The sequence below is a fragment of the Rhinichthys klamathensis genome, unplaced genomic scaffold (genome assembly GCF_029890125.1).
Source record: "Rhinichthys klamathensis goyatoka isolate OS25496 unplaced genomic scaffold, OSU_Roscu_1.1 h1tg000005l_1, whole genome shotgun sequence".
Taxonomy (NCBI): Eukaryota; Metazoa; Chordata; class Actinopteri; order Cypriniformes; family Leuciscidae; genus Rhinichthys; species Rhinichthys klamathensis.
Genome location: NW_026606558.1, coordinates 4,011,455 through 4,299,812, shown reverse-complemented (window position 1 = coordinate 4,299,812; position 288,358 = coordinate 4,011,455). Strand labels below are relative to the sequence as shown.

Below are 288,358 nucleotides of genomic sequence, written 5' to 3'. Positions count from 1 at the left end.
TTCATGTTTAGATGACCAACATCACTTATATGAAGTTTGCAAATTTGGAAATTGTACAGTGCAGAAGCTGGTTGGAGGATGTAGTGTCAAAATATCTCTGACCTTTATGAGGACTGGTCATTTTCCTTCAGGATTTGGACAGTAAATTTTAAATCTGGAAATCTCAACACTTTCAAAAGCGTTTCCTCTCGCAACACTGACAGTGTTACAATATGAACACTAAGAGTAAAATATGAACACCAATGCAGAGAACAACAACACTGTTACAGAGCTGGGTGCAGCTTTGTGGCAAACACCGGCAGAGTTACAATTCTACACTGTTCTGGTATCGACCTAACACTTTAAAAGAAGATGAAAATCACTCATCATGGAATTCTTCTCAGCCTTAGGAGTCGAGTATTACACCATCCTGGTGTTGATAGAACACCTTTTTACAAAGAAAAACAACACTAAAGGAGTTACCAGTTTTTCTTATTAGGGTTCTGCATTATCTACTTTAAAGAACTGTAAAATAAACTGACAAATCATTTAATCTGAAAAGAATAAATTCACTTTGAAATAAACACATCACTCTATATTACTCTTTCAAAACTTTATTTCAAAACAATCCAGAAAGTTAAATTGTAACCTTAGTCTGGGATTATACCAGAATTCTGTTCATTGTAAAGTAAAGAATAAAGGCAAAATGCAAACAGTGGTTTTAACAAACTATTTATTTTATTAACGAACAAGCCCCTTTACATCATTAACTTTTAAAATAAACAATGAATGCGCACTATAGGCATTTCTGTCATCAGAATTATATGAAAGCTGCTTAGCAAATGGTTTGCAATACTTCAAATCCTGAACATGTCAGTGAATGTAAGTCCTGTGTCAGTGAAGTTGATTCAGTACCTTCGACTCTGCAACAGTACAGTAGTGCTCGAGTCAACAACATTCAGCAGATGAAGAACAGTTGCAGGATACGAGTGGATCAGTTGCAGGATACGAGTGGATCAGTTGTGTCCAGTTGCTATAACAGTAGTTTCATAGAGCAGGAATGGCTGCGCAGATCCAACTTTCTCGAAAAATCCTGGAGTGCTGGTTCTCTAGAGTCTAGACAACACAACACAAAACCAGACCGATTACAATTGATACAATTTGTGTTTTATAAATACAGCAAGTTTATGTTGGAAAAAGTTCAAACATCTAACATCAATCATCAAGCGTATAACTAGACGCGGTAGGCGCGAATTTGACGAGCTATTCGCGTCTGGTGTGAACGCAGCATAATGATGTACCTTTATACCTTTCTGGAGCTTGAAAGTGGTAGTTGCATAGACTGTCAATGGAGGGGCAGGAAGCTCTCAGATTTCATTAAAAATATCTTCATTTGTGTTGTGAAGATAAAGGAAATTCGTACATGTTTGGAACGACATGAGGGTGAGTAATTAATGACGGAATTTCCATTTTGGGTGAACTAACCCTTTAAAGGGTAACTAAACCCTAAACCAACTTTTTTTAGTTAATGATCTGTAAGAATGCAGCTTCATAAATGCTGTTCATTGATTCGAGTAACTTTTTTGACATTTGGATATAAAGTGTTTTAATTCTACAATATATGGTATAAAAACGTCTGAGTGCTGCCCTCTTCAGGTTGAACGGTGGCTACTGCAGTTGAATTTTCCTATTGGATGTTTGCGGTGGTTCGTGACGTAAGCAGGTTCCAGCTCACGAGCTACCACGCCCTTGGCAGTATAAAAACCATCTTGTTTCGTCAAAACCACTGTGAGTCAGGAGTTGGAATTGCGAGTATTTAAAACGATCAGGATAGAGTGTTTTAGCATCTATTTAGCATAGAATTTATATAGTTATTTAGATCATTTCGTGTAGCCTATGTAGTTAATTAGCATAGTTGTTAGTGTAGTATTGTTAGAAGCATAGTTAGTAGTATAGGATTGCATCAGTTAGGATAGCTTCAAGTTAGCGTAACGTTAGATTTATCTGTATTTAGTACAGTGGTCAGGATGGTAATGCAGTAGAGGTGGAAATGGGCTTCTCCACACAGCTGGCGCTGAAAAGCGACGCAGTGCCAAACGCTGCTCCTCCTGCATGGACTCCACCACCGCAGTCGCGTCTTGATGTGAGTGAGCATGTATGTTTTAATCACAATTTATGGTTAGGCTCAAGTTAATCCTCTGGGGTCGACAAACGCGACGGCGCATTTTGCTGGATTTTTTCACATAGCGGCAGAATATGAATATGCCTACAGAGAGCGCGCGCTATTGACATCAACTCGACAAAACTCATCAGATGCCGATCGCGATGCGGGAGTTAAGACCGCAGTTTGAGCCAGCGGCTCGAATTGATATGGCCCTGTGTCCACAGACAATTCACCCTCCTCCACTTCAGGTGAAGCTGGGGGAGAAAAGTCCTCGACTTCAAATGACCGCTCTGTTGCAAAGCTACTTGCGTCACTCCAGTCACTCTCCATTTTAGAGTCTGACAGCAGCTGTCAATCAATCCGTCACTGCGGGTCTCAGGTGCACGGCCCCCGCTCAGCCCATCCCCTCAATCTCTGCTGGGCTCTGCCCACTTTTCCAGCATTTTTCAAATATTGCCAGTGGGTGGAGTCAGGCTCTGAGCAGGGGTTTAGTTACCCTTTAAGAATAAATTAAGACACCCACCTTAAGAAATCTCACTAATAGTCAGCCGCTGGAAGAATCTGTGTTCCCTTTTTGTGGCTGTGATGTTGGACAGGTGATGGGCAGATATTTCCCAATCAGTGGAGTCTGAAATTAAACAGCAAGAAAACATCTACCTGTTAAATCATGAAAACAATTGGTTTGAAAACTAAATTTAAGTAAAAAATAAAAATGACTTTTGTAAAGTAATTTGACTGGACAAATTCAAAATGAGTGTAAGAAACACAGAAAATCTAGTTATACCAAATAGCAACAAAGCTATGATTATTTTTTATGTTTGTGCCCATGATTCTCTCATGTTATCTGTTAAATCTTAACATAGGGCTGTCGCGATAACCGCAATATTGCGGTACCGCGCTCCTGACAGGCCAACCGCAGAGGAATGGCAAGTACCTGCAGCTACCGCCAAACCGCGTTTTCTTTTTTCATAAGGCCACCCTTCGTAGTTCGTAGGCTACCATGTGTATTGAATGTTAAATAAGTTAATAATGATAACCAGACTGTTTATCATGGTGATTTGTACAGAGGCTTCGTGGATTTGGACTTAAGCCTAAACAGACAGTGAATGAGATTGCCTGAGCGCGTGCGATTACCTGCGTCTGTCTTTGAAGTCAAATCATGTAGATTCGTGAAAAGGTTGCCGTTTCCAAGGAAAGCGAAATATTTGTCGTATCATCCTTTTAACGTGTAAGGGTATTTACCATGAATGGCGTCAGCACTGTCAGCATTACACAGCGTGAGGAAGCCGGGGGGGGGGGAAGCAGCGTCACGCATGGGTCTCTATTAAGTGAAGCATTGCTTCAGCTTTGATGAAAAGTGAAGCATTGCTGGCCAGCTGAACCTTGAAAAGTGGAGCTAAAAGTAAAAAAATAAAAAAATTAACGCCTTGTTTCATTACATCTATCATTTAAGAATAGTATACTATCTTAGTACTGTGATAAAGTTTAGAGAAATTGTCACAAATGAAAATGAAATCTGGTGATGCAGAATTTAAAATAAAAAACTATTGATATGTAAAATATTCAACTGTATCTTGTAGAATACACTCTAATAAATAATTTTTGTAATTAAAATGTGTGCTTGTGTGTGTGTAGTTTTAAATGTTGTGTTTCATCTAATGTTGATTATACAGTATGACCATGATTGACTAGGCATAGGGCTCCTCTTAGGGCTCCACAAGATAAGAGCAAGAGCATGAGTGAACTGCAGCCTTACACTGATTGGTAAACTGCACTGTGTTTTATTGGTTCACTTTCAAAAAAAAAAAAAATAATTCTGATAATTTACTCACCCTGATGTCATCAAAGATTTCCATGTCTTTCTTTCTTCAGTCGAAAATAAATTAAGGTTTTTGAGGAAACCATTCCAGGATTTTTCTACACAGAATGGACTTCAATGGTAACCAAATATTAAAATGTTCAAAGAAGGTTCAAATGTCCGTCTCAATGTAGCTTCAAAGTCTCGACACGATCCCAGTCGAGAAATAAGGGTCTTATCTAGTGAAACGATCGGTCATTTTCTAAAAAATAAATAAATATATATATACATACTGTACATTTGAAACTTTTGAAACTTCTTTGAACATTTGAATAGTTGGTTGCCATTGAAGTCCATTCTGTGTATAAAAAATTTAAGAAAGAGAGACATGGATATCTTGGATGACATCAGGGTGAGTTTGAAAGTGAGCTAGGCTACTTTAATACTTTAAGATACACTCACCGGCCACTTTATTAGGTACCCCATGCTAGTAACGGGTTGGACCCCCTTTTGCCTTCAGAACTGCCTCAATTCTTCGTGGCATAGATTCAACAAGGTGCTGGAAGCATTCCTCAGGGAGTTTGGTCCATATTGACATGATGGCATCACACAGTTGCCGCAGATTTGTCGGCTGCACATCCATGATGCGAATCTCCCATTCCACCACATCCCAAAGATGCTCTATTGGGTTGAGATCTGGTGACTGTGGAGGCCATTTTAGTACAGTGAACTCATTGTCATGTTCAAGAAACCAATTTGAAATGATTAGAGCTTTGTGACATGGTGGAAGTAGCCATCAGAGGATGGGTACATGGTGGCCATAAAGGGATGGACATGGTCAGAAACAATGCTCAGGTAGGCCGTGGCATTTAAACGATGCCCAATTGGCACTAAGGGGCCTAAAGTGTGCCAGGAAAACATCCCCCACACCATTACACCACCACCACCACCAGCCTGCACAGTGGTAACAAGGCATGATGGTTCCATGTTCTCATTCTGTTTACGCCAAATTCTGACTCTAACATCTGAATGTCTCAACAGAAATCGAGACTCATCAGACCAGGCTTCAACTGTTCAATTTTGGTGAGCTCTTGCAAATTGTAGCCTCTTTTTCCTATTTGTAGTGGAGATGAGTGGTACCCGGTGGAGTCTTCTGCTGTTGTAGCCCATCCGCCTCAAGGTTGTGCGTGTTGTGGCTTCACAAATGCTTTGCTGCATACCTCGGTTGTAACGAGTGGTTATTTCAGTCACTGTTGCCCTTCTATCAGCTCGAACCAGTCTGGCCATTCTCCTCTGACCTCTGGCATCAACAAGGCATTTCCGCCCACAGAACTGCCGCTCACTGGATGTTTTTTCTTTTTCGGACCATTCTCTGTAAACCCTAGAGATGGTTGTGCGTGAAAATCCCAGTAGATTAGCAGTTTCTGAAATACTCAGACCAGCCCTTCTGGCACCAACAATCATGCCACGTTCAAAGTCACTCAAATCAACTTTCTTCCCCATACTGATGCTCGGTTTGAACTGCAGGAGATTGTCTTGACCATGTCTACATGCCTAAATGCACTGAGTTGCCGCCATGTGATTGGCTGCTTAGAAATTAAGTGTTAACGAGCAGTTGGACAGGTGTACCTAATAAAGTGGCCGGTGAGTGTATATGCTGGACATGAATATTAAATTAGCATTATTTGCCTACGTTTTTACATCAAGAAAATCTATATGGCTTTTGTACGTAGGACATACAGTATATGACATATATGATTAAAAATACATTAATATTATGCAATTTATATATGTGGATTTTGCAGCATATATGTCCCTTACAATATTCTGTTGGAACATATAAGAATCACAGGTGTTTTTAGCAAACCTTTTCCATATGGGTCCCCCCTCACCACTATACTGCCGTGCAAAGGCAAAAGACCGTAACTTCGTGTTTGGTCGAAAATTAGTTTTTTATATTTTTGGCACATTCAAGACCCCCTTTATCATGTGGATAAGTATCTTGAGTCAATTCCGTCGTTTTTTCGAGAAAATAATGGGTTGTCTTAACAGTAACTTCCAAAAGCCCGTGAGAAACCAAGGCAGAACACCGTAACACCAGTTACCGCTCTTTGGCTTTGTTTTGGAACGCTCATTTTGAGTTACGGTACTCTGCCTTTGTTTAGCCGCGCGTCAATATGAAGTTACGGTGCTGGCGTTCTATCAAATAATGCTACCTTTGCCTTTCAGATTGTTCTGCCTTTGTTTTGCTCTCCATTAAAATTGAAATTACGATGTACCCGGTGTACTTTGTACAGCTGCCATCAGTCCCTGTAACTTCTGATGTCCTCAGAGCTTTGTCCAGCACAAATGCGGTCAGAACATTTAGTATGGTCTGAACCCGCTCCATCGACAAACGTGCGATAGGCTATCCATCGCGAATGATATATGCAGAGTTGACAGAAATTTTTTTACACACGCCGTAGCAGGTGAATACAACAAAGAACTAAAGCCCCGCCTCACCCAGATCGGGTACCGGACCTGGTTGAAACAATCATGCATCTAGCTGGCAGAGTGCAAAAACTTCGCCGGCGCCTTCAGCACCGCCCTGAACACAGTTGGGCCGACGCGGGACTAATATGTCACAGGGAGTGATAATAATGAAGCAACATTTGGTGCATACAACATAATGAAGCAAGAATTGCTGGTGCATACGACATCAGACAAGCTGTTACAAGCGGGTTGTACCTACAATCACACTGTCTGGAATAAATCCGCGGGACGAGCGAAGTGCACTGCACAATAATAGGGCAGACAGCTGAAACCACCGCAACTGAAAAGACGCAGAACACAGAAGGTTGTGCTATAAATGCATTAGTCGTCTAGGTAGTCCAGAGCGCGCTCCCCACCGAGTCTCAAGATGGAAAGCACTGCGTTCGTACTTTTCGTGAACGTACGAGAAGCATGAAACCTTCAAACACGAATATACTATAACCGAGTCCCCGGGTCGAATGTGCGCGAGGACCTGTTTTATCGTGATCATTTTGAACGCGCGTTTATCAAGTCTTATGCCACTCGGTACCAATTGAAGATCTTACCGCTATGGAGGTATTTTGGCATGTCTCATGTATTAATAATGCCACCAGAATGCAACCAAAGCACAGGGTAGCAATAAGTAGATGTCTATAAGTGTAAATCATACAAAATAAATGCCATGATCACTAGATTTTATACAGGTGTTACTATAATGATTTTGTTAATGGTGATCAGCAACCAAATATTGATAATGTGGAAGTTACTGCCTTTTGCCTTGGCATGACTTCTCACTTTTTGCTGACAATGCAAAGGCAGAGTGTACAGTAACTTTAAAATAGTGGTCAAAAGTCAAGTTTGAGCTCAAGATGTTTTATGTAGATAATTTTCATTACTAAAACATCTAATTGCCAGATTTACAGTGTCCTACCTATAATTAATTTGGAGGGACAACTGAAAATCTTTAAAGTCATTTTTCTCAGTTCCACACTCTAGCGAGTTAAGGTCTTTCTCATAATTTTTTTATTTTGTAATATTTTGTAACTATTGATGTAATATTAACCCTTACTAGACAGAACTTACTAAATGTTATTTTAAGGCTATCGTTGTTATCATAGAAATGTTTGAATAGAGTGATAAAAGCCAAAATGGTCAATAAATTAGAAGTTAAGGTATTTTGCCTTTGTATGACCCATTATTGTTTTGCAGACAATGCAAAGGCAGAATACAGTAACTTCCGAATAAGGGTCAAAGGTCAAGTTTGAGCTAAAAAAAATTTAATGTAGATAAATATATTCATTATGACAACTACTTGGCAAATTTTCATTGTCCTACCTATCATACAATTGGCTGGACAACAAAAAAACTTTAAAGTCATTTTTCTCAGTTTCACACTCTGGTGAGTTAAGGTCTTTTGCCTTTGTAGGGCAGTATAAGTATCAAGCATATTACTGTGCACCTTATGGCTATCGTCTTCTTTTGTTTCAGATTACCAAGGCTTTCAAGTCCTAGCTGTAATGGACACTCATCCTCATAGCCAAGCTACAGGCGTCCTGGGATTTTCTACGATTTGCCACGTACATGTTAACACTGTTTTGCTTTAAAGACATGACCGAAGTGTATTAATCGTCTGTATATCGCTCAAGCTGATGATTCTATAGGGGGGGGTTAATGCTAAAGCTCTGTATGTTCATTAATTATGGAGCAAGAACCCCCATAATGAACCATACCACCAAAGATAAATTGTGTTTTAATAAACTCAAAGTAACTTGACAAAATGGTCCTGTCTTAACTACGCTATTGGCTATTTTAAAAAGGGAGTGGAGCTGTTCGATCTTCCTGTTTCAGTTGAAATTACGTTAACACATTGAATAATGATGTGCGTTTCAAGGGACTTCGGTGGGCCTTTAAGTATGCATGCCTTTCTCGCCTCCTTGGTAAATACAAGGCTGATGCACATTCTCATAAGCTTGTGTCCAAGGAACCAGAAATATCAAATGCTCACAAATATGAGTTATACAGGCGTTCATGTACACTGGGTAGGCAGAACATTAGGACGATAAGCACATGGCACAGCATAAATAGGAGAACCCATCCAGGCAAGATTGCATTTAAAGGACAAGGAGCACTCATTCGCAGCCTAAGATTTTTGACCGTGAATTTGCATGTGACAAAAATATGATTGCATAAACAAATAGCTTCCTGAATGGCATCCCCTACCTGAAATTGCAGTTTGTGAAGCTCACAGTGTGCAGATTTTTTTCTTTAGAGACCTGGATACAAAGGTGATGGTTAAATTCTGAGGCCGTTTTTTTCAAGCTGTACTTTCATGGCTTTTAGCAATTATCCTCAAGTGTTTGTCTGTCAGTTTCAAGAGATTCGGAGAATGATTGCGAGACTGTTCAACACAATATATTTGCCATTTATGAGACCAAGGCAAATGAAATGCTGTCTTATTCTGCTTTATTATCTTATGTGGATCATATCTAGCTGTTACATTTGTTAAAAATGTCAAATTTACATTTTCGCTGAACAACAAGTTATGACCAATAAATTAGGAATGCTGAAATTTATTATATATGAAGCCTGACTCTGTCTTGATGGTGGTATGGAAATGAAGACCAGGAGGAAGTGGAAAGCAGTCAAGTAGGTTGAAACATGTTTGTCAGAGTTAGATACACCTCCATATGAAGCGTTATGATGAGGTACATATACTTTATTTTTCAGAAGTGTGCAGGCAGGTGTGGAGAAAGTCAACACCAGCAAGATAGAGTGGATGTGGCATTAATCAAGTCTTGATCCAGTCCATCTGATGCACCTCTACTATGAAAGCTGAGAGAAGTTTGGCACCATGGCAATGTGCTGAATGTAATACCTGAGATAATTGGCTAGCGAGTCAAAATCAAGCACATCAGCCCGGCAAAACAAAGCAAAACCTTTGCTTTGTCAGAGCAGAGGAGAGAACGCAGCCTGAGCGAAGAACACAATCAGCTTGCTTGAAACAAGCACAACTGAAAGAGATTTTTAAAGATATTTCAGCCTATTTAATCCCAATTAAATAATTTTTTATTTGATCTTCCTCCCCAACAGAATGGGAAATTATAAATGAAGCAGACTGATCTCATGAAATAGCGTATGTATGACACGCCAATTCGTATTTCCAGTTTTTGGCGTGCTTCAACACGCATAATCGCTTTTCAGCGTGTTTATCAACGCCGTTGACTTAACGTTACATTACTGTATATATAAATATATGACCTACCCCAACCCCGTCCCTAAACCTACCCGTCACTGGGGTTAATACCATTTATGAGTCTTCCCCTACCATCCTAGGTAAAAAAATATCGCTCGCCAGATGTAGATATAGAATTTGCTTCGTTTCGCTCGGACATTTAACGGCGTAGGCCTACACATACACGCGGAATCACTCGTGCTGCGTCCCACTACTTATACTACGCCCTAAAAGTATGTACTCTTTTTGTGAAGAAAAAGTACATACTTTTGAGTGTCAAGTCAAGTCATCTTCATTTATATAGCGCTTTTAACAATGGATTGTTTCAAAGCAGCTTTACAGAGATAAACATATAATTTAAGGTAACAGATTGTTTTGGCGTTATAGCGGTTCTTGAATAATGTTACTTCCAGCTAAAGTTAACTTTGATTGATTCACCTCCGTCGAAATGATCAGACTTTAAACGCGAACCTGTGATTAACGCTGACGGCGTTCACATGCTCATTCAGAATTCTATAGTTATGTGCTTTTTAAAATATGTGCGCAGGTTTGTAATTCATACAACCCAGCCTAAACAAACTACTTTTCTTGCCTATAAATTTTGATACAGAATTTTGTTTTATTTTATCACTTCGGGGTACGCGATCCGGAATTCACAACGCTTTATCTGTAGAGTGGGAAAGGGATCCTCCATAGGGAGAGGATAGTGGATACTTCAGCACTGCATTGTCATCAGGTCCAGGCAAAGCTCCCTCGTCAGATCTGGACACGGCCTGGATCCGGCAGGCTGCGGGAAAACCTCGGGATAAACAAAGACACTAATATTAGCGTAGATGCCATTCTTCTTATGATGTAGCGAGTACATCAAGATTTAAGGGAAGTGTTCCCAGTTCCGGCTGACCTAATCTATGCAGCCTAACATTGAATTTATAGAAGTCTATAATGTATTATGTGTATGCTAGGTCAAAGAGATGTGTTTTTAGTCTATCTTTGAACTGACAGAGTGTGTCTGCTTCCCTGACAATGGTAGGAAGACTGTTCCAAAGTTTTGGTGCTAAATAGGAAAAGGATCTCCCGCCTGCAGTCGATTTAGATATTCTAGGTATTATCAACTGGCCGGAATTTTGAGATCGCAATAGACGTGAAGGACTATAATGCGTTAAGAGCTCGCTCAAGTACTGCGGAGCTAAACCATTTAGTGCTTTGTAGGTAATCAACAATATTTTACAATTTATACGATGTTTAATAGGGAGCCAATGCAGTGTTGACAGAACCGGGCTGATATGGTCATATTTCCTGGTTCTGGTAAGAACTCGAGCTGCGGCGTTTTGAACTAGCTGTAATTTGTTTATTAAGCGTGCAGGGCAACCACCCAGTAGAGCATTACAATAATCTAGCCTTGAGGTCATGAACGCAATAATCTAGCCTTGAGGTCATGAACGCATGGACTAATTGTTCCGCATTTCCCAATGAGAGCATATGGTGTATTTTAGATATATTTTTAAGATGGAAAAATGCAGTTTTACAGATACTAGACACGTGGCTTTCAAAAGAAAGGTTGGTATCAAATAGCACACCCAGGTTCCTAACCGACGACGAAGACTTGACAGAGCAGCCATTAAGTGTTAGACAGTATTCTGGGTTATTACGTGTGGAAGTTTTTTGTCCAATAATTAGAATCTCTGTCTTTTCAGAATTTAGTAGTAGGAAATTACTAGTCATCCAATTTTTTATATCAGCTATGCATTCCGTTAATTTTGTGAATTGGTAAGTTTCGTTGGGTTTTGAAGAAATATACAGCTGAGTATCATCGGCATAACAGTGAAAGCTAACTCCATGTTTCCTAATGATATCTCCTAATGGTAGCATGTACAGAGTGAACAGCAGCGGTCCTAGTACTGAGCCTTGTGGTACGCCATACTGAACTTGTGATCGATAAGACATCTTTTCATTTACTGCTACAAACTGATAACGGTCAGTTAAGTATGATTTAAACCATGCTAATGCAATTCCACTAATGCCAACATAGTTTTCTAGTCTATTTAAAAGAATGTTGTGGTCAATGGTGTCAAATGCAGCACTAAGATCGAGTAACACTAATAGAGAGATACAACCACGATCGGATGATAAGAGCAAATCATTTGTGACTCTAATGAGGGCGGTCTCAGTGCTATGGTACGGTCTAAATCCGGACTGAAAATCCTCGCAGATATCATTTCTTTCTAGAAAGGAACACAGTTGTGAAGATACTGCTTTTTCTAATATCTTTGACAGAAAAGGCAGATTCGAGATCGGCCTGTAATTGACTAATTCTGTAGGATCAAGTTGTGGTTTTTTAACAAGCGGTTTTATCATAGCCAGCTTAAAGGTTTTTGGTACGTATCCTAGAGACAAAGATGAATTAATGATATTAAGAAGAGGATATATGACCTCTGGAAACATCTCTTTCAGTAGCTTAGTCGGTATAGGATCTAACATACAAGTTGTTGATTTAGATGAATTAACGAGTTTGCAGAATTCTTCCTCTCCTATAGCAACAAATAAATCAAATTTTTCCTCAGGGAGACTACAATGCACTTCCTGATGCGATACTGTGGTAGACGGTTGCATAGTTATAATTTTGTCCCTGATATTATCAATCTTATAAGTGAAGAAGTTCATAAAGTCATCACTGCCGTTTTGCTTTGACACTTCTGAGCTTGAAGCTTTCTTTTTCGTTAGTTTAGCCACTGTTTCAAATAAATACCTAGGATTATGTTTATTTTCTTCTAATAGGTTTGAAAAATAAGCAGATCTAGCAGCTTTTAAAGCCTCTCTGTAAGCAATCGAGCTCTCTTTCCACGAAATCCGAAATACCTCTAGTTTAGTTTTCTTCCAGTTGCGCTCCATTTTTCTGGCTGCTCTCTTAAGGGCCTGGGTGTGCTCGCTGTACCACGGCGTTGGACTATTTTCTTTAATCTTCTTTAAGCGCAACGGAGCAACTGCGTCTAAAGTGCTGGAAAAGAGAGAGTTAAAAGTTTCTGTTGCAATATCAAGTTCTTCTAAGCTATCTGGGATGCTGAGATGATGAAACTGATTAGGAAGCTTATTGATAAAGCAATCTTTAGTGGCAGAAGTTATAGGTCTAACGTATTTATAACACGGAGTCGGCTTTGCAGCCTTGGCTAAATGTAATTTACATGAGACTAGATAATGATCTGAGATGTCATCGCTCTGCTGCAGAATTTCAACAGCATCAACATCTATTCCATGTGATAATATTAGATCTAGAGTATGATTACGACAATGAGTAGGTCCTGACACGTGTTGTCTAACTCCAATTGAGTTTACAATGTCTTTAAATGCCAATCCCAAAGCATCTTTTTCATTATCTACATGTATATTAAAATCACCAACAATTAGTACTTTATCTGCAGCCAATACTAAATCTGATAGAAAGTCCGCAAATTCTTTGATAAAATCTTTATGGTGCCCTGGTGGCCTGTATACAGTAGCCAGCATAATTCTCAAATGTGATTTATCGTTTACACTATATATTTTTACATTAAGCACCAATACTTCAAAAGAAGTATATTTAAAGCTACATTTCTTAGTGGTTTTGAAAATATTACTATAAATTACAGCAACACCTCCCCCTTTGCCTTTCAGACGAGGTTCATTTTTATAACTGTAATCTTGTGGGGTTGACTCATTTAAAATAATGTAATCGTTTGGTTTTAGCCAGGTTTCTGTCAAACAGAGCATATCAAGATTATAATCTGAAATCATATTATTAACTATGAGAGATTTTGAAGTAAGGGATCGAATATTCAGCAACCCAAGCTTTATCATTTGCTCATCTGTATTATATCTGTTTTTTATTTGTTGAACATCAATTAAATTTTTAACCTGACGTTTTTTGGATTTCCAAATTCGGGGAACAGACACAGTCTCTATATGATGATATCTAGGTGAAAGAGGCTCTATGTGATGGGATTTATCTGACCTTGGTGACGTGAGGCCGCTAGCAGACGGTCGGTTTAGCCAGTCTGTCTGCTTCCTGACCTGAGCCCCAGATTGTCATGTTTTATCTCTAAGACTATGAGCCAAATTACTAGAGAGAAGAGCAGCACCATCCCAGGAGGGATGGATACCATCTCTTTTCAACAGATCAGGCTTGCCCCAAAAACTTTTCCAATTGTCTATGAATTTTATATTATTCAGCGGACACCACTTCGACAGCCAACCATTCAGTGAGGCCAATCGGCTAACTATCTCATCACTCCTGCGTACAGGAAGGGGGCCAGAGCAAATTACAGTGCCTGACATCGTACTTGCGAGTTCACACACCTCTTTAATATTAATTTTGGTGATCTCCGACTGGCGGAGTCGAACATCATTAGTGCCCACATGAATAATGATCTTAGAGAATTTACGATTAGTATTAGCCAGCACTTTTAAATTTGCTTTGATGTCAGGCGCTCTGGCTCCCGGCAAACATGTGACTATGGTGGCTGGTGTCTCTATTTTCACGTTCCGTGTGATCGAATCACCAATTACCAGGGCACAATCAACAGAATTCTCAGTGGGTGTTTCACTGAGTGGGGCAAATCGATTTGTTATGGGAATCGGAACGGAAGAGTGGTTCTTTGATCCGCGACTAGAGCGGTGATCTCTCACGGTCACCCATCTGCCCTGCTGCACGGGCTCTACTTCAGCCGGAACCGAATCATGTAAAGAGTTCACTATGCTAGGCGCATCCAAAACACTATCTAAAGCTCTAGCATTCTTACCATCCTCAATTAAAGTTTGGATGCGTGTCTCTAGTTCTGAAATCTTCTCCGTCAGCCTGACTGTCTCCTTGCATTTATCACATATAAATCCTATATTGCCATCGGAGAAGGCTATACTAAACATATGACATGTGACACAGGTGACAATAACAGGACAAGAAGACATTACTCACCGTGTTTGTTAACTGATTTCTTACTTACCTGGACTTTATGAACTCAAAGGCGCGGGCGCGCGAGAGAAAATAAATATATAAATGAGCGCACGGGTGGCGCGTTAGCAGGCTAACGTTAGCGAGTTACTAGCGTGCTGTGTTAACAATAACGGAAGCTAGAGATGTAAGGTTAATCTGAGATGTTGGGTAAGCTTTATTTAGTAGTATAAACAACTAGATAGTAAATGATGGCTCAAAACATAAAGAAATACGAGGCTCAGCCGGAGCTTACAGCCTCGAAGCAAACAAACACACAGCAGGCAGCGAGGCAGACAGGAGCAATCGATCAGCGATCAGGTGTAGCAAAAGAGTAGGCAAGCTTTACTTGGTCATCTTTAACGGACAGATCTGTCACGTGCACTGCCCTGTCAATCATCTCGTCACAGTTAAAATCCTCCATTCAATCTAATATAACTTCTTACCATTTCGGAGATAAATGTTGTCGCACTTTCATCTGCCAGTCGTGGGTCTTTCATGCCGAGACTCTCCTCATGTGTTTGGAATTTGAATATAGGCCTAATGCATTTAAAAGTTGATGGCTAAACGTATCGTTGCAAAAATTTCACATTTACAGATGCAATATAATGTGGACAACATTGAATACATTTTCGCCAGGTTAGATACTGATAATTAATCACTTAAACCCCTTTATCTAAACCTCTCTACATAACCGTCGGACTCGCGCGTCCTCCATGTCTGTAGTTTTTGAACACTTTTCACTCGTTTTTGTAGTTCTAACCGAATCCTCGTCCAACCCAAGGGGGTAATCCATCGACCGGAAGTTGAAGCCGGCCGGGTGCCGCCATGTTGTAGCAGAACTTCACTTGCGTTAGCATTTCCATTGACTCCCATTCATTTTTGCGTCACTTTGACAGCGAATAACTTTACATCTGAGGCGTTTAAAGACTCCATTTGTCCATTATTTATTTCTAAAGAAACACGACAATGTATAAAGGGCTCCATTACCTTCTATGTTACACTATGGCCCCGTAGAAACAGATTTAGTAAAAATAGGCTAACGATTGCGTCATAACCACTCGACTCTCTGTCGCGCTGTACAGAAGTTACCGTACAGACAGGAGGAGAAGCTCGCAGGCAATCGGGGGGACGTCCCGTCAAGGGAGAAGCCCATAGATAATGAGTCCATAAAAGCAACGGAATTCTTACTCCTGCTCACTCACGCCAAAGAACTCTTTGCTCAAGTTCCCCGTCTCTGCAAGATTAATGTTGGCAGTTTTCACGCACAGCTACTAGAAGATTAACGTCTGTCAGACAGGTTGCTCACGTCATCAAGCTTAGTTTGAGTCGGTCTGAGTCTGCGCGTCAGGAACGGAAGTTCTCAAAAATCGCTAAAAGTGGGCTTCAACTGTCTCAACTGAGTTCCAATGAGATCGCTCTGTCCATTTCTTTTACTGTCTATGCGTCCAACGCGCGATGGGTTGTGGGCAATATCAGCCGTTAGAGTGTGCAACGATCTGCACTTCGGATTCTGACCGGATATAGTAGACCATCCGGGTCTCTTTGGGACACTCATTTCAACATACTACGATTTGGGACGTACTAAGTCTATTTTCGAATACTATTTAGGACGGATAGTACATACGACGAATTGGGACGCAGCATCGGACATTTCACGGCGTAGACATACACGCGCGTGGACATACACGCGGATAGCTCAAAATGCGTATAACATGCCACTTGACTTGAAAGTGGCGTGTATGTTTACGCAAAGTCATGATGTCATGTTGAAATGAAGGGTGAATGTTTCACAGAAATGAACAATGGACGTTTTACTTGCGTAATATCATAAGTGACAGGTACACACACACAAGAGGATATTAACCAAGCCTTGTCAGATGGTGCTGATGATGCAGAAATAATACGGTCCACCTACACAGAGGACTTGGAGAGTTGTAATGGAGTTCATGCGTAGAGCGCCGTTTTTTTCATCTTGTCTCGTAATGCTGGGGTCCAGCATAACCCTGAACTGTTGAAGTGCACTGTTCACCGGGCTAACAAGCAGGAAAAACAAATCTTAAGAAGACTAAAATTAGAAATGTACTGGGCTGCCATAACAAGTAGCATTCATAACACAGCAAACCCAATCGGAAGCAGGGACTGTGACTGACATGAATGGCAGCTTTGCAGTAAATTATTTACTACTGCAATTGCAGCAAAGGGCTCACACAGTGTGAAAAACACCAGCTTGTTACCACATAACATAAACCAATAGATTTGAACTAACATTTCAAGAGGTTGATCTTTTCTTTTCTTTTTTTGACTGTAGTAAGACTAAATAATAATAAAAAATCAGCACCAAATCAGCATATTAGAATGATTTCTGAAGGATCATGTGACTGACGTCTGGAGTACTGATGCTGAAAATTCAGCTTCGCATCACAGGAATAAATTGCATTTCAAATATATTCAAATATACTTTTAAATTGTAGCAATATTTCACAGCAGTGGTTCCCAACCTTTTTTTGTCTGAGACCCCCTTTTTCCCAAGAAAATATTTTAGGGCCCCCCTTCACATTTAATGATATTATCGCTCTTGTCAGCTTGCAGCAAGGATGACAAAATATTTTTTTGCAAACAAACGGTATGTTTATGCACAAATAATAGCCTATAATATTGAAAATACAATAACAAAAACATCAGTAGGCCCTTTGTAATTTAAAAACGTAAGCCTAGGAGAAGCCTATAAATTGGCCCTATTTGAAATGCAAAAACAAAAATATTCACACTGGTGTGTAGGTAAAAAAAAGAAAGAATATAGGCTATTACTAAATGACTGTTGTCTGGGGCCTCAATACTTGCATGTTATTTGTGAGGCTTTATCAATGTGAGGCTTTATTTTTTACGCTTTTGGGGCTATAGCGAGCGATAATAAACTTACATGTATTAACAGAATAATGCGTCTTTCGGAAGAACATTGTTCCCGGAACTACATCTCTCTGTGTACGTCTATGACGAGTCACGCAGGTACTTAGTCTCAGCCTCAGACGTCACGCCCACGGAACGTTGGCTAAACGTCTGATGCATATGGTACACTTAACTGGAAACACTTCAGGAATGTCGAAGTCGTCATCTGATTGGTTGAATTTTATCGGATTTCCGGGGGGGGCGGAGGTGTCGCGTTTATTTTCGGTCCGCCGGGAAACAAAGCGCAGACGTGTGATTGCGGAAGAAAAACTGTTGTGTTTACATGAGTGACAACGAGCATTTATCAAGATCAGCTAAAGTAGGATTCTCAAAAGTATACGAGGTTCACGGCATAGACTCTTTAAGTTTTCTTCTCCTTCTTTGATTTTCTATGCTGACTGACTTGTTGCACGCAGGTCTGTTGTTGTGGGGACATTTCCACGCACCGAAACGTGACGCTGAACGAAACGAACTGTAATTGGTTGTTTTACATGTCGGTCAAACGGCCTTATGGGCGGGCCTTGGCCAAAGAAAGCTGCTATGAATTCCAGACCTTCAGCCGTCAGTCTGAAGGTCTGGCTACGCGAGACTACGCAGGGACTGGGCTACCCCGCAGCGGCAGCGATCCGAACCAATGTAAAATAGTCCCAATGTAAACACTTATTATAGGTGTACCAGAGTGGTTCAGGATTAGACAAAAACACGGATTGTAAAATGGATTCATGATGAACTCGCTCATTATAAACATTTTGTAAATTTTGAACAGAAAAAATTTAAGGACTTTTATTTAATGCTCATTGCTCAAACCTTTCAAAATATGACGCAACCCCCCACAGAGCTCGCTGAGGCCCCCTTGTGGCCCGCGACCCCCCTGTTGGGAACCGATGTTTCACATTCACAGTATCAGTTTTACTGTAGTTTTACTGTATTTTAAAAATATTAGTGACCATACTCGGGTGTGTGTGTGTGTGTGTGAGAGAGAGAGAGAGAGAGAGAGAGAGAGAGAGAGAGAGAGAGAGAGAGAGAGAGAGAGAGAGAGAGAGAGAGAGAGAGAGAGAGAGAGAGAGAGAGAGTGTTTTAATCATCAGCTTTTGCACAAAAGATTTGGTTAGGAAAGCAGTAACAAAAGACATCAAAACAGAATCAAATAATCATGTAATTAAACCTTAATTAAAACATTGTGTGATTTGGCCAAGACAAGCTCACAGTCTGCATTTCAGTTCATTTAATTGGGCTAATTTCTCATTGTAATGCTAGAAGAGAAAGGAGGGCTGCCACAAAGTCAGGTCTGCAAAAACATGTACATCCATGGGCAGCCCCATAAAAAAAAAATATATTTTAGTCCTTTTAAACCTCTTGTGATGTCCTCTATTGAGTTCATCAAGCTCAAACATCCGCGAGTGAAAACACTGGAGAGTTGCATCTAGTAGAAACTGAAGTGTAATTCTCATTTAAAAGCAACACTGACACTGTTTGTTATGTTTAATATTGTAATCTGTTTGGTTTAAAGCAATCAACTGTATAACGTGCTATATAAATAAATGTGACTTCACTGGAATACTGAATTGCAGAGCTGGTTCAAACATATCCACATCGCTAAAATGAGAGAGGTGAGAAAGCAGCAGTTAAAGGGATAGTTCACCGTTAATCGTATATGTGAATAAAAGTCTAAATTAAATCTGTTCATCATATAAAGTGATCGTGTCTCTTCAGAAAATTTGGAATAAACCGCTCGATTCATATGGATTAGTTTTACGATATCGTTATGAACTTGTAGCTGGAGGGACGGAAATTGTTCAAATTTAACCCTCTACTGCACGCATTATTATGCAATCATGGAAAAAAAAATTACAGTGTTTTTTTATATATAAAATAGACTCAAATTAACATTTCTTTTTTTTTTCTTTTTTTTTTTTGGGGGGGGGGGGGGGGGGGGGGGGGTATTGGGTATGTTGCCATATGGCAACCAGGGATGTAGTGGAGGCTAAACGCACGTAAACGCCGTTTACGCACCTCCCAATATTCGGAAATAGCGTTTACCCACTTCCAAAGTGCGTTTATCCACCTCTAAATATCCTGTAGTTCCTAAGACATTTTAAAATAAGCTTATGTCGTTTTAGTTTCATATTGTTCATTATTAGTTTCATAGGTTGTTAAACCTAAGACGAACTCTTTCATGTTGCGCTGCATTACAGTGTTGCTGACGGTAAGGTTGCGCTGTTGACGCTCGCTCGCCTCTCGAGGAGAAATCTACACAAATGAGCGCAGCACACACACACTCAGTTAACAACATACTGCCTATAAAAATCTAAATGTGGAGTTTTTATATTTTTAACATATGTTAAGCAACCTCAATTATTTTTCCTGAACACCATCACGATTGAAAATGTGACATTGATTTCCTAAAACAGGCTGTTTTTGTTCTGTTTCAGCAGCGAAAATAGTTCCAAACAAAAATCACAGCAGAACCACAGCGCATCTCACAGGAACACTCAACCTGTTTTCATTACTGAATGAATCGGCCGTTTAAACGAATCGTTTGAATGAATGAATCAATGACTCACTCATTAAGACGGTCGCCTGCCGCCACCTACTGGCAGTTTAGTGTTATGTTTAAAAGTAGATCATTCTTTCCAACGTTTCTTATTTGTAAATTTAAATCAATTTCATAACATTATTTTATGCATTTGTAATTTTTCAGTGTAAATGATTTAATTTGATCAGCCCCTAGGGTAACAGCACTATAGTGTCTTATTATTCGAAATAATTGAATTTATTGATCAAATTTAGGCATTTAAAATGAAAGATGAAGCATAGCCTACATTTAATAATATTGGGGGAGGGAATGCCCTTTAAACGTGCAGATATTACAATATGGTGATTTAAATATCAAAGCTGATTGAACACTGATGAGAATATTGTTTCAGAATAAATTAACACACACAAAATAAAAATAAAAAATCCGGACGAGCAACTTTTTTACTCGGACAAGTGAATGACAGATTTACTTGTCCGAAGGACAAGCGTATGAAAAGGCTTAATGTCGAGCCCTCCCTATATAGCAATGTCATCAGGATACACATACACCTTACCGGGTGACCACGTCGTGGTCCACCAGAATTTATAGTTTACCCACCTCTTTTTTTACCACTACACCTCTGATGGCAACATTGTGCGACAATGGAACAGCCTGATGCGTTTTCTCCCAAAATGACATGAAATTCATAGATGATTACAGACCTGTCTTTTAGAAATGAAATTGTTTTTATTATTTAAAATGTTTTCAAGAGCTTTGTGTACAAAATATGACACTAATTTTCAAAGTATTATTTCAACAATATTTACAAAACATCTGATGCAAACTCATAAGAACTGTTCAAGTGAAACTACTCAATGTGAAACGATTATTTCAACAACATTTACAAAACATCTGACGCAAACTCATAAGAACTGTTCAAGTGAAACTACTCGATGTGAAACGCCTTAAAGCAGTTGTTCTCTCCGTTAAAGGTGGGGTATGTGATTTTCTTGTTTGACCATTTTTTCAAAATCACTTGAAATCCTATTCCTAACCCACTTACAGCCACTGAGTTAGAAGCACTGACAAGAAAATAAAAAAATGTAATCATCTGTGGAACGGGCAGGATTCGAAAAACTCCAGCCAATCATTTCCAAGACCACCTAGAATCATTGGACAGTAAGTGCGTCAATCAAACGGTCGTACCATACCCCCCTCCCCCCATGCCCCTCTTCGAATGGGTGGAGTGGGTGGAGTCAGGGCCAGCGTTGGAGGAAAGAAGGTAGGACCTTTTGGAGTTGTGTATTTTCAAAATCTGCCGGCCGTTTTGCAAATCACATACCCCACCTTTAAGGCAGAGGTGCACCTTGCACTTAGAGCAAACCACTCTGACGATGCCCTTGCAGCCAGGATTCTTGCACCTTCCTTTTGGTGCACCCATCTCTGGCTAGTGATCAAAGCGGTCAAGATGGATATATATTTTACTTTTATACTTTACTTTTACTTTACTTTATAAATATATACAAATATATATAAATATATGAGTAGAATACAACCATCCAACTATATCAGTGCATCCATACATTGTCATTCATACAAAGCTACTCTGCATTAGCATGGGCAAAATATTGTTCCATTACCGCACAATGTTGCCATATGGCAACATACCTATTTTATTAAATAAAAAGGTAATATAAGTATCAAAACAATGTGACAATGATTGAAAAAAGATTAGAACTTATCCCAGATGCTTGATGTATTTTTTTTATTCCGAAGAAATATGAAAAAAAAATGAGGAAAATCTTCACATATACACAAGCACTTTTTCAGCAGCTGGAGTCATCAAAAGTGTGTGAAAAGAATGACGTTGCAAGGGTGTGTGTAGTGTCGTGATGTCATCAAAGCATATCATTGGTTACCACCAGGTTCTATTATGAATTTAAGATCAATCAGAGCTCATGTTTATTTTCAAATTTCAAGAAATGTCCAAAGAAAGGGCAACACTGTGCAGTAGAGGGTTAATTAAAAAGATCTTGATTTGTGTTCTAAAGATAAATGAAAGTTTTAACAGGTTTGGAACGATATGAGGGTGACAATTGATGACAGAATTTTTTATTTGTTGGGTGAACTATCCCTTTAACTGCTGCTTTCTCACCCCTGTCATTTTAGTTCGGGTCTTTACCCAGTGCTAATGAAGTTTTTTTTGGGGGACAGAATTGCTTTCCGGAGTGGTTTAGAAGATAGAGTATGTTTATACCTTTCAACAAGGACTGCCGCTCAGTAGTTTGTGCGACCTATTACTTTGTGTCTCATATCCACTTCTCAATAATAGCACTTACAGTTGACCAGCAAAGTAGGAGGTCAGATATGTGTGGGGAAGGTGCATCCCATTATAGTGTCATGTTGAAAATCTTTCAGCTCTTTCGTAATTTCATTCATTAACAGTGCATTCCAGAGGGATAACAAACATGTTGTTACATGTTGTGTTGTTTTAAACAGAAGTGGTTAAAAATAACTACTTCAGAGCCCTTCAAAACATCTTTATTTGACATACCACACCAGGCTCACAGTTTGCCTAAAGCAGTGGTTCCCAAACTTTTTCTGCTGGGCCCGGGCCCCCCATTTTGTAGAGACAAATACTGTATTTTCAATGTTTAAGTCTCTAAGTGAATCCGAAGGCGATTATGCCTCATCATATTTTCTTGTCCTTTCACCACACCGGATGCGACGGATGCACCGCGCCGCAAGTGGCAAAACAAACGTTGCAAATCCATTTGTCCTTTGTGTCAGAGCGCTGGAATATGTCAGAAAGAGAACAGGGCGTCAGTTTACTGTCAGGGAATTTCCGTGTCGTGTCACGCCACATACAGTAGACAGAATCACTGATTATAATGGGTTCTACTTCTAGACACATTGTTTTTTTATTTGTGAATATGAAGGATCCATCGTCTGGCACTAGCAGTCCTTTCACAAGCATGTTCATGCTTAGTGCTGAACCATGCATCATTCAATTATATTTTTATACAGCTCCCTGCAATACTCAATTCTGATTCTTCCATAGCGCCATTTAGTGGTCTGTTATTGCACAACAACCGCTACAACCAATAACAGACAGCTCAAGTGGTAGGCCTAATAAAATGTCACATTAAAGGGGTCATAAAATGCAATTTCTTGTTTTCCTTTTTCTTAAGTGTGTTAGTGTAAGTAAGATCTGCAGAGTTACAAAGCTCAAAGTGTCAAACCTAAAGAGATATTATTTATAAAGCTCAGCCATGCCTTCCTAAAACGCTTCGAGCTGGATGATCGAGCTACTGTAGCCTCCGTTTTGTATGATAATACTTTGAACGTCAACAAGAAGTGACGTCACCCAACATCGCTTAGAGCACCTTTAATGCTTTGGGAGCTGATGTTTCAAATATGGTAAAGGGCGTGACATTTCCGTCACACGCTTAAAGTTTTTGGGCCAATCAGAGCACACCGCACTTTTCAGAACAATGAGCTTTGTAAAAATCTACACGTGTCAGAAAGGCGGGGTATAGAGGAGCAACAATAAATGTACAGTATGTGTAAAATAATGACTTATAAACCTAAAACAAAGTAAACACATTGCATTAAACCAAATACACAAAATAATGTTCTTTTTAGAACAATATGACCCCTTTAATATTTTGTGTTCAATTATTTACTTATGTGGCAAGTCCCCACAGCATTCTTAGTTTGACATGTAATAGGCAGCAGATAAGATGGGTTTGCTGTACGGCTTTTGAAGGCCTTAGACTTTCTATCATGTAATAGAACAGCAATAGAGAAAGATACAGGCACACTGGGTTCCCGCTTGTTCTGTAAACATTTGAGAAAGTTACTGTTTACATAGCGGGGACCTGACACATATTACTTACCTCGTTTCCACTAAAAAAGAACGGGTTCGTAACTGGTGCTGGTTCAAAGTTGATTCAACTTGCGAACCTTCTCAGAACCTGTTTGTTTTTCCACTGACTAGAGAGGCCAGCGAACGACTTCGTTACGTCACTGTGTACGTCGCCATACGTCTTAGCTTTCCCATTCCCATCATGTTGTTGGTTGTTGGTGGTGAGCTGGGCCCGCAGGCTTTGGTGGTTGCGGGGCCTGTCGTTTTTGGGTTGATATCTGGGGGCTTGCTGCAAAAGAGTGGAATAGTTTGGTTCCAGCATACTCCATTTTCTCTGAGAAGCACAGAAGAGGAGATGCTGGAGAGAGGGATAACGTGTCTGGTGAGAGGGGCTGTTGCTCTGGTGTTATCGGAGGCTGTAATATGCTTTCCTGGTTTCCCTGGCTGGTTTCCAGAAAGTCGTCCTTGGGTGCTGAATCTTGGAGCAGTTCTAAAATGTCACAGTCAGTCTGTGGTGAACTCTGTGGGCAGGGCTCAGCTGAGATTGTGTCCGTGAGCAGAGGTTGTTGTGGCTGAGTGGTGTTATCATTGTCCTTGTGTGATTTGTCAACCGCATGTCCATTCAGGTGCTGAAGTGGAGTCCTGTGGTCATTCATACTGTGTCCAGGTGTGTGTGTGCCATTCAAGTTGAGTGGATTGGCACACACTGCAGAAGGATGATGGAAGGAGAATTATATATTGTCCTTTAGCACTCTTTAGCACCTAGTTTGTTTGGGTGGTGGCCATCCTGTTGAAACAGGTTTTTTTTTTTTTTGCAGCCTTGCTGGGAGTGGTCCACTGATGAATGTTTGAACTTTCAGTCTTTTAAGTGTTTCAAAACGTTCTTCTTAAGGAGTTCTGACTGCTCTTTATGAATATCATTCTTCCTCACATGAATGAGTCGATTCGCAGTCTTATGTTTCATCAGAATGTTCTGAAGTTCCCTGTTTGCATCCAAAGTTGTTGCTTGTGGAAGGCAGCACGTAGTTGTATCCCTGCTGCTAATGTTTCTGATTATGGAGTCACCCACTATCGGAGTCCTGGGCCCGGCTGCGCTCTGAGCTGAGTGCCGCTGTCCGCCAGGTATCATCAGTGTTAGCCTCTGGCTGATTCGATCTTTGTTTGATCACATTTATCCCATTTGGGGATTCCTCATCTACATTCATTAATAATTAAAATCTGTTCTCAAGATGTATAGGCGGTGGTGGGAAACCAGTGTTTGCAATCTTTGTCAGAGCCGTATCTGGCGTAGAGGATACTACTGTGGCAATATGTGATGCTCGTGACAATCTGATGTCTTAAGTGCCTTTGGGTCTCGCACCCTGTTTGTGCCATCGATTTGTATGTTCGTTACTTGTTTCTCTACAATCAGTATGGCTTGTCGAGGAGCACTAGATTCATGGGACTCACCGGCTGTATGCTGAGGGCGTCCATGACGAAGCTCTGTTGTGTGTTCCGTCTTGTTTGGTGGTCCCACAACCGCAAGTAACTTTGTTTCAAGAACTGCAATCCTTTGTAAAAGTCTGTGGCACTTTGTGCAGCAAGTAGATTCTTGAACCAGAAGAGGCATTTTCTCTCTTATCCTTTTGAATGTAGGCAGTTGTGTTTTCCCTTCCCCGGAATGTGAGCTGATGGCTTTCAGTGGGAGGCTGGTCGGATAAAAGAATTCAGCTTTTTTGTAGTAATCCAAGCTTTGTTGTTTGAGCACTGTGCTGATTTGCTGAAGTTAAAATTAGGTGATAAAAGGAGATAAAATATAAAAGGAGATAAAATATAAAAATATAAAAGCAATAGAGCAAAGCGCGGAGCAATAAGCAAGAGCGTCCTAACAGTAGCTGAGCAGGAAGCAAAAGACTTTACAACTACAAGCAACTAGAAGCAGAACTGTTTACTGTAATTGAGTCCACTGCACTGTGACAATAAGAAGAGACACGTTTAAAGGAACACTCCGACTTTTTGGGACTTTAGCCTATTCACCTTATCCCCCAGAGTTAGATAAGTCCATACATACCTTTTTCATCTCCGTGCGTGCTATAAGTCTGTTTGACGCACCCACCGCTAGCCTAGCTTAGCTCTGTCACGATCCACACTCACGAAGACAAAGTAAAATCCAAAAGTGCAGTAGTATTTATTAAGGGAAATCCAAAACTCATCAACCAGTCCAGGCAGGGGTCATAATCCAAATATACGATCCGAAAACATAAAACAATAAACAAATAAGCACAACACAGAAACAGACCTCAGATGTGGTGTGATGAATAACAAGGACTCCGTAACAAACACTAACAAGCAGACACCGGCTCAGGAACAGCAGACACCGGCTCAGGAACAGCAGACACCGGCTCAGGAACGGCAGACACCGGCTCAGGAACGGCAGACACCGGCTCAGGAACGGCAGACACCGGCTCAGGAACGGCAGACACCGGCTCAGGAACGGCAGACACCGGCTCAGGAACGGCAGACACCGGCTCAGGAACAGCCACAAGAACTGTAACAGTCACAAGAACAGACACAAACACAGAAACAGACATTGGATCCAGCTCTGGAACAGGCATTGCCTCTGCCTCCGGCTCTGGAACGGGCCTTGGCTCTGCCTCCGGCTCTGGAACGGGCCTTGGCTCTGCCTCCGGCTCTGGAACGGGCACTGGCTCTGCCTCCGGCTCTGGAACGGGCACTGGCTCTGCCTCCGGCTCTGGAACGGGCACTGGCTCTGCCTCCGGCTCTGGAACGGGCACTGGCTCTGCCTCCGGCACTGGAACAGCAGACACTGGCTCCGGCCCTGGAACAGACACTGGCTCCGGCCCTGGAACAGACACTGGCTCCGGCCCTGGAACAGACACTGGCTCCGGCCCTGGAACAGACACTGGCTCCGGCTCTGGAACAGCAGACACGGGCATGTCCAGGATCCGAGCCAGACGCTCCAGATAGTCCAGGTCCATGAAGGCAGACGGCACCGGCTCTGCCTCTGGCTCTGGAACAGGCATTGGCTCTGGAACAGGCAATGGCTCTGCCTCCGGCTCTGGAACGGGCACTGGCTCTGCCTCCGGCTCTGGAACAGCAGACACGGGCATGTCCAGGATCCGAGCCAGACGCTCCAGATAGTCCAGGTCCATGAAGGCAGACGGAACGTGAACAGTCTCTGACTGGGTGGTGTTGAACTTCTCTACCAACTCCTACTCTGCGACCTCCCCGGGTCCCACGAAAGATGACTAGGTGGGTTCCCTCAAAATAACCACTCCTCTCCCGCTCAGTGGCTGGGAAAGAGAAGTTTGAAGACATACCACTGGATTGAGGTCTAGACGGAGTCCTTCTGTCACGATCCACACTCACGAAGACAAAGTAAAATCCAATAGTGCAGTAGTATTTATGTAAGGGAAATCCAAAACTCATCAACCAGTCCAGGCAGGGGTCATAATCCAAATATACGATCCGAAAACATAAAACATAAAACATAAAACAATAAACAACTAAGCACAATGCAGAAACAGACCTCAGATGTGGTGTGATGAATAACAAGGACTCCGTAACAAACACTAACAAGCAGGGTACTTATACACACAGACTAACAAGCATAATGGGTGACAGCTGGGTGCAATGAACAATGATGAGAACAGACAAGGATTGTGGGAAAAAACAGTTTCTAATGTGACTGACACCATGGGAGAAGGGGAACTCTAGTGGTAAAACACCAGGGAAACACAAACCCATACTGTGACAAGCACAAAGACTGGATGTAAATGGTTGCAGCTAGCATACTAATCCAAATAAGTGACAAAATAACGCAAACAATTTCCTATTTACATGTTGTGATTTGTATAGTCACAGAGTGTACAAAAAACAAAGTCACATGAGACATATTTTAACCGTATAAATACTGGGAACTATATTCTCCGAAGGCGAAGCACTGCTACTGCGGAGTGATAACCGTAGCACCTGAGACGCGCGGAGGACTTATCTAACTCTGGGGGATAAGGTGAATAGGCTAAAGTCCCAAAAAGTCGGAGTGTTCCTTTAAGAATCAAGAAATATTGCTGCCAGATGGAGAGAATGATTAGAAACGAATACCAAAAGAAAAAAAAAGCCAAAAGAAGTAAAAAGCCATAATAAAGTGATGAAATGTAATGAAATGATCATATGAGTATATTAAGATTATTTAAAATCAAGGCGCTTGAGCATGACACAAGGGCTCTGTGTGTCCTCCCAAGAAACTTCTAGCAGTTGTGAGATGTTATATCAAGACTGTCACAAAACTGTCTCAGTTTTAGTTGGACTGTTGATTACAGTCCCTGAGGATATGTATCAAGGTCGGTTCTGTCAGATCTTATACAGCAACATCAATAAAATACAAATGTTTTTTTTTTTTTATCACCTATAATTTACTGTGGTTATTTTTCCTTGAGAGATCTGAAATTATGTTATTGAAAAGTAGAAAATTGTTTTGTATACAATAGAAAGTGTAATTATATAAGATTGCACATACCTCCTGGTCAGTAAATGATTCATCACAACAGGATATGAGCTTCTTTATGTTCGTTTTCACACATATGTGTTTTTATTTATTTATTTTTGCTTCAGTCAGTGCTGGTCTTTTATGGCAAACAGCACATGCCCTTCGAAAATGTTTATATTATATTAGTCACCAGAGGTGTAGTGGTAAAAAAAGAGGTGGGTAAACTATAAATTCTGGTGGATCACGATGTGGTCACCCGGTAAGGTGGGACACTGCCTACCGGTTTATGTGTATCCTGATGACATTGCTATAGGCAGGGCTCGACATTAAGCCTTTTCATACGCTTGTTCTTAGGACAAGTAAATCTGTCATTCACTTGTCCGAGTAAAAAAGTTGCTCGTCCGGATTTTTTTTTTTTTTTTTTGTGTGTGTGTGTTAATTTATTCTGAAACAATATTCTCATCGGTGTTCAATCAGGTTTGATATTTAAATCGGCATATTGTAATATCTGCACCTTTAAAGGGCATCCCCTCCCCCAATATTTTTTAAATGTATGCTTCATTCATTTTGGAGATGGCAGGGGGATCGGTGACATGCCATTGGGAAGTGATAGTAAGAAGACCCCCTGTGGTGACAATCTAATTTGTATATGTCTATGTGGTGTTTTTAATATGCTTTAAGACAAACCATGTGCTAATTCATGTCAACACCATTGCTGAGTATTTTCTCCTTAAATCTGCAGTGGAAAAAAAGACTGATATAAAAAATCGGGTACTTTTAGCAATATAGTGGGTGAATTATGCTGTACATTACGTTGTTATGATGAAGTATGTGCCTTTCTTCACTGACGTTCTAAGCTGTTCACAGTGTTTCTAAAGATGCTGATTTTTAGAAGGAAGCTGTCTGACTCTGAAATGGTGAACGGGAACATTGTTTGTGTAACATTATCAACACATTATTAGCTGTTTGATAACGTAGTCAAGCAAAAGACTAATCATATTTATTACCGTTATGTGTCTGAAGTTGTAGAGAGCGATACATAAAATGCATTACCATTCTGACATCGACTTGTAGAAGAGCCGGTATGAGTGAGTGGAGGCAGGGCTCATTTGCATATGTATGGATCCGCGTATACTAAATTAAGCAATTGTGTAGAGTTACATTCAAGCTATTTTTAGGCATGAATATAAAAAATATTTCACAGGAAAAAACATTTAAATATGTAATTTTGGTGATCAAAAGATGAGTTTTAAGGGATATAATTATTGACTACAGGGGGACTTTAAATGAAAAGAAAGAACTGTTAACATTGTATTACAGTCAAATGAGCACGACAAATGTAAATATAACTCATTACAATCAGTGATGCTGTCTACACTGGATGCAGTGCGACACGACAAATCCCTAACAGTAAACTGATGCAGTCAGCCTCAAGTTGTTGTGGCAGTAGCGTTCGGTGTAGACACGGTGAAAGGGTGCAAAATATATGATATAAATAAACAGACCAGGGTTTAGCAAAAAGTGTGCACCTAAGCTAAACTGTCATGACAGAGCTAGAGTCATGACAAAACACTGTGTATAGACTAGCAAGACATTCAATTGAAGATTTACCAGAGTTGCAGTACAGTTTAAGTGTTTCTGGATAATGGAGGGGGTTAAATTACTTTTCAGAAAGCAGTTAAATATATTGAGAGCATCTTCCCTTGGAGCGTGAGTGGTTTTGATGCACTAAATTGTGAAAAAAAAGTTGTTCCATTATAATCAATGCAGACCCAAGTTACAGTCATAAGTCTAATGCTTTTAAAAGCTGGAAAATCAAAAAGAGGGTGTTTTTTTGTTTTGTTTTTTTTGCTGTGAACTGATGCAACTGTATTCTGGATGTACGCCAGAGAAGATCATGTATAAAAGTTAGAGTAGATAACTGATGAGGGGATTTAGGAGCAGAGCATTTAGAATAGGACCATTTCGTAAACGCAAATGCATTTAAAAATATACAGTATTTAAATTTGGGTGACAAGGAGTACAGCATATCAACAGTTGTTAGACAACCTGGTTTTCTACCCTGCACATCATATTGCTGTTTGGATCCAGTTTTAGAGACTCGCCTGAACTGCTGATGTTGCTGGTTTTAGGACAAAAGGGCAAAAAAAGTGCAGACACTCTAGAAGAGGCATTAGACAGGCATCACAAAGAGTCAGTGTGGAAGTCAACCACGGTAAAGGTTAGATAAAAATCAAGTGGCATTAGGACAGAGGGACAGACATGGAGAGAAAAAGAAAAGGGACACAGATCTTGACTCAGATACCGGGGAAAAAATCTATGTGCTGGATCCAGGAAAAAAATTGCATGCAAGTTACAATAACCTTGAGCTATTGGGAAACCCAGCTTGATTTTGTTGCAAATAAACACTGTTTTTGTCAAACCTTCTGTTGTAGAATGAATTCCATTAAAGAATCCTCAGAAATGCAGAAATGACAGCTTTGCAGACTTCATAAAAGTCAGTTTATTATTATTTTAAGAGGAAGATTCATGCATGTCTTCTCACTATCACTTCCCAATGGCATGTCACCGATCCCCCTGCCATCTCCAATTTTACAGTGAATCCATACCAAAAGAGTGATTTTTATTTCACATTTGTCAATTCTCTGGTATTAAAAGACGAGATAATTACAGGTGTAGCAAATTAGCTAAAAGGGAAATATGAATAATTAATCAAACTCGTTAATTAATTATAATTATTTAGATCTGTTAATAGAATTAACTTCATGTCGCTGAATTAATTTACCATCAATTAATCTAAATATGATTAATATAAATACGGAATTTAGGTGCACGCACTAGTTGCCTTTCGCTTCGGATCTGATCGTTTGATGTCTCTGAAGAGTGCTGTTGTTTACAACGAGCGAGTGTGTCGGTGTTCTTCTGGAAGACTCTCCCAGTGCTGGTGGTTTTCAGAGTGAGTGCAGCGGTGATCGCGAGCTAACTCTCATGAAATCTATGTGCCTAAGGTTCCTACCTCTCCTACGGGACCAGGTGGTAAACCTGCAAGCGCTGCCCCGGAGGAGGCACACCCAGCCCTGGCTTTTCTCTGTCCGTCCACTCCATTGCGGTTATACGTGCTCAGAATGCAAAGCCTGGACCTCAGACCAGCTCTTGTCTGTTACGGAGACCAGCAGAAGGGAAGGCTGTTTCCAAGCAGAGGTTGTGATGAATAATCAGGCAGACTATGTGTAGTTGCCTTCATCTTGGTGAGAAAGTTTTACCAAGGTGCACGTGCCTACCTGGGTGGTGAGCTCTTCCTAAGTGAGAGTATTGCTTCCTCTTAGGCGTTGACACAGAGTGCCTCGCTGAACAGATGTTAAATAGAGTTGGGGGCTGGGCTGCACCTATCACGGTTGCTAGAGAACTAGCCTATGTGTCGAACCGCTGCTTCCCATGGGCTCCCTTCACATGAAGCCAGTTTCACTGTACGCCCGGTTCGAAGTGTCGGCTTGCTGCACCATTCCCCTCCTGTGGACTGGATACGAGCGCAATTCTTGCTCCAGTTAAGTTCCCCTTATTAGAAGTTCCCCTTATTAGCCGAACCCTGTCGAGTTCCTCCATACCCTTCGGCAACGGCCTGTGTTAGGCTGGGTCCATATGTTGTGTGATCCCTACGGCGATCCCTTATGTGTATTCTTCCACGGTACGGCTCCCCCCGGCGAGCCCTTGTCTTCCCTCGGCAAAGCCTGCTCTGCCATCACTGTTCGGTTGTTCCTCCCCCTGTTATAGGCTGGAGTCATCCCAGTGACATTCCATATGTTGTACTGCCATCCGCTCAGTCCACATGTGTATTCTCTACATGTTGCCTCCCTTCTGGCAGGATGTGGTTTCCGCAGCGTCCCTTCCTTCCATTGATAGGGTACACTTTCCCAGTGGTCCTGTGGAACAGCAGTGACTTCCTTGGCCTAAGCCCTTCCATCTTCGCCTCAAGTTGTGGAAGGATCAGGAGGCTTTGTCCAGGCACTGGAAGGTGGCAGCACTAGTGCCGTTTTCAATGGTTATCCCATTCAGTCGACGTTGACTATGTCTGACGTTCTCGACTGAAAGGGAACATTCTGGTTGCGTATGCAACCCACCGTTACCTGAAGGAGGGAACGGAGGACGTAGTCTCCTTGCCACTATTGCTGGACCACCGCTGACTCCGAGTTACGCTCGGCTCCTCAGCGAAAAAGCAACTAGTGCGTGCATCCACTTCCGTATTTATACCCGCGCCGCGGGGGCGGAGTGTGTGATGCAAGTCACGCACACCAAATTCCATTGGCTCGTTCAATAGTAATCCAAGATGACTGGCTCCCTGACGTGATCCCATTCAGTCGACGTCGACTACGTCCTCCGGTTCCCTCCTTCAGGGAACGGTGGAATGCATACGCAACCAGGACGTTCCTTACTACAAAGCTCCTTTGTTAACAAAGGGGTTCACGACTTTAGCTAAACAGCGATTTAGTATATTGCACGATACTTGCATTTGCCTTAGCTGTAGAAGAGTCTTGATAGTTCTGTCCGATAGTGCTGGCGTTGCAATCGTTTTCTTCCACGTTGAGCGGGACAATTCTGAAGTGGGAAATATTTCGTTTGAAAAGTTGACTCATTTGCATGATTGGCGTAAGATGGCAGTTTGTGTCCATTTATACTCTGATAAACATAACAAACACACACTGCATTCAATGAGAAGGCGATGTCCACCAAAGTGTGAGTCATTAAACGAGGGATATTTTGATAGGAGACACCACCTAGATGGGGCAACATTAACTAGTAGTTCTATCATCAGGCATAGATAACACTATACAATATAAAAAGACAATATACAAACAGTAATAATACACAAAATGTACTGGGGAAATGCATGTTCATTCATTAGACTGATTTGTCAGAATTCCATTTCTATGAACTCCAGAGAATTCCAGAGAATTCAATTTCCATGGGACTGCATGTCAGTTTCTTGTAGCCTGTACTATTCTCTCATTGAGAACAATCAATGTCCCAAGTGTCTTTGAAGTGTATGAGTGGAGCAAAAGGGTGATAATTCACAGCGGGGGAATCAGACATCATGGAGCCTGCATGGGTGAGGGGTTTGAAGATTAACTGGAACAATGGTGTGTTTGATCGGTCCAGTCGTTACACAAGGCACGGAATTACAGTTAACATTGTTTCCATGACAACATTTATAACATCAAGCAAAGTAGTTTTCATGTAGTATATGGATGATTATGCTGATTAATAATTGGTTACATATTTATTTTTCAGCTTTATCTTTTTGTGTTTTTTTGGCAATAAAGAATTGTCAGCTAAGTCAATGTAACAATGTTTGTTATTATTGCTAATTTTCAGACAACAGCTATGGAACAATAGGATAGCAGTTTGTTTCATAGACAGATAGACAGATAAATTTGTTCAGAAACATATTCATGAACATGTAAATGGACTGCATTTATATAGCGCTTTCACAGACCCAATGGCCACCAAAGCGCTTTACAATTTGCCTCAACAATAGGATAGCAGTTTGTTTTATAGACAGATAGAAAGATAAATGTGTTCAGAAACATATTCATGAGCATGTAAATGGACTGCATTTATATAGCGCTTTCACAGACCCAATGGCCACCAAAGCACTTTACAAGCTCTTTTCAAGTATCATAAATTGATATAATTTTATCTGCAAGTGCAAGTACAGTTTTTATATACATTTAAGATTTGAAGACTTCTAGTGCACATTCAATAAAATTAAGCACATGTATTTTTCACAAGGGAAAAGACAGTTTCCTTAAAGTGTGTGCTCCTTATTGCAGGTTATGTGAATGTTATGTTGTTTAGTGTGTACTGATTCTGCCTGCTGACGACCTGAGGCGTTTTTCATATAGAGACTCTGTTGTACTTGTCTCTTCTTGTTGGGCATCTGGGCCGTCCACTTCTCTCTCTGTCCAGATGTCTAATCCAGTTTGCTGTCTTCTCGAGAGACAGAAGCTCACACCCATGCCTGCAATGGAAATGCTATTGTACTCAATAATTCAAGTAATAAAAGGAATATTTTGTAATTTCCACACTTTCTTAAGTAGAAGTGAACGGTTAAACTCTGTAAAGGCAATAAGAAAGGTGTTTCTAGCACATCAAAGTGTTTTTTAAAGATGTGGCGATGGAGTCTTTCAATGGTGGACTGGAGTAACTGTCACGTTTAGTCTGAGTTTGAGTTTTGTTTGAGTTGTGTTCTTGATGCCTATAACATGAAGCCGGTTTAGGTGGATAGCCAGATATGGTTCAGCTTAGTTTGTGCCAACCCTGGGTTTTAGACACCATGAAAGTGGCTTGGCTTTTAGTGGTGCTCATCGCCATTGCCCATGTTCAAGTCTCCAAATTTAACTACATAAGCTAACTTCACAACTTTCACTTACACATATTTTATATTCTTCAATGTTTTAATCTTTGGCAGAAGAGAGAATTGAATCACGCTGAGTCTCGCGAAAAGTGAATTGCATGTTTCAAGGCATTTGATTGGCTGTTTGCTACTGATGTCACACTTTCATGTGCACACGCTCTATGAACTCCGGATCAAAGCCTGAGTCGACAGAGAAAGCTAATGATCAGAGTCATGGTACCAACAAAGCTTGATTGGATTGGTTTGGTTTTATCAACTCGAAACTCGAAACTCGAAACTAATCCTGTAACCCCGAGTTCAACTACCATTATGGTATGAGCAGCAGGTTGTATTCTTTCCTGTTTTGTTTCCTGTGCTAGTGGTATTTGTTACCAAGGTTATTCATTGTTTGATTAATGCACTGCACCTGTTTTTCGTTTCTTTTCATTGGTCTACGTTTGTATATATAGCCTTGTGTTTGTAGTGTCCTTTGTCTGATCTTCAAAGTTAAGAGGTTGTTCTTTTTGCTGAGTTTTTGTATTTTGAGTTTCTGGGTTCGTCTTTATCTCAACTGTTGCGACTAGATCCACCCTTTATTTTTAATCTCAATATCTTCTTTTTATCTTCAACAAGCCGTGACAGTAACAGTAAAATAGGGCTTTGCTTTGCGTATCTGTGTATACAGCGTGATTTTTTTTCCCCAAACCACTTCAGCGGAAATCCCGCCCTGCAGCCAATGAAAACTTTAGAATCGGCTGCACGGCGGGATTTCCGCTGAAGTGGTTTGGGGGAAAAAATCACGCGTGTATACATGTAGCCTATATGTATATAGATAGACAGGATCACCGTGATTTTGCCAAGTAAGATATCTTCCTGGATCAACATATATTGTAATAATTTAGTCCTAACCCTCCCTACCCCTAATCCTAACCCTACACATAAGATCACTTATCCTTAAAATAAGTGGGAAATGATAGGTGAATAACACTGATGTTGAAGCACTAACCTGATTGTAAGCCTAAACTTGACATACACTGTAAACATTTCCCTCAAATCTGATTGGTTGTTTGGAATGTTGGTCCAGGATCAACAAAGATGTTGATCCAGGAACACGTTGAATTTGGTGAAATCACGACAGACAGAAAGACAATGTGTACACAACAAACATAGGGGCAGAGGTCATGATGAGATGAGATGTTTGGAATAGAGACTGAGTAGTACTTACCTGGTGATTGTAATCTCTGGCGAAATAGGTTTTTATAAGAAGATATTACCACGGAATACAATGCCCTCTTTATGTCCGTCTATAATTTCCATCATCAGAACTTTCTCACCCACTCACATTGTCCTCCTGTCTCCCTCTCAATGTAGTTTGTCTTTTTTAAATGTAAAGCTCTCAGAGAGTTCACTACAATCCACCCTCCAAGAAGGTGTTCAGTATTCTCTGGTGAAAATTCCTCAATTGCTAGGAAACTAACAAATGACACAAGCCTCTATTAGGTTTAGTATGTGTGGAGGTGGGCGATGTATTCATGTTCACCTCAGTTAAACTGCATTTAATCGTGTGTGATGCATAGAGGTTTGTGCAGAAATAGCTTTAACGATGAATTTCTGATTAGTTCCTCTGACCATGAAATGAACTACAAACGAAAAAAATCCTGTTCCATTTTTTTGCTCATTATCACCAAGGAGTGGGTTTCAACCTGCGGCAAATATGAATTGTGACATAATAAAGAGTTCACGTCAGTGTTTTCAGCAAACGGTAACATAAAGCAATGATGCAAAATGAGGCATAATACAGCAGCAGTGCATTTGTTCTTTGTGACATTCGATTAGTTGTCTTTTTTCATTTTCAGCAACATTTAATTGCCATTAAAGCCCATTATTGTTCCTGCAGCAATAGTTTTTTTTTTTTTTTTTGCAGCATTTCCTGAAATATAAGCTATAGCCTATCCACCTTATTTTTCAGGTAAACACGGCAATTTGTAATTTGAATGTGTCTAGCTTCCGGTGTCATTTGCTTCCAGTTATTTTTAGCTGTACAAAAAAAGCTCGTTATGCTGGTTGATATTACAAACTGATTGCAAAACTTATAATTTTATTTAAATGTATTGTCTAAATTATAAACACGCTTGTTTGTAGCGCAAAAAGACAACTAATCGAATGTCACAAAGAACAAATGCACTTCTGAATGAATTGCATGTATTCTTCTCGTTATTTTTCCATAGCGGCTAATAAATCGGAAGTCACAGAATACACCTTACTTCTGCATTGAAAAATAAGGTGGCTGAAACTTTCTTTTTTTTTTAGAGGTTTTTTGTTGTTCAAATGAATAATTATAATTGTGCATCATCATCTGACAGCTGCTACTCAAAACTCAAGGTTGATAATTTGCACGAGCCGGCTCCTTTGTGGCAAACACCATCCTCCCATTTACAGCGCACCTGCCTGCCATTAATGCTTAAAACTGCTGAATAGTCATTATAAGCAGCGAATTTCCAGTTTTTAAAGCGCACTTTTCCTCACTTGTTACTTTTTTTTGTAAACACATACAGTATAGCAGTAATTTCGTGATATATTATTACAATTTTAAACAACTGTTTTATATTTCAATATATTTTAAAGTTTTATTCTTGTGATGGCACGCTGAATTTTCAGCATCATTACTCCAGTCTTCAGTCATCACCCCACAAAGAAAAGGCAATGAAATCTGGACAAAACTTTTTGTTTTCTTAATGTTACAATGCAGGTTTCTCTTAGTGTTAGGAAGCCAATTATGAGCAGAGAATCAAGACTGTATGGGTTTATATGTAGGCCTACATTAAATTGGCAGCACTAAACTATTACATTCACGTAATGAAACAATTACATTTAAATTGGTAACATTATTTATTTATTTTTTGGAAATGTTCCACTGGCCTTGGTTAACACCTAAAATCATGTCATCTTTTTATTTAGCTCCAAGCATCAACAATGGCCTTAGCTGAAACATATTTATCGTATTCAGCATCTAACAAAACTCTCCTGTACTGTTAAAAAAAAAAAAAAAAAAAAGATATTTCTTGAAATACGCTGAAAGATCACTCAGTGTTATTGATTCAGCACCAACAATTAGAAAAGACTGTTATGTTTATGTATACAAATAGTATCAAACTGAAGACGACTCAAAATAATGATCCACATCATGACATTAGATCTGAGCATTGGTGTATGTTATTTGACATATCAATCTTATTTGCATATGCGGGTGAATACACAAACAGTGGGAACAAGCCAGGGAAACCCTGACGTAATATAATATCTAATGCACATCATGTTGATAACAAAGAATGGAATATATTTTCTTTCTCTTTTATATCACTACAATATAAGATTATATCCTATTCAAATCAATGTGATAAATGAGTTTGGTCAAAAGTAATCTAAAAGTAATCAAAATAGCTAGCTTGTATTACCTAAAATGTGTAATGTAATGGATTTCGTTATTAACTACAATATTTGTCATGTAATTTGGCATCAGTAATGGACATCAATTTGTAGCACTGTAGTGTATTTACTTTGGAAATAAATGTCCCAAGTATCCTGAATTCAAAAATGAGAAGTAGTTTAATGAAAATCTTGTCAATCATGTTGGATTTGGGTACTGTGTTGTGTCTCTAGTGGTAGGAATAAAAGGTCATGCGATGTACTGCAGAATTTCGGAAGGAGAGACGTGTCATTTATGGGCTTCTTGTGATATGGCGTTGACGGATCCCCTGCTGACTGACATATGAGCTGTTCCGCTTGTTAGGCTATGTGTTATTTCTAAGAACACATCATCATTTGACAATACCATATGGACAATTTCACCTTCACCGTTTTCATTGTGTGGCTTATCCTTAATGATGCTCTAAAATCTGTAAAAGAACATCTAAGAAAATGTTTTTTGTTGTTGTTGGTATTTTTTTTTAAATATTACCCATATATGAAGGATCTAGATGGAGGACAGACACCAGACACACGTCAGCAGCGTCTTACGTCAGCAGCGTCACTGAATGCGGATCCACAACAGAACCGGAAGACAATACAATGTTGAATAAAGTCGTAGTTTTTGTTATTTTTGGACCAAAATGTATTTTCGATGCTTCAAAACATTCTAACTAACCCACTGATGTCACATGGACTACTTTGATGATGTCTTTATGTCCTTTCTGGACAAGGACAGTATACCGTACATACATTTTCAATGGAGGGACAGAAAGCTCTCGGACTAAATCTAAAATATCTTAAACTGTGTTCCGAAGATGAACGGAGGTCTGACGGGCTTGGAACGACATGAGGGTGAGTCATTAATGACATCATTTTCATTTTTGGGTGAACTAACCCTTTAACTTTTAATTTGTAGCTGTTGTTCAAATGGTAGCTTGGTAAATTTGTTGGCGATCAAATATTCAATAGCTCTCTCCATATTTAAGTTGGTACATTATCAGCTGTAGCAGTTCAAACTAATATTACCTAATGTACGTTGGTATACCAAGGGAGGCTAGGCTGAAAGCGAAATACTCGATGGTGATTGGCAAATTTTTTCTTACCAACAGAGGCAAAAGTCTCCAGCTATGGATTTGCCTCCCTCCCCCCTTCTCTATCCCCTCAGACTCGCCCCTCAGCACAGTTTTCATAACGGTTGTTATAACTTTAGCACATTCGGGGAAGAGCAAGTGGTTTCGATTTCAGCAATATTTTAAGGTGTTACAGTGGTGAAATTACAAACAAGATATGCACATTCTGTGACATGACATGAAATGAATAACTGGAAATTTGATTAACGTTAGTCAGTACTACTAGCCTATTTTATGAGGGAAAAAAAGTTTGTTTAATACCATTACTTATTAAGGGCAATCATTGGATCACATTTATGCCATTAAAAACTTCCTTAAATGTACTAAAATAATCACTAATGGCAGGGTTATAAATTCAATTCAATTCTTTTTGATTCTCATCCCTAGTCAGACTAAATGATTATTGCAGTGCAGTGGACCCATAAAAAAGCAATAATTCAGATGTCAGTTGATATGAGTTTGGGCATCAATCACACCACACTTTCTGGTAGACTTTCTCCTGTGGCTGTTGCTAGATGTGAGATAGAAGGAAGATGGCCCCTCTTAACCCCTGCTGTGTTCACTTCACAAGAGTCTCGAAGGATGGTATACAGGAGTTTAGTGAGTCACATCCACTTTCTGTGCCCGTGGGAAGCAAGCTCAGAGGGGAGTTTGCTGAAGGGAGACATCAATGTATTAGCTTCATTATTATTCAATGACAACGTACTGCTCTATTAATAGGCTTGCAGTCATCAGATGACCTCTCTTTGACTGCAGCTGTGACTTATATATTCCAGGAAAAGTGTCTTTTTTTTTGTTCTATATTCAAATATGTCCGTGGAATTGATAATTGCATTGATAGGCAATCACTAAACACAAATATTCTCACTGCGATGACCAATCTTCAAACAGATCCCAGGTGGATTACCTTTTTATTCTATTTGATGTGCATGTGAACGCCGTCAGCGTTAATCACAGGTACGCGTTTAAAGTCTGATCATTTCGACGGAGGTGAATCAATCAAAATTAACTTTAGCTGGAAATAACATTATTCAAGAACCGCTATAAAACCAAAACAATGTCTGTTACCTTAAATTATATGTTTATCTCTGTAAAGCTGCTTTGAAACAATCCATTGTTAAAAGCGCTATATAAATGAAGATGACTTGACTTGACTATATTTATATTACTTTAGTTATCAGTTCTGCACATTTAGGTGTTTCATGTTACATTTTATGTAACATTGAGTATACAGGCCCCAAAAAGCCATCTTGTAATGCCTTAAAAAGGTAACTAGAGCCGTTTATGGTTCATATAGCATGTTTTTAATAAATATTCCGTGTTTGGTGTCGGAGGTGACGATGTTCAAATAGCTAAAGATAAAGAAAACTGGCTTTTGCAACCTTAATAGCTAGAAGGAGAATTCTCCTAGAGTGGAGAATCCACTTAAATCATGGCTTAGTGATCTAATGATGTTTAAACTGATTTTTAAAAATATTTTTTTAGGGAATCAACGAGTACATTTTACAGAACATGGGACCCTTTAATAATCTATTTTGAGAAAAATTTACTCCTCCCTCTTTGAAGTAACTTGAGAAAATAACCTCCCTTTTCCCCGCCCTTGGTAGTTGTTGCTACATGAATGCTTGTATATTTGTTTACACACACACACACACACACACACACACACACACACACACACACACACACACACACACACACACACACACACACACACACACACACACACACACACACACACACACACACACACACACACACACACGCGCGCACACACATAAGAATTCACATTCACAAATACGGCTCACACTTGAAAAAGTGTGTTGTGAGTGACTTAATTGGAAGATGCAAATAGAGGTGGGCACATTTGCACTAATGGATTTGAAACACCACTTAGAGTACTGAGAAAAGCTTTGTGCTTGCAATAGTGTTAATAATAGTCAATGATGAGCACCTTTTAGAAGAGGGATAATGACGGAGGTGAAGACTAAAAATGTACTGTTTAATGTTATTTTTTAGTATTATTTTTCTTTATTCATTTTCATAATAATTTCATAATGTATTTTGTGAAGTCAGAGTATGTTGTACATGTGCTGAGCAGAGACACAGGGAGGGGAGCTGGGAGAGTTATAGCCTGGATGCCAGCCGAACTTAGCCCCGCCCACAACATTTGAGGATGGGAAGTTCGGTCTGGACTTGATCCGTTCTGAAGCAAGTATATGCCGAACCAAAGCTGTTCGGACCAATCAAATTGTCAGGGCGGGCTTTATGCGATGATGTACAGATGATCAACAGTAACATATTCATCCACGTCACCAAAGAGCGCTTGGGTTGAATTTGTTTACAACAAAGATTGGCTGCCGCTGGAGAATTTAGATGTGTAGATTCAGCCATCGCGTCTGTTATAGAAGATCTAGACAGCGCATTCATTTTAAAAGAGGAACAGAGAACCGCGATCAAGGCATTTGTCGATCCAATTGAGCAGAGGCATTTTTTTCCTGGTCCGGTTGAAACGCCCCATAATCACAGCCCAATGGAGCAGTATCAGACTTACATTCTGACTAGAATCTGAGTATGATGACGTCAAGTTATATATTTTGCATATAAGCATGTGTGCAATAGAGGGTTTTCACCAACGTCACGTTCTGGGCGGTAACCCGGATGCGCGGCCATTGTGGAGGCACTCGGATGTAAACAACGGCATGGATTGCACTGTTTATATACTACTGAACACATTGTTACACTAATAAACCATGGTAAAAACACGTAGTAGGTGCGAAATCATATAGAGAAGGACTTAGTAAGCAGGAGAGAGCGAAACATTTTGACAAACTAAAGTTAATATGTGGTAAAGGTCCGAACGAGCTAGCTTCTCTAGCCCGTACTGCAGTTCTTCCTTCTATTTCTTATCCCGACACAGGCTACGTTCAGATTGTCAGTCCAAAAAAGCACATGAAATACGTTTCAAGCTACATCCACATGTGGTTTGAAATCCTATTCAAATCACATATCAGGGCATCGGCTTCAGTCTGAACGATCGGATTTCGCGTGGTGTGTGACTCTCACGTTAAATGTAAACGTCAGACGTTGTTAGAGGAAACACGCTGAAAGTCGCTGTCGAAACAATTCTGTGTTGTTGCAAAGTGCCGGACGAGCAGAACATTATTATTTCTGAAACATATTTTGAAACCAGCGCGGAAAAAAAGCTGTAGTACATAATATCCTCATACAGTTCTGCAGCTCAAGACGCAGTAGTCCAGCGCGGCGGCTACACATTTCCATGTTGTAAAATTTAAATAAGACGACATCTCTATTGCAAATGCAAACCCCTCCATCAACACAATGTCAGTGCCATATTGCCCAAGAGCTGCATGGATACACACATCGGATCAGAACAGTTGCGAAACACAGTGTGGACATCATTTTAGATCAGATTCCAATCGGATACAAAGATAATCGGATTTGGACTGACAGTGTGAATGTAGCCATAGTTAAATACGTCAACATTTTAGCCATAGTCAACGCTTCATTAACACATGTCATGTGGTTGATGAGCTGATGCTGTGCCTCTCTCAACCACAAACGCCTTCTTTCATCAGTTTTTTACACTCTTCTCTTTAACTTTTGGCAGTAGATAGAACTCGAAATGTATTTTCCCGATGCGACCGATTAGTACCAAAACTCGACCATTTTTCAGCAGCAATAATCAGCCAAATTTGCGAGTCCGTTCAGTTCAATGGCATTGTTTACGTTCAGTGCCTCCAAAATGGCCGACTTCCGGTTTGATGACGCGTCGTGAAAACCCTCTATGTAACGTTCACTGAGCAGAGATGTTCCACTGATGATGATACATCAAATGTGTACAGTTGGTATGTTCTTTACAAAGACAGGAATGTTTCAACTGATGCAAATGTACCACTAATGTATACATAGAGGTATCGTGGATTGTACCATGTGTAAGCATGAGGTATACGTTCCATTTTAAACATAAGCAACATGTTTTTCTACCTTACAAGGAAGTTGTAAGTCCCAGAGTGGTGTATATAAGCTCAATCTTAATGTACTGATTCAGAGAAACATAAAGGGGGTGAGAGGAAGGAGAAACATAGAGTGGATAGAGAAATGGGGAACAGAGAAATCTGGAATGAAGACCTCCTCACCTGTAGCCTTATTCTTCTATGCCTGTTCCTCTCTGTCTGATACATAGAAATAAGAAATCTCTGGGCAAAATATCTGGTGTAGCTTCTGTGATTCAACAATTATGGGGAAAAGCATGATTTTCAAAACTACAGAGGTTTCTGTATTTGAGAGTGTGTGAAGATCTCTATGTGCATTTTACAATAAAGGTTACACTAGTATAAGTATAGGACACGTTCATTCAGTTAATAAAGACGAAACAAAAAAGCTACTGTTTATTATATTGTTCTCAATGTACAAATGACCAATCATTTCAGCAATATGCACTATTTTCATTACAGGAATAAATATAGCTGCATTCGATCCTGACTTATTCATACACACACTATTGTTCAAAATGTTGAGATTTTTTATGTTTTGAAAGGAGTCTCTTATGCTTACCAAGGCTGCATTTATTTGATTAAAAAAATACAGTAATTTATAATGCAGTATAATAATACAGTATTATAATTTATACAGAAATATTTTAAAATATACTTTATTCCTGTGTAGCGACATTGAGATGTGCCTTAATTAGCTCAAATTATGCATAGGGAATTTTAATAATTAATCATGTATATGATTAATATATTGCATATTACAGTTGAATTATCGAAATTGAAAATAGATCGATTGTATATATGAATGGTAAATCATAACGAATTATAATTCCTCATTCATATATCAATGGTCTCATTACAGATCGATTAAATGAGACAACTTTAAGGGAATCAATTTAGTTTATCAAACAATCGGTTTGTCCAGCAAACAGCCGTAAGGTCAACTAACCAACTTCTCAACAAGGTTGTCCCTTTTTATAAACTCCAAGAAATCTCAATGTTCCGGCCGTGAACATTAATTTTCTCGTGTTTATAAAATTTACGTTACTGATAGTAACAACTTGTAAAGCTTTTTAGCGAGATATTCATTTCATTGACTTGTAAATGAGCACTTCAGGATCAATCAAGAATATGGTTTTAATAATTGAAACTACGGATACAGAATTCTACATTTGAACACAGGATACATGTATGTACAGTTAAACAGTAACTAACGAGACAGACGAGTACACATAGGAGAGAGAGAGAGAGGTTGCGAGGGCGCAAGATTGGGAGTGAGAGAGAGAGAGAGAGAGAGAGAAGATGAGATCTTCTTGGTACAATTCATCACAGACACAGAACCTTTTGAATTAGAACAAGACTCAACAGATCTTAAATAAGCATAGTAAGACGGATACTTGCAGAGGCGCTCTTGGGTGTGACCGATCTGAAAACGGCGTGTGCGTGTATCTCTGTCAGGTGGATGTCGAGCGTTCGGGTTCGTCCAGCGAGCGCGGCGTGTTTGAATGTCCTTGTAGGTGAAGCTTGCCAGTCTGGTTGTGTTCATTTTCTTCGCGAGAAGACATGAACAGAGGAGACTTCGAAAAAGATAAAATAAACTTGAAGAAAACAAAAAGAGAAACGATGGATCATCACACTAAGGCGAGGTCCAGACGCACGAGGAGTCACATGATGAAGCCACGAAGAGCAGGAAGAGCCAGGGAGTTTAGGCAGAGAGTTTTCAGGAAACTTTCCGAAGGGTTTCAGCAGCCAGCCAAGGGAAGCTCGGCGCGTCTCTTTAAGGACACTTAGGTTCACGCCCCTTCTGGCATGAAGGCACCAATCAGCTGGGAGAAAAGTGCCGCGGAAGATTCCTCTTTGTCTTGTCAGGATCATTTATGATGGTATAACATTTTGTCATTCCTACCCAGAAAGATTGTACAGACCGGACAATAGATTTTACAGTAATATCCTATCTATGACTGGTTCAGTCACGACAAGGCGGTCAAACAGCCACCAGACATGGCAGGTAAAAGTAGAAGAACATAGGGTTACATTCATATGCAGAATTACAAGCATTTTAAGTTGGTTAACACACAATAAAATTGTCAGTACTTCCAGTACGGCATGTGACGACATCTAAGCACAAAATGAATACATTTAAAACATTTAGAGGTACTTTCCTCTGAAAAGTTCCATGGCTGGTGTTTGTGTGTGTGGAATGCGTAATTGTCTGTCAGCACTCAGGCAGCATTGTGAATTGGCTTACTCATTGCATAATGCTCTATTGTTAGGTGGTCAGACCAAGAATCCCCTAAGGGGTCGCGTGGTCTTCGGCCGGACTCGTGATCTCATCTCGAGTCACATGTCCAGGGCTGACTCAACTCGTAAGCAAAGCATTCCGTTGTTCATTCATTAGAGAAAAATGCTGCATGTGCGAGTCATAGTCAATGATTTAATCAATTCAAAACACTACCCCCTTTGTTTCACGAATGGAAGTTAAGGGGAACTTAACTAAATTAGAATCTAGTTAATTCACTCCCCATACCAGAGCTGGCTCGATTACCTATCTGATTATCACTACACCTGTGATGTCAAAGCTGAATTTTCAGCATCATTACTCACATGATCCTGCAGAAATCATTCTATGCTGATTTGGAGCTCAAGAAATAGTCACTTTTTACTTTTTATTTCATGCCACTTTTAAAATCTCTTGCGGTAAAACTGATCAGCATGAACCCGGCGTTACGCCGGTCTTACACTGGACGCGGAAGCGGCGCGGAACGGAGGCCGCTTCCTTTCGGCGCCCATGTTAACCTATGGTGTCGTTCACACCAGACGCGGAGCGCCGCGATGAGGCGCAGCAGGCACGCGCCATGAAGCGCCAGTTTCGGCGTCTGGTCTATTTTTTCCAAGGGGGTAATCCACCAGCCGGAAACTGAAGTCTCCCCGGGCGCCGCCATTGGCTAACAAGCCTTTACCTGCTGTTAGCATTTCATTGACTCCCATTCATTTTTGCGTCACTTTGACAGCGAATAACTTTACATCTGAGACGTTTAAAGTCTCCATTTGTCCATTATTTATTTCTAAAGAAACACGACAATGTATAAAATGCTCCATTACCTTGTATCTTACGTTGTGGCCCCGTAGAAGCAGTTTTTGTAAAAATAGGCTAACGGTTGCGTCATAACACGCGACTCTCTGTCGCATAGAAGAGAAATTACCGTAAAGACAGATGTAGAAGCTCACACGCAATCGGGGGACGTGGAGGCATAAAGTCAAGGGAGAAGCCCATAGAGAGTCATAAAGTTGCTCCTGCTGCGAGCTCATGAACAGCTAACACTCACGATCTCCGGCTCTGCAAGATTCAGAAGGGAATGATTCAGATTCCTCTTGGCACTGCTACTAGAAGACGTACAACTGTCAGTCAGATTGCTCACGTCACAACTACGTCTTCAAGCTCAGTTTGAGCATGCGCAGTGCGCTTGGCAATCAGGAAGTGAGTGCTTCTATTTGACTTCACTTTTCTCCGTTGAAGTCTGTGGGGTCGCTGTGTCCATTTCTTTTACTGTCTATGATTTTTTTCGCGAGCGTTCCGCGTCAATTTCGGAAGGAAGTTATACCAAGAAACACTCGACCATCCGGTCAATTGTCAAAATATAAGCAATTTTCAAATTAAAATACCCAATAATACCCTATAATCAAAAGATATAGGGCAAGGGCTCTCCTCCTGTCTACTCGCACTGGGAAACAGGAAGAGGAAAATAGATTTCATAAATTTGAAGAGAGGATGTATATTTCAACGGTAACAGTTATATATATACACTACTGTCTACCATCTCTCTCTGGCTGCGTGTGTGTCTCGACAACGGATTAATAAAAGAAGTGTACAAACTTCTTGGTTACAGAAACATGGTGTATTTATATTATGAGGTTATATTTACTTACCCATGATGTAAAAAAAAAAATAGGTCTGAATAAATAACAACTGAGCAGAAGCGCTTGTCGACCTCCGCGAAGAATACGCGTCTGGTGTGAACAGGCAGGCGCCGGACCGCGCGTGGTTTTCCGTTCCGCGTCGCTTCAGCGTCCGGTGTGAACCCGGCGTAACGCCGGTTTCACGCCGGTTTCACACTGCACACGTTAGCAAAGCGTAAGCAGCGCGTATTTTTTTCGGCACCCATGTTAACTGATTAGAGCATTCACACCGCACGCAGTGGCGGCGCGGCAGCGCGTAGCAGGAGCAGAGCAGGAGCAGCAGGGCCACGATAGTTTCGGCGTCCTGTCTATTTTTGCCGCGCGGCTTACGCTGAATTAAAGTAACAATGCATTTATCATGGCCAAAATACACAGCAGTTTGACCCAAAAGCGCATTGGTGATATCTATTGTGTTTTAAACAGTCAATCAAATGACCTTCATCAATTTACACAGAAAACAAAGTCAACAAAAACAAATATGAACCAAAAGTTATATAATATAGCCTATTAATTAATAAAATAAGCTTCTTGACAAGTCTTTTCTCTTAAATGTATTTGAAAACGAAATAAAGCAATGCCAACTTACCCATTATAGAGTACTTTGTCTGTAAACACGCCGCGCGCGTCAAACGCTGCCAGTATGAAAGCAAAACGCGTGTGTCCTGCTTCCGCTCACCGTACGCACTGCTCCTGCGCTGCTTACGCTCTGCTAACGCGTGCAGTGTGAAACCGGCGTAAGAGTTGACAGAGATGCAGTACACAGCATTTTCTGGATGCCTTTGAAATGATCATCCTGCTCTTAATTCTTGTCTTGCAATCTATTTTTCATCTCTGCGGTATGATAATAATATTTTCTTCCTTTGATCTCGCACCTCTTCTTTGGTTTTTGTGTTTTGTGTCTATTAAGCTCCTTGGTGACTGTTGTTTCCTTTCGAATAGTTTTGTTGCCTTTTTCTTTGGTGTTGTCTCTAACTTTATCAGCATTGGTATCACTATTGATAATATCGGCCTTAAATGATAGCGGACTCTTCATATTCAGTCTTCCATGTCTGTCTTTATTGGCAAAAAACAGTATTTGCTTTTCTCACCATCAGCTCCCAATGTGGCTGATCCAGGGACTGAAAACACATTTCAGATGCTATTACAAACACGGACAGCTGGATCCACATCATTGAGAGAGACACGCAGTCACACACAGTGTGTGTGTATCAGCGCAAGCACTCCTGTTCACCTCTGTCACGATGTGTCCCTGAAATGCAAATCACTATTATTTAGTTGGCATAATGGACAAAGTCTTTTTGCCTGGATCTATATCCCTTTTAGATTGAATTGACACATTTATTACAGGCAATCTAGCAAAGTCTAAACTAATAAAAGTGTGCTGTGGATAAGCTAATCCTTAGGGGTCAATCTCAATTGAAATGACTAGGTGTTTTCCTTTCATATATGCAATTCAGTGAGTCATAATTTCCAAGTTGAATGAGGGTTTTTTCTATGGGTGTATTCATCATTCAACGCATTTGAATATTATTGAGCTGAACTATAAGGAAGGTACAGTTTTGATAACCTCGATCAACAGCAATGAAATATGAATTTTTTCACGATACTAATAAAGAACTAAAAAACTATAAATCATAGTTATTATAAAAAAAAAAATATTAAACTAAAACCAAAAACAGTTTTGATACTTTAAACAAAAAAAGTAAACTGAAATAAAATCAATTATTAAAAAAAAACTTGAAGGGCCTAAGAATTTGCATGTATTAAATGCTTTTTTTTGCCAATGTGTGAACAGCATAACGAAACTTTAAAAAAAAAACAAGACCTTCACCCACTTCCTTTGCATATTTAAGTATCATTGATATAGTATCACTGATATATTTTTTGTTAGTATTTTTTTCTGTTTTCAATTTTTATTAGTTTTTCTAATATTTTCTATATAGATTATAATAAAATTTTAAGCGTATTTGGTTTAAGTTATTTAGTATTTAAACAAAAATGAGAAATGTTGCCTTTGCACCTAGATGAAATAAAATAACTTTAAAAGGGCTATATGAATTCAGAAAACCTTGTTAATAGCGACACCGGTGGCCATTAAGTGAACTGCAGCAACAACTTATGGCGCTTTTCCACTACACAGTACCAGATCGCCTCGGCTCGGCTCGGCTCGACTCGACTCGCCTTTGTTTGGTTTTCCACTGTGTAAAAGTTGTACCTGTACCTGCTTTCGGGTACTTTTTTTCGTACCACCTCCGGCGAGGTTCTAAGCGAGCTGAGGCGAGCTAAGCCGATACTAAAATGTGACGTGAAAACAATGCCGACTGCTGATTGGTCACAGAGAATCTGCGTCATCATTGCACGCGCCAGATGGAGTATCCAGAATAACCCCGCCATTTTTAAATAGTTTGGCCAGAGATAGTTGCTACCAAACTTACTACTATTATTATGGCAACTCGGAAGAATACGCCGTGGTCAAACGAGGAGGTGCAGACATTCCTTTGTTTGGTTGCCGAAGAGAGGATCCAGCGAGAGCTTGATGGGGCAACGAGGAACGAAATGCGTCGCTATGACGACCGGGTACTATTTGTGGCGGTACTTTCTGCAATGGAAAACGGAGCGAAAAGCGAGCCGAGTCGAGTCGAGTCGAGCTGTTACTGGTAATGGAAAAGCGCCATAAACTGTTCGCGCTCGCACCATAGTCTACTCTAGACTCTACTCTACACCGTAACGTACAAGAGACTGAAAGTGATTCAGTTCTTTTTAGTTTTTTGTTTAGAAGTAATAAAACATACAGCGACATGTTAACGAGCATCCAGAGGCCGTCCACGCTGTTGAGAGCGACGGTTAGATTAATAACCTTATGTGCACTCTTTTCTCTAAATAACAAAATAAACTCACAACAAAAAACAGCAGTTAAGATAGCATCTGATCATAGCTATGTGGATATGTTTGCACCAGCTGTGATTCACCGGCATCATGTCGACAGATTACACTGTGATGACAGTTTGATAAAGTAAATTTGAGACTATAGATCTGGCTATGTAAGACTATAGTTTGAATTAATCTCTTTGCATAACTACACATTAAAGGGATAGTTCACCCCAAAATGAGAATTAGCCTGATTTACTCACCCTCAAGCCATATGTGACATTCTTCTTTCAGACAAATACAATCGGAGTTTTAATAAAAAAATGTCCTTGCTCTTCCAAGCTTTATAATGGCAGTGAATGGCCGTTTATGTTTTGAAGTCCATAAAAGTGCATCCATCCATGATAAAAGTGCTCCAACACCTCTGGGGGGTTAATAAAGGCCTTCTGAAATGAAGCGATGCGTTTGTGTATGGATATATATGGATATTTTTCTTACACAAATGCATCGCTTCACTTTTATTAACCCCCGGAGATGCGTGAAGCTCTTTAATCATGAATAGATGCGCTTTGATGGACTTCCAAAGACAGACAGCCATTCACCCCATTATAAAGCTTGGAAGCAAGGACAATTTTTAATATAACTCCGATTGTATTCGTCTGGAAGAAGAGTGTCATATCATGTAGGCTACACATAGGATGGCTTCAGGATGAGTAAATCATGGGCTAATTTTCATTTTTGGGTGAACTGTCCCTTTAACAATACAGTACAGAATAGCTCTTTTGGCATTTTCCTGAACAAAAAGCAATTACATGTGTCAAAGAATGGAAGAGAGGTTCTCAGGAGCACACGTAAAGGTCACATCCTTTTGATTTTCCCTCGAAAAAACGTGAAAAAAAACGAGTCCTTCAAATAAAAAATCAGTCTACAACAGGCTTTCCACTATGAATACACCAATACATGATCAATCACTCATACTTATGTGAATCGGCTTGGCAAAACTTTCTTTTTAAGACAATTTACACTCACAACTGCCAGCCTCTATAAACATTTCTCTTTGTGAAAACATCTTATGCTAGAAAGCTAATATAGAAAACATTCCTTTCTTTGTGCAAAAACATTCAACCATCGTTTTATAGTTTCCGTCATTGTCTGAAAAGCGGTCTTTGTCAGGGGACGTCACACTCGTGATACACGAAGTGCATTATGGGGCGTAGCCGCCATTTGTAAGGTATCGATGCAGGGGTATTCTGTTGTTGGAGAATTGTGTTTTTCATTATTTTTTAAAACTAAACCATCCTTAACATGACATTATCATCATCATCAATACAGCAAACCTATCTTTGCTGTTACTAGGCTACTGTGTCCTTCGGTGGGAATGTAAATAAATCCTGTACTCAGCCGTTGGTAAAATGTCCGTGGGTTTTAAGAGATTTATAGTTTTTAAATTGTTCACTGGTATATGCGCTTATACCATAAACAAGATAGTTGACAATGTCCCAGTATGAGGATGAGAAAGCAATGCGGGATCAGCACTCCAATTTACTGCAGTCAGCTCATATATGGATCTATGTTCTGAATGGATAACAATTTCTCCAAATAACGGTACCTGCCATATTTATCGAGTTTATTGTGGTACGGCATTTCCTTTGTTTTCTTGTGCTTCTCCAGTTTTGCGAGTTATTTCCTTGTTATCTCTACTCTTGTAATCTCTTCAATGCTCACAGTCAGTAGCGATACCTCAAAAATGGCGCCTGCGGTGACGTCACACACAACAAACCCACGTGTCTGACAAAGACCGATAGGCTAACTGGCTCATTTTCACTTTCTTTTACCAAGGGGGTAATCCATCGACCAGAAGTTGAAGCCGGCCGGGTGCCGCCATGTTGTAGCATAACTTCACTTGCGTTAGCATTTCCATTGACTCCCATTCATTTTGGCGTCACTTTGACAGCGAATAACTTTACATCTGAGGCGTTTAAAGACTCCATTTGTCCATTATTTATTTCTAAAGAAACACGACAATGTATAAAGTGCTCCATTACCTTCTATGTTACATTATGGCCCCGTAGAAACAGTTTTAGTAAAAATAGGCTAACGATTGCGTCATAACCACTCGACTCTCTGTCGCGCTATACAGAAATTACCGTACAGACAGGAGGAGAAGCTCGCAGGCAATCGGGGGGACGTCCCGTCAAGGGAGAAGCCCATAGATAATGAGTCCATAAAAGCAACGGAATACTTACTCCTGCTCACTCACGCCAAAGAACTCTTTGCTCAAGTTCCCCGTCTCTGCAAGATTAACGTTGGCAATTTTCACGCACAGCTACTAGAAGAGTAACGTCTGTCAGACAGGTTGCTCACGTCATCAAGCTTAGTTTGAGTCGGTTTGAGTCTGCGCGTCAGGAACGGAAGTGCTCAGAAATCGCTAAAAATGGGCTTCAACTGTCTCAACTGAGTTCCAATGAGATGGCTCTGTCCATTTCTTATACTGTCTATGTCTTTTACTGTCTATGCATTTTCAGGGTGAATGTTGTAGAAGCTGGAGAAATTCTGACATCTAGTGGCAAAAATGATATAGGTGGCAGGTGCTTGTGGAACACTGACATCTAGTGGTTCTAGATGTTATTACATCACAGAACATACTAGCGGAAAACGTGCAACATGACGAAAAAACAAGCAAAAATAACGCTGAGTAGTTAGTGTTAACATGACCAAAAGGCTGCATATTTCCGTGAAATGTAGCCTTGTGGTGGTCACATTTCAGCTTTGACTTTGCAAGCCACTATCAAACGACTACTGCATTTGTGTTGAAGTTTCACGTGCTTTTTTATTACTGACAACGACAGAGAGAGAAAACAGTGAAGAAGAAAAACAGAACTGTGGTGACTCACTTAATACAACAGTGACACCTATTGGCAAATTACTATATTACAACACTCCCACTTAATTTACAATTGGTCTAAGCCTTTCTTAGTAAATTATATTAACAAAAAAACAACATTTGTTGTTCCTTTTTCCATGTTAATAGTCTGACACTGTAACATAGTTAACAGTATAGTCCATTCAAGATAAGACTAAAACAGAATTAAATGAAACAAAGTCCAATCTCACTCCTGAAATATTCAAACTTCTGTCTCACCAATGGCTTGGTAAAGATATCTGCCTTCATGTCATCTGTGGGACAATATTTCAGTTGTATTTGTCCATTCTGCACACATTCACGAATGTAATGGTAACGAATGTCAATGTGCTTGGTTCTTGAATGATCAACTGGATTCTTTGCAATTGCAATGGCTCCTTGATTATCCTCCAGAATCACCACAGGAGTAGCATCCATCCCAAGATCATTCAGAAGACGTCTAAGCCAGACACATTCCTGAGCTGCTTGGCTAAGTGCAACATACTCAGCCTCCGCTGTCGAAAGAGCAACAGTTGACTGTTTCTTACTGAGCCAACTCACAGCTCCTCCACCCAGTAAAAACACATTACCAGTTGTAGAGCGACGATCGTCCTGATCTCCAGCCCAGTCAGCATCTGAGAAACCAACTAACGCTCCAGACTCTGACCGCTCATACTTGAGTGCAAGATTCAGTGTTCCTTTCAAGTATCGTAGAATTCGCTTCACTGCAGTCAGATGTGACACACTTGGGTTTGCATTGAACTTTGATACAACGCTCACAGCTTGTGCTATTTCAGGTCGTGTGGCCACCGCAGCATATAGTAGGCTACCTACCATAGACTGGTAAGCACTTGAATCCACAGACTTACTGACCCCATCATCCTTTTTTAGCTTTACATTTGCATCAGCTGGTGTTGCAACTGGATTTGCATCATGCATACCATACTTTTGAAGAATGGCTTCAATGTAATGCTTCTGATGAAGAAATACACAGCCTTTTTCTTTGTCTTGGATGAACGAGATTCCCAAGATATAGGACAGTTCTCTCATGTCCTTCATCTTGTAGTGCTTGCTAAGAGCTAGTTTCAACTCTTCCATGCTTTCCATCGACTCTGTGATTAGAATTAGATCATCAACATACACAGTGTGACGTCATGAGAGGCAACACAGCTCTCAGCGGGACAGTTCAAGTAGTGCCAGGACACAAAGTTCAAATGTAAACAAGGATTTTATTACAGTTCTTGGGAATTAGCAAAAACAGCGTTCCAAACTCAGAAGTGTAACTAAGGATCAGGTTGGTCTTCAACAGTCAAAACTTAAACGATGCCTCTTGGTGAAATGGTGAAATCATAATCCCATTTTCCCTCATGAAAGTAAACAGTCTTTTTCCAACCTTCTTTCAATCCGTGCTGCAGCCCATGGCCAAGCCAGCCGTCAGTCTTTCAAATGTCTGGAAAGTATTTCCAACCTTCAGTATTCCTCGTGGAAACGATACTGGAGCGTTCTGGTCTTCTGTAGAGAGTACAACCTGAAGCTTGTCTCCCAAGCCTCACACACCCACTAACTGTGTCTCTAACCCTTAAAAAGCCCTTCAGCTCATCAGACCCTGATCAGTCTCAGGTGTGCGGGAATGTGGTGTATTGAGGGGTGGAGTTCCCAACTCCACCAGCAGAGGGAGCCATAGCTGTTTATGGTTGCAGCCACCTCAGGGAAATGTAGCGCCCCTCCAGGACACAGCCTCTCGTGACATCACACATCCCCCCTCGAGACCGACGTCCTCGTCGGAGTGAAGGAGGTGAAGAAGGCGTCACGCCGGGAGAGGGCATCCGCATTGCCGTGGCACTTGCCAGCCCTGTGGACAACAGAAAAGTTAAACGCTTGTAAGCTCAAAAACCATCTGGTAATTCTACTGTTCGTTTCCCTGTTCCTGGCCATCCACTGCAGAGGGGCATGATCAGACACCACCGTAAAACGTCGGCCCAGGAGGTAGAACCGTAGGGATTCCAGGGCCCAGGTTACAGCGAGGCATTCCTTTTCCACAGTGGAATAGTTCTTCTCTCTTGGAAGTAGCTTCCTGCTTAGGTAGAGAATGGGATGTTCCTCACCGTCATGTGCCTGGGCGAGTACCGCCCCCAGACCCACCTCTGAAGCATCCGCCTGGACAATGAATTCTTTCTTGAAGTCTGGCGCCACCAGGATTGGACTGGAGCACAGAGCTCGCTTCAGGTTGACGAAGGCCGCCTCCGCCGCAGGGTTCCATCTTACCATTCGTGAGTGGCGTTTGGTTGTCAGCTCTGTTAAAGGTGTAGCTATGGTAGCAAAATTCGTAATAAAACGTCTGTAGTAGCCGGCTAGGCCCAAAAATGACCTCACCTGTTTCTTGGTGATGGGCTGTGGCCAGTCCTGGATGGCCCGCAACTTGGCTTTCTGAGGCTTAACCAACCCCCGCCCAATGGTGTACCCCAGGTAGTTCGTCTCACTGAAGGCCAGCCTGCACTTCTTTGGGTTCGCTGTGAGCCCTGCTTCTCTGAGGGAATCAATCACAGCTTGCACTCAGGGTATGCGGCTGGCCCAATCTGGACTTTGTATGACGACATCATCTATATATGCAGCTGCGTACCTCTTGTGGGGAGCAAGGACTCGATCCATCAAGCGTTGGAACGTGGCAGGTGCTCCGTGGAGACCAAACGGGAGCCGGGTATATTGGTAGAGCCCCTCCGGTGTGGCAAAGGCCGTCTTCTCCTTGGATGCCGGGGTCAGGGGCACCTGCCAGTAGCCTTTTGTGAGGTCAAGAGTGGTTAGGAAGCGAGCATGCCCTAAGGAGTCTATCAAATCATCGACACGAGGCATTGGGTACGCATCAAACTCAGACACTTCGTTTAACTTCCGATAATCATTACAAAATCGTACTGACCCGTCTGGTTTGGGAACCAGTACAATGGGGCTTGCCCAGGCACTTTGGGACTCTTCAATTACTCCCAGCTCCAGCATCTTTCTTACCTCCTCCTGAATAGCCACTTTACGAGCCTCCGGCACGCGGTATGGGCGCTGGTTTACCGTTTGGCCCGGCAGGGTGCGGATCTCGTGTTGGACCACCTCCGTGTGCCCGGGGAGGGAGGAGAAGACATCTCGGTTACGATCCACCAGTTCCAGGGCCACCTGCCGTTGATGTGGGGACAGGCTTGGACCCACCTGAACCTCTTCCCGCACCGGTTCCTTGGACTCTGTCGGGGGTAGACAGCTGAACAGCGCCTCCCTAGCGTGCCACTTCTTTAAGAGGTTAATATGATAAATCTGCTCAGGTTTTCTTTTATCAGGTTGCCTCACCTTGTAGTTTACCTCTCCTACACGTTCAATGACCTCATATGGTCCTTGCCAGGTTGCCAGGAATTTACACTCAACGGTTGGCACCAGGACCAGCACTCTGTCCCCCGGCTTAAACTCTCTGGGTTGAGCGGATCTGTTGTAGGAGGCTTGCTGTTGCCGTTGAGTGGCCTCCATGTGTTCACGCATCATGGGATAGATGGCCTTCATTCTTTCTCTCATGGCCCCGACATGCTCGATCAGGGTCCGCTGCTGGCACGGTTGCTCCTCCCAGGCCTCCTTGGCGATGTCCAGCAGTCCTCTGGGTCTGTAGGAAAGCAAGAGCTCGAAGGGTGAAAAACCAGTAGAAGACTGAGGTACCTCTCTCACCGCAAACAGTAGGTATGGTAGCAGCTGATCCCAGTTGCGCCCATCTTCCCCAACTGCCTTCCGCAGCATGGATTTTAGTGTTTTGTTAAAGCGTTCGACTAACCCGTCTGTCTGGGGGTGGTAGACTGAGGTTCTCAGCTGTTTGATCTTCAGTAAAGCACAGAGTTCTTTCATAACCCTGGACATGAATGGAGTCCCTTGGTCCGTCAATATCTCCTTTGGGATTCCCAGACTAGTTGAGAGAAGGAACAACTCCTTGGCGATTTGTCTGGATGTAGCCTTCCTCAGCGGGATGGCCTCAGGATATCGGGACGCATAGTCCAGGATGACCAGAATGTACTGATGCCCCCTGGAACTTTTCGGTAAGGGCCCAACTATGTCCAGTCCAATCCTCTCAAAAGGAGTTTCGATAATGGGCAAGGGAATGAGCGGGTTTCTATATGTGGGCTTTGGCGCCACCTGCTGACACTCAGGGCAACTACGACAGTAGTTTTCTATCTCTTTGTGTACTTCCGGCCAAAAGAAGCGTTGCACGATTCTTTCCTTAGTCTTCTCTACCCCTAGGTGGGCCCCTTGCTAGGTTGAGTACGGTGGCCCGATAGGGCTGTGGTACGAGGAGCTGTTCATGCACTTCATCATTTTTCTTTACTACCTGATACACTAACCCCCGGCTTACTGCGAAATGGGGGTAAGTAGGGCTTGTCCTATCCCCTAGCACTACTCCCTCTAACACCTGCACATGTCTTAAGGCATTTGTAAGAGTGGGATCTTTTAACTGGGTCGTACCATACTGGCCTGTGAGAGGGGGAAGCTCTTTGGTGCCTTGGACGTCTTCCTCACTGGAGATCGGAGCACTTTCCTGGGCCATGTCCTCTTCTCCCGTGTCTGGGCCAGTCTCTGTGTCAGCCTGGGCACCTGCCATCCCTGCAAGATCACAGGCTGGAGTGAGTGATTCTGAAGGTTGCACTTGAGTACTCTCAGGATGAGTCTTACCTCTCCGCTTCCGAGGTACTCGGACTAGCCTCTCCTGAGTCTCTCTCCACAGCGGGTGAAAGGCTGGGCAGTCTCGTCCAATTAGGACCGGGACGGGTAGGGATTCAACCACACCTGCCACCGTGAGTATGGTTCCCCGGGTGGTGGTCATTGTGAGTTCAGTGATGGGGTAGTCTCTGGTGTCTCCATGGACACAGAAAACTGGGAGGACTTTCCCTGGGGTCAGACACGATGGACCCACCAGGTCCTTACGCACCAGGGTGACCCGACTACCTGAATCTAGCAAGGCCTCCACATCATGGTGGTTCACAGTCACCGGGCAGGTGGGGGGTCGATCTGGGGTGCCCTCTATGACTCCCACGAGCGAGGCAAAACCGTGGGCGGGTGGTGAGCTGGAGGATTCAGCAGTGGGCATAGGCTCATCCACCGGTTTCCCACACTGCCAGGAGATGTGTCCCATCTCCCCACACCGGTAACACTGTCGAGTTTCACTCTCCTGGCGTATTCTTCCTGGACCCGGCTGGTTTCTGGCTCCCCCCGGAGCCTGGATAGCTCCTGAAGTGGCTGGGTTGGAAACCTTGGGGTTCTTTGGACGGGCTCCTCCCGTCTGTGGTGGGGACGCACTGCTTGGCTCTTTCCTGGAAGCCCGAAGCATCTCTGCTGTGGCCTGGTACTTTTCTACAGCTTCCACAGTTAGATTGGCTGTGGTCAAGGCCTGTTGGCTGATGAACCTTTTCGCCTCATAAGGCAGGGCCCGTAAATAACGATCCACCACAATGGCCTCCACTACTGCAGCTGCCGTATTCTTCTTCGGTTCCAGCCATTTCTGCGTGATCCGGACAAGTTCGTGCATCTGCGCACGAGGAGGCTGGTCTGGTTGGAAGGTCCAGCTGTGGAAGCGCTGGGCCATACCAAACTTGGTGAGCCCATTTCTGCTGAGGATCTCAGTCTTAAGGGCATCATAGTCAGTCACCTGGTCGGGGCCCAGGTCCCGGACAGCATTCAGCGATTCCCCCGTTAGAAAGGGGGATAACAGTCCAACCCACTGTGCCCTGGGCCAGGCTTCCCTAGTGGCCGTGGCTTCAAAGGCATGTAGGAACGCCTCAACGTCATCTGTGGCCCCCATCTTGGATATAAAGTCACTTGCCTTTATTGGGCGGACATTCCGGACGGCCATCTGTTTCTGCAGCTGCAATTCCTCTGCCTTCAGAAGGTTGGCTCTCTTTTGCTCCTCCAAGAGAGCCACATTCGCTTGCATCTGGGCTTGCTGAGCAGCAACAAGGGCTTTCAAAATTTCCTCCATTTTGTTACGTGGGGGGGCCTACGGCCAATTTGGAAAAGTGGGCAATCAAATTTTCAGTGTCCTCCTCTGACATGCACTATTAATGCTTGAGCTTGCCCGCATTCTCCACCATATGTGACGTCATGAGAGGCAACACAGCTCTCAGCGGGACAGTTCAAGTAGTGCCAGGACACAAAGTTCAAATGTAAACAAGGATTTTATTACAGTTCTTGGGAATTAGCAAAAACAGCGTTCCAAACTCATAAGTGTAACTAAGGATCAGGTTGGTCTTCAACAGTCAAAACTTAAACGATGCCTCTTGGTGAAATGGTGAAATCATAATCCCGTTTTCCCTCATGAAAGTAAACAGTCTTTTTCCAACCTTCTTTCAATCCGTGCTGCAGCCCATGGCCAAGCCAGCCGTCAGTCTTTCAAATGTCTGGAAAGTATTTCCAACCTTCAGTATTCCTCGTGGAAACGATACTGGAGCGTTCTGGTCTTCTGTAGAGAGTACAACCTGAAGCTTGTCTCCCAAGCCTCACACACCCACTAACTGTGTCTCTAACCCTTAAAAAGCCCTTCAGCTCATCAGACCCTGATCAGTCTCAGGTGTGCGGGAATGTGGTGTATTGAGGGGTGGAGTTCCCAACTCCACCAGCAGAGGGACATACTCCACATAGCTGTTTATGGTTGCAGCCACCTCAGGGAAATGTAGCGCCCCTCCAGGACACAGCCTCTCGTGACATCACAACAGCTAATATCTCCAGCTCCTGTCGAGATCTAACAAACACACACGGGTCTGATGTACTCTGATTGAAACCAATGTTCTTCATGAACTCTGTGAAAGTTTTGCTCCAGCAGCGAGGAGATTGCTTCAGTCCATATATTGACTTCTTCAGTTTACACACCAAATTTTCCTCCCCTGGTCTGATGTATCCCTCTGGTTGCTCCATATAGATCTCCTCATCCAGGTGTCCATTTAGAAATGCCGTTACCACATCCATCTGATGCACATGCATGTTATTCTGGACAGCGAAGGACAGCAATGTACGAATTGAGCTAAAACGTACCACGGGTGAAAAAGTTTCATCGTAGTCGGCACCATACTTTTGTGAGTAACCCTTAGCGACAAGTCTGCACTTGTATCTCTCCACTCATCCGTCACTATGATGCTTAACTTTAAACACCCATCTCGATCCTATGGCCTTCCGATCCTTTGGTAATTCCACCAAATCCCACGTTTTATTTTCAAGCAGTGATTCATATTCCAAATCAGCCGCCTCCTGCCACTCATTTGCGTTAGAACTCATCATTGCCTTTTTCAGTGTACTTGGTTCTGCAACACAACAAACACTAGCATAATGATCAACAGTCACCAGATCAGCAAACTCATCATAACCATATCTCTTAGGTGGTTTTCTGATTCTGCCACCTACTCTAGTAGTTTCATCGACAGTTGCATCGACTGATGTTCTCTCGTCAGTTCTCAAGACCACTTCGTTCTCCACACAAGAAATGTCCACTTCCTGTTTCAGGTCAAAATCTGACTCATTGAAGATCACATCCCGACGAATCAGAATCCTCCTTTTTTCTGCATCGTACAAACGATAGCCCTTGGCATTGTTGGCATATCCCACGAAACGAAGCTTCACAGCCTTCTTATCCAGTTTTCTTCTTTCTGTGTCTGGGACATGTGCATAAGCTACACAACCAAACACTTTCATGTGACTCACATTTGGCTGTTTGTCGCACCATCTCTGATATGGCGTCACTTGTTTCAGGACAGAAGTAGGAAGTCTGTTCTGTGTGTAAGCTGCGGTTGCTACAGCCTCTGCCCAGTACGACTTTGTTAATTTAGCGTGAGAGAGCATGGTTCTCGCTGCTTCAATTAATGTCCTGTTCTTTCTTTCTGCAACACCATTTTGCTGTGGTGTGTGAGGTACAGTTGTCTCATGATGGATACCTTAATAATAATAATAATAATAATAATTCATTACATTTATATAGCGCTTTTCTAGGCACTCAAAGCGCTTCACATGGAAGGGGGAATCTCCTCAACCACCACCAATGTGCAGCATCCACTTGGATGATGCGACGGCAGCCATAGTGCGCCAGAACGCCCACCACACACCAGCTTACTGGTGGAGAGGAGACAGAGTGATGAAGCCAATCAGTGTATATATATATATGGGGATGATTAGGAACCTTGAACCTTCAAGTATTCTTGAAATTCTTTTGAAGTGTATTCCCCACCATTATCCGTTCTCAGTCTTGCTATTTTCTGCCCGCACTCATTGGATAATGTTTTCTCAAATTCCTTGAATCTGGAAAGAACTTCACTCTTTTGTTTCATAAAGTATACTTTGCAACATCTAGAATAATCATCAATAAAAGTCACAAAGTACTTTGATCCACCTATAGACTCAGTCTGCATCGGACCACAGACGTCACTATGCACCAACTGTAGTTTTCGTTTTGAACGAATTTCACCTACTGGCTTATGTGGCTTCCTTGACAGCTTTCCTTCCACACATGCTTCACAGAAAGAAACTTCTTTCTCTTCAGGAAAGTCCACTCCATTTACCAGTTTTTTCAGTTCCTTCAATTTAGTGGTGTGAGCCAAACGCTGATGCCACAAACTGATTGCTGTTAGTGCACTTGATGCACAATGCACACTTCCCTCTACATCCAGCTGATACAATCCATCAGATCTTTGTGTTCCCATTCCTCTGAGATTTCCATTTTTGTTACGAATGTAACAACGAGACTTCTTGAACTGCACAGTATTTCCCTTTTTTACAGCAGCTCCCACTGAGAAGAGATTCCCGGATAACTTGGGAACATACAGCACATCAAACATTGTGACATTTTTTACATCACTGACTTGTAATGTCATTCTCAGTTTAACATTACCAACTCCTAGAGCGTCAACCACTCTACCATCACCAAGTTTCACAGACTGTGTTTTTTGAAATTGCTGGTAGTCTTGAAGAATTTCTTCGTGACACGTCATGTGCTTTGAAGCTCCAGAATCGATCAACCACTCGACCTGTTGTGTCATCTTATCCTGATTTTCTCCTCTAGCGATAAAGGCACTCTCAGACGAATCTTCATCATGGTCACATGTTACATTTTTTGCTTTGTGAATTTTAGTCTGTTTTTTCTTACTTGGACAGTCACGCTTGATATGTCCTTCTTTTCCACATTTGTAACATCTCCACGAACTAGATCTGTCATCTCTCGCTGTCTTGGAGATAGTCTGCATATCACTGCGAACTTGTATTGACATCGCTGACGCACCACCGGACAAAGCATCACTATAGTTACCATCAGCAGACACTCGTTTTTGTTCTTCATTTATTAATGCTTGCTGAACAAACTGTAGCGTCAAACTGTCCAACTTAGTTTCCAGTGCAGTAACTATTGTAGCATAGCTTGGTGGCAAGCTACCAAGCAGTGTTACAATCTGATCCTCTTCTTCGATCAACGCACCTATTGCCCCCAGCTTGTCAGTTAATTTCTTCATTCGTTTCAAATGTTCAGTTACATTTTCTCCTTCTTTCATTTCACATCTAAAGTATTTTTTCTTCAGAAACAGCTTGTTTGCTAGAGTGTCTCTTTCAAAATGTCCTTTTAGTGTGTCCCAAGCTTCCTTTGGGGTCTTACAGCTTGTTATCAGATACAACTGAGGCGTACTCACATTCAGCACCAACACAGAAAATGCTTTTTCCTTCCGTTTTTTCAAATTCTGCTCTTGCCTGTGCATTTGCTCCTTCTGCCACGTTGTCAGTCTCCATTACCATGCCCCAAAAACCTTTAGCTTTCAGAAAATGTTCCATTTGAAATTTCCACGTTGCCCAGTTCTCTGGCCCACTAAATTTTTCAATAAACAGTTTATCCTCCATGGTGAATACCAGAACACTGTCTATTTCACACACACACACAAAAAAAAAAAATCCTGTGTAAAACTACCTCTTCTTTTTCTTTAGCGAAGATCTGGGCCCATAACCTGTTGAAGTTTCACGTGCTTTTTTATTACTGACAACGACAGAGAGAGAAAACAGCGAAGAAGAAAAACAGAACTGTGGTGACTCACTTAATACAACAGTGACACCTATTGGCAAATTACTATATTACAACAATTTGCCCAGCTAAAAAACAACAACAACATCCTAAACCAGTTTAAGATGGTCTGCTGGTCATAATAACAGCCTTGTTAGGCTGGTTTGTTAACACTTTAAACAGTTTTCCTGGTAAGGCTAGGAGACCAGCTTGGACAGGAGAGATTAGCAAGACCATTTTAGGTTGAAGGTAACTAAATTGTTAGACATTTTTTCATCAGGGTGATGCTGATGCCTAGAACCATCAGCCAGGCAAACGTTGTATTTTTTTTAGAAAGTTTTTTTTTTTTTTTTTTTGGTCTGTTGCACATGTCTAAATTGAGTTCAGTTTGTCATGGTAAATACAGACTTTGGGATTTAGCAATAAAAAAACATTTGCATAATTTCGGGAGAGATTTTGAAATCATGACAGGGTTCGGTGGGTGTAGTTCATTTCAGATTCAGAATAGGACTGTGATTTGTTAATGTCAGTCTTATATACTGAGCTTTACTGTGAGACTTACACATGCTTTAGCCTACTCATGATCTAATAATTCTGTCACGAGATGGTTGTGTACATGTGGGATTAGACCAGCTAAAGTTTCTCTCCACATTTCACCAGCTCATTGAAGACTATTGGAGATGGCGTCTGAAAAAAAGGACACCGGTGAAGTTTTGAAGGGTCAGGTACTGCTTTAAATTTGTGACGGGTGTCCTCCTGCTGATAGCTCAGTTTTTCTTTTTTAAGGTTATTGTCTTTCACTTTTTTATATGAATGCATATGTTATTTTTGGGGGTCACTGCTGTTTATCAGCAGTTGTATAGGCTATGAAAAGGTAGGGCTAAAAAAGTTCAACTGGATTAAAAACTGTGGTAGAAAGCTAAATAAGAAACTCATGACTGTACTGTTGTAATGGACTTTTTCATGTGTGAGTGTAAAAGTGAACAAGAAGCATGACAAGTTTTTCCTTACAGAATATATTTCTTCGAATCCTCAATCTTCAATCTGTCAATGCTGCTCTCGAATCCATTGAGAAGACTTACATCCGTACGAAACAGTCTCATTCCATCATAAGGTCTGTGTGTGGGCTGTATGAGAAAGGTGTGAGGATGGCTGGCAGCTTGGCTGTTTGGAGTTTGCAACCTGCCCTCCATGTACTGGAGCCCCAGCGTAAGTCTTCAAATCTTCTGTATTATTATTAAAAGTCATTATGCTAATAAACTGGTTTAATCCTCCTAAAGCATTAAAACTACCCGGTGGAACGTACGTATATAAAACAGTCAATGCAAGAAAAGATATTATGAGAAATTTTATTTGAATAATATATTACATGAAATTAATATTAGAATTGCCAGCATGAACTCCATTGACTTCAATTTATTTGAAACATTCTCTGCTTAAAACAGTCTAAATTTATGAAACCAACATATTATTTTTCAAACAAAACAACACCAAAACAGTATTACTCTGACATGTTTTCAAACTAAATATATTCATTTTACTTGCATACTCTTTTACTTTCATATAAAAAAATTATGATGAAAAACAGTTTGAATCTAATTTTCACTCTGCAATGTTTCATCAATACCTGTAGGTGGCAGAAAAGTCAAATGTGTTTTTTCTTTTCCAAACCAGAATATATTTTGTATATGAACTTTTGCTTTACAGACACATTAAGAATTTTTTTTGTTGTTGTCATTTTATCGTAATTTCAGAATTATTGTGTGTGTATGCGTTAACATGATGTTTATAAACAAAATGCAGCCCCAGAGGAAGGAAAAAATATGTGTGTGAGTGTAGGAAAGAAGCTAAATGCATTTTACAGAAGTAATTTGAGACAAATCTAACTAATAGATGTATTTAAAAAAAAACCAGCATAATTTCATGTGTAAAGCCACAGTTAACTTTCAGGTCAAAACAGACCCGAACGCAAAAGGTGTAACAATTCAGTTTAAATGGTAATATCTAAAAAAAAAAAAAAAAAAGATGTGTATTTTGACAGTCTTAACACACTACTAAAACCTATGGATTTAAAATTAAAAATTTATGGTCATGTACATCTTCCTTGTCGGACCCGAATCCAATAGGAGGGTTATATATATAATTTCGTTGTGCACATATGTCCAATACAAAATGCAACAATTAGCAAGTAAAATGATCCGTTTTTGTAGAATGTCTTTGTTTTGGGGACAATTAGTGATCTAATGTGTTCAAATTGATTTAAAGGAATATAGTCTGCAGTTCAGATTCTAGTTTGACAATAAATCAGTCATAATATAGGAAGAACAAAACAAATCCAGCAGCCTAATATCTTATTTTTGTATTGCAATCAAGTCTGTTTTAGTGAGAGCCTGCAAAATAAGTAATCTGGTAAGCCTATAATGAGGGGTTTTGGTCTTAAAATGTGGATATTGATGCTCCAGAGGGAGAGACGCAGTAAGACTCATCAATTCCTTCTGTCATGTCCACTAGAGAAGCTCTGCTTTCAGGGCAATGCTAAATCTATCAGTTTAGTGACCTGTTTATTGCACTGCATGGATGTTCCTTACTTGACAAATTCATTTACATTTAATAGTGATCTTAATTGATATTAAAATATAACAGTAACAGATCATTTACTTAACTTGAACAAAAGGCTTCTAATAAATATAGGCAAGTGCTGTTTATTTTTTCCTGTTTTTTACTTCTGTGTATTTTGTACAAATATATTTGTTACATGAATTCAAATACAAGTTGAGAAATGCAATGCAGCCAGGGTTATAGTCTGGAATTGCAAAACTGAACTCTGGTTTGTGATTAGATCAATAATTGGGCAATAATGTTAAATATTTGAACCCTTCAAGGTCCCACTTGAGCATTACACAAGACTAATCTGCCGAGAGACGTAATTACATGTTACTAGCACTCTGACTCACCAGTGATTTCCTTGATATTTTGTTGTCTGGTATGGCATCATCCACATTCAGTACAGTATATGTAACTGCAGTATTATCAACATTTGTATGTTATAGGCCTACAGTATCTAAACTGAATTACAATATTCTGTTATTTATTTAGTTTTTATCAGATGTATTTGACTTTTTTATTTTTAGACATCATAAATGAAATCATATACTGTTATTCAGCAAGGATGCATTAAATTGATCAATGAATTCATGAAGAATCCTGAAAAAAAATATTAGACTGATTTCTGAAGGATCATGTGACACTGAAGACTTGGAGTAATGATGCTGAAAATTTAACTTTTACATCACAGGAATAAACTATGTTTGAAAATATATTAAAATAGAAAACAGTTACTGGAAATAGTAAAAAATATTTCACAATATTGACTGTATTTTCGATCAAATAAATGCAGCTTGGTGAGCATAAGAGCCTATCAAGTTCCAGATCAGTTCAGCAGTAATTTCAGAAATTAAAGGTCAACCTCATCATTTCTAGTCGGTAAGGCTTAGAGTTATCTAGGGAAACATTCTGAAAGAGCCTGTTCATATTTTCATCAAATGAATCAGTATATGCTTGCATTAATGAAAGATGTGTTAGTAGCCTATATTTGAATGTTTCACCCTCAAGTTATAAAACATAAAATTGTATTATTCATAGTCGTAGCAGCCAATTCAATGGCTTGCAGAGGACTGGACCGCCTGGAGGAGAAGGTACCGGCCTTGCGGTCTCAGCCTGCAGAGGTAATGTGGTTAAAACTGCTCTCTACGTTGTTAACTGGATTCCCTTTAACTGTTGGCAGACATTTAAAATGCAGGTACTTTGTTTGCTTGTCCCACAACAGCTGGCAGCAAATATCAAAGAGCTGATGTCTTCAACTTTGGAAACCGCCAAAGATGGTATCGCCTGTCCAATCAAACAAACCTCTAACGTTGTGTTGGGCAAGGTATCTACTGGGTACCAGCAGAGCAAGAATGCCATAAGGGACGGCATACTGTCCTTAACTGCAAGCTCGTGTACCTGGCCGAGCAGAGAGCCAACAGGGCTCTAAGTCTGACGGAGAACCTGGTCGAATATGTCCTTCCTGTATCTTCAGCTGAGACAGGTATTCAAATAATGTTATATACTTATTATGGCCCTTTTATTCCTACAGAATATGGGCGTACATTTTTGTGAACGTTCCTCAATTCTCATTTTGTAAAAGAAAATCATATATATCAAATAATTTCAATGCGGCAAAGTGCATGTGCTTTTAAAAGCTAGACACTAGATGTCACCGAAACGTTATTGATAAAGTCCAGGAACATGACTTTGTATATGTGCATTATCATTTGGACTACATTGCTTTCACTCTATTTCTCTCTCTATATTTGAGCCATGTCTATATGGAAGGTCATTACTGTTTTGGTAAATCATGATTATGAAACGATGACAAAAAGTGGATGACAAAAAGTTATGATTCTAACATAAAAAGTTTTTTAAAAAGTTTTTTATGCCATAATTATGACTCATAATTATCTCATAATTTTTACTTTGATTTCATGATTACGATTGTCTAAAGCATTGTTCTCTTATGTGGCAGAAATATGCTTCCATACTAGTTAAACCATGCATTTAGCAATTGTATCTGTTAAATGTAAACATTGTCTTTGCAATTCTATTTTTCCTATCAACTACAGTCATATAAAAATGTTTTATTGTGTTATGGACTATATTGTTGTGTTTCAAGTCATAGAGACACAGATAAAGTTAATATAGAGCTCTGGATTGAATAAGTGTTGATCTAGTGACTCATTGCCTGGAAGAACTACTATAGTAGTGTTGTTTCCTCTTTGCTCTCTGTTTATTGTAATATTTCATCTTTAAGTGTCCACTGTGTGTCTGTTTCTCTACAGAGATGTGTCCAGAGGCACGTATTTGCATTCATGGCTTCAAATTGCATCATCTGTTAATAGGATGTTTTAAAGAGGGTGTTTCATCACACCATTATTTAGCATGTTGTACTTCACTGGTTACTTGGTTAATAAACTATAAATAAGTAAAAACAGAAATTAAAATAAAGCAAAGATAAATGGTCTATGTGTATTACAAAATTACTGAAAAATACAATTAAAATGAAAATATAACAATAAAAGCTGTTTCAAATTATAATAGTAGCATAAAATAACACTGAAAAGGAGAACCGTCACCTCTCTAAGGACAAAGTGCATTACATGTGCTCCTGTCCAGTGTTAAGGGAAGTTACTTTTAAAAGTAATGCGTTATAATGATGCATTTCTGAAAAAAGTATAATTGCCTTTTAATGGAAAGTATTGCATTACATTACTTTTGCTTTACTTTTTCTCACTTGGGCTGGGCTTGCTTGCTTGTTTTTTATATATTTAAAAGCTTTTGGCACATTTAAAGGACCTTTCACACCAAAAGCGTGAAAGACTTCAGATTTTGGCCCAGGATCTGAGAAATCTTTTAGGATTTTCAAAATTTGTCTCAGATGGCCAAAGCGTGGCCAAAATCTTGCAGTGTGAACCCGACTTTATACACCTTTCTGCTCAGAGGCAATGATTCCTTTAATTCCTTAGAAAAGTTTCCTGTGTACAGCTCTCTTTGGTTATCCATGTGTGTAAAAGTGTGTCGAATGTGGTAATTCCTTCCTCACGAGGCCATAAAGAAGCAGCACGTTGCCGGTTATTTCTATCCCAATACAGTTTCCGTGGTTGTGTCTTTCTGTGGCCATGTTTAATGGTACATTCAGCAGAGGGAATCTGTTTAGTGTGTGTTTTGTCTGCCTTTGTAAATTGAATTGGATTGCATTTAATGTTGGATATTGAGCGAGAAGGCCTGAATGCTTCTGTAGCCTTGAGCTACAGGTTATGTGTGTCATTATTATTACATTGGGTGATGTTTGTTCTGTTTATACACACAGAGGAAGTGCTTCCTGAGGAATTTCTCTTTTTAACCCTTACATCATCTATGACCTGAAGATTTAGTGCTTCCACCATCTTTTTGTTTTTGTCATTTTCTAGCCGGGAGGAATTCATTTCCCCCACTATATCGGAAACTGGTGCTAGTTGTTACAGTGTTGTCACATATCGGGTCAAATGTCACAGTGAAGCCTGCACAAAACAATTCATGGAAAAGCAAAAGTGTAAAAGAAAATATGGAGAGAAAAAAAACATGACTAAAAAAATAGCATTGTTATTGTTGACAAAAATTAAGTAATTAGTAATTGTATATATTTATATATGTGTTTAAAATACAGTAAAATACAGTAACAATGTGAAATATTGCAATTAGAAATAACAGTTTAATATATTTTAAAATGTAATTCATTCCTGTGATCAAAGCTGAATATCTGAATATATGCTTCAGAAATCATTCTAATATGCTGATTTGATGCTCAATTATTAAATATTATTTCATATAGTTATAATAATATTATATAAAATATTGTATTAGGATTCTTTGATAAATAGAAAGATCAACGAACAGCCTGTATTTGAAACAGAAATCTTTTGTAACATTATAAATGTCTTTACCCACACTTTTGATCAATTTAATGCATTCTTCTTTTCATTTTTTTTTGTGAATACTGAGCCCAAACTTTTAAATGGTATCAAGGTTTCCACAGAAATATTAAACAGCCTATCCATTCTCAACATTGATAGTAATAAGAAATGCTTCTTGAGGAAATCAGCATATTCAGCTTTGACATCATTTACATTTTAAAATAAAAAACAGTTATTTTAAATTTATATCATGTTTTTACTGTAGTTTGATCAAAAATAAATACAGCCTTGGTGAGCATAAGAGACTTCTTAAAAAACTTTTAAAATCTTGCTGACCCCAAACTTTTTCAATAACTTTTTCTGTTCATTTCATTGTTGTTTTTTATTTCTCCTGCATAAAGGAATTTTAACCGCTCTGTGATCCTTTTTTGCAGTCTATTATCACAGTGAGTGAGTGAATAAGATGTGTGTGTTTGAATCTCTATAAAAGAACATGAAAGCAGTCTAAATACCACCCTTCCGCTTATTATGTCCTCACGTAATTTTTTTTTTTTTACTTTGCAGTGGATGATGGGAGTATGAGAGAGCAGGAGCCTGATGTTGGATCCTCTGGCCAGAATCCCAGTTTCAGCAGACTGAGAGCGCTGGCCGACACCATGTGCAGACGTGCCTTTGAGAAGACAGCTGCACAGCTTCAGCGCTCCAAACGTCAAGGTCAGGAACTGGTCACACAGATCCCTGGCGTGAGTCCCCTGGTAAGCAGCAAACAGTATTCAAGTGTTAGTTTGTCCTTCCAACAAGTACAAAATGTGTCTTCAGTGTTGAGCACATGTTTCCTTTTGAAGTGTTTGAAGTGAACTCTTCACAGAGCCCACAGCAAATTAAGGGCCCTCGTTTCGGAAACCACAGTTGTGCATACCGCTCGCTCAATTAGTACACTTAGTACGCCAAATTACAATGTATCCACACACCCTGCCAAGCCAGTAGACTCAATCAGAGAGCCCAGTAAATCGGGCACATGCATTTTATTTGCATTAAATATACATTTTATATGCAAATCTATCGTCTTTACTAAAACTAAATGTATAAGTAATAAACATGTGGTGTAAATGTTGATTTTGTGTTTTTTAAGGTTGAATATACCATGAAGACAATGAAGACTATAGGAGGTGTAATACTAGGACTCCCGAGCTCTGTAGCAGCATTTCTGAAAGATCCTCAGAAGGAGATGACCAATAATGAGCATGAGAAGCTCGAGGTGAGTGGATCTTTTCAGCATCACTAGTTCTAGTAATGTAAGACCATTGTAAATATTTACCACTTACAGACACTTAAAATATTGACCTTTTTAGTTTCACTTCAGTTCTTAATATTTTAACCAAAAATGTTTTTACTGTTTTACCATACTGTAATATTTACTGTATTTACCATAAACATTCATACGCCCCATTGAACTTCCCAATTTCACTATTTGACCTAGATTGTTTGTTTGAGGCTACGTTTACACGTGGCCGGCTATTTTCATAAGCGAACATTTCACCCTCTCCATTTTCAAAAATAACGTCGTGCACACCTGTCAGTTTTCAGAAAAGTGTTCGTTTACACAAACCCGTGTATATATGCCATCAAGAGCATGCCAAACCTGTAGGTGGCAGTGTAACAAGAAGCTCAAACCCACGTCAGCCAATCAGAATCCCGAAAATAGCAACAACAGCTCCTCGACATACTCAAGGGGGTAATCCATCGACCGGAAGTTGAAGCCGGCCGGGTGCCGCCATGTTGTAGCAGAACTTCACTTGCGTTAGCATTTCCATTGACTCCCATTCATTTTGGCGTCACTTTGACAGCGAATAACTTTACATCTGAGGCGTTTAAAGACTCCATTTGTCCATTATTTATTTCTAAAGAAACACGACAATGTATAAAGTGCTCCATTACCTTCTATGTTACATTATGGCCCCGTAGAAACAGATTTAGTAAAAATAGGCTAACGATTGCGTCATAACCACTCAACTCTCTGTCGCGCTGTACAGAAATTACCGTACAGACAGGAGGAGAAGCTTGCAGGCAATCGGGGGGACGTCCCGTCAAGGGAGAAGCCCATAGATAATGAGTCCATAAAAGCAACGGAATACTTACTCCTGCTCACTCACGCCAAAGCACTCTTTGCTCAAGTTCCCCGTCTCTGCAAGATTAACGTTGGCAATTTTCACGCACAGCTACTAGAAGATTTACGTCTGTCAGACAGGTTGCTCACGTCATCAAGCTTAGTTTGAGTCGGTTTGAGTCTGCGCGTCATGAACGGAAGTGCTCAAAAATCGCTAAAAATGGGCTTCAACTGTCTCAACTGAGTTCCAATGAGATGGCTCTGTCCACTTCTTATACTGTCTATGGACATACTAGACGAGCTGTATTTGCCATAGATATCCATAATAAAGGCTAGATGTCTCGTCCGCACTGCTGGCCAATGGAGGTCGACGTCCGCACCTGGCGGCCATCTTGCTCACTCGTAACACTGTGTTTTAATGGTTCATGTACTTTTAAATAACCATAACTTGCTCAATTTTCTACCGATTTTCAAACGGTTTGGTTTGTTATAAACGTCAGATGTAGTTATGACACTGCACACTTATGAATAATAAGTGTATCAATAAACAATCATCCAAAATTATAGCCACGTTAATAATGTTTGTAAGAAACCAAACCGTTTGTAAATCCGTCAAAATTTCAACGAGATAAGAGTATTTGTGTTCGTGCTGATCCCTCATCTTACATCAGGTACCACAGAGCCCGCCAGAATGCTTGCCTGTGACAAGATGGCCGCCGGTGATGACGATAGAGACTCCGCCGGAAGACATCTAGCCTTTATTATGGATATCTATGGTATTTGCAAATGCAAACAGACGAAAAGGGTTTGCACCAACATAAATGCGACTGCTACTCTGAATGCATGATCACCATAGCCAAATGAAAATGTAAACATAGGTCACACTTTTGACGCAGGTGCAAGTTCTGTCGCATACTGTGATGTCGGCTGCCTAAAAGTTTTCCAAAATCTCCACTCTGGCCGGAGTTTTTAAAAAGAATCATTTCAGAGGCGAATTTGCGTGTAAACGAAGGGCACAAACGAAGGGAAATGTCTCCGTTTTTCAAAATAACCATGTACGTGTAAACGGGGCCTGAGTGTGTAGGCATATATAGTCTTAAAGTGACTTCTGTGTGAGCAGTGCTTCATTCAGCGCTACACTATTGATTGACAATAGACTATGGACCTTTTTTACCCGTGGAATTTCACTAATGTCACCACACTTTTAAAAATGCACCAGAAACATTACATTGCCAATGGTAATTTTTATTGATAGGCAAGGAGATTTAAGCAATATTACATAACACTTTCATTTGCAGTCCTGGCAGGAAACCATTCTGTAGTATATTATAGTATTATTACTATACATTTGGAGAGTAATAAACAGATCTCCATAAAAGCGTAAGAAAAATGTTGGATTGTTTGTTTGATTAATCATCCTAGCACACTTGTATTAAGATGCTATTTTTTCTTGCAGAGTAATGGGCTGCCGAGTCTGGTCAGTGGATTAGGGCAGCAGTTACTTAAAGTCAATAGATCTGTGCTGGGTAATGTAAAGAAAACCCCTCAAACCAGTTTCAACCTGGCTAAGGATGGAGTCAACATTGTCCTGGGTTCCTTTGGCACAGTCAGGGAGCGAGCGCTGCACAACCTTTCTTATTATGGGCTGGTGAGTGAGTCCTCAGGTTTGATTTGATTTGGCTCCTCACGTGCTTTGACGCACCTGGAATCTAGTTCACGTGGACTCTTCACATGTGAATGGACCTTCTTCAATACATACAGACACAAACAAACACACACACCTCAACCTCATCATCACCCACGCCTGCTGTGATCACACACCCAGCTCTGCATAGCAAGGGAATATTTCCTTCATGGATTCTGACTGAGAGCGACAATAATTTTTAATGTTTACAAATGTTTAAGATCACCTTGGATACATCACTTTAGGAAAGGTTAATTAAAGAGGTTCATAATTTAAGAAGTTAGTCATTTTTCTTCATAGAGACAAATTTTTTAAGCATAGTTCCAGTTCTCAAATTTGATTAGTCGAGTAGCTGAAATACAGTACAACTGGGGCCCGTTCTTCGTACGTGGATTACTCAGTTATCTGTTTTTTACTGTTGACGATTTTACACGATTCTGATACATGATTACTGTTAAATATGATGTCATTATGTTGCTGTCTTGCCGCCAGCCAATTGCTGCTGAAATTACTGTATTACTGAATGAATTATGAAATAACTGATAATGAAATAATAACTGAATATGAAATACTCATTTCGAAGTTCAGACTCGGTTCTTTCTTTCGGGAGACAGTAACTCCATTAATCAAGCACTTTGAATTTTGACATTTTTCAGACATTTTACATTTACAAACAGCTGTATAACTCACTGCATGAAAGATATTTGAAAAAGCATAATAGGGGTACTTTAAGTCTATAGTTCCAAGAGAAACAATTGGTGAAATTTAATTGAAATACATTTTAATCCTGCTTGTATTTTGTAGTTTATTGTCAAGCGGGTTACTTTCTTTTAGAAGACGGATCACCCGGCGCAGCACAAGCACGTGTGCAGACATGTTTTCGACGCATTTGTGAAGTATTGTGGGAAGAGATGCACACATAAGGATTTAATCAAAAACAGATGAGGTGGAGCTCGTCTAGATTATAGATCTGATCGGACTATTTTTCAAAAGGCAGATGAGGGGCTACTGTTCCTGTCTGGGTTTAACAACTTTTAATAATGCTTTAAACCTAAGTAGTAATTGAATAACAGTTTATTTATTTTAGTTTCTATTTTTTTATATACTACTATTGAAAATAGGGTCATTTTTTAAAGAAATCCATACTTTTATTCAGCAAGGATGTATTAAATTGATCAATTTCAATGTTTTCAACAATTGATAATAATCAGAAATGTTTCTTGAGCACCAAATCAGAATGATTTCTGAAGGATCATGTGACACTGAAGACTGGAGTAATGATGCTGGAAATTCAGCTTTTCCATCACAGGAATAAATTACATTTTAAAATAGAAAACAGTTATTTTAAATTATAATATTACTGTAACTGGGTGAAGATGAAATCCAAACAACACTTTAATAATAACACTCAAGAACTGAACAAAGAAACATGTGACAGATACACAGTGAAAGTCCATGAACAAAACTAAACTGAACTGAACGTGACAATTATTGTTTTTACAGATTTTGTAATCAAATAAATGCAGCCTTGGTGAGCAAAGGAGACTTCCAGTCTTACCAACCCCAATCTAATGAACTGTAGTGTGTATTTATTGTTATTATTCATTTTATATATAATTATTTATATTAAAACAGTAGTGTTTGTAGATTATGAGCATTTGTATTACTTGTATTATAGTTATATCGTTTTATAGTTCACACATTCCAGACACCCGCAGAGCTTGACAAAGTCTTTATGTGAAAATCAATGTAAGATTGTCACAGTGTGCCCTCAATGGTATTTCATATTTTTAAATATCATGAGGGCACACTGTGACAATTTTTACCTACTGACTTTCATATTGACTTATTTACTTAAAAATCAGACTCTCTGCGGTCTGGTAAATAAGGGTAAAAACAAGCTAATCTCTTTTGTTTTCAGTAACCTTCAATGTTATCCATTCATCAGTTCTTTGGGGGTTTTTTTCTATGCACAAAGAGAGTCTGTGGCAAACATGTAGGTAATGACAATGCCAGACAACCACATGTCTGAGAAGTCAGCTGACATGGAGACAAATATTTTAAATCATGACTAATCAGTGCGTTCTTGGATGTTCTTTTGGTGACTTGTCAAACGAGGACGGATGTTATTCAGGCATTCAGGGTGTACTAATGAGGTTCTGGCACTGTCTAACTGTCCTCAGCCTAGCCATAAGTCAAGTTTATGCGTATGCTTTCATTGAAATATTAACAGCAGCACAACTATTTTTAACATTGATAATAATAGTAATAAATATTACTTGACACAAACAGCATATTAGAATGATTTTTATTTTTTTGAAGGATCATGTGACACTGCAGACTGGAGTAATGATGCTGAAAATTCAGCTTTGCATCACAGGAATAAATTACATTTTAAAATATATTAAGATATCAAAAAGGTATCTAAAATTGTAATAAAATCTGTTTTTACTGTACTTCTAATCAAATAAATGCAGCCTTGGTGCGCATAAGAGACTTCTTTCAAAAAATCCTTAATACAAATAAAAAGAATATAGAATTAATAGAACAAATTTTATTTTAGTGTCAAGCTTCTCTGAGCTTAAGCAGAATTGATTTTATTTATTTATTTTTATTTTGACTGTAGTGACGTATTTTTTATGTTTATCACTTATACAGGTCAAAATGGAATGTTACAATTAATTCAGCCATAAAATATTTATTGCAATACATTTTCATTCTTTATCATGCAACTTGCCCTGACATCAGAATATGTCTCAAGATATGTCAAAATATGTACCAGTAAAGTTTTTTTTTCTAAGGCAAGTTTATGAAAGCTACTTAAATGTATAATTGAACTAAAGCCTAATCCTGGCTTAATCTAAACCCTGTCTGTGAAACTAGACCTACATGTGCATGCGATATTTAGTAATACTCATTAAAATGTACAAATTCATAAAGACCTGAACTAATTTCATGCAGCCTGCAGAGCTTTAGATTCTCATGACATGCGTACATATTCCTGCAGTGTATTCTTTGACCTAGTTGCAATCAAGTAATAAAAGATGTTTTAAATCCCTGTCCTTTATTAACTATATTGCAATGTGTATACCAGATGAGATCAGAGAGAAACGTAATTAATCATTCAAAGTTCCCCATTGCTCTTCTTGCCATATTGATCTGAGATTCCTTGAAAAACAGCAGGCGAGTCTCGTTGGAAGATGTCCACCAGTACAAACCCTACTGGTTGCTTCTGGGAAACAAGGTCTGATATTGTAATTAGCCACAGACCCGTTAGCACAAACATGTGAAGTGAAAGGCCTGGGCACAGAGGTGTTGATGATTACATCACAATACCCAGAAAGCAGCTGGAATGACGTGTCATACGACGAATTGCATACAAGTAATTTGACTCAGTGCTTGTGAGTGCAGTTGCATAATGTCAGGATTCTATCACTTCAGTCTGGTTTATTCTTAGATTGGTAACAGAGCCCTGACACTCAACTGTATTGTCGTTGCGCTCTTTTGTCTGTGTGATACGTTGTATGTTCGGATCCTGACACTTCTATCTAGCTCGGGTTCGGTTCAGTGTTGGGGTTCGGACATTCGTGCTCCATGTTTGGTCTCTTGTTGCGAGGCACAGATTGAGTGTTGTTCATTCACTCGCTGTGCGCTCTTGTCTTGTGTGTTTTTGTAGAGTGCCTGGTTTATGTTTTCATTGGCCAGGCGTTCTTGTGTTGTCATTTTCCACATAGCATGTGTATACACAGAGGCCAGCTAGTGAGAGTTGTGCGAGTAAACCTCACTCCCCTGATCTCAAGAGGTGCTCTAGTGACAGATGTTAGAGACTATGGTCTCTTTGTTAGAGACCCGGGTTCGAGGCCCGCACAGAGAGGGGCGAGTAGGACCTGAGGGGCTACACATACGATTCATGTTAATCATTGGCCGCGTGCTTTCGTGTCTTGTTCTGTGTAGCACATGGCTCTTGTTTTCCATCGGCCACATGCTTTCATGTTGTAGGGTTTTGTGGGAACACGCAGTCGGTGAGAGCTCTTATTGGCTGCATTTTCATGTCATGATTATTTGTGAGCACATGGCTTTGTTTTATTTGTTTCTATGTGCTATGTGCTTTGCTTGTATATTGTCTTAACCCCGCCCTCTTGTTACCTGAGTATTGGCTCATTTGTATCATCTGCTCTTCCTCATTTACTTATTAATTTCCTGTATTTATTCTCCCTTTGTTCTTTGTTTGTTTTTGTAAAAAAAAAACGGTTAGTTCACCCAAAACTGAAAACTCTGTCATTAATTACTCACCCTCATGTCTTTCCAAACCATTAAGGCCTTAGTTCATCTTTGAAACACAAATAAAGATATGTTTGATGAAATCTCTGAGAGCTTTCTGTCCCTCCATTGGGAGCAACGCAATTTACACAATCAAGGTCCAGTAATCCACGTGCGACACCCGTGGTTTAACCTCAATATTATGAAGCGACACAAGTGCTTTGTTTGAAAAAAAACGTAATGTACCTCTTAATTTACAAGATAATATTATCCAAAGCGCATGCGTTGTTGTGCTCCCCCTACTGGATTGCAGGTTAATATTTTCATAAATAAAGTGGTAAATTATGTTTTTTTGTGCAAACAAAGCACTTGTTACCTCCTAAAATTGAGGTTAAACCACTGGAGGCACATGGATTACCTTAATTATATCTTTCCTATCTGATGGAAGGACAGAAAGCTCTCGGATTTCATCAAAAATATATTTATTTGTGTTCCAAAGATGAACGAAGGTCTTACGGGTGTGGAAAGACATGAGGATGAATAATTAATATCCCTTATCCCTTACCTGAAACCTAAAATTCACAAAACAAAACAACAATTCAGGTTTATTATAATCATTTCCCCAGTAATTAACTCGCAAAATGCATTGATTTTGCTTTTGCGTTATATTAATACACATTTAGAGAGTTTTGGGAACACTTTATTGCCATGGTATCTTTGTTACACATTATGTTGTTTTAAAAATTTGTGTAGCCTGAGAAGTGAGTCACGTCTCACAGATGATCTTATCATTCTATAGATATCTGGGTTGTTTTGTCTGAGAGTTTTGTTTTTGTTTTTGTTCATGAGCTTATCTGTAGAAGTGAGAGGGAGAGATACGTTGATGCTTGCGTCTGCGTGTTTTATAAGGATCTGGGTGAGTTTAACTGAGTGTAAAATCTGGAGTGAAATATTTCTGATAGCACCACAGTATTAACAGTGAAGAGCGTCGAGGCCACACGTTACTTCACGTTTGTAGCCGTAGATAAGGTGCTCTTCTCTACATGGCTACAGAAAATTCCACAAAAACTTTCTTTAGCCTTTCTTTTTTCCAATTTTTGTGCCAGAACCACTCATTTAGCCGCTGTGCCATAAACCTTTGCCTAGTGTACGCTTTTGTTTTGTTGTGTGTTTTTTTTTTTACTTTGTTTGCTGTTCCAATTTCTTTACCAGAACCTTGCCAATAGGCCCCTGTGCCATAATACTTTGTCTTTTTCTTTTGTTATTATGTTTTCCAATATCTCAAGTAGAAAGAAGAAGAAAGTCCTACAGGTTTGGAACAACTTGAAGGTGAATAAATAATGACAGAAGTTTCATTTTTGGGTGAACTATTCCTTTAATGAGGTGGATCTTAAGCCTTCACTGTTGCTCAGAGCTCAGTCACTTAGACTTTGAAGGCAATGGAGGTCAGGGAACGTGTAGAGTTGTAATTGGCCACAGACAGACCCATCCCTCCCTAATTAACCCCTGGCCTGGGACTGTTTGGGATCCCATAAAATAGCTAGACAAAAGGAGACTCCAATAGGTCTGGCACCAAAGTTACTCTGCCCTTGCAGCTGGCTGTCAGTCCATATGGGGAGATGTTGTGTGACTTGTTCCTTCCCTGATGGTGTTTTCAGGGACTTTTTGTATTTTAGAGAATCGTTATTCCCCAAATAATAGGTTTACAGTGTTATAGTCAAATGATTTTGTGTTTGAAACTAGTAAAAGAGACATGCCAACCGCATTTAGGCCTATAGCCATTGAAAACAAAGCTATAATTCCACAATATTCCACATACAAGTCCTCATTGTGAAGTAGCACTCTATGGCTTTGATTATAATTAATGTCTGACAAAGAATACTTGATGTTTTTCATTTCAGCTATACAGCTCTAGGACATTTGCCAGTTTTTACTACTTGCGTTCATGTGAATGAACAGTACTTGACTGCCAAATTCCATAATCTCTGCTACCTTTGAGATCCTTCACATGTGGAAACCTAAAGAATAGTTTTTGTTTTCTTTCATAACAGATTCCTAGGCGATCTTCCAAGCCAGGAGGCTCCCAACTGGCTGGGAAAGATGAAGCAGAAGAATGTCTGAGTGGCTCCCTGGTGCTGGAGGCCAGTTTAGGAGACCACATGCACAGCCCCAGTCACAACTCTGAAAAGCCACCTCTTAAGACTAAAGAGCCCAAAGAGATATCGGAGGAAACCCGTCAGCTGAAGAAGAAGTTAATAAAGCAGATTCCTATGCAGCAGAAAGTAGTTCTTGGGGGGAGCAACAAGAAATCCTCCAACCACCGATCCTCTAGGAAGAGTCTGACAGATTACACCAAGATCTCCTCCTCTTCTAACATTCACACAGTGCCAAACAGCAGGAACGGCGAGTGAGAATGGAGCGATGATTTTTAAAGTCTCAAGTCAGTGACCTAGTTATACATGTGGAGGCTCTGAACTGTTTTTGCATTTTTTTTCTATAATAAAGCAAATTTATTTTGTTGTGCACATAAATCATTCTGGAGAACTGATATACAGTAGCCTGGTAATACCAAACTCTGCTACTTCGCTTTGCTTCGTAGACAGAGTCTGGAATGGCATAATTGAAAAGTGTTTTCTTTCTCGCGGGGGGGCGCTTGTCTGAAGTATAAAATCATTGGTTACATGTAAGCCAATCACATACTGACTATGGTCAATCACCTCTCTCTCCAACTTAAACATCACCTCCATTCAAAATGTTTAACAGACACTCTTCTTGTTCGGGCTTCAGTTTGCAAATGCCGGGAATATTCTCCACAACAGAGCGAATTGCATCCCATATACTATGATCTAATATGCTGATTTGCTCAGAAAACTTTTTTTTATTATCAATGTTGAAAACAGTTGTGCTGCTTAATATTTCTGTAGAAACCGTGCTTTTGTTCAGGAGTCTTTAAATGACGTTCAATAGAATAGCGTTTCATTTAAAATGGCAATAATTTAAAACATTATATATGCCTTTACTGTAACTTTTGATCATTTTAATGCATTCAAAATGTAGATTTTTCAATAACAAAAAATCTTCCTGACCTCAAACTTTTAGCTAAAGTGTAGCTAAGAAAAAACACTGAATTAGAGATTGTGGTGTGGCTTAAATATCTTCAGTAATAATAAAATGTGTGTTGTAAGGAATATACAAATGTCTTGCATTATTTGTGACTGATTATATAATACTAACTGTAATTGCAGAGATGGTGCAAATATCATTAATGACACAAGGCAAATCCTGACTAATTTTCACTGATATTTTATTGTATCAGCAGTCACAGCAATTGGTGATCATACACTTTTTCCAAAAGATTCCCTTGCAAAACCAAGATGTGAGGAATGAGATTTCATCATTACACAACAGGTTCATTACACAAAAACTGCACAGTTGTGACCCATTAAGTACCAGTATAAATGATTTACTATAATCATTTTTTTTGTTGCGATGTCACTGCCTCTATTAGTTTTTGAGTGGACAATGTGCTCGATGGAAAAGTCCTCAGATTTGCATCTCTTTCAAGATACCAGAATGACATTTACAGCAAATCATTACAGCAAAGATCATTCAGTTTTTTTTAGATGATTTATGCAACACATACAGCATAATAATTGCAGAAAATAGCCTGTGACTGTTTTGAGCCTAAATTTTTCCCTATTTTAATATGAATTACAAGAATAATTAAAACATTTGATGAGCTACTCCTCTTTAGTCATTATATCAGAATAAAAGAGCAGATCAAAATGTTTACATGCATACTTGTAATGTCTATGTGGTCTATAAATATATGACAAATAAATACTCGTATCTGTCAGCTCTACACCATGTATTCACTCCATTTGTTTCACTTTAGATTTCAATTGGCAATCTTTCTTCAACTGAAGTTAACATACTTCGAATACATGATTTTGGTGTAACAATGTATTCAATACAAAAACAGCATATTCATATGCTGATGATTGTAACATTGCACTGTGCATTGGCATTCAGGGGAAGTCTTTATGTGATTTATTATATTTTGTAGCACAATTACACAGTGTGGTGTGTTTTTCATAAAGCATTTGACCAGCCTCAGAAAAGAAGCTGGGGAAAAAACACATTGTGCTGAATGCACAAAGACGCAATCAACAAACAGTCCATTGCGATTAAACTGCAAGACGGCCTTGAGCTGATGACAACTCCTCGGTATGACAATACTGTGGGAGACTTTTGTATTTGATAAATGTAGCAAAAGACATTGTCGTCTTGCATCTGCTTATATTTTTAGAACACAGCATTGAATCATGAATGACTCCCACGGCCGTCATCACCAGAGTGTTTTTACCTGTTGCCAACACTCATCATGATTATTTGCAGAAGCACTGAGATCTTTCCTGCTTAAAGTAAGCAAATGTGATCATACTATGAATATTAACTCCACTTTTGATTGCTATAATCTGCTACCGCATCTTAAGCCTTGTATTGAGAACTCTCCACTTTCAACACATTCTCAATGGATGCCATCACTTTAGCAGACAAACTAAGACAATCTCATAGTGGAAGGTCCAGCTGTAGTCATGTGAGAGATCCGGGACTCTTTTAGGAGCCACAGCAATAGTTTGTCTCTCTCGATGGTTTAAAATAGGTCATATCAGACCACATACAGTAAGCTTTATTTCCAGAGCTCTCACTAGCTTCACAACGAATCCGTTCGCCTGCGGGCGAACACTGCAGACATGCTCTTCACAATGCTCTTGATGCCTGCTAACTTTTTCACAGACACCCTGGACTCCCTGATGCGATCCACCAGCCCGTGGAAAACCATGAGGACGCTGTGGTAGTTCTCAGCAGCCGAGACCTCATAAAACTGACAGTCGGCAGAGAGCGCCAGCAGCCTGCCCTCCTCGCTGAGGACCGTACGGCGATGGTGCAGGTCTCTCTTGTTTCCCACAATAACTATGGGCATCTTCTCAAAGCCCAGAAAGTCCTTAGCGGTTTTGATTGTTTGGATGAGTCTGGAGACTGCGTTGAAACTGGCTCGGTCACAGATGCTGTAGACCAGCACAAAGCCATCTGCCCACTGGACTCTTTTCTCACACATCAAGGACTCGAAGGACAGGTCCTGATGAGAAGACAACCACCGCATATTTATTCAACATTTCACATGGTTTATTTATGATTTTTTATTCACTAACAGTAGATAACAGTATAAACCAGCCTAATCTGAATTGATGGTCTTAGCTGGTTTAAAATGGTTTACCTAGCCTGACAAGATCCTAACTACTTCTAAGGGTATGTTCACACTTGTAGTTTGGTTCCCTTGGTTAATTTGCTCCGGACCAAAAAATAAATAAATTTAGTCTTGGCCTGCTTAGCGTTCAGATTGGCATTTTTATCACCGAACCTAAAGATACAGAACCTAAAGGCAAAGGGATGCGTTCACAACCTGATAGGTCAGCTTTTATGACGTATTGCCTATTTTGAGATGGAACTTACCGAACATCCAAAACAATGCTGTGTGCTAGGCTAAATGCACTTGTTGTATGTGTCTAGCCTACATATGATGGTATTTTGACCATGCTAAGAACTTGTGAATAGCTTATAAAATGTGTAAAGGAGTCAAAACAGCGGCTGGAATCCCTCGGTCACACACACAAATGAAGATCTGCTGTGAGGAGATTCAGTTCTGATGCCTATACCCTTGACGAGATCTCAGCTGGTTAAAATACCATCATATGTAGGCTATGCACATACAACGAGCACATTTAGCCCACCACAAATTGTTTTGGATGTTTAAGTTCCATCATGAAATATAGCCTACCAAATAGGTTGTGATGTGAATATCCCAATCCCATATCACCAATGTTTTGGTGTTAAAATGCCAATGTGAGCTCTAAGCAGACCAGGACTAAATTTATTTATTTTTTGGTCCGGACCAAACTAGGCCGGCTAAGACCAGCATGTCATCTTAGAGGTTTATGCTGTTTTCTTCACTAGGGATATCTGAACAGATTAAATAGTTGACAAAAAAGTTAACTTGAATGTTTACAACAGTTTCTGAAACACTGAATCACCTGTGAATATGGTGCATCCCATATATTCAGAGTTTGCTCTCGTCCATCCACAACGACATTGTGAGTGTAAAGGGACTCTGTAGAGAAAGCATAGAAGTTAGTAAAAATTTAACAATATTAAAGGTGTAACGTTAACGTATTAGTGATTAGGGCAACATACCAATATCCCCATATTCCCCGATGAATCTACGAGTCAGGAATCGGACAATAAGTGCTACAAAACAAACTTGTATGAGCATTTGGTTATATGGCAAGATCATAGATGTTAAAAAAGTGACATAAGATGACTAAAGAAAAATAAATGGATTTTATATATGCCTATATTATAGTAGCCTGGCTATATAATTTAAAAAAACTTACCAGATTTTCCAACATTGTCTGTGCCGAGCACCACGACGTTTGCATCCATTCTCTGTCCGTTTAGTCTAGTCATGTCCTTCAGAAAGATGCTGCGAGTGATCTGATCTGGCGCGCGTCCGCAGAGGCAACAAAGTTGAGGAGAAGGCAGAGCTTAGACGTGCTCGCTCCCGTGACGCTGATGTTCCCGTGATGTTCCCGCCGCCGGTGAGTTTCATGAACTGAAAAGTCTCAAAACAAACACAAGATCAAATATCCTATTGCATGACCGTTGGCTTGAATGATATAAAAGAGATGAATATTGTCGATAACTGGAATCTACATACTTTGCTTAAACGGAACTGTCAATATTTTTGCAGTCATTTTGTTTACATTGCTCAGAAATTGAACCTGTTTAACGCCACAAGGTGGTGCGAGTAGCCTAGGCTATTGAGGGTTAGAAAACAATTGCTTTTACTTTTATGTGAAAACACCTGGTAGGTTTTTGTATATAAACTGTATTAGAGTCAAAAGTCACACTCTTAAATCAGGCCTATAATAATGTTTGTGTATTCTACAAATTAAATCTAAAATAGCATCATGTTTTTGTTATAGCTTGCTAGGTCATCAGAGAAGAGATTTCGCTGCAAGAGGGAGGGGAAGTTATTTTGATTAAGAATTTAATTAAAAATTATTCATGGATAAATAATTCATAATAAACATCATAATACATTATTAATAATTTTCCATTAAAAAAATAAGAATTGTCATTTTTATATCATGGTGAATTTAAGGCCCATTCACAACAAGAACGATAACCATAACTCTTTTTTTTTATCTTTGAAAAGAGAATTGTGAAGTCCACACCATAACTATATAACAATAATCACACAGAATCGAAAATCGTTGGATTCATTTTCAGAACAGTTTTTTTTTTTTTTTTCGGCTGATGAATGACAAAAACATTGAAGGCCAATCACAATCCACCAACCTTAACGAGATCAAGCATTTAAAGTGGCAGAGACATAACATCATGCACTTATAATAAACAGAACGTCATTGCACATTGGCGTAAACACTAATATAGTTATTTTAGTTAGCATTATTGTCTTCATGTTTGGTGTGTGAACTGGTCTTAAAGTCACCATGAAATCAAAATTGACAATTCTTTTTTTGTATGGAATATTGCTGTGTTTATTATGATTTATCCATATGAATGTTCCCTTGTAATATTTAATCAAAATTACTTCTCCTCTCACTTGCAACAAAATCTCTCCTCTTTTCTGATGGCGTGTTTACTGTCGTGAGGGTGAGACAACCTGTCACTCACATGAGATCACATCAACAGCAAACCACAATGATCCAATGAATTCCTGGTGGACAAAATCAGGCCCCACCCTAATTATTTTCTAGAAGTTCGTGAAGCTGTTTCAGTTGGATGTTCTGTTTCATGCCGACTTTAAAGTTAAATAACTTTACCCTATTTTACCATGCAAATAAATGCACTGAAGTTTGAACTAAAATAAATGTGTTGTTTCATGATACTTAAATGATCTGTGGATCACCTCTGACATTTTTTAGTATGATAAAATCATTATGGAATAGTAAAAATGAAATGCAAAATAAAATGCATTGTCCATATCTGGCCACTAGAGTTCAGTATGATCAAAACAATTTGTCAGTGTCCATGACAGAATTGGGATAGAAAAGTTTTGTCTACAGAATTTAGATTAAATTAGTTAAAACAGTGCAGCTCTAAGGAGGGAACTGTGTGAGGTCGTCTCATATGATGTGTTGTTGACTATGAGTGTTTTAAGCAGAATCTCTCCATCAAATTCATAATATATGTTCCTAAATAATATTACCAAAAATCAATGTAAATACAAAATTGATAATAATGATACATTATATTTATTCTAAAATAGCACACTGAATCTGTTCTGTCTAAATTGTGCAGGGATAAATATATGCAAACAAAATTTGAATGGATAATAATAACCATTTGTATGCTAAGCACTGGCATACTGATGAAGGTGCTCATAATAGTTTGTGTGTGGCAGCCGTGCTGTCTCCTCAATAAAGATATGGGTGGCCTGAAGGAAGCAGATCCACGATTGATTTATTGGCCTAAAAGATGTGGTATCATTTTCCTGACTGCAGCAGTAGAACAGGCTATTGTTTGAGTGGCTGGGATCCTTAACGATGATCTTATGCTTACAAAGGCTGCATTTATTTGATAAAAAATACAGTAAAAACAGTAATATTTTGAAATATTATTACAATTGAAAATAACAGTTTTTTATTTAAAGATATATTTTAAGTATAATTTATTTCTGTGATGCAAAGCTGAATTTTCATAATCATTACTCGAGTCTTCAGTGTCACATGATACTGATTTGGTGCTCAGTTAATAACAAATATTATTGGTGCGATTATACGATTATAATGCTTCTTATTATTATCAATGTTGAAAAGGTTTCTACACATGCGCTATTTAAAGCATCCCATCAGGTTAGCGCCCGGCATGGGAGCAGAAGAACTCAGGACAGCAGAGACCTGCAGATGGTCAGCTGTTTCTAATGCTCACCCAGGCTGAATTTATTTGTGAAATAGTAATAGTGCTGGTAGAGGGGTACTGTACGTCAATAACTTTACCAACATGAAACTCAACAATCAGCGACTTACAAATACTTATACATATGGAGTCTCTAAATGGTGTTTTTGCCTTTATTGTCTACAGTAAAGCATAGTTATTTTGATGTGCATATCATTCTGGAGGATTGATATACACAATTTTTGAGAAGTTCGGGGGCGGTAAGATTTTTAAAAATGTTTTTAAAAGAAGACTGTAAAACGTAATTTATTTCAGTGATGCAAAGCTGAATTTTCAGCATCATTACTCCAGACTTTAGTGTCACATGATTCTTCTAATATGCTGATTCGGTTCAAGAAATGTTTCTAATTCAGTGTTGATTTTGCTGTATTCCAAACTTGTCACACATACACTCAGCTGATCATCTGCACGTCTCTGCCGTCCCGAGTTCTTCTGCTCCCATGCCAGGCGGTAATCCTACCTGATGGGATGCTTTAAATACCCTGACTGAACCGGTGTGTGTGATTCATGTCATCCGTGACTGAAGTGTGCAGTTTCTCACATGTACAGTGTACACTGTCAGAAATTAATTTGATATGTTAATTAATATTACTCAGTAATGACACCTTAAAATAAAGTGTAGCCAAATTTTCCGTTAAGGGTACATCAGCTTGTCACTGGGACAGATAGGCTTTTTTATGGATTACATATTATTCACAGCATGGCACTAAACTATTCATAATTTATTGATTCTCTTTTTTCTCTTTAAAATTTTCCTTTCTAAAAAGTCCTATGTTGGATGTAAGTAAGTAAGTAAAGTTTATTTATAGAGCACTTTTCACAGATAAAATCACAAAGTGCTTTACAAAGTGCAACCACAAAATAAAACGGTATACAATCAGTAAAAATGACAACATTTAAAGAGCCCAAAATAAAACCCAGTTAACTAAATGCTTGTCTAAATAACAGTGTCTTGAGATGCCTTTTAAAAGAATCGACCGAGTTGGCCACACGGAGGAACAAAGGCAAGGCGTTCCACAGTCTGGGGGCTACAACCTGAAAGGACAGGTCTCCCCGGGTTTTATAGCGAGTCTTTGGGACCATTAACAGACTCTGGCCTGAGGATCGAAGTGCACGGCCTGGGGAGTATGTGCATAACAAATCAGCAATGTATTGAGGGGCCTGACCATGTAAAGCTCTAAAAGTTAAAACTAATAAATCAATACGCAATTTGATGGGTAGCCAGTGTAAGGAGGACAAAACGGGTGTAATGTGTGTCCTCCTGCCAGATCTTGTTAGAAGCCTTGCCGCAGCATTTTGAACCATTTGAAGGCGATTTAAAGTAGATTTGTTACAAAAAGTAAAAAGAGAGTTACAGTAATCTAACCGTGAAGAAATAAAAGCATGGATAACCACTTCGAGGTCAGAGTCTGATAAAATTACCCTCAATTTTGCAATATTTCTTAGGTAATAAAAGCAGTTTCTGACCACAAGTCTAGAATGGCAATCCAAAGACATTGACTGGTCAAACCAGACACCCAGGTTTCTGATGCTCGACTGGACAGAGGAGCTCAGAGAACCAAGGTTTTGAAGGATGGGTGGTATTTTATTGTCTGGGGCAACAATTAGGGTTTCAGTCTTTTCCGAATTTAATTGAAGACAGTTACTAGCAAGCCACGATTTAACTGAAGAAAAACATTCCAATAAATCTGTTAGTTTGTGGAACTCGGAGTCATTGAACGAGCAATACAACTGTATGCTGTACATCAGCATAAAAATGGTATGACACATTGTTAAAATGGCTCAAAATTTTTCCCAAAGGGGTAATGTACAGTAAAAACAAAAGTGGCCCTAGGACAGAGCCCTGTGGAACTCCATTTAAGAATACAGTATTTTATATACATATACAGAAAAAGTTCTGTCACTCAAGTAAGAGGAAAACCACTTTAAAACAGACCCAACGATACCAAACTCTTTTTCTAATCTATTCAACAGCATTTTGTGGTCCACTGTATCAAACGCTGATGATAAATCCAATAGAACCAATACTGAGTACCTTCCAGAATCAGCAGCCATGTGTACTTCATTAGACACTTTGAGGAGAGCACTCTCAGTGGAGTGCATCTTTCTGAAACCAGATTGATATTTATCCAAAAGTTCCTTGTTACTTAGAAAAGCTGTCAGCTGCTCAGCTACTACCTTCTCCATGACTTTTGAGATAAAAGGCAGTTTTGATATTGGCCTATAGTTACAAGGCTCCGCAGGGTCCAAATTGGGCTTTTTTAAAATGGGGCTTATCACTGCCTGTTTCTACAAGTTTGGGACGGTCCCAGTGGGAAGTGAAGTGTTAATAATTTTGACGACAATAGGAGCAACAAGATCAATCACTTTAAAGAACAAGGAAGTTGGTAATATATCCAATGGGCATGAGGATGATGTCATGCCGTTTGATGTCATGCCATTTAGCTTTGACTATATTCACAATACAGAATGGCCATGTAAATGTCATGTAAATATTTTGTGATGCTTCTAAATTTGGGGACAAAAGCATCTCTCAGTTAATCCAGTGACCTTCACTAATTTTTGATCTGGAGCTGCTTTAAAAAGTTCATGCCACATCACATGTTTCATGTTTTTGAATGGATGATAGTTATGAGTAATTAAGGCTAACATATGGAATGGGTCAAAACATGGTATGGCTTGTTAATTATTCATCATAGCTAATTAGCAATTTATTATTTATGTAACATCCCTTCATTTTGTTTTTTATACATGATTATTATTTTTGGATTTTTAAAGCTATTTATTTGTGAGAAAAAAATTAATTACATGCAATTTGAACTTTTTAAGCTAAAAGAGTAATGTTATCTTAAATTATATACTTACTCGTGTTATTTACTCCATGCCAACCTCATAAAAAAACACTATCAACCTAATTTGAGGCTGATGAAATGAAAAAACTGTAAAGGGTTTGAATGCTATGAAAACGGCTCTCCTGAATCACCTGAACTACTTATGAATGATCCACAGCTTAGTCTCACCTGAATTGTTGAATGTTTCCATTTTTAGCCATCTATATTTTAAAACAAATCTTGAAAAGTCAAAGCAATGTCAAGAAATGGGCCATATGAACACATAGACAATGTGACGGCTCATTACATGCTTGACAGACAGTAAAATGTGGTTTTCAGTTCTGCTCTCTCGCTGCAGGGTTAAAAGTTCACAGTGCGGAAGGCCATTACCATTCTCTTAGGACAATGTTTTAATGTCTTATGAAATGAAATTGAGATATTGTATGCTGGTGGCACCAAAGGGAATATAGATAATATTATATGTACCCTGGGGTCAGTTCCTCAATTTCTGAGCTGTCAGGGGCTATATTTGCTCTAATTGCCACACACGTGTGTGAAATACTGCTGGAGTGTCTTAGAAACATCATATATCCTGCACAGGCGAGCTAGTGTCTTTTACTTTTACTCTTTACTAGCTTTATGAAATTCAGTATGTTTGCATCTATGAATCAACTTTAGCTGAAGGCTGAACTTAACCCTTATAATGCAGTTATATACATAGTGTGTATATTATTATTATTATCATTATTATTATATTGTTCATTGTTAATATTAATGTGATATATCTATGCACTTTATTAAAAAAATAAAGAAATTATTAAACAATATATATTATTTAACTATAAATATTGTAGTTCAGCCCTCATATATGCTGTATATACACTCTAAAAAATGCTGGGTTGTTTCAACCCAAATTTGGGTCAAATATGGACAAATCCAAATGTTGAGTTAAAAATGTAATTAAAAAAATTACAGTTGAAAGTGAAAGTTGAAGTTGGGTTAAAATTTTAAATGACATTTTTAACCCAACATTTGGGTTTGTCCATATTTGACCCAAATTTGGGTTGAAACAAGTGTAGACGTTGGAGTAACAAACCATTCGGAGTAACAAATCTTTATTAATAATCCAAAAGGCACCCAGAAAGAACACGCAGGATATCACTGGGAGGATAACGCAAACATGCTTAAATGAGAACCGACATGATTTCCATTACACGAGAGTAGATGTTAAAACTTCATGCCCATTTGCACTCGGCTTTCGCCAAGATAAGCAGCAACTAAGACGTATAGCTTTACAGTAACCAATGCGTCTCCATCCATTTACGCTTCCTTCCATATGGTGATGTGAATATCCTTCTGTCTGGTGTTAATAGCTGAAGTATATTTGGCGCGTCAGCACACACAACGGCTGCGATGCTGGTTCAGCCACAGTGGTCTCCCCAGCGGATCAGCATGACAACCGTCTGGATTGAGCCGAGTAGGGTACATCTCTGGGGTCTTCAAGTGGGCGCCTTTCGTCCTCTGTGTTTCGCCGACTAGCCCACGACACCTCAAGAGGGCTCGACAGTGATTATGGCGTCCCAGAGTCACCCCCCTCCGTCCCCCACTCAACTCAGCCCAGCTTACCTGTACATCAGCGTTTCTTTCTTTCTATTGTGCTTGAGTTCCCTCCTGCTGCTGAGGTTGCTCCTTCCTCGTAGTTCAGTGGTATAAACCCTTGATGTGACCGAACCACAATCTCTAACGCCACAATCTCACCGCAACCCGACCATACGCGACAACCCGTTTGACTAAGGCTGTCGAAGCCCCACTGTCGTCCTTAATGCAGGTTCAGTTGCAACGGTTCCGTATGGCTTACTACCTACAGCAAAACACAATAAATATCTGTTGAAAACACAAATCCTCATTCACGCAAAATACAGTACACGGGATTGTAATAACTATGCAAACTATACAAATAATCCAACAGACTCTTCAAGTTTTTCAAGAATTATTCGAAACCGTAGTGTACACACTTCGGCCTGTACACAGCCAGCTAGAATCTTTCCGTCTCAACCACAGCCAGTTGCTGCTCCTCTCTGCTGCTCTGATAAGTTCTTCACTGTGTGACGCAACTCTTGGCCACTAAGGCCCCGTCCACACTACTGCGTTTCGGAGACCTTTTGCTACGTTTGCATCTCCCGTCCACACCAAAACGGCAAAAACGGAGACCCAAAACGGAGAAGTTTAGAAACGCTGCCTATCCGATGACGATGACGTAGTAGAGGCTCACGCTCGGCTCTATGATTGGGTGTCATCAGTCATGGCGTATATCTTTGCTAGCAGCTGTTGTACAAGTAAATTCTGGATTTTACAACGCTATAACTGCCTACATGTGCCGGAGTCAAGCTATTATTCGAGCGATCTGTGACAATTCCCATGTGCAGCGGCGGGGTTGACCGTACATGGAGCGTCGGTTTGGGGTTAACCCAGAGCATGGTGGGATAATTTTATCAATGAAGTTGTGTTTACACCGGCACGCGCATGCCCAGTGTTGGTGAATGGTCGTTTTAATGTGGACGGAGATCAATTCTAATACGCTGCTAAAACGCTGGTGTGAGATCGTATTCGTTTTAATTATCCGTTTCTAAACTAAAACCCAGCAGTGTGGATGGGGCCTAAATCTGACATCTCTGAGAAACCAGGTTGTAGAGTGTGCCACAAATCCTCGACAACCCACTTCCACTGGATAAACCCGGACTCTCCATCCTCACTGTTCTGCTTCAGTGGCCAGATGAGCATACCGCAGTTTCTTCCCCTCATACGCCTCAGCATCCTCCCATGGCACTGTTAACTCTATCAGGTGAACAAGGCATGCTGATCCAGACCGCAAGACAATATCTGGTCGAAGGTTAGTGGTGGCAATCGTTGATCAACATCTGCCAGCATTTTCCAGTCTCTAGCAGCTTCCAGTTGTCCTGGGCGAGAATTGGTTTTAACACCTTTTCTTCGTGGTAGCTCTCCTGGGCGGAGGAATATTGTCTTCTGTGTGTAATCTTTTGCTAGAACAGGTGGCAACTTATTGGTCATGTTACGCTTGTCTTCCAATGCTAAAGCCAAACATCGCAGTACCTGGTCATGGCGCCAAGTAAACCATCCTTGGCCAAGAGCCACCTTACATCCTGTCAAAATGTGCCTTAATGTGGAAGGTGATGAACACAAAGGACATGAGGGATCCTCTCCTACCCAGAGGTTTAGGTTCTGTGGTGATGGGAGAACATCATATGTTGACCTGATAAGGAAACTGATCCTACTCTGCTCCATTGACCATAGGTCTTGCCAGCCCATCTTGCGTTGTTCCACACTCTCCCATCTCATCCATTCTCCCTCATCCGTTCTCTGACAAAGAACAACTAAAACACAGGGTTAGGTTATACTGGGTTAGAATAAAGGAAACCAAACTAGACACAGGTGAAACTTATATGTAACCAAGGACACTGAAACTAGACACAGGTGAAACTTATATGTCACCAAGGAAACTAAACAGAGCAGGTAAACAGGAACTAAAGGAAGCAAAACAGATAAGAGTACCTAGAACGGAACATGAACCTGACAATAGTTATTTAAACTTATGTTCCACCTAGTGTGCCACACATGTCCTGAAAGTGAAGCCAAAGCATTTCGATCGCCCCCTAGTGTCTGGCTGCAGTATAGGTCATAAACCTGCCCTCTCCATGTAATCGAATGGGACGTGAGCCATACTAAAACATCTAATTACACTTCAAATACTTTTTTTCCAATCTGTCTGAGTGACGTAATTAGCAATGACTGTTATATTTTGGCTTCATTTTTCTACAGTGAAAGGAAGCGGAGACGCGCTGTCCATCTGTTTTTACAGTCGTTATGCGTTATACACAAGATTTTTATTTAATTTTCTTTACAAAGTCTCATGCATGCAAACTCAAACACCTTGTCCATTTTATATTTCATGTAATTTTACTTGAGAGCATCAGTTTTAATAAGTGTTGATTAAAAGCAAGTGTGCATTTGAGAAAATGTTGGGCATTACATTTATAACAGACTTCAGACTAATGATTCACAGTTGGTGGATTTTGCATGAATTTTCATATCTAATTACAAACCCAATACTCCTAAACCTCCACTTATTGTGGACATTTATTCATGTAAAGTAAAGCAGCTGAGTCTCTGTGTGTGTTTATGCAAATGAACCTCTTTATGGACTAATAATCTAAACCCTCTTCCATGTTTGATAATTTCAATCTTTCCTGATTCAAGCTTATAGCATACTGTGCGAGTAAAGGTCTGGGATTAGACGATTCTTGTAGAAGGCCTGTCTGAAATTTACATTGGATTTGCAATTCCTCATACAGATGAACTGTTCAAAAGAGCGACTTTAACAACTTACAGCTTCTTGTATACATGAAACTTTATTATGTTCAATTTATTTAAAGTCACACAATCGGAGAGAATCAGTTTTGCAACTGTGACACAAAATCTAAATGTGAGGGAAACACAAGAAATACTAAAATTGCCATCAGTAATTGATGATTTTACATTTTGAATTTATTTAATGTCTTACAAGTTTATAAAAAAATAAAAAAATATTGATTATAATTGCTTTTAAACACATGCTTTTAAATATTTTTGCATATTAGACTAATCAAATAGGTCAACATGCTGGTTAAAACTGCTGCATGGCTATTACATGTTTATTACATGCAGTGGCACACACACACTCACCGGCCACTTTATTAGGTACACCTGTCCAACTGCTCGTTAACACTTAATTTCTAAGCAGCCAATCACATGGCGGCAACTACGTGCATTTAGGCATGTAGACATGGTCAAGACAATCTCCTGCAGTTCAAACCGAGCATCAGTATGGGGAAGAAAGGTGATTTGAGTGACTTTGAACGTGGCATGATTGTTGGTGCCAGAAGGGCTGGTCTGAGTATTTCAGAAACTGCTAATCTACTGGGATTTTCACGCACAACCATCTCTAGGGTTTACAGAGAATGGTCCGAAAAAGAAAAAACATCCAGTGAGCGGCAGTTCTGTGGGCGGAAATGCCTTGTTGATGCCAGAGGTCAGAGGAGAATGGCCAGACTGGTTCGAGCTGATAGAAGGGCAACAGTGACTGAAATAACCACTCGTTACAACCGAGGTATGCAGCAAAGCATTTGTGAAGCCACAACACGCACAACCTTGAGGCGGATGGGCTACAACAGCAGAAGACTCCACCGGGTACCACTCATCTCCACTACAAATAGGAAAAAGAGGCTACAATTTGCAAGAGCTCACCAAAATTGAACAGTTGAAGACTGGAAAAATGTTGCCTGGTCTGATGAGTCTCGATTTCTGTTGAGACATTCAGATGTTAGAGTCAGAATTTGGCGTAAACAGAATGAGAACATGGAACCATCATGCCTTGTTACCACTGTGCAGGCTGGTGGTGGTGGTGTTATGGTGTGGGGGATGTTTTCCTGGCACACTTTAGGCCCCTTAGTGCCAATTGGGCATCGTTTAAATGCCACGGCCTACCTGAGCATTGTTTCTGACCATGTCCATCCCTTTATGGCCACCATGTACCCATCCTCTGATGGCTACTTCCACCATGTCACAAAGCTCTAATCATTTCAAATTGGTTTCTTGAACATGACAATGAGTTCACTGTACTAAAATGGCCTCCACAGTCACCAGATCTCAACCCAATAGAGCATCTTTGGGATGTGGTGGAACGGGAGATTCGCATCATGGATGTGCAGCCGACAAATCTGCGGCAACTGTGTGATGCCATCATGTCAATATGGACCAAACTCCCTGAGGAATGCTTCCAGCACCTTGTTGAATCTATGCCACGAAGAATTGAGGCAGTTCTGAAGGCAAAAGGGGGTCCAACCCGTTACTAGCATGGGGTACCTAATAAAGTGGCCGGTGAGTGTATATTCACATTCAATTCAACTCATATTTATTTGTATGGCGCTTTTCGCTATATATCGTTTTAAAGCAACTTTACAGAAAATGCATGTTTCTACTTTATAATTTAGAGTAATTTGTTATCAGACTTGACTGTGCCCAAGTAATGTCCATATGTCCAGAAATGTACATTTCTAAGATAATACAAGTCATTCAGTTAGCTAACATCATGTATTCATTTAGGCAGAAACAATGATCTCAATAAAGCAGTTATTACAAGTTGTGATCATAATGATTACAATATATAGAACATTTAGCAGTTGTATATGTTGAATTATTTGGTGTCATCTGAAGTCCTCGATATCTTGCTATCAGCCTCAGCACATTAGATTTGATGAGATTTTATTTCATTTCATTTCAGTAATACCCTTCATGTTGAGGCAGAGGTCTTCAGTGCTCTACAATGAGTGTTTCTTCGTCTGCAACCCAGATGTGCTGTTGAATCCCAGAGGAGGCCGGTGCAAGAGAGGGGTTGAGACACTTTGATTCCCTTCTTGCATATTCATGGATGGTTTTCAGACACTTCAATTATTCAGCTGGATGGATTTTCTTAAGGAACCTCCCACTGAACTGCTCACCTTGAACTGTGAGTGATTTAATGCCATTTCAGTAGCCAATAGGGTAATCTTCAAAGGAATGTGTTTGGCTCTTTCTGAACAAAGGCCACTGAATCTCTCTTTTTTTTTTTCTCATCTCTCTTTCTTTGTTTTCAAACCATTCTGCTATTTTACAGTTGGTTCATGGTTGTCTTGCAGACATGCCATATGGAAATATGAGTTAAAACCTGTTTGTTATTCCCGTGTGATATTATGTCAAGCTTAAGGCAAAATTCAGAATGCAAAAGATCGTCTACCAGAACAAGCCCTACCCAGCAAAAGTGGCTCAACCAATGGTGTTGGGGCTATCCTACAGTTTTGATGAGCTATAGCCCCTAATGAGCTAATAAAAAATAAAGGTTTTTCGAAGTTGTAAATAAAACAAAGGTTGTTGGAGTATGTTTTTACAAGAAAATACTACTTCAATCTTTCTACTTCAATATTTCATAGTTTGATTCACAGTGATTTTAAATAATATTTTTGTCTTAAATACTGTAAATAATTTTTTTCAGTGCATAATTGTATGACTATTGAACACTGTATAGAATCGTTAGGGGTGCAAGTTGTGATAGCTAATTGAAAATGTTTTATAGGCAGTAACTTTAAAGGTGCTCTAAGCGATGTTGGGTGACATCACTTCTTGTTGACGTTCAAAGTATTGTCATACAAAACGGAGGCTAGCTCGACCATCCCTCCTCCTCCTCCTCCTCCTCATCCCGTCAACTCCCCCTCCCTTCCGTGCTTCCTGAAACAGTCATGAACCTTTTGACCGCTTTCCCGATGTAAATTCGGTACTTCGCCTTCTCCTTTTCCCTATTCTTTGTTATTTGTTCGTTATTTAGTCATTTTCGTTGTCTAGGACATCTCTCGCTAACTTCCCACTTCATGCGTCTCTCTCCTCCAGTCCCCACACCCCCCTTCATGTGCACACGCACTAACCCCCCAACCCCCACCCCCAAATCATTCTTGTCGGTTATTGGCTGGAACACTGTTTGTTATGTTTCGTGGTCCAGGCTGAGTCAGTTTGTTTTTGTTGCCGTTTGTGGAGTCTGGGCTGTCTACAGAGACCGCGTTTTTTTCTTACAGTGTGTTCAGGGTAGAGGTCTTCTCGGGTCCTAAAAACTGTACCCGACCCGAATCGACCCGAATCACTACTTACCTGAACCCGACTTGCATAAATTATTTTTTTAAAAGAAAAACCCGACCCGAGACAGACCCGATAAAATTAGACCCGAGTCCGACCCGACCTGACGGCATTTCCTTTAGAACCCGACTGGGCCCGAACGTAAACGGCATTTACATTGTGCACAGCCTGCAGCCCTGCGTTTCTCAAAAATGCACTTAACATAGACGCGCAAGTGTAAGCGCGCTGAAGTGCTAAAATGTCAATCACACATCACTGTAACCCATTACTTCCTATAAAATTTGGCATAATGTTATTTACCGGTCCATACGATGATAAGAACCACCATTCGTTTTCCCTGACATTTTTTGCAATTTCTGTTATCGCCTCCATGCTTTTCTGACAATGTCGCGTATTTTTAAAATTGATTGACAGGCCTGGCTAAACGACAATTCAAATACTTGCATTTAGTCAAACATCCATCCACATGATGGCGCACTAGTTCTTCTTGGCAAAGGGAGGGGTTGGTTTATGTGGAGCGAGCAACTGAGTAAATAAATGCGGAGGCAACCGTGCTTATGCTTATAGCCCATTTGCACGTAGAAGCGCGGATTCGCTCTCTCACTTAGAAAAAGTGAGAGAACGGTGTCATAGAGTTGTTTTAAATACTGCAATTTTCTTAAATGCCCAACATAGTTTAAAAGAATTCGGGTCTTCTCGGGTCCATTTGGAAAAGGCATATTTATTTTAAATTACCCGAGACCCGAGGCCACTAATACCGAACCCGACCCGTGTCCGAGACACTCGTCGGAGTTTTGGACCCGAACCCGCTCGGGTCTCGGGTCAGACCTCGGGTTTTCGGATCCAAGTGGACCCGTGAAGACCTCTAGTTCAGGGGACAGGCAGCTAGCGGTTAGTGAGGAGATGTTTGCTGTGTGTGACAAAAAAATGTTTTGGCCTAAAAAACGCGTGACATCGCTTAGAGCACCTTTAAGGGACAACTTTGTATGTACCATTGATAAAAGACAAAGCTGTCCCTAAAGGTACACATTTTTGTGCATTTATAGAGTGGTGCAGGTATGACGTATTTTTGTAGGCCACCCGTTAAGGCCCTTGCACACTGAGTCCGAAATTTTCGTATGCGTTTTTTCGTCTTCGTGATTCGGTGGCTCTGAATTGTCAAAACACACTTCAAACTGCTTGCTATACGGACCCGAAAAACGCAGAAAAGCAAACCCGATTCGATTTTTTTATGACGGACGAAAGTTTCGGAGGCAGTATGCAAGCATGATTGACATAACGTGAGGTCGTATATATTTTTTAACGTGCGAAAATTTCGGACGCGAATTTCGTACTCAGTGTGCAAGGGCCTTTAGCATCAGCCTGGTTCCCTCGACAAAAACCCAGTGTTTTTTTTTTGTGTTTTTTTACAATCTTCACAAATGACCACAACTTGAATTTTAAGCATAAATACAATTGGCAAAAAATTCAATTAAGTAAAAAGCGAAGCCCTGGCTCTAAACAAATATGATGGCATTTAATGTCCCTGCAACTTCTGTAGTTCTATTTAAGCCACTTGTTAGAAACCGCCTTTTACAAGACCTGTAAAAGCTTTAGCAGTAAAAATTCACAAGAGATGCATTTTTTATCATAGAATAAAAGTAAAAATATATTAAGCTTGTGTTCACCACAGACCATTATTTCAAGCATTTAACCAAAAACCCAGAAAAAACCCCCCATGACTTCAGGACGTTGGAACCGGAAGTGCTAACTCATTTTCAGGTTTCGGCCTACAAAAATACGTCATCCCTGCACCCCTCTATGACAGTGAATAGACGTGCATTTAGCAATCTGTCTTGAGATGGTATAACCACTGTCCTTTGTGAGACACAGCTTTCATTAGACATCTGCGGAGGAACCGTTACAAAAGGGAAAGATGAGACCATTACTTTTTCATATTCCCCCTCAGGAAGGAAACGCTTGAGCTACTTTGCTGTAGAGCCACAAGCTGTGCACCGAGAAGGCAGAATCAAACGCCCCAGCCTTTCACAAACAGCTGCTTGTAGTGCCACTAGATGAATTTTGGTGGGAAGGGGGTGGAAACTGCTCCTTGCATTTCTCAACGTGCTAGAAAATGTTATCAGTTCAGCGTTAATGCATGTGTCTCACTTTCCATTACCCGTCCCTTTATCACTGTGTGTATATCAACGAGAAACTGCCGCTGAATTTAAATGAGACGTCCTGTTGCTTGTTGCTTATGTCTGTTAGTGGGAATTATCGGAAAGGTTAATTTGTACGTTTCATCCCTTGTTTGGAAGGGAGGAACCTTTTTTTCTCTCATGACTGAATCGTAACAAAAGAAATATGAACTCTTTACAATAAGGTTCAAATTCGTTAATAATACATTAGGTGTCAAAAAAACGAATTATGGACAACGATTTTACAGCATTTATTAATAAAGTGTTCATTTAAATATTAATCATTTGTAAACTCATATTCATTCATAATGTAAACTTGAAATGTTAAAAAAAAATATTACATTGCAGTTCAAAAGATTTTTTTTCTAAAGAAATGATTACATTTATTCAGCACAGATGTATCCATTTGACAGTAAAAATTGACAGTAAAGAAGACTAAATTGTTACAGAAGATTTCTGCTTCAAATAAATTATCTTCTTTTTTTGGGGGGGGGGGGGGGGGGTATCCTGGAAATCACAGTTTCCACCTAAATGCTGCAGCAATGTTTCTTGAAGATCAAATCAGCATATTAAAATGATTTCTGAAGGATCATGTGACACTGAAGACTGGAGTAATAATGATGCAGAAAATTCAGCTGTGACATCACAGGAATAAATTACACTTATATGGTAACACTTTACATTAAGGTTCATTAGTTAACATTAGTTAATGTATTAACATGAATTCATTTTTTTGCAGTATTTATTCATCTTTCTTAATGTTAGTTAATAAAAATCCTGCTCATTGTTTATTCATGTTAGTCACAGTGTATTAACTAATGTTAAAAAATACAACCTTTGATTTTAATAGTGTATTAGTAAATGTTGAAATTAATATTAACTCAGATTAGTTAAGGCTGTAGAAGTATTGTTAATTCTTATTTCATGTTAACTAAGGTTGTTAACTAATGAAACCTAAAACTTATAATGATTTAAATTATAATAATATTTTAAAGTTTTACTGTTTTTATTTTATTTTTTATGTGGTTGAGCATAAGAGATCCGGTTACACTTCATTTTACAGAATCTGAATGTTACATGTACTTCATAATAATATGATAATAATAATTGATTCATAATAATAACAACAGAAAATTATGCATACACATGCAACTAACCCTAAACCCAACCATAATCCTAACCCTAACAATATAGTAAGTACATGTTGTTAATTAATATTACTCAGTACTTAAATGTAAAATGACGCTGTACGTTAAAGTGTAACCAGAGGTTCTTTCAAAAACATGACGTCAGATTGTAATACAATGCTGTTTGATACCCCCACTTTAGTCTGTTATAAAACTATTATAGCATGAATATGCAGCCAATCGATTGTCAGTAGACTTTAATTTCCGTTTGTCTGTGGCTGTGATTTCATGCTTTGCTTTTATATGTGAGCTGAATTTGACTCTAGATATTTGGCATATGTGCATGCTTGAGGGAAAAGAAACAAATGAATAATTCATGGGATAAATATGGTAAGTGCTTTCAAATGGTCCCTAAACGCTCACCAAAGCTACTGCAACTCCCCTGCTCCCTTACTTAATACTCACTCGTGTGTGCGTTTCAGGCTTGATTGATTCACTACAATACTGCCATTGTTTTATTATTAAAGGGATAGTTTACACAAAAACATCAATAACTCACCCTCACGTACTTCCAAACCCGTAAGACATTCATTCATCTTCGGAACACAAATTAAGATATTTTTCTCTCAATATTGTTTTTATTAAATCTGAGAGCTTTCTGTCCCTCCATTGACAGCTACGCAACTGACACTTTGACGCTTCAAAACTAATCCATATGAGTTGAGCGGTTTAGTCCAAATTTTCTGAAGAGTCTCTCGATCGCTTTATATGATGAACAGATTGAATTTAGGATTTTATTCACATATAAATATTCATCAACTCACACATCAGTTGTGGAAAACGGAAGATCAAGCATGTTCGCTTGACGTGCGAGAACCAATGAGGTTCATTCTCGTGTTACGCAGCACGTTTGAGCTTCCTCAAGAACCAATGAGGTTCATTCTCGTGTTACGCAGCACGTTTGAGCTTCTGCAAGAACCAATGAGGATCATTCTCGTGTTACGCAGCACGTTTGAGCTTCCTCAAGAACCAATGAGGTTCATTCTCGTGTTACGCAGCACGTTTGAGCTTCCTCAAGAACCAAGGAGGTTCATTCTCGTGTTACGCAGCACGTTTGAGCTTCCTCAAGAACCAATGAGGATCATTCTCGTGTTACGCAGCACGTTTGAGCTTCCTCAAGAACCAATGAGGTTCATTCTCGTGTTACGCAGCACGTTTGAGCTTCTGCAAGAACCAATGAAGTTCATTCTCGTGTTACGCAGCACGTTTGAGCTTCAGCAAGAACCAGTGAAGTTCATTCTCATGTGTTAAGCAGGTTCGGTTTAGCTTCTGTTTATGTTAGCTGATCAATGTTTATGTGAATAAAAGCCTAAATTCAATCGGTTCATCATATTAAGCGATCAAGTCTCTTCAGAAAATTTGGACTAGACCTCTCAATTCATACGGATTAGTTTTTTACACTCTCTTTATGAACTTTTTGAAACTATCCCTTTAAACACTGTAAATGAATGCAGACATGCAACATGATGAGGTCGACACACAAGCTTTAAAAAAGATCTCCCACTGGAGGAAAATCTCGTTCACGTTGTAAAGAGACGACTCAATGCCGGCGACATGTTGTGCCCTAAATTAATACATGATTAACTAACTGTATTTTTCTATGTACATTTCTGAAATGCACTTTCTGTAAAGCTGCTTTGAAACAATATGTATTGTGAAAAGCGCTATACAAATAAATTTGAATTGAATTGAATTGAATAGCGAGATCTTTAACAGATCTCTCTGAGACTTTTTTCCCCTTTTAACCTGCCAGTAAAACTTGTGACTGTGTAAACAGGAATTGGCTGGACAGTTTCAGATTTATCTTTCTCAGGTCAGATGAATGCACCAATGCATTTAGCAGTACTGTTCATTATAATGTAGAGTGGAACAACTTTTGTATTTTCTATTTCTCTCAGAGGACACATTTACCCTATTTGAATTGCAACGTCTCTGACTGTATCCACAGAGAGAACTATTTAACATTTATAAATATCTCTAGAATGTCACTGGTTGAATGAGAGCCGAGGCAGTTGCCATGACAAAAGGGCGAGTACATGCCTGGCTTGCATTGTTTTAAAAGACAAATGAAATCAAGGAGCCTTTTCCTTCTTTAGAGCTGCACAGGATGTGAGCCAATTGGGTGTATGCAAAATGCCAAATACAAACTAGCAAAACTATTTTCAAAAACAAACTACAGGAGTCTTTTCTAACTATGCTGAAAACATATAATAAACTTTAATAATTAAAAACTGTTATAATAATAAAAAGTATTATAATCTATCTTTTTCTGTGTCATTAGAAAATGCAACAATATAGGACACACACACACACACACAATACATAGACACTTGTGTGTCCTATATTGTTGCATTTTCTATAGATCATTAAAAATATATATATTTTGGGGATAGTTTGCTCAAAAATTTTAATTCTGTTTATTTACATTTACTCACCCTCGTGTCGTTTCAAACCTGTATGACTTTCTTTTCTTTTGTGGATCATAAAAGATGCTATTTTGAAAAATTTTGCTAACCAAATTGTCAGTAAATATATCTAAATAACAATTCAGAGACAGCTTCTAAAAAAAACAACATGGCCGTTTTAGCCTAAAAGTTTGTGTAATAAATTCATAACACATAAAAAACACGATGATGCCTTTAAATTACCTTTGGGGGGTAAATTTGATGCGATTTATTTGATTTACATGTAATTAATTAGATTATTTCAATCACTTGGCAGACACACACACACACACGAATATATATATATATATCAAATATATCATATTTACCCTCAAAAGATAATTTAAAGTCATCATTGTGTTAAATAAGAAAAACATCAAATAGACATTACAAAAAGTAGCTTTAGAAATATTTTATTTCATTCAACATAGAATTTATTACACTATACTTGCCTCAATAATGTGCACGCCATGATTATTCCATAGCACTGTTTAAGTTGCACTGCTTACAACTGTGTCACTTTGAGTAAAAGATGTGGCTCCTGTCATGACATGACAGACATTTATGTTTGCCCTTCTTCAGTGCATTCTTGTCTACCCATACTACCAATGGGTTTGTAATGAATAGAGAGGGGACTAGGCACCCGGTCGCCAAACTGCTGTCACAGTCAGGCCCGTGAAAGCACAGTCAGCAGCTTTTCAACTCTAGCTGAATTTATTGGGGTTTTCAAGAGCGAGAGCCTCTGAATTGCTAAACATGCTGTTTATTTTCTCCATCGCTATCCCTGATGGTAAACTCACCGGTTCTGTGCCAGCAGAAAGAACAGAGGCCTTTTAGTGCATTTTATGTGCTCTTGAAAGGAGGTTATGGCATTGTCTGTCCCTTGCTATAAAATCAATCACGCCCCATAAAGCTGTATCAGTCAGGGAGAGGACAGAATAAATATGAATACATTTTAGATCTTAATAACAGTTTGATTTGTCTGAACTGTTTGGTTTTATCTCTGTTTTAAAGTCATAGGGGTTGTTATGTACATTTTCATGCTCAATAATATTTGAAATAGACTATATTCAATTTTTATTCAAAATATCATATCTTTTTATCACAATGTCTTGATTATATGCATTATTATGCATATTCACATCACAGCATATTTCTAAATGCCAGGTATACAGTTTTGATAGGAATTACAGCACTCAAGCCCAAGCATTTCTAAGGTTTACGAAGGTTTTCAAAAGGTGCATCTGAAATGACCCACATACTTACATAGATTAAGTTTAGTTATTTTATTACTCTTAGAAAAACACATTCTATATTGAACCTTAGGGCTTTTGGTTCAATTTAAAAGAACACTTTATGCCAGAAATCCATAGAATGATGGAATGATGGCCAATGGGAACCCCTAAAAGTTCTAAATATTAAGCGCCTGACAGGAACCTTTTCTTCTAAGAGTGAATCACAGCAATAAACCGCAATAGACATTTAAGTCATTTGGATACATACCCTTATGAATTTTTAAAGCAGCCTATTGCTTGCGCTTTGGCACTTCTCCATTTTGAACTCTTAATTACAGGTAGAAATAAACAGAGGGAGAATTTCAATCATTCCGAATGGCAAAATAACTCCATGTGTAAAGTTTAAGAATCCTGTGAATAGGCCCTTGTGTGAAGATACTTGATAGCATGTCTGTTTATTTCTTGTCGCCAGCTTTTACAACGCCTGGGTGGGAAAGTTTAATTAAAGGGATTACTTACCCAGTGAAATTTAAAACTGGGGATTGATCCAGCACTCGCAGTATGGCAATGCTAGAGAGCAGAAGCGCCAACGGTGACGGCTCAGCCCTAGTGTTTTTCTACTAGCTTTTCATCTAACTGAAGTTTCATTACCCAAATCTTTTAATCATAAAGTGCGATTTTAGACTGTCAGTGCTTGGAAATCAAAGCACAAATCACGCTCATGAGAAAGTGCCCAGCTAATGATCACTAATCCTCTGTCACTTCTTGTGGTCATGATACAGACATCACATAAAAATCTGGATTATTAAAGTCCGTTTGCAGTGTAAGGGACAGGGCATTCGAAGAACAGTGGCGTTGGGCTTTAAAGGCTGTCATTTTGAGGACAGTTTAGCTGTCAAACGATGCATCAAACTAAGTAAATCGCTCCCGGATATGGATGATGATTTGTGTGCTGAATTTGCAATGTGCAGAATCTGCAGACTTTTTGCATTATCTGTCCTGATTTAGAGGGATATTCTGTGGATTGGGTTTAAAATGTGTTAAATGAAGCTACTCGATGACAGATTGACCATGTTGTAGAGTGCACCAGTCAGGTTTCAGAAGTAAAACTTAATCATTTTCTCCGTAAGGAAATTGATTTTGAACAATAGCTTATAAACTTTTAAAGACAGACCTGCTGTGAGCTACAAGGTTGTTAATCGATGATATTTGCTTCCCGTTAGCCCACATTATTCAACCTTATTTTTAAAATAATCATGTTGACTGAACAGCATGGCGGAAAACTACATTACCCATGAAGATGTAAATTTCCACCAATCAGAGAGTCTAAAAAAGCTAGCTCCGCCTACTCCCATGATGCACTTCGAATGACGTAATCGAGTTGATCTTCCTCAAAATACTTATATATATAATGTATATTTGTATATACATGTGCATATTTTACAATAAACTTGAAATATATATTTTTTACATATAATAAGCTTTTTAAAAAGAGTATACTTGTATATTTCTTCATAGTTTTTAATTCAATTATGCTGTTCACATTTCATGTGATTGTAGTTCCTTTCTTCAATGATTCACAGCCCTATTTTAAATATGTGGCAGTTCTAGTTGCTGGTGTTTTGTTGTGTTTGTTTGTTTGTTTCCAGTGGGAATGACATGCCAGAAATAATGCTCCTTCCTCTCAACTGTAACAAAATTAATAACTTGAACAGAGGATTTGAAACTAATGCCACATGTCCAATAACTTCAGTTGCAGATTTCATAGAAATAGTAGATTGGGAGGATTATGGGAATATGTGGCACTATGACATGTCAGTCTGCTATGCTATTTGTGTTGCTGCGGCTTTTCTCTCTCTCACTTGCAGATGGTGAGTTCACATATAATAAATAGCTTTGTTAGGCAATGGCTAAACTTGTCCGGCCCGTTTTGTAGCATAAAACCGCACCTGTAGAAGATTCCTTGTCACTTCTTCAACACCTTTCCGTTTTGTCTTGTCTGCTTTTGCTGGCTTACTGAGGGAATCAATAGGCAGAGGCCTTCCCATCTCTTTTAAGCTTGTGTTGCTTGCTTGCACCAGTGTGTGGCTTTATTGTTTTTCCCAGAAGTAAAGGTGTAGATCCTGTTCAGAGTCAACAATTTGGTATGCATGGTAGGAGCTTCCAGGAAAGCAGTTTGTTCCAGTTTATTTAACCCCTGAATACTTACTACATAACACCCACAGAACTACCAACGCCATTTTTGATTGTGAATGTTTAACATCATTCTTTCTTTCTGAGAGCATGAGACAGCATAACCCATACCATGCAGCCCACTTTACAAGTGGAAACGAAAGCTCTATGTTTGAAACCCTCTCGCTGTAGTGCCACTGAAGTGTTGTGGTCTCGATGTGTGTGTGTGTGTGTGTGTGTTGAACACAGAACAGATACTGATGCTCTATTAATATCTAGGACAGTAAAACTGAAAAAAGAACGTTGCCTGACGTTTTCTCAGTCAACATCTGCTAAGCCTTTAAATGCCATGTGATATATTTCTAATCAGGATGTTTCCCACGGGTGCTGTTGCTTTTTTGCAGAAGTATTATCATGTCTGTTTGAGAGTACAAGGCTGGACCCTGAGGTTATTAGACTTCTTGTGTATTTTATTTGTATGGTATTTTTTAAATGTGTGTGTGTGTGTGTGTGTGTGTGGGTGTGTGTGTGTGTGTGTGTGTGTGTGTGTGTGAGTGTGTAGTTGTACCTGTTGATTTTTCTTTCAACACTTGACACATGAGGAGGTTCTAGAGTGGCATACATATTGAAGTACAAAAGGCAGAAGCTAATAAGCGTGATCTACTTGATATCATTCACTAATAATTGTGAATTATTTGCATGTGCACAGGAAAAGTTCTTGTGCACAGTTTCCGTCAAATTTGCTATTTAATATAGATTTTTTTTCTATATAATGAAACTGCCTTCCAGCGGTTAGTATTTTGCATAAAACACATGCACACCTGGTCATTATAAGGGCTTTCTGTACAATCTAACCTCTCTCTCTCTCTCTCTCTCTCTCTCTCTCTTCGTGTGTCCACAATCGCACAGTGCAGGTGCATTTGATGAGTTTACTTTGTGACCATTAAAACCTGGACGTACTACATTCATCATGTTGACATTGTCACGTGACCTATAGAAACAATTGTGTAGCTTCACTGCCATTCCCAACTCTTTTCCATCATGGGATAGTAAGCGGTTACACTTTATTTGAATGTGTCCCTGTTACAGTGTAATTATATATTTAAGTGATACTTAACATGTACTTACTATAGGATTAGGGTTTGGTTATAGTTGCATGTAATTATGCCTAATTTATAGTTATTACTATAGTAAATACATGTAACGTGTAACAAGGACATTAAAATAAAGTGTTACCCTGTTTTAAAAATACTATGAATTCGGACATACTACTCTTTTCACATACTGTTTTTCGCCTACCACGTATGTAGGGAAGTATGCATATATTCAGTGTTAATTCAGTTCCGCTGTGAAGATCACCAATTATTAAATTAGTTGATGTCATCTATAAAGCACTTCTGCAAAAAATGATGTCATTGTCCAGCTCAGTTCAGTTTATAATACAACAGCGTCAGTACAGTCAGATCAATAATATTGTTGAATATTAGGCCAAAATATATATGGCCACCACCAGCAGCCATATCACCCTGTAGCCCAAGACTGGTTGCCCACTGAAGCTAAGCCGGGCTGAGCCTGGTCAGTACCTGAATGGGAGACCTCCTGGGAAAACCAGGTTGCTGCTGGAAGAGGTGTTTGTGAGGCCAGCAGGGGGCGCTCACCCTGTGGTCTGTGTGGGTCCTAACGCCCCAGTTAAGTGACGGGGACACTATACTGTCAAAGAGCACCATCCTTTAGATGAGACGCTAAACCGAGGTCCTGACTCTCTGTGATCACAAAAGATCCCATGTCTTTCGAAAGAGTAGGGATGTAACCCCGGCATCCTGGCCAAATTTGCCCAGTGGCCTCTGTCCATCATGGCCTCCTAATCATCCCCATATTTATACTGATTGGCTTAATCACTCTGTCTCCTCTCCACCAATAAGCTGGTGGTGGGCGTTCTGGCGCAATATGGCTGCCGTCGCATCAACCAGGTGGATGCTGCACATTGGTGGTGGTTGAGGAGATTCCCCCCTTCCATGTAAAGCGCTTTGAGTGCCGAGAAAAAGCGCTATGTAAATGTAATGAATTATTATTATTATTATTAAGTGTCCCCAAATAAGCAAGCCGGAGGTGACAGTGACAAGGAACCTACTCCATCAGGTGACAGAATGGAGAAAAAATCTTGGGAGAAACCAGGCTCAGTTCTTCTCTGGCCAATGGGCGAACATGGTGTGATTTATTCAGACTGCATCACGAGTCGAAAATCAGATCAGAATTCAGATCGGAATCGGTAGCATTCAAATATCCATCCAGTTTCAAGACACAATATTTGTTTCAAGGCCACCACCAGCATGCGTTTTTTTTTCCTACACGTAGTTTCATTTGGTTCTAAATTTTTCACTATAACTTGTGAAAATGTACTTAGATTTTGGCTTCCATTCATGGTCAATGGAATCTAGGGATCTTGCAACAAGGTATCTAATAAATGCTGGCATCTGGAGACATCACATATGTTCTGTCTCCGTGAAACTCCAGCCCGCTGTGTGAGTTATTATGTTGCGCCACAGGTCAGATTCCTCTGTACCTGCCTGATAGCTTAAAGTACAGCACTGAAATATTGAGAAATCCACCATTTTTTTTGTCTCATACAGTCTGCGCCCACAGGCCCATGAGTAAGACTCAAATGAAGCACAATGATGCCAAACCATCAATTTGTTCCTGTTATAATTTGTTCCCATTTGTACCAAAACAGTGTTGTTGTTGCTGCATTTATTTGAAAACTACAGTGCCACTTTTCATTATGAAGCAAAAGACAGGCCATTTAATTAAATGTAAATTGATTTTAGCTGTGGGAGCCTCTGTTTCATTTGTGCTTACCAATAAAATATAGGGCCACTGGTGTTGTCATAATATCATGCCGTTTGTGCACCATAAAGCACATTAGTGTAATGAGCAAGCCTTCGTTGTGCATGGAGAAGTCATTAGAGTCGATAGAGCCTGCTGACTGCCTTCCCCATAATGTGTGCTGTCAATGAAGTGCCTAGATACTAATGCATCTGGAAACACATTGCATTCTTCTGATTTTGTTATCTCTCAACTTCCAACCTGTAAAATATTAAGATATGACAAAGTCTATAGAATGTTTCAATTTAAATGTGAAGATTCTATAAATATAAGAAAACCTATTGGAATTTTTAAATAATTTACTAATCATTTAAAAAAAAAAAAAGTGCTGTTCAATAATATTGAATTGATTATCTCTGAAAGGGAAACAAATCTGTAAAAATACTATATTAATATGTGCAGACATAATATAATACAGTTCCATGAGAACGGAAACATGTCAAGTATTTTGTATCTGTTTGTTTGTATAAAGGGAGTTTCCATGGAATGCGGAGTGGAAATAACTTCAGGAGAGCAGGGAGTGTGTGTATCTGTTATTTTGGTCACTTGGTGTTCATCATTAGAATGCATGCAGTAATAGATGCATATTTGCCTTGCCTTGCTTTGATGCCAAATAATATGGTGGATACAGTGATATAATTACATAAACACACCTTAAATTCTTTAGGAGACATCGGTTTCAAATCACAGACTCAGAGCTGGTCTGATTAGTATATTGTGCATTTAGTGAGATGTAGTGGTAGGTTAACTAATGTATATGTTGACGTTTACATCACATAACCAGCTCTAAATGTATAGCTTTTTTTTTAGCATAGTAAACTTTCTCGAGGAGCACTCGGAAACAAATCCCGTAAAACATGACGATTAAGGAACTCAAATTAGAAGCAAAATTAAATTGCATGGTTGCTTAAGCAAATGCATTTTTATGTCACGTTGATATTTTATCTAATTGTTAATAGTGTCATTTGCAATATAAGATAATTCCCCCCAAAAATATATGCAGTATTTTAATTTTTTTATCACATTGTTTCTCAAATCCATATGAAAAATGCATGGGCCATATGGAATGTTGTCAGAGGGGTTGCTTATACTGTAAAGATGCTTTTTCTCCCCCTAGCAAGTCACTTTAATGCATGTTTTGGATCTAATGGATGCCAACATGTCAAGTCTCTGCCTAAACTATGATTTAGAGTTTTTCCATGATGCACTATGTGTGCATGGAAGAATTGCATGGTGAATCTATGCATATGTTATGCATTTGGGGAAAAGCATGTTTTTTGGAGATTATATTCAGTTTTAAAGCTGTATTTTGATGCTTTTTTTTATGTCCTATTAGGGTTGAACCCACAGTGGTTTAATCAGAATCAGAATCAGAATGAGCTTTATTGCCAAGTATGTTTACACATACGAGGAATGACAGCGACAGTTGACGGTAGCCATTGACTTCCATAGTAGGAAAGAAAAAATACTATGAAAGTCAATGGCTACCAACAATCTTCAAAATATATTCTTTACAACAGAAGAAAGAAACTCATACAGGTTTAGAACAACATGAGGGTGAGTATATGATGACAGAATTTTGGGGTAAATTATGCCTTTAACTAATCGACTATTTACCATTGATTCTACCTAAACAAGACATCCATGCATGTTAAAATAATCATAAAAGTTGAGCAAAGAAAACAGGTCTTGGTAACTTAACAGCTGCTGTAGTACGTTTGCCATGGCAACCAGAATGACAATGAGTCAGAATTTCACACTCTTCTTCCTCAAAACTCTGACCAGAACAGTGTGTTCGCACTGTGCCCACAGATGAAAAAACAAAAAGCTTGTCTCTCAAAACTTTAGCTGAGTAATGAAGCTGTTAAACATGTTATGTCGACTTGAAATTAAATAGCTTAACATATTTATGATGAATCAACTTCACATCCTGTTTGATAATAATTCAGCATAAAAAGTTACAAGGTTGCAAACCCATCAGGCAATACTGAATGTGAACTGGTTATATAGGCTATCACTATGATTCACTGAGAACTTAGTTCAAAAAAAGGATTTTCAATCTTTTAGTCTACGTATCCCCAAATATGATCATCCTCATGCCAGGGACCCCAGTTAAAGACAGCTATATCATCATGTATAAACGTCAAATTTAGACAGTTTAGACTATAAAAAATTATATTATAAAAACACGAAAAATATTATTTGGAAAATACTTAGTTTCTACTCACTAGTTCTGTTAAATGTATTCGGGGTTTTTTTTAATCGACATGTTTATGTATTAAAATAATTTTTTGTTGTTTATTTAAATCAAATTATTTGAAGTCAAAAGCATTAATTAATTTTTACCATTTTTTTAATCTACACTTTTCTATGTTTAGACACCAGTTTGGAAACCCATGGTTTAAAAATGTTTATTTATTCATGTTATTTCATACCCATACCCTGTTATTGATTTTTTCTTTGTTTTTTTGTATAGCACCAAACATTTTTTAAATAAAAAATTTTCCTTGAAGAAAATGGCCATCAAAAGTATAGGCTACTGTATGTAGGCCTATGTAGGCATGTATGTTTGTACTGTAGTATAGGCTACTGTACTATCTACTGTAAGCATGTATGTAGCCTATTTAACATGTCAGCGATAAGTTTATGGGTTTCCACAGGGTTTTCAAAATTTTGCACTAATGCACAGTTCACGGTGGCAAACAGAAATCGCTTGTTACGTGATAAAATCCTAGTTATTGACATTTATATTTCCTTTTATGTTGTATTAACACATCAAGAATATATCACAGAAATCGTTAGTGTTTTGTTTACATATTTAAGATAAGTTAAGGAAAGCTATGATCGCCAAAAAACAATGTTGTGTTGCGCATAACGATCCGAATTCACCCAGAAAATGACTGACAGGAATGATTTAAAACATGTTTTTGCCATTCAATGTGCCTTTATTTTGAATACACGAGTCAGTAAAGCATTCGGCTTATGTTATGATGTCTGCATCACAGCGCCTCTACCGTGTGTCTTTACTGTACAAGCCCGACCGGTAGAAACGCTCACATAACCAGCCAGTCAGTCATAATGACCGAGGCGGAGAATCAAGCATGCGGAGTCGAGCGATGCTGACGGAATACGAGCAAACACTAACGCGACGGGTGCTCGGACAGTCTCAGGGGGAAAGAAACATGTTTGGAGTAAAAAACAGCGACCTTTTATCCTCCGTTTCCGCGACAGAGCGCAAAGGAGGAGAGTTTAGCATTCATCGGCGGAGTTTCAATGAAAAGTCTGTCACACGGCACTGAGTCTTACTGTAAACAACAGCAGTTATAGTAGGCTATAGCTAGTACAGATATATCAAGACACGCTTGACTTTAGAGTTTATTCTCCGTTTACAATAGTTTGTAGCTGCGTTTCTTGGCGGCTGGACTTTTCAGGATGCAGGTGAAAAAGAGGAGCTCCGAGGACCCTCAGCGGGATGAAAAGAAACCCTCGTGTTTCTCAAATATTAAGATATTTTTAGTGGCGGAATGTGCTCTGATGTTGGCACAGGGCACAGTGGGGGCATACTTGGTAAGTAAATCGATGCGTTTCATTTGGCTTTGGTTAAGTACACTTTAGGCTCTGGAAATGACCGTTTGTTCCTATTGAACTTACAAAACTTGTTTGGCTCAAAGTTTGACTCATCGTTGATCCGTATCTTCAGTCTTCTTGAGTGCAATTTAGTGCATGAAGCGTGACACGGATGTGATAGCCTAATCATTTAATGAAATGAACACAGTGTTCATGCCTTTGCGTAGTTGCCTTGGCAGTCATAAGATAAACTGTCAGGCTGTGAGAAAAAAGATGCCTGGCAAGCTGTGGGCTATCTATGACAGAAAACCTTAGGCCTATGTGGATCATTTTAATCTCCATCATCAAGCAATATAAAACACCATAATCAATATCACACGAGCAAAAAGTAGGCTACAGTGAACTGCTGTAATTCTGCGGCAGGTGCGTGCTGATATTCACTTCTACGATTGCGCACGTGTGATATTGCTTTCAACAGTTCTATGAAAATTAATTACTTATGTGTCAAACAACTGATAGTTTAGATATGTCCTTCCTACCAACGAAAATAGTCACAGAAGCATCAGCATCAAGCTTTGTGTGTGCAGTTCTGTACTGTACGTTGGCTATATGAGTGGAACGGAGAGACAGACAATTTCCGTAGCGACTCAAAGCGTTCTGTAAAGTGTTGCTCTAGATCCACTCCTGGTTTTACATTTATCGCTCCAGCTATCTCACTAGACTAGAGAGACCGCTCCTGTGATGGAGTAAAAAAGACGCTTCGATTGTAAAAAAAAAAAAAACATTTTTATTTAAATGTAGACTATTCACAATACAGCACAGCAGATTATTGCATTTATAAAACCATTACTGCATTAAAAGGACACTTTTATTAAAAAGTTATTTTAGTGGCATAGGCCTACTATAACTCAAATATACAGTTCCTGACAAAACCAGTGTTACTACCAAAAATAATGATGGATGCTGTTACCAGAATCCAGGACAAGAACTATCTGTTTTAGATATCTTAGAGAGATGTTGATTTGAACCTTTTTAATATTCAGCCTACTGGAAACCGAGAAAGTCTTTATCTTGTCATCTCTATGCAGCGAGATATGTCAATAGTTTGGCGTTTATTCAAGATTTGATTGCTTTTGGACAACTCCGCTTATAAATGTTAAACACAACAAAGCTGCTTTGTGGTTGTCTCTGCTTTGTGTCCGATAAAATAAAATTTACACATTGCTTGGTGTCATGAGTTGGATACCTCACTATATAGCTTCTTTGATAAGGACGAGATTTGTCCAGCCATGTCCTCCATACCCATGGGACGTCTCTGATGTCTGTGCGAGCTCAGACCATATTTGGAAAGGAAACAATCATTTGCTCTGTGCCAGAAAGTCACAATACATCATGGGAACAGTCTCAAAGGGGTGCACTTGTTGTGGAATGGATTTGTTCCCAGCTTATGGAAATTGTGATGTTTGGAAACCAAATCAACACTCTGCCATTTATAAAAATAAAAAAAAACTTTGTGGGACTGGAAAATGTAGAGATTGCCCAGATTTATTTTGACAGATAAATAGGGCATTCAACTAAACTTATCCTCCCTGGGGTTTTTCCATAGACAAATTAGCCATCAAATTGCTTCAAAATATTTCCAAATATGTCTTACTAAAGCAAACATTTGTGTGAAACAGTACAAGTTTGTATACTTATGGCGCTTTTCCATTACCAGTACCAGCTCGACTCGACTCGACTCGCCTTGGCTCGCCTCGACTCGGCTCGCTTTTCGCTCCGTTTTCCATTGCAGAAAGTACCGCCACAAATAGTACCCGGTCGTCATAGCGACGGCTTTCGTTCGTTGCCCCATCAAGCTCTCGCTGGATCCTCTCTTCGGCAACCAAACAAAGGAATGTCTGCACCTCCTCGTTTGACCACGGCGTATTCTTCCGAGTTGCCATAATAATAGTAGTAAGTTTAGTAACTATCTCTGGCCAAACTATTTAAAATACTCCATCTGGCGCGTGCAATGATGACGCAGATTCTCTGTGACCAATCAGCAGTCGGCATTGTTTTCACGTCACATTTTAGTATCGGCTTAGCTCGCCTCAGCTCGCTTGGAACCTCGCCAGAGGTGGTACGAAAAAAAGTACCCGAAAGCAGGTACAGGTACAACTTTTACACAGTGGAAAACCAAACAAAGGCGAGTCGAGTCGAGCCGAGCCGAGCCGAGGCGAGCTGGTACTGTGTAGTGCAGGGCTATTCAATTAGCTTCATTCGAGTGCCGGATTATTGAATCGAAAAGTTGAGGAGGGCCGGTGGGTTTAGCTGATTTATTGAAACATTATTTATTATTTATTGAAACATAACCGTATTAATAAATAAGCTAAATTAAACCAAAAAAGTATTGTATTTACTTGGAAATGTGGTACCCAACAGTATGCACATTTATAAGACCATAATAAATAACTTATTTACAGTTGTGTACAAATATATAAATTATACATGCTCATAGCTATTGGTAAGAAATATTTTATTCATAATTCTTATAGGCTTAAATTAAAAATTCTGACACTGAGACTTGGTAACCACAGGTAAAACCATGCATGGCTACTCATTTACTCACTACCACTATAGAGAAATGCCTAAACACAGGTAAAAACTATACACACAACGAATTATAAATTCCTCTACCCACCTAATAAATCTAATGCAATATAATTTACTATTAGGGTTGGGTATCGTTTCATTTTTAGCGATTCCAATTCCGATTCTGCTTATCGAATCCGGTTCTTATCGATTCGTTTCCGATTCCAATATTTTTTGGAGAGAGAAAAAAGGGCAAATACTTGAAGAATAAATATTTCTACCTTTTATTCTTGCCAATTTTAAGCAATATCCAATAAAATGGCTAAAGTGAAAGGAGTCTCTTCATATAAAGGTGTTGATTACATTAATTAATTCATAAATACTTGTTTTACTGGAGTAATAGTGTTTGAATTAATGATTCAAATGAGTTTTAAAAAAAAAAGACTATTAGACTATACATATGTAGTTGTCTGATGTATGTAATCGTGATCTCCATTTTAAACAAAACAAAAACGATTTTAAGCCACATAGATTCCTGAATTAGGGACCGTTCACATATCGCGTCTAAAAATGCATGGAGAAGCGGGGCCGCGCCGCTTTCTCCTCCTTTCCACAAGCGCTTGCGCTCCCGTGGCGTCTGTCGTTGCTATGCAACCATGAACTGCGCTCTCCATGATGCAGACGAGGACGTATCAGCAAAGGATTAATTGATTTATAGCCCTCGCATTAGCTTTACTAGGCTACTAGATATATTTATGGAGATGAGAAATAAAAACATGCCCTGTTCAGCTATGATCAGCTGTTTGGCCGAGCTTTCGATGTTACAGAAAGGTCGTTGTTTTTTGTCACATGACCTGCGCGCCTGCAAAAACGAGCGCCACGCACCGCATGCTCGTCGCTTCTATTATGAACGTGCTTGCCACGCGCCTACATTTGAAATAACGAATTTGCAACTGTCCCAAAGTCAGGAATCGATAAGAGGAATCATAATGCGTGCTTCTTATCGAATCCCCGGTTTTGGGAAATTTGTTACCGGTTCTAAAATGGAACCAGTTCTCGATACCCAACTCTTACTATAACTAAGTATTAAATATTCCAAATTTCTGCCCAAACTATGGTAAATTACTACAGTACATTCATGGTAAATGTTTGTAAGGCTGGTGATTAAGGGATTTAAAGTCTTCTAATTCATTCATGGCACAATGTTTCTGCTGTTTACCTCATCAGTCGCGTTGGAATGTTGAGGCTGTTTCATCCGATTTAAAACTGTTAAATCATTGAGTGATTTGTGGCTTGTAACAGACAGGTGTGTTGAATTGAACCGCTTCTCACTAGATGTATCAACGCTGTTAAATAATAGTGTCCGGGACCGGGAGTAAACGCAACTCCTGTAAGCTTGCGTTCCGTTATACACTATGCTGCGAAGTTCAAAGTAAACTTGAGAAACGTTTCTCGGTTCAGTCTGAGCGCTCATGGTACGCAGAATACGTATATCCGTACAGCTGCAGGCGCCACTGCGGCCACGCGCATATCTAAACAAATTTAACCGCACCACCAGGATAAGAGGAGGAGGGCGGTTGGGGGCCGGATGGAGATGATTGGCGGGCCGCATGTGGCCCGCGGGCCGCCAATTGAATAGCCCGGGTGTAGTGGAAAAGCGCCATTAGAGTGATTGTTTAATGTCTAGGTTATTTACAGAATGCAAGAGATCAATGAAAATGTTTCGTTTAACCCACTTTTATTTGTTCAAGGTTAAACATATAATGCAGTTTATCAGCATGCAGGTCATGTTGTACCATTTGAAATGTTCCATGTAATTGGACTGATTCGTTTAGATTATTTCAGAAGCAACTGTAATTTTTGTCCTTTTTGAGATGGAGTCTCCACCCTCCTTCACAGAATGACTCAGTGGCTCATTCCTGGACATTGTGTCAGTTTCCTAAGTTTAGCCCCAGCCAGTCTGGACTTTCCCCATGTGCTTAGAGAGCCAGTCCTGTGTCTTTTTTTTTAATCTCCTGAAATCTCTTACAACTTGTGTAAATCTTTGCATAGCTTCCAATATGCATAAGTACTCTGACTGTGATGCAAAATGCTGGGACAGTGTTTGCAAATGTCCCTTGGCAGGCATGCTTCGTGACATATCCAAACAAATATATCTTGTTCTTCTAACCTCAACTCATTTAATTTGTGCTTGCTCAGTTTGCCTGTACTTGATACAGTTCTAAGCAGAAACATGTAGATGGCTGTTTGACATGTATGACCACCATACTTGCGCCTGTAAGATTAGCTGTTTCAGCAAGTACGTGATCTTAGACAGCTTTAAATGCAGCAGTCGCAAAAGGTCAGTTTAAGAGTGATGTAAAACTAAATGGTGCATAGTAAATTATATGTAGTCTGTCCATAGTTAATATTCTTCTCTTAGGAATAAAGAGAACCATTAAAGTCAGCATGAAATGAAAATTCACCCTGTTTATTTTCCAAATGCATGTTATATATTTTATTGTGAACAATTCATCTGTGCATATGTTTCATTTAAAAATGTTTGGTATTTAGAACTTCCAAAACCATTTAGTATTAAAAACTCACCTCTGCAAGCTCGCATTCTGCCCCAACATTTACCATTGTCCGGAAGATTTTTGCGAGAAATCTGCGCGATCGAGAGTTTCGCATGAGGGTAAAAAAGTTCCCCATGAAGATTTGAAAGATAAAAAAATTGACTTCTGTGTGAGTGTTTTTTCTTTTTCTTTCTTTGAATTTGCCGCACCTTTATAGTGACACCTAGTGGCATGAATGTATGCAAAAGCACGTTTTCAGTTACCGACGATATTGTAGAAATGTGCTATTCGCAATCACCTGCGATTAATTTATTTTGTGAGTACAAGGGGTTACCAAGATGAGTGATATCAAAGTCCCTTTAAAGCAGCACTAAGTAGGAATTCCGTTTTTGTCAAACAGCGACCCCTAGAGTTGCTGTGGAGTACTTGTACTGTCGTGAATAGCACTCACGCAGAGATGGCTCGCACTCACGGCCGGATCCCCTCCCCCTGTACACCGGTACCTGTTCAGTAGGATGGACGCTGTAACGAGTGGAAATAAGGTATGGCCCCTTTAAGAGCTGCGCGCCCTGTTTAACTGTCGGCAGTCTGTATTGTATGTGCGCCTCGAACACCACATGTATACGGCGCCTGGTTATTTCTGTTTGATGCTCATTTTATCAGATCTGTTTTTTTGCCGTAAAGCAATTCGTTACCTCGTGAGACCTGATATCACACGATACTTCCTAACACTGAGGCGACAAAGTTGCAAGGGTGGTTTTGCGGCTCACAGGCACCAGGGGGGTGCGACACGACCACCATTCAACACGAAATCAGTAATATAAACACTACAATGACTCCAAAGCTGTTCAGTTAAGGTAAAAAAGTTACTTAGTTCACCTTTAAGACGAGTCATTTCACTCGGCGGCCATCTTTAAAACGCCTCTCGGCGATGCAAGTGCAGCTCCTATCTCTTTGAATGGGGAAACATCAAATTCTCCAAAACTGTTCTCCAAGCTTACGATTAAATTTCAAATTTGAAATCACCAATGAAATCGGACAACAACTGTCTCATAAATTGTTTCTAAACGCTCAAATCATGACAGCTTTACCTATCGGCGATTGGCTCTTGTTTAGAAGGCGGGACCTATTCCGCCATATTGAGCGTTGCACATTTACCCATTCAAAACAATACGAGTTACGCTGACGCGTCTTGTTTTATTATAGTCTTTGGTGATATTCAGCAGGTCATGTGATCTCAACATGGCGGCCTTCATGAGGCGACTCACTCCAAGTTAAATTAATCAGCTTTTGTAGGATCCTAATATGAGCAGACATTTCATCTCATGTGAGTGCACTTAAATATGTTTTTCAAAAGTGCAGTTCATTTCTTTATGGGTTAAATGTTTTAATGATGAAAAAGAATGTGTTTATGTTGACAGTGCAGGACTCGAAATCAATCTCCGCCTGACAGCAAACAATGGGCTGACCCTGTAAATATCATCCCTGGTTTATCTTCCCATCACTTTTTCTTTTGTAACTGTAACTTGGGATGGATGCTTAGAGCAGTTATACCAGCTAGCTATCTATCTCATTCTTTGAAATTATTGTATTCAATCAATAATCAGACATGCTTTGTAATATTATAACTGTTTTGATTTTCTTACTGGTATCAGTCTTCTGCTTTTTGTTCTAAAGAACATTCCCTCTGTATATAAAACCAACAACTGGTTTATGCCATACAGAATAATTCATTTATCAAAAGTTACTGTTTTCTATTGGTCCACCATCTCTTCAAACCTCAATTCATGGAAAGTACTTCTGTTGTTCTGTATCCTGTCATACTGATAAGGCAATGCCGCGTCTCTCTCATGTTCAAAATCAAACACAGATTGCTGAAGGATGCCTGGTAGCCGCACATGTTCTTGAAAACATTTCACGCTTGAATGATGCAGACGGGTTGTTCTGCACAATTTGTCATTGCTTATTATGTAAGCTTGACTTGACTCAACAATAACAGGATAGACACTTTTGTCTCATTGTTCAATAATTCACAGTCTTGCTATAATAATGGGGTTTCATGCTGAAGGATTAGAGGGCAATGGGTGTGTGAGCATGTCAGGGTGGAGTCAACAGAGATTTGGCATTAGCTGATGCTGCTGACTGACTTGATGAATGTGTCTTGGCATTAAAGTTAGCAGCCTATGTGCCCTATTGCAGTGGCACTGGCACTGATGTATGAATGCAGTGAGACCCAGCTATTTAGTCAACAGGTTTCAGCAGGTTGGCACAGACTCTGAAGTAAGCAGAAAGTGGAGGCAGGTGGGGGATGTGGCCTGTCCGGTCCTTTCGCCATGCTTCCAGAACTTGTAGGCTGGCACATATCTTTGGGTCTGGCAACTGACCAGAGCCAGTGTGACTAGTACAAAAGCACACACACATTCATTTAAGAGAATGAAAATAAATCTGTTTCACATAAAAAGAAATCCATTTAGTTGCCCTTATTAGTAAAGATTTAACTGAGTGCATGGACATTGCACTATAGACTGTCCCAGTTAAACTTAATTTGTCACATTTTCCTGGTTAAATAAACATTACTTTACATTACATCAAAAAAGAAATCAAATACAAATCTATTTTTAGGTTTCGTTTTTCTTCTTGTTTTGTATTGTTCTATTTATGAAACCCAAATATGAATCTCACCAAGTTAGTGTTTTAAGCATTTTTACATTTATTCCAAAATAATAACTAAAGGAAGGCAGTAACAATTTAAAGTTTTCTGATATTAAAAATCCAATGTTAAAATGAGGCGGCCACAAAACCACTTTTTCCAGAACGATTCCAATACTGATACTTTCATTTTTAGTATTAGCATTTGGTATCGATACTTGTAGTTTCAATGCATTTTTAAAAATAGTGGTCAGAGAAACCAAAAGAATATGATTTGGCTTAGCAAATAGATATTTCCCTCAGTTATTTTCATGCCTAATTTTGCATTGGAGGGAATGTTTTGTAGGAGCTGCTGTTACTTTCATTATTCATATTATTGCTCTTTTATCTTTAATTTAATAGCAGCACAGTGAATATTTAGAGTTGCTCCAGCAGGGCTCAACCAGTCTAGAGCAGTGAATGATCTTCTCTTTGTCTTTTGTTGTTAAGAATAACATTGAGGACAAAGGTAGCAGTAGGTTTATTAGGCTGCTGTCACTTTAAGAGCTGCACATATCCTGACCTACATACTGTTGCACATGCGTTTTCCTTTCAACTGTTTACGTTCACTTAAAGGGTTAGTTCACCCAAAAATGAAAATTCTGTTAGTAATTACTCACCCTCATGTTGTTCCAACCCTGTAAGACTTTCGTTCATCTTCGGAACACACATTAAGATAATTGATTAAATCTGCTAATACAATCCAAAATCAGATGTATGTACAATTACAATTTTAGCAAAAAAAACCAAAAAACATTACGATGTCTAGAAATCAATTTGAATAGTAACGTTACATTGGGTTTAATTAGTCTGTTAATGAGATCTAATATTGTTAGTGGCGAGATCAGCTATTTGCTTGTGTACCTTAATGGTCTTGTGGTTAAAACTTTTGCCAAGCGCGTCAGAGGTTCTGGGCTCTAATCCGCACACGTATAGATCTTTTTTTTTTCTCATCAAAACCGAATATGTTCATCAGTGGTTACAGTATCAAGCATTGTGTGCATTTTGTTTTGTGATTTCACCGGGTGTAGACTGCGCGAGCCACAAGGGAACACTGTATCCATGCAACTGATAGCCGCGGCAACGGGCGCTCAGCATGATTTCAAACATGTTATTATTTATTGCTACACTTCACTATGTGAATTATTCCATCAGAAAAACACTTTTAGTGTTGTCAGACAAACAACGGAGCTGCGCACTTGTTGATATTTTTGTTTTGAAAAACTTTTTGATTGATGTTTTGACTCCTAACCAATTCTCTACATTAAAAATTGTCTTTTTATTTGGGCTAGTAAAATTCATTTCGGGCTACCAAAATCTAAAGAGAACCTCCCCGAAGGACCAGCGATTTTGAAATTTTGCGAGCCCTGGAGTTCACGTAGTGTAACAGCGCAGCGCTATGTCAGAACGTAGGCTCACTATTGGCCGACTCTGGTCATGAGTGTGATGCTGGCCAAAAGTGAGCCTACGTTCTGACGTATCGCTGCGCTGTTACACTACGTGAACTCACTCAGAGGCCCACACAGTAGTAGATGAAAAGTTGAATAAAGTCGTTATTTTGGGGGGGTTTTTGCGCACAAGAAGTATTCTCGTTGCTTGATAAACTTAAGGTTGAGCCACTGTAGTCACTTGGACTATTTTAACGATGTTTTCACTAACTTTCTGGGCCGGCAGGTTTCAATTACAATAGAAGCCTATGGAGGAGTGAGACAGCGCTCAGATTTAATCAAAAATATCTTAATTTGTGTTATGAAAATGAACGAAAGTCTTACGGGGTTGGAACAACATGAGGGTGAGAAATTACTGACAGAATTTTCATTTTTGGGTGAACTAACCCTTTAAGACAAAACCTACTACAGTTTGACATAATTTTGTGTGAATTTGTCCGCATGTAAGAGAACTCGATTTAATAGGCTCTTCACGAGAAAGGAGAAAGCATTGTTATGTTTCCATGGACAACAGTGTATAATTGAACAGCCATAACACACTTAATAACCTTGTTTAATTCCACTACTGACCAATCAGAATTCCGGAGAGCTTGGCAACTAATCGAGTGAATATTATCTTATCCATCAAATTGAAATGATCTCTCCAGTCAATGGATCTCTGTAGTGCAGCACAGGGAGATTTGCAAAGACCAGTATGTGCAGCATCTGAGAGAGGCCTGAGTTGGCTCGCTCTAGAGGAATAGGATTATAGTAAAGAGCGTGGCCTCAGTAACATGCTCTTTTCACAGCCATGGCATATTTGTTGCTCCAGCTCAAAACTGCTTCATTAAAGTCCTGTGGTTCCTCTTCAAGGCTGCCTGGTGGCATTATTTCCCTTCCACCAGCTATTTCTGTCATAGATAATTGATAGGCCTTGATAATTAATGTGTGACAACAAGTAGCATGTCGAGGATTGAAAGGATTTGTCAAAACAATTGTTTTACTGTGTCATTAGTTCTCTTCTTTGACATGGGTTTAATATCCTTGTATTCCAGCCTTGTTGGAATAGCTGTGTTTGGTTTGATTGGAGATTTTATTACTTTAATCTAACATGTCATTTCCATGTAGCATGCAGCTTAACTTTATCTCATTTTGAGATCTTGTGTAAATATTAGCAAATATAAAGACAGTTTCTTCACTGATCTTTTCCGCCACATGGTACCTCTCCAAGATGACTCTCAGTTTAATTAGATTTGTTATGTTGTTTAAGGTGGAATTTGACTTCAGTACAATACCAGCCTCAGGCATGTATAATGTCATAATATATATATATTTCAAATAAAATAACATAGCATACTATATATATATATATATATATATATGTTTATATAATCTCTTCATCAAAGGATCCTGAAAAAAAATCTAAATGAGCAGCAAATCATCCTATTAGAATAATTTCTGAAGGATCATGTGACACTGAAGAGTGAAGACTGGAGAAATAATGCTGAAAATTCAGCTTTGCATCATAGGAATAAATTACATTTTAAAATAGATTAGAACAGAAAATGGTTATTTTAAATTGTAAAAATATTTCACAATATTACAGTTTTTTTCTGAATTTATGATCAAATAAATGCAGCCTTGGTGAGCATAAGAGACTTCTTTAAAAAAAATGTGTGCATGTATATATACACAATCATTTATACAATTTCATGCATGCATTTTATGGTAATATTTTACCTATTACCTTTATCTTTGTCAGATTAACATTACAGTAATTCTTCTGCTTTGTTTATTTCTTAGGTGAGCGTGCTGACCACACTGGAGCGGCGCTTCAATCTTCAGAGCGCTGATGTGGGCGTCATTGCCAGCAGCTTTGAGATCGGCAACCTGGCCCTCATTCTCTTTGTTAGTTATTTTGGTGCTAAAGCCCACCGTCCTCGGTTAATTGGCTGCGGAGGCATTGTCATGGCTTTGGGAGCGCTGCTCTCCGCATTACCTGAATTCCTCACCAGTCAATACTTGATCACAGACACATGGAGCAAGGAATTGGGGCGAGACGTGTGCTCCAACACCTCTAAAACTGATGAAACATGTGGGAATAGAGCAAACACCAACATGATGTACCTGCTTCTGATAGGAGCCCAGGTGCTGCTGGGTATCGGTGCAACGCCTGTTCAGCCCCTGGGGGTGTCCTACATAGATGATCATGTGCGAAAGAAAGACTCCTCTCTCTATATAGGTAAGTAAGCCTAATGTTTCCTACGAGCTGGGGGTTTAATGCGTTTAGTTTACATAGCCACAGGCATCAGTTTTTACACAAGTAAATTGCAACAGAATTATTTAAGGAAAAGCATGTATCTCCTCTTGGGCATAGTAAGTAAAAAGTAGATGATTATCAGGGTGATTTATTGTGGTTTCAGGCCTTCCGATGGCAAGCCAAAAACCACTGATGTATTAAAGTGGAACAGCAAATAAGAAAAGGTTGAGCTGTTGTGTGCCAGAAAGCAGCATGTGCACAAAAGTCAATAAGAAAACAACAAAAAAGCATGTGCGTGTGTGCAAGCGTGTTTTGTTTTATATTGTTTGTGACCACAGCTTTCACAATTATAATCAGCAGGTGAGCAGCGCTGGGAGGGTTTTAAACATAATTACTTTTATTTTGTATGTGTGGGGAAGAAGGTCATGGAAAAAGAGCTTGACACACAATGTAATGACTTCTTTGGGAGCAGTATACACATACACAGTGTATAGTCTCATTTACACCGCTGTTTGTGGTCAGTAAGAGTTTTTTAAAATAATTTATTACTTTTATTCAGCGAGGATGTATTACATTTATCAAAAGTGGCGGGAATGACTTTCACATTATTACACACAAAAAAAACTATTTCAGATAAATGCTTCTCCTTTGACATTTCTATTCATCATGGAATCCTGAATAAAAACTGTTTCACAGTTTCCACAAAAATATTAAGCAGCATAACTGTTGACAACAATGATAATAATAAGAACTGGTATCAGCATTTGAATTATTTTTCAAAGGATCATTTTGATGATGAATCTACTTGGCTGTCATCGCAAGAATAAATGGTATTTTAAAACATTCAAATCAAAAATCTTTATATTTGGATATATTCTAATATTTCACAATTATGACTTTTATTTTTGTGAAATAATATTTAAATAAAAATTTAATTTGTTTAACCCTTTCACGCATAGTGGTCACAGTGGACAGCTATTTAAAAAGCATTTTCTTGAATTTGCAAGGGTTTTGATGGCAAAGTTGCACACCAATCTCTTCAGTGGACCCTGGTGCATCATCCTATACATTGCAACCAAGTTGTAAGCCATTGTGTTTTGATTTTTTCCCCCTCCAAATCAAGATGGCCAATGGTCAGTCAGAAATGCCAAGTTGCTCCGGAATATCCACCCATTCCTTCTATCCTAGGAGACTCTTGTAGGTAAAAAAAATATTGCAGCATCAAGCAATATCTAATGAGTCATATCACAGTAAAACTTTCCAAGTTTTGATCTTAGATTGGGAGAAAAATCAGATTTATCATCTGTCCACTATAGTGGACCTCATGCATCAATGGCTATATTTCAGCTACAATTCATACTTATACTGTGAATATTGTTTTCGAAAATACTTTATCTGCAGTAACTTTTTTTGACTGTAAATAAATGTATTTGTATTATTAGAATGTAATTTTCATTGACATCTAAAAAAGTTATGTAATTACATAATTTATGTGACTTGTAATGCATTACTTTACTCATTTCATCAAAAAAGTAATCTAATTACGTAATGAATGTTGCTTGTAATGCATTTATTTACTCGTAACATCAAAAAGTAATCTGTTTACGTAATGCATGTTACTTGTAATGCATTACTTGTTAGATCAAAAAGTAATCTGATTTCGTAATGCACGTTATTGTAATGCGTTTCTTTACTCGTAACATCAAAAAGTAATCTCAGTACGTAATGCACATTACTTGTAATTAATTACTTAATTAAGGATTAAATAAATGCAGCCCGAGTGGGCATAAAATGCCTCAAAAAACATTAAAAAAAAAACGTACTGACTATGACTGAACTTTTGAACAGCAGTGTGTGTGAACCCATTCTGGGATTTGCAGTTCAAGAGAATTCTGATAGACAATCTTAGAATCTTAGTAAATTAAAAACAAGACGGAACATGATTTTTATATTGTCTTCAGTAGAAAAGGTCGACAGAATCACTTGGTTGATTTTGCAGTTGTCAGGGTGACAAGACCAAGACAAATTTCATGTTAACAAGTAACATATTACAGTGAATCTTATCAAAGCACACAGATTTCACAGAAGTCTCAAAGAAGCCGGGCCGTGGTTTGTTTCACGTGCATGCATCTCAGTGATGAGGGAGAGTAGATAAGTGTTGAAAAGGAAAGAGTGTCCCCGTTTGATGCTGTGATGCTTCACAGGTTCCACATCGAAAGGGATGTGGAATTTAAAATGATAGATTTTATGTCACAGTTGAAATATATGATGTGTCATTGCATTGCACACAAAATATCACATCTAGTGACATTTTCAAACAAATGATCATACATTTTCATGTTCTGCTAATACTTGACAATCATGAAGTCTTCATTTGAACATTTATAATTTAAACTTCAAGTTCTATGTGCTTGTACTGTCTTGCTTTAAAAATAAATTTCTCTTGCTTTAATAGTTTGTCATGTAATTTAACATTTAAGTTTGGCATAGGCTAAAGGTCCACTTTTACAGTTTTAGAGTGTTTAAGGCATTGATTGTATTTTTCTGTAAGGTTTATTCTCAAGTTGTGTAAGATCCTTTTCCCGTTCATCTCTGTTTCTTACCTCAGCTCCTGTTCAAAGTTCAAACCAGCATTTCAAAAGGCTTTTTGGCAAGCGTAGTGCTTGTTTGACAGTGTGCAGTGCAGTATAGGAAATGGACACACACTGATTTCAGTTTGCAAGCTCAGAGGGAGATTTGGAGCTGTGCTCCTCCGATAAGCCGCACCGCAGAGTTTGAAGGCAAACAAGCAGCGTTTGGTTTGAGAACAATGTTGTATTGTAGTGGAGGCTGCACTCAGCTGATCGTCTAAATCCCTGGGCTGCAGGCATGGCATGTGCTGCATGAATGGGCCAGATTGTTCAGACATCACCCAAGATTTTTTTTTTACACGTACTGCTAATATATTCTCCATTTGCAACATAGCTTGTGTAATTGTTTTTCCTCTTGTTGTTCAGTGTCGTTTGCAATGCACAAACTTTGGCTAAATGCTTGCTTCAAATGCCATTAGTTCTCATCTTTGACATGGGTTCAATATCCTTGTATTCCACCCTTGAATAGCTGTATTTGGTGTGATTGGGGATTTGATTTCTTTAATCTGACATGCCATTTCCATGTAGATCTCATTTTGTGATCTTGTGTAAGTATTAGCAAGTATAAAGACAGTTTCTCCACTGAACACGTTTAAAATAAACTAGATCTCCAGAAGTCTAACAAGACACATTGATAGGTGGTGCAGAAAAAGCACATTGAAGCAATGCATTTTGATCTATCGTATTAATGTTTGTGGTCTATGTCACATGTTTGATGGTCTACCATTTGGCACAGATATTTAGCTGCTGATAGGTTAGCCTTCATTCAGTGTTTGAGAGAGCTCTGGACTAGAGCCAGATGATTTATTGAAAATATTGCGCCCTTTTCCTGGCAATTCAAAATGTACAGTAACACTATACTGCAATGATATTAATTCACAGTTTTGGTTTAAGTCTCCAAAGGATTGACTAAAAGACTAATTTCAAGACTCAGAGTGTTAAGACATTGTAATAGCTCTGATAAACTTTGATAATAAAAATGGCATCAGGTTAATAAACATGTATTTTATAATATATATATCGTTCAAAAGTTTCACTAAGAAAAGTGATTTCAAAAGCAAACATTTCAATTTGTTTTGCATTTATTTGATCAACAATACATGTAAAACAGTTATATTGTATAATTAATTATTGTAATGGTGAAGCTGAATTTTCAGCAGAATTTTCTTTCGCGTCAAGATCTTTCAGAAATCATTCTAATATGCTGATTTGGTGATCAAGAGACATTTCTTATGTTTTTTTTGTGGAAATATTAAGGTAACATCTTTACAGGATTCTGCATTCAACAAATGTACATCAATTGAACAGCGTTCATTTGAAATAGAAATCTTTTGTAACATTATATAAATGCCTTAGCTTTACTGTCACTTTTGAATTAATTTAATGCATGCTTGCCGAATAAAAGTATTTCTTTTACGGACCCCAAACTTTTAAATACCGGTAGTAGTTTATATAATATTGATTAGAATATTATACATTATGTATTTATATATATATAGTTATTAATCAGTTAGTTATAACATATAGTTAAATAAGTTCTATTTTGTTTATTATTTATATGAAGAAATAAAGAGAATATTTCTTCAGCTATATCACCAAGCTGGATTCTGTGTTCACATAGAGGCCTTTTAATAGCCTGTACCCTTTACCTTTAATGAGCTCAGACAAACCGCATCATTGTGTCTTTTATTGTCTGTCAGCATCATTGACTGTGGCTTCCAGGTCAGCCTGAACCCAGACATATTCTTATCTGCACTCCTGCGGCCTGAACGTCACATTGCACTCATGTGTTTCTGTACGCCTATGCACTCTCCACAGTGAAAAGCCTTTATTAGGGGAGCACACTGTGAGACCTTATTGAAATTTTTCGTTAGTAGATTCAGTGTTGTAACGCTCTAAAAAAAAAAAAGCAGGAAAGAAAAGAAGCCTTAATGAAAGATGTTTTGTTACACAGCACACCTTCGTTTTCGGTGTCGCTGTTATTATCCGTCAAGTGCTATACTTAAAATAAGTGCTAGCCACTAAATGGAGCTTTTTATCCTCAGGAAAGCTGTTTGAGAAATATGTTAATGTTGGATGAGACAATTACCACCTGTTGGCCATAGCAAGCGGGGAAATTATATGATGCGTCTTGTTGCATATTCATATGAAGATGTCTATCGAAGGATAAACAACTTCATATGAATATGCAACAAGATGCATGCACGTCATGCAGGTGTTTTCTAATATTGAATTAGGGCAATTTGTGTCCATATCGTCATGTATTCGTCTTTATACCCAAATAATAAAAGTATGTTGCTCTGGTGTGTGATGTTCTGCTGGGAAACCCTGGGTTCGGCCACTCATGTGGACGTAAATTTGACATATTGTTGCAGACCAGGTATACCCCTTCATCACAATGGTGTTCCCTGGTGGAAGTGGCCTCTTTCACAGATTAGTCAGGAGTGGTTTGAGAACCATGATGAAGAGTTCAAGGGGTTGCCCTGGCCTCCAAATTCCCCAGATCTCAATCCAATTGTGCATGCTTGGGATGGGCTCGAGCAAAAAGCTCCACCTTGCAACCTACCAGACTTGTAGGATCCTCTGCTAACGCCAGATACCACAGGACACCTTCAGGGGTCTTGTAAAACCCATGCCTTGGTGGGTTGGCGCTGTTTTGGTAGCACACGGTGGACCAACCGCATATTAGGCAGGTGGTCTTAATGTTTTGGCTCATATATGGTTGATGTCACTGTAGCAGTCATTTTTAAAGTATTATTCAACAATCCTGAATGGCAAGTCAGTATGGAATAACCAAGCACTTTGGTTTACACGTGTCTGTTGTTCAAATGACTGACATGAATGCTTTTAGAGCAGGCTTCTGGAGGATCTCTGTAGGAGTGGAGACGTAATTACAGAATGAGGTAGGAATGCTAACCAGCCAGCCATGAGGTTGGTCTGAACTGGCCCAGCCGCACATGCATACCGCACAGCCCTATGAAAAACAACTCCCACGGGGGGAGCTTGGCTTTTCCTGCTTCCTTACAGTAAGCCTCCCACAAATCTGCCCGCCGTGCCAAGGGCTTTTCATCAGCAAACGCACAGATTTAAGCTATTAGGTCACTATTAGCCTCGCTACTCATTTTAGCTGTTGAATACATGAAGAGACGGTGTATGGATGCGGAGCGGTGTGTTAGTAGCCACCTTTAATAGGACCAGAATGCTAGAGATCATCTGTTACACCATTTCTGCAACACTGCATCAAACATACTTCACATCTCGCAACTGCAGCTCTATTTATAGTAATTTTGACTTTTTATCTGACATAGTGACTTTATATCTTGCAATTGCAAGTTTTATTTCTCACAGAAGAACTATTTCTCTTAATTATGGCTTTTTAATCTAACAATGTAGTATATCTATGAATTGCAACTTTGATTCTCATAACTGGGACCTTTGATATTTGTTTTTTGGGATCTCAATGTATCTTTATATCTCTCAATTATTATTACTATATCTCGCTATTGCAACATTTTTATTTATTTATGACTATATCTCACAATGTGACTTGTTATCTCACAACTGCACGTATTTGTATCGTAATTATCACTTTATATCTCAAAATGATATAATCTCACAGTTCCCACTTTTGTTTCTTGCCATTTTGACTGTCTCAAATTATTGTAAATGTTTCATAATCAAGACATCTCATAATGTCTGTATATCTACTCAGTGTTGGGGGTAGTAACGCATTACAAGTAACGCAAATTATGTAATCAGATTACATTTGTCAAGTAAAGTAACATTACTTTTGCTGTGAAAGAACCTTTCCATTAGCCAAAAATATAACTTTTTTGTATTTGTTTTTAAAAACAAACAAGCAAGCCCATCCCAGGTAACGCAAAAATGACAACACATTATGTAACTAAGTAACTCGATTACCGGTAGTTACTTTTTAGGGAGGAAAGCAAAAAAGTTACGCATTACTTTAAAAAGTAACGTTCCTAACACTGTATCTACTCTATCAATTGCTACTTTAATTCTCATAACTAGGACGTCATATCATTGTGATATTGTTTTTTGTATCGTGACTTTATATCTCAAATTGTGACTAAATATCTCACAAAATTACTTTATATCTTGCAATTTCACAAGTTTATTATAATTATGACTTTATATCTCACAAATGCAGCTTTTATTTCTAGCAATTTTGACTTTATATCTCACACTTACAATTATTTCTCATAACTATGAGTTTCTATCTCACAATGTATTTATATCTATCAATGGCAACTTTATTTCTCATAATTGGGACTATATCTCTCAATTGCAACTTTATTTCTTGTAATTGTGACTATTTCACAATGTGACATAATGTTTTCGGATCGTGACTATACCTCACAATTCTTTATAATTCTGATTTTATATCCTAAATGTCTTAAGTCATAAGTTGATTTTTTTTTATAATTCTGATTTTATATTTTACAAGACGTGATTTCATATCTCGCAGTTGCAACTTTATTTCATGTAATTGTGACTTTATATGTGATACTGTGACTATATTTCACAATGAGACTTAATATCCTGCAGTTGTGACTCACTTTCTAAAGCAGATCTGCATGTAAACAAAGCATTTGTATGATAATTTTGCGTCAACATTTGGGCATTTGACTAAAGCATACAAATACAGACAGGGTTCAGGACTCAAAATGAACGCTGTTCCCAGAGCTCCTGTAACCTTTTGCAGTCCATTTCTAATTTTGGGTCTTCCCACAGGGGCTTGACTGCAGGAATTCACAGCATGTTCATGCAGGGATCAGGGTATTGCCATGACTTGAACGCCACCGAACTGGCTCTCCATGCTTTACAAGCTTTTACAGTGTCAGTAACATGATTCCTGTATGTTGACTCAGATGATTGGATTCATGTAGCCTAAAGAAAGACAGTGAGGGGATAGCAGCTGTAGAGCTTATTCAAACACATTAGCCCGCTCATGTTTGAATTACATTTCTAGGTACTGATGAAAATCCATAAATTCACAGAAATGTCCAAACAAATCTGAACTGTGGGTTCTGAAACTCTGATTTGCTGATGAGAATCATCAAAACAGGGAAAAAATCCTTATACTATAGGGTTCAGGAAGACAGAAGGTAAAATAAGTCAGCAATAAAAAACTGAAAAATATGTCGTTTTATGTAGTCAAGTGCAGACTGTAACTATCACAGTGACAGACGTGATGCTGTTTGTTTTTGTCTCTGGTTAGGAAGACTTAACCAAGACCTGCTCTGGGCTTCGTCACACCTCCCAGGCTGAAGTAAATATGACAGAAAAGTGGCTAATGGAGGCAGGAGAGTCAAAGTTCCTGCTTTATTCTGCTGGTTTAGATCTAGGACACTCCCAATGTCTTTAGAATACAAAACACAGTCATCATATTCACATTGTGAACATTTATTATTGACATAACACAATTTGTTGAGGCATGTCTAATTTACATAAAAGATACATTTTGTGCCTTTTGTTAAACATCTAACGCGCGTGTCCTTTTTAAATAGTAATCATTTTTACGTATAGGTACTCAGTCATTTTTGCTAATTACAAAATACACTTTATGGTAATAATGTTGTCCATAAATCTTTAACGGTTCAGTTGCTTCTCTCTGAAGTCAAAGATACCCATGATAATAATTAACAACATTGATAAATATGCAATAATACACAATCTTTTGAACATTGAACTTTATGTCGATGTTTATCAGAGTGATGATGTTCATCTGAAGCCACTGAGAGATCTCAGATGCACCCTTAAGAGACACGTCAGCATGGCTGCATGCAGTGTTTCGACTTCACCCCCCGCCGTCAGCCACGCATGCTCATAAGCCACTTAAACGCTGCGCATGTAATGACATCTTGAAGGATTAGATTCTAAATGGGTTTTTCCATCTCGCCGATAAGCTCCGTGCCAGGACCGCGCCTTACCAACTCCTGTTTGTTTAATTTGAGAACAATGAACGTTGTCATCTCTCACTCGACGGGGGTGAGAGAACAGACTTTATCAGTCCTCGCTCCCAGACAAACCTATTCTTTTCAGTCTCCTGTCAGCTCCTGCATTATTCTGCAAGATAAATAAAAACCAACCCTCTCTTTAAGTTGGTCTCAGGTATTTTAGCTCTTACTTTAATCAATTTGACGGCACTGTCAATTATTCAGTAAATCACATGTAACATAAAAGTTTTTTACGGAATATATGTGTGTGTGTATATATTATTATGTTTATATATATATTATATAAATGTCTGTGTGTGTATAAAAATACTGTATACACACACACACACATATAATAATCTAAATAATATATACACACACACATATATTATGTAAACCAAAACTTGTATTTATATATATATAGCATTATAAATTATTTGCATTTAATTACATATTATTTAAAGATATATCTATCTATCTGTCTATCTGTCTGTCTATCTGTCTGTCTATCTATCTATCTATCTATCTATCTATCTATCTATCTGTCTATCTGTCTGTCTATCTGTCTGTCTGTCTATCTATCTATCTATCTGTCTGTCTGTCTGTCTGTCTGTCTGTCTGTCTGTCTGTCTGTCTGTCTGTCTGTCTGTCTGTCTGTCTGTCTGTCTGTCTGTCTGTCTGTCTGTCTATCTATCTATCTATCTATCTATCTATCTATCTATCTATCTATCTATCTATCTATCTATCTATCTATCTATCTATCTATCTATCTATCTATCTATCTATCTATCTATCTATCTATCTACTATCTGTCTATCTGTCTATCTGTCTGTCTGTACTTCGTAGGGGGTCAGACGAGAACAAAGCAAATGATCTGCGACTCAAATGGACAGAGCAAATTATACATGAATGTGTTATATTTACTACAGTGTTTGTTTGACCTACAAGGAAATATTTGTGCTACTTAATTATCAAAGATGCTAATACTTTTTGGGGAGAGTTGTGTTATAAAACCACTTGGCTCTGTAGGGAGTTTGAATGTGTATGATGTCTGTATGATGCAGACAGATAGTAGCAGGTAAAGAAGAGATGTATGCTACTTAGAGAGAAACTAATCACGTGGCCAGAAAGTGGCGCTAAGATGATTATGTTGAGGAGAGTGTGTCCAAACTTAGTGAAGCCCGAGAGAAGGCACTGCCTTTGAACTTGGATGAAACCTGATTAATTAAATAAAGGGCAGACTTCAAGATGAGCTTTAAGACTGCATTAAAATGAGGCTGAGTAACATCACTGGAGTCATCTGGCGTCACTCACTCACTTAATCCTATCAACCGTCAATCCTGCTCGCCAATCAGACTAAACAAATCCTAGGTAATAGAAAAGAGCTACTTTCCTTTCCAAACAATCAACCACAAACTGCCATTCGGCCGTGTAGGGAGGAACAGGAAAGAGCATTTGAATAGCAAGAGCATTTTTATGTCGTGTTCAATAACCACTTAAACCATTTAATTTGTTATTAATTATAATACTGTTTTAAAAAGAAAAGCATCTTTTATAAAGAGTATTATTATGAGAAAAAAAACTCTTGCAAGACTTTTCACATTGATTTCCATTCATTTCTTCCATCCTACTCTACTAGCCATCGTAGGATATGATGTCAAGTGTTGTTACATGCAGACACAAGCCAGACCTGCTGGCTGATTGTCTGTTTACATGCCCTACAAATTCAATGTTTGAAGCCCTTTCCAGAATGTTTTTCTGGAGATGTTTTATGAGATGACCTACAGTAGTCCAGAAACCTACTTGTACGCTCTAAGCAACACCAATCGAATAAATGTCATATTGCATGAGGATTTTTTGCATCGGCTTTGTTTTAACCATTAACTATGAACATGTTCTACTAACGTTTGAAATCTACAAAATGTCCAAATGCCCTTTGTCTTAATTATGAACAGTTTTAGTATTTATAATCGTGAAGTTTAACATGCATGAATCAGACTGTGCATGAAAATGTGTGTAAGGTTTACATGTCAGGGACATGGAATGAGTTATTTGAATATTGTACATTGTATATACAATGTAGCATATGTTCTCCACTGATGCATATGTTGACTAAAGTATTCTCTATAAGGAAGGATTGTGTAGCATGATGAATACTTCTATTTTAAACATGAACAACATGTTTCTCTACCTTGTAAGAATAATGTAAGTTCTTTTGGTCAGCATATAAACGGCCAGTCTTTGTGTACGAACTCAGAAAAACCTGGGCATGAAGACCTAGGGCCCTATTTTAACGATCTAAGCGCATGGTCTAAAGCGCAACGAGCAAGTGCATTTAGGGTGTGTCCAAATCCACTTTTGCTAGTTTAACGACAGGAAAAATGGTCGGCGTGCCCAGCACATGGTCTAAAAGGGTTGTCTCTATTCTCTAAGGCTATGTTTACACGGAAACGATCTGAAGAGAAAACGCAAAAGTGGCGTTGCGTTATCACTTTTTATTCTGCGTTTAGACGAGCGTTATGGTTGGGAAATCCGCGTGCATATGGTGACGCAAAAGTGTGTGAAATTCGATGTAGTATGCACTCCAGGCGGCTAGGTGGCAATGTGAAGCACTGCCACACAACAACACCAATATCTTAGAATGTTTTGTGCAACTGCTAAAAAGACTCTTGTATGTTTTTTCAGAGCTGCTAGGGCAACTTGAAGGTCCGACGTATGGAAATAATCTGACATGTTGGTTGTTATTTTCCTGTACTAGCGCATACCTGTGACGTCAACGCGTACGCGACGAGAGCCACCGTGAGCAGATTTGCGTTTTTACCGTTTAGACGGGAACGCGACGGTGGAGTGTTTTTAAGATTTCCACTCTGGAGGGTGGTTTCACTTTTTTGCGTTTTTAAGCCCTCAAAACGCCGTTGTCGTGTAAACGAAAGGCACATCCGATAAAATATTTTTACGTTTTCACCCGGAATCGTTCTCGTGTAAACGGGGCCTAAATTATGTTTTATTAACAAAGTTCGGGAGGAGCACGTTCAGATAATTAACACGGGTGGAGAGCACTCAGCAATCAATGATAAGAGGTGTATATATAGATTCAGCAGTCTCACCTCAATCCATTGACAGTTTTGCAGCATCCCTCCACCACCCCTTCACTTTTCTAGTCCTAAGCATTTACATACAGCGGGGGGAGTACTCTGGGTTCGGGCTCGGAGCCCTCCCCTCAGACAGCACGCCAAATACGCATTAAACTTTACTCCCTCTAATTGTATGTAAGTGTGAACTCGTGAAATGAGTAATGGGTGTGTTTTCGGCGTAACGTGCAAAAAAACAATCAGAGTGTAATTTCCCATTCCCTTTAAAAGCCAGTTGTGCTCGCACCATGGCGGATTAATCTTTTACATTGTAATCCTTTTATTTTTAATATTTGGCATGTTTGTGTGCTGCTGCGCATCCCTGTGTGTGTAATAAGCAGAGTGTTTATTACACACACACAGCAGAGTGAGCGTTGTGGACCCGACTATAGGTGCACATTACTAAAGCCTCATACACACCGGGACGAATATCAGCTCGCGTTATTCGTCAGCGTTTTTCATCGCGTTTTTTGTGTTCACCCCCAAGCGATTTTCGCTGACGTTGAGCCGAGTGAACATGCAAATTCATTACCTGACATTAGATGGCGCTTAATGTAAAACAGAAATACCCCTGTCCACAAAGGGGCGCTGCGCAACTACGCTTCTGACACTCGCTTGTCACTCAGAAGAAGAGAGCAAGTTTGTCGCGTTTGTCATATAGTTCTTTATTGTCGTTGGTGTCTCTTTATAAAGACACCAACAAGACCAGCAGCTCTACATTCATCTAGCCTTGCATCTTCCTCGTCTTATTTCTTCCCGGCAGAGTGTAGACGCTGTATATCTTCTTCGCCATTACGTATGTGTGCTCGGCAAGACCGTTTTGTGTTTGAGCGCCCCCAAGTTGTGTTTTACTGTAACTTCAGAAGCTCCAGACACGTGAGCAAAAGCGCCAATCTCATTGGTCGGATAGTTTTTGACGCAGCGCGTCAAACCAAAAAAACGAACCCGAGGCGTTTTTTAAAAAATGACGCTTTTACGCGTCGGTGTGCACACTCACATTGGCGCTCATTGTTTAGTCACGAGGCGTTAAACGTCGGCGAATATCGCACGCAAAATTTGTCCCGGTGTGAACAGGCCTTAACGCACTCTTTAAATAACAAATACTGCGCCATTGACTTTAGACCAGGGTTTTTTTTTTTGGTCAATGGCGCAGTCTATTTCAGTCGCCTCAATATAGCAACGCGTCAACAATGCGCCTGAACACACCTCGTTTTCAAACCAGCACGCCCATGGGCGCACAGATAGGCGCAAATGCATTTACCATTTAAAAAAACGTGGCGCAGGACGTGAAAATGTTATCTGTGTCAGGCTGAAACTAGCAAAAAACACTTGCGTCGCGGGTATGATGGGGCCCATAGTCTCCTAAGACTTGACATATGTGATCCTGGACCACAAAACCAGTCAAATGGGTACATTTTTGGAAATTGAGATTTATATACCATCTGAAAGCTGAATAAATAAGCTTTCCATTGATATGGTTTGTTAGGATAGGGCAATATTTGGCCGATATACAACTATTTGAAAATATGGAATCTGGGGGTGCAAAAATATCGAAACATTGAGAAAAACATTTATGTTCGCGATTGTGCTGCATTCACTCCCAAAAATAAATATTTTATATATTTACGGTAGGAAATTTACAAAATATCTTCATGGAACATGATCTTTACCTAATGTCCAAATGATTTTTGGCATAAAAGAAAAAGCGATAATTTTGACCCTTACAATGTATTGTTGGCTATTGCCACAAATATACCCGTGCGACTTGTGACTGGTTTTGTCACATATAATAATGGATTAGAGATCTTTTGGGGAAAACTAGTGTTCGCTATTCAACAACAACAGGGATAAGAAATTCCAAGTCTACAATCATTAAAAACCTAACAAGCTAATTTTGAGATGCTCAGCCTAAATTGACTAATTGATTGATTGTTTTTTTGAAATGCCTGTTGGTTTGATATGTTGTACCTTGTGCAATGACATTGAGATATATTTTTTAGTCTGACTGAAGTGCCCAAGTACATTATGTGACTAGACAGACTTCTAGACACAAATCACAGATTTTTTTTTTTTCAGTGAATCTATAATATGGAGCACTTGGTCTGAGTGTAGCTACGTCACAGGAGATAGCATTTTGGAAAGTTCTAAAATTGGACCGGTTTCAAGCGGGGCAGCTCTGAATATCTCATGAGGTCCAGAGAGATGAATCTTGGTGGTCCTCAAGCTGCATCATCTTCCACTAACTCTCCAATCCCCATGACCTTGATAACCCGTCGCTGCTAAAATCTGGGTCACAAGACTGGGTCTCTGCTGATTACAAAGCGGATTTTTTTTTTGGTGCTGGTGAAAAACATAGGGGGAGGGTGGCATTATAAAATACAACACATCAGTGGCTTGTCTGATCTGCAATCTGGCCTTGAAACTATCGGATTGAGATGCTCAGTGCCTCCTAAGGCACGCCATCTCTCATTGTCTTTCACTGAATCATTGGCACTTCAAATCAGGGATGATTTGATTAGAATAGCCTGTTCTTACAGATTCATGCTGCCCTTGGCATTAGTGTAAATACCTGGACTCATTGATTGAGTGGTTTGTAAGTAGTAGCTCTCTAAGCCCGCTTCTGTGTGTTCAGCACTTTTATTTGAGGTGCCGGATAAGATTGTCTAATTAAATGGGTGTGGATCAATAAGGGTTGGCTGTAATTATTACATTCAGTGTTCTCTTATTTTATTGATTGTTAGGAGATGTCCTCCATTTTGCTATGCTCTGAAAGAAACACAAGCTCTTTGTTCCAGAATGGGATTGCACATTATGCACCTCTGAGATAATACACAGCTCCGGTTTCCAACCACAGTCCAATTTATCCACAGTTTAAGTCAATAGAGAAGTATTTAGAGTGATTGAATAAAATCAATACTGACCATGGCTAAATTGAAATATGAATGTATTGAAATATCGGTCAGGCCAATAAATCAAGAATACTTTGGCCATTTTGGCATTATAAAAAGCTGAGATTCACGGATACACTTCCATTGAAAAAATTGGGTCTCTTATGCTCACCAAGGCTGCATCTATATTCTATTTTAATATATTTTGAATTGTAGATGTCTTATTTGTTTTCATTAAAGTACTATGTTTATATATAGCCATTTTAGCAGCGATGTCCCACACTCATATTTAGATATCAGCAATGGCATCTGGCAATAAAAATCCCATATCAGACCCCATTAGTCAGGACATCACATAGTATTTACAATTCATCCTTAATTCAGTTCAGCACAGTCATGTTTATTTGAAAGCTCAGCCTACTGCAACTTTATACCAATACTAGTGATGGGTCGTTCATTAACGATCCGTTCAACGCGTCTGTCACGTAACAAATGAACGAAAGACTCGGAAGGTAAAATAATTATTTATGTTCCCTGTAAATAATTTTTGACTGCATTATAATGTTTTCTTAGTTCAGAATATGATCAGGATTGCATTGGTGGATGTGTTTAGGGAATTTGGCCGTTACAAGTATAACATTTAAAGCCACTTCAATGAACGAAATGACTCGAAAAAAGATTCGTTCATTTTGATGAACGAGATCGAACAAGAGAGTCAGTAAAATGATCCGAACTTCCCATCACTAACCAATGCTAAAGTTTATACTTCACAGATCTGTTCTGTTTACCGCTTCCCTTCCGGATGCTGTACAATTATCTAATTCAGATAGCAGGCATGCTTTGCTCTAAGGGGCTTCTTTATCCAGTGGCCTGGTTCCTCTCTGGTCGCAGCTTGGAAGTGTCTGGAGACCCGCTGTTGGCACCGTCATACTGGTAATTAGGCCAAGGCACATGCTGAAGAAAGGTGGACCAGCTGTAGTCAATACTCCTCCAGTGCAGCTGCAGCTCTTCACCAATAGCACCAATCTGCTTATCTGCTCTCAGGGCTCTTTGTGTTTCTGGCTCTTAGCCCAAAGGAAACATCTGACACAGCAGCCAAAGTATGCTAGTTGTGCCAGTGGCCAAGATATAACTGTTGGCCTTCTTTCTCTCTATTGTATATATCTGTCACTTCATCTCTCTCTATGTCTTTTCCATTCTTTGTTCTCGTTCTCTCTCTCTCTCTCTCTCTCTCTCTCTCTCTCTCTCTCTCTCTCTCTCTCTCTCTCTCTCTCTCTCTCTCTCTCTCTCTCTCTCAATTCAATTCAAATTAGCTTTATTAGCATGACTGTGTAACACAATGTTGCCAAAGCATCAACATATTATACATAAATAATAAAACAAACAAAACATATAGCCTATCTATGTATAGATCATGTCTTATGTAGCATAGTAAATACAAATAGATAAACACAATCTATCCTATACAGTGGGTCTCACTTTCTCTTGAGGATTAGCTGTCTCTGGGATTGTGAATAGCTAGCACATATTTAGCCGCTAGTGCAGCTGTACTATCATCTTCTCCAGTGTCACTCATTTCAAAGAATGATGGAATCAATGTTTAAAATCTGGGCAGAAAAGTTTCTCTTATATTGGTATATTTAAAACAGATGAGCAGAAAGTGTTTCTCATCCGCTATGTGCTGTAGATCAGTGTCTACAGATCGTCTGCTCTCTCTCTCTGTCCATGTTTGTCTACGTCTTCCTCTCTCTATCTCTAGATCATGGTCACTTAATCTGTATTTGGAGAGGATTTGTCTTTCTTTAAAATGTTTAATAAATAGATAACTGGCCAATTTAGTGGTTCTATTGAGGGTCGAGTAACATTGGAGTTTATTTTGAAGCTCAAAAATATTTAGTGATTCATTATGAGTGTCTTTTAGATTTTTGTGGGTTTCTTTAATAATAGTTTTGAGGTTGTAGGTCTCTCTCTCTCTATCAGATATATCTCTATCTGCCCTTGTGGTGCAATATAAGCCAGACAGGTCTGTTTGCAAACATGCCAGCCCTGGTTTTATAATTTTATCTTATTTTTTGTTATTTGAAACTGCCACAAGCTACTATTATTATATAACCAACTGCTACAAAGAAAGTGCAGTGATGCAGAAGATGCAGAGAAATTCATTATCAGTTCCCTTTTACTGAACTACATTTAGACAAAAGAAATGTAATGCTTGACCATCATCATTGATTGATTAGCATGGTTCATTTTTTTGTAGCTATTTATTTCAAAAAAAAAAAAAAATGGTATTGTTTTTGTTCAGTTTGGTATTTTGCTTTGTTTTGAAAATGAAATGAGGCATTTATATAGAAGTGTATCAACTGACTGTTTTCTCCACTTATTATCCCTGGAAAAGATTGAATCACATGGTATGGCTCTTGACCACATCATCATTCACACACACACAAAAAGCATGTTTCATTTATTCACATTTTGGCATCTGTTTGTGTGTGAACACACAACCCCTGCATTTTGTTGGGTTTTGCCACCCCAGGGTAGTTTAAGATCTTTTGAAGTGAGTCAAAGAAAGAGCAGTTGCAGATTTCTATCTTTCTTCAAAAGGCAGGCTTATCTTATTCCTGGGAACACCGACTTAAGTTTAACATTGGACTGCGATGTTGGTGGCACACTGCATCTTTTCCAAGTGTGTGTGCTAAGCTGATGAAGATGGTGGAGATTTGTAATACTGATAAGCCAGGATCAGCACATAGCTGTATTTTTTCAGTCCTACTGATTAAATATAGCTAATATGAGCTGTAGTAAAAAAGCAAATCAGGGTTCGAAGCAGCGTATTTACAATAGTTTTTTTTTTTTTCTGGACCATTTAGAGAGGTTTATATAGTAAACCTAAAAGGGTGCATAGTGTTTTTAATAATCTTTTCTTTTTTAGGTGATCCATCTTTACTGTATAATCACATTATATGTTTATATGTTGTTCAAACATATCCTGCTTTTATTTGCTTTCAAAATATCCTCGAATGAAACACTCAGGCCGGAATTTAATAAAAGAATAGTTTTTGTTCATCTTAAACAGTGTTTTCGTTGGATGCGCGCGCAGAGCACTTGTGGTCCTAACCATGTCTTCTGTCCTTGAAAGACCCCATTTCTCAAGTATAATTGCTGTTACTATTATATGCTTGCCTGCAGCAATATAGACTGTGTGCTTTTTGTTGCGGTTTCAGGCTACAGTGCTCAGCACTGAAGTGGCAATGCATTAAAGAGCCATCAGCTTTCATACCGAAGTCTAATGTGAGGTCTCAACCTTAAAATAGCTTTATATCCCACCAAGGCATTAGTCAAGAAGTGTTAAACTGCATGAATATTAGATAAAGAACAGTATACCTTAGTATATATAATGTAAAAGATGTCATAATGCTTAAGTCTCTGGAATATACAGTACATACATTTCTGTAATATTTCCTGGGTTTTACTGCAAAATATGTTGCTTCTTTTAGGATTAAAATTGGTCATTTTTAAGTATTATACAATATGTTGTAACGCGTGCATTTTGCCTTCGGCTTTGTTCCCACATAATTGGTTCAGGAAGCACTATTTGTTTGCTTGGCATTGTCTTTAAGTTTATAACAGTAAGCATTTAACTGAATTCGGCTCCTGCTTTCACTGTCTTTGGCTTTGTGATGATTATTTAGGTCAATATGGTGGAGAACAGAAACACTGTCGATTTAATGAGAGGAAGTTAATTAACATGATCCCTGATAACCCACAATGTTCCAAAAAAGAAACTCGCTCTAAGTGTCTAATGCTGCCTGGCTCATAGTTGAGATTGGTTTTGAGTCATAGTAGAATATCCCTCTGATTTTGCGTTGTTTATTGCTAACTAATCTAGTCATGTTGCAAATACTACAGAACCTTATTTTGTTAGATCTTTAGATCTTCATTTTTAACCTATTTTAACCTCCTTTTAAAATACTAAATTGTTGTTGTTTCATGTCAGATCTTTCATTACAATTCACCCGTGGCATAATCATCAGCAATAATGAAACACAGCATTATCTATAAGCATCTACTCCCATTTTGGCTGTTGGGACCCTAAATTCTGTGGCTCAAATAGATTAAAGGATTATCTGACTTATCAAAGCTTTTTTTGTCCTCTTGTGTTCTGTATAACCATAAATGGGTGTTTCTTCAGCTATGGCCAAAACAGTCTCACTATTTTATTTACTTTGTCCAAGTTCAACAGTGTACGTACACTACCATGATTTTAATGTTTTTGAACAACGAGGGCTGCATTTATTTGATAAAAAAAAAAAATGTATTGATGTATTGTGTTTAATGGAATTCTGATGTGATTGAAATGACGGTGTTGAATAATTACATTTAAAACATTTTTGGAATAAATACTAGCATATGCTCTTTTCTTGCTATAGGCTAATTTAATATCTGTCACTATGCATTATGCACAAAAGTTTTTCAGTTGTAGTGTGATCTTCATTTAACAAAAATAAAAACCTGAAATCTGTTAACAAAGAAAGGTTATATGTTAATGTAAAAAAAAAGCAACCTTGGGTCAAGTTGAAGAAACACCCATTTTCAGCCATATATGTGTACTGTTTTTGCTTTTTCTGATACATTTATATCCATAAAGACACTTAAGCCATAATATCTTGTTGTCTTAAAGGTGCAGTAAGTGATTTCTGAGAAACACTGTTGATATTTGAAATCAACCCAAACAAACACACCCCTCCCTTCATTGCTCCGCCCCCAAAATGCACAAACACGCAATCCAAGAGAGGATGTCTCTTTATTATGGCTAAAGCAAAGTAATACTTCACAAAAAATAAAGCAAAGAGGATGAACGACAAGGAAGAACAAAAAATAAACACATATATATATATACACTCACCGGCCACTTTATTAGGTACACCTGTCCAACTGCTCGTTAACACTTAATTTCTAAGCAGCCAATCACATGGCGGCAACTCAGTGCATTTAGGCATGTAGACATGGTCAAGACAATCTCCTGCAGTTCAAACCGAGCATCAGTATGGGGAAGAAAGGTGATTTGAGTGACTTTGAACGTGGCATGATTGTTGGTGCCAGAAGGGCTGGTCTGAGTATTTCAGAAACTGCTAATCTACTGGGATTTTCACGCACAACCATCTCTAGGGTTTACAGAGAATGGTCCGAAAAAGAAAAAACATCCAGTGAGCGGCAGTTCTGTGGGCGGAAATGCCTTGTTGATGCCAGAGGTCAGAGGAGAATGGCCAGACTGGTTCGAGCTGATAGAAGGGCAACAGTGACTGAAATAACCACTCGTTACAACCGAGGTATGCAGCAAAGCATTTGTGAAGCCACAACACGCACAACCTTGAGGCGGATGGGCTACAACAGCAGAAGACTCCACCGGGTACCACTCATCTCCACTACAAATAGGAAAAAGAGGCTACAATTTGCAAGAGCTCACCAAAATTGAACAGTTGAAGACTGGAAAAATGTTGCCTGGTCTGATGAGTCTCGATTTCTGTTGAGACATTCAGATGTTAGAGTCAGAATTTGGCGTAAACAGAATGAGAACATGGAACCATCATGCCTTGTTACCACTGTGCAGGCTGGTGGTGGTGGTGTAATGGTGTGGGGGATGTTTTCCTGGCACACTTTAGGCCCCTTAGTGCCAATTGGGCATCGTTTAAATGCCACGGCCTACCTGAGCATTGTTTCTGACCATGTCCATCCCTTTATGGCCACCATGTACCCATCCTCTGATGGCTACTTCCACCATGTCACAAAGCTCTAATCATTTCAAATTGGTTTCTTGAACATGACAATGAGTTCACTGTACTAAAATGGCCTCCACAGTCACCAGATCTCAACCCAATAGAGCATCTTTGGGATGTGGTGGAACGGGAGATTCGCATCATGGATGTGCAGCCGACAAATCTGCGGCAACTGTGTGATGCCATCATGTCAATATGGACCAAACTCCCTGAGGAATGCTTCCAGCACCTTGTTGAATCTATGCCACGAAGAATTGAGGCAGTTCTGAAGGCAAAAGGGGGTCCAACCCGTATATATATATATATACGGGTGTGCATATATATATCGCACACATATAGTCACTAACAGCATAACAACCCAACCTCGGCATCCGTTTTCAGGCCTTCCCACTTGGGTTTCTCCAGTGCTGGAAAGCTTTTCTAATATTAATGCGGGTCCTAAAGGTCTTGCCTAATCACAATCCTTCTTTTTCCAGTGATATTCCTCTGAGCTTTTCTCTTGTGTTATGTCTTTCAGCCATCTCTCTTTCTACAGTTTCTTCAAATCCCTCTTGCTCACTCTCTCCTCTCCCATCATGAGTGGACACGCCCTCTACTGCTGATTGGCCAAAAGTGTGTTGGGCTGCTCTTTCAACAGCGTTTCTCAGAAATCGCTTACTGCACCTTTAACTTAAGTACAGATTGTATTTACAATGGCCTAGTAAGATATAGTTTGTGGTCAGTCTGTAAAAGTGATTCAGATGTTCGGGTGTGTTTTCTCGTGTATCACTTGGAAATAAGTTAGAATAGCAAAGACAAAGGAGCCCACAGATGCTGTCACAGTGACTGGTTGTTCAAATAAAACGTGGGAAGTGACCTGAAGCATGTCGTCCCAGGACTGGTTAAAGAGGAGGACATTCAGTGACCCCTCGCAATCTCTCGGATGGACAATAAACTCTGATTCCCCTGCAGAGAATACATTTCTATTTTGAATGCCAACATGCATTCCTCGCTGTCGCTTTGATAATATGAGGCATCGATCAAACACTGGCAAGCAGTGGACAGGTTCACCTTATCTGACTAGAGCAAAATAATCTGTTCTATTTCAGAGATCCATGTTTTGAGTCACATGACAAGCTATAATTGCATAAACATTCAATCATAATCATTATTATCATCTGTGGGCATTCAGGTTTTTTTATTTATAGATGGCTGACTCATAAATCTTTAAGCATCAAACAGCCTGGATAGTCTAAAATAGACATCCATTTTCAGATAAAACCAGAATGTGTGTGTCAAGCAGGTTGTGAATTATATAATCTGAGGGATTGCTTATGCCTTTGTGCCTTTTTTCACTACGTGTTCCAGATGCCAGACGGAGAAAAGGTCTTAGACTAGGAATTTGAGAAAATTCCTCCCATGCCCTGGGAAAACCAAACAGTCCTAACCACTTGGACAGAAACCAAAAGCCTCCTGGCCTCTGAACGTCCCTCGAAAAAAATGTGTGTGTGTTTTTTTGTGCATTTGTCTGTAATGCCCCATAGGGAAAGCACATATTTGCATTGGTTTCACCTTAAAATGATTTGTTTGCACTGGGTTGTTGGGTTTAACCAGTTTCGCTTTGACATGACTGTGGCTCCATTACATACACAGATTTTCTTTATTTATACATATAGGCTTAGATTTTTTGCAGGTTTAATGTTTGAGATTGAGGCTGACAATGTTTAAAAAAATAAAATCTAGAACAATCTTTGATAGGTTTGTCTAGAACACAGCGTCAACATCTGAGTTTAGATTCAGATTGACAGCCCTCTGGTGAGTGGCATGTAGCATTAGTCTGTGAGTGACAGACAGTTTGATGTATTTAAACAGCAGGGGAGACATCAAGAGAAGGGACACATACATTTGATCAGGAGGATATCATAACAATTGTAAATGTTCTGTATTTTTGCTTTTATGATACTTTTTTATTATTTCATTATGTGTTCATTCGTTCTTTATTTATTTATCCATCTATACATCCATCTCCCCATCCATATCTATCAATCCATCCCCATCCATCCATCCATATCCATCCATCCATCCATCCCCATCCATCCCCATCCATTCATATCCATCCATCTATCCCCATCCATATATCTATCCATCCATCCATCCCTATCCATATCCATCCATCCATCCCCATCCCTATCCATATCCATCCATCCATCCATCCCTATCCATATCCATCCATCCATCCCCATCCATCCGTCCATCTCCCCATCTATCCATATCCATCCATCCATCAAATTAATATGGATATCATCAAAATTGACAATGTGCATACCCTAATTCATGCTACACTTGTTGCCCCTTCAACACTATGCTTGCCTAGTTTCTCTGGCACATCTTTTACAAATTTTTCTCAAATTGACTCGGAGTTGCTTACTAGGGAGGTATGATGAATGAAAGCCACCATTTGCACGATTGATCCCCTCCCAACAAGCTTATTTAAATCTTGTTTTAACTCTGTGTTCGGCTGTTCACACCTTTCTGGCAAAAACACTAGAACGAGTTTTGGCTTTGCAGCTACACAATCATCTTATTGTTAATAATCTTTTCGAGCCCCTTTAGTCTGGTTTTCGTAAACTCCATAGTACAGAGACAGAACTCCTTATGCTCACATACAAGGCACTGCATGGTCTGGCCCCTCAGTATCTGTCTGCCCTTTTAACTGTATATATTCCTAAGCGTCATTTGCGCTCCTCTCAAGCTGGACTTTTGGCTGTTCCACAGACACGTTTGCGATCTGTAGGGGACAGGGCTTTCTCGCCATATGCTCCTCCTAGACTCTGGAACTGTGGATGCACAAAATCTAAGGATTTTTAAAGCCAACCTAAAAACTCACTTTTTTCGGTTAGCTTTTTCCTAGTGGTGTTAACTATTTTGTATTCCAATGTGTTCTTTTGTTTTTTGTATGCTTAGTATTTCTATCTTTGTATTTTTACTTTTTTATTATTATTTACAATACATAAAAGTATTGATTTCTTTCCTCCAAAAAATAAAAATAAAATTCTCACTGACCCCAAACTTTTGAACGGTAGTGTATATTTATATCATTTGTATTGTGTAAAGTGCCTTGAGAAGCTGCTTTAAAAAAAGGCACTATATAAGAAAAAGTGTATTATTATTATTAATAATACAAATAAGTTGGACATTATTCAAAATTGCACCTTTATGTTGCCTGTTGGTATGCTAGTTTATACATCAATTAGATTTCTATGTAGATTTACAATGCATGTGCTCCCATCAGTGTTCCTTAAAGTAATAGTGTCTATCTTTGTTAATATATATATATTATCAAGTTTATCAGACACACCGGCCATCTGCTGCTATCCTGCTGTTTGCCTTTGAAACTGCTTGACCTGAATTTCTTACTGTTAGTTTTCTTCTGTTAAGAGACTGACTGACTCTCCTTATGCATTTAACATCAGTCAATAGCTCTAAAAATATATAGCCTAATAATGGTGGTCACTTACTTTTGAGAGTGATTTCATCCCTGTTGTTCATTGGTTGAACCGATGCTGTTACAAGTTGCAGCAATTTAGTTTTCCCCTACAGAAAATGAACCTGAAACGGGGAACAGAAAGTGAAAATTTGAGTCTCACTACATGAAGTCCCTGAACTGACTTTATGTTGGTGTAATTCTTGCGTTCCTTTGGTGCAAAAATGTCTAGTCCAATTGCTTCAGTGTCACTGTGGATGTTTTTCTCAGTCTGTCAGCAGACTCTAAAGGGCACAATGAAAAATGAACAGGAAAGCACTCATTCACTTGCTCTTGTTTGCTTTCCATTTTTTGACTACCTCGAAAACATTCTTGTATAGGTCAGACGCTTTGTCACCGGAGGGTTATATTTCTAGGCAACAGTTTGATTCCACACAATTCAGACTATTGTTTTTGAATTAAGAACACATTGATCAATATGTACATGTTTATCTGTTAACTGAATGCTTTTTAGCACTATCAGTATATCAGAAGCAACTGTACAGTATATGTGCATGCTTACCCGTGTAATTTTGTGTGTGTGTGTGTGTGTTCATGCTGTGTAAGCTCAAGTGGAATTACGTACACAGGTGGAGTTGCTTTGTAAGCTCATTCTGGATTATATGGTATATGTACTAAAAAGTCTGTTGCAGCAGGTTATAAGGAGCATTTAAAAAAAAAACTCTTGACCGAAGCTCAACTAATTTTATTTGTACTGCTAATAAGTTGTAGTGTGATCTTCCTTTAACAAAAAGAAAAAGCTGAAATCTGTTAACAAAGAAAAAAGGTTAAATGTTAAACAACCCTATGGTCATAAAAGTACCTGAAGTTGAAGATGCTTGAAAAATCAGTTTTGGTTTAATCCAAATCATAGTATATAATAACAATCTGTTTGTTAGGGTTGCACCGATATTAAAATCCTGGCCAATATCAATAAGATGATGATTTTGTTCATGTTGTGGTTGAATTGCTTTAATTCAAAATATATCACATATACAAGTTGTTGTCGCGGGTAAAAAAAAAAAATCTGCGAGTTGGTTTCCACCCCCATATGATTTCAGCGTTCTAACACCCCCAGACATACAAATTCAGTGGAGAATTGGTCCATATGGTACATATTAAAAATAAAAAACTTTTTTGTCTATATAAATAAATGTAAGAACTCAAATCAATCATTTTAAATGCTACAAGAGAATTTAGGCATTACAGAATTATGAAAAATGTATTTTGACTTTCATTTTGAACTGAGATTTACTAACTGTTACATTTAACAGTGTAATTAAATTATTTGTGTTTTTAAAAAGCTAGATCATGGCAAAGATAAATAAAATATGATACATAAAACTTTCTAATATCAACTGATAATGTTATGGTACCCCCTATATATCATGCAGACTTAGTTTTTGTGCTGAAATCAAATCAGATATTGCTTTAATTCAAAATATATCACAAATACAAGTTGTTGTTGCGGGTAAAAAAAAAAATCTGCGGGTTGGTTTCCACCCCCATATGATTTCAGCGTTCTAACACCCCCAGACATACAAATTCAGTGGAGAATTGGCCCGCCCGATGGAGAAAAACACTTTGGGATATTTTTGGGCTACTTTTGTTGCACAGACCTGGCAGTAGAACTAGCATCACAAAATTGTGGTGGCAAAAAAGTTTTATATTACTAACCCAGAGTAAAGCAGGAACCGTATGAAACCTGCAACCAGGGAATCTTGGGTTAACAACTTTACGGTTAGCAATACCATCAGTGTGAGAAACCTGTTTTTCCTCACTCTTTCTGTGAGAACGGCCTTAATTCTCTTCTTTGTTTTCTTTGCACTTCGCATATTTATCTTTTCTGTCTCACACTGAAAATAAGATTGAATTGATAACCGCTGAAGAACTGCTGGGATGTGTGTTGTGTGTGTGCGGTCTGTTGTGTGATGTACAAAAAAACTGCTTGTGTTCAAATCTTTATAAAATTAAGCAATTGTTTTGGATATTGACTAAGAATATTGAAAATGATCTATCAATCACCCTAAATGCAATAGTGTTAGCTATATATCAGTTAAAATTGCAGGTTCTTATTTCACATACTGAGTTCAAGTCCTACCTGGGTCAAATTTGTCAACATGTTTGCGATTGTTTTAAAATTTGATTTTCTGTTTTTATTTTTATAAAAAAAATAGCCTTCTTGGCCAGGGCTCACTTGTAAAAGAGATTGTAATCTCAATGTGATTTTATTCCCTGGTAAAATAAAGGTTAAATAAAAATAAATAAAAAAATATATATCTTAAAGTGTGATACTGTCACATAATAATGTCCCGTAAGATAATTTAACATACTATAGTGTTTTTGCAGACATTTTACACCTCATTAAAGTCTTCTAACTCCCACTGCTATATGTTTTTAATGCACTGACAACAAAATTGTGTTATCACATATTATCACATGCTTACAGAATAATGATTAGAAATATTGACATGCTCTTTTAGTTCGTACGCATTTGCTGCCTAACTTGCATTTTTCAACAATTTTTTTCCAGATTTTGGTAACACTTCACAATAATGAACTGTACTTCTACTGCATTTATTAATCTTTGTTAATGTTAATTTCAACATTTACTAATACATTATTACAATCAGAAGTTGTATTTGTTAACATAAGTTAATGCACTGTGAAGTGTGAACAAAGATTAATAAATACTCTAACATATGTATTGCTCATTTTCATGTTAGTTAATACATATACTAATATTAACAAGTGAAACCTTATTATAAAGTGTTATCCAGAATATTTTGAATTTATTAAAAAGTATGCAGACACATCATATTTCATGAACACATATATGTAGCTGATATATGTGTAATTATCAGTAAATATCATTCTTTTCTGTACTCTACAGACATTTCAAGCAATAAAAGGCAGAATTATGCCATTTTGTTGAGATTTTGCTGAAAGTGTGCTCTACAGGATGTTAAAACGTGCCGGTGGAATAGGCCACACATAAATGTTTTCCTTGGTACCCAAACAAGACTTCCTGGAAGAAAACCCAGTTTCAAAGGTATTTAGGTGAATCATGGACCTTACCCAGCATGCCATTGCAATATCTGCTCTTTGCTTTAATGAAGATTTAAGTCATAAATGTAAAATTGCTTACCAAAGAATTTATACTATGTAGTAAATTGGACTTAATTACCTGCACATTGACGATTAGAGGACAGGATGTAGGAAGTAGTCCATTCCTCCAGTGACTAAAGGCCCAGATTTGTGTTCATGGAAGTCAGGAGGATATATGTGTTACATGTCCCCATGAGAAATAAAAATAAAAGGACACTCAGAACAAGAGACAGTTTGGGAGATTCAGCAGAAAGAGATGGACAGATAAAGAAGAGTGATTGAGGGCTGGGCGATATGGCTGAAAACTGTATCACGATATCAGTGTTTCATATCGGTCGATATCGATAATTATTGATTTTTTTTATGACCCATTTAAAATAAGGACCAGGAGAAAAAATATATATTACATTTAAACATTTTTATTTTAAACTTAACCTTCCTCTGATTACAATCCCAAGACAGAAATGTCAACACAACCATGGAAAACTCAAATAATTAAAATGTAAACATAAGTCTAAATTCACAATCAGACCTGCAAACTCCTCAGAGTAAAAAAGGTGGCAGTGGCGTGGCGGGACGTGGGTGAGGGGGGTTTGTGATCGTATGTGCCCCCTGCTTGATGTTTTTTTTTGAGACATCACGGTTCGGTACGATTTCGGTACAATGGAGTGAAAAGCAAAACAGAAATATAGAAGGCATTTTTATAAATGTCTTAAGCCTTGTATTTTTTAAATAAGTTTTATTAATAAAGGCATAGAACCAGTTTATTTATAGTGCACTGATAATAGTTTTATATAATTGGTTTATTAATTAAACTAATAAAAAGATAGATATGAGATATGTTTGGTAATTGTACCTGAATGAATTTAAAATTAATTTGCTATATTTCAGATCAATATATTTGTTTTCCTTAATTTTAATTAACCCTAACTTTATTCTCAGCAGAATTATAAATAATTGATTTCCGTATAAAATAATCTACCAACACATTTCACTTTCTTTTTTAATCAACGTGTAACTTAAAAATAAACAGATTAGTGCTCTGTTTTGAGGACAAGAAATGAAAACCAATGCGATATGATGAATGTCCAAAAGATGGAACACACAGACTGTTTTACAAAGGGGTTGGATTAATATGTTGTGCTTTTAAAACGGTGTGTGACAGTTGTAGGTTACAGTTTGACAAGAAATACAGTGTGACAAAAGCACAATGTTGTGTTTTATTGCGAGTATAGGCCTACACAAATATAAGTAAACACTTTGCAGACTGAATGATGTCCTGTATTAACAAAATGACGGAGTATGTTTTTATGTCTCCACTGTTCGATCGCGCCCGCGTGTCTCTCTCTCTCGCGCCCGTGTGTCTCTCTCTCTCGCGCCCGTGCCTACTCTCTCTCTCTCTCGCCACACACACACAGACACTCCAGCATTGCAATCTTGACATCGCAGCCTGTTCATTATGCTGTGTTCACATCAAACGCGAATAGAGCGAATTATCCATGTTTCGCAATTCTAGCCTGCATGGCATGCAGATGAAGGGCACTCATTTTCTGCTTATCAATCGCCGGTTACTGAAGAAGAACCCAGCAGCACGAGACAACGATGGCGCAACCAAACTGACACGTTACATGATTGCCTGAGCGTGTCACTCCCTACGTTGCTAGGTTACCAGAGAGCGAGTGCCTTTGATAATGCAACCAAACTTGCTTCGCAACCTGTGGTTTCTTCCGACGAAGAAAAAAAATTTCGAACGTTTTATCGAACACATTTTTTATTGATATCGATCACGTGTCTATCGCGATACATATCGTTATCGTTTTATCGCCCAGCCCTACCCCTTTTTTTTTACTTTTAAACCATCAGATTATCTCCACTTTTCTCCAAATTGTGCCAAATTCTTATCAGGTCTTTTTCTCTCTCTTATCACAACCATCTAACCTTATTGAGATCAATATTATTTTTGTTTTCCAAGAAGTGATGTTTATCAATCACAAGAAACCTTTAACTGTTATATTTGTGTAGAGGAACTGCATTCCGAAGCAGTTGGTGGAAAGTTTTTTCTCTTCACACTGTGGTAGGGTCCTCAGACCAAGCTAACTTTCGCAATTCTTTAAAGGTGATTGCAAGATTTCTGCTGCCTTTTTGAGGTTTCCTGTGAGGGTAGACAGTGCTGATCCGTTGCTAAGAGCAATCAGCATACATAGATGCAAACATACACACACAGTCTCTTAGGCAACACACTGTAAAAACACTGCAGTGCTTTCTACTGGGCGGCACAACAGCTGGGATGGAAACTGTGCAGCGGTTTCTTTTGAATCAATCCTTCATACTGGTTTTATTGGTGTTTTTTACACACAGTTTTTTCAATCACGCAAATCGCTGTGAAACACTAACACAGCATATCGGCACAAACACCTCATACCAACGGTCAAGCACTGGGGTGGAGGGCGGATGATTTGGGCTTGTGTTGCAGCCAAATAACCTGGGCATCTTGTGTCTTGAGGCAACCATAAACGCCTCTGTATACAAAAGTATTCTAGTCTCATATATATATACACACACACACACACACACACACACGTTTACACCAAAGCTGCATTTATTTGATCAAAAATTCAGTAAAACAAGTTAAGTAAGTTAAGAAATTCAAAGTTTAAGTAAGCAGAACTGACATATTTTTATTTTGTATTTGTACATTTGAATTGTTCTTAACTTGAAATGTTTGAGTACACTAATTCATACATTTAACTTAAAATTTCATGTAATCTCAATGTGAACACTTTTATTAGTATAAACTTAGCTAGCTTTTACAAGCTAGTTTGCTAACATACTATTTTGTTAACATCTTAACAATAGTATGCTATACAGCAGTGGTTCTCAACCTTTTTTGGGCCAGCGCCCCCTATCCAATATCCAGGTCCCCGACCGCCCCCCACCCCCAAACTAATGAGCGAGCAGGAACGAGTAACAGATGAAATAAGTACAAAATTGTCATTTATTAATACAATCGAACTATACTCCACAGCGATTAATCCAAAAAACAAGCTATAAACTGCACTGAATAGCAATAGCAGTGTTTCTCACAGGATTTTTGGTAAATCTGTGGTGGGTAAACCTCGGGCCTTCTAGGGGGGTTCGGGGGGCAAGCCCCCCGTAAGAAAAATGTGTGCATTTTAATGTTAAATGCATCAATCTGGTGCACTTTGAGAGTTCAAAATTAAAAGCTCCAACCCATATTCAGTGTGCAAATTAAACAAAGAAAAATTCAAACCTCTTTTAGTTGTGTTTGTCTACATTACACTACTACATAATAATAGTTATATTATATTAATCCCATGACATAAATAGCCATATATTATAAAACAAATGCACTGAAAAATAAAGGACAGTCATTAAAGCGGTAATGTTTGCACGTAGGTTTTATTAGCATTTAGGAGAGTATTGCAAGAAGCTGCTTACATTAACCTTACTTAAAAATAAATATACAATCATGATTTTTCATGAAAAATTATGTTAAAATTGTAGGCCTAAAATACCTTGGTATCAGGTATAAGTAATACAATTACAATTAATTTGGTTTGTCGTGATTAATTTGTTTTCATAATCAGTAAAAAGAAAAATCTTCTAACAAGAATAAACACACGAACAATTCAATTATTATTGTATTATTAATTGTTTTTATATCTTGAAACTAACGTTACCCAAGCAGCGTTTCGCTCTCAGATGTGATGGCGGAATGAATAGCCTACATTACCAAAATGTGATTGCAGAATATATTTAAATATTAATATAATATAAAAATTATCCATCAAATTGTCATTTTCAAATTGAGTTAACAATAATGCCTGACCAGTAAATTACTTGGTGAACAAAGAAAACATTTTGGCATTAGGCATTGGAATTAGTTAATGCCTAAAAAATTTAAAGTTTTACCTTATAAATAGAATTTAGTTTAATTTTGAAATTCGTCGCCGGAGTAAATGGGAACATGATTTATTGAAAATATTTGAAAAAATAGAAGTGTTTCAATACTTAAGTCAATACTTTTTAATGGCATGTCAACTTTCCATTCCTCCGCTGCGTGACTCTAGCCAGCGCTGGATTGTTGTCAGCGCGAAACACATGTTTGAGCGCGTGAATGCAGATTCTAGCCAGCGCTGGATTCTAGTCAGAGCGCTGGTCTATAACTGGAAAAATAATATAGTCGTTGCAAAAGTAACGATACATAGCTTAGGCTACATGTACATTAAACTGGAAGAAGAATCACAACAAGCGTGTCGGTGAGAACACTCATTTAAACAGCATTCACACCCGAACTTGACTGCACATTATATTTTTGACATTATTGATACTGCTTTCAATCGTAATGCAATAGAAATGAACACAAAAAACCTGCTAGTATACTGACGGTGGACTTGCGGTCAGGAGTAGGCTAGAACGGCCGCGGACGAATGATTTTCTTTTTTTTATTTGAGCGCTGCTGACGTTTTCTTTCACGCGCACCATAGACGTGCGCGCACACACAATATGACATCACAATCTACGCATATGTTTTACAACATAATTTAACATATATGGTCCTAACACTTTTTTAATAGCCCACTTAAAGTGTTTATTACAAATAAATTACTAAATGCTTAAAATGAATCACAGTAAATGAACACAAATTTCCGTTACTCGTGAACGCCCCCCATTAACACCTGAACGCCCCCCTTTCAAGACTCTTGCGTCTAACGCCCCCCGTTGTTCTCTGAACGCCCCCTGGGGGGCGGTACCGCCCCCGTTGAGAACCACTACTATACAGTAACACTTGCAGCAATTTAAAGGTTTAATTTGCTCTCAAATCAAGCTCATGCACCACTTGTCAGTGTCACCATGATGGTAACTATCCTAAAACCAACATTAACAGAAATTCTTCTAAATTAGCATAACGAAACATTAATCATTACTAAATCACCCGCTTAACATTAATCTTGCACAAAAAAACATTGTATTACACTTAATTTTAGTATTTACTCTCCCTTTCGAGTGCCATCGGCAAGCCGTTTCAGTTAAACTTAAGTCTAAATTAAAAGAAACAATTTCATAAAACTCAAAACAATGAAACAGTTCAGTTTACTTAAAATATATCCATTCTGTGAACTTGAAAGAAAAAGAAAGTGCTAAATACTCATAAAAGTTAATTTGACTGAACTAATTAGTTTAATTTAAGTTTTTCCTACTCAAACCAATTAAGTATTTTGAGCGTTAGGGTTTACAGTGCTCATTTAACACTGATTTAACAAAAATTGAAATAAGATGTAATTTATTCGTGTGTGTGTGTGTGTGTTTTATTTATATATATATATAAATGTGTCCACGGTTGGGTTCTTAGAGCTGTCAGTAAGCAGTCATTTCTATCGAAGCTGATGGAAAACATTTCACAACAACCTGTTCCTATTTGAAAACTTGAAGATATTTTGTAAATCTAGAACAGTCCTTGTGGTTGCGGTTTTCAGTGGGACTCGCGGTTTGCAGTGTGTACGTGTGTATGTGCGAGTACGCTCACCTAGATGGCTAGAAGCCCAGGAAACCGTCCTCACGAACAAGCATTCATACACACATTTAAACTCTTGCTTTGATTCGAGGCGTTGTAATGTAGGGACTGGTGAAAGTGACTCATTTTTTCCAGAAATTGGTTGCTGGAGGATAGTGAGCCACATCTGTTGTAAGTGGTTCAAGCCGGTGTGTGTCTGGCTCGGTGTGGTGTGAAGCCTCTTCCTCGGGCAACTGACCTGAATGTGGCTTTTCGGCTCCGTCCATCTGATGCTGAAATGCAGAGGAAGTGAATCAGACGTGACGTGTGTTTGTATGTGGGTTTGATTGTGGGTTTAGGGTGTGGGTCTCTTTCAGGATGCATAACCATTTACATTTTGCTGTGTGATCTGTAATGTTTTCCAGTGAAGAGGCTGGTAACATTTTCTCGGTATCGGACACATTAAGCATCACTTGACGTTTCCAGCTCACTGATCAAAGGTTGCAAGGTGATGAGTGTAGTTTTCAGTGGTGTGAAAAGGTCGGTTTAGGGGTTGTTTGTTGAATATAAATTCATGTGGTATATGTAAATAAAATCCATAATAAATCTGTTATAATTTTTTTTTAATTGTTGTAACATCAAGAATTTATTTGTATTTATTTTTTTATAATATTTTTAAATCATTTTTAAGTCAAATTATTTTCTAGTTTGTATGGAAGCTCGTTTCCGCCACAGAATAAAACATTTTAAAAGATAAAACTGCGACCTTTTATCTCACAATTGCGAGTTTACATCTCGCAATTCTGACTTTATTTCTGCGAGATAAAGTCAGAATTGTGGGTAACACTTTATTTTAAGGTGCTTGTAATAAGCAGTAATTAACAGTTAATAAGACACTTATAAGACCTTATAAGATGCATGTAAGATGCATATAAGATGCATATAAGCATTAACTACTTCATATAACTTCTGAGGACGCTTTGTTTCACTTTTCCCGCTCTACTCAATCGTGCCGCCGACGAGCCTCACGACAGTTACAGCCAGGGTGAGTGTAGACTCCATCCCCTGGGGTCCAGCTGGGTCATGACCACTCCGGGGCCGCTCAGTTGCCTCTCCGGGTTCGTCTTGTGCTTTAATTAACCCTTATATGAAGTAGTTAATGCTTATATGCATCTTATATGCATCTTATGAGGTCTTATAAGTGTCTTATTAACTGTTAATTACTGCTTATTACAAGCACCTTAAAATAAAGTGTTACCGAATTGGGTTATAAAGTCAGAATTGCGTGATATAAAGTCGCAATTGCATTATAAAGTCAAACTTGTAAGATTTAAAAATTTTAAATGTAAAAAGTTTATTTTATTTCTCGCAGTTGCAACTTTATAACACGAAATTCTGACTCTGCAACTTTAAATCACGCAATTCTGACTTTATAACTCGCAATTTCTATTTTTTTATCACACAATTGGGAGAAAAAAAGGCAGAATTGTGAGATAAAAAGTCGCAGTTACCTTTTTGATTGTTTTATTTTATTAAATAGGGCTGTGTAAAAAATAAATGTATGAATTTTACATTTTTACCAAAACAAAAAAAGTTAATTCACAATTTAGGCCCTCAGTTTCTCCTGTCCTTTGTCTTGCATTGATGTTGATATTGTAAGCTAGTGTGTCACAGTCTGTTCCCATGTTCATTAAAATTCTCATTTCCTCTCATCTTTTGGATTATATACACAGCAAGTGTGACAATTACCTTATCCTATTTATTCATAATTGAATCACTGTTAAGACAGATCGTAAAACAACTCTTTTATATTAAAAAATCTGTACATTTATATGCAAAAAAAAGTCACTGATTTGAAAAGTTAGTAATAAAATGAACAACAAAGTGACGCATTACAAAGAAAAAGTGGCAGGTCTATTATTTTGCATTTACACTCCAAGCCTTAATGCACAGATCATTTGACATACAGGATCAGATTGTTTTGTTCCGTCCATCGCTCACTGTCCATTGCCTATTTATCACTGTTAGTCGGATTCAATCACGATTGTCAATCCAGAAACTTTGCAATGTGTGCTAAGATGACACAAGCATGTAACAGGCTGACCATTTGTGTTTTTCAGACAGCTGTACCCCATTGACTCTGAGGTGTCATATAATACAACTGAATTTGAGCGTCAGTCCTGCTACCCTGTCGAATCACAGTTCTGCTTTGTGCGTAACACATTTGGCACATGTCACACTACTGAATAATTGTGGTGGGAACAGTTTCAGAGGGGAAGAACAATTTTTGGGATAGCACAGGCACACATTGCTTAATGAAACAATATTGTGTGTGTTTTACTAAGAGAATGGCAGAGGATGGGGAAAGCTGATGAGAGTGCCTGGATAAAGGCTGCATAATCTCAGAAGCTGCGTGTGACCCACAGGGCTATTGCCGGGCCGCTGTCACACTTTTTTGACAGCATATTAATAGGGATTTGTGCCCCAGATGTCTGCCAGCACAGCATCGTCTGTCCGTAGCTCTGTCACTCCATTCTGCCATTCTTGCTTTGTATGCAAACCTGTCAGGAACGGGTGAATTACTCTGGCTATGTGCGATTTAGTTCTCATTCTTCACTTGGAATATTTGTTCAGGCAGCTTGAGCTGATAGTTTGGGAAGGTTTGGTTTAAATGATCCTCCTTATTATATTGTATTTTATGCATTACTAAATATTCAGTCTTCATTAAACTTCTTTTTAATACATTATCATGAAGTAATCTTGGAACATTTAAAATCCTCAAATAACAGCATATAACTGTTTCATTGGCATCAAGGAATAGACGTGTGACCCTCTGCATGTTTGAATGTTATTTTGAAATGTGAGAAAAACAGAGGAAAAAAAAGTAAACTTCACACTGTATAAACTGCAACATTTTTCATTTTTTTTCCCCTTCATGTAGTTCTGATGGCAAATTAGAACATCTGTGTTTAGATGAGTTGAGAGCGCCATCTTGTGGCTGGAAAAACAATTAACCTTTTCCTGCAACTTTAATAGTGGATTTTATAGTATGAACTTTATTAGATAATTTACTAATAATCATTTTTTAGATTTATATATATATATTTTATATAATTTTGTTGAATTATTTGTTTACAATATATTTTTATATCATATTTATTTTATATACTATTAATTGTAAATAATTATAAACAAATATGACCATTGTTGGAACTTACTTGTGAACATCAATTTATGCATGTTTAATTTACTATTTTATGTTTTCCGAAATAAGATTCCTGATCGTTCTTCTTGTTGTATTTCAGGTATACTCTTTTCCACACTAGTGTTTGGACCTGCGTGTGGTTTCATCCTGGGATCTGTCTGTACCAACTTTTATGTGGATGTTTTGCTCATCGACACAAGTGAGTTTCGGGTCATTCTCTGTTTATCCAAACACAACACAAACAGTCAGTTTAGAACAATAGAAAACTGCTGCAAAGCATTTTGTTTCCTTACCAACAAGGCTCTTGAATCTTTTGAATAACTGTAACTGTCATGATCAATAATCAGTGAGTGGATCAACTGAAAAAGAAAGGTAAAAATAATTTGGCTTTCCTTTTACACATCAATTACACACGTTCACACTAAGCCTGCACGTTCTGTTACACTATATTTCTTTTAAACTAATAATAAGAAAGTATACTTTCAGTCTACTTTTTATGTACTTCTTAGAAATATAATTCAAATTACACTTAAGTACACTTAACTTGTACTGACAGAAAAGTCTATTTGGACAATAATTGTACTCAATCTTTTGATTGAAATATACAAAAGGTATGATTATGTATTCTGAGTATTGAGTAGCCTATTAAATACTTTTTTCACACAGTTTTACATACTGTCTTAGTGTCTTATAAACTTTTTTTTGTTGTTGAAAATGTTGATTTATAAAGAAAACGGATATGTTCTTAATTCTGAGTATATAAATTTTTGTATACTTCACTTGTAGTGTACATAGGAATTTACTTCAAATCTACTTAAAGTACAATTAAAGGTATTTCAAGGATAAAAATTAAAACCTAAATAGAAACGTTGTAGTATACTGTAAGTGCAAAAATAGTAAGGTATAATATAAAAAAGTATGATATTAAGTTCACTTAAAGAAAACTTACCAGTATACTTGCAGTATAAAACTATTAAACTAGTAGTTTACTGAGAGTATACTTCAAAGTGTACTTTCTAAAAAATGAGCTAGAAGTATTGTCACGACCGCTAGGGGTCGGCCGTAACAGGAAAAGAAACGAGTCTCACTACCAGAGAGATATAAAAAATTAATTACTTTTATTTCCAAAAGGGTTTAGCGTCAGGGGCAGACAAGGCCAAAATAACAAACAAAAACAATCTTTTGTTTAACCTCTCCAATTCCTAAAACAAAAGAAAACAAAATACAATTTAAACTTACCTACCTCCCTAAACCAAAAACAATGTGATAAGATAGATATATGAAATAATGGCGTCAAACCCCCTACCTCCCTTAATTTGGCAAAAATATATACAAAAATATTTACAGGAGATAAACGACAAGTCCCTAGCAAACAATGCAAAACAGAATCCAAAATGGTAGTCAAACAGGCGTGGGTCAGTTAACAAGAATAAACAGAGGTTCAAAATCACAAATCACTAAAAAGTGGCCCAATTTATTCCCAAATATTGAAATAGGACACTTACAAGTATACTAGTACTAGTACATTGATATTAGTATACTAAAAATATACTTAATCAACTGAACTTGAAGTATACTTCTCTATTGTAAGGGGTTCAGCAACACCTGACCCATTGCATCAAATGTAGCCATGAAATGGTGGGGGAAGACAAAGAAAAGAAAATTTGTAGCAGAATAAGACATACTGAATATCTCAATGGCTCAGTTTTGATGCCAGATGTCTGTGAATTGCATCATGTACTGTATTTTGTTTTGCAGTTTTAGTAGTGGGTTTTCACAAAATGACTACATATGTGAGAGAATTTTCATTCATCCAATATCTATTTATGTATTTATTTACCATCATGTATTTGCTTTTCTCAGCTGTCCTGAACATCACTCCAGATGACCCCCGTTGGATCGGTGCATGGTGGGGCGGCTTTCTCCTCTGCGGTGCCTTACTCTTCTTCTCGTCCATCTTCATGTTTGGTTTCCCCCAGTCCCTGCCCTGCAAGGAGGTGGAGGGAGTTCTGGAGATTGAACAGGCCATGCTGCCCTCATCTTTATCCCAGGATTATGAGAAATCCAAGGCCAGCAATGGAGTCGTGCAGAACCACCAGCCCAACAGCCTGTCCTGCTGCCAACAGCTCCGAGGTCTCAGTGCCAGTAGCTCACTATACACCGTTAAACAACCAAATTCACCATGTGATGTTCTATGCACTCATATTGAGACTAGTCTGCTTTGTCTGAGTAAGGTTACACTTGTCTTTAAAGGATAAGAAGAAATGCTTGTGACAAACACTGATGGTGGTCTTTTTCTTGAATAGCATGCATATGTTAAATTGAAGGCTTGGTCTGCTTAGATCCGTTTAACTGTACCGGACATGTTCCTCTATTTAAAAGTCTAATTATACTTAATGGTACACTGAGGAGGCAATTAGAGAATTAGAGTTAAGTCTTACTTATTAGCAGGCCCACACGAAATCTACGCCCGCAGGAGTTTGTAGAAAACCACAGAATTCGGGAATCAGTTGGATTGTGAAAAGTGGCCGTTACATACCAGAATGAAGCCAGGTGGTTGGAGCACTGTAGAAAAAATCATGTTCTGAAGAGTATTTTTGTAGAGTTTTCTTGAAACAAGAAGTAACTATGCGTGAGCTATTAAAGTTACACTAAGTAACTTTTGGCCCTCTAGTGGTTAAAAAACAAAACTTGTTCAGGTCTGTGTGGATGAATATGTTTTTTTATCACAACTAAAAGAGTGAGAGAGAGAGATTATCCTGCTGCTCATAAAACACTCAATACAAGGCTTAATAGATAAAACCAGTTTAAATGGAAAGGAACTCAAGCTGACTAGCTAAAGACGTCACTGTAGCTTTATCCATTAAAAGATACGGTTCTTCCTTGAAAATATATTCCAGCACTACAACCATAAATGAGCCTTCATAAAAGATAATGCTTTACTATGAACTCTGTTAGAAAGCTACATATGGTCATTTATCTGTTCAATAAAATATCACCTGTTGAGTAATAAAAACCCAATCTTCGTTCTCACCAATCAGTTCTCTTCATCTCTGAAAATCCAATGTTGATTCTGGTTTAATAACGAGCTGTCGCGTTCTCTTTTTGCCAGCAAACTCTCCTCTGTTCGGCGTTTGTTTAAATCGGGTGACTCCCCAGTTGTAGATTTAGCTGCTCCATGTCAACCTTTCTAGCTCATTGTGACAACTAACCTATCCCACTCAATGTTCCCTCTAATTTTTTTTCTTGCTGAGCAAAACTTTTTTCTATTGGGCAGACATTTTTCGCCACCTGAGCAAAAATATTCTTTATACCTGACCTGTACAGCATACGTACAAACACAATGGTTTCAACATTCAGTTGTAACTTTTAACTTGAATGTGCCATTTCTATTTTATTTGACCCTTGATGTAACTTATTGGTATTAAATCATATTTTCGAAAAACAAGCTTCTTAACAAATTGAGAAGTCACTAAATGAAGCACATTTTAGGTTACCTGTTTTTTTTTTTTTACAGTGCTGTTAACTGTACAGTCTTTACCAAGAAATCCTATGAAAGATAATTTACAAAATCTTCTGCAGGACAGTTCAATTCTTTACAATAACAGAATATAGTATGAAAGAAAAGTAAGCTGTTACACTGAGATGGTTTGGGAAAACCATAAAGTGTTTTTGTACAGTCAATTAATTGTATACAGGAAGCATTAAACCATCAAAGTTAAATGATTGTTTATTGCTTATGAATTTCCAATATTTTCTTTAGCAGGGGGTTTCAAACTTTTTAATGGCAAGGAGCCCTAAACAATACCCTCCCACTCCCTCACCAGACATGTGTCAAAGTAACCGGAGCAACATTTCTCTATTTACGGATATGACGAGACACGCAAGGGTGAGCGACTTATGTACGCAATATCCCTTGAAAACTAACATGTCTGGTCTAATATATTATAAACACTTATAATAGGCTTACCATAGTGAATCAGGGTAAGACAAAAATGTGTTTTGGAAGAAGTATTGATGATGTTTTTCCCCTCATTAATGAAATTTTGTTTATTTTGAATTTTAAAAAAGTTACATAGTGTACCTTTTAAGGGTGTTTTCCCCCCCAAAAAAAAATACAGAAATTTTTTACTGAAAAAAAAAACCAAGAATTGATAAGAATGTAAATGTGTACCTTGAAATGCAATGTAAGTCGCTTTGGAAAAAAGCGTCTGCCAAATGCATAAATGTAAATGTAATGTAAATTAACTGAAAAAAAAAAACACGACTAATTAAGCCATTTTATAGCAGTGAGGGGGTGAAAATTTGATTTATTAGATTGATTGCATTACATTTTGATAAAAGATTATGAAGAAAAACATTTTCTTTGGAGTAACCTGCATGGATTAAGCATGTGCAATAAGAATAGGAACATGAATTAAGATTTATTAAAATTCCAGATTTCCCCCCAGAATCAGCGTCAGTGTTATTTTAGTATAATTGATCAACTTTTATAGTTTTTGTTCAAAAGCTTTCAGCCTGAAAGACCTTTTACATGCTAACTGTCACTCTCTGGGTCCATACTGCTGTTCCTGTGTCTCGTCTGTTTGTCTGTAAATAGAGTAATTGTTATGCTGGTTTTGTTCTATACTTGTAAGGCTCTCATTTCGTACAACAGCAGCCATCAATCATGTAAGATCTGATTACATACTAGCTAACATGATGCATTACTAGCACAGTAGCCATGGCAGCACAAGCTAAAGGCATACTTTCAAGACAGTGCAGCAATAATGTAGGCAGCTGTTTTGTCCAACATGGTTAATGCATTTTTCAAAGTTTCGCCATCTGGTACGAATGCAGTCTCAGTCATGATGTTTCAGACACATCTGTCGAATAAATCCATCAAAATGACGGCTCCTCAGAATGTAGCCACAACTCTGCAGCACTTTAGACACGGAGCAGGAAATTAGAGGGTGAATGTCTGTTGATTGCATCATAAATCTGCAGTTTCTTCATTCAAGTCCAACTAACGTCAATCTTAACGTTTAGTGAATGTTTTAGTCTAGACTAGTCTGTCATTACTCTGTATTTTGGACTCACTTATAGAACTCTCTCTGTCTCTCTTCCACCCTCATCATTTCTCATTTTTCCTTTTTCACTCCAGTTATTCCCAAGGTGACCAAGCACCTCCTGTCAAACCCAGTGTTCACATGTATTGTCTTGGCTGCCTGTATGGAGATTGCTGTTGTCGCTGGCTTTGCTGCCTTCCTGGGCAAATATTTGGAGCAGCAGTTCAACCTCACCACCTCCTCTGCTAACCAGCTGTTGGGTGTGTATAAAACACATACTGGGTGCCCAGAGATTTCACCAAGGACAACATGTTCCTGGATCAACATCTTTGTTGATCCTGGAACAACGTTTCAGTCAACCAATCAGATTTGAGGGACATGTTTACAGTTTATGTCAAGTTTAGGCTTACAACCAGGGTTCGGTGCTTCTGCATCAGTGTTATTCATAAGATAAGTTATGGGTAGGGTTAGGTTTAAGGGTAGGGATGGGGTTAGGACAACATTTTTGGACAGGACATTTGTTATCAACAAAACCTGTTGATCCAGGAACATGTCTTACTTGGCAAAATCATGGTGGCCCTGCACATACACATACATTGGGCTACAAAATTCTGTGAAAGTACTATTTTGCAAATTGTTAACAGAAAAAAAATCAGTTTTCCCCTATTTTTATTATTATTATTTACTAGTGCTGTCAAATCGATTAATCGCATCTAACATGAAAGTTTGTAAATATATATGTGCGTGTGTGTGTGTATACAGTTGTGGTCAGAATTAATGGCACCCCTGGTAAATATTATCAAAAATGGCTGTAAAAAATAAATCTGCATTGTTTATCCTTTTGAAATTTCATTTTCAAATTTGCAAAAATCTAACCTTTCTTTGAAGTAAAAGAATAGGCGGGGGGGGGGGAATCACATTATGAAATAAATGTTTTTCTCCCAAACACGTTGGCCACAATTATTGGCACCCCTGGAATTTGTTACGAGTAAAATATCTCTGATGTATATTCCCATTAATATTTGCCTTTTTTTAACACACCAGGGTGACTAGGAACATGAAATTGTCTAGCTATGACTTCTTGTTTCACAGGAGTTTAAATATGAGGAAACACAAAGGCCAAATTCCCTTAAAATAGCTAAAGAGTTGAAAATCCCCATTTTTACCATCACGGCAATAATTAAAAAGTTCCAATCAACTAAAGAGGTTACGAATCTGCCAGGAACAGGATAGAGTTTGAGGAGGAAAGTTTGAGTGGCCAAAGACTATTCAAGGATCACAGATGGACAATTGCAGGGATTAGTTGAGTCTTGGGGTAAGGGTTAAAAAAAAAATCATCACCACATGTTGTTTGGGAGGGTTTCAAGAAAAATCCTCCTCGCTCATCCAAAAACAAACTCCAGCATATTCAGTTGTCAGACACGGCTGGATCTTCAAACGGCACAGGGTTTTATGGTCAAATGAAACTAAAAAAATAGCTTTTTGCCAGCAAACACACTAGATAGTTTGGTGCACACAAGGATAAAAAGTACCCCATGTGTACAATTTAATAAATCGTTGGATCGTTAATGTTGTGGGCATATTTTTCTGCTGGAGGTCCTGGACTTCTTGTTTAGAGACATGGCATCGTGGATTCTATCAAATGTCAACAGATAAAAAATCAAAACCTGACGGCTTCTGCTAGAAATCTTCTAATGGGCCGTGGTTGGATCTTCCATCAGGACAACGATCCAAAACAAACATCAAAATCAACACAAAAATGTGTAACAAAGCACAAAATGAAGCTTCTGCCATGACCGTCCCTCCAATCCCCTCACCTGAACTCTATAGAAGATGAGTGGGCTGAACTCAAGAGAAGAAGCACCAATATGTATCTGGGAATCTGAAGGATCTGGAGATGTTCTGTATGGAGGAATGGTCTCTGATCTCTTGTCAGGTGTTCTCTAAACTCATCAGGCATTATAGGAGAAGACTCAGAGCTGTTATCTTAGGAAAAGGAGGTTGCAAAAAGTATTTAATAAAAGGGTGCCAATAATTGTGGCCAACGTGTTTTGGAGAAAAACATTTATTTCATAATGTGATCCCCCCCCCCCCCCATTTTTAATTCTTTAACTTCAATGAAAGGACATTTTTTGAAAGAAAGATCAAAAGGATAAACAATGCAGATTTATTTTTTCCAGACAATTTTATCATATTTACCAGGGGTGCCATTAATTCTGACCACAACTGTGTATGTATATATATATATATATATATATATACATATACATACACACATATATTATATTTACAAACTTTCATGTTATATGCGATTAATTACGATTAATCGATTTGCCCGTCCTATTATTAAGTTATTTAATATCTTTTTTCCCAAATATTTAGTAGAATTTTGTTTCTATTTATTTATTTAATAAAATGTATTTCATTATTTCATTCATCTAATTTAATAGTTTTATTTCAAATTATTAGCAGAACAATTTTTGCGACGTCAATTTTTTGCAAAGTTGATTTTGAATCCCAGATTTTGAATCTCAGACTTTTGGAACTTCCTCTTCCATCTTGACACATTTAGCTTTGCCACATACAGAGAGTAAACCTGAAATTATGCAAATTACAGTTTATAATTATAGCATATGCATTTATTTATTTAGCAAAAGCTTTCATCCAAAGTGACTTACAAATGAGGAATTATACAACAAAAGTGCTTTATCAACATCAGAAGTTCCGCAATACAAGATAAAAGCACAAAGATAAAGGGTATTGACAGCAAAGCTTTATTTGTATCTAACACATTATTCTCTCTTCATAAACAGGGATGACAGCCATCCCGTGTGCCTGTCTGGGCATATTCTTAGGAGGTTTGCTGGTGAAGAAGCTGAACCTGTCTGCTCTGGGAGCCATACGAATGGCCATGCTGGTCAATCTGATCTCCACTGCGTGTTACGTGTCCTTCCTCTTCTTGGGCTGTGACACAGGACCTGTCGCTGGGGTGACCGTCGCCTATGGCAACGAGTACGGGCGCTCAGCTGCTTTTTTCTCCTCACAGCCTTGTTATTTTTCTGCCATTTATTCAGTCTTTGCAGAGAGGGTAGAGGATGACATGTCTGCATGCTGAAACCTCTATTTATGTGTAGTATGTATGTATGTATGGTCACTAGGATTGCATTTTATAGAATTCACTACTTTTGAGTATTTCAAGGGAACAGGAGAGAACGGATAAGTAATACATCACGATTTTTTTTACCAGGCCCACATGGAACCTGTGCTTAGTGAACTCCACAGATTTACTTAGTTCATACACCCGTCACTCACAATAATGGTGTGGATTTTGGTTCATCTCACTGACTGTAATGTTTTTAATGATCCTCTAGAAAAAAAAGTATATTTTTTAATTAAATAAAATATCAGAATTTTTTTTTTACTTTTTATTATTATTTGTGTAATTTAATTTTAATACAAATATATATATTTTTTACATTTTTAATAAACATTTTCACTGCAAATTATTAGCCATAAAAGTTTTCCCTATTATTATTATTATATACTTTAATACAATTTTGTATTATTTATTTGTATTATTATTATTATAATTACTATTCTATTCATCTGTCTGTCTGTCTATCTATCTATCTATCTATCTATCTATCTATCTATCTATCTGTCTGTCTGTCTTATACAGATTTTCAAATTTTAGCAGAAAAGTTGTCCATTTGACCCCCTATTTTTTTTATATATTTACTAATGTAATAGATTGTAGTTGTTGTTTTTTATCATTAGCCGGATATTTGCATGTTTGTTTTTCTAATCTAAGTTATTAGCAGAAGCAGAACCATTTTTGTGAAAACAGTTTTTAGTGAATTTTAATTTTTGAATCCTAGATTTGCATGACTTAAATTAAATTAAGAGCTTCAATCACACCCTATAGTCATCAGTCATTTTTACACATTTTTAACATTCTTTTCTGTATAAGACTGACGAACTGTATGAACTACATGCCTCCTCTTGATCGGCCGGTCAGCAGATGTTTCATTCATTCCGTTTGTTCACGAACGAGATATCAGTGCTGCTCTAATGTGTTCAGATTCAAAACACAGGCTCGTTTCGTATTTATTCAAATGTGTATAATATCACACTTTAATGGCCTTTCCCTCAAAATGAGAAGAAACTACAATGAAAAGTCAAACAATTCAATCTGGGCTGTATGTTAAACAAACAGGGGTGTAAATCCTGAAGCTTAGTCAGTGCATAGATGAACTCAGTGACAGTAAATATATAGAAAGTAACTCGATTCAAACAGGTGAATGTGTGTTTGTGTGTATATAGGACACTGCAAGTAGGCCAGAAGCCGGAAGCCCCCTGCATGAGTCATTGCAACTGCTACACTTCATCCGTCAGCCCCGTTTGTGGCTCCAATGGTGTGACCTACTTGTCCTCCTGTTTCGCTGGCTGCACCAGAGCCATCGGTACCGGACTACCGCCACCTCCTCGCTTTCAGGTCATTACCCATCTCATTTTCTACTCTCTCTCTTTCTTTCCTATTCGCTGACACATACTCTCTGTGTGGCAGCTTTTCTCGCTCTCCGCTCATTTCCTGGACAGCACATGTCCAGCGTGGGTCATTAGAACTGAAGCCCACATCGCTCATCAGATATACAGTATGTTGAAGAGGACACAGTCAGGCTTCTTAATGGCCACTGCACTCATTATCATACAAAGAGAATGGTTCATACTGGAATAGATGATTCCAAGACAACAGTCACACAACTACTTTCGTAATTGAACACTGGCTCACGACATTAATATATACCGTCGTCCGGTGGGTTTAATGAGCCTGTTCGTCCCGGGGGTCGTGGGTGCATCAGTTCTCTTTAGATAAAAGTGACTTTAGTACGTTTAGACGGCTAACTCGTTTATTTTATACCAGTCCATTTAATATTTACATTCTTTTTTTATTATTATTTTTAAATAAACCCTCATTTGAATTTCGATGTTGAATGGTGTCATATACAGTGTAGAACGTTTTAATATAGATTGTTATTATACTATCATATTCGCACAAATCAGAAGGTTACATTATTAGCATAATTACTTTTTTATTTTATGATTCAAATATGAACACACAAGTATTTGCTGGCTTTGTATTGAACATGATCATGTGTTTTTACACTGGCAGAACCTGACGAGATGCTCGTGCATCTCCGAATACAATGACTTTGCCACGGCTGTGCCAGGGAAATGCCCGCGCCCCGGCTGCCAGGAAGCCTTCCTCACGTTCCTGTGTGTGATCTGTGCCTGCAGTATGATCGGAGCAATGGCCCAGACACCCTCCGTCATCATCCTCATCAGGTGACTCTGTCCATCCATCTGTCTGTGATCGCACCAAGTACAACATGTTCCTGGATCAACATCTACGTTTCAGTCAACCAATCAGATTTGAGGGAGAAGTTTACAGTTTATGTCAAGTTTAGGCTTACAACCAGGGTTCGGTGCTTCTACATCAGTGTTATCCATAAGATAAGTTATGGGTAGGGTTAGGTTTAGGGGTAGGGATGGGGTTAGGACAACATTTTTGGACAATAATTTTGTTATCAACAAAACATGTTGTTCCAGGAACATGTCTTACTTGGCAAAATCATGGTGGCCCTGCACATACACATACATTGGGCTACAAAATTCTGTGAAAATGCTTCTTTTTTTTATTGCAAAAAATTATTACTTACTTTTATTATTATTTGTATTTCATTTTAAATACAATTCATTTTTCTAATACAGTTTTTCATTGCAAAGTATTTGCAGGAAGATTATATTTTTTTATAATGTGTGTGTGTGTGTGTGTGTATATAGGGCATATCTATCTATGTATCTATCTATCTGTCTTTGTATCTGTATCTGTCTATCTATCTATCTGTCTGTCTCTCTGTCTGACTATCTTTTTCACAATACCATTCAAAAGTCTGGGATTGGCAAGATTTGTAATGTTTTTGAAAGGCTCTTATGCATTTATTTGAGCAAAAATACAGTAAATCAATAATATTGTGAAATATTATTACTTTTTAAAATAACTGTTTATATTTTAAAATGTAATTTATTCCTGTGATGCAAAGCTGAATTTTCAGCATCATTACTCCAGTCATCAGTGTCACATGATCCTTCAGAAATGGTTTGATGCTCAAGACAAATGTTTTATTTGTTATCTCTTGCTGTTTTAGAACTGTGAGCCCAGAGCTGAAGTCATATGCCCTTGGAGTTCTTTTTCTGTTACTGCGACTGTTAGGTGAGATATCACAGCACAGCACAATCACATTTACAACTGAAACTGTATATTCAGCAGGGGAATCTGTTTGCCTCACTGAAATTGAAAGTAGGCTAAAAGAAGCATATTGAAGACTCAATTTCCTTGCTATCCAAACGTTGTGGACAAGATTATTTGCCACTTCTGTTAAAAAAACAATCGTTTTTTATCAGTAAAAGTTCTCAAATTGCTCTATTATTTAGAAAATTGAGACTTTGTTCATTCCTTTAACATATACATGATATTGCAAAATATGTGTAGAAGGGTGTGTTGAAAACAGGCGCGCTCAACTCCCAATACGTTTTATGGGTGCGAGTTATAAAACAGTAATCAAAGAAGGGTGTGTTCACACCTGTTCAGTTCTTTTGGTCCAGACTAAAAAAGAAAACAATGCTTCAACAATGCTTTGTGCTAAACGTGGTCATTTTATGGTTAAAGAGCTTGTTAAGAAGTAAAAAAGCACCAGCATTCCTCCATTGCACACACAAGCGAAGATCTTCTGCAAGGAGACGGTAGTTGTGCCAAACTGCATTGGGCAACATGATGAGAAGAAACAGCCATCCTTGAGCATTCTCAGGGTTCCCACTCGTCCTGGAAAACCTTGAAAACCTGGATAATTGATGACAAACTTTCCAGTCATGGAAAACATATGGAAAATTAGAGAAAGTGTAAAATGTCCTGGAAAATCTTGTTGTTGTCCTGGAAAATTATTTTTTTTAAAGTTATTCGTTTTTTATTTAGGCGAGAACAAAGAGTTTTTCACTGGCCAAAAACAATTACCGTTAGTTGTTGAAAGTACAATGTTCTGGAATGGTGAGTTTTGACATGTGAGAATAGTATTTTAAATGATGATGTTTAGTCTTGTGTTGCCACTTGCAGCAGTTAGCTAATGCTATTAACTGCTCAAATGTATGCAGCGAATGTTAAATGGTAAGCAGCTACCTAATTCAGTATCTTGCTAACTAATAATTTTGAAGTGATTATAAAGTCAATAAGATATTAATTGTGCACTGTATCCAGCTTCATTGATTATAACAGGAGTTTTCACAACAGTGCTGAACTCTGTGAGGTAGCGCTGAAGTGATTGACAGCTGTAGTGATTAAAAAAGGAATGCTCTTTGTTTGCTATCTGTATATAACCCATTCGCAGTTTGAAAAAAGTTTTATTTTTCATGCTGCTATGTATATACACACTGCAAAGTTTTGGGAACGACGACTAACTTATTTAAATGCGGGATTGAATTCAAAATTTTATTGATTGACATGGTGATAACCAGCATTGGATGGGACAAAAAATTCTGATGTCAAAATAGATGTGTGCATTAAGTGTAAATGCTCGTCCACACGAAGACACGTTTAGCTGTATACATAAAAACTTTGTATCTTATCAGCGTTTCGATACAAACAGATCCGGAGTTTTGGGATCCTAAAACGCCGGATAAAAACTAAAACGTACATTGGACATAGGACTAAGACTAAATAAATAAAAAAATTGCTTACAAAATGCATGACACTAACACTAATAGAAAGGCACTCTGCATCTGCTAGACTACAAGGTAGTGGAGGGGTCTACAGTTAAAGGTTGTACTACTTTAATTTAGAGTGTGTGCTGCAGGCTATTGAGAATATTGAGCTGAAGCTTGACTTTACAAAATTTTATCGCAAATCAAATCGCAATATCTGTCAGAAAAATCGCAATTAGATATTTTCCCCAAATCGCACAGCCCTAGCTTCCATAGTCATAATGTATGATTAAGAGCTCATATTAAAAAGTGATTTTATAGTTAAGTCATGGCAATAAACTGTACGCCTTTTAAAGATTTAGAGAGCAATATATTACTTTAGGGCGTGATCCTTGTCTTTTTTTCCCGTTATAGTACAATGATGTCCTGAAGACCTGGAAAATGATTGCTGAAAAAGAGTGGGAACCCTGATTCTGTCCTTTTAAGGGTCACATCTTGTGACATCACATCCTGTTTTTGGTTTGTTTAGATGCCTTTTGTCCATGTTGCTTTCATATCTCAGCCAAACCGCATCAAGAGTTTGTTTAGAAGCTCTGAAAAGGTGGGTCTCGGTCCGTTTGTTTGATGCACGCCAGGCTTCGGATGGCGTTCACACTTATTTAAATGAGCCACATTAAAGCAGCACTAAGTAGGAATTCCGTTTTTGTCAAACAGCGACCCCTAGAGTCGCTGTGGAGCACTTGTACTGTCGTGAATAGCACTCACGCAGAGATGGCTCTCTGCACTCATGGCCTGATCCCCTCCCCCTGTACACCGGTACCTGTTCAGTAGGATGGACGCTGTAACGAATGGAAATAAGGTATGGCCCCTTTAAGAGCTGCGCACGCGCCTTGTTTAACTGTCGGCAGTCTGTATTGTATGTGCACCTCGAACACCACATGTATACGGCGCCGGGTTATTTCTGTTTGATGCTCATTTTATCAGAATTTTATCAGATCTGTCAGACCAGGGGGGTGCGAGACGACCACCATTCAACACGAAATCAGTAATATAAACATTACAATGACTCCAAAGCTGTTCGGTTAAGCTAAAAAAGTTACTTAGTTCACCTTTAACAGAGCAATCGCACCAGGGTTTGTTTTAATCCAACCAAACCTGCCAAGTGTGAACAACACCCTAAGTGAAGTTAAAATGTTATAATGAAATGTTATTTTGTCTTCAAAATCAATTACGCATTATCACAGCAACTCAATCCATCTTGCAGGGTTCATTCCCCCTCCTTTGATATTTGGTGCGGGGATTGACTCGACATGCCTTTTCTGGAGCACCGAGTGCGGGGAGAGAGGTGCCTGTCTGCTGTACGACAACGTGACCTACCGCCACCTGTACGTCGGCATGGCCATCGTTCTCAAAATTGTGGCATTCCTCCTCTACACAACCACCTGGCAATGCTTGCGCAGAAACTACAAGAAATACATTAAAAACCACGAGGGATATGTCACGCCCACAGAAATGATCTCGTCCAGCATGAACCTGGACAGTCTCGGTAAGGACAGCAGTCAAAGCCAAGTCAACAGGACTAAATTTATATATAACCTGGAGGATCATGAGTGGTGTGAAAACATGGAGTCCGTTTTATAGAGGGTTCACACACACACACACATGCTGATTCAAGCATCATTCTAATCAATGATCGTCCTTTGAGTTTAGCTCTTGTTCCAGGATGTGCAGGACTGTTGTTGCACTTTATTGTAAACTCATTCAAACTCTTCTACTGGGTCCATCTTGTTTTTAGAAGTACTGTTTCTCCAGTGCCAGTAAAATGTTGTAGTAGTTAGTTGAAGGCGTCTACTTGGTTGCCTCACTGTTTCATTGACTGGTAGCTGGTTTGTTCAATTTGCAGACATGATCATACACAAATGCATACTTCACAAATGAAGTAAAAAGCTAACTAAAATGAACCATTTTAAATTGTTATCCATCATCAGGCTAGTTGATTATGTTCTTGGGCTCTATCCAATCTGGTATTTAATACATCACAATTGTCAATTCTAATATACAGGATCATTCTATTGTATAGCCTACATACAGAGATTTTCTATATGAAAACTATATCAATTATTTCTTAAAGCGTTCAAAAGGGTGTTTGAGAGATGTTTTTCTTTCCAAGTGCTTTTTGCAGCATTTGCTCTCTGCTGTTAATTTATATTGTTTATTAAAGGGGCTACGTGTACGAATTCTCACGTATTAATCGCTTTTTATTGGCAATGTGTGAACAGCTTGTAATCAAACTTAAAAAGCGAGACATCTAGGTTGCCTATGAAAGCCTGTAGACTGATTTTCATGTGGACTCGGACCGGTTTTACCGGGAAAATCTAAAGGATGTGACGGTTACGCGCACTCCCGAGAATCTCTGTTCCGTTTAATGACACATGAAATGAATGTTTATACAATAATACGAAAGAGCTATTCTGTACTGTAATGTCAATGTGTCATGCAAATAAAAGGTATTAATTCAAACTATATAGTCTCGCATATCCAGATCTATATAGTCTATAGTCTTAAATATACTTTATAATCAAACTATCCACGTCGTTATGGTCAGATACTTTCTTAACTGCGGCCATTTTAGTTGTGTGTTTATTTTGTTATTGAGAGGAAAGCGCGCAGCACATATTTACAAATTAATCTAAACGTCTCTAAATGGAATCACGTTCAGTCTCTTGCAAGAGCAATAAGTTGCTGGCTGCAGTTCACTTAACGGCCACTGATGTCGCTAATAAGGGTTTCTGAATTCTACATATAGCCCCTTTAAGGCCTAAAATGTCTTAATTTGTAAAGGTTATTGATACTGTACATTATTGGCATCTTTATACATTTGTGCAATAGTGGGAGAGCGTATTTGAAAAAAGTTGTTTGGCTATTATGAATATATGTTTTTTCTTTGTAAGATGTTTGTCATTAGATTTTGTTTTGGATTATGAAGACAACTATAGAGAATGAGACTGTTTATGCATAGTTTTATTAATGAATATAAGAATGCCTCTTTATTCAGATGACAATAATGGCATGTTCGTGACTAGAGGAAGAGGAATATTGTGACAGCATGACTGACATCAGAGAGATGTTTTGGGGAAAAGACCATTTTATTAAATGGCAGAAGACCAATGTCATTCAAGTTTTGCTCTGATCTCACTGTAAGGCAAATAACATTCAGGCTGGGCCTTGGTATTTATGAGTTGGATGAAGAATGACATTTTATACACTTATAATATTACATGTAAAGTGTGTTTTAGCTTTGGGATGAGATTAAACGATTTTTTTCCCCACTTCACTGCAATAAGACATGGCACTGTGCGCATGCTGTTTCTTCAGCAGTTTAGAGATAGTGCTGTATACAAAAGACACAGTGGAACAACAACAAAAGCAGTGTACTTTTCATATAATTTTTTTATGCCAAAATAACTTTTATTTTATTCTGCAAATAAATTATTTTTCAGAAAATCTCAGATTTGTCTGGTTTTTTTTTAATAATAACAAAAAAGCTTCATACAAATAAAGGTATGACTTTTTTGCCGACAATAACCCTTTCCACTGAAATAATGAACCATACATACAAATATTAATGTAATAATAAATAAATAAACCAAATAGGTATAAACTTTAGGATAATGTACACATTTACAAATTAACATAATATGCTTGTAGGAAAAATAAATAATAATAATAATGAATAAAAAATTCATAACTAATATAGGCTAATACAAATCAAATCTCTATGGTTCTTTTTGAAACAAATAAAACATTTTTTTAGACTTGATAGATGCCCTTCTGTGTAAGATTAGTTTTTAAAATATTACTTAAGGGTAATAAATTATGCTCTTTTTACACAGGTAGCAAAAAGCAAACTACTACAGCCCAATTTTTTTATTATAGTAACATATTAAATGTGCGGAATTTACTCTGATATAAAAAAATTATATTAATATGCACTAGGATTTTTTTCTCTGAATTACTGAACATCACCAATAATAATAAGAGGATGTATTATACTAGATGTAAATGGACCCAATTTGGTTATTTATAAAATCTAGGTCAAAATGAAGAGAAGATGACTACAAGCCATTTGACTGCTCGTGTGAAGAGATTCAGAATGGCTTTTTTTGCATTTCTGTTTTTCTGCTTCTTCTATTAGCATTTCCACCTGGGTGTTTTTAAGGACACGTTTTTTTCCGTACAACCTTAAGCTGGTCCTGAAAAAAAGAAACCGCTTGATTTATTGTGCATATGAAAGTGAAAAGCACAATATTCACCATGGACTTTTGAAATGAAACTCAGTGGCCCATCTCCAACAGCAGAAGCAATATTGGTAAAAAGGCTTTCTTTTGATACCTGTCATAGAAACAGATGCTCTTTACAACAAAAGGTCATATATAAACCTGATAACTAAATAAATGAATGGACACCAAATGTCAGGCTCTATGGAATCACCGTAGAGATTTATACTGAGCATTCGAACTGAAATCCATGTCTGATTTATGAGTATTTATCTTCCATCAGCTTTTAACAGTGTCTCTTTAAGTGAGGTGACACATATACTGTGTTAATCTACCCTGGTGTATAAGAAGATTAAAGTCTTTATTTGATGTGCATGGCTTAGATTCCCTTTTGCAGGCTTGACAGATAAACGAAGAATCAGTGGAAGGAGAGTACGATTTGAGACTTGAGGGAAAGAGACCCATTAACTAATAGAGGGACTCAAATGCTGAAAATGATATGCAGCAGTGCTTTTTTAGTATAATTTATATAGGTACTACTATAGTTTTTGTTAATGTTTTTTAATCAAATGTTCATTTTTATATTTTCTGTTTTCATGTTCATTTTAGTTAAAGTTTTTGTCATCTTTTTGAAATATATATTTTCTATATTATATTATCTATATATTTTTGTGTTTTGTTAATATGTGTGTGTATATATATATATAGGATTATTTATTATTTTAATAATGTTTAGTTTTAGTTTATTTAGTTTTAGTTATTTTACTGCGTCAACTAAACGGGAATGTGAAATTATGCCTTGGCAACTAGCTGAGTTTTTTATTATTAATGTTTATTTTATTTCCAACGCTATCTCACGACCAATTCGAACGAATCCGTACTAGTGATTAAAAGGTGGCTAATTCATACGACCTCACTCGTACGAATTCGTACATTTGTCTAAACCCGCGTGATGGGTAGGCTTAGGGGCGGGGTCACGGGTAGGTCATTCGTACGAATTCATACGAATTTGGTAACTCGTGAAATATGTACGAATTAGCAAAAATCGTACGAATTTGTACGAGTGAGGTCGTATGAATTAGTACGAATTAGCCACCTCGTAAAATTCGTACGAATTACCGTGATTTCAAGTAAGAATTTTTTTTTTTTTTTTTAATGGGTTTAGCTTTAGTTAACGATAATAGCCCTGATTTTCAAAGCATTTTACTTATTTTACTTATTACGAAATTCACTTATAAGTAACAAAATGAAGGCAATATTCACTGAATAATGTTCTAAATATTTATTTATAGCATGATGTCCTGTTCATCAGCACCTGCAGGAGACAAAAAACATCTGCCAAGACTACAAAAGCTTACTCTTGTTAAAAATATGCTTCACTGTCGTCAACACTGACATCTCAAACACGGCTTTGGTGTTGCTCAGTTCCCACTTTCAGACATCTCAGAGGATCCAAACTCAGGAGGGATGATGATATGACAAGATTATTTATCGGGGTTATTATTGTCAGCGAATAGAGAGCTAAATTGATGTATAATAATAACACAACACAGAGAGCTACTTAATTTGCTTACCATATCAAATGTCTGACTCTGTAACACTTTATTTTAGTGTCCTTGTTACACTAAAGTAATAACTATAAATTATGCATAATTCGCCTTTGGCTAGGCCCCGCCCCCCTTAGTTACTGTTGCTACGTCCGACAAACAAACTTCATCTGGGCTCTGGTATCAACATGGCTTATGCTGTGACAGCTCTTCCTGCTGAAATTTTATCAAACTTTTATAAAGCAGCAAATAAAGTGTCCGAATGAAGTAGTCAAAAGGGGCTGCGATATACGTTTGAAGGCATACGTTCATGACATACAGGTGAAACGCAAGGAACAACAAGGCATCCAAAATAGAGGCAATGCATACCGGTCACAGTCAAAAAATGAACCACCGCATATCGTACTAATCGAGACGGAGGCTGGGACTAACAATATCAAGGAGCAACACGGTTCATGCAAAGCTGGGTAGGTCTCTATTCACTTCTATAATCGTTATTACAAAGCAAACGGACTACGCGAGTATAACGTTGTATTTATTAGCAGCGTGTGCGCTAGACGACACTTTTAGTTGTCAGGATTTGACTTCGGTTTTGGGAAGGGAAAAAAACGCACACCCCCCTCCAACCTCTCTGGGAAACGCGTATCTGTGTTACAAATGCCCCAGGCACAACGTTTAACCATATTTTTGATAAAACTACGACGGTAATAGCCTGCCGAGACCAAAAATACGAGACGGCTGTGTTAAAGTCAATGGAGCGCTGTGAAAAAGTGTCGGACCTCTGTGGGAGCTCGTTCTTGGCTGCGCTGTGATTGGTCAATCTACATTCTAGGGTGTGGCTTAGCCAAAGGCGAATTACATGCAACTAACCATAAACCAATCCCTAACCCTAAAGTAAGTACATGTAGTTCATTAGTATAACTCAGGCTGTATGGTCTGGCATGTGTGTGTTTACGTTTATATGCATGTTGCATTCCTTTGGCATTGTTTCACATAACAATCCATCACTGCTATGGCTATATCCCATTAAACTGTGCGTAATGAATCTGAGGATTCATTACAGGGCCTAATTTCTCAGGAGACTGGTGTGTTTGTGTGAAAATGCACAGAATATTTTATGTAAATAAGTCATTCAAAAGAGAGTCGATGTTCTGCTGCAGTGCTTTAACTGAAAAAAGATGCTGAATGTATGGTTATGAAAATGATCCTCCAGAACCAGTGCTCAAATTGTCCATAATAGTCAAACAACTTATCGTCTTAAACTGAAGATAGCTGCTCTGCTGTGTACTTTTCTATCAAAAGTATGTCTGACTCTTTTCAAATGGCATTTGTAATATCTGAGAGAGAAGAGGGACGGGTGGTTTGTCAGGCGGCTCTGTGTGTTGTGCATTTTTGATGTTGGGTTCAAAGCAGATGTTGAGAGCAGCTCAAATACAGACGAGTTTAGGAGAAAAAGAAGAAGCTTGATCAAGACCGAAGGATCCAATGCACACACACACACACACACACACACACACAAGAACAAGCTAAAGTAAAAACTAAAATCTGGAAATTAAACCATTGTGGAATATTCCTTCTTTCGAACTTTGTTTGTCATCCATATAGGCTAATAAGGTCCCATTAATGTTAAATAATGCATTAATGAGAAATTAATTTGTTATTTATTAATCTGTGTTAAAGCTAGGGGCCGGTTACACTGTGTTCAACTAAAAACGGAAACTTTTGTTTGCGTTTTGGCCATTAATTCACGCGACAACGCTGTTTGGGAAGCCTGAAAATGCAAGCTTTTGAAAACAATACCATTATCATCTCTGTGTAAACTACAAAAACGCAAATTTGTGAAAACCATGTTCCTATAGGCGCGTAGTGTTTCTTTTCAAAGTGATCGCCTACTGGCCTGGCAGCGTTTTTAGTCGTTTTCACGGATACATGTGAACTGGATCATTTTGACAACGTTATCTATTTCCACATTTATCGCAAAACTAGTAAATTATTTAATATTTTCATTTAAAAAAAATTAATACACATTTATAATGATATATAGGCCTTGTGTTACCTTGTCAGTAGGCTAAATGACAAAAAAACGAATTAACGCTGCAGTCTGAGGGTGTCTGATACATTTCTAATACAACGATGGCAAATTTGACACTTTTCTCTCTTCTGACCAACATAATCAATCTCTTGATATTTTTTTCCCTCTTTTGGAAAGTTGTTATTGGAGCCAATAACTGTCGTCTCCTCTTCACGTAGCCCCGCCCCTTTTCAGCGCTGCGTTCTTCCGGTTTGTATTTCCACAGGATAAAGGTCAATTCTTATAGCCTGGGAAAACCCAGACAACTTCCGGCAAATTTAGATTTGCTCTGAAAGTTAGTCTGGCAAAGAGCTCATTCAAGCACATTTCCAATCCGTCGAAATCGAGGCACCAATCAGAAAGGTTGGGGCGGGCTTTACACGATGACGACAGCGCTGGGATTTTGAAGCAGATTTTGTCATAGATATCCATAATAAAGGCTAGATGTCTTACGGCTGAGTCTCTATCGTCATCACCGACGGCCATCTTGTCACAGGCTAGCTTTCTGGCGGGCTCTGTGGTACTGATGTATGGTGAGAACACAAATACTCTTATCTTGCTGAAATCTTGATGGATTTTCAAACGGTTTGGTTTCTTACAAACGTTATTAACGTGGCTAGATAATTTTGGTTGATTATTTATTTATACACTTATTTTTCATAAGTGTGCAGTGTCATAACTACATCTCTGACGTTTATAACAAACCAAACCGTTTGAAAATCAGTAGAAAATTGAGCAAGTTATGGTTATTTAAAAAGTACATGCACCATTAACACAATGTTACGAGTGAGCGAGCTGCCTGTGACAAGATGGCCGCCAGGTGCTGACCTTTTACTGTCTATGGTGCTGACGTCGACCTCCATTGGACAGCAGCGCGGACGAGACTTCTAGCCTTTATTATGGATATCTATGGATTTTGTAGCCTACATTACAAAGATGGATGCCGCCGTCGAACATCACTCGTTCGAATCAGCTATCGCGTCTGTTTTAAGCGATTTGAACGTTTCCTTTTTGTTAAAAACTGAGCAAAGAACAACACTCGGAGATGTTTCTCCACCGCTCTGCATACGTCATCTCCTTCATCGCTCTGATGGGTTTAGGTCTATCCGCGACGTCCGTTGGTGATGCCCCTCTGGAAATGATTTGTCTATGACGCTTTGCCAGACCATAACTCAGTTACAACTGAGAATGGTCTGGTTTTAACCAGGCTAGGTTAATGGTGGTTGGCAAGCCCAACTGAAGGTGCATTCTGCCACACTTCATAACAACTGCCTGACAGCTGACGTAAAATAAAGGATCGGGCTTAGGATAGCCGATACAGATCAGTTAAAATGTTCTTAATCGGCCCCTGATACCTTAGATTATGGCTTGGCACATCGTTTTCTAATGTGGACTATAAACCCAATTATTAAACCAAGTGACATTCGTTTTATGTAAATGTCATTCGTATGTAAAAATCATTAAATGTAACACTTTCACAAATGCAAAACATTTCACAAAAGTAGGATTATAAAGAGTAAAAAGGCAACACTTTATTTTACAGTGTGTTATTACACATTTACTGTAGTAATAAGAGTAAATTATGCATAATTACATGCAACTAACCCTAAACCAAACTTTAATCCTAACTCTATGTTGATAATTATTATTATTCAGTACTTAAATGTATAATTACACAGTGACAAGGAAACCTTTAAATAAAATATAACTGAATAAAACAAAAAGATACACTCAAGATAGTTTGCAGGCTTTGTGGAATTTAGCTATGCTTGATGAACTACATCTATGGTGAACTAATCTTCGCAGGAAAACTACTTCTGAGAAAAGGTCTAAGATAAAAAAAAAAATTGCAGACTGTATGCAATGCTATGACATTCATATATTTTTAAGCATGTCTTAGTTGTTCAAAAGTGTTTTTGGGGCCATTATAACTATTAACTAGCCTGGGAAACCCCAGACAACTTCCGGCAAATTTAGATTTGCTCTGAAAGTTAGTCTGGCAAAGAGCTTCAAGCCCATTTCCAATCCGTCGAAATCACGGCACCAATCAGAAACGTCGGGGCGGGCTTTACACGATGACGACAGCGCTGGGATTTTGAAGCAGATTTTGTATCCTACATTACAAAGATGGATGCCGCCGTCGAACATCACTCATTCGAATCAGCTATCGCGTCTGTTTTAAGCGATTTGAACGTTTCCTTTTTGTTAAAAACCGAGCAAAGAACAACACTCGGAGATGTTTCTCCACCGCTCTGCATACGTCATCTACTTCATCGCTCTGATTGGGTTTAGGTCTATCCGCGACGTCCGTTGGTGACGCCCCTCTGGAAATGATTTGTCTATGACGCTCTGCCAGACCATAACTCAGTTACAACTGAGAATGCTCTGGTTTTAACCAGGCTAAAATTCTTACTGATTTATGAATGCTCTATTGACATCCGTTTCAAACATTGCTCATGCTAATTTTCTTTTACTCTACAATAAGTAAATCCACGTCACCAGCTAATTATTCCTCGACAGCGATGCAATAGAAAAATACATGGCTACAGCAAAAACGCTTCAAACACAAAACTCTAAAGAGTTTAACGCCTCTTTCTCTGGCGCTTCAGCTTCTGAGATCCCAGGAAATTTGAAAAGGGTCCATAAAAATACTACAACTGTTCACATTAGTTCATGTTAGCTCAGATCCATAGCCTAATGTTGATACAACTTTTAATTTTAGTAATGTATTAATAAATGTTGAAATTAACATGAACTAATAATAATAAATTCCACAGAATTGTTTTAATGTGTTAGTTCATGTTAGCTAATCTAACAGGTTAACTAATGTCACCATATTGTGCAATTAAACAAATCGCTGCAGAAAGAGATTTTTCAGGTGAAGAAAACGTGTCAAACATTTTTAACTTATTCTTTGTTTCAAAATACCATCTTACATAAATAAAAATCTAAAAGTATTTTCCTTCCCTGTGGCGGAGCGTTGAACAGTTTGTGTGTGGAGGCAGGGGGAGATTATTTAAAAGCATTACAAAAAACCCATTACTTGCCTTCATGAAATCCTAAGAAGCAGATTGGATATGGAGCATGGTCATTTTCCATTGGATAACTTGATATACATGTTGCATTTGTGGAGCTAAGCTCGGTCCGGTGCAATGGCACACTGAGCTGATGGAATATGGGCATTATTTTCCACCTTAATGTTGCAGCAGATGAAATATATCGGCTCAAGGCATTCAAGAACTGCTGTGACTCACTGACATGAAATGTTGCTCATTTATTTGCAGGCAGCTCTGCTGACTCTCCGACTGCTTCAAGAGCCTGCTCCAAGTTGCTGAGATAGAGAAAAAATAAGACCTACAAACAATTTTGAAAGTTACCTTTTAAGACAGTTACATGAAATTTGACTTAAAATATATACAAATCTTTCACTTCACTAGCATTTTCACTGACAGATAGTAGATATTACACTACACATATATTACACATAATAAGCAAAATGTTAGTCAAAGGGTTTTCACAACCCATCAAGCATACAGACTCCCTATGAAGCAAATGTACGGACAAATTAAAAATATGGCAGAAAGATGACCCCCTTTTCCCTTTCCTTACTCTTTTCTCCATGGATATCACCATTTCTAGGTCATCTCTGGCAGCACGCTGAACATGCATGTATCAGGATGATTCCAATAAGATTCCTTTTATCTATCTATCTATCCATCTATCTATCTATCTATGATGAAAAATGGTACTGGAGATAACTGACATATACAACTATCAGTTAATAGGCTGAATACAGGTAAAGTGGGACCCTTTCAGTTTACTCTTCCATCATTATGTGTAAAAAACAGTATTAGGTTCACCCTAAATTGGATGACAGTGATGTATGATGCATATTTGAATCATAAATGAATGCATATTTGAATCATACATGCATCATAAATAGAATAAACATCCCACAGTGTCCCACTTTACTGTTATATCAGTATTACCTAATACTAACTAACACTGGCCTACACAAGCAGCATATTTTCATACGCATTGAGGGAGTTAGACCTGGCAGGAAACAGTGATATAAACATAAACCTTTCACAGTGCTAGAAGCTTCTTCATTTATAGGTTTAGAAATGATGTGTCAGTGTATTCCTGAGAATGGAAGACGTGAAAACTGTCATCCATGTTCTTCACATAAGTAAAATTTTGTCCGTTTTTTATATGTCTGCTGGGTGCACACAGCAAATTTGAATACCTCCCATAAAATATGGTGTGCTAAGTGATGATGATAGCCAGTCAATCTTAGCTATAAAACAATTATACTGCCTAATTGTGTTAGGGTTGTAGATCAAATGTCCAGCTGACCAAAAAAAAACATTTTACTACCTTCCAATTAAATCAGAGATGATCAAAATCTGGGATGAAAGGACTGTTGGCTGAAGCAGCAGGTGCTTTTGTCAGTGTGTGTGTGTGCTGTAGTCGGGGTTAAATGACCAAATGTCCCCACAATGAAAGCAAAACCGCATTAGCACAGTGACATTGTGACCTCCAGCAAGTAAATTAGTTTTCTAACCAGCTATGACAGGCGATGCTCAGATATAATACCACATTGCTCTAACTATTGTTTCCATACAGCAATATCCACCATATTTTAAAAAATGGATGCGGCTAAAGTCTTAAAAGCTTTATGCAACACTGTTAAAATAAATCTGTAGAATTTCACTGACAAATGAGGTTGATGGTCTATTTTCAATAGTATAACTATATTTGAAGGACACAGAAGTCACTATCAAATCAAGCTATTGGTCAGTGTGATGGTGAATCCGCGTGACAATCTCTAGACCCCGGACCCCGAAATCTGCATCTTCCCCCTTAAATGAAATTTGGGATTGCATGGATTTCTATTGAAATGATTGGATTTCTCCTGTGAAAATACACTGAACAAAGTTTCTTGGTAGCCCTGCCCACACGGAATTCTCATTGGACCAAATTACCGCTCCAGACAGCATGAAACAGACGTGATCTTCCCTATTTTGACATATATCCGAGTGGAAAAAAGAAGACAATAATTTTGGGCAGGACTTGATTTTTGATCGGATCGTTAGATCATTGTCGTTAGCTATTGCTGTAATCTCATGTGATTGACAGGTTATTCCGCCCTCACATCAGTAAACACGTCATCAGTGAAGAAAAGAGATGTTGTTTTTTGCAAGAAGGAGGGGAAGTTATTTTGATTGAACATTAAGAGGGCACATAAATTAAAAATAATAATATGATCTTCACAGATAAGTAATTTATAATAAATAGCCTACTGCAATATTCCATTTAAAAAAATGCCTAAGTGGATTTCATGGTGACTTTAAAACTCAAACACGAATAAGGTAAGGCTGTAAGTTGAGAAATATTGTATATTATATTTGACAAATCCCTAAAGTTCCAAAAAGTAAATCATAAAATGAAAGTCCGCGTGAGAGAGCGTTCAAACGGAGAGAACGGTTCTGATTGGCTGTGATTGTGATTGATTATGTCGCGTCGTGCAGCTGTTTTCGGGTTCATTGTGGACAGGCAAATGCCTTGTAACCGTGTCGCGTCGCACCTGGTTAGGACACGGTTGTAGGATTAGATGTTATAATAACCATTAGCCATTTTATTGAGACCATTAGCTTAATATAGAAGTCAATAGAAAGTCCTCACCGTAGAAAACCAAACGTGAGTCTTTGTCAAATAGAAACAAAGAGAGCAAGACAGAGAGGTGGATTCATATTTCATATTGAATTTTAAATGCACGCCTCTGCCTCTCTATATAGCCTACCAAGAACGCAGTTGATCTGAATGCATAACATAATATGTGAGTTTATGCACCTTGCAGGCAAAGTTTCAAGGGAACTGCCACCAACCAGATCTCTGAGTAGCGGCAGGAGTAGAAGAGAAGAAAGGACGTTCACGTTTGTCGTATCCCTCCTTTCACTACTTTCGTAGGTGGAAGAAGCTGATGGACGTGATAGCCGATTTAATGCAGACAACTGTTCGTTAACCTGCACGGACTATTAGAAATGGGTCCAGCTTTGTCGAGGACAGGAGACGGAGAGACGGAGGAACATTACATGTGTTGCCCTGCGTAAGAACCCAGTGTGAAAGAAGAACAGATTTCTATTGCGCTTTATAGTTCAACGCATTTGTAGAATCGCACGGCGGTCGAGTCATGTCTTTTGAATTCCGAATACTGATGTTTGGAATCGGGACAGCCCTGGTTATATTTGTTATTATATCTGATATATCGGAAGTGGAGGAAGAAATCGCGTAAGTAGCCTTAAATTCGACTAACCTACAATAAACAATACAGTTAGCCTTAATATAACATTCTCTTTTTTTTTTTGTCTTTCTCTTTTTTTTATGCACAGCTGTAGGCTACTCTATCTATGTTTAGCCTATATGTGATGTTTTTGTTTAGGACCCATGTCCACCGTGCTTTGATTCTCTCAAGAGAGACTTTGTAGAAGCCCAAACAATGGACAGTCCATTTAGGACTTCGGGCTGTGTTGGCTTGGTCTGAATATAGGCTACACGAGAAAATCGAAAATAACTGTGTATTTTATTTACCTAATTATTTTGCGTAGCCTATTTGTCTGGAAAAATCAGGTTTTTTGGGGGGGAAAATAACTGGTTTAGTTGGTCATCATTAGGTGGTCTAAGCCAGGTTTTTCCCCTCCTCTAGGCTACTCGCTATAGTATTGTACTGGTATATTATTATTTTTGTGTATTTCAATAAACATTTTTATTTATTTCAATAAGTTTTTATTTATTGAAATCACGTTTTTAATTTATTTTAATTCAAAAGAATTAATAAACACATTTTTACTTTTTCTTCTTTTTTCTTTTTTTTTACATTTCCAAGGACCCCCTAGCACTGTCTTGCGTCCCCCGGAGGGTCCCTGGACCCCAGTTTGAAAACCCCTGGTCTAAGCTGTTCAGTAGTCTGACCAGCTAGCGTATTCCAAAAACCAGCCTGACCACCCTGAGCTGATTTGTTGCTAGTCTGAGATAATTTGCACATTGGGCCAACTTAATGACCACCTTGGACCTGCTAATGATTGGCTTGGACCAGTTAATAACCACTTTGGCCCAGCAAACAACCAGCTTAGACCAGCTAGAACGTTCCAAAACACAGACTATACATTTTAAACTGTATTTTTCAGTGTAATACTGTGTCTAAGTCAAAGGAGGGAGACAATGTGTTGTCCCGAGGACTATTGTTTGCAAAGCCTGCTCAGTCTGTGCATGTGGGACTTTAATTTGAGGGAACACCTCGTTTGATATCACATCAATTTAATAGATGATTCTGTACATTCTGGAGGGGATGTTTGATATTTTAAAGCCTTTAAACGGTTAGTTCACCCAAAATCAGTTACTCAACAACCTCATGTTGTTCCAAACCCATAAGCAAGGGTGTCCAATCCTGCTCCCGGAGAACCACTGTCCTGCAAAGTTCAGCTCCAACCCCAATTAAACACAAGTGAAGCAGCTAATCAAGATCTTAAAATATTAGAAACTTTCAGGCAGGTGAGATGGAGCTAAACTCTGCTGCACAGTGGCCCTCCAGGACTGAGTTTGGACACCCCTGCCACAAGACGTTCGTTCATATTTGGAATGTAAATGAAGATATTTTTAATGAAAACTCAGAGATTTCTGTCCCTCCATTGAAAGCATAAACATTGTTTAGGGAATAGAGCCCTGCAGATTCTCAAGGATGCTTTGTATTGCAATGTCTGTATGTAAATAAGATCCTAAAATAGTTAAGTGTGAGAGTGTCTTTTCAGAAGACTTTGATTAAACCACTCAAAACTAAGATTTTTTTTATTTTTGGGTGAACTAACCCTTTTAGGTTCATCTCTCATCCATTCAGATTTGGTTATCAGCAGAGCGATCAATCAGTGCATGCATTTTGGAACTGGTTTTGCTGAATATGCATACAGTTTCTTATTATTTATTCTTGGCTGATCTCCAAAATGTGTCAGTCAGACTTTTGCTGAGTGTGAAACCTTGAATGGGAGTCATCAGATAAATGCAGCTGACCCTGCTGCTCTGTGACGGATGGCTGTTGGTCTGTGGTTTTGTTCTACTCTTGAGTGTTCCGTTTGCACCCATTCATGCAAGTGAAAAGACAGTCTGATCTGTGGTTTGTGGCATCTAGAGGATTACTGTTTGATTTGTGGCTTTGAAGCTACAGTATGGAGACAAAAATGAACAGTGTGCCCTTCCTCCGCTATAATTGAACCCTGAAGCAGAAATCCTCAGGCTTACATAATTGCAAATCTTGCTGTCTCGGGACATACACTTTAAAGCTCTTGAGTGAGAAGAATGTTTGTGCATTGATGGATTAATTGCAAGAATAATTGCACGAGAAAACAACAAGTGTGTGCCGCCAAGACATGCCATTCATTTTTAAATAGATACTTTGAGTTGCTATTTGGCGTTTTATGCAAAGTATTTGGCTTGTTTGCTCTGTACCGTGATATTTTATTTCATGTTTCTGCCGCACTAATTACAGTTTATCCATTAAGCATGCAAAGGGTATATTTTCTCCCTCATATTTGCTAACCCAGTATATCCCAGAGACAAATCCCAATTTGGAAATTTCACACCTCGTTTACTAGCTGTCAGAAGGCATTAGATGACACTTATGATCTATTTTTTGCTCAAGTTATTGGTAAGATTGATCATTTATGGAATTATATTCTAAATTGTTGTATCATACAAGGGATCTAAGGGGTATCTCTCAGAACAATTATAAGCGCTTTGAAGCAACACCACCATTAAATCTGCATTTGAAGCTGCTCCCCAGAATTTTAAGAGATCAGTGCTCTGTCTGCTTAATAATACACGTAGCCATGACTTTGGGGGAAAGATGGAGAACATTGCCGTGAATGGTAGACAAATAGGACTGATTTGCTCAAGGATACAATGCAATCCTGCCCTAAATGTTTTCAATTGTCACCCAGTAGGTATGTGAACGGCTATTATCCTTGCTGTTATGTTAATGTGATTCCTCCAAGTATTATTATTATTTTTTTATTTTTTTTGCTGCTTCTATTGGAGTTCACAATGACCAACATATTTGTTTACATGTATCTGACCACCTCAAACAGTTTCATGAAATTCCTTTTGGTTGTTGTAGTAAATCTTCCTTCTAAACATCCTCTGTGCTAGTAATGGCTGAAATAATTGTTGTAATGAGTTGATGAAACGATTAATAAACAACAACAAGGGTTAAAACATAGCCATGTCCTTGGATTTGTACCATGAAAATATTCTAAAGAGTTAATATAAGTGGAATGGCTCGCATAAAGGTGCTAAATATTAATGATCATCATCCCAATTCAATTTTGCGTATTTGTTCCAGTCTGAGGTCTAATTGCCTCTACCTCAATTATCTACTCACTGATGTGATTTCAGAGCTTTATTAATGGTCATGTTACTGGATAAAGATGATGAATATTTTCTGCCTTCTCCTCTTAGGAACATTGAGGATTCACAGAGATTTCACTTAAAAAGCTTTGTCTTTCAGTCCGACAGGTTTGTAAACTGATTTGTTATATTGTTTATGATTTATGTTTCCAGAGAAAATGTCATTGTTGCTTCCAACCAAATATTTAAGTGGTTTTGTTTTAGCCCTCTAAAACTAATGCAAGAGATTTAAAATGTAAATTTATTCTATTTTCTGTTTCTTTACATGTTACTTATTTCGATTTTAAATGACTAAAACTATAATATCAGTTATAATTTAAAACGTTCTCAAGATCTGTTTGTTTTTTCTGCATTACTGTTGCATCTGGGTTTTGAGAATTCATTTCATGGTTTACCAAAACACATCAGATGTTATATTTGTAGCCTTGTCTAAGTTGCTAATACTGATTTATGGTAAGTGCATATAAACACACTGTTATGATCTTTCTTTTCTTCAGAAATTCAGTCCTGAATGCTGTCCCTACTTCTCTAGTTACCTATAGAAAGAGCAAAGTCTCCTCTCCAATTCCACTGCCAGGAATAAAGAGCAAAACCTGCAATTCATCGTCACCCGAATGGACTTTCAACAGAACCCTGTCTAACCTCATCAGGTATGGCTCGATGTTTTTCAAATGCCCAGTATGGCATTTCTGAAGAATGTATAATGTGGTTCCCTGTTAAAACTTCTATAGTCTTTTCCTGAGCACTCATAAAGCTTTATGATTTTTCACTTTCCCTCCAGGAAAAACATTTTGAGGTTCCTGGATGCTGAGAGGGACATCTCAATTCTTAAGAGCACCTTTAAACCGGGGGATGTAATTCATTATATATTTGACCGCCAGAGCACCACAAACATCTCTGAGAACCTCTACCAACTGTTGCCGACGGTGTCCCCCATGAAGAACCAGCATTACAAACAATGTGCCATCGTAGGGAACTCTGGGATATTACTGAATAGCAGCTGCGGCAGAGAGATTGATTCACATGACTTTGTCATTAGGTAAACATCTGTCTTCTGTCACATTCAACATCTGTTGACAACCTGTGATGTAACTTAGCTAGTTAGTAAGTGTTCTCATCCGGAATCAAACAACAAGTCAACCTAAACTAGCTGTAAAGAATAATTATGTCATAACTAGCAATATAGAGCTTTTTTATAAAACAAGCTTCAAAAGAAGTAATTACTCCATTTTGAGGCACACAACACACTGTGGTCTCTCTTCATTATCTGTTGTACTGGTGAATCCGAGGATGAGATATGCCTCATCATATTTTCTTGCCTTGGAGTACGTCAGAAATGGAACGGGGCAACAGTTTACTGTCGGAATTTCCAAATTCAGTGTAGACAGCAATACTGTTTATAATGGGTCCTATTAGCTTTGCGTCTGGTGAAGACACGTAGTTGTGATGTTTAAAGTAGATTCACCATTGCTTTACTTTACGTTTACCTGGCACTGGCATTCCTTTCACAAACTTGAAATGGATAATTATATATTTTTTGCACGGCTCCCTGCAATCAATTCTGATTCTTCAATCGTGCCCTTTAGCGGTCTGTTATTCCACAACAACAACTGCTTCAGACCGTTCAAGCGGGTGTCAAGTTATCTTGAGGTAATAAAATGTCAAATTAATATTTTGTTCAATTATTTACTTGTTACAGGTACCCACACAACATAATACGTGGTCTTCAATCACCTTGAAGAGGTTTCTTTTGCATAACAATGCTGCTGACTGTACACTATCCCTTGTCGCTCCCCCCCCCCCCCCCCCCTCCCCCCCCCCCCTCCACGTTTGAGAACCACTGCTTTAAAGAAATTCTGTTTGGTTTTCAAACAGCTTGTGGATCTGTATGTGATTAAATGCACTTTTGCAATATCTTGACTCCAGGCTATTCCAGGCTTGACTCACAAAGTCTGAAGGCTTTCAGAACTGAAGGGTGATGCATACTGCAATTTGTGACCAGCTGAGCAAATATGACATTTGTACAAGTCATACTAAGCCATAGCCTTGGAAACATAATTAGGCTGTCTTCTGAAAGTGACTAAAGTTCACTTGCCTTTAAAATGTTCTGCCTACGGCCGAAAGCTGCTTGCTTAAAATACCAGCAAGCGTGCTTCATGTGATGCCTGCAGTAGTGTAATACTGTGACATTCTCAATCCTAAGTGAGTCTCATCAGCCCAGATGTGCTCTTAGGACATTAATGTCATTCAGCCCCAGTCCAGGGACATTTAGAGCCTCAAAGATTAAGTAATGTAGGAACTTAAATCCCTCTTGTGTGGTTGGCATGGCTGTTCCACTGGGCAAGGACAAAACTGTGTGTGTGGGAGTGTGACTGTGACAGCTAAGCCTCAGCGGTCGGCATGGTGCCAGTGTTGAAAGGTTTTTCCAGGTATTGTGGCAAGATGATAATGCCAGCACTCTGCTTGGTATTTGCTTTAAAGTCACCTCTGTGGAGTTAAATGATAGGATGAGCTCTAAAAGGTGCTTGCTTAGTCTTTTGGAGGATTCTGCACGTATGACTAATGCAGAGTGTAATATTATGCTGTATTTTATAGTAAGATAAATTACTTGTTTTAAAATGAAGCAAGTCTGGAGTGAAGGTCATTTACCCGTGCTTAGATTGTTGCTCTTTATATGTCACTTTGTTAACAAACAATGTGTCGCTCTTGATACTGTGGCACATTTTGTTTTGCAAAGTTTGCTGCTTCAGTTGAGGTGATAATTCACACTGTTTCTAGATTATTGTGCAGAGCAATCAGGTGCATTATAAATAATTGCAAAAAGCTTTAAAAAAAAAAAAAAAACTTAATTACAAATTTCAGTGTTTTTTTTTGTTCCTGGCACAAAAATAGCTAACATCATTTCACTAATTTAATCAGCACATGGGAAAGTGTTTTTTGGCCCTGGCACAAAATGACTAGCTAACATTTAACAAATATCATCAGCACATGGAAAAATACTGAACAAGTACTAATGAGGTGAAATCACTATATTGTTTTGATCAGCTTTCAGTCTTTTGTGTTAGTTATGGTTGCCTCCAAAGAAAGACATGCAGCCGCCATCTCTTTGCGTCAAAATGGTCTCACATGCAAGGGAATTGCTAGACTTTTGGAAAATGGCCTGGTGTCAAGGGAAGCAAAGAAGCCACTTTTTTCCGCGAAAAACATCAAGGACAGACTGAAATTCTGCAGGAGGTACATGGATTAGAAGGTAGAAGACTGGTGCAAAACTATATTCTCTGGTAAAGCCCTCTTCTGACTGGTTGGGACACCTTGAAAATCAATTGTCCGGAGAAGACAAGGTGAACGCTACCATGAGACCTGTGTCGTGCATCCTGAGACCATCCACGTGTGGGTCTGCCCAATGACTCTACCATGAATAAAGAATGGTATCAACTTACAATGACCCAGGAGCAATTTGGTGGTGATCCGTGCATTTTCCAGTATGATGGAGCACCACGCCACAAGGCAAGAGTGATAATGAAGTGGTTCAGATCATTAACTTGAAATTGTCCTATAAATCCTCTTAGATAGAGAACCTGTGTCAGTCCTCTTAAGCCTGCAAATTGTGATCAACTCCGAGCATTAATAAGGCAAGAATGGATCGCTGTCAGAATTTGGCCCAGAAACTGATATTTAGCATGCCTGGGCGAATTGCAGAGGTTATGAAGAAGGGTCAATACTGTAAATGTTGACTCTGCATATTTTTAATGTTTTTGCAAATTAAAGCCTTTAAAAATTATGAAACGCTTATCATTGTTTCTCAGTATACCATAGACGCATGTGAAAAAATGACCTATAAATACTGAAGCAGCAAACACGAAATTTATCACTGCCAATTCTTTTGGCCACGGCTGTAGATTGCGGTTCTCTGATTGGTGGAGATTTCTTTGCAGACTCATGGATAATGTAGTTTTTCACTAGGCATTCTGCTGTTGACACACGATTAAAAAAAAAGAAGTGCTGAAGTTCAACAAGAGCATATATACCCTGGATTAACAACCCTGTAGCTGACATTAGGTTTATATGGTATCATTTAAAAAAAATACCCCTATGGAGAAAATGAATGGGAGTTTTACTTCTTGAACTCAACTATTGCACTCTATTGAAAAATAGACATGAAAGACAGTTTACTCTAATGTGCTAAAGCGTCTTTTTCTGCAACCACAAAAATGCAAAACACTTGCTTATAGCATCTGCCCTGACATAGGCTATTTGTGTAGAATGTGTTTTGGGTCTATTGTGTATGTTTATATAACATGAAAATAAAATATAATAGGTTTATATAAAATTGTTTATGGCTTGCTGACGTGTTAACTATGAAGATAACTAAGGCTGACTAAAAGGAATTACTATATCAGTGTTATACACTGCTTAAACGCTGAACTTTTAGGGGTTGTAATGTGCGTGTCCATGCATGGTGACCAGCCTAACCTGAGATTGTGACTTACTGTACTATACTGTATGTGTGTGTCCATTTCCAAGGTGCAACCTTGCTCCTGTGGAGGAGTATTCAGCTGATGTGGGCCTGCGCACCAGTCTGGTGACCATGAACCCTTCTGTGGTCCAGCGTGCCTTTCAGGACCTGAACAGTGAGGAGTGGGTGCAGCGCTTCGTCCACAGGCTGCAGAGCCTCAGTGGGAGTGTGCTGTGGATCCCTGCCTTCATGGCTAAAGGAGGAGAGGAGCGAGTGCAGTGGGTCATCCGCCTCATTCTTCTGCATACCATGAACGTCCGCACCGCCTTCCCCTCCCTGCGCCTGCTCCATGCTGTCAGAGGGTACGTGCCCATGCATTTAAAGGGTTCGTTCACCAAAAAAATTGTATTCTGTCATTAATTTCTCACTCTAATGTCGTTCCAAACCCGTAAGACTTTGGTGAAGACTTTTTTGATGAAATCTGAGAACTTTCTGTCGCTCCATTGACAGCTGCACAACTACCAGTTTGATGCTTTAAAAAGTTAATTAAGAGATCCTAAAACTAATCCATATGAATAGATTGGGAGTCAAAATTTTCTGAAGAGACTCGATCGCTTTATATGATAAACGGATTGAATTTAGTCTTTTATTTACATATAAACAGTGATAATTGTAACACGAGAATGAATCTCATTGGTTATCGCACGTCAAGCAAACATGCTTGAGCTTCCGTTTACCACAACTGATGTGTGAGTTGATGAATATTTATGTGAATAAAAGCCTAAATTAAATCTGTTCATCATCTAAAGCGAACAAGTCTCTTAAGAAAATTTTGACTAAACCGCTCAATTCATATGGATTAGTTTTTACGATCTCTTTATGAACTTTTTGAAGCGTCACAGTGGTAGTTGCGTGGCTGTCAATGGAGGGACAGAAATATCTCAGATTTCATCAAAAAGATCTTCATTTGTTTTCTCAAACATGAACTAAAGTCTTATGGGTTTGGAATGAAATGAGGGTGAGTAATTAATCACAGACGTTTCATTTGAGAGAACTATCCCTTTAAGACTACTCAAATCCATGCTGGCTAAAGCAGGTGTATCAAGCCTTTCGTTATTTATAGTTCAGGCATCAATACATTCACATCTTGCTCCACGACCACAGACTGTTCCTGTAAATGGATGAGGACGCTCACTAAGTGCACACAGGCATCTATATATCTAACAGGCATCTATATATTACAGAAGGTCTTTTGTTAGATCGCTCAACAAATTCAAGCCCCTCTGGGCTCAATTGTAGTCGGTTGTTTTTAAATAGCTCAACCTTTGCCGCCTCCATTGACCTCTGCATATTTCAAGACCGTCATTCAGCCCTCCCTCAGAGCAGAGTGTCTGAACCCACCATCGTGGCTAATATGCACCTAGCCGAGGAGGTCTTCTTAGATCCATCTGTGGGCCAGATTAAAGGTCAAGTAAGAGACAGCTGTTCAGTGGGTGGTGTATTGAGGAAAATATGGCATAAACAATATGTTGTAGTTGATCAAATGATTAAAAAAAGAAGTATATTTGTAAAGGAATAGTTCTTCCAAAAACAAAAATTCCATCATTTACTCGCCCTCGTGTCATTTTAAATCAGAATCTAGTTTATACGACCAAGTTTTCAGTGAAAGTTCTCAGGCTTTTTCAGCATGTTACTTTTTGATAGGGTCGATATTGTCCCCACCACTTTTTGAAACATCTCGCGGCACGGATGTACCTAATACAAACGAAACATCTTTAGTTGACTATAGCAGAGTATTCATTTCATTCGTTTGTGGTAAATAAGAGGCGATCAGGCGCTGGAATGTTGTTTTTTTAAATCATGTTTGTTGCCACTGTTATCAGGAGTTATTGAATTTAAATTTAGTGTATGTTTACATGACAGTAATGTACTAACGCATTTTACGTGTACAGATGACAATGTTGTTAAAACGATCATGCACATGACGTCACCATTTTCCCAAATTCGTGTTTTTGTAGTTTACATCTAGATAACGGTATCGTTCTCAAAACTTGCACTTTAGTGCAGAAGTTTGTTTCAGAAGTTTGTGTTTTCAGGCCCTCAAATGCTGCTGTTATGTAAATGAGTGGCCAAATCTCATAAAGTTTTCCGTTTCTAGCTGAAAATGTAGTGTAAACTGCTCTTAAATCCCGATGAATCAGAACATCTGTACTCAGCCCTAATGTACAAAGTCCAAAGGTAGCTTTAAAAATGGGATCCCAAACCCCTTTGTTATCTGAAACTCCTTTTCTCCAGACTCCCCTTTTCTTCAGCCGTCCTGAATGAATGGCACTTCACGGATACACAGAGAGAGCCCTATTCAGGGTTATTCAGGGATGACTGGACTGGAGAGGGTTCAGTGCATCTTAATGGACATTGTTCAATTGTCTGATCTCCTCCTTTTAAACGTGGAAGAGCTGCACCCTCAGGTTTGGATGTGGGTGGAGCTTGCATGAGAATATTTAAAAAGGGGGATTTAGCTTAAATGCAGCCTAGGCTCCTTTTTTTCCGGTACAAGTGCCGTTTACACAACACTGTTTTCAACTAAAAATGGAAAATTTTGTGTGTTTTGGCTGCTCATTTACACGACAAAAGCGGTTTTGGGGCCTGAAAATGCAAACTTTTGAAAACGGGTTTCAGTTTTTGAAAACGATACCGTTTTCATCTCAGTGTAAACTACAAAAATGAGAATTTGTGAAAGCGGTGATGTCATGTGGATGCATATTATGTGTTCAGTCTATTGGCGCGTAGTGCTTCTTTACAAAGTGACATCGCCAACTACTGGCCTGGCAGCAGAACACAGCATTTTTTGTCGTTTTCACGGATTCTTGTGAACGGGGATCGTTTTGACAACATTGTCATCTGTACGTGAAAAATGTATTGGAAAAGGTCTTCTGTTTTTAGTACATCATTGTCGTGTAAATGTGTTTGTCACTCTTTTAAAACCTTATGTACTACGGTTCAAAAGTTTTAAAGAATTATTATTCTCTAAGGACAAATGAAATTGATAAAGTGACAGTGAAGACTTAATGACGTTACAAAAGATTTCTATCTCAAATAATATTTCAAATTTCCACAAAAATATTACACAGCACAACTGTTTTCAACATTGATAAGAATAATAAATGTTTCTTGGACACCTAATCAGCATTAGAATGATTTCTGAAGGATCATGTGACACTGAAGACTGCAATGATGCTAAAAATTCAGCTTTGCATCACAGGAATAAATTATATTCTAATATATATATATATATTTTATTGTAATAATATTTCACACTATTACTGTTTTGCTGTATTTTTTTATCAGTAGTGTGTCTGATTTTCTAGGTTTTCTGAAGATTTTAACAATGTAATTGATCTACAAGTATAACACAGTATAGATCATACTAATTGTAAAAAAGAATAAACTTAAGTTTGTAATCATCAACTTTCTTGCAGGTACTGGTTGACCAATCATGTCCAGATCAAAAGGCCCACCACCGGACTCCTGATGTACACCATGGCCACGCGCTTTTGTGATGAGATCCACCTGTACGGCTTCTGGCCTTTCGCTCATGGACCTGACGGCAAACCGGTCAAGTATCACTACTACGACACGCTAACTTACCACTACACATCTAGAGCCAGTCCGCATACAATGCCTTTGGAATTTCGAACTTTAAGTGCTCTTCACAGACAGGGGGCGCTGCGGCTGCACACGGGACCATGTGAACTGCCAACATGAGTTTTTACAGTCCCATTCAAAATGGGTTTATACACTGGACCTTAAACACGCTTGGAGAAAGAAATGCTGTGACAAAATCTGGATTACCTGAATATTCCAGGTAAATCTCTGACCAAATGTGAGAATGCAATATATGAACGGGGCAAGGGTTTCTTACGTGTTTAACCTTAAGAAGGTTTTTAATCCCCAAATAAGGCTCTTTTATGTGTGTTAAGGATGTTTTATGTTTTCATGTCCCATGTTTTTTTTTTACATGATTCATTAAGTGTCTCATTTGTTCAGATTTAGTTGTATACCATATTTGGCCACAAGATGGTAGCATAGTGATAAAATGGGTCTTCAGCCTTAGTCTTTTGGGACAATTTGTGTAAAAAAAGAAACATTAGGAATGTCATTGATTTGTTGCCTTTACAGTCTATGTGTCTGTTAAGCCCACGGACGGCGTGGATGAATGTAGAAAGTTTTTGCATTTAACATGGTACAGTTTAGAGTTAGAATTTAACATTTAAACCGTATAAAGGGGTTTTACCACTATGTTGCTACATACGTTCTTTTAGACAGTACTTTGGACAATAATTTAGTGCCTGAAGTAGGAAAAAATGTTATGCTGATAAAGTTGCCTTAGAAAGACATAGCGAGTACTAGTGTTGTGACCTTTAGCGGGCGTTCAAAACGTTTGCATTAATGAGCTGTAATACTTGAGGAACATGTGCACTGCGAGCGCCTGAACATGTTTGCTCAGTGAGGCTGCTATCAGAGCCTGTGGAGCCACACACTGAGATACTGGAGCCAAATCCAGGACACACCCAGCTGTTCACACACTCATGTGTACTCAAGAATGTTCAGCCGTGAAGGGACGTTGAGTATGTAAACTTTTGAATTTGCTAAAGCCACATAGTATCTGTTTTAGGATCGCAAACAGTGTTTCTGTATAAAGGAGGGTTTTGGGAAGGTGTTTTGGATTTCTTTTGTATGTGACACATATTACATGTTTAAGTGAATGTATTTGTGATAACTTAAGTAAAGAACATACTGCTGTACTTATCTGGCCATTGTAATAATGACTGTGTGTAAGTACATTAGCATTCAAAAAATTTTTTTTAAGTATTTTATTCTTACCAAGGCTGCATTAGTTTGATCAAAAATACAGTAACTAATATTGTGAAATGATTACAATTTTAATTAACTGTTCTTTTTTTATATATATTTTTAACTAATTTATTCCAGAATTTTCAGCATCATTACTCCAGACCCTCATGATTGTGTCAAGGTCAACAAGTCTCTTAAAATTTCAGATAATTTGACCTTTTTATGACAATGCAAGGTTAGTTCCGGTTGTAAAATGTCATGTGACGCGACTCCACAAAAATGTAATATTATTATAAGAAATACTTTTTAACGTTTTCTTTTAATTAATGGTATTAAATGGCATTAGTTTAGACTTTAAATTTAATACATATTCCCCTGGTCTCCCAGACAAGGATTAAGTCTAGTCCCAGACTAAAATGCATGTTTAAGCTGTTTTAACTGAAAGCAACTTGCACTGGCACATCTTAAAATATACCAGTGCCATTGTTTCGTCTCAAGATGCACATAAGATGTAGGCTAATGTTTTTTAGGAATGTGTATGAAATGCACTTAAATGTCTTAATTGAACTAAGGCCTAATCCTGGCTTAAAACTTCTTTAAGTTGTTCAAAAGTTGTTTCACAACTATATTAAACCAACATGAGTAAGAATTTTTAAAAGATTTTATTTTGGACACTTGTTTATTGACCCCAAAAAACGTATTTTTCCAAAAACAAGCTGACAAATTGAATTAGGCTACATGTGCTTTGAGGCCTGATAAAGGCTGAGAGGACGGTTTCATAGAAGTTAGACATTTTTTCTAGAGGGAGTTAATCAAAATTAGTGAAATATTTCTGTGTATATATATATACAACAGCCCAGAGAGGGGCTTCTCGTGTGTTCTGAACCATGTGATCTGTCGGGTTTTTGACATGAAGCATTCACTGCACTACATGTTGCTCTTATTATGTCTCCATTTAAGTTAAAAATAGATAATTGTGTCACTGCGGACGTCAGCAGGCTATCCGGCATAATGAACACATTTATCCGTAAAAGCACCCCTGTGTTAAAAAAAGAAAAGAGAAACGGTCTGTAACCAATATGACTAAACTTAATTACACTGCAACTGACTGCGGGCCACAGCTGGGAGGACGAGGGGAAGAGATGTCCATGTTTCCTGCTTTCATGTGTTAATGATTACCACAGTGTCTGGTTTTGAGGAGAAAGGGGGATCCTTTTGTTTTTGTTTTTATTGAATGACCTGTGTGGTTAGGGACCCTATTAACTCTACACCCAAAATAGCTCTGATGCCTATGGAGATGAGAGCTGCTTTGTCTTCATTGGTAAAACTGAGACAGGTTGTGGTACATCCTTGTTGCCTAGTCAAATGGATATTAGGTTGGATGCTGGATCTCTGAGCCGAGGCAACTTACAAGAAAGTGATTCAGTCAATAAAGCGTCATAGACTTTAAAGAAAAAGAAAGACAGGAACTGAGGAGAAAACAACTTTAGCACAGGATGCCACAAGATGAATTCGGTCTGGGAAAAGTGAAACAATTTATGATCTGTGAGCCACATAACAGTATTTCAGCCGATATTTTATGAGAAATATGTGGAGTGATGTCTTGTTAGGCTTATTTCTGGAAATGTGGTGTGTTTTAAGGTCTTGTGGGTAACCAACGCGTGAGGAGTAGCTGTACCCGTAGAATGATTCGTTTGTTTTTACAAAACTTTATCACAGGGGGGAAAAAAGCCCTTTTATGTCAGGCAAAAGGGGAATTTATTTAGAAGGGAACAGCCACAAAGGATGAAAGGCTCATTTAACACTGAAGTTCCACATAAACCTTCAAATGAATTTTTAAAGCCAGAATTGTGTTGTGTGGAACAAAATGTGTTTGCCTCCTGCACTCACATTTTTTAGCCTTTTTTTTTACGCATTTCTATTAATAGTAAACATTCCGTCAAATTGAATTGAATAATCCTTACATATTATTCATAATATGAGTTAAGAATTTTAAAATGAGTAAAAGAAAATCTTAAACTTAAATTTAAACATATTTTATTTATTTTTAATTTATGAATACAAATCACATAAACTAAATGGTCCATTCCCTTGTTCTATTATGATTTATTTGAAATGTTTTATTAAGCTCTAGGTTTTTTTTTACTCGTTTAAAAATCTTAATTCGTAATATGAATATGTTATTCAATTCAATTGGATGGAATTTTACTATGATTTGAAATGCATACATCTTGAAGTTTTTCTTTCTTTCTTGTGTGCATGAAGTGACAAAAACTAAGAGAGCTAGGCTATCAACATGCAGGTGTAGCTATCAATAAAGGGCCATTATAAAAATAGATGCAAACATCTTGTTTTATTATTAGCCTAGTTAGGCGTATTCACTCAATGACAACTATAACGATAACCGGTTGGTGTATTATCTCAGTTCCCTCACGTGTCCACACCTCGTTTTATACAGTCTATGGTCCACACCAGTTCTGTTTACTCGAATCGTGCCCTGAGTTTTTCGTCTGCCGATTTAAATGCGCGAGCTCTTTAAAGCAGAATGGATTCTGATTGGCTGGCAAAAAATTGTATCGTTCATCCGCTGGAAAAATCAATAATCCAACGATATTGTTTCACTGTGTCATCATCGTTATAGTTGTGTAAACAGGCTTTTAGATTTAATAGTATAAATTTGCTCTAGCTGAAGCTTAACAAATTGGGAAACCAGACAAATTGGAAATTTGTTTTGCTTGTTGCTTCATGCTTGAACTGTAGCAAGTTAGGCCTACTGGTTAACAAGTTTGAGGCGGATCTTATCTCACTCACATTCAGACTCGAACCCCCCGAAGTCAATAGCAAACATTTAAAATGTGTTACTAATAATAACAATTAAATCGTAGGCTAGTCATTATCAAAATAAGTACTCCTCGTATATGGACAAGAAATATCTAATAGGGTATCTATTGAATACTAATAATGAATAAGTAGCCTATCTAAAAAAAATAGTATCAATTTAATAGTCTACTCGTATCTAATGAATGAGTACCAGTATCTAATAAATAAGAAACATCTAATAACTATCTTTTAAAAAGGTACTAGCACTAATAGCTAATGAATAAGTACTAGTACCTATTTAAAAAATAAGTAGGTCTACTGGTACGTTTTAAGGATTAAATGTTAAAACAGCTTGCCATAAAACCACATTTTAAACAACACATTTGACAAACCTTGTTTTCAATTAAGATTTTTATTGCATTTTGGATTTATTTTAATCAAGAATGAAGAAAAGAACATTTATGATTTGATACTCTTCATAAACAAACATTTACAATTCAGCTCAGACATAAAGTTTGCTTTGAAAAGAAAGATTGTTGATATAACTAAACTTTTTTTGTCCAGTGTTTAGACTAACAAACATGTCAGACAAAACCAGGAGAATGTTAAAGCAAGTATTTTAAGACGTGTTCAATTTATGATGAATGCTAAGGGGGAAAAACACCTTAGACAGTGCAGAAAAAACACTTCATCTCAACCGTTTTGCAGTCACTTCAGCAATTGTTTGCATTTAATACTTTAAGCATTCTATTCCTTTCCTTCGCTTCAAAGCATGAATTCAGATTTGTATGAAATTGGGGCAATTGGAAACAATTAGATCAAACACAGAATAGAGTGAGTGAGAATCATATACTTGACTTCAGTTTTAGACTAGTCAGAAAAAATAAGCAGCTACACCATCATTTATAATTCAATACAATTCTTATTGGTCCTTAGATGCTGGACAAGAGTCCTTCACATTAACATCTTAGTAGGAGCATCAAAATAAGATAGTCACACTGAAGCTAAAGAAAAGTCACATAATATTATATCAATATATCGCTGTAGCTTTAAGATATTTTAAAGACTTTTTAAATCTGGCATAGTACTATAACAGCTAAATATGTTTAAACCCTTCATGATGTGTGGCACTGCAGTGTTCCACTGTAAAAACCAGTTCATTAAAAAAGGAGGTGTGTGACACAATAAAAAACACTCCTCAACCTCAGAGAGCAGCATCATGGAAACAGTATTCTCCCAACTCAACAACACGCGTCCTCTCTCAGACATACATTCAACCCTTATACAGTAAATATGCACGATTAGTGGTTAGTACATTAATAATTCTCTAAATATAGGGATGTTTGAAACATATTACTCTTATTAAATCAAAATATCTTTCTAAAAATAAACTATTTCAGATGAATAATTTGCATACAATATATACAGATAATAGTATACAATAAAGGGGTAAAAAAAACAAAAACATTTTCTGTATTGGAGCATAAACAACCATATAACATCGCATATCTTGTTTATTTCATTTGAAACTTTGGGCTTATTCAAGCTCAGCTAAATCACTTAAAAGTAAAACAACTTTAATTAACCTAACATTTGAGCTCCATGTGTAGGGTTTTTAAATTAATAATTGCAATTATTTTTTATTATTTATATGATCACATTCCAAAAATATTACTTAAAATAGCTTTAATGTGATATACTGTGACAGTAATGTTCAAGCTGCCTCATACTTTCAAGAGCAATTATGCATATTGAATTACAGACTTTCTACCAAACAACAGGAATGTTTTTTGGGGGTAAAGGAAAATTTTAAAAAATAATTGTGCAATAATTAGAGCAATAACTGATTTGTGGGGGATTAACTTTAGTGCCTCCTTCATTAGGAGCAAATAAACCTATTTTTTTTATCAATCTTTGATTATCTTTCTGTGCTTCCAACAGAAAAGTTCCTTTCATAAAACTTCATTTCTTGTTGGTTTGGAATGTCAGAACGGATGCATACACCAAGAAACATTTGATATAATTTGTCGCCATGTTCCATTGAGGTTTCAAGGCTCTGAGGAAATTAATCAAATCAAAGGTCCCTGTAGAGATGTGTTCACACGCAGGGGTCTCCGGGGCTCTTCAACAGTGACTTTGAGTGCACCGTTTCATTCACCTATGAGTAAGCAAAGAATTTAAATAAGAGGATTAGGTCAATTAAAAAGCATATTAAGTTTCAAGCATGAAAAATAAAAGTTGTCAAACTGGTCTAAACTGGTTGGCCTCACACTTTTGCCACATTGCTGATAAACAGGGAGCCATGCCCAGCAAAAAGGAAGCATGCTCTCAGTCAAAGAACAATTGGACGGAAGGGAGAAGTCCACTCTTGATGCTCACTAACCCTCCAAATAACACAACGGTTTCCATTGTGACCCGTGAGGTCACTCACCAAGACCATTCACAGTCAATAAACAACTACTGGGTTTTAAAACACACTGGTCTTATTTAATGAGAATATAGCAGTGTGCCATGTTAGTTAAAGCACAGCTTATGAAGGCCTTTTCCATTAATAGTCTACTTTATTCTAATGAGACAAAAGTCCTTAGAACATTCTATTTTTCAGCACCATTTCCCTGTCGTTCTCATTGTCAGCCATCAGGAAAGAAACAGAATCTTGTTTTCCTGGTAAGGCTGATTGTAATTGATAGGCAGACTTGAACAAAAATCAAATATGAGCCAGCCAGACCCACATTCCACAAGTTGAACTATTATTCCCCTTCCCTCGAATTTGTTTTTAAAATGTCAATTTCATCGACAAGCAAGCAAAAGTAAGGCACTACAAATTAAATCACTAAAAGAGGACAAACGTTAATACAAGAGACCTAATTTCATGTCATTGCACATAATGCAAGTTGTGGTAAAGCACTCACCTGTATTTGACATCGAACAGGGTCGAGTCGTCGTCTTCATCGTTTTCTTCATTTAAAGGTGCCATCTCCACGCGCTCGGCGGGAGTTGTGATGATGTCATACTTTCGCGTTTTTCTGATCTTCTTTGCCGATCTATTCAAACCAGGGTTAGAGAGAACATGGTGAGTGAGGTTATGACCTGTACATTCAATAGCGTATTTTGAGTTTTCCAGCTAGGCGAGCAGCAATCAGAAATTCTGATTCATCTAAATTATTCTAATTCCTTAAAGTCACCATTATATCAAATTGTTTTTATGGAATATTGCAGTATTTATTATAAATAATTTATCAATGCACATCTTTTTAAAAAATAGATGTGTTGACGTGTTTACTGGCACAATGACGGGACAACCTGTCACTCACATGAGATCACAGCAATAGCAAACCACAACCATCCAATCAAATCAATTCCCAATGACTAATCCCATGACTCCCGCCCTACATTGTTTTCTTGTTTGAGAAGCAGTCACTGGAAGTTTAATGCTGACTTTAACAGTTCTATTAATGGTTGTTTTAGTAGTTTTGAAAAAAGAAATGGCCATTTATTTTCCTCCCAAATCTGTTGCCAAATGAGTTGGTTCCAAATGGAAGGTGTGTTAAAAAAGGACAGACTTTTTAGAGGTGACAATCCCAGCTGGCATTTTAACGTTGAGTCACTGTTGAATCAACGTCAGGTGCCAGTGTTGGATAACCGTTGAATTTTGTTTAGATTTTGCAAATCAGATTGCAAATTGGATTTTGAAACAACGTTATTTTTCTACTGATATATTTCAACAAAACGTTTAAAAGTCATGGTTGTAAAAATAATGTTGATTTGACGTACAACTCAATTTTTTTTTTATTTCTATGTTGCATCCGTAGTGAGTCAACAACATAACTTCAACTATTTGGTGTTCAACGTTGTTTTAACGTTGAATTAATGTTTTTTCATAAACTTACATTATTTCAACCACATTTAAACGTTTAATGTCAGTGGAATGCCAGCTGGGATGTTATCCAATCACTTATCCTGCCTATAAATAAAAATACAACTGTACGTCATTCATCAAATATCCCAACAAAACTCATAATGTATAGGCTAACTTTAATTACATGTTGTGGTATTGAAATAATCAGTGACTGCATTGTTTTAAAGTCTCGCGAGTTTTAAGTAGTTAACGTTGTACAATACCACAAACGTTATGGTTAGTGTTTTGATTCGCTACAAAAGAACCGGCTCATAAGAGTCATTTGTTCGAAAGTCAGACTGCACTTTATTTGCTATATAAAAAAGCTGGAGACTGTCAAGAGTATTTTAGTTTCGTTCGCATTTGCAGATTCGAAGACCGACCGAACGTCGTGAAAATCATCGGATTTCGAATAAGATTCTGAAAAAGAATCGGTTCTCGGTTTCCAACCAACAGGCGAACCATCTGCTTCCAAAGAGGATTAAGTCAGGGAAAACGAGTCGGCGTTACCAGACAATCCAGCATGTTCTGAAATTGACAAAATCTGTATAAATGGTGTGTGTGTGTTTATTCTATTTCTGTCTTTAAGCAAGCCAGTTACCCGAAATCTAAGAGACATTTAGGCTAATGAATCGAAAAGGACTCCATTTTCAATTAAAAGTAAAGTGGCATTTTCTTAAAACCAACAGATGATTGGCACAATCACTCAGACAATAATCTCAACACAAAACTCAACAATAATAAACCATTTAAATATATGCCAACTTATATTACCTGAATATTTTTATGACAAGGCACGTGATAAGCAAGGTTGTTAACACGCAGATAGAAATCGAAATATTTTTGATGGTAGGAAGATCCCTTAAAATGGTAGAAATGCGAGATCCAACTGCTGCATCTGTTGTATTATGTGATGAAGAATAGTCTTCTTGCGGGGGTAATGTTGAATTCAACTGCATCGCTGAGGGACGCGTATGTGGTTCTCCGTTCACCTCCTGGACAATGGCAATAAGAGCAAAAACAAAATAATATGGCATTGGCCACATATTGTTTCCCGATTTAATCCGTTTACTTAATGTTTTGTATATTGAAAAGAGTCAGTATAAAGAAGCTCTGCGCTCTATAACACGAAATACGAACAACAGCTGTCTGACGGATGATGTGAAATGATGCTCTGAGTCTGACATCTCAAATATCCCACAGTTCACACAGTCGCTCGTCAAACATGTCCACAATCTCGCGAGTATCTGTTCATAATCTGTCTTCAATCTCAAGTGCTCTGTCTCATTCTTTGGTTTGCACTTGCACGCAGCTCAGTCCGTCCAGGATGTTTTCTTGGGAATGTGGATTATCCACACCCGGAAGAGCTCCGGGAGGGTCCAGACGGACGAGGAACCAATGTGCATCAGGGTTTGGCACCAACGTGCTTTAATAAAAGAAGAGCGCCTGTTTATAGTTATGTTGGCGAAATATTGATTTTTTTTTTTTCACGAGAGTATAGACTAGGCCTATACATCAGACAATCTACCATTTTAATATTGAATTGGCATAGGCTATGTGTTATGTTATATTGCATACAATATTGCATTTATCCCTAAAAAAGGAACTAATTGAATTACTTACCTTACTTTTCCCCATCTGGGGTGGGCTTTCCTGTTTGTTTTTCAAATGTTAGGCCCTTTCACACCAAAAGTAAAATGAATAGCATCAGCCTGAAGGAAATGCACATTCAGACCTGTAGGCTAGCTCTAACAAAAAGTAACTCAGATATTTTCTTGTAAATTTAAAAGTATGCATTACTTACTTGAAAAAAGTAATCTGATTACGTAACTTGTGACACACTTGTAATGTGTTGCCCCCAACAGTCAGTCTGTCTGTCTGTCTGTCTGTCTGTCTGTCTGTCTGTCTGTCTATCTATCTATCTATCTATCTATCTATCTATCTATCTATCTATCTATCTATCTATCTATCTATCTATCTATCTATCTATCTATCTATCTATCTATCTATCTATCCTAAGGATCCTTAAGGAACCAATGAAGTGGGAAATAGGGTTGCCTAATGTTTATGTGGTGTGTGGTAACTTTCTACATGGTGGGTATAGTGCTTTGCAAAGAGGCTGTTGTTGAAGAAAATCTCAAAAGGGGCATTAAATGTACCGCAGCAAAACTGCCTGCTTAATTTAGAAATGGTAGAAAAAGGTTGTGTAAAAAAAATAATTATACAGTAAATGTCCTCAAAAACCCCCAAAAAACCTTTACTAACCATAGTGGATCTCAGCAGAATAAATGCATGATTTGATCTCTTCAGGTCATAAGAGAAGGAAATAGCTTATTGTTGGATTAGGCTTGGCTTCCCTGCGCTCCATCCTGTTATTTAACACTATTTAACAGAGGAGTCCCAGTCCATATTCTCCTGGATAGAAATGCATATTATTACATCAATAATACACATTAAAACCAAACATGTATGAGTAATGTGTTTTTTGTTAATAATAATAATAATAATACATGCATAACCTAAACGAAGATAAAGATTTTAAGTATAGATTTTAATAACGGTAAATGTAAGTTAACCATAAGCAGACACGGGCCTTGGTGTATCAGACTGCTAAATTGTAAACTAGTTATGCAACCATGGTTATGATTTTTGGGGGAGTTATTCAATTATTCTCAAAGTGGAGAAACGTTTTAAATTAAATACATTGTTTATATTAGCCACATGGTGGCGCAATCACAGATACAGTCAGATGACCTTTCCGTCAGTGCATACAGGAAAATAAAAATATTAGCAGAAATCAGGGGCTGGTTGCAGAAAGACTGGTCTTACAAGTCAGTCATCACATTTATTTTCCTTAAGACTGTTCATAATGCTTTCAGTTACATAAAAACGTAGATTGGTCTAATTTGAAGCCAAAAATTAAGACTGATTGCCCCTGGGCTTGTCTCCATTATTTTAAGACAGTGTCTTAATATCTATGACCCAGTTAGTCAAGGGGCAGTCAGTAGGCCTATTTATTTTCGGTATCAAATTTGGCCTGATTGAAAAAAGTTATTAACAGTCTTAAAGCAAAAAAATTGATGACTAACTTGTAAGACTAGTCGTAGCGGTTTATGCAACCGGCCCCAGATTGTTATTATAAAAAGCAAATTTTAATTATATTTTCAAAGTCAAACTTTTCTATTTGCACAATGGCCCTCAAACCAAAAATGCATTGGGCGCTGATTGCTCCACAGTCCAAACAACACCAAAAATGTCATACAAGGCCACAAGAGGGCTCTTATATTGTTTAATTTTTCAGTCCAAATTAATTTCACATCTTTGTTTTATTATACTACAATAAAAACAGTTTGTTCCCATTTGTGTGCAGATATAAAGGGTCAAAATATGGTGTCATTTATTATACAGTATTTTTAGTATAAAGGAAAATATTATTTAGTCTGGTTTTGGCATCTGGTTTTAACACCTCTTTCTATCTGTATTTTAATTTTTGTTTATGAAATGCTATAGCTTGTACACAAATAATTGATAGAGTTTAGCTTGCTTCCTTAGCGAACCTAACCATGGTAGGTTTAGCTACCTAAAGCTAAAGGTTTAGCTACCTTCCATGAAATGTCCACCTGCTGCATTTCCCAGTGCCTACGTGGCATGACTATAGAGGAGAGGGGGAGGGAGCCGAGGCTCATACAATTACAGTTGCTAAGAAACCAACTGTGGTATGCAGAGTGCAGACTAGCTGTTGGAGAGAAATGAGCCATTGACAAGAGCTGAGCTTCTGGTACACCATTTGCTAAAAAGAACTGTCATAGTCATAGCTCATTAATTGAAGGTTAAATATTTAAACAACTTCATATGAGTTAGATCAATATATTATTCATATTGCAAAAGTGTTTTATATAAACTATGGATGTTTGGTTTGAGCTGTTGCAACCTGTAGGCTACATGAAACCTTTTGTCATAATACCAACACTGTAAATTCAATTATAATGATTTCACTCAATTAGCCTATAGGTTTAAATATCAAAGATGTCTGAAATTACTTGATAATAACCCCATGGATTACAATAAGTAGCCTTTTAAATAAATAAACATATAAATATTAACACTGGTAACATTCCACCCGGAGCCTTCACTTGCTTCATAATAAAAACTATATTCTTAATCCACAAATATAAAATATTAATGTCTCCACAAACCCCTCGTAAACAAATAACTTTGATATTCAACAATGTCACAGATTACTTTTTTCCAGAGACAACTTTCCTTTATATATATATATATATATATATATATATATATAATGTTTTATATTTGTGGATTAAGAATATAGTTTTTATTTTGAAGCAAGTGAAGGCTCCGAGTTATGCCTTTTCATGAGATCATGCTGGAAAATTCTTATAGCTTATGTTTTTAGAGCAGGTTTCAATTTATGGCCTATCATTATTTAAAGAGACTTTTTGAGAAATTTTGTTGCTGCTGCTGCATTTTTAAATGTAAATTATTCATGAAATCATATTCTTGTGTTAGCAACTTTCATTTTTTTCAATTAAATTTTTTCTTCTCTTTTTAGGTATGGATGTGTGTAATTTTTCTGTAATAAAAGTTGATTTATATAGGCCTAGTTAAATGAAAAACAAAAACAAAGATATTTCCAGTGAGAACAAATGTCTCAAAAATGCTAATTCCCTTGGTTTTAGGACTATAATCTCAACAGATTTGTTGCTTTGTTATATAAAGTCATGGCTTTATACAGTACCAGTCAAAAATTTGGAAACATCACGTTTTTAATGTTTTTTTAAAAAAAGAAGTCTCTCCTAATCAAGCCACCATTTATTTGATAAGAATACAGAAAGAATATTAATATAGTGAAATATTATTACAATTTAAAATGGTTTTCTATTTGAATATACTTTAAAATATAATTTATTTCTGTGATGCAAAGCTGAATTTTCAGCATCATTTCTCCAGTCTTCAGTGTCACATGATCCTTCAGAAATCATTCTAATATGCTGATCTACATTTATTCAGCAAAGATGTGTTTAATTGATAAAAAAAGTGATAGTAAAGATTTATATTGTGCATAAATGCAGTTCTTTTTAACTTTGTATTCACCAATGAATCATGAAAAAAGTATCACAGATTCCAAAAAAATATTAAGCAGCACAACTGTTTCTAACATTGATAATAACTGAGTATGAATTAGAATGATTTCTGAAAGGATCATGTGCCACTGAAGATTGTAGTAATAATGCTGAAAATTCAGCTTTGCATCACATAAATAAATTATATTTTAAAGCATATTAAAATAGAAAACCATTATTTTCAATTGTAATAATATTTCACAATAATACCTTTTTTTTCTGTACTAGTGATCAAATAAATGCAGGCTTGATGACCCTAACCTTCTTTCAAAAACATTAAAAAAAAATAGTAATGTTTCCAAACTTTTGACCGGTAGCCTACTGTAAGAATGTAAGTTGCATTATGTAAGTTAACAACACAATAGTAGGCTAAGCGAAGAAGTTATTTGATCAGTTTTTATTGAAATAGGAATGCTTTGCTGTCCTATGGCTATTTGTCGTTAAATTGCAGCGTTGTCAGTATGCCCAGGGGCGTCATGCAAGCCAAAATTCTGGGGGGGCACAATCTGAGACGTTGCAATTGTTTTCTGACGGGTGATATGGATCATGTTAGGAGGGGTCAGGGGGTTTCTCCCCCTGCAAATTTTTTAATTCTGGCTGCGAAACATACTATTTCAATGCAGTTTGGGAGGGACAGAAATACCTTAACGGAGCTAGCAGCAACCCTCCTCTATCTGAGGACTAAGTTAAAGTATATGTGTATCTTATATGTGCATTATAAGATGTTTTGAAGGCCAAAAAAACTCCTAAAGTTGAGCTTTGACTGATAGGCTTTTCATTTTTGTCTGTCAGTGAAGAAAGTAAACATAGGTTGATTTATGAATCATTTTCTCAGACGAATTTATTTACTGAAAGCTGGAAAGCTAGGTAGCCTAACTAAGTTTATTAAATTCATTCACAGTACACATTCATTATTGATCTTTTGCCTAATACAGGGCCGTAGACAGGGCTTTATAATCACAGAGGTCCTAAATTTGAGGTGGGTAGGGGGTTCAAATTTTTTATTTCTCTGATAGGCTATGTGCATTTCAAGACGTTTGAAGGCCAAAAAAAGGATAAGAAATAGCTTTAAAACCATGTCAGTGGGCAGATTATTTGTCAATACCTGCTCTCACTTCTTATCCATCACTCTTTCTTTTTCTCTGTCTCCTGATCTTGCCTTCCCCTCCTAAAGCTGAGCTTTTTTAATTTACTTAAGGCTACAAATTGTACTATATTAATTCTCAATATGTACACATTCATTATTAATCTTGTGCCTAACAATGAAAACGTCTTTTCCCCTCACAATGACAGTAAACTAATTATTAGCCTACATTACGAGTCACGTTACATAGGCCTATTTTCAGTTCAAAATGGCGAAATTAGACAAAAGTATATTCGTGTGCCTGATTATTTTTGTCATTCGTTTAACATTTATGAACTAAAAAAACTGTCAAATATGAAATGTTTAGTTTAGCTACTTAGCTACATCTCGCACTTGACTGTACACTGAAGCGTCGAGTCACTGCTAAAATTCGCGCTCATCTGTGAACATAAAGGCCGCCTACTTTGATTTGATTGGTCATCTCAAATATTCTGACATTGACGAGCAGTGACAGACCAATGAGGCCCAGATGAACACGCACGCACACACACACACACACTGTCCTCTGTTTCTGACGTGCGCTCTGCTCGGCACCGCTGCGGATTGAAGATGAACAACGCGCTGAATCTGATTATAACAAGACTGAAGAAATAAAAAATTATCAGGGAGGAAAAATCTGAGGGGGCACGTGCCCCCTCACTTTGAATGGGCATGACGCCACTGAGTATGCCAGTGTAAAAGAATGAGCTTTTTTTCGGTCACTGAATTCCAAAGGTTAGTTTACATACACCATCATGGATGCTGCGTTTCTTCTACCCAGAATGCTGCAGTGAGAGGAAGTTGTCTGTGCTTACGCTGAAGCTCAGGGCTGTCCGTCCACTCGATCAGTATAACAGCACCGAGAGGACGAGAAGCGCGCGCACACGGAGAGAACACACAGCGGTGACGGGTGAAGATGGCGATGCGGCGCGGTCTGAGAGAGAAGAACTCGTTAAAACCAAGAATGCTTACGAAGAGAATGGCGTCGACCTGTTCAGATAAAAGAGCAGATCGCAACGGTGGGAACATGGTAAGATTTCATTACAAATTTAACTTCTAAACGTGTTTGAGCGAGTGGTAAAGACGCACCAATATGGTGGAAAAGGAGAGGGTTCGACGAGGTGTTGTAAAATGGCCATGATGGGGCCATTGCCAAGTACTGAAAAAGGGCATTCCGTCGATTTAATCGACAATTTTAAGGTAAAAACATCGTGAAATTGTTAGGAAAACAATGCATGGATATGATGCAGGAAGACCGTGAAGATTTCAACTGGCAGCAACGAAGAGAAACAAGGATTTAACTGTCTACGCATTTTAAATTCGCTTTGTCCTTGAGAGGACAAAATGTCCTTGTAACATTCGAGAGCGGAAAAAATAATTTATATTGAAATATTGTTGTAATAATGCTATAAGGGACGTATCGTTTCCTGTCTCAACATTTTGAGTGTCTTTCGTTGATTTCAACTGTTTTCTTTGAATAAACAATTTTATTGAACATTCTAATGCATTTATTGTGTTAATTACTGAAAAAAATAATCTCCCCCCTCCCAGATGTATATTGTTTTGAACTTGTTCAAGGAACGTTGTGAATGTGTCAACTTGCCTTTGGATTTAGTACATTTTGATGTTTTACTTTATTTTAAGATTGTATTGTTTTCTGCATAAAATGTAACAGTTAAACATTTCATTTTATGGTTCTTTTCCACTTGAGAATGAACTTAAATAAACGTATCCACTTTTATTTCTTGTGCTTTGAAAACATTTGTGCTGTATTTTCGACGTTAAATAATAGGGTGTTGGCTTTTAACCCATTGTAGTCCACAAGAAAAAAATATATTCTTTAAAAAATGTAGAAACATGTTTCTTTATTTCTGTTTTTCCATTTTCAACAGAGATACATGTAAAGTACATTTTCACCTGATTAGTACTGTTTTGAAGTATTAAATTCCCTACATTTATACAAAAATTGTTGATAAATATAAAAAAAGTCCAATTAAATCTGTAAAATCTTTTTATTGCTCTAGTTGCCACAATATCATAGAAACATATAACCTAGAAAGTAATGCTGTTAAAGTTGTCTTTATTTAAAGTGTAAAATGTTAGATTTAATATATTATGAGGTCTATGCTGTAAAATAATGAACTGTTCACTGCTGTCTAGAAAACAAATGTTACTACTAATGTTGCATGTAAGAGAATAAATTAAAAATAAAACATGAGCCCTAAGTGATTATTCTATTTCAAAGAGGTTGCTGATTTATGTATATTCTTCAGCGTATGAAGTATTGTCACATTACGTACTTTAAGAATTTTTCAACAATAGTCCTTGCAGATTACCTCGACGTTAACTAAAGAAATTGTATTTCATGTAGAGAAACCGCATGAATGAAATAGTTTCTTTTGAACATTTTGACTCCGAAGTGAATATACAATACAAAACTAATTGTCCAAAATGTTTTTTTGTGTACAGGAATCGAAACAACTGGATAAAAGATGATGGAGTTTTGTTCAGTCTCATGCCATATAAATGTAAGTGCCATTAATGTATTTACTAACTGAACTATACATTTGCGCAATCCGTTATTTACCTTATCATCAACCACCACTAGGTGTGCTCTAAATCAAATCGTAGGATGTATCTTCAATCTAACGAAGAATCTTTTTGTTGTTAAGGGTTCCTGATCTCCTAAATGTCAAAAGAAAGATGAGGAAACGGATTTTTGCCGTAAGTATTGCAATTTAAGGAACCCTGTATGACGTACATTATTTTAGGTACTATATAGTTATGTGGTTCATTTACTAATGTTTTTAAAACACTAGCTTGGCCTGAAGTATAGTTAACAATGCAATTTTTACACAATTTGAGCAAATACATAATAATAATACAAATCATCATTTTTTTAATAAATGCAGAACATTTATTTCAACGAATTCTGCACCGCCTAAGATATTTAAACAGTTGTAGAATATAACGAATAAAAAAAAAAACATTAATCTTGGTACTAGCTATGAACTCTTTACTCGCATCGATGTTTAGCGAAATAAGATGAAATTCAGAACTTCAAAAAAAAAACTTCAAATCAAAATTTGCAGTTATTAATAGAGGGATTATTGGTAACATTATTTGGGGGGAATGGTGTGGAGAAACACTATTTAGGCCTTCTATAACCTAAGTATGTTACAAACATCAATTTTAATAAAAAAAAATACTGGAATTTTTCCAATTTTGTCTCATTAGACTATACCTAAAAGTAGGGTTGTGACGATAGTATTGTTTATCGATGGTAGTCATATTGGCAAAGGCTGATGCCTTTGACGTTATCAAGACGATTATTGGCTCGGTTCCCATTAATGTATGAAATTATCATTACTATTATTGAGCTGGTATTGTCAAATTAATATTAGGTCCTACAATTCACTTGCCTTCCCTAATTTCATATTGACATCACCACATAACCACACTTGCGACACGTGTACAGTTCTTATTTACGCCAAGGCGGCATCGTTTTTCGTAAGCCTTTCCATAGCACATAAATAAAACATTTAATGACACTAGTAACACCAATAACAATACAATTACAAATTATGATTTATTATTATTATTAATAACAATATTATTACTAAGTTATATAGGCTTAATAACAGGCTTTATTGTGCACAGGCACAATAATCTGTTATCGATGAAAATCAAAAGCAGCTTCAAACACTGACCTAAAACAACAAAAGAAGAAATATTGATTCTTCTCGTTTTTTTTTTCACCCTCATTAATGTATGTTCCACAAGAGGAAAATATTAAGCCAATAAATTTGATATACCATTATCAGCATTGAGGTAGATTCAGCTGTCTGAAAGAAATAATTCACCGTGCAGCATCGGACGCTGAATGCTTGGTCAGTTTTTGCTTTCACTTTCATGGATTAACTTGAGACTCCTTAACCAGCATAAAGCCCCGTTCACACTACACGCGACGCGATACCATTCATTTCAATAGGGAGCTGGCGAATTCCGGGGACACGCGCGACAGCGACCGTTGGCGACCGGATGGGGCGTGTCTGGCGATGCAACAAAGTTGAGATCTGTTTAACTTTATGCAAATGAGGAGTGACTTTCGGGAGCGACAACCAATAGGAGCGGAGCGCGTATGATCCTTCTCCACATCATTGGATGTCATTCATAAAGGCAACCAGTAGTGGGAACTCCCACTAGCGACCGCATCGCCAGCCACTGGCGACATGCAGCGACAAAGTCGCTTGTAGTGTGAACGGGGCTTAACTCTCGTGCGAAGTTTCCATAGTGCTTCTCTGATATCCACGGGCTCGCCTTTTGGGTGAAATATTTCATTGCATCCTAAACTATTGCATCCCCCGCCAGCGATAATACTGCATATCAGCGATCTGCATATCAGCGGTAAGCGGCTGACGTTAGGACGATATGACTATTCCGCATTTCCCCAACACTACTTAAAGGGTAACTCAACCCCTGGTCAAAGCCTGACCTCACCCACTGGCAATATCTGAAAAATGCTGGAAAAGTGGGCAGAGCCCAGCGGAGGGAGGGCGTGCACCTGAGACCCGCATCTCTGTAGGCAAGGGCGTGGTGAGCTGGTACCTGCTTATGTCACGCAGTACCACAACATCCAATAGGAAAATTCAACTGCAGTAGCCACTGTTCAACCTGAAGAGGGCAGCACTCAGACATTTTTACACCATATATTGTAGAATTAAAACACTCTTACCCAAATGTCAAAAAATTTACTCGAATCAATGAACAGCATCAATAAAGCCTGTCTTACTGATAATTAACTAAAAAAAGTTGTTTTAGGGTTTAGTTACCCTTTAAAAAAAAAAAAAAATTAACTAATTTTTTTTATTTTTATTATTATTAGTGCAGAACAATTAATACTTGGAGCATTTAGATTTTTCGAATTGAATTTATTTAAAATGTTTTAACTATCCATTCATTTAAAACAAATTTAGCTTATTTCACCCCTGATAACATGTCGGTGTCCCTAGTGTGACAGTGATAATACAAACTTCATTCACTTTTTTTTAATGTAGTAAATAAATAAACAAAATCAATAAAGGACGTTCACCCTGCAACAAATTTTTATATCTACAATAAAAGTTCACTAAACAATATTCTCTCGTTTAAAGAGTTTTTCGCTCAAGTTGGATTTGGGTTTAGTGTTGTTTCACATGCCTAGCAATTATTTAAAATTTCTCCAGCATGCCTCAATTCCTGCTCACTGTGGTTTCCAGTACTAAGTTAGTCACCTCATTGCCCCCAAAGAGCCTAATTAGCGATAACTTTTTTGTTTATGATTGCCAAAGCAAGCAACGCTATAAATATGGCTCATATTGAGTATTACATTTCAGTGAGTAACTCGCACTGTAATGTTTGTTCTTCATGTGAAAGCAAGGAGAACTGTTATTACCTTCTAAATGATCAGACTCAATTTCACCTGGACAAATTTAAAACATAAAAAATTGATACATAGATGCCTCGTCTGTTTCCTTGGGCTGCTATGTGTAAGCCGTCCGCCATATTGTAACGGTCAAACCAGTCTGCGAACACTCGAGAGCAAATTGACTCCGTGACTGCAACCGTAGTTAGACACATGTCTAAGCCTGAATATCTATATCTGCTGATGATTTTGCTAAACTAACACAATACAAGACGAAGGCGCCAGCTTACACAATATTAAAAATTTACCATAGTAAAAACCTGTAATATTGAGTTAATAATAATAATAATTCATTACATTTATATAGCTTTTCTCGAGACTTAAAGCGCTTTACATGGAAGGGGGGAATCTCCTCAACCACCACCAATGTGCAGCATCCACCTGGATGATGCGACGGCAGCCATATTGCGCCAGAACGCCCACCACCAGCTTATTGTGGCGCTTTTCCACTGCATGGTACAGCTCGCTTTAAATGGTACCACCTCTGTTGAGGTTCCAAGTGTACTGCACCGATACTAAAATGTGATGTGAAAACATTGCAGATCACTGATTGGTCAGACTGAATCGTCACTACCAGCGTCATTGTATTTGCGAGACATCAAACCCACTAGATTTCAATAGCCAGTAACAGCCACCGCAGTAGCACCTGTTTTAAAACTACTTGCTTACTTGCTTGAAGAAAAAAGAAAAAAAACTTCCAAAAAAAGAAATGGCTGAATCGTGGTCAGTGCACGAAGTGCAGACGTTCCTCTCGTTGGTTGCCGAGGAGCAGATAAACTATAACGATCAGTCTATAATCCCACCCACTTTGGAGCGGTACTAACTGCAGTGGAAAAGCGAACCGAGCCGTGCCGAGTCATACCACGCAGTGGAAAAGCGAAGCGAGCCGAACCATACTGAGCTGTACAATGCAGTGGAAAAGCGCCATTGGTGGAGAGGAGGCAAAGTGATGAAGCCAATGAGTATATATAGGGATGATTAGGAGGCCATGATGGACAGAGGCCACTGGGCAAATTTGGCCAGGGTGCCTGGGTTACACCCCTACTCGTTTCGAAAGACATCCTGGGATTTTTTGTGACCACAGAGAGTCAGGACCTCGGGTTAGCTTCTCATCTGAAGGACGGTGCTCAACACATTCTCTCACCTGTGAAAGGTTATCCCATTGCTTTGGGAATTTAAATCTCTGCGGTTTCACAACCAGTAGCTGCGAAATGTTGTGGCATCATAGATTCTTACTGTGAATGACAACACGCTGACCGTTCCAAGATGGCGCACCAACGTGTGGCATCGACATATACACATGTAGGGACAAAAAGTAAACAACCACCTAACAACTGCATAGCTACACACTAACAACCACTCAGAACACCCTAAAATCATGGCAGGGACTTTTGCATGGAGAAGAATCTCTCCCATTTTCAACAGAAAATGTAGATACTATTTGGAAGATAAATAAAAATAGAAAATCTTTTGAAGGCAATGTAGGGTTCAGGCTTAATTCTTTACACTACTAAATGGATGACAATGTTTTGCTTGAATTAATCATAGGGCAATGTGACACTTACTCGAGCAGCTAATGTAGTTCTCAACTGACAGTGTTTGGTTTTCTACCTCTGATCTCACGATTGTCCTTCTCCCTGCAGACGACGTTTGCCTGAAGAGGAAACTGCAGCAAAATCAAGGAAATGAAGACTGCTCTGTAAGTCCTTACAGTGTTATTTGTATTATTAAGGTATTACTCCATATGTCTGTCATTTAGCTGCATCTAGGCTCTCAGCTCTAGGAAAGCATATTTGCCCAGGCAAAAGTAGTAGGATAAATAACAGAAAATGGATGTTTCATCAAAAAAATTTATTTACAATTGCTGCAGTCTATATAATAGGTAAAGAAAAAATTCAAAGCTTAAAGGAATGGTACTAAGGATGTTTTTTGGGGGAAAGGGCTTCCTGTCACAGTTAGGAAAGGTGTAAATGTGTTTTTTTCCTCACTTTGTTTTGATGACAGTACAAATCATTTACTTGTCTTCAGTACCCGAGCATGCTTGGGTGCTCTCTTCACTTGATCTTGTTTTCAGTGGAAACCTTTCTTGAGATCATTGGCTATGTTTCCATTCGACGTTTAATCCATTTTGTCCACAAAATTGGAATATCGCTTACATTTGCCAATAAAGCAGCGATTCCATCCCATGTGTTCGAAAACAAAATAGTCACTTCCTGGGGAATTGGTGCAATCGGGGAAGCCACTGTGGCTCTTTTATCCTATATCATAAATGACTTTGGTTCTCAGAGCACGAGAGAAGTCATGATATCTTGCGTTCAGATTCCTGATGTTTGGGAACGCAGTCATTATACCAAATTATTCAGATGACGGACTTTGGCTCGGGCATTTCAGAATGACCAAACCAACGTTTGAGATGCTGTGCGATGAAACTGATCTGCTGGTTAGTTCAGTTATCCAATCACATCGTTTGAGAAAGTCAACTTTTTTTTTTTTGCATAGAGGGATTTATTTGTTAAATATGTTTCCATTGAAGTTAATGCGCATGTCGTCTTACCGGATAAAAAAAAAATCCTCAAATTAGCGCCCAAGTTTTTATTCACATTTTTAGAATTTATGCACATCTTTGTTTTTCCATTTAGCGTGACTCTTTTCTTGTGGAGTCTATTCTGCTTTTGTGTAACTTGTTTTACACATCTTTCTTAATTCTGTTCTACATTTGGCCTCCTTTTTCACTGGCTGTTGCACACTTGCACTTGTGCCACATAAATACTGGAATACACTACAACATTTCCATTTTACTTGTGACATTTAGAGTAATGGATGGATAAAACATTTTCTGCTTTTGATTTTGGGATGGGTATCCAGACAGGACAGACTAAAAATGTATTATTGCACATTAAATAAGTGTGCATTGGCCCATGTCCTTTACATTAAATCACCATTTAATTTAATTTAATAGTTTTCAAAGGAAAATGTCCTCAACTTCTGGATAAGGCTACTGACATTTTCAGTAAGCAAATGCCATACGTCCGTTGAGAAGGAAGCTGTGACTACAAATCTTTTTCATTTTTCTGAAGCCCGACTTTTATTAAATGTACTTCATACCTTCTCTTTTTTTTTAAATTGAGAATTTTCTTTCTTTATAACAATTGGGACAACTCGTGTCCTTTTTGTTAAAATTCTCTTATTTCGACTTATACACATCAGTATGAAAAAAATTCACTGTTTGTTGTGAACAGACAATTTGCAGTGTCGCTTCTCATTTTGGTGGTTAAGCCACACTTTTCATAGTTTATTTTATTTAAATTAATTTATCCTAGAAAAAACATCTCCGCAGCCTAAACATCCTGAATGACTGAATTGCAACAACTTTACAGTTTGATTACTCCCTCTAATACACTTACTTTTGGCCAAAGTTACACCTTGTAATAATCACATAGTAAAGACAAACACACATGTTTTTCACCTATTCATTTCAATAGTTTTCAGCTTTGTAGGCTCACTTGGATACAACTTTGTTCTTGTATCATTAACGTTAATGGTCATTATTAAACAAAAACATGATTATTGGAAGAAATTTACCTTTTATGAAGCACATCCACAGAAATGATTGCTAATGACAGACATATGTTGTGTAATATATGTTGTGATTTTTAAACTGTTGGTCTATCGTAAAGCTACTTTCTGAGTATCAATGTAATTGGTAAACTAATAAGTGAACCAAATCCAGGTACTATAGATTTTCTGGTAGTTGAAAGTAAAGGTTTTTGTTGTGTTCTTGTGATTAACGCTTGCCGAGTTTTGTGTGAAATAGTTTCTTGCACTTACATTTGTAGGTGAATATAACGAAATCATGCATATGCGGCAACTACATAGCAGTCTTCTGTTAGCATTTTATCATCAATATATGAATAACAATGCATTTTGCTGTTATTATGCTACTATTATTATATGGACAAGTTGTGCATGTTCATGTGGAGGTTGTCCTAATTGACCATATGAAGCTACCTTGTGAGATTGACCATTGTCGCTAGTTAGAGAACCATTTAAAACAGGATTCTGATTTCATGTTCGTAGCTACACCATAGCTGTACGTTACCGTTTTTATGAAAAGCTGTCATCGCATCTTTAAAAAAACATTTGGGGTTTACATGTTTTCCCTTTTTGATTTCATTAAGAACCAATTCTGGACAGTCAAGTGGAGACTACAGCTTAATGAAGATGGCGGCTCATATTTTGCTTTTGGATTTGGAAAGAAAGAGACATTTTATTTGTTTGTGATTTGCTGTGTTTTAATTAATTCGCAAATGTGCTTAACAAATGTATGTATGTCATTTTACTGCATTATTGTTTTGATGAAATGCTTGTATTTCAAAATTTAATCATGCTTTTTTTTGTGCCTTTTTTTAAAATATAAATAAAGAAGTTTCGTTATTGAACAATATCGAGTTGCTCTTATTGGATGGAAAATAAGAATGACGTTTCACAAAATATTTGTTTTGCGGTTTACGTCCAAGCGTCCAACACAGCTTTTCCAGGTTCAACTTTTCTTAAAAAAAGAAAAGAAATGTTATTTACTTACGAACTATAATTTGTTTACTAACAAGCTAGGTGATCTTTTCAAATTTTAAAGAGTTAGTTATGTCTTTAACTGCCCTCAATGGCTTTTTAAAATTTTTGCTACATTAATTTAGTTCCAATCCATAATTAACTTTCGCAAATTATTTTCAAGCTTTATCTATTCCATTCAAGGATACACCCTCAAATTTCCTGTTAAATTAAAATCACGCACTTGCCAGCCTGCGAGCTTGATTCACGCAACCGTCCTCTTTCAAATATCACTTTTGCAAAGTACATCACAAATACAGAGCAGGTGTAAAAGGGTTAAAATGAAATTGTCTAAAATGGTGTCCAGTGTAGTCCAGCACTCACTGCAAAATGGCAGTCTCTTGTCTCATTTCCTGTCTATGCAGGAAGTGAAGCCTTACAGAAATAAATGTATTAACATAAAGATAAGTCCTGCCCTTTTGTAATCACTGATGATCAGTTGTTCCACTACTGTACTTATAGGTTAGCACTAACTTGAGGCTTTAATTAATCTGTAAAACAGATAGTTTTTATTTAAAATAAAAAGGGGTGGGTCTTTCGTGCATCACCTGAGCCCTGTGTAAATGGAGAGAACGTCAATCAAAGGCTAAGCTCTCAGAGCTGGGAAGGAGCTTTAGATGGCGGATGAACCTTGGGAAGGGGAGAGCGTTGAGCCTCGTAGGGCTCTCGATAGCACTTGTATCTCAACTTTGGTGAACTTTGAGTGCCTCTAGGGGCACCGTAATCGCGCGAATTCCTTCGTTTTAGTACGTTTTGGACCTTAGAGACGTTAAGGCGTACGTTTTGTGACTTTGTTTCGTCGAAAAACGCTGTGGTGTGTGCGTAGAGTGGCCAGTCGTTGTTTTCCCTGCCTTGCACTGGCAGCCATGGCGGTCCTCCATTTTTAGTGCGCTCTGCTGGGCTCTTCTCATACTCTCTCTCTCCCTCTCTCTCTCTCCATTCAAATAGCCATCGGTGGATTACTGCTATTATTTTTCTTTTCGAATATCTTTCCGATTATTTTAATCTCAATCCTGGACTCTTTTTGATTTTTTTTATTGTTATGGCCGAAGTAACAAATCGGATATTTTGTCAGATGTGAATGTACTACTACAATCCTCCTCCTGTCAATGCAATAGGTATGTTTACATCGTTTCTTTTCTATTGTTGAATTTATTTGCTTTCATCGTTATGTTTTAATCGTCCTTTGTCTGATGACGCAGTAAGAATTTATGCATGTGGCTCTGTGAATGTATTGCCTTGAAATGCCATCAACACATGTATATTTGACATCGAATAGAGTCGAGCAGGTGTCATTTCAATTCCGATGCCTTTTAACTTTAGAAATACTATAAATATGTATTTATTTTAAATTTCCCGAGTCCAACTTTATCCATGCATCGCAACGGACTTTTTTTTTCGTTTGATGGTTCATCCAGCTTTAAACTTTTGACAGTTAATACCTGGACAAAAGATCATCATTAACAAATCCCAAGACAAAATCATGATGAAGAATAAGAGTAAAAAGCAGGATGAAGGCTCAACTCAAAGCAATGCTTCCAGGTATGATCTTTCATATTTTTCCTCTCTTTTTTTAACATGTCTTGATTGTTTACCTTTACAAGCATGGTTGATCACCTGTGCAGAAGTTTAAACCACAATGTATGTAAATTTAAATGTGTTTCATATCATTGACCTTGGGATAGATGTATAGCCACACCCTGATTTTGCTAGTATTTCTAAAAGTGAATTCAAGGCCTATGGGCCTTTAGCAAAATTTATACTCAAGATGCAGTGTTTTGTACAGTTTTGAGCAGTGATTACGGTTATAATGTTTTTACTTTTAAAGTGATATTGTTAAATCACCTTGTCTGATTTGTAGTACGTGCTGCATTGCACCACTATGTAAGGTTAATGACATTTTAAACACTTTTACTTTAACATTACATGGCAGTTTAGCATTTGATAGATGCAAATTGATGTTGCAGTTATTGTATGCAGAACCTGTTCAATCGGATTTCCTGAAATATTTTAATGAAATTAATTTCACACAAATAAATTGTTTAAAGCAATTTAATTTTGTTCAAAGGGAAGAGTATTATTTTACATTTGTATGTTCATAATTTGAATTATTTTCTTTGTTTCATTATTAATAGCAACAAAACTATTGCTTTTGTTTATTTAATGTACAATTGTTTTTTTGTGCTGACAAGCTGTTGCTTAATACAGAAAGTTATAATCACTTTAATGTGTTTAAATGTTTTATTAAAGAAAATAGTGGTGAATACAGTGGTGTCTGATCCTAAAGGAGTATTTGGGGGTCACACGTGTGAATTAAAATCTGTGTCCTATGCTTTAAGGGTCTTAATTGTTTGACAAACATTTATAATTTCCTAATGACATGGGGTGTATTACCTTATGTAAATATTAATACAGTATTAGCTCAGCACTCAATTATGTATTTCAAAACTCACACTTCTTGAAATAATTTACAGTTGTATTGGAGCTCATTCAATTTATTTTTATATTTTATATAAAATTTTATTTGTTTTAGGTTTGCTGACCAAAATTTGTGTTTTCCATATGTTCCATTTAGTGCTGTCAAATCGATTAATCACATCTAAAATAAGTTTTTTGTTTACGTGTGTGTGTATATATGTGTGTGTATATATACATACATATATATATATATATATTATACATACACACACACACACACACACACACACACGTATATTATGTAAACAGAAACTTTAATGTTAGATGCGATTAGTCGATTTGACAGCACTAGTTCCATTATAACATCTATCCAACAAACCAAGGATGTCTTATCCTGATTGAAAAATGCAAAGCAAATTATTATGGTTATTTTACTTCACTCTTTACAAGTTACTTTTATTTCCATATGAAAACTGGAACTAATAAGTTGTAAATGTTATTGGGTTCATATAAACACAGTAATTTGTCTTTTTACAAAAGTGTACCTAATGTTTACATATGCATTATTAATTTAGGCTAACAATTCCTTACAATATTACAAAATGATTGGGGGACATTGAAAAGACATTTTTCAAAGGTTCATGGTTTATTTATCCAGGGAAATATCAAGGAAAAAACTTGAACACAACATGGAAGATTTAATGATCACTATTCAGTTTCAAAGCCTCACAAAATGTGAATACATTACAATCAATATTTGACTTTCACATTGCTATAATAGCAATTATCATTAAAAGTATACTATTGAACACCGGTATTAATGTAATGTATAACACACAGCTTTAATGTAGTTTTAAAGTAGCCTATATATTTTCACTTTTACCAACATAGGACATCATCAGTGGGGCTTTTACCCTGTTAAAAAGTGGTCATCATATCAGCCTTAAAAAAACAAAACAATAGCACAGGATGTGTTGATGTTGTGTTTAGTGTTTATGACCGGGTCTGTCATTATTTTCGTGGTTGTGTGTCAAGAATTTCCCTCTGAATTGATGAGACAGCTTTGAAGCCCCTGCATATGTTCCAGACACCAGTGTCTAAATCGAAAACCCCTCTCAAATGTATGTTATCTTTTTACAATTACACACAGCAGTTTCATGTAATATTGTATATGTGATCATGAATTTACAAATGAACATATATGCTAACTTTTACAGGTTACAAATAATTTCATTTGTGTTAAAGATGCTCGTGAGAGCCTAAATCAAGTCATTATCCTCAATAACATGTCTTCACTGTTGTTTAGCTGTGGCAGCCATTTTCTAAATATTGCTAAAGAAGCAAGAGGTGAAAAGGATGCCAATTGTGATATTTTTTCCTATATTATAGTCAATATACTTTATTTGAGGTGTTCATATGGCTAAGCGCCACATAAAAAGCACTGCTTTGTTTCATCACAGTATGAGACTGGTTTCATTAAATGGCTGAAAGCCCTCAAAGTCACAAAATGGCTCTTGCTTTGTGCTGCATAGCTTGTATTAGTTGCTGCATTACATAAAAGCTTCTTGGAACTACAGGAAGCGGAAGCAGGAAGTCTTGTGGAGGTCAGATGATTTCATGCTGTGTTTTCATTGGTCCTTCACTTGGCTAGCAATAAGCAGCCAATGAGAATTCAGTTGAGAGGTTAGGTCCGCCCAGATATGACGTCACCAGCCATATAAGGACAGTCTGGCTGGTAAGGCTGCTTCGTCAGCAGCTGTTTCGCCGCTCGAGCACATGATGGGGGTTGTTGTTTCTAGCAGTGCATTCCATCAAAGCACTCAATGTGCTAGTGCTCGCGTTCAGATCTGCATTATGGCTTCACATTAAAATCCATCGTGTCAAATTAAATCAGTATTACTGAGACACTTTCACATGAGGTTTCACATAGGTAAGGCAGAATAAAGTAGATTTCACATTATAGTGTCGTTAGCTGATATTTAACCATGTAAGGAAGATTTAAATGCTCTATTTTGAGATGTACTTTTATAGTAAGAGGGGGTGGGCTTATTTCAGACGGAAGCCATTGCGTTTAATTTTAGACTCAAAGGGCAAAGGCGAGCAGAAGTGGTCAGACACAAAATGACCTGCAAGATGATGCAATATATCTCATATACTTAAACATTTCATAAAGGTTATTTTGAAATGGCGATTTTAATTTATTTAAAATTTTAGTGAACCCGATTGTATGCAAATGCCTCATCACACTTGAAAAATTAAATGAATCATTCAAATTCTACAGGTGTTGTCTGTTTGTCATTAAATAAGCTTCTATGGTAAAACTTTACAATAAGGTTTCATTAGTTACCTATATTAACATAAACTAACCATGAACAATATTTCTACACTATTCATCTTAGTGCATGTTAAGTTCAACATTTACTAATACAATTTTAAATTAAAAGTTGGATCGGTAAACATTAGTTAATGCACTGTAAACTAACATGAACAAACAATGAACATCTGTTTTTAACAACAAACATTAACAGATAAAAAAAAAACCCTGACAATATATTGCTCATTGTTAATTCATGTTCTCTAATGCTAATGTTAACAAATGATAACCTTTTTGTAAAGTGTTGCTGCATATATATATATATTAAAAACAAGTGATGCTAATTGCAGTAACGGTTCCCATGCTGCTACATTTATATTATATTGGATTTCTTTTCCCCAGTTTCCAATTCCAAATTTAAAAACAACTATTGTTTACAATGACAAAGAGACAGAATGGTTTAAGACGTTTCAATTAGGCATAGAGGACGTGGCATTTCGTTGTTGGACTGAGATAATTGGATTTCGCTTCGATTTTTTTGTGAAAAGCCAGATGTTTAAGTCAGATAATTAAGCGATTTAGAAATAGGAAATAAGTTGAAATTAGGTTAAAATAATTTTTTTTTACAAACTTACCTATTGACAATTCATAAAATGAGATTTTTTGTTGTTGTTGTTGCAATAATTATGTCTTGAGATTTCAGATTAAATTTATGAACATGATTTCTGCTGTACTGTTCAGAACCACTTGATATTTTTTCATTGTTTCTCAACATGAACATCTTTAATGTTATAGCAATTCAGCATCAGAGGAATCTAACCGCTCTGGATCAGAGTCTGGGAGTCAGTCGGAGAGCGAGCAGGGAAGCGATAGAGCTCGTTCCCGGCGTTCCGAGTCCAACAGCACCTCCGATTCCGAGAGCCACTTTGAGTCAGGGAGTGAATCCACTGGGTCCAAATCCCGTCAGAACTCAACACAGGTCAAAGACAAACCAGTCAGGAAAAAAGACAACCTGGCAGACGTGAAGAAGGTACAAAAATAGGCCAGTCTGAACATTAAGAAGGAATCCTCAATTATTCCCATTTGATTTAATTTAGCTGGTGATTAAGTACTTTATCATTTCAAATGAATTGTATCCCTAATTATCATAGATGTGGGAGGAACATCCAGATATTTATGGTGTTAGAAGATCCAGTCGCAGCAGACAAGAGCCTGCCCGCCTCAACATTGGAGCTGAGGTAGGCTGGCTGTGCAAAAAAACTAATTCAACACTGACCCCAAGTGGTCACATGCGTTCTGTCACATTCTCAGTTGACATTTGCAACATGTTCTGCTTCTTGGACCAAAGTAATCATCGACATAGATACTTACTAAAGCATAAATATTTATGTCTGGCCTTGGACTCAGAACTGATCAGGCTTGGCAGCCCAAGTAGTGTAAACATGCCCTGTGTGTTGAAAGGTTTGTTACCTTGATGAATCTGAAACATGACATTTTCATGCTTTTTAATCTAGTGTCATATATTCAAAGTGGATTTTCATGGGTTTCTAGGGCAGCAGTGATTCAGAGGGGGAAAGTCCCAAAAGAAAAAGCCCACGGCAGAAAAAGAAAGAGTAAGTGTACTGAAAGTATTAAATTAGGTCTCCCACCCAACTTTTTCCATAATTTACTTACAAATATCTGATTTGCTGTTTTTTTTTTTCTGTTCTCATAATTGTCTCCATATAAAACATACAGTATGCAGCATTTAGATTCATCAATAGTTGTGCATGTAAATGTCTTTTAAGCCCATTGTTTATATTCATATTGCATGGTTCATATTCAAAAGTATTTCAGATTATTATTATTAAGATATTTTGTTATATAGTGCAATGACATTCATGCATTTTAAGCATGGCTAATAACAAGTATATAAAATACAAAAGACCTGTAAACAGTAAATATAAACTTTTGATTTAAAAAAATAAAAGTTTATTGAAAAATGCGTACGGTACGGTAAATGAGTACGGTACCATTCAAAATATGTTTTTTTTTAACTTTAATACTTTTATTCAGCAAGGATGCATAAATGGATAAAAAATGACAGTGAAGACATTGTAATGTTACAAAATATTTATATTTCAAATAAATTCGTTCTATGCATCAAAGAATCATGAGAGAGAAAAAAAGCAGCACACCTGTTTTCAACATTGATAATAATAATAATAAAGCACCAAAGCAGCATTTTAAAATGATTGCTAAAGTATCATGTGACACTGAATTAATAAAGTAATACAGGTTTGTCATCACCGAAATTACATTTAAAAAATATGTTTTAAATTGTAAAAATTTTCACAATATTACTGTTTTACTGTATTTGTGATCAAATAAATGCAGCCTTGGTGAGCATAAACAAATCTTTTAAATGCTAGTGTATATGGACTGAAGCACGCTAACTTGCCTGTGCGGTGGGTAATCAGTGGAATTAATAAGTGGCTTGCAGATTTACGGTAGGGTAGCAGTTGAAGCTATTAGAGGTCCGATAGATGAACCTGTGGTATTTCTGTGTTGAAAGAAATACCTGGAAAGATGATGACTCAAAAGACGAAGAGGATGTTGAGGAAGAGGCCAGCAGTTCAGAGAGTGAGCAGGAAGAGAAAAAAGTTAGATCCAGACGACTTCCCGCTAGAAGGTAAGAGTGTAGCGAAGCCTGGCCTTCAGACAGCGCATCGTGAATTATCAACTGAGCTGTCTTATTAAACAAAAATGGGCTCATTTATAACTGCTATGTTTGCACTGATATGATTGTTGCTCTAACAATTTAGGATACTTGTGCTGATATATGATAAAGCATGTATCCTATGTCTGGGATAAGGATTAATATAATAATTGATTAATGCGTATAATATATGAGCAATAAGAACTGCTTATATTGTCGGACAGCTGTCTCAAGGCTATTGGCTCATGAGTCAGGCTGGTAGGCGTGAAAATGAATCGCTACACTAGCAAACACACCAGGGATGCAGAACGAAAGGCAAAAAGCCTAGTAATGCTGAATGAGTGTATATAAGTGTGTGTGTGTGCTCTTCTCTTCCCTTCCCAGACCACAGACCAAATCATCTGCTGGCAAGCAGCAGTCGCAAAAGGGACGGAAACAGAGGAAGCAGGAATCCTCAGAGGAGGAGGATGATGATGATGACGATGATGATGATGATGATGAAGAAGAGGAGGATACCCCAAAAAGACAAACAAGGCGGCGAGCAGCAACTAAAGTCAGGTATGGATTGTTCTTATCAAGGAGCGTGTGTGGATCGCATGGATGGGAGATGCCATAATTTTGTCAGATGTAATAAAAAATACATTTCAAATGCATGTCACGCATTCAGTGAATACAACTATATTTGTATTTTTTTTTGGGTAGTGGGGGTAAAAATACTTTTCTATATTTTTGCCCTTTTATAAATATCTTTGAAAATAATAATTAAGATGTAAACACTCACGTAAAGCCTTCTGTATCATATTTCTAAGACCGTGGTACGTGTGTCTGCTGTCAAATTTTTACTGATTTTTGTACAGTACATGTAAGAATATAGTGTTAGCCACATTTCAAGATGAACAGGCACTGGACTGAAGCAACATGGATTTACCTGATTATACATGCATACATTATTTTTTGGAAAAGACATGTCAAAATGTATTAAATATGATTCATCAGGCTTTTGAGGAACCTTTGTTTACATCTCTCAATCATCACATAATAAAACCTAAAGAGCTTTGATCAGAAAACTAGTTTTTAAATATCACCTTACTAAGACATTATTGGGAGATATAGAGTGAAATGCATTACATTTATAAAATATTTTGAATAAAATGTAGCTATTTTTTTCTTTGTTGAGTATGAGCTTCATATTCTCCTGTATCATATACTTCATGGACCATAAAAGCCTGATGTATTAAATATGATATGCAACAAAAACTACCTAACCTTTATATCACATTACATTTTTAGTGTCAATAAATTGAAACTAGCATGAATTTGTTCCCCTTTTCTCTATCATTGTTATTCTTATTTGTAATTGTTATTAACAATTAAGTTTTGAATTTTAATAACTTAAAACTTATTTATAATGACTTAGTCAAATATTAATGATGAAGAATATGTCGCAGTTACAAGGAGGACCAGAATGATTTCGAGACGGACTCTGATGACCTTATCGAAATGGAAGGAGCCGAGGAGCAACAGGATGACGACAGTGAGACCATCGAGAAGGTCCTTGAAACCAAGATTGGCAAGAAAGGAGGTAAAGACCTACTACTTCCTACTTAATATTCAGTGATACACACAGCAGTTGTGCTTATTTATTAAAGCCCTTTTTTCTTTTCTCATCCTCGGTAACAGCTACTGGAGCTTCCACAACCCTCTATGCTATTGAGGAAAATGGGAACCCTGGAGCAGACTTTGATCCTGAGAAAGAGGAAGGGGAAACTCAGTTCCTGATCAAGTGGAAAGGCTGGTCCTACATCCACAACACCTGGGAGAGCGTGGACTCCCTCACTCAGCAGAAAGTCAAAGGGATTAAGAAGCTGGAAAACTTCAAGAAGAAAAACGATGAGCTTAACGCTTGGTTAGTTCTCACACAGATGACATATTTTCATTTTTATATCATCTCTAGAAGAAACTGGCATTTTAAAGCATGAGTGCCAATTTTACGGACATTAATCTGACAGCAAATGTGTATATTACAATTACGTTTTTTAGGTTGAGCAAAGCATCACTGGAAGATTTAGAATATTACAATTGCCAGCAAGAACTAACCAATGACCTGAGCAAGCAATTCCAGATATTAGAGAGAGTGATCGGTAAGTTCTGACTTAGTCAACATGAAATCAAAATGGACAATTCTATGGAATATTGCAGTGTTTATTATTAATAATTTATCTATGCACATCTGATCATTATTATTTTTAAATTCATGTGCCCTCATAATCTTTAATAAAAATATATTTTCCCTCTTGCAACAACATTTCTTCTCTGATGATGTGTTTACTGGTGTGAGGGCTGTCAATCACATGAAATCACAGCAATACTAAACCACCATCCAATCAATTCCCAATGGACACAATCAAGTCCTGTCCTATATTTTTTGTTTTCTTCTTCGAGAAGCTGTTTCACTGGGATATGTCACAATAGGGAAGAAAAATCGCAACTTCTGTCAATGCCAACTTTAATGAGACAAGTCTCTGATTCTCACCATGGATGTATTTATTTGATCAAAAATGCAGTAAAAACAGATTGTTTACAGTTAAAACAGTTATGAAATGTTATTAACATTTTAAATAACTTTTTAATAATTTAATGATTTTTCAGAAATCATTCTAACATGCTGATTTGATGCTCAAGAAACATTATTATTAATGCTTAATTAGATGTTCTGCTTAATATTTATTTGTGGAAACCATATATTTTTTTAGGATTCTTTGAATAGAAAGTTCAAAAGAATAGAAAAAAAACCTGTAACATTTTGTAAATGTATTTACTGTCGTTTTTTATCATTTTAATGCATCTTTGCATGAAAGTATTAATTTGTTTTAATCTGACCCCAAACTTTTGACTGACAGTGGTTGCTTTTTGCCTATTATGATCTGTTACTAATTTTCCTTTTCTCTTATTAATCAGCAACAAGAACAGGGAAATCACAAGCACATTCAGATTTACCCTGTAAGTTCACTGCGTTTGTGTGCACTATTTCTTATTTACTTGGCCAAAGGAGATGTTTACTACTCAAATAATTTTCTGATATGTTACAACAGCCCATAAAACCTCTTCCACTGAGCCGGAGTACCTGTGTAAGTGGATGGGGCTGCCGTATGCAGAGTGCACATGGGAGGATGGAGGATTAATCAGAAAGAAATTTGAGGCCTGCGTTGAGAGTTTCCTACACAGAAATGCTTGCAAGACAATCCCTTCCAAAGACTGCAAGGTGAGAATGAGAGTGTGTACTAATCGAGCTGTGTTTTTCTTATCATTGTTATGTTTTGGCAAAAAGGGTGATGAAGCATTGCCACGCTGTGTTATAGTTATGTGAACCCTGTCGTCTTTTTCTGCCCAAATGGAAGGTGTTGAAACAGAGGCCAAGATTTCTGCCCTTGAAGAAGCAGCCTTCTTACATTGGAGATGAAAACCTTGAACTCAGAGATTACCAGTTAGATGGAGTGAACTGGCTGGCCCACTCCTGGTGCAGGTATGTAACATACAAGTGGAGTTTTTAGACAGGAGTTTTTCGCATTTAATACTTTGCATTAGGGATGTCAAAGTACAGGTGGTGGCATTATATTTGTGTCACAATGATGTTTTTGTGCATTAGGCTTTGAAGTATAAATCAGTGGTTCTTAAATGGTTGGGCCATGTTTTCCCATGGTCATTAAGCCGCGATCCAAATGTTTAGGAATTTGAACCAACCAAAATTATTTCTGAAAAATGCTTTACACACACATAAATTGTAAGAATACCACTAACACTGATGAATACCAGTATAAAGCCCTATTCAGACGGGACAGTTTTTTTGTTGCTGTTTCTTTGACTGCACACTCAGTGACTCACTCAGAAACACACTTTTGGGTCGCAACGTATCGGTTGAGAAACACTACTATAAATGAATCCCAATAAATGTAGTGTTTTATTAATTATTAATTAAACTACAGTGTTGACAAGAAGTGCTTTTTTATAATAATACTTGAAGCTAATCCTAATGTTTTTGTTTTAATTTAATTAAAATGTAATTGGTTAATATTCATATTTAATTGTATTAATTGATTAAAAAAATTAATTGTTGAAAAGAGAATAATCGTGACAACCCTACTGGTTATTATCACTGTTATTTTTAGTACTATTTAGGGCTGCAGCTATCGATTCTTTTTGTAATCGATTAATCTAGCACTTAATCGATCGATTAATCGAGTAATCGGATAATTTTTTTGTGTGTGTTTTTAAACAACCAAAACAAATAATGCATAACGAAAATGATGTGGCTGTAAAATGATCAAGCATTTGGCTTTTATTTCTCAAAAAACAAACAAACAAAAAAACTGGTATTTATTTCAACTCCAACATTTGGCTCCAAAACTAAGCCTATTTATTGCAATTTTTACCCATTTAGTATAAGTGCCAACAATGTTCTATGCTCAATTACTTTGGTAGCCGATTAAAATGTCTTCCCCAAAAGTACGAGTGGATTTGGAGAAGCAGGCTGGGGAATTTCATTTTTTGTTGTTGTCTGTAACTATTTGGAAGACGTGACATACAAACAAGGTCTGGCACAGACTGCAATACAATATTTGTTCCTCCATCACGTCGCGGTGTATACAGTGAAGGCATGCTGAAATTATTGTTGCGTGGCTACATAAAAGTTTAAGCATATGTGATGCATTGCCGCAATTGATCTGACTGGCGCGTGAGAGAGACGAGGGTGTATGCGTGTGTGTGAGTGAAGGGGTTCACACACCGAACGCAAATTTATTTATTTACGCAAGTAGATTACATACAAAGTCAATGCAAAGACGCGAATAGACTAGTGATCGACCGATATATCGGCCGGCCGATATATCGGGCCGATATTTGCGTTTTTTACGTGTATCGGAATCGGCCGATATGCGGCTGCTGCGTTCGCCGATAGTTTTTTCCCGGCATTATTTATAGACAGGCGTCCTCAGGCAGCTCTGTGCTGCTGGAGACGCTGCAGTTCACGTGCAGACCCTGCACTGTCCCTCCCCCACTAGCAGAGTGCAACCTGCGCTTCAAGATAACGGTAACTTTTAAACTTTCAAAGCATCTTTTAACTGTTTGACTGCTGAAATATTGTCAAACACTTTGAAAATGGAAACACGTTGCTTTATAACTGTTATGTGGTTGCAACTATATAGCTAAGCAAGTTTGTGGGTCCAAATGGAAAACGCGAATGACTCTCTAAACTGCTTGCTTGCCATTGTATTTAGGGAGCTGCAAATAGCTGTAGGCTATCCGTTCAGTATGCATTAGGGCTGTCAATGAATATTCTAAATACGAATATATATTCGAATAGTTTAAAAAAAACTGAATTTTGAAGGTGAAAATTAATATTCGAATGTGGAAAAACACGCCCGCGGTAGCAGACTAACGTTACCACAGCACAGCTCGCTCGGAGCGCTCAGTGTCGGTTCTATGTTCTGTGAAACTTCAATTAATGTATTTGTTTCAATCACTGAATGAAGCCTGCTATATACCTTAAATTGCTTGCACAAAACTCTTGATCAGCACTCAACATTTGTTTGTTGTTGTTCATTTAAACCGGTATGCGCGGAGAGCGTGAGGGTGAGTGCGAGAGAGAGAGAGAGAGTGCGCCTGCGAGTCCGGGCGAGCCAGAGTGAGCTCTGCGGTCTTGGCCATTAGTTGATTTACTCGTTTTTTTTGTAGTAATACGTTGTCAAATATGTTTAAACTCAAATAAGCTACTTAATACTATTAGTTATGTCTCTTTGTATTAATTTGTCCTGTTATTGACGTAATGCGCGTCATTGACCAAATGCACGACGATATGCTCAAGTATGTTTTTTAGAGGGAATATACAAACGCCATTTGAACAATTTTGACAGCCCTAGTATGCGTACGGTAGCTGTTACGAACACTGGTCATAGGATTAAGTAATACCAACGTTGTTCCGTGCTTTTTGCGACCACCTGGCTGAGGTTTGGACGCGTGTGGTGTGTGTCTCCCTCGCCATCGCAGTGATATTAGAGACTAGACATGCTCATTTTATTTTATGTAGACAAATTTAAACCATGGCAGTAAATAGTTCGTTACTTTTAAAATGAAGTACAGTGTGCACTGTGCACTTTATTATGCTGGTTGCTACTGTGTGCAATAGTGTAATTATTTTATTTATGCTTAAATATTTATTTTCAGCAGTGAACTTTTTTTTGTTCTACCTCATGTTTTTAATATTTGTTAAATATTGTTTATCTACTTGTTCTTGTTCTACCTCACATGTTTTTACTATTTGTTAAATATAGATTTTTTTACGTTAAATAAATCTTACTTTTATTAAATTGAGACCTGTAACATTTGTTAACATGTCATTTTTATGATGTAAATTGAGGGAGCAAAATGTATCGGCTCCAAATATCGGCTCAAGAAAATCGGCAGCCCGTATCGGTCATCGGCTAAGGCTGATGGGGAAAAAATCGGTATCGGTATCGGCACTAAAAAATCCATATCGGTCGATCCCTAGAATAGACGCATTATTCGAACGTCTTCCACGCACGTTGAAAATTTTTAACTCGAGCGAATGTTTAAGTGTCTAACTAGATGCGATAGACGCGTATTTGACGCTCTATTCACGTTCGGTGTGAACACACCATTAGGTTACCTTGTTTCAGCGACGCTTGGTGAAACAGCATGTAATGGATGTTTTCGGTTCAGAATGCTGATTCATTGCAGTCGTACTGTTATGGTATGCCAGGTCTACTTTGCAGTAGACACATTGCACCTTGTTCTCTTCCTTTTTAAGTATGTAATGATCCCAAACTTTAGACATTCTCTGCCGTTTATGGACATCTTTACTCTCCGCCATCGCGCCAAATAAATTCTAAATGTATCACGCGCTATAGGAATTTAACGAGGCTTCGAGGCAGAGTTTTTGCCTCGAGGAATTTTTGTAATCGAGTAACTCGAGGAATCGTTTCAGCCCTAGTACTATTGATATGTTTATAATTTAGATATTAGTATACGATTATTTATATATTTATACTATTATAGTGCTTATTTTGAGTTGGCTTTTATTTTTTATATTTTCTGGTTTACTTTAACTTAAATATTAAGTAATTATAATTTTTTTTTCTAATTATTTCCCTTTAGCTTCATTTATTTTTAGTTCAGTTTTGGTAATTATAGTACTTCAACTTTCAGTTAGTTACAACATTTCCAATTTGTTTAACTTTTTCATCTAATATTTCTGCTTTATTTTATTTCAGCTTTATTTCAATTAACAAATTTTATTTATAGTTCAAGTTTTAGTCTAAAATAACTAGAGTGGTTATTATCTTGCTTTCATATTAGTTTGTGATCATTTAAGAATAGTTGAGTCCTTCTACATTTTTGTTGTCTTCATCTCTGGTTTCTGTTTTGTTCTGTAGGTGTAACAGTGTTATCTTGGCTGATGAAATGGGCCTGGGAAAGACCATTCAGACGATCTCCTTCCTGTCCTACCTTTTTCATCAGCACCAGCTTTATGGTCCCTTCATCGTGGTGGTGCCCCTGTCAACCCTTACCTCCTGGCAGAGGGAGTTTGAGACTTGGGCCCCGGATATGAACGTAGTGGTGTACCTAGGAGACGTCACAAGTAGAAAGACGGTAAGCTAGTACACATGCTGAGACAATCCAAATGCACGAAAAAAAAGAACTATTTCGAGGTATAACGCTCTGTTTTTGACCAGATCCGGGACTACGAATGGATCCACCAGCAGACAAAAAGGATCAAGTTCAATGCACTTTTGACCACATATGAAATTCTACTGAAGGACAAGGTATAGGAATCTTTGATTTAATCTTTTGAACCGACTCTGTCTCATGGAAATGAGTTGTTCTTCATTATTTGCACATTATGTCTGTGTGTGCAGGGAGTGCTGGGGAATATAAACTGGGCTTTCCTCGGAGTTGATGAAGCTCACCGGCTTAAGAATGACGACTCGCTGCTATATAAAACTCTGATCGACTTTCGGTCCAATCACAGGCTGCTCATTACTGGGACCCCACTTCAGAACTCACTCAAAGAGCTGTGGTCCCTTCTGCACTTTCTTATGCCTGACAAGTAGGTACTCAAGTCATAAATACAAAGTCATATTTGCCATTTGGAGTCCACCAGAAAAAATGATAGAAAATATATATTTTTTTTTATGGCCATCACAAAGTTAAAATGTTTTTAACACATTGCTTTAAAATTATATTTATTGTGACTGAGAGCGCTGTACAAATAAATTTGTATACTTTGTTTAGACATTAGAGTAGAAAAACTAACATAAAATAAAATATTTACAAAAAATCGCTATGTACTGACATTTTTTATAGTCATCAGTGTTAAAATGTTCGTTTAACATTTTTAATAAATATATTTGTATTTTTAACACGTTGCTTTAAAATGATATTTATTGTGAAAGCGCTGTACAAATAAATTTGAATTTGAATACGTTTCTGTTTACTTTGTTTAGACATGTAAAATTAATATTGGGTAGAAAAAAACATAAGAAAATATTTTCAGATAAACACTACCATTCAAAAGTCTGGGGACTGCATGTTTTTCAAGAAATTAATTCTTTCAGTGTTCTGTTCAGCAAGGATGCATTTAATTGATCAAAAGTGACAATTAAGACATAATATTACAAAAGATTTCTGTTTCAAATAAATGCGGTTCTTTTGAACTTTGTCACATTTTCCCCCTTCTTTTATGAACAGTTTCCACAAAATATTAAGCAGCACAAATGTTTTCAACATTGATAATAATTAGAAATGTTTCTTGAACACCAAATCAGCATATTAGAATGATTTCTGAAGGATCATGTGACACTGACTGAATGATGCTGAAAATGTTGAGGGATAAATTACTTCTTTTTTTTTTTTTTTTTTTACAGATTTTAAATCATTCTGTAATCATATTTTAGAATATTACTGTTTTTACTATTTTTATGATCAAAGAAATGTAGCCTTAATGAGCATAAGAGCATAAAAAAACCAAAACCTTTGAATCGTTGAATTCTCATAGTATTTTCAGATATATATTTTTAACTATTCTTTTGGCTTATGTACAATAACAATATAAAAGCCAATTATTCGATTTAAGAAGCAACTTAAGGTTTTTTTAATATTATGTGTAGTATTTTCTCACACAGTATAAATTGGTTATTAAATATGAGCTTATGTAGCTTTCTTTATATTTAAGGAAGGGGGTCATAATATTTAGGGGTCCTTGGCATCAACTTTAAAACCCCTGTTTTTGACTTTGCCTCCCCGTAGGTTTGAGTCCTGGGAGGATTTTGAGGATGAGCATGGTAAAGGCAGGGATAATGGTTATCAGAGCCTACATAAAGTTCTGGAACCTTTCCTACTGCGTCGTGTCAAGAAAGACGTGGAGAAATCCTTGCCGGCTAAAGTGGAGCAAATCCTCAGAGTCGACATGTCTGCCCAGCAAAAACAGTTCTACAAGTAAGCACTGTTTTATCCCATTTCATGCCTCTTTCCAAGGCTGTGCGCTTTGGGACGGTAACATAGCTCTCTGAATCGAGTAACTCTTTGATTGAGCCAAAGTTTGGTTCCAGACTCTAAGACTGCACGCAGTTGGAATGCAAGTGTTTAGAGAACGTCTGCTCATCTCATCATTGTTCATTTGTAGTCTTAATGTAATGTTTGACTTTTTTAGATGGATACTAACAAGAAACTTCAAAGCCTTGTCCAAAGGCAACAGAGGCAGCTCTTCTGGCTTTCTCAACATCGTCATGGAGCTGAAGAAGTGTTGTAATCATGGTTTCCTCATCAAACATCCAGAGGATAGTGAGAATGATAAAGTACAAGAGCACCTACAGGTATGACTGTCCTAGATTGGAATTCAATGGGTTTGTTCATAGGAGAATGTCATTTTCAGGATGTTTTTGATGTTTGTTCAGTGCTTGGTGCGTGGCAGCGGGAAACTGGTTCTCCTGGACAAGCTTCTCACACGACTGAGGGAGAGAGGCAACCGCGTGCTCATCTTCTCTCAGATGGTCCGCATGTTGGACATCCTTGCTGATTACCTGGCTATGAAACGATATCCGTTCCAGGTATGAACTGAATGAAATTGTTTATCTGTTACAGCTTTAAAGTAAAGACGTGGACCCTTATTAGAAGGATGTGTACTAGGCATGTGTAATCGACTTGCCAACTAGTAAAAACACTATTTAAGCTGTGTGCAAATTGGCCTAGAAAAAATATATTTTCCAAATGAACCCTGCACCTAAATCTTGCTCTGATTGCGAATACGTGCCATTGAGGTGATAAGAGACCATTTTGGTTTCAAACCATTTTCAGTGGTTTCAAATTTCACATGCGCATTTAATTTTACTTTTACTGTTCAAATAAAATGTGACTAATACACAGATGCGACTTATCTGGGTTTTTTTTTTTCTTTTTTTCTCAACAATGCAATTTTGACCCAGTGTCACTTCTGGTCGGGTGTGGCTTATTTTTGGGGAAAATATGGTACTTGTTTTTGTGCGTTACAGAGTACTCAATTACATTGAATAATACGAATACCCTTCCCTAGTGTCCTTGTTCAGATGAGAATGTGCAGTTTTTCATCTAATGTTTTTGTAAACTCTGTAAAGACTGGAGACATTCAGTGTAGTTTGTATGGCCCTGGTGACTTTGGGAATCATGTGTCAGGGTTGCAGTATGTTTGCTCTGACAGCAAGTTCCCCAAGCCTATTTTTATCCCCCAGTTATTTTTTGATCGGTGCAGCTTTGAGCATTAGCACAGCTTGCACCTCAATGTTGTTTTGGTCTGGCAAATCTGTCGTCATAATTTTGTGGTGACTTTGGGGGTTTTAGGATTTTATGGGAACTTATCTAGCTGAGGTGCCCAAGTTTGGTCAAAGTGCCACGCTTGACATTCATTAACCGTATCTGTGTTTTCTCTAATGTTCAGCGTTTGGACGGCTCCATCAAGGGAGAAATTCGAAAACAAGCACTGGACCACTTTAATGCAGAAGGCTCTGAGGTAAGAACCTAAAATGTGGCATGCGTGTTTGTTATGTTTGGGCAGAGCTTCACTGTCTGGAGACATTTGCTATGGTTGTGATGTTCCAGTCAGAGCTCACTTGACAATGCACTTTTCTTGTTCTGGGAATGCTTGATCCATGGGAAATACAGGCCTTATGTAATTATTAGGGCTGTCACTTTACATTCGAAAATCGATTGCACAATCGATCGGACCAACCTACACAAGTTTCGAAAACTAAAATAGGGAATCGATTTTAACAGCCTTCTCTCGGAGCGCGTCCAGCTCGTCACGATACGCCCGCAGCGAACGCGTGTCACACAGCTACTGCCGACTCTGACAAAAACACACAACAGCAAATTATACGTCCAGTAATTCTGCTGATGGAACAGCGCGTTCTTGAAAGCGCCACTCAGCTCGCTCTGCTACTCCGGTTATGTACATTTTAGGCAACAATAAAAACGAAATATGTTATAAAACACCACTCTGCTTCTTTTCGATTTAATTTAAATACATTTTAAACATTATAAGGACACAATGTGGTTCAGGCAACGCATAGCCTATTATATTCACTGCATGTATGTAACGTTATATTTATAACAAAACTAAATATAAAACACAACCCTGCCTCTTTTCGTTTAAATTTAAAAATATTAAACGTATTCCAGGCAATGTATTGCATATTGCATCGGTACAAATGTGGCAATAAACAACATTACAGATGATCTTGTAATAAAATAAAAAAATGACAAAACTATCTATTTTTGTTGAATTTCAGTTTGATCAATAATAGCCATTATAAAAGTATAAGTAAAAGGTACAAAAAGATATACAGTAAAGCTTTAATAACATAAAGGAAACAATTCAGTCAAATATACAAATTCAGCGCTCAAATATATGAAACTTCACTTAGCCTTCTGCCAAAACTATTGGCCAGGGAACGAATTATAGATTCACGAGACCAAAGATCGCCTGTTAGGTCTGTACAAGACGAATTATATCTCATGTTTAACCACTACAGAGACGTCAGAGTCAGCGGCAAACATCAGAATGACTAGCCGGGGAAAGGCTGCTCCAGGCGGGGTGCACGAGCGCCGAGCGTCCGGTTGCTTGGAATGGATCTTCAAATTATCATAAATCTATAAATAAACCACAGATTTGAGCTTTAAAAAACTACTTTCTCGCCTGAAAAACTCTTAAAACTACATTTCGTGACACAATAACAGTATTATATTTCAACTGTATGCTTCTAATGCCCTTTGTAGCACGCGCAAGTGACGATACTCTGTCAACCAATCACCGTTCTGCAGTGAGTCTAGCTCCACCTTTTAGTACCGTACCACTGTGCTAGGTACCCCAACGGAAGGGTACCCAAAAAGTGGTACGGTATGGTTCGGCTTTTTGGTACCATTCACAACTTTTGACAGTGGAAACGCAAATAATTGCGTACCGAACCGAACTGTACCGTACCGTACCACTCAGTGGAAACGAGCCATAAGACAAGCTTTTTGAGGAAATCAACCTACTATTTTTATAATATACTAAAAATATCTAGATATAATTAGCATATTGAAGTAACTTTGCAGATTTTCAAACAGCTTTGTATTGTTACAATGTAAATGTTAAAGAACAATGTTCTCTTTCTTCGTGTTACCTGCACCTAGATACAGTATATCCCTTTTATTAGTCTACAGAAGACTTTTGACAGCGTGAAACTACTTGAAAACTAAAGATCGTACTTTTGCATTTTTGTATCCCTGCTTATTGACAGTCGGATCAAGCACAGTGCGTTATGGGTGTAGAAGCTTTTCCACATTTTTGGCAAAAGGGAACGCCACTGTTCTTTTTATGTTGTCATGTAGCACTGATTTTAAAAAAAAGAAAAGAAAAATCACCTTTCTACTGCATAGACAGCCAAAGGTTTTTTAGATGCCCATCTTGTCAGCAGTGAATTTCCCCTACCTAGAATAGGAGGTATATATTTAAGTATGAATTAAAAAGAGACAAGCATTTGGCACTTGTTCTCACTGCCCATCTGTGTCGTCTTCAGGACTTCTGTTTCCTGCTGTCCACCCGAGCTGGAGGGCTTGGGATTAACCTGGCCTCAGCCGACACAGTGGTTATCTTTGACTCGGACTGGAACCCACAGAATGATCTTCAAGCCCAGGCCAGAGCCCACAGGATTGGCCAGAAAAAGCAAGTAAGTAGAGCTTAAACCTTTGACCTAATGTGTAACTTCCCTTATTGCTGAATGACTTTAAACTCACAAGTAGCAGTACTTAGATTGCACTGAAATGTATTTGGCTTTTTTTGCATAGGTAAATATCTACCGTCTGGTCACAAAAGGCACTGTGGAGGAAGACATTATTGAAAGAGCGAAAAAGAAGATGGTTCTAGACCATCTTGTCATTCAGAGAATGGACACAACTGGGCGAACCGTACTGGATAACAACTCGGCAAATTCAAAGTGAGAACCGCAAAAATTAAATATAATAAATCTAATTTCTCTGGTCAAAATGTTTTAAGCATTCATTGAAATGACTAAACATTTAACGCATAATAATTAATACCTGTTTGTTGGCCATTTCCAGTTCAAACCCCTTCAATAAAGAAGAACTGACAGCAATCTTGAAGTTTGGAGCAGAGGATCTGTTCAAGGAACCTGAGGGAGAGGAATCAGAACCACAGGAAATGGACATTGATGAGATCTTGCGGCTTGCTGAAACCAGAGAGAGTGATCAGGGATCTAGTGCCACCGATGAGCTTCTGTCACAGTTTAAGGTACTCAGGAATCTATTAAATCTTTGAATGTTAACAGGCTTTCTGCGGGTTTTTGGAAAGTCTTAATTTGCCCTTTCGCCCACAAATTAAGGCCTTAAAGTGTAACTTTGCCAAATTCGGTTGTAATTGTAAATTAACAATGTTTACTCATTCTCTGTTACATAGACTGAGAAATTCACGTTTATTTGTCATCAAAAGTCCGCCGGATGATGCAAAACCTATCGTCCAGCTGACTTTTGACCGCTCCGGGGCTTTTGTGAAAAATACAGATTATACTTCCGCATTTTTTATACCCCTGCCCACGGACAGTCGGATCGACAGAGGGTTATTAACAGTACAGTCATTGTTATGGGTAGGTTTCTCACTGAAAATTGTATCGTACTATATCTACTCTTTAAACAGCATTATAGTAAAATTGGAACTCAATGGCAACAGAACGGCAGTTTCGTTCAGCTTTTCCCTTCCGTTTGGCCTAAAACAGTGTTCGTATGCGCTGGATCCTTCACTGGAGTGGAAACTTTTACTCTTTGAATTCTTGCACCCGAGAACAATACAAGTTGACACCATTATGACTAAAAGTTTGCTAAGAAGTATTTCCTACTATAGCAAGGCAGTATTTGACTATTGTTGTTATTATTGTCTGTTTTCTCTAGCCAGGTATCACTGATATAAAAAACAAAATAGCTTTTCTATAGTATAGGCAGCCAAGTTTTATTGAAAGCCCATTTTGTCAGTGGTGAAGAACCCCTTTAAGAAGGTCTTAAATTCATAAAGTCATGGCATTACATGTTGCATCCCTCGTATCTTCCTCAGTATTTTTCATGTGCAAATATCTAAACACCTTTAAATCAAGATACATTTACTTGAGATTCAAATGTAAAATGAAGACTTGAAAAATGGAACAAAATGAGTCTGTCAATGAGTTATGAAAACTTCCTTGTGAATACATTTTTTTATGAGCCACTGGCAGATATTTAGGGGTCCAAGCACCAAAGGTTTTACCCTAGGGAAACACATTTTTCAAGTTGCCAGACATGATTTAAGATATTACTGTCCATTTAAAATGAAGAGACAATTTTACATCTATTATGATTGCATGGCTTACGACAGGAAACAATTAAAAGAAATTATTACTTATTTTTTTTATCTAACAGTGTAGAGGGAGAGATTTCTTTTGAAAGTCAGTTGCCCCTTTTGACACCTGTGTGTGTTGCTCAAACAGTTAAGTTACATATTTTCTCCTGATCTTCAGCTCAGCATGAACTGTGTGTGTTTTTTTCTGCCAGGTGGCTAACTTTACAATGGATGAAAGCACACCAGATCTTGAGGAGAGGGCTGTGCGTGACTGGGATGATATAATTCCAGAGGATCAGCGGAAAAAGGCGGAGGAAGAACAGAAGCAGAAGGAGATGGAAGACATCTACATGCTGCCTAGAAGCAGAAGCTCCAACAAGAGGGTGAGGAGGTGCTTCTAGGTTACCTGAGCTGGTTATTGTCTGTATTTTCATGCACTCTGTCTAGGGTTGTGCCAGCTCAAATTGGGTAATGTTGGTTGCACGTTGTGTAATCTGCTGCCGTAGGAGCTCTTCTGTTGGGAGAAATTACATATCAATAGTAGATGCTTGTATGTCCATGGCTCACATCATGTGAGAGGAATTACGAGCTGAGCCGAGCACCTCCCGAGCTCCCGATAATTTAATCATTTAAATAGATTTGTGGTTCGGCCTGAATTTGACCAGTGTATAGACTCTCCCTTATTCCCAAATCATACAAAATACATGCATAGTAGGGGTGGAACGGTACACCGAAGTCACGGTTCGGTTCATACCTCGGTTCAGACATCACGGTTCGGTACGATTTCGGTACAATGGAGGGAAAAAGCAAAACAAAAATGCAGAAGGCATTGTATTTTTTAAATAAGTTTTATTAATAAAGGCATAGAACCAGTTTATTTGTAGTGCACTGACAATAGTTTTATATAATTAGTTTATTAATTAAATTAATAAAAAGACAAAAAGACCTTGCGATATGTTTGGTAATTGTACTATTAATTTAAATTTATTTTGCTATATTTCAGATCAATATATTTGTTTTCCTTAATTTTAATTAACATTATTAATTGACAATGTAACATTATTCTCATCTGAATTATAAATAATTGATTTCTGTATAAAATAATACTACCATTAAAAACACATTCGATTTTCTTTTTTAATCAATGTTGAATGTGTAAGATTAGTGCTCCGAGGACAAGAAATGAAAACCAATGCAATATGACGAATGTCCAAAAGACAGACTGTTTTGAAATGGAGTTGGATAAATATGTTTTGCTTTTAAAACAGTGTGTATGTGATTTTGGTTGGGTGACAGTTGTAGGTTACAGTTTGACAAGAGTTTACAGTGTGACAAAAGCACAATGTTGTGTTTTATTGCGAGTGGACATAAATATAAGAAAACACTTTGCAGGTTTAATGATCTGTATAAACAAAATGACGTCTAGTTCGACGCTAGTCCAAAGCGAATAGGACGCGCGTATAAAGCCAACGTTTGAAGTGAACGCGCGTTCAGAGCTAAGCCGATGGTACAGATTATGTGTCCCTAAAGAACCCGCGTATCTAACAGTAGTTCCGCATTACATTAATTAATTTGCACGCGAGTTTTATTTATTTTTATACCGTGTATTCTCCGTGTAAATTCGTGCACCGAACCGTGACGCCCGTACCGTTTCGGTTCGATACGAATACATGAACCGTTCCACCCCTAATGCATAGGTACATTATACACAACCACGTCACACTACTAGCAACTGTGTGCGCATACACTGACACACCAATAGAGGTGCAGGGATGATGTCAGAAACCAGAAGACTAATTTGTCCCTGGTTCCTTTGAGTTTTTCCTATGGGTTTTTTTCAATTTTTGAGTAAAAAAGGCCTATGATAAACATAACTTGGCGATACTTTGACGTTTTGTTCTACAACATAAATTACACACACCCATACCGAAAACTCGAAAAAAGCATTTTTAAAATGCAAGTTTTTGAAAACGGTACCGTTATCGTCTCTGTGTAAACTACAAAAACGCGAATGTGTGAAAAGGTGACATCATGCGCATGCGTATTACATGTTCAGTCTATAGGCGCGCAGGTCTGCGCGAATGGGGATTGTTTTAACGCTGTCGCCTTTACGTGAAAAAACGTGAAGGATAAACGTATCTGTTTTTAGTACATCGTTGTCTTGTAAACTTGCCCTCGGATACTGAAAGCACTCTTCGTTTATTGCTGTTTCGTTGTTCCTCTTTATTATTTAGTATTTGCTTGTATGTTTTGAAACTATTTTTGAAAATTCTTAACATACAATGTTTTAAAGCTGCAGTAGGGAGTTTTGAGAAAACGTAGACTTAGCCTGAAAATTTGAACAAGCACAACTTACAGGTCCCACCCCCTTGCTCTCTGCTGCGCTACAGCCCTCCCTCCACAGCTCGTCCTCCACAGCGGAGCCTGTCGTGAACGCGCAGGCTAGTAAACAGGGCCACCCATAACGGCGGATAAAAAGTGATATGGCACATTCACTAATAGGGACTAAACGTCAATAATATGCTTTACATTGACTATGGCCTGCCCATACTTTGACTACAAACTTGGTCCTCAAATCATTATGTATTTTCCAATAGTCTACATGTAACTTTATAACGTTGCACTCTTTCTATAAGTTATAAATAGCTAGTAAGATAACGTTAATATAACGGTAACTAACGTTACAGTATGTAAGTAATTATTCTAGCGATATATAATGCTAGATAAGGTGTGCTAGTACATTATTTCAGCAACATGACAAGCCAGTGAATTAGCAGGTTTCAATTGTTGCTTAGCAGAGTGCGTGACATTTTATCTACATGTTATGCGGCTAGAGTTTTGACACCGAGTCAATAGGCTCTGTGTAATTCTTTCTTTTTCGCTTGTTTATCGTCATCAGTCTTTTTCCTTTTACCTCTTTGTTTTATGAGCAGGTGTCACTCGAGAATTGGCAGTTTAGGTTGTTTCTCCGTCATAAGCACAGCTGCAGCTCGCCGGCAATCTTGAGTTTGAACGACGGCTCGCGCTCCGGCGCTCGCGCTGTGCAAGAGAGGGGTGTGATCAGCGCGTACACGAGCGTGATTGACAGTGCTAAGACACTCCTCCTGGCTCTGATTGGTTGTTTCTGACCGGGAGCGTGTATTTATTGCAAATGGCAATAGGACCACTAGGAGGAGCCAGAGGAGCTTGATTTTTACACAGATTATCTGTCTCATATTCTACTGTCAGGACATAATGACAGTTTTAGCAAATACATGTTTTCAAAAGTTACCAACAGGAGCTTTAATTTTCAATTTGTAATTGTTAAAACGTAACTACTTATAATTACATGAGTAATTAAATCATTTTCTTTTACAAATAAATGTAAGATTTAAAGTCAGTAAACTAATTAACTAATAATAAAAAAAAAATGTAGATCAAGATTCGATTTGGAATCAGATCGTAACTCTCAGTATCGGATCAGATCGTGAGGTGCCTAAAGATTCTCACCCCTGTTATTTTTGCAGAAATGCTTCAAAGGATTTTCAGTTCTATAAGCGTAGATGACATGCTTATCAGCATGCATTTTTATTTTACATGTGTGTGTGAGTGCACATTTGTATGAACATTATAAATGTATGTACATAGCAGACAGTTGTGTGAAGTGCTCCCTGTGGCTTTTCCGTGCTTTTATCTTCTCCTGTGAGCCGGATCTGTAATATCTTGCCCAGACTGTAATGACTCATTAGATTTTATAGCCACACGCTGCATTCCCATGTGATGGCAGCACATGTTGAAGTATGCGGCGTCGTAGCTTTTGGAAATGAGTCATTAAGTTTTACAGCGCAGTGGACTCCCCGGCGATAAGGCCGTGTGTGTTTGCAGCCACATGCTCATTACTCTTGCTTTACGCCAGAGATGATTTAATCCAGAGCAGAACAGAGGCGTCCACAAAAAATTCATGTGAAACCACTATTTCAATATTCCTAACACTTGTTTGTTTTTCTATGCAGTTTTGTTAATCTCTGCGTGGAGAGGACAGATAAATACAGTCTGCATTGATACGTCACGGCACATTGTGTAAAAGCAGTGTTATTATGTTTTTAGGCGCAGGCTAATGACAGCGACAGTGACGTGGGATCTAAACTGAAGCACAGATCCTCGGGTTCAGATAGTGAAACGGATGACAGCGAGGATGACAAACGACCAAAGCGGAGAGGCAGGCCGAGAGCTCGCAAAAACAATGTGGAGGGATTTACTGACGCAGAGATCCGCAGGTAATATAACAGAACAATCAATTACACATTTAAGTGAGTCTTCACTGTAAACATTGCAATTACTTAATGGTCTATTTATTTTAGGTTCATTAAGGCATACAAGAAGTTTGGAGCTCCGCTTGAGAGGTAAGAAATGCACCGCTATGAATAAAATATGTAGTCCATTTAGAAGCAGTAGTGCTGAACTGGTTATGGTGTTTTCTACAGGTTGGAGGCGATTGCCCGTGACTCTGAGCTGGTGGATAAGTCCATCGCAGACCTGAAGCGACTGGGGGAACTGGTACACAACAGCTGTGTGACTGCAGTACAGGAGCATGAGGAGCACTTGAAAGAAAACCCTGTGGAAGGTGTGTGTGAATGCTAATATGCTGAGTAAAAATACTGATTTAATTAGTTTTTGTCTTTTCATTTGTTTAATTTCTTTGTTGCAGCTAAAGGGCCAGGAAAAAGACGAGGCATTAACATAAAGATCTCTGGAGTTCAGGTCAATGCGAAGTCCATTATCCAGCACGAAGAGGAGTTTGAACCGCTGCATAAATCTGTGCCTCCAAATCCTGCTGAAAGGAGCAAGTGAGTCCAAATGTGAAACACATTTTTTTGCATAATAAAGTACATAGTTACTGAGTGCAGTGTGTCTAAACGTCCGTTGCAAACACTCTGTAGGTGGAGATTTAATTAAGCCACTTAAATTTGATTTGATGAGTTTATTGTGGAACTAAGTTTCAGAGTCTGAATAAATATCCATTCCAGGGTCGTGTGCCATTCAAAATTGATTTTGAGAATGCCTTTTACACAACAGTTCAATTGAGGCTATTAAGGTAGCAAAGAGAATCTAGAATAATTTCGTTTTCAGTATTATAATTATCTGACTCATTAAGTGTAAAATGCATACAACATATGGGATAATTTCAGGAACATTAGATGATATTTATAATGTTTGAATTACCACCACTTTATTTGACAGAATTATCAAAGTTACTAAAAATATGATTTAATCAATAGATTTTGTATCCATTGTCTTTAAAGTTATATTTGTCTGCTAGAATGTATAAAAATAAAGTTGTCTGAACAACTATATTTTGACTGTATTAAACTTATTTTGGAAAAAATATATATTTTCAAACAGTTGAGAAAAATAGCCATAATTAGTCGAAATTAACTAATGATAACTTTAGCAATGTATGGACTAATGGAATTCCTCTGTGTGACTAGATTTTATTTTGCTTTTTTTTTTTTTGGTGCATGGCCAGGTCAATTCTAATTCCAGCTAATGAAGGTTTTGATTCAGATTTTTTCTAAACCCTGATCCATTCCCTAAAGGATGAATAGAATGCAACCGAAGAGAGTGAGTAATGTTTTCTTTCTCTGTTGGCCAGATTTCAGCTGACCTGTCGGGTGAAGACTCCGCACTTTGACGTAGACTGGGATATTCATGATGACACACAGCTGTTATTGGGCATCTACGAGCATGGCTACGGCAACTGGGACCTGATCAAGACCGACCCTGATCTCAAACTTTCTGAGAAGGTACATTGAGTCAAATGAATGCTTCCTCGCAGTTAAAAGACTGACAATAACCTAACCTGACCTCAAATGCCTTGTTGTCTTAATTTGTAGATTCTCCTAGATGACCCTGATAAGAAGCCTCAGGGAAAGCAGTTGCAGATGCGAGGAGACTACTTGCTTAAGATGCTGAAGAAAGAGCAGGAAAGCCAAGATGCTGTTAAAGCAGGAGATGAGGTGGAGATCATGGGCCTCTAGGCCATTTTAAACTACTAAATTTGCAGATGCACACCACATTTGTTGGACATGCAGGTTTTTAGTTTTAGGGTTGGGGTAAGAGTTAGATTACTAGATTACTAACTTTTTTGGCCATGCGGCAGAGCAAATGAAAGTGTCTTCTTATCTGGTACTAAAGTTCAGTTTCAGTCAGTATGTTTTATGACATTTTCATTCTTTGTATCTTCCCACTTCCCAGATCAAAACCAAAAAGAGGAAACCTCGAAAGAAGAACAAGGCCCCTACCAATGATCTGGTCAATGAAAATGCCTCTCCTCGTCTTTCCGACAACCCATCAGAAGAGGGAGAGGTCAAGGTAAGTTACTTTTAATGCATCTTATCACTATATAACAAACTCTACTTGTTAATATAGTGATTTACCGACGCAGAATCCACAGCACTAACCAGTTAGGCGGCCTTTTTTCAATTCTCTGATTTTCCAGGATGATGGAGCTGAAAAATCACCCACAAAGAAGAAACAGAAAAAGGATAACAAAGAAAACAAAGAAAAAACAGGAACTACTAAAAAAGAAAAGGAGGCGGACAAAGACAAAAAGCGCTCCAAGTCCAAAAAAGAGAAGGTACTTTATATGTTGGGAGTCTGCGGTGTTACGTTTCACCATGAGAACGTTTCCTTTAGAAGCCTGGACTTAGGTATGATGTTTCACTGTCGTCCTGTGCACAGTGGTTGTTAGTTTCTTAGACAACAAGTTGACTCAAACTTAGATTTAAATTATTCTGGTATTAGAATGAAATTCTCTGTATTGTAAATATAAATATAATATTTTCAGGTTGCGTCTTTCTTTTTTGAGAGGTCAGTTAGTTAGTTTTTTTATATATATATATATATATATATATATCCAGGTTTGGTCAGACTAAATCTGTACATAATATACTAAAGTTATATCTTGGGTGAATATGTCTCTCATCAGCTCAACTTCTCCCTTTTTTAGGCCAAACCAGGAGGAAAAGGAAAGAAAGCTCAGGGCCCCGTGCACATTACTGCAGGAAGTGATCCTGTACCAATTGGAGAGGAAGATGATGAACTGGACCAGGAAACATTTAGCATTGTGAGTGTTAAAATTCCCCTTTCTTCATGTCATTCATTACTTTACCAGGCATGATCCCTGACTGGAATGTATGAAGTACTTGCAATGTCCTGAGTTGAAAATTGATTAGTGGTGTAATGTGTGCACAGTGCAAAGAGCGGATGAGGCCGGTAAAGAAGGCTCTGAAGCAGTTGGATAAGCCAGACGAGGGGCTGTCGGTGCAGGAGCAGTTACAGCACACTCGTACCTGCCTGTTGAAGATCGGAGACCGCATCACAGAGTGCCTTAAAACGTACAATGACCCTGAGCACGTCAAGATCTGGCGCAGGTATCTCAAATGCACATTATACATCCAATCCCAGGAGTTCCAGTTATATTTAAATATTATATTCAACCCCACTTTTGTTTAATTTTTCAGAAACCTCTGGATTTTTGTGTCCAAATTTACCGAGTTTGGCGCCCGGAAACTGCACAAGCTGTATAAGATGGCTCAGAAGAAGCGCTCGCAGGAGGAAGAGGTAAGCTCACCTTAAATCCACCGTTCTCGATGTCTTTCTTCTCCTCATGTACCACTTACTCACCTGCTCCTCGTATTTCACACAGAAAGAGCAAAAGAAGAAGGATGATCCTTCCAGGAAAAAACCCTTCAGACCTGAACCGTCTGGATCTAGTCGAGACTCTACAGGTGCCCAGCCCACAACAAAACCCCATCCTCAGCCTGGACCTCCCCCTCACTCCCACCACAGAGATCAATACAACCATCCCAACAAAAGGCACTTTCCTAATGATGGTGAGAGATGCAACATCTGCTTGTTTGACGTCCGATGTCACAGTTCTTCGGGTCCAAGCGCTCTATCAGATCTAAAAATCAAACTATAAACGTAGCAGGTTGTGCTGTAGTACTACTGAAAAATCATGTTCCTTTATCTCTATACCAAAACCTCAGTTGTCCAGATATTGATTCATCTTTTCTGATTCGTTAAAACATTTGTTTCTGGTATGCTGTGAGCCCGGAGACTAGTGAATAGTACTTATAAACTGCTTTTGAGATGGTATTCTTTCTTGAAACCGAGTAGAGGCTTTGACCCACAAACAGTATTTGTTACAACGTTAACTTTTTGAGTAGCTACTATTAGCCATAAATTACGTCATTTATGATTCCAGTTGTCATTTTTATAATCTCATTTGATACCTTGTGCATCTATTAACAGATAGGGGAGATTGGCAAAGAGACCGTAAATACAGCTACCCAGGTAACAGCAGTCAGCCCTGGCAAGGGGATCGGCATCACCCATATGAGAGTCACAGGTACAAGGACCACCACTATGGCGACCGTCGTCCTCATGGTGACTACCGCAGCTCAGGAGGTTACCGTAACAGCAGTTCCCCTCGCAAACGAGCCTATGACCAGTATGGCAACGATAGAGATCATCGGGGCCATCGAGACTATTATGACAGGTAAGCAAGGGGGGCTTTTTATTAAAGCTACATTATGTAACTTTTTTTTATTTTTATTTTTTTTTAAATTAGGAGCAAGTATATCATAAAACCATCTTCCAAACGTGTTTTTGCCTTAACCTAAATGACTATGGTAAGCCTATAATGATTTATTTATATTTTAGAGTTGTCGGGACCAATTTCCCAGGAAACTTTATACTTTCATTGTTCATCCGCAGTGTTGGGGAAAGTTTACCTTTAAAAGTAATGTTACAATATTGCGTTACTCCCTAAAAAGTAACTAATTGGGTTACTTGGTTACTTTATCGAAAATAATGCATTGCTACCTTTTCTTACCTAGGCTAGGCTTGCTTGTTGTAAAAATAGTTATATATATAAAGGCCCTTTCACACCAAAAGTGAAATGAATAAGCCTCAGGCTGAGGGAAACGCAAAATCACTCCTGTACAGTAGAGGGCAAACAAACCTTTCAGCTGTGCTGCCTTTCTGGATTGCAGGAGAAGAAACACTTTTACTTCGGCAATAAAAATGTAAAGTCATTTTTGCTTATTAGTATGGTTTACTCGTTACTTGTAAAAAGTAATCTGATTACCCCCCAATTCTGTTTGTTTGTGCATGGTTATGTCATACCCATAAATAAAATAAAGATGCTCAAGAGTTTGCAAGCAAAAAGGGAAAGCGCCAATAGGCTACCCATAATAAAACACGGATCAACATTAGGGATGGCCCGATACCATTTTTTTTCAAACCGATACGAGTACGAGTATTTACATTTGTGTAGTTGCCGATACCGAGTACCGATACCGATATTTCTACCGCAAAAGTAATAGGCTCCCAGAAAAGAAGACGACTATTTTAGAACACAGGTCAGAAGACTGTTTTTATTTTGTTCTCTGCTTGTTTTAACAAGTCAAAAAAAAAAAAAAATTTGTAAAATAATAAATGTATTAACACACAAACCACTGTTAATTTAACATAAAAGCAAGCAGGCTACTGCGTGCATGGGCATGACTGAATGCACGCAAAGTGCGCACCCTTAATAAATCCTAAAAGCTGACAGTTCATCGCGATCTCACACATCTCTGTTATTATCAATGAAGCAGACTGCACAATCAATCTTTCATAATATCCACACTTTGTTTGTTATAATTAGAGGATTTGCCAGCATACAGAATTCAGCACTGAACAAAAAAGTCCGTTTTGAGCAGTGAGGGGAGTCTATCTTAAATGCTTCTGATTGGCCATTGCGTTCAAGAAATCAACACATATGTCTGTGATTGGCTACATCGCTCAACGCTGTAACCATGTTATGAATAGAAACTCTGGCCTGTAAATCGTTTCTATTTTGTTGTAGTTGTTCTTGTTGCTTTTCTGCAAGAGATGAATAAAAATCTATTAGTTTTTATGTTTTATTCATAGATATTTCTAGTTTGCGGGAGTCCCGCGAATCGTTTTATTCTCCCGCACCCGCACACACAGAGTGAGTGCATTACCGCCCGCGCGCGCGCTCGGCCATCAGATCTATGATGCGTCTTCAGATGTTTAATTAGATTGCTGGTGTTAAACGATGTACTTTCTTTCCCTCCTCTCGACACCTTAGCTGAACATAACTCACAGTCTGCCTTGCTGTTGTCATCACCCCTTATCTTGAAATGAGCCCTAACCGCCGACATTATAGGCTACTTTCCTATGCCTCAGTTCACCTCGACAAAGCTCTCGCGGCGGCCAGTTTCGTTTTGCAAAATGTACGTGGTATCGGTGCGTGGTATCGGCGAATTTTTATGAGTACGAGTACGAGTATATGAGGACAGTATCGGCCCGATCCCCGATGCCAGTATCGGTATCGGGCCATCCCTAATCAACATAGTTTGCATAGCATCAAGTTTGCTGTGCATTGAATAGGTTCACAAAACAATGTTTATGTTGGTAACAATGCCATTCTCTAAAATAGTTACCAATTTGGTCTATTGGTCTTGGCAAGTTTTAGTTTCTACTGTTATCTGATATGAACAGCTATCATTATGATTTCAACAAGTCAAAACAAGCTGCTTACTTCCTCTCAAGATTATATTTTTTAGGTGTCTGTCTTTTGGGGGAGTTTTGATGTTGTTAGTGACATTCACACTGAAAGGGCGATCATCTGTAAACACACAGTGGTCCACCACAACTCACATAATGACCAAAACATTATAACTGTAGCTGTGCTTCAACCAAAGGCCAAAAGTTACATTGTGTAGCTATATGTTTGTTAACGGCAGCATGAAAAATGTCTGTTCTCATGTACAAAACTGTCTTGTTGCGTGTAGAGCTGTAGCATTAAAATGTATCTTTGTTTTCAGACATCCTGACCCTAAGAGGAGGCGTTCGGATGAGTACCGCTCCCCGAACTACCACCAAGGGGGAGGGGGGCATCCACAGGACTTCAGAAGGATGCCTGACCACAGGAGCCCCCCTGGAAACCATGGCCCCATGGGGCCTGATCACTACCGCCCCTTCCACCCAGACAAACCCCCACCCCTGATTGACCCCCGTTCCCCTCAGTCTCAGAAATCCCCCCTTGAGCCGATCTCACCTGCTTTGGAAAGAACTGCAGAGCAGAAACCTGTGACGGACTTTAATTGGAACAACAGGAAGACGTGAAGTGAATATGTAGTGCAGAGATGGTCTGTACTGCCAAAGGAAGTGGCAGAAAGGCCACCCTGGCAATAAATGGAGGAGACGTAACCAGCCACCACCAAAATCCTCTTTATCGCCACTGTGTCCTCCGCTCTCTTCTAGGTTTCATGACAAGGTTAAGTCTGCCATTTTGGACTGAGGAGAAAGAACAAGGCATGGTTAGTCCTGTGGACTATGCTGTTGAAGAATGCCTGAGTTAGAAAGTGCCTCATGTATTTGGTCTTTGTTGAGAGTCATTAGTAGAAAGGGACTATCCGCAAAGCAAACTTTACTTTGATGTTCATGTCTTTTTGTTTTTGTTATTTTGGTTTGTGCAAAAAAGGATTATTTCATGAAAGTAGCCTTTGTGGGAGGAGAAAAAAAGGAATCATTTTAATTGCACCTTCAGATGTTGATTCATTGTTCTGTTGAGCTATTCGGTTTGGTTTTGCTCTCTACAATACAGACCCCTGTGATTGTACGTCATTTTGAGGGGGAATTACATGTACGTTTTTGTCTTTTGATATTTGTTATAATCATGTAGGAGTATTTGTGATGAGCAACAACTGCAACAATTATTCAAATAGTTTTTCTCAAAATTATTGAATCAGCTAAATGTGTTTTCGCTATCGCAGACCCGCCATTTGTTAATATTGTAATGCATAGATGCTCTGTTGGAGGATAGTAGCCTTGTTTAAAAAAAGAAGAAAATAAGGCTGAACAGTATTCAGGGTCTATGTAGACCTTGTCAGAACACTAGATAATCATAACACGTAAGCTATCTTTGTCTTTATTTTCTTACGACTGTAACACTTGGCGCCACTCAAGTCCACTTTATGGTCAGTGCTTGTACTGTTGCAACTTTTTATTGCACTAAAAGAACAGTACTTGCTTGTTTTTGACTATGTAGTGATGGTAGACAATTACCTGAATTTGATTTTCATGTTTTGTTGAGTTTTCTCAGTATGAGTGTGCTGAAACACTGATACCGTTGACCTTTAAGTGGAAATGTGAGTACTGTATGAATGGACAGATGCGTGTTTAGGGAGTTGGGCGGGTGTCAAAAGCTATTTTTGGTGAACCAGATTTTGTGCCAAAACTGACAGACTGGCATGCTGGTAAATACCATTCATTGTTTATTTGATGTGTTTCTCCATCTGTGCCTTATTCTTGTGTAGATTCAAACACCGGATTGATATAAGGAAGACTAGCAGTACTGTGCAGTATTATGCTATGTACAATTTCAAAACATTTGCCAGGATGGAATTTTAACTAGGTGCATGTTAAGCCAGCTCTGGTGAGTGTGGAACAATGTGGTGTGCTCAATTCCAAAAGATGATGGTAGCAGGACTAGGAGAACAAGCTGGTGAAATGTGGACAGGTTTGCGATGAAATACTTGAGATGTGTTAAATCTTTCCCACCCAAGCTCCTGCTCACACTCCACAGACATGTTAAGCTTTGAAACAAGCCAATTTAAAGTAATTTATATTTGTGAAAAGCCACTGTTCAGATTAATTGTACTGTACATATGTTTATAGACCTATATGTATTAAACTTTCCTACATCATGGACAATCTTTGTTTTTGTTTTTCTTCAGATAAAATTCGATAAAAACTAGCTTGATGGAACCTACAATGTCAATTACGGCGGTATTTATGCAGTTCTAACAACGTTTTTATTATTATTATTATGTGATTTAGGACAATCTTAATGGTTAAAGTAAATAAAAAAAACGACGTTTTTGCCTAATATTATACCTATATTGTGCTTTTTACAATACAGATTGATTCAAAGCAGCTTTACAGTGATAACAGGAAAATAATGCAACAAAGTTTGTCTGGGGATATTTAGAAGAGTTCAGTGATGGTTAATTTCTGTTGTTTAAAAGTTAGTAATTTTGTTAATTTATCTAAACAGCCGCTCTGGAGAAAACTCAGCTCAGTTCACTTATCATATAATGGCGTCAATGCAGGCAGATCAATAATGTTGAATATAAGACAATTGTCTCAGCTTTTCGCGCGCTTCACTCGAGCAGCACGTGTATGGATAGCTACTCACTCAGAGGAATGGCGGGGATTGCTGAGGTGAGAGGCATACTTCACTACAACATTTTGTCGTTTTTCAGCACTTTTTAAAATCAAAATGAAAAATTCCAACAGTTAAATCGAAAAAAGCAATAAATATAAAGTTATTGTGCTGGTAAGGTCCCTCGAATCTACACGAATCACGTGTTTTAGAATCATATTTGTTGAATTAGTTACGAAACCTGTTATAAAAATCTTTGAGTCTTTCTGCTCAGTATTTGTTTAAGCTAAGCAGTTTTATTGCGCTCAAACACGGTAAATTAATGAATTGTCCTCTGTAGATAGGCCTACTAATTTGTCATCATCGTTGTAGTCTAAAATGTTTCAGCATTTACCCATTATACCATCAGGTGGCAGTCTTAGCCCAACATACTTGGACTAAAAACCTAATGCTGTGCTGTGGTAACTTCCATAGTCAAACATGAGTTCAAACAAGAAACATGAATACAAAAACCCACACATAATAAAACAAATCAACATGACACTTTATTTTTTATTCAATAAATAATTTACAGTATTTACAGGTGGTGTGTGGCACCGCTTTAGTCCTACAAACAAAAACAGACTAAGCTGTCTGGTATCTCCCATTCAATGTTAATACATTTGAAAAAGTTATCCACTTTTCTTTAGCGTTACAAGTCTGATAACCTTTTTCACCATCAAGTTAAAACCATGTAAGAGCTAGGTTAAAGAGAATAAAAACATAAAGTGCTTTTGTAATAAACAACACATGAACACCGCAAGTCACACGTTTCCTACCTAGTATTTAGTTACTATAGGAAAGTGGTCTCCTTTTTACTCTTTTTCCAAATTAGATCGTACTAAGTCCCTCATCTTGTTTTTGTGGTGTTTGTGTGTACACAATATCCCTTTAAACATAAAGGTACATTTCACTACACCCTCTGATGTACCAAAAAAACAGCACAACATATTATTTGCCAAATCACACAAACGTATATATATATATACGTCACATTACACATAAATCCAAAAAGCACTGACAACACAAGAACACTTCAACACAAAAGTCATTACAATCATTTTGTATGCTTTCAAATGTCTCTTTAAAGCCATGAACTGCACCAACACAAGCTTTCTTAGCAGTAGTAAGGCTCGCAAAACTTTACAGTGTAAGAATAAATTACTGTGAAGTCTCTCAAAGGATTCTTTATTAATAATTAACATCTAAACCATACTTTCAAAGTTCAAACTTTTTACTAAGAGAAATCAAACACTGGTAAGAGACAACTGTGACAGATGGCATGATGATGTTATGTGAACTTCATCTTCCACAAAGACCTTTCCAACAGTCCCTAAACATGGCCTATGAAATAATTACGCCATCAAGGGTGCAGTTTCACTCTTCAAAATAGTGGTGCTATGCATCGTGTGACTTTAGCTCGCCAATACTACTACAGCTATTTACAATACTGAGTTGCCAGTAATCCTGAGCCTGCTAATAGCTGGAGAGCGAATGCCCTCATTTCAAATGTCACAAGAAGTGCATGGCAGATGAAAACAATAGCTCCTGCACTGGTCCATCCACCACACTGTAGTTAGCAGCACCTTCCAATGTTAGACACAATCAGGACATCTGGTCTGAGCCTACATACTTAAGTGAACCACAAAGGCCCCATGAGAAAGAGAAAATTCAGCTGTTTGGGAAATTGTTGGCACCATGGCTTGTTCTTTGGCAAAACGCCTTCGCCATAAATTCACAGATCTACAGAGTCGTGAGTTAAACGGGGCCTACAGCACAGCCACGTCGACACCCTTTTGAAATGGAGAGCAAGGCGTTGCTCTTTAAGAAACAGAAAGGATGATTGATGGATCTGCCTTGTGGGTCCCGTCTCGAACTGCAAATATTGTATGGAGAAACTTGGCTCTCTCCTGGATATATGTTGATTGTTACCTACTGCAAAATGACATGAATATTTTTTTCCATAAAAAATGTTTATCTGAAGCAATTGTGCTATTTTCAAAGACAACTCTGTCTTGGGCCACACCATTGTATGGCTTGAATTTTTTTTTTTTTCTTGACTCGATGGCATTTACTTTGTGAATAAAGTAAAGTTATTCTCAATGTGCCTGAAAATGTGTTCAGGCTGAATTCGAACACCCAATTTGACAATGGAGTGAATTCAATAAATATTTTTCAAAATTATAACACCTAAGCAGTATGGAGTGTAGTTTAAAGTCTGCTTGACACCCCTTTTTATATTTAAAATGTAGGAAAGAGCTCTTGGCAGGCAGTAAAACTTCTTACTGACCCATGAACCACCACACCAGAGCTACATTAGGACCCTGGGTGCAATATACAGCTATTATGAAACACTTCACACACACACACACACACTCACAAGCATTCATATAATCACCCACACAATAACACATCTTTCTCTTGCACACACATAGACAAACTATACAAAAGGCCTGATGTTATGGCCTATTAATCTTCTCTGTAGACAACACGACTTACTAGTCTGACATGGCCTTGGCCAGGGGGCTTTCACTAGAAAGCTACTTTTTCCAAATCTGGAGCTTCTTCAAAGAAAGAACTCCTGCTGGCCCTCCATTGTTTGGAGACGTTAATAAAAGCTCCTGTCATGTCCTTCAACCTGGCTCCGGGAGACATACTTCACCTCTCACTTGGCATCAAGTGAACTGAAGACCATCTCCAAACTCTTCTTTCTGCAAAGGATCATCCGTCTCTCACTCCTGTCAGTGGCGCGTCACTCTGGTGAGAGCAAGGATGGTTTCATCTGACCTGAGTCTTAGGCCCTCTCAGCACTGCCTTCTCTGTCATTGAGCAGTTATGAGATCAGCAGAGATGGCTGGTCTCTCTAGGAACGCTTCGGCTCTGGCCTTATGAATGAACATACGTGATGATAAGAGATGAGTCCATGGCGTGATACAAGACACACAAGTGTGAAAGCCCTCAGCAGAAGCTCGGGCTCTAGCTGAGAAGCCCAGCCTCTGGTAGATGGAAGACAACACAGTGAGAGTAGCATTTCACATGCATACAGCTTCTTACAACCATCTAACAAGAATGTCCAATGGGGACTACAGACAAATGGAACACGAGTCAGTCCATAACTGTACGACAACGAGGCTGATGAGGACTAGGAAACTAAAACCGAATTTTTCGGAGGCAGAGTTGAATATTGTATCCTTTTCAAAGAGGTGGTATTTGTCTTTGTTGGAGTGGAGCATTTTAACATCCTCAAAGGCATAGTAGGCCGCCAGGGTGAAGTTAATGTCCCCAGAAGATAGAAGGTCAAAAACACAGGATTGGAAGTACAAATCCTCCACTGGTAGACGTTCTTTGCACTTGGCCATGGCTGACTGATAAGTGAAGCCAGGGTTAGGACTGCCTGGCCGTCCCCTGCCTAAGCCGTGGCTCTCTGCTGCCCGCGCTCTGAAGGTCCTGAAGTCTATTCGCTGGTTGGCAGGGCAACCATGCAGGCAGAGGTAAAGATCCTGGTTGTCCTGGTCCTCCACCGAATTCACAACCTCCTCTGGCATCCGCACCGCAAAGGTGAGGTAGCGGCCAACTTGCCGAACTACAATAGTGGTGCCAATATAGCGTGCCTGGATCTCCACGTGTTGTCCGGGCACCTTCTCTACCACACGCAGGGTGTTGGCCCCATGGCGGTCCCCTCCATTCTTTGAACCATCAGCAAATGCAGCTGGAAGCTCGTCAGTTTCAGCATGGTACGTCTTCTGGTCTACACATTCTTGGAAGTTCTTGAAGATGATTGTTAACTGTGGCAAAGAAGTGAGAGTGAGAACAAATCATTGATAAGTTTATTTAAATTGTGCCATATTAAGATTAATTATTATTTTGGACATACATAGATTAAAACACCGGGAACAGAAAACAAATATTAACTGAATTGCATCATCTGTGCTAGTTAACACCAGGATCAGATTCTAGAGAAAAATAGCTAACAAATAAAGTGTGCAGATTTTAAAATGCTATATTTGTTCAATCAAAACCAGGTGACAAACAGCAGCCAGACAGTGTTTTATGCACTAAAACAAAAGATGGTCACTACTCTATTCTGCATAACTGAGCCTTGTCTTTATAAAACCAGAGGACTGTGTAGTGCAGACCCTCCAAGCCCAGAAGCTTTCGTAATGTCACATTTCAGCAGCAGCTCAAGATACAGGGGGCCAATGTAAACGCACTCTGGAGAAACACAGGTCCAGTCTATGTTACAGCAGGCCTCAGTATGCAGACACAAAGACAATCCATTCATGCTGCTCAGAGCCTGCCTGTGAACCCCGGATTCAGCTCCAGGGAGTGGACTTGCGCCAGCTAGAGAGCACAGCCTGCACATGGGCTAATTAGAGAAGGCTGCTCCTACCTCTGACTCCTCCAGCGAGCTGCCATTAGGGGGCCAATGGACTGCTGACACATGTGTGACCTCGGGACGTCCAGGCTGCTCTGATCTTGCAAATGATGCATATGAGTGTGTCTACGTCCGAGTGGAGACTCAGTTTAGCCAAACCGCCCTATAATCCCTAATGGTGCAGTGATCTGCCCCCTGTTAACAGCACCCAACCAAGGCTTGATTTTCTCAGGACAGCAAGAGCTTGTTTAAAGCTATAGGTATGTCTAGTTTGCATATTCGCTTTTGTCTCTGAGCCACTGTCATTTCATTAAAAAACAGCCAACTTAACAAAAATATCATGATCCCTTCCCTTCCTACAAGAATGAACTGTGGGTCTTTCTACTTAATGGGGAATCATTAGAGGTTTTTGATGGCAGAAAATTGCTCTGTTTCTTCATGTGACTGAGTACAAAGTACTTGTGTTTTTCTGCAGAGGAAAAACTCTGAAAAACATTTAACCCTGGTCACAAAATGACTGCAGCCAAAAGGACATCAGACATAAACTTGTAGTCCTGTGCTTTCACCTTAGGCTCCACAGCTGGCCAATTCTAAGGCAGCTTCCCAGTTTGTCCAATGAGCCGTAAAGCAAAACAATGATAATTTATGAGGTATGAGGACCAACTAATGCAGAGAAAATATCAGCAGTTTCCTGTATGGACTGAGCACTTAGTTAAAACAACAAAACTCTTAAATCACACACAAATAATGGCAAGGACTGCCACAGATATAGTAACATTAGTCAACAAAATAAATAAATAAATAAATAAGGCTCTTGAGCCTGGTAACATTCCAAGTTGTTACCTCTCTTTTGTTGCTGACATTCCTTTAAAAATCATTAATCAGACTTTCATCAGTTGTTCCTCTTATCACATCTTCATCTGTTGTGGAACAGATCCAAATGCTAACTAGACTCTGCACTTAAGAATTCGGCTTTCTCTTCCCACTGGTAAAAACACACTTTCACCATTAACTAGTTCCTTGCTGAAAAAAAGTTCCTTATAGGTCGAGCTAGTTGAAAAGCAGCTGGTGAAATGAGACGACGGAATGATGCTAAAAATGACTTTTGCTTATTTATATGAGGCACAAAGCATCCATACCTTGCTAGTAGCCGTAGCAGAAGATCCAGGCACAACAGGAGTGTTCGTAACCTGCACAGACAGGTACTTATTGTGAATCAGTGGCCAGGCTCCCTCAACTTTACAGGTTTGAAAGTCATCGTTAAATGTGCGGAGATGTGGGTCCCCAAAAAAGCCGCAATGAGTGTAATTGGGAGGCGCAGCATCGCGTGGTAGACTCCGCTCATAATGGCACACCTCTGGCCCATCAGAGGGAACGTGGATGTCCGGTTGGGGTGGTGGCTGTACTGGGGGCAGGGGTGTGCGGGCACGAGGCTGGGTTGTGGGCCCTTCTTTGGAGCAGTTGTGTTGGCTCATGAGATCCTCTATACCATGTTGGGCTGAATGGTAGGCCAGGTCACCTCGACAGTTACGGGCGGTGCGACGGACGCAGTTGTTGTATGCTCGCAGAGCCGTGCAGGGATCCTCTTCTGGGCCAGATCTGGAGGTGGAGGCCCAGAACTCGGAGTTACACTTGAGGATCTTACACTGCAGAGTTGCTGTAAAGCAAAAGGGAGATAGCATAAACACACTGGCATGGTCAAACCAAGTTTACACAAAGCTGAAATGAAATAAGCATCAACCAAAGTAGCTGACAAAACTGATTAAGCTTTTATACTGATTATAAACAAACGCCATTATCTTTTTAATCAAGAATAGCCTGTTTCTGTTTCCTATTTTAGTGTCTTCACTTTTTATTCACATTTCATATATAGTAATACTTTTTATTTCAATTATTTCAGGACTAACCTTTAAATTAAGTTTAGTTTAGTTTAGTTTATTATGTTATGTTCATGAATGCCAGTTGCTCAAGGCCCTCATAACAACACATGAATTCTCTCTACATCTGGACAAAGTGAGGCTTTAATTCCATCAGTAATAAAAAGAAAACAACATTCCAACCAAGTTCCAAGTTTCTGCGTTTTGCCAACTTCCATCAAGTCTAAGTGCTCTAAATGTAGTATAAAGCAAGGCTATTGTTGTCTTGTTGCCTTTTTAAAAAATAAATGAAACATAAACATTAGAATAGGCAACATTAGAATCAACAATTCTTGATTTTATGTGAAATTCAAAATGTTAATGGAATATTCTTATTATGTGTATATATCACAGGGGAGAAAAGCTCAACACTTAAGAGCTATTGTAATACAAAAAGTAAAGCAATAAGCATCTAAATAGGCATCGTTACAATGTAATGAACTCTCGACAGGCTTATCTAACTTCATTACCTCACCATGAATGACATCACTTTATATTAGTAAACGGGATATACTTTATCAAAAAATGCTGATTAAGCTCCCTGTTGGATATCTAGCAATTTCACACAGTTTAAGGTGCAACACAAATTAATAGCATTAAGACAAACTGGAAGGAAGCCTTCAAACTGACATTCACACCAACAAAAGTCTATTATTTAGAAGTGCTAATCATCTCATATCAAATTCACACTCATTCACACCTTGTGCTGTCTCTTTGCATTGCTAAGCAGATTGTGGGGGTGCTTTTCAGTAATGCACCATGGGTGTCAGTGACCGAGGGCAAATGCACATCTGAAAAAAAATCACTTAGGGCTTTAACAGAAGGGGGTAGCTGTGAGTGTGTGTGTGTGTGTGTGTGTGTGTGTGTGTGTGTGTGTGTGTGTGTGTGTGTGTGTGTGTGTGTGTGTGTGTGTGTGTGTGTGTGTGTGTGTGTGTGTGTGTGTGTGTGTGTGTGTGTGTGTGTGGGAGGGTGTAGTCCTAGGACTCTGAATGAAGACAATGCAATTTGCCATTGAGAAGAAACCAGCAGAGTCATAAATTAGCCCTGTGTAAAGGGATTAGGTAGAGTTTCATCAGCCATGCAGGGCAGGAGGGAAAGGGGGCTGAGGACAGCCTTAAAGAAACAGGATCTCTGGAGAGAAACTGGCTCCAGGACCAATGGGTGGAACACAGAGAAGGTCTCACCATTCCACAGGTCAAACTGGATATGAGATAGCCACCTGTCCAGAGCAAAAGGTCGTAATCAAAGGCAAAAGCAATTTCAAGCACATTCCCCTTTCTCGAATTACATAGTTGAATTGAAATCCGAAGGCTTTAGAATCATGTGTTTTTTCATTATTTAAAGATTATCTCTTTCGTTTTAATAAAATACAAAGAAATGCCAAAACTACACACATCTTTGTTTCCAAATGATCATGCACCAATCTTTGTTGTCTCAGTCACAAACCTGTCTTTCACCTACCAGCTATAAAGGGCATTTATGACCATCTGATAAGAGACAATAGGCTAATTTAAGATGTTAGTGACTAACGCTTGCATGATTGTCTTTTGTTTGCCGTTAAATAATATGAAAGAAGATGGAACACTGGGTCTGAAATCAAACTGAACACTACTTACAACTGACTAGAACCTTGACAGATAAAAACAACACTTGTAAATTCCATTGTAATGAGATATACAGAAATGAATTATCACATTTGGAAAACACAGCTGACCCATAATCATGCGAGAGTGCCTACATTCTTCTACACACATTAGATTTTTCTTCTTATACTACATTGTAAACATGCCAGGATTTTATGAGCAGTAATTTCCTTGAAAAAATGTTGTATTCAGAATTTTACTGTAAAATCAATGCAGGCTAGGTAATTGATCTTTTAATCTCATATGATATTACTATCATATTGATTGTATGTTACTATATACACCAATTAAGGGGAAGGTATTTGCAATATTGTGGTGATCTGAGTGGTTATGATCTCTGGTAAACTTGTGATATTAGAGGTTGTCAACTAAATATGCACATCAATACTCTTTATAGAAAAATCTCAATAATGATGACAATAAATATTTTTAGATAAAACACTGAACATTACAAAACAAGTAACTTAAAGTGACAGCAACTACATAATTCAGTACAGTATAGGCTGGGAACTTAAATGTCAGAATGGCACTGTGGACATGAAAATATTGCAGCTAATCTGTAAACACAAGTCTGTAGTGTAGACAGTGATAATGTCTGTGATTCTACAGCACAACACTACAATTTTCGGTATTTTCCTACTACCGTTCACTGTGAAGTCCATGTAGCTAGTACTACCCAGTATTTACTGTACTGTAAATGCAGACTAATTTTTGAGTGAATTTAACCTTACACCTATTAAAATGGCATGTTTAGATTTTTGTTGCATTTAAAAACCATGCTTTACTATGCTAAAAACGGTGTTAAAAGACTTTACTGTGAAATCGTTTTTGGACATTTTGCCGCAACAAGTCGTGCGAAGGCATAGATGTGGAGGGTTCGCTTCCCCTCCCCCAAACACAACAGCACGTCCCCGCCAGAGCTGTGGGAAACACTGCGGTACTAGTAGTGCAGCAGAATCAAACCGAACCTTACGCTTTAATCGACCGGTTTAAACAATGGCTATAAAACAACATCATTCTTGCTTTGCACCCACATTTGTTTTATCGCATCTTTTCAATGCGAAAAGGTTTAGCACCGTGATTTTAAATGCACGAGTCGTGCAAACTTGAAAGTTATAAACAACAACATTACTCAAGCGTACATTATGAAGGAATGTACACTGAGAAGATAGATAACTTTCACCAGACGTAACTGGGTCATGACTAAACAAAATACACCCAACTGCTAAGTAACAAAGCATACGTTTGTCGGCGTCATTTCAACATTTAACTGCTCAAAGTGTTTTTTTGTTGTTTTTTTGTAGCGATTATAATTAATTAACCTAGGTTGCATAATTACTTCGACAGTTAAAATTCCAAGAAACACATTTCCAGTGTTAAAAAAAAAAAGAAAAAGATAAATGTTTTTTTTTTCTTACCTGCTGGAAACAAACAGAGAAACAGAACAAGGAATTGGCAGACTTGTAGCGCCGATGGTCCTGCTCCTTTCCCCATAACCATCCATCCAGCACGGGACAGCGCTCCTCTCCTCTCCCTATTCACACCAGCAATGTAAAGAAATGCGAATTAGAGCAATGCTGCAACTTTCCGTTTGAGTAGAAGTTGCCGAAGAAACGCAACACCCCGAAATCATGCCCCACGCCTTTTCCCTCGTACAAATATCACTGCTTTTGTCAGGTATTCTCCGTGTTCACACATTCCCAACCCTCGCTAGAAACGTGCCATCGATCTTCGAGTTTGCTAGTGTCAAGAGGGCGCAGCCTACACTGCGAAGTGCACCAATAAGAAGTCACTGTTTCTCCACCAACCCCTCAATAGTTTCAAATTACGCCTGTGCTTTGAAAGGTACTTTACCCGTTTGCCATGTATGCCTACTCAAGAAAGTGAACACATTATACTTGTTACTCTTTAATACATGACCAATGCTGTTTAACCATGTTTAGTGTACATTATAATCAAATAATCTATTGTTAATATATCCACAATTAAGCTAATAATTAAAATGGCTTTCTCATATAAAATATAATCACAATATTTCAACATGTAAGTTGTCATGGGAAAAGAGCCCAATTTGTTTTGTCAAAATAGGGCTCTGCATGTTTTCCCACACATATAGGCTAACTGTAAATTTTATTTTAACAGTAACTTTATTACTACTAAAAAAACTTTCATTTATTTATGTAGCCTAATTAATTTTTTTATGATTTTTTTTACAGTTTGTTTTTTTAGTGAAGGGCCAACATGAGTATAGCTCCAACTTGTCTCAACATACCTCCCTGGAAGATTCTCGTAATCCTGAAGACCTTGATTACCTTGGTTCAGGTCTGTTTAATTGAGGTTGGAACTAAACTCTGCAGGACAGTGACCCTCAAGAGCAGGATTAGAAACCCCTATGTTAAAGGCTCATTTAAATACAAAAGAGAGAATCCGTTTTTTTTTTATTGCATTGGGAATATATGCCTTATAAGACAAATAGCAGACTGATTATAGTAAACAGAAGGGACAGAAGCTTCTGTCAAAATGGAAGAGACGCCCTATACCACCACAACTAAACTGCAACAGCACATGAATGTATGATCACCTTTTATATAGTGGTCTGTCTCTGTCAACATAAATGCATCCACCTAAGCATCATCATACATCACTGTCATCAATACCCAGGGCTTTCAAAACATCTAAACCAATATGTGATATAACACCAGTTAATAATAACAAGCTTCATGTCACTGCATTTCCCTCATATTTCAGACTCCCAGACAAATTAACCATTGTCAATCGTAAGATGCACTGCTGAAATGTGAATTATTGAAAGTGCCCCAAGCAACCTGAATTCACCCTATAATATACGTAATCTTATAGGACTAATATTTTTATTTGTGTGAACATGAAGGATGCTTCCCATCTATAAAGTATAAAAGCTAATTATTTAAGCAATCTGAACATAATAGTCAGATCTTGGCAGGTCAAGGTAATTGAAAGGTTCTAGAAGAAGAGGGATGTAGATATGTAATGGTTGTGTTTTTAGTGGTCAGCTGTTGCAGTCCAATAGATGGCGCTTGCACAGTGGTTGAGAATGAATGATATCTCCAGAGAGATGCGTCCTCCTCATGCATATTTACAGTTTAACTGTAATAGTGATGCCTGTTTTCATTTCAGATTAGAGAAAATAACTTGAATGTAGGTAGGCTACATAAAAGCCAAAATATGGCATTATGGTACGTTATCTTTAATGAGAAGATACAGATGATGTTGTGAACCCAACCCAGCACCGATGTAGTCTAACAATTTGTGAGTTTAATTGATCATCAAAAGCGTGTGGATAATTTCTAGCGCGGCAGATGCTAAAATATTCAAATTTAGAGTTAGAGCAGAAGAACATTCATTAGTAATAGCTTGACATCTAAAAACCGCGTTTTTATTTTCTTCTATTCTAATTAATGAAAAAATACAATCGTTAGGCTACTTTTTAGACTATTTTTGAAGCCAAAACACATGGGCTACAATGTGATTTAGACTTAAAAAAATGCTGGCGATATATTGGCTATACCGTTTATAAGAGGAGGTCTTCACATAAACTAACCATTGCAGAATATTAAAAAATAATTGTAAAAGTTATTTGTCAAGAAATCACCGGGAACCCACCTTTTTGAATGCATGGAGCTCTTCCACACTTTTGGGTTGAGTTTCTTTGCGGAACCGGGATGGGTCTGCGACTGAAGCGCGTGCAGTCGTGCTTTTTATCAGTAGCCTAATAGCCTACGATTCTTTTTATTTAAGGCTATACACCGATGTAAAACTCGCAGTGAAGCTCTGCTGTCGTCCTTGCATGATGTCCCCTGTTCCGATAATTTTAAAGGCAAGATCGGTCTTTATCTCAACGCTGCGGTGTCTGATGTTATTTTCATCGCCGTGATCTGGAAATAAAGGTATGATCCGTCAACCAGTTTACCGAGGCACAAACGATAAAAAAGAGAAGCTCGTAAATGTTTTCGAATCGATAGTGTTCTTCATTTTGCAGTGGTATTCCCAGGTTCCTCTGTGGCTCTCAGGACTTGAGTAGGAAGAGCCCTCGGGGCAGCAGTGTTGATAGCGCTGGCTCGTTTCCTCGCCTCAGTGTTGTGAAATGACGAGTTTGAAAGTGTGAGGCACAATGATCAGCGCTGCAGTCTAACTCCCCACACTGTCACAGTCAATGCAGGGTTATGTCTGTTAAACCAAGCCTGAAATATATGAACCCTTGCGATTACTGATTTTTTTCGTTGAGTTAATATAATAGAATTAAATGCATGAACACGTTAATTACAATGTAATTGCATTAGAAAGAACACATTTTGTTTTTCGTCTGTAATTCAGTGTTGTTGTTGTTTGCGCTATATGTCTCCAAATTATATGTGCATTTTTCATATCTAAGTGCTACAGCTCAAAGTAGTTTACTATAAACTGTGTAAATTAATGGAAAGTATAGAGAGTGCTGTTGTTACAAACTATCCAAACTACTGGATGGATTGTGACATTAATAGGAAACATGGGCAGTTTCAATTTTCTCCATGAATTTAATGTGGTCATCAAATTTACATTCAAAATAATCACCTGTGACTAGGCCTATAAGTGTGATATTGTTTTTAACAGTTCCACAATTTATATCCAATAACATGTTTTAGACAAAACAAAAAGAAAAATTGACCAGTCAGTTCTTATTCTGCTGTAAACAAAAATAGTCAGAAAATAGCCAAAGTGTCAAGCTTTGAGAAGCTACCAAGCAACACACAGACTGAAAGCTGGTCTGGAACAGCGTATATAAGTGGAGTAGTGGAGTGATAGTGATTTTTCCTCCCCCCCTCAAAGCAATCAGTAATCATTCTACTCCAGTTCAGGTTTTTACACTCACCATTTTCCACACTGAGAAACCCAGTTAGGAGTGAAAGCTATAACATATCACTGACACTTGGGCTGCCTCCGAAATCGCATACTTCCCTACTATAGTAGGCAAAAAACAGTATGTGACAAAAGAAGTATAGGCCTATCCGAATTGCCAGTACTCATAAAAGAGTTGGCAAAAAGTACCTGGATGACCTACTGCTTCCGGAGGGATTCTGAAGTGCGCATATGGACACTTTACTATCCCATGAGGCCACGGGAGAGGATTTGTGTATGTCAGCGTAACTGACAACATGGCAAATGTAGTCCAGATTACATTCATACACATTCATATTAAATAGAACATACTTTTTTAGCGGTCGTGAAGTAATTACTTATTCAAAATGAGTAGGCCTACTCAAGAGAGTATGTGATTTCGGATGCAGCCTTGGACTTATAAAAAACTAGTTGTAGTCTGTGAAGCAGTGAGCTGTGCACATGCTCAGCACATGTTGGCTCACATGGAGACCCTGCAGGTTTGAGTCTGACCTGGATGCCAAACCCTAACCCCTACAGGTCTGTAAGTGGAAAAAATTTGTGGATTTTTTTGTTGTTGCCAATATCAGGGGCTGAGCCCACATTATCAATTTTAGACAAAATCTGTTCAAATTCATGCTACTATGCCCTGACTACCAGTCCCATATGCATGTAACATGTTTCAAGCCCTGTTAAATTTGGTTATTAATTATGAAATATTAATACAAAATGAATGACAAGAAAATTTGGTTTTTGTGCTCCAGACAAGCTGTCAGTCAGCATACTGGTGAGGATTTTTCAAACTTTTATTTTTTTAAGAACAAAACACCACTTGCTCTAAAACACGACGACTGTTTCTGTGTTGACTTTTTTGGAACTATTTCTTTGGCAGAGCAAAAGTAACTGGCAATATTGTGTGTAAAATATAAGTAATTCAATACTAACAAATCAATATCTTCTATCTATAAATTACAGGAATGTCTGTCTGTCTTGTCTTGTCTGTCTGTCTGTTAATCGCATATCTCTCGAACCTTTAGTCCGATGGATTTCAAACTTGACAGGTGTCTTGCTACGGGCACAAGTGAGTGCAGTGCAGAGTTTGACGTTGTTTGGATTAGTAATGCAAAAGATATCGTTAAATATATTGGTAAAAGAAGCACACATTGAAGTTGTGGTTTAATAATAAACATTCTGACATTAGAGAGGGTTGTGGTTTTAAAATTGTGGTTTAAATATAAACATTCTGTCAGCTAAACATTAAGTCAGCTACACTGTTTACTTCTGAAGTAAAAAAGTAGTGATTCTTTTTGACAAATGTAGCGATTCTTTTCAAGGTTGTTATTATACATTTATTACAATGTAATTATATATTTATTATAGTGTTATTATGCATTTATTACAATGTAATTATACATTACAGTGTTATTATACATTTATTACAATGTAATTATACGTTTATTACAATGTAATTATACATTTATTACAGTGTTATTATACATTTGTTACATTATTATTTTGTTACATTATTCTTTTAAAAAAAGTAGCTATTCTTTTTTAAAAAGTAGCGATTCTTTTTCAAAAAGTAGCGATTCTTTTTCAAAAAGTAGTGATTCTTCTTGAAAAGTAGCGATTCTTTTTGAAAAAAGTAGCAATTCTTTTTGGAAAAGTAGCAATTCTTTTTGAAAGAGTAGTGATTCTTTTTGAAAGAGTAGCCATTCTTTTTGGGAAAAGTAGCAATTCTTTTTGAAAAAGTAGCCATTCATTTTAAAAGAGTAGCCATTCTTTTTGGGAAAAGTAGCGATTCTTTTTGAAAAAGTAGCCATTCTTTTTGGAAAAAGCGATTCTTTTTGAAAAGTAGCGATTCTTTTTGGAAAAAGTTGCGATTCTTTTTGGAAAAAGTTGCGATTCTTTTTGAAAAAGTAGCTGTTCTTTTTGAAAAAAGTAGTGATTCTTTTTGAAAAAAGTAGTGATTCTTTTTGAAAAAGTAGCGATTCTTTTTGAAAAAGTAGCGATTCTTTTTTTTTAAAGTAGCGATTCGTTTTGAAAAGTAGCGATTCTTTTTGAAAAAGTAGCGATTCTTTTTGGGAAAAGTAGCGATTCTTTTTGAAAAAGTAGCTGTTCTTTTTGAAAAAAGTAGTGATTCTTTTTGAAAAAGTAGCGATTCTTTTTTTTTTTAAAGTAGCGATTCATTTTGAAAAGTAGCGATTCTTTTTGAAAAAGTAGCGATTCTTTTTTGAAAAAGTAGCGATTCTTTTTTGAAAAAGTAGCGATTCTTTTTTGAAAAAGTAGCGATTCTTTTTTGAAAAAGTAGTGTAAAAAATGTAATTATACATTTGTTACAGTCTTATTATACATTTATTACAAGTAGTGATTCTTTTTGGAAAAAGTAGCGATTCTTTTTGAAAAAAGTAGCGATTCTTTTTGAAAAAAGTAGTGTAAAAATTTTTAATTATACATTTGTTACAGTCTTATTATACATTTATTACAATGTAATTATACATTTAAAGTTTCAATATGTAGGATTTTTCGCCACCATGGGTCGCTAACCTCTTACAATAACAAAGGCGTATATCGATGACGTAAAGCATTAAGCGGAATTATGGATCTTGTCATCAAACTGATGGATCTTTTATGGATGAGTGAATACATTTATGTTTTTAACATGACTGTGGTATGAAGCAGGGCGCGATTGCTAATGAGAGACATATACCAGCGCTACACGCAACGCGAGTCCCGCGGATATAAAGGAATAAGGACATTTCATTCTACCGAACACGCAAGTGCTGAATTAATACTCACACAGGTCAGTTTATTAGACGAATTAAACTTGAGGTAACGCAGCGCTGTTTCACTTGCTCTAACAGTTACACTATCACACTAAACGGGATTTGAGTGTGTTGAATGTTGTTAGTTAGGTTGTTTGCTGGCTATATGAGACTAACAGTAAGCTAGATCAACATTAGAATAACATACAGATCATATTATAACATTTCATCATGTTGAACTAAATAACATTGATTAGTTTTATGTACATTTGCTCACCTGTCTAATAAAGTATACGCAACACTTGCGTCTCTGTCAAGTCGAAGTTAGTCGCGGACGTGGAGCTCTCGGCATCTTAAAAGATTTTGATCTTCGTTTTAGTCCTCTTTTTGTCTCAAAGTCTGCTTGCCATGGTCCATAATGTTTGAACCAAACAACAACAGCATGTGCTTCCTGCTAAGCATAACCCAGTTGTCCACGTCTGTCGCCATGGTTACTATGGCAGTACGAGCGGAAACCGAGGGTAACGCGGATATGACGCCATTTACTGGCGACTCCTCACCCCTGCTCACACGTCCCATTTCCTTGGTTAAAATCGCAATTTTCTCACGATTTACAAATAGTTGGAAACATTGGGGATATTGTAAGTAATCAACTGAAAATATATAACATTGGCCTTAGTGGTTTTTGGATATTTTACTGCAGAAATCCTTGTACCTTTTATTACAATGTAATTATACGTTTATTACAATGTAACTATAGCCTACATAGTTTAAAAAACTATGTATAGAATATGAAAAACTATGTATAGAACTATGAAAAAGTAGCAACTCATTTTTTAAAAAGTAGCGATTCATTTAAAAAAAAGTAGCGATTCTTTTTTTAAAAAGTAGTGATTTAACTGAATCTGTAAGTTTCATTCTGAATATTATATTTTATTCTGGTGCGCTTAACGTTATCGTTTTCTCAGAGTTTAGACTCCTGTGTAATAGTAGCCTAGGCTATTAAGCAACTCAAACATATCAAACCAACAAATACTAAAAACTGATTTTGCACGGGCATTGCACTAGTTTATCTTAATGTCAAAATTCCTGCAGCCTATTACCTATTCTGATATTCAAAATGACAGCACGTTTGCAAATTTGGGACTGTTTGAGGGGATGTTCACAGAATGCATCCAAAATCGTGGGACACGGCAGCAAAATGAAAAAAAAAAATATGCAAGAGTTATGAGACGTGTTTTCTAAAAGTTGAACTTGCAAAATGCAGCTGTCATACAAGACACAAAAAGACACAAGCACAACTGTTGTCTAGCACGTTTACATAGAAAAACATAAAGCACAAGCTCAGTACTCATTAACTGTCATCAGGCTATAATAAAAACAAGAAACTGTCTTCTTTGAAACATCACTCGCTTGGGGTATTACAGTACAGTTATTGCATATCAAATCAACCCAATTGCCATATCAATTAAAATTGTTGGAGTGAACACATAAGAGAGAAAGAAAAAATAGCCAGCGCTTTCCAAAAAAGTAGAATATATAAGGTGCCGTTGCCAGGGACTGGTCATGCCTCTGTAAAAGACATGAGAATTAGCTTTTGACTTAATGTTTGACAACCTAAAATTCACTTAACATCATTAAATGGTAACGTATTTTATTTTCACGGGTTTGACATGTTCCACTTTGACTGTGACAGATGCTTGAGGGATATCACCTTGACATTAATCTGCTAGTTTTCAAAGGAGAGGCTTCCACCCTGGTGTGAAGAGAATGGCTTTACAACAGTCGGATACTGGACATCCACCTCAAACACAGCTGGCGGAGGACAAGAAAGAGGGGGGTGCAAGGGCAAACAAGGCTTGCTAAAGCTATGCACTCAGTTAACATACGTTTGGCTGACATCTGAGCGATAAACATTGCAGTTGTGAAGAATGCATCTTTTGCATTCAGCACTTCAATTAAAAATCCAGCATGAGCATTAGCAAGAAAGAATAACTGAAGATGAAAAGGACTATTAGATATTTTGTGGATGACCCAGGCAGAGAGAGAGAGAGAGCATGAAGTAATAATAAAAATAAATGGTGAGAAAAACACAATACGTGAAAATGGAAATAGATAAAGAATGCAATAATGGTCAGACAGAGAAAAGAAAACTGTGTAACATAAAAGATATCAGATCCACACAGCTGCAGAATGTCACACATGCACTGAATGAATATCATTTATTATATTTTGGCCCGACACAAAGACTGTTTTAGTGGTTACTGATTCAGACACAAAAACAGATACAATCAACTGTAGTTATTACAACAAGAAATGAAGAAAAATCAATAATACCCCTCCTTTTTGCTCTCCTTGATTTCCTTTCATTTGCTTCATGATTGAATACTGACAGTGCCAATCTAATTATGTTTCATGTAATCCATTATAGACACTGTCAGTTTTAGGCACATCTTAAGGCCTTGGCCACCACTATAACAGAATATGAGGTGAGGGCTCGCCAGAGTGTGAGGCATTCAATATGGAAGGAGACCGTGGTATCCCGATCTGGGTGAAAACCATTAATTTTCCAATTTGTTTAATGAAAAGGCAGAGGATTGGGCACCATGAATCTAGCCGATGTTTATTTTATGAATGTTTATGTAAGAGCCTGCTGTAGGAACGCTATGATCTGAAGCATGGTCACACATTTTAGATGAATGCTGAAACATGATCAAATTAAGCAAGGTTTATCTAATTTCTATTGTGTTGGGTGTAATTAGGTAGATAAGTTTAAAGAATGGCTAGACTGCCATTTTCCCCTTTGTTAGAGGGGACTTTATCAGTGTGTATGTGGGTTAGTGAATATCTGCACTAAGCTTTCTAAACAGCAGCTTAAACAGAGCTGTCGCCATGTTATCTTCTTCACAGCTCAACACAACACAATGATGAAGTATGTGTATAGTTTAAAATCGCTTTCAAGTGCACCTTGCTTTAATGCGCTTGAGAATAAGCACAAAGATGCTTTCAATCCCATTGTGGTCATTTTATACAGATATATGCAGATGTGAATTTGCAGTGTGCGTATGTGGGACCATTTTTTCCATATTTAAATATGCACCCAACAAAGCTATTAAAGGTTAATTATGTCTGACCTCAGTCTGCATCTAATGAATACAAATGCTGAGGGAAAGGGCTTGTTTTCAAAAAGTCATTTTGGTTGTTTAGATATTAAAAATGTTTAAAAAAAAATTCCAAATGAAAGACTCAAACAGTTGTCCAATAGGAGTCTCACACGTTTTGTAATCAGGACTATTCATGATATGAAACATAATATGTTACATAAACATCTGTGAACTCTTATTTGCTTCCATAAATAGAACTAATAGATTCAGGTTTGCTTACATTCTCAGTCAGCCCTGTTTTACCTGCAGGGACATAACTATAAGTTATGTGTTGTACCAAACTGTTAAGCAAATGGATTTGTCACATTCATCAACCCTTCTGCTTTAAATCAATAATGTAGGCTGTTCTGAATTCATTTTATTTTTATTTTTAAGGAATTCATCTGAAGTTTATTGAACATTAGTACCAATTTAGTACCAAAAGTTCATTTTATAGCCATAATTACGAGTGTGTGTGTGTGTGTTATAATAATAATTATTAAGTATATATACAGGATAAAGGATAAATATATTTAATTTTCTCATCACGTATTGCTGTCACAGAACCGGAGTCTGATACTTTGAAATGACTCTCACCAACTTTAAACAGATTGGCTTGATTGACCCAGTCATCAGTCATTCCCTGTTGATAAGGTAATTCTGTGATTCAGCAATAACTAATGAGAAATGAAGCCAAGGCATGTTGTAGACAAACTCCAAACAAATATGTCAGAACTGCCTGGTAGGAACACCCCCATCTGTGATTGCTGTGCCAACTGAAATAACTACCTTCATTTATCTCTTTCTCCCACAGTGCATATCAGGATAATCCCTCTTCTTTAAACTTCATGCATAATGCATCAACCTAATCCTCAAGAATGGGTGGCAGGTGATTAAACTGACTCAGGTAAGAGCGTATCTAAAAATACAGAACTCCAATTATCTCATTATCTCACATGATCATTATAAATTTGACTTTTTACATATTCAAATTAAGTCAATAGCTATTAATCTTTGTCATTGCCTATAAAGGATAGATACAGTTATATGTGCGTGATAGCATTATCTGTTGAGAGAGCAAAAACAATCTTCATGAAATCAGTCCAGAACTGACACATCTAGTTGTCTTTAGAAATGAGTTTAGAAGGGATAGTTGAGTTTTCAATCATCCAGCTAGGTACATCAACAATAATGTTCCAGTGAGCTCGGCCAGGAATCTTGGGGTAATCCTTGATGATCAGCTGACCTTTAAAGATCACATTGCAAAAACGGCATGATCATGTGTAACAGAGGCGCACTGACACTTGAGACTGCTGTGTGACTGCTGTGTTTAGCGTCCTTGTTAGCGCACCCGCCTCCTATACCGGAGATGCCGGTTCGAGTCCTGCTTGGAGCGGGTCGAGTAGGACTGGTTTCATTGGTGCCGGGACCCGGATGGGAGTGAGGTTTAGGGGGTTGAGTGTAACAGAAGCTAGCTAGTAAGTGTTGTGCGGGTTGGTAAACCTCACTCCCCGGGCCTCAAGAGGCGCACTAGCGACTGACCGGAGATGCTGTTTCCAGGTAAACCCAATAAGTGACAAACCCGGCTGGGACGTGCTTACAGCTCAAAGTCTACTTTATTTTATTTTATTATTATTATTTGCAAAACATACAGAGATGACATGTTTATGACAATCAACTTTGTATACAATATACAAAATGTATTAACAATATGTTCAATGTCATCAGAATACTAATGAGAAAAGAACAATGAGCTGAAAACTAAAATCAATCAATAAATAAATAAATAAAAAAGATAGAGAAATAGAACATGTGGGAAAGATGTTAATCTATACATCCTTTACATTGTACAAATGTTGTCATGTTATGTTTAAATAAGTTTCATAAGAAATGTTAGGTAATGCATGGTCCAAAGATGAGATGGCAAGTTTTAAAGTTGAGACACTCACACACAGATATTTAACAGATATAGCATATTTTAAAAATATTTTATAAAATGTATATTTATTGCAACAGTTATGTTAACAGCAATAATAAGATATTTCTGGTAATAACAGCTATTCAGCTGATGGACACCGTGCTGCGTTGTCATGGGAACATCCTAGGTGAAAATAATGAATAAAAAATGATGTTGTCTTTCTTTGCTCCCTTCATCAAGTGCGTTCCAAACGGCTACATAATGGCACACAAGTGCCATGCTCACTCCAAAGTGGCCACTTCAAGGGCTCTGCCCTTCGAAGGGAGTAGGGCGCCCATTGAGCTATAAGCGCGTCCCAGCCGGGTTCGTCACTTATTGGGGTCACCTGGAAACCAGAGCGTTTCTGTATTTGGTTGTGTTGTGAACTTTTTCAGTGTGTTTCTGTATTTGGTTGTGAGTATTTGGTAGCCTGGCAAGCCAGACCTACATCAAGATGTTAGGTCTGGGAACTCACAATTGGCATACCTCAATCCGAGGGGCAGGATAAACGGTTGTCTTTCAATATCCCTCGGCACGCAATAGGATAGCGCTACAACCAACCAGAGCAACCAACGGCTGTGGCTGAGTGAGTCCCATGCGTTTTTCCACCAGTGAACCAGGTATATTAAACTTTTGCCGTGTCCGGTCGTCAAAACTCTGAACACATCTTCCTTTTTTAGGAATGACTTAAGTGACGTTCTCTTAACTCCAAGTCACCCAGAGTCGCGGGCAAAGCCGATTCGAAAGACCGCTGTTCGTCAGCAGCATCTTCTTTGTTTTCAAGCAGAGGGAAATCACCTATGGAAATCACGCGGAACCGTGATAACTCTGCCGTCATTATGTTAAGCCCGCCCACCAACTCTACACGATCTGATTGGCCGGACCAGTTTTTGGTTTTTCCAGCTCAAAAGTCTATGGAGAGTTGCTAGACCACACTTTGCTGCAAAATAATTTTTGCTGCCGCTAGGGTGCGTCTAGATTTCTAGGCTAAGTATTTGGAGCACACGTGTTGTGAAACTGATGAAGATGTTTTCTTAATTTGCGGGTGTTTTTCTCTTTGCATGTGTTTTCTTCAGTTGCAGCGCGTTGAGCTCTCTCGGCCACCGTAGGAATCTTCTCAACCACCACCAATGTACAGCATCCACCTGGATGATGTGACGGCAGCCATTTTGCGCCAGAAGGCTCACCACAAACAATTTTATTGGTGGAGAGGAGACAGAGTGATGAAGCCAATCATTATATACAGTATATGGAGAGGATTAGGGAGACAGAGTGATGAAGCCAATCATTATATATATGGGGAGGATTAGAAGGGATTTTTCCGAACGTCATCCTGGGATTTTTAATGATCACAAAAAGTCAGGCCCTTCCTAACAGAGCATGCAACACAGCTTCTCATCCAGGCCCTTGTCATTTCCACGCTAAACTATTGCATTGCTCTTCTGGCTGGACTTCCAACATATGCAGCCAAACCTCTGCAAATGATTCAAAACGCAGCAGCATGTCTTGTCTTCAATGAGCCCAGGTCACACCTCTGACTTCAGAGAGCCCACACCTCTGATTATCTCTCTGCACTGGCTTTCAGTTGCAGCTCACATTAAAGGGTTAGTTCACCCAAAAATGAAAATTCTGTCAGTTATTACTCTCCCTCATGTTGTTCCAACCCCGTAAGACTTTCGTTCATCTTCGGAACACAAATTAAGATATTTTGATGAAATCTGAGAGCTGGATCACTCCTCCATAGGCTTCTTAAGGGATCGAAACTGGCCGGCCCAAAAGTTATGAAAGACATCGTTAAAATAGTCCGAGTGACTAGTGGCTTAACCTTAAGTTTATCAAGCGACGAGAATACTTTTTGTGCGCAAAAAACAAACAAAAAGAACGACTTTATTCAACTACTCTGTAAGGCGTGATATTTCACGTAGTGAAACTACGCAAAGCTTCTAGGTTGCACGTCACACGTAGGCTCACTATTGGCCGACGCTGGTCATGTGTGTGATGCGTGACGTACAACCTAGAAGCTTTGCGTAGTTTCACTACGTGAAATATCACGGCCGTACAGAGTAGTTGAATAAAGTCGTTCTTTTTGTTTGTTTTTTGCGCACAAAAAGTATTCTCGTCGCTTGATAAACTTAAGATTGAGCCACTGTAGTCACTCGGACTATTTTAACGATGTCTTTCATAACTTTTGGGCCGGCCAGTTTCGATCCCTTAAGAAGCCTATGGAGGAGTGATCCAGGTCTCAGATTTCATCAAAAATATCTTAATTTGTGTTCCGAAGATGAACGAAAGTCTTACGGGGTTGGAACAACATGAGGGTGAGTAATTACTGACAGAGTTTTCATTTTGGGGTGAACTAACCCTTTAAGTTCAAGACATTGATGCTTATGTACGAAACGGCCACGGAATTTGCACCCTACTAACTCTGCTCTCTCTTACGTGTCTATGTAACGGAGGCCAGCTAGTAAGAGATGTGCAAGTAAAGCTCACTCCCCTGGCCTCAAGAGGCACTGACGCTAGAGACTGCGGCCTTTAGCTTCTTGTTATTGTGCCCGCCTCCCAAGCTGGAAACACCGGTTCGAATCCCGCTCATAGCGGTGCAAGTTGAACCGGAGGGGTTATATTGGTGCCGTGACCCAGATGGGAGTGAGGTTTAGGGGGTGAGTGTAACAGAGGCCAGCAAGTAAGTGCTGTGCGGGTAAACCTCACTGCCCAGGTCTCAAGAGGCGAACTAGAGACTGCAGAAACTCCGGTTCGAATCCCGCTCAGTGCGGTGCGAGTGGACCTGAGGAATTACATCAACAGAAGCCTGTGGTCGGTAAGTGAGCGGCATCTTCTGGTTCCTTCACAGAGGCACAAATTATATTAATTATTAATTATAAATTTGCTCTATGCTTTCACTATTCCTTCATCTATGCTCTCATTATTCCTCAATCCCTCCCTGTTCTATCTTATACTATCGTGAACGATGACTGAAACTTTGTATTACTGGCACTTCTCGTGTTTATTGCTGCCTTAAGATTAATTGCTTGTTGTATTCCTCAAGTGTAAATCGCTTTGGATAAAAACCTCTTCTAAATGAATAAATGTAAATGTAATTTTGGGTGAAGTATCCAAACCAGACTCACTGGGAAAGCGTGCATGTGGTGGCATTTCTGCAAAATTATATTATGCTGTTTCTTGCATGATTCACGACACTTTCAAAGTTAAATGCCATGTGAGTTGCTCTAAAAGCATGCTCAGTTTTATTCTATAAAGATGAACACAAACCTGACAATGTTATATGACATTGGTTGTTTTTTCCCTACCGTGACAGTTCTGAAATGAAATGCCCAGTGTGAGGCTCTAAAGGGTTAATGCTTTCGAAAATAACATACCACCTACACTAAAATATAAAAACACTTTGCTGAAGCAACCAAGTCTTTATTAATGAATAATCTGTGTAATTTGTGTGAAAAGGAATAAAAGGGTTGTGGGTGACTTTTAACACCACTTGTGTTAATTTCAGATGGAAACTTCAGTGAATTGTACAGTATGTGTAGGAGTTTGCAAAAATGTAGGTAGAGGCACATTTTTCCAGTCAGCTTATGTTTATCCCTTTATGTGTGAGTAAACAAGGGGTGGGGTGTAACTGAGCTGATGCAACCAGGGAAGGAGGTCTATAATACCTGCGGAAAACTATTCATTAGCATTCACACTTATCTCACACTTATCAGAAATTGCAGTGCCGATATAAATGTATAGCCATATACATTTGCAAAAAAATGTAACTTAATCAGAATACAAAGCTAATTTTGAATGACCGGCAATGGAAAAAGATGCTTTTCAGTTTGTAGTTTCAGCTTGTACAAGCAAGGGCTAACAGGGCTATGTAACAAGGCAAGACAAAATAAATGTCTCTGCCAAAGTGGCTTTGTAATTGCCACACATCCATTTGTGAAAGGATTCTAGGACAAATTTGGTAATCTTGATGTAATTCATGGAAATTTCACCAACATCTCTTAGCGAAAATTCAGTGCTTTATGTAATGCCTATTCTAACGGACTGTTAAACTATTTGCATTAAACACTCCTTGTTTGTTTCATGACCAAAATGACTATAGATTGTTTTTTTTCTAATCCCAGGATATTATGCACACACACACACACACACACACACACACACACACACACACACACACACACACACACACACACACACACACACACACACACACACACACACACGTGCATGCACAGACAATGCATTGAGCTGGTGTGCCGAGAACCCATTGATGACTGCTAGGCATGCATTATGCATTAGAAACGTTTGCTGAATTAAAGAGGCAAAGAATCAGTGGTGCACGGTGTCTCAGTGCACTTACATCACCTTAGCTTATTCTCACAGGCATGTAATTTCCTCCTTGATGAAACACAAAATTAAATGCGCTGCCCTGAGAGCAAATAAAAAAGAGAACAGATATGAACACAGACAAGTGTCACTTGGAGAGAGCTACCCACAAACACAGGAAAGTGCAAGACTTAAAATGTTGATCTATCTGTATGATTGGGGGTTTGTCTAACCCTCTCAGCACTGTACAAACCACTGATGTAGAGTGCTAGGAGGCATCATTACATTCACTTTATCAGACTCAGACAGCATTGATGTGTCTCCCAGTGAAGCGCCGTATAGCGAACACCTTTTAGGTGGAAGAATGGAGCTGAATGCTCAAAGCCTCATTATGTGAACACGTTCTAGCTTAAAAGCTGAGATCGTTAGATGTTTCTTAAATAGACTTATAGTGCACCAAAAGCTGCACATGCTTTTAATTCACACTTTGCTCTAAGAGGTGAGTATGGTCTGCAATTATAATTATTCCAGAGGCAAACTGGAGTTGATCAAAATAAAAATCACTACCATCAGGGCAAGTTGGTTGTAAGGAGCATGCCAAATGTGTTGAATGCAAAACTGGTTAAGAGTCAAACAAATTTCATTTGTGTTTCAATTTCATCAGTAAGAACACCAAAGGAGAGAATAAGCATCTGCTATTTTCCATAAAATGTAAGTGGATGGGGACCAAGGAGTAGGGAGTAGGGGTGTGTAGCGGTACATACCTCGGTTACGGTTCGGTATGTGTTTTCAGTTTTTTTTTTAACAGTGGTTTACTAAACAAACTATATCTGTCTTTCAATTTAAAACAAAAAAAGCGGTTTATGATACTGTTGTAACTGGGGGAAGAGATTTAAAGTGTTTACAATTTTGGATGCAAAATATTTTAGAATAAGTTTAGAATTATTGTATTCCCATTCTAATCCGCTTTGTCTATTTGAAACAAATGTGTGCGTCAGATACTTACGTGAATTTGATTTTGTTTGAAGTGCTTAATATAAAGCACATCTCATGTTTAAGACAACTTGGATCGTGCAGCTTTATTATGTTCAGGTTCGCAACAACAAAGTATATCGTTATAAACGATATTGTCCCGTAGGGGGGGAACTCAGAGCTTGAAATTACGTTTTGCACACAAGTTCGCAAGTTCTGCATGTGCAGTGGTTATTTATTTAAACCTTTTTGTATCATTACATCCCTACCAAAAAGCATCATAGAAGTGGTCCATATGACTTGTGCGCTATATTCAAATGGAGCCATAATAATAGCTATGTTTGAGGAAAAAACTGAAAGTTAAAGGGATAGTTCACCCAAAACCTGTCATCAATTACTCACCTTCATGTCGTTCGAAGCCATAAAACTTTTCTTCATCCTCAAAACACAAATGAAGAGATTTTAAATAAAATCGGAGAGATTTATGTCCCTTATAGGGCATTATCCCAATGGTTGTGTAGAGCAGAAGATATTTTATTTGTATTTTTCATTGATGGAATGATAACTTTGTGGATTCTCGGAAACTGAAAAGGAGTCTTCAAAATGAATCTGTGGAGGCTGTCATCTTTGTTGCCATGGTAACCACTAATGGCAAACGCACATTTTTATATAGAGGACTTCAAATTTGAGTACATTCTATGAAGCCATGATTATTTAAGCCAGGATAATTTAAACCCACACAGTCTTCTCTGTATGCATATGTGTGATTAGAATTTGAATTAACATTCATCTATCATCCAACATATCACATATAGACGACAAGCACATCACACACAATTATACTACTCTGATTACCATAAAAATGATTTCTATCTTACAAACACGTGAGTAGCAGAGATAAGAATCAACAAGCAACTAGGTGGTGATTCATGTCAGGGACATGTCATTCTCTCTTATTGTCTAATAGGTGTGTTGTTAGATTGGAGGAGGGTCCTGCAGTGGTCTTGTATGCACAGCTGTATGGGTACTACGTCCTTTCTTTCCTTTGTAATGTCCGGTCGGCAAGGCCAGAGCTAAAATTTCCACAGCTGCAAGCCAATTATCGACCCATCACAATTCTTCACAGCTTCTCTGTCTGGCAGACGGAAGATGGCAGCTGCTCTGAGAGCTGCAATGGGCAAAAAAAGATGATGTGTTTGGCCCAGATCCTTTGGATAGGAGTATGCAGGTTCTAAATAAGAATCATATCTCATAGATCCATGCTAATAGACTCTCTTCAGACAGAGGCTCAGGTGTTTAGTGGTACAAGAATGTTAATGTACAATTGCAGATGTGATTTCAAAGCATTTTTATGAGTTGGCAGGACTCCTCGAAACACTTTAGACAAAATTACTTTTAATGAAGGAAAAACGGAAAAATACAAGTTACCCAAATACCTACTTTGCTGGAAGGATTCCAATAGTTCTGTAAGAGAAAAGTATATGCTTTATAATCTGCTGTTTGTAATGCTTGATATATGGATTAAGAGCGGCAACTCAATTAGTATTCTAATTAGTGTTAGCAATCCTTCAGATCTATCTCTATTTGATCTCCGATTCAAATATTTCAGATTAAAGGGATATTTCAAGTTATTTTCAACCTAATGTCTATGTACCACATTTGTGCATGTAGATGATTTTCATGGACAGTGATTTTCATGTATTTTGACTCTTCCTAAAAGTCCTTAGTGAGGTTAGATGCCATATTGAATTTAGCGCAGATGAAAACGAGGGTGTAAGGGATAGATGTACAGTCTTTACAATGGCACACACTGTATGAAGGTTTTTGATCACATCATTTTCACAACTTCTACCACTCACAACAATCACTTACCAACCCTGTTCAGTCTATATCCAGTCTTTCAACTCATGTCATCATGTCACCAGCCAAAAAGGAAAGTGATGTAATAATTTGTAAAGCTCTATTTACGTGAAGCTGAGTTCTGTAAATGCTCCCCTCAAGTATTATGTCCGCAACGCTTAAACAAAAGTTGCTCCAGAAAAGCAGTCCCACCTCAATATGACAATTTCATCAATGTTCCTCAAGAAACAAACATTTCCTTACTGAAGAATTCACTATGTAAGTGCTTTAACAATAGCATTGCATTTCTGTTTTTAAATTCCTTCCACTTTGCCTGATAGACTTAAACTCAATAGTGTGAATGCATTGGAATTGACAGTATGCAACAAATGTTTTTTAAGACATTGGAAGAAAACCCAGAATACACCTGTACATTGTAACGGAAGTAGCGACATATAGCTTCCACATTGTGTCATACTACATTTGAGTGAAATGGATTATCGAAAAAAGTAAAACGTGAGTTTGCAGTCAATTGTAAGGGTCAGGATTTAAGCAGACTTAGACCTGGTATTACGATGCGTTTTGGTCGATCAGATCACAAGTGGATGACGCTAAATACAGGTGTAAACGGGGTTTAAAGCGTTTTGTGCTTGTCTACTTTTAACCAATTCCAGAGGTAGTCGAAAATGCTTTTGACAGGATTGCTTTCGTTGTGTAAACGCTCATGTGGTCGAATGCATTCAAACTGCCACAAAAGACGCCTACTCTCCGCCTACTGACCCAATGCCTAAACATTATGGGAAGCGCGCTATCCAGACGGGATTTAAACTTTGTTGACTGGAGACCCAGGTTTGGTTTGAAGACGAAAAACCTACTAAGCACAATGTTCTCTCACCATTCCAGATTTCTAACACACTCAAAGCGTTTGGCGTGGTCTTGCGGCTGTCAGAGCAGAAACGAAAGCTGCTGCTCTCCGTATGTTTTTCCATCATCTCCGTGCGCATTCATATGTAATTTGCGCAAGCTTAGTTTGTCCATTGGATTAATAGATCTGAAAAAAAACATACCTTTACCCAGCCCATGGCCCTTCCCTTGAATAAATCAGGACAGAAGTGGTTGAAAGTGGACAAAAGAGACGGATTAAAACACCAGGGGAAACGGATATGAGTCTCCCTCATCTACTTGTGATCCGATCAACCAAAACGCATCTTAATAGCAGGTGTAAACAGGGCCTTAATGGTTGGTGGAGTCCGGCATATGACAGAAGAGAGAAGTTTGTCATTTCATGCATGGATGAATCATTCACAATAAGATCAATACGATGCTTTTAGAAAATAGGTAGGGTGAATTTACATTTACATCATTTAATGCTGTTTTTTGTGACTTTTAGTCCATTTGTGCTAGCTTTCATTTGTGCACAATGAAAGACAGTGGAGCCCATTTTTTCCAAAAGATTTCAAGATTTTTCAAAATATCTTCTTTTGTGTTTAAAAAGAAAGAAAGAAATGCATACAGGTTTGGACAAACATGAGGGTGAGTAAATGATGACAGATTCTAAAGAATTTAAACCATCCCTTTAAGATATGATTGTTAAACTTGGGTAGAATACCAACTTTATATTCCCTAGGCTTTTAAAAATTGTAATTACTCTCCCTAAACATTGGAGTGATTATTGGCTAATATTATGCAGGCGTTAAAGTGATCAACAAAGAGAAGTACATTAATTCATGACTCAATATTTGAAATGAATTATTCATAGTATTAGTTTGGAGTCGCGCAGCAGTTCTTAGGAGGAGACATTTATCAAGCAGTTAACCTTTTGTCACAGTGAAAACAGAACAATGTTATGCTCTATGGTTGACATGTCCTGGTTATATGTGCTGGGGAGAGTACAGTGAGAGAAGATAAACAGGTTTCTGTTCAATACACTGACTCATTAATGAGCTGGGTAAATGTCACTCCGGAGGTCCAGATTAATTAAAAACCACAGACAGCTGATTACAGGAAAATGACTTACAGATTCCCTACTGAGAGTCAAATTCGGATGAGCTAAATTACAGTATTATTGATTTCTTGCTGTAAAATTAGACTACAATTGCTCCAGATTGCAATGAAACAGTTAGTTAAAGATGGAGTAAATCCTACAAACAACATAAAAGGTATTCT

At 38.2% G+C, this 288,358-nt stretch overlaps 7 protein-coding genes and 1 long non-coding RNA gene across 11 annotated transcripts; 5 read left to right on the top strand and 3 right to left on the bottom strand.

The window, feature by feature from the left end:
• Nucleotides 1-63,711: 63,711 nt before the first annotated feature.
• plin1 (perilipin 1) lies at nucleotides 63,712-80,296 on the top strand. The gene is given in 9 exon segments (XM_056255671.1): nucleotides 63,712-63,955; nucleotides 64,244-64,439; nucleotides 66,873-66,955; nucleotides 67,057-67,204; nucleotides 67,207-67,317; nucleotides 70,283-70,473; nucleotides 70,851-70,976; nucleotides 73,282-73,473; nucleotides 79,821-80,296. Coding segments are annotated over 9 exon segments (1,452 nt in total). The 5' UTR covers nucleotides 63,712-63,910; the 3' UTR covers nucleotides 80,181-80,296.
• A 760-nt stretch (nucleotides 80,297-81,056) lies between these two features.
• On the bottom strand, nucleotides 81,057-84,364 carry si:dkeyp-59c12.1 (Ras-related and estrogen-regulated growth inhibitor-like protein). The gene is made up of 4 exons (XM_056255697.1): nucleotides 84,225-84,364; nucleotides 84,025-84,078; nucleotides 83,865-83,941; nucleotides 81,057-82,912 (listed from the first exon to the last, which is right to left on the bottom strand). The coding sequence occupies exons 1-4, from the start codon at nucleotides 84,295-84,297 to the stop codon at nucleotides 82,487-82,489; spliced, it is 630 nt and encodes a 209-aa protein (XP_056111672.1). The 5' UTR covers nucleotides 84,298-84,364; the 3' UTR covers nucleotides 81,057-82,486.
• An 11,695-nt stretch (nucleotides 84,365-96,059) lies between these two features.
• slco3a1a (solute carrier organic anion transporter family member 3A1a) lies at nucleotides 96,060-174,958 on the top strand. Of its 2 annotated transcripts, none has more exons than XM_056255655.1 (10): nucleotides 96,060-96,207; nucleotides 124,071-124,509; nucleotides 160,341-160,439; nucleotides 162,104-162,373; nucleotides 165,384-165,548; nucleotides 168,102-168,300; nucleotides 169,612-169,783; nucleotides 170,462-170,634; nucleotides 171,498-171,562; nucleotides 174,308-174,958. In XM_056255655.1, the coding sequence occupies exons 2-10, from the start codon at nucleotides 124,236-124,238 to the stop codon at nucleotides 174,682-174,684; spliced, it is 1,794 nt and encodes a 597-aa protein (XP_056111630.1). In that variant the 5' UTR covers nucleotides 96,060-96,207; nucleotides 124,071-124,235; the 3' UTR covers nucleotides 174,685-174,958. The 2 variants fall into 2 exon arrangements, with proteins under 2 accessions (XP_056111630.1, XP_056111624.1); XM_056255649.1 differs by lacking the exon at nucleotides 96,060-96,207 and adding an exon at nucleotides 112,511-113,026.
• Nucleotides 174,959-186,609: 11,651 nt separating this feature from the next.
• On the top strand, nucleotides 186,610-198,861 carry st8sia2 (ST8 alpha-N-acetyl-neuraminide alpha-2,8-sialyltransferase 2). Its single transcript, XM_056255636.1, has 6 exons — nucleotides 186,610-187,229; nucleotides 190,446-190,502; nucleotides 190,892-191,044; nucleotides 191,176-191,433; nucleotides 194,919-195,212; nucleotides 198,330-198,861. The coding sequence occupies exons 1-6, from the start codon at nucleotides 187,132-187,134 to the stop codon at nucleotides 198,613-198,615; spliced, it is 1,146 nt and encodes a 381-aa protein (XP_056111611.1). The 5' UTR covers nucleotides 186,610-187,131; the 3' UTR covers nucleotides 198,616-198,861.
• A 4,056-nt stretch (nucleotides 198,862-202,917) lies between these two features.
• fam174b (family with sequence similarity 174 member B) lies at nucleotides 202,918-207,760 on the bottom strand. Its single transcript, XM_056255623.1, has 3 exons — nucleotides 207,197-207,760; nucleotides 205,437-205,568; nucleotides 202,918-204,682 (listed from the first exon to the last, which is right to left on the bottom strand). Exons 1-3 carry the CDS (start codon nucleotides 207,466-207,468, stop codon nucleotides 204,679-204,681), a joined length of 408 nt encoding a protein of 135 aa, XP_056111598.1. The 5' UTR covers nucleotides 207,469-207,760; the 3' UTR covers nucleotides 202,918-204,678.
• Nucleotides 207,761-213,536: 5,776 nt separating this feature from the next.
• LOC130088694 (uncharacterized) lies at nucleotides 213,537-222,714 on the top strand. The gene is made up of 5 exons (XR_008807488.1): nucleotides 213,537-213,716; nucleotides 215,156-215,214; nucleotides 215,359-215,410; nucleotides 219,794-219,849; nucleotides 222,329-222,714. It is a non-coding gene; the product is annotated as an uncharacterized LOC130088694 (long non-coding RNA).
• A 495-nt stretch (nucleotides 222,715-223,209) lies between these two features.
• On the top strand, nucleotides 223,210-257,009 carry chd2 (chromodomain helicase DNA binding protein 2). Of its 3 annotated transcripts, none has more exons than XM_056255586.1 (38): nucleotides 223,210-223,876; nucleotides 224,194-224,300; nucleotides 228,286-228,520; nucleotides 228,642-228,728; nucleotides 229,042-229,103; nucleotides 230,045-230,161; nucleotides 230,573-230,746; nucleotides 231,637-231,770; nucleotides 231,869-232,094; nucleotides 232,229-232,329; nucleotides 233,147-233,188; nucleotides 233,281-233,450; nucleotides 233,587-233,711; nucleotides 237,637-237,853; nucleotides 237,937-238,026; nucleotides 238,120-238,310; nucleotides 239,510-239,698; nucleotides 239,913-240,075; nucleotides 240,157-240,309; nucleotides 241,173-241,244; nucleotides 243,295-243,444; nucleotides 243,563-243,711; nucleotides 243,836-244,025; nucleotides 245,312-245,482; nucleotides 249,186-249,355; nucleotides 249,440-249,481; nucleotides 249,563-249,702; nucleotides 249,787-249,925; nucleotides 250,732-250,882; nucleotides 250,973-251,095; nucleotides 251,334-251,450; nucleotides 251,578-251,715; nucleotides 252,088-252,204; nucleotides 252,333-252,511; nucleotides 252,602-252,701; nucleotides 252,787-252,973; nucleotides 253,395-253,641; nucleotides 255,980-257,009. In XM_056255586.1, exons 2-38 carry the CDS (start codon nucleotides 224,242-224,244, stop codon nucleotides 256,278-256,280), a joined length of 5,418 nt encoding a protein of 1,805 aa, XP_056111561.1. In that variant the 5' UTR covers nucleotides 223,210-223,876; nucleotides 224,194-224,241; the 3' UTR covers nucleotides 256,281-257,009. The 3 variants fall into 3 exon arrangements, with proteins under 3 accessions (XP_056111561.1, XP_056111570.1, XP_056111579.1); XM_056255595.1 differs by having other exon boundaries at nucleotides 224,177-224,300; XM_056255604.1 differs by lacking the exon at nucleotides 230,045-230,161.
• A 3,522-nt stretch (nucleotides 257,010-260,531) lies between these two features.
• rgma (repulsive guidance molecule BMP co-receptor a) lies at nucleotides 260,532-270,463 on the bottom strand. The gene is made up of 4 exons (XM_056255551.1): nucleotides 269,937-270,463; nucleotides 267,713-267,828; nucleotides 263,875-264,392; nucleotides 260,532-262,145 (listed from the first exon to the last, which is right to left on the bottom strand). The coding sequence occupies exons 1-4, from the start codon at nucleotides 269,948-269,950 to the stop codon at nucleotides 261,444-261,446; spliced, it is 1,350 nt and encodes a 449-aa protein (XP_056111526.1). The 5' UTR covers nucleotides 269,951-270,463; the 3' UTR covers nucleotides 260,532-261,443.
• Nucleotides 270,464-288,358: the final 17,895 nt, after the last annotated feature.

Coding starts and splice junctions, on each gene's coding strand:
- si:dkeyp-59c12.1 (XM_056255697.1), bottom strand. CDS start 84,297: ATGACTAGACTAAACGGACAGAGAATGGATGCAAACGTCGTGGTGCTC. Junction 84,079..84,224: donor AGACAATGTTGGAAAATCTG/GTAAGTTTTTTT, acceptor TTTGTTTTGTAG/CACTTATTGTCCGATTCCTG. Junction 82,913..83,864: donor GGGATGCACCATATTCACAG/GTGATTCAGTGT, acceptor TCTTCTCATCAG/GACCTGTCCTTCGAGTCCTT.
- slco3a1a (XM_056255649.1), top strand. CDS start 112,892: ATGCAGGTGAAAAAGAGGAGCTCCGAGGACCCTCAGCGGGATGAAAAG. Junction 113,027..124,070: donor GCACAGTGGGGGCATACTTG/GTAAGTAAATCG, acceptor TTTATTTCTTAG/GTGAGCGTGCTGACCACACT. Junction 168,301..169,611: donor ACCGTCGCCTATGGCAACGA/GTACGGGCGCTC, acceptor GTGTGTATATAG/GACACTGCAAGTAGGCCAGA.
- st8sia2 (XM_056255636.1), top strand. CDS start 187,132: ATGTCTTTTGAATTCCGAATACTGATGTTTGGAATCGGGACAGCCCTG. Junction 187,230..190,445: donor GAAGTGGAGGAAGAAATCGC/GTAAGTAGCCTT, acceptor TTCTCCTCTTAG/GAACATTGAGGATTCACAGA. Junction 191,434..194,918: donor TCACATGACTTTGTCATTAG/GTAAACATCTGT, acceptor TCCATTTCCAAG/GTGCAACCTTGCTCCTGTGG.
- fam174b (XM_056255623.1), bottom strand. CDS start 207,468: ATGTGGCCAATGCCATATTATTTTGTTTTTGCTCTTATTGCCATTGTC. Junction 205,569..207,196: donor CTTGTCATAAAAATATTCAG/GTAATATAAGTT, acceptor TGGTTTGAATAG/ATCGGCAAAGAAGATCAGAA.
- chd2 (XM_056255586.1), top strand. CDS start 224,242: ATGATGAAGAATAAGAGTAAAAAGCAGGATGAAGGCTCAACTCAAAGC. Junction 240,076..240,156: donor AAGTACAAGAGCACCTACAG/GTATGACTGTCC, acceptor ATGTTTGTTCAG/TGCTTGGTGCGTGGCAGCGG. Junction 243,445..243,562: donor GGATTGGCCAGAAAAAGCAA/GTAAGTAGAGCT, acceptor TTTTTTGCATAG/GTAAATATCTACCGTCTGGT.
- rgma (XM_056255551.1), bottom strand. Junction 264,393..267,712: donor TCTCTGTTTGTTTCCAGCAG/GTAAGAAAAAAA, acceptor TTTGCTTTACAG/CAACTCTGCAGTGTAAGATC. Junction 262,146..263,874: donor CTGCTACGGCTACTAGCAAG/GTATGGATGCTT, acceptor TCTTTGCCACAG/TTAACAATCATCTTCAAGAA.